Consider the following 288,358-nt stretch of genomic DNA (forward strand, 5'->3'; position numbering starts at 1 on the left):
ACTGGCTTTTATAATCACCTGATCAGTCCCAGCTAGGAGGTAGCTGACTAGTCACAGGTCAGGCTGGGCCTTGCTCTTCCTTAAAATGCCAGACACCTTCCAAAGTGGGTCATAAGTATTTCAGAAGGTACACAAAGGCAAAGGCCCAAATCCACAAAGAGACTTAGGCACCATTACAATCCACAAAACACCCACTCAACTGCTGCCTGACCTTGTAGGCACCTAAACTCACTCAGCACCTAAATTCACACTGTAAAAGTTCCTTAGGACACCTACATTTCTGCCTCTAGGCCTGAGTAGTACTGCCTCCCTCTAAGCATCCAGAGGTCTATCTCCTGCCTAGCCTGCTGCCTTTTGTGGATCCTATTGTTAGGCACCTATCTTTCCCAATGCATCATAGGACTGGACAACACTATGAGTTTATGTCAAATTTAGCTGCGTTAAATCGAATTAACCCTGCACTCGTCCACACAACGAAGCCATTTACTTTGACATAAAGGGCTCTTAAAATTGATTTCTGTACTCCACCCCAACGAGGGGATTAGCACAGAAACTGATATCACTGGTTAGAATTAGGGTTAGTGTGGACGCAATTCGACAGTATTGGTCTCCGGGAGCTATCCCACAGTGCACCATTGTGACAGCTCTGGACAGCACTCTCAACTCAGATGCACTGGCCAGGTGTACAGGAAAAGCCTCATGAACTTTTGAATCTCATTTCCTGTTTGGCCAGTCAAGTTCATCAGCACAGATAACAATGCAGTCCGAGAACTGAAAAAGAGCTCCAGCATGGACTGTACGGGAGGTACTAGATCTGATCACTGTATGGGGAGAGGATTCCGTGCTATCAGAACTACGTTCCAAAAGACAAAATGCAGAACATTTGAAAAAATCTCCAATGGCATGATGGAGAGAGGCCACAACAGGGACTCAATACAGTGCCGCATGAAAGTTAAGGAGCTCAGACAAGCATACCAGAAAACCAAAGAACCAAACGGACGCTCCGGGGCAGAGCCGCAGACATGCCGCTTCTATGCTGAGTTGCATGCAATTCTAGATGGGGGCCGCCACCACTACCCCACCCCGACTGTGAATTCCAAGGCGGGGGTACTCTCAGCCATGCCTGAGGATTTTGTGGACGGGGAAGATGAGGAGGAGGATGACAACCTTGAGGAGCATACACAGCACACCGTTCTCCCCAACAGCCAAGATATTTTTCTCACCCTGACTGAAATACCCTTCCAACCCTCCCAAGGCAGTATCCCGGACCATGAAGCTGTAGGAAGGACCTCTGGTGAGTGTACCTTTGTATATATATAATACATAGTTTAAAAGCAAGCAGTTTTTAATGATTAATTTGCCCTGAGGACTTGTGATGCATTCCCGGTCAGTACAGCTACTGGAAAAGTCTGTTATCGTGTCTGGGGATGGAGCGGAAATCCTCCAGGGACATCTCCAGGAAGCTCTCCTGCAGGTACTCTAAAAGCCTTTGCAGAAGGTTTCTGTGGAGAACCAGCCCACAGTGGGGGAGGGGTAAAGCGATCATCCCAGAGAATTGGCTGGGGGCAGGGGTGGGTTACTTTGGTTTCTGCTGCTGCACGTTAACACAAAAAATGCAGCACTCAATGGGCTTTGCTTGTTTGTATGGGAAAGGAGGGGGCTGCTTTTATGAAGCTTGCAGAAGCCGAAATCCTATGGCTTACCATGGCTGCTCGCAAGCTGAATTCTGTTGCCCAGCCCTGGTTCTGTGATCTCTAATACCGAAGCCACAAGCACTCAATATAAAAGATGCAAAATGCGACCTTGTACCGAAATCACATGTGCTATGTAATGTGAATAATATTGTTCACCATGAAAGAGTATACCCACTGTTCTGTAAAATGCATCTTTTAAAATACTTCTCTCCCTTTTTTCCGTCCCGCAGCTGCCAAATTTTCAAACCTCCCTCCTGCGTCCCGAAGGCTATCTCAGATAAGGAAGCAAAAAAAACGCACGTGCGATGAAACGTTCTCTGAGATCATGCATCTACCCACAATGAAAGAGCTCATCTGAATGAGTGGAAGGACACAGTATCACAGTACAGGAAAGCGGCCAATGAACGTGGGGACAGGAGTGACTATAGAGATGAGAGGTGGCGGCAGGAAGATCAGAGGAGGCAGGATGCAATGCTGGGGCTACTGCGGGATCAAACAGACAAGCTCCAGTGTCTGGAGGAGCTTCAGGAACGGCAGCAGAATTACAGAGTACTGCTGCAATCCCTGTTTAACCGCCCTCCCCAAGTTCCATAGCCTCCTCACCCAGACGCCCAAGAACGCGGGGTAGGAGGGGACAGCCAAAGCAACAGAAGGCTGGCATTCAAGTTTTGAAGTGGCCTTTTCCTTCCCTCCTCTTCTCCCACACCCCACCTGGGCTACCTTGTCAGTTATCTCCCTATTTTTATAATCAATTAATAAAGAATACATGGTTTTTAAATGATAGTGACTTTATTTCCTTTGAAAGCAAGCTGTGATCGAAGGGGGGAGGGTGGGTGGCTTACAGGGAATGAGTCAACCAAGGGGGCAGTTTTTCATCAGGGAGAAACAAACAGAACTGTCACACAGTAGCCTGGCCAGTCATGAAACTGGTTTTCAAAGCTTCTCTGATGTGCAGCACTTCCTGGTGTGCTCTTCTAATTGCCCTGGTGTCTGGCTGCATGTAATCAGTGGCCAGGTGATTTGCCTCAACCTCCCACCCCGCCATAAACGTCTCACCCTTAGTCTCACAGAGATTGTGGAGCACACAGCAAGCATCAATAACAATAGGAATATTGGTTTGGCTGAGGTCTGAGCGAGTCAGTAAAGTGCACCAGCGACCCTTTAAACGTTCAAATGCACATTCTAGCACCATTCTGCACTTGCTCAGTCTATAGTTGAACAGCTCCTGACTACTGTCCAGGCTGCCTGTGTACGACTTCATGAGCCATGGCATCAAGGGGTAGGCTGGATCACCCAGGATAACTACTACAGGCATTTCAACATCCCCAACTGTTATTTTCTGGTCTGGGAAGTAAATCCCTTGCTGCAGCCATTTAAACAGAGTAGTGTTCCTGAAGACATGAGCATCATGAACCCTTCCCGGCCATTCCACGTTGATGTTGGTGAAACGTCCCTTGTGATCCACCAGTGCTTACAACACCATTGAAAAGTACCCCTTGCAGTTTATGTACTGGCTGCTCTGGTGGTCCGGTGCCAAGATAGGGATATGGGTTCTATCTATCACTCCACTACAGCTAGGAATCCCATTGCAGAAAAGCCATGCTCTATAGCCAGCACATTTCCTAGAGTCACCACATTTGGTAGCAGCAGCTCAGCGATTGCTTTGGCTACTTGCATCACAGCAGACCCCACAGTAGATTTGCCCACTCTAAATTGATTCCCGACTGACCAGTAGCTGTCTGGCGTTGCAAGCTTCCAGAGGGCTATCACCACTCGCTTCTCAACTGTGAGGGCTGCTTTCATCTTGGTATTCTGTAGCTTCAAGGCAGGGGAAAGCAAGTCACAAAGTTCCATGAAAGTGCCCTTATGCATGCAAAAGTTTCACAGCCACTGGGAATCGTCCCACACCTGCAACACTATGCGGTCCCACCAGTCTGTGCTTGTTTCCTGGGCCCAGAATTGGAGTTCCATAGCATGAACCTGCCTCATTAACACCATGATCTCTAAAGTGCCGAGGCCCGCGGTTTGAGAGAATTTTTTGTCCATGGTCTTATCACTCTCATCACTGCACTGCCATCGCCTCCTCCTCGCCTGGTTTTTCAGGTCCTGGTTCTGCACAAACTGCACAATAATGCGCGAGGTGTTTACAATGTTCATGACTGCTGCGTTGAGATGAGCGGGCTCCTTGCTTGCTATGGTATGGCGTCTGCACTGAAAAAAGGTGCAAAATGATTGTCTGCCATTGCTCTGGGGAGGGGCAACTGATGACATGGCTTACAGGGAATTAAAATCAACAAAGGGGCTGGCTTTGCATCAAGGAGAAACACAAACAACTGTCACACAGAATAGCACCCTCAAGGATCGAACTCAAAACCCTGGGTTTAGCAGGCCGTTGATTTCACGGAGGGAGAGGGGAGCAAATGAATACAAAACAGATCTGGTCTATTTCTTGTTTTGATCTACTCCATCTATCTTTTACATCTTAGGCTAGCAGCAGATGGTGCAGCACGACTGCTAGCAATCGTCATCTCCTGGGTGCTCGGCAGAAGATGGGAATGACCTGGCTAACTCACTCCCATGTCTGCCTAGGCGCTCCTGACTGAGCTCACTGAGGTAGGCTGAAAGAGCACCCAGGAGTACGATGACTATGGCTACCAATCGTAATGCACCATCTGCTGCTAAAAGGCAATGAGCTGCTGCTGTGTAGCAATGCAGTCCCATGTCTGCCAGCACCCAGGAGACATATGGTGACTGTCAGCATCCAATTCCCCTAAGCTTAATTACCAGCTTAGATCCTGTAGTGCTGCCACCAATCAGGACTTAGAGTAGAATGCCTGATAAACTCTGGTCTCCTCCAAAACCTTCCCTGGGGACCCCCAAGACCCAAATTCCTTGAGTCTCACAACAAAGGGGAATAAACCATTTCCCTTCCCCCTCCTTCCTCCCTCCCAGCTCTTTCCTGCCCTGGGTACACCAGGAGATCACCGTGATTCAAACTCCTTGAATCACCACACAGAGAGGAATGTTACCTTCGCCCCCAGTCCTCTTTCCCTTCACCCAGAGGCAATACAGATTCAAACTCCGTGAATCTAAAACAAAGAGGAAATTTACCTTTCCCTTCTCCCCACCAATTCCCTGGGGAGTACAGACTCAGTTCCCTTGAGCCTCAACAAGGGGAAAAATCAGACAGGTCTTAAAAGCAAAACTTTTAATAAAAGAAAAAAGAATAAAGAAAATCACTGTAAATTCAAGATGGAATATTACAGGGTCTGTCAGCTTCTAGAAACTGGAGAAAAAGCCTCCTCCAGCAGAAATACAATTTAAAATACTTCCAGCCAAATACACATTTGCAAATAAAGAAAAACAAATAAAAAGACTATACCGCCTTTCTAACTTTGTATTTACAAAATTGGAATAGAAGATTAGAGAGCCTGTAGGTACGAGTGGTCACTCTCAGAGCCCAGAGAGAACAAAGCAAAACCCAAAAAACACAAACAAAGGCTTCCCTCCACAGAGATTTGAAAGTATCTTGTCTCCTGATTGGTTGCCTGGTCAGGTGTTTGGTTCCCTGTTTGTTAACCCTTTACAGGTAAAAGCGACATTAACCCTTAACTACCTGTTTATAACAAGGTCGATGCTAGTCTCAGCACTATGGATACCCACCGCCGAATTAATGTGCTTAGTGTGGATGCAAGCACTCAACTTTATACAATATGTTGCCAAAAATCTAATTCTGTAAAATCGGAGTAATTTTGTAGTGTAGATATACCCGTAGAGAGAAGCTAGGTGCCTAACTCAGTCTTTTTGGATCCTACTGTTGTTCCAGTGATTTTCCAGGCACCTAAGCCCCTTTGTGGATTCAGGCCCAAGAGTATTTCTTGGAGACAACTTTCAAATATGGGCCAAGTGGCAGCCCTACAAGAATACAGCAAAGTAAGAGGATCTGCTGGCTCCTTCTCCAGTTGTTATAAGAGCTCTTCAGGATTGGGTTAGGTTCTTTTCTGTAATATATTAGCAAGAAAATTATAAAGTGTTAAAGGTGGAGAAGAGAAATGGAAGTGGATTCAGATATCAGAGGCAGACTGGTCTAGAAAGGGAAACACAAGAAGAAGGCTGCAGGCCCAAAAGCTTATCCATGTTTAAAATGCTACAGCAGCACAGCCCACATGCAAATAATGAAAAACAAAGGGCAATTGGGTTAAGAATAATGGCTAAATGCTAGTGAGTTACATGACCTTGCAAGGGCTCAGAGTTCAAAGCCTGGGCTCAGTTAGCTTTGTTCGAGTGTGCAGCCTTGTAAAGGAAATTTAAGTGTGGGTGACTTGTGCTGCTGCAGGGATAGGTTAGGGTCTTTTGGGGTCTAAATTATCTTCAGTAGTGTGACAAATAGGGCAATTTCCTGCAATATGCTTGGGAGATCTTACTGAATTACATTTAAGTATCCTTGAGGTCCATAATATTAAATTAAAGGTTTATGTATTATTGTTAGTAGAAAGCATCCACCTTTAGAAAAACTGTTTTTTCAGTGGGAGAGGGGGACTGTATCTTGGAAACACTTTTGTCAAATGGCCCCAAAAATGGATCACTAACCACACACTGTTCCCTCATGAGGCACACTTTGAGTCTGAGACAGATAGGATATCACTCTGGGGGAGGAAAAGGCTGTTTTACTGGGCAAACATCCAGGCAAGAGCCTGACCATAGGGCTCACAGTCCTCCCATTTATTGAGGCTATTTTGATACCTCCCTCAGCCTTATGGAACAAGAATTTAGGAAATTTGAGAGGGCCTGGAGGGAAGGTGGGGTCCCCAGGTGGATGAAGCTCAGGAGAGGGCCACAGTTGGTCCAGAGAGTCTCAGTGTCCCAGGCAACATAGGTGAAAAGAACATTAATGATATTGCTAAACAGTTTACATGCCCAAATGTGGGTTTTCCTACTGAAACTGTGTGAGCAGAGGAAACAAGCCCAGGGAGTACTTGACAAGCAGGCAGGACTAGTAGCAGAGAGGGAGACAAGACTCTTAGTTATGGCTAAAATGAAGGGGCAAATTGACATGTTTAGAAAGGAATGCAGCCTTCTTCATGAGGAAGTCTGTGTTCATGCCCAAGAAACCCAATGCTTAAGGATATAGCTCCAGCACCTACTTAGACAGATGATAATAAGTTGCTCCAGTCACAGGAAGAGATTACACTTGAGCAAGGTGCCAAATGCCAACTAGGAGGGACCAGCTGTCGTGGTGGCCAATACTCGGATAGGGAGCGCTGGCACTAGAAGAGAAGCAATGCCCAGAAACGTGAGCAGCTCAATTTGAGGAAGACCAAAACAATACCACAGCAGGAAACAACAGGTTTGCCAGAGCAGATACAGACCTGAGGCCCAAGTTACAGATGATAGAAAGCACAATGATGTCTGAGTACAGATCTACCCTAACGACCTGGGAAGTGAGGGTCACACAACTTGAACATCAGTGGGACCTGGAGTCCAAGAAACAACAGGCTGAAGGCCACCAGGCAACAGAGATGGAGAAGGAACTGTTCTGAGAATTGGGCCTACAAATTTATCCTAATTGTGAGCTCACCTGTGAAAAGTGAGTGAATGTTTATGAAGTCTCACAATAGCCTGTAACAAATGTTAATGGAAAAAGTTGCCAGAGGGAGATGGAAAAACTGAATTAGTCCAAACAAAAAGGCCTACTGATATAACTCAAGAACTGTGTTAAGATCTTGCCTTGTAAATAAGAAAAGTGGGGGACCAGAACTCAATGAAATCAATGTGTCTGATATTAGCCCTAATTGGTGGACAAAATAATGAAGGAGAGGACTATTCCATTCATCACTCCCTTTTGGTGTCTTCAAAAAGAGAGATTCTGGATGAAAACATTGGCTACCGGAGCGAGCCTTCACCAACATGGTTGCCACCACCATAGTTCTCTGACCTTGAGCCTTTGTCATCTTGATCCTGAGAGATGTTATGACCAGACTGGGCCTGAGAGAAGGACCCATCACCATGACATCCCCATCTCTTCCAGCTCTGGACACCACCTGAGACATGAGACTTTGTCATCCCATTCCCCCTACCCTTCCCATGTGTCCTTTTTTCTTTCCTACTTTCTCTTTTCTTATCTCTCCTTTTTCCTTCTGTCTAACAAAATTCTGGCTTCGCCAGCTAAGACTATATTTTGCAACACTGCTGTAAGCCTGTGACCAAAAAGGCAGCTAAAAGCAATGCCCTAAACAGCCCAGTGCTGGTACGTTTGACAAGACTCGGAGTGGCTAATCAGATCGTGAGCTGTGCCTGTGTTTCTCAGGGAGTGGTTGCAAGTGAGCATCAATACCAGAGCCAGAAGCTGCATTTTCTGTTTTTGTTTTTCTCTCGCCCCTTTTGTGTATGTTTGTTTTGTTTTGCCTTCTAGGAAACAGGACTGGACTTTAATAACAATAGCAACAACAAAAGTTCCAGCCCATTTCAAATAATTTCTTCTCCCCAAAAGTGCAGTTATTACCATCTTTGATATCATCCAAGAGACTGACAGACAAAGTGAGTTTTCCTTCTAAAGGAACCTTAAGGGAAATGGAACAAGGAATATTGTTCAAATGAAAGCCATATGAAATACTTTACATTTCAAATGCTTTAACTGTTTCATCTTTTTAAAAACATTTTTAATGGTGTGTTTGCCATGGTACTAAACAGGCTGTGGTCTCTTTATACTGAATCCTGAACCTTGTTTAAAGCTATTTAATGTGGGACGATTTTGGGGTCATGTTAACACCTTTAACTCTTTGGGCCCTTTATTCTATCTTAATTAATACAATACCACCAGTCAACAGAACAAGTTCCAGGAGCTGAAATAGAAAGAACCTGAACAAGCCCTTCAACTCCTGACAGAGGCATTTTGGAAAGGGCAGTCAGACATGATTAATGTGGTTAATGGAACCAGCTGAGACAGGAGTTGTAAGACACTATGGATGGACAGTGTGTGTACTGAAGCAGAACTCAGCACCCTGCTGAAGGATTTGAAGTGGCAGCTGCACCTGTAGCAGAAATGAGCAGCCAAGCCCCAGGAGCAACGATGGGAGAACCTGGCCAACAGCAAGTCCTAGAGGCCAGTCCCAGCAGCTGCTATCAGAAGTGCAGATAAAATGGGAGATGGAGAAATAGAAGGGGCTGCTAAAGGAGCTATAACAGAAGCTTGGTCTACACTACAGAGTTAGGTCAACATAAGGCAGCTTACATCAACCTAATTTTGTCAGTGTCTACACTACAATGCTGCTTCCACCAAAGTAAGTGGCCTTCAGTGTCTGTGTAGACCCTGCATTACTAACATCGGCTGTTGGCTGTCAGCCCCGAATGGGGATGACAGCTGGAGACCTAGCCCCTCTCCTACCCCCCAACCCCTGCCCCACTGCTGACAGCAGGAGCTGTCAGTGCCAGGAAGGGGGATCTGACAGCTGAGTCTACCACCCAACTGACAGCTGTGGGAAGGGGCAGCTGTGAGCGCCATGCCTGCAGCTACAGACAGAGAAGGAAGCTGTCAAGGCTGATTCCCCACTCTGGCACATTGAGTGCAGAAGGTGGGGGCTGGCAAGGATTGTAAAAATTAATACTGGCCACTCCAGGCTTATATTAAACTCTCAAGGTTACAGCTTTTCTCTGACCTTGAATGGGTAGATGCTGCTACCACCCAAGTGCAAAAACCCCTTTTAGAACCCAGGAAGGCACACTTGGGAATTCCCTCAAGCCCTTTCACCACCCCTCCAGGGAAAAGCTGAGAAAGCAAACAAAGGAAATCAGCTGTTGCCACCAGCTAATTAAACAACATGAACAAACCTTTTAGGGACACAAAAATCCAATCCTGTTCTTAAAATAAAAGGGTAAATTTTTTCTTAAAACAAAAAGAAATAAAATATATCTGGAATTTAGGCTTTTTGCTAGGTTTTTAAAAAAACATTTACAGGGATTAAACTAGCTAGCTTCTTGAGTCCAGTTTAAGGGTTACAAGCAAAACAAAGCACCTGAGGTTAGCACAGAGGAGTCTACAAACCATAAAGAAATAAAAGAGTTAAACCTAATCACATCTTCCTAGATATTTCCTGATCTACTTACATATCTGCGGTTTTAAATGAGTAGTTTCTAGGTATGATCTGATGATTTCCATACCTGGCCCAAAGCTTTTTACAGCATAGTTCCAGCCCTGTCTCTGGTCTGTCCCCTCTTTCTGGAGAACCACAACAGACAGACAAAGGGGAGGTTTTTCCCAATTTTAAAAAGTTCTAACCTCCCATTGGAGCCTTTGCTTAGGTGCCCACCCCCTTCCTTTTCCTATGGACTTTTTAACCCTTTACAACGAAAGCAAGTAGAGAACAGCTACTAACAGGGATTTTATAGCTAACTGCCTGGCTGAGTGTCCATAAAAGGGAGCTGCCCCTCCTCCCCTTCATCTATCACAGAAGCTCTTTACAATGACAGCAGGACTGGAATCAAGGCAATTCAGCAGAGAAAGGACAAGGTGCTGAAATCTCTGCTGCTCTGCAACCAGAAACTGCAACAAGATCTACAGGCTGCTATGCAGAGTTACTCAGGGCCGTGGAACCAGCTGCAGAGCCAGCAGAAAGAATGCAGCATAGCTCTGCAAGCCCTCCAGGACCAGATCCAGATATCAAAGATCTAGGAGCTGGATCTGCTAAGGGACCAGAACACAGTGCTCAGCCTTGAGCAGTAGCAGCAGAGTAAGAAGGAGACAATCGTGCGGCAACAGGATAATCTCAATGTCCAACTGCAGGAATTCTTCTGAGCCAACAGCCACTTCTTGGAGCAAATAAAGCAAAAGAACTAAAAATGATGGTCAAGGAGAGGGCAGAGCTGCATGAAGAGAGCGCAAACATGGATGCTGAGATGGAAAAGTTAGTAACTGTTTACCAAGGGTCTCACATCCCCACGTGGTACTGGGGCAATGTCCTAGAACATGGTCCCAGAAGCATCCTGGAAGATATTGCCAGGAGACCGTTTCACCGCCCAGTGAAGGAGCTAGTACTGATGGCCATACAGAGGCTGTGGCATATGTAGATGCTGCTGGATGGCGGTAGTCTCTAGAGCTACAGAACAAACCCAATCCCTAAGGGAGTGGAGAGAGTTAGAAAATAAGGTTGCTGTGGCCTACAAGTGCAAGGCAGAAACTGTGGCATAACTCAATGCACCACAGCCGGGGTTGGCAACCTTTCAGAAGTGGTGTGCTAAGTCTTCATTTATTCACTGTAACTTAAGGTTTTGTGTGCCAGTAATACATTTTACATTTACAGGGGCCAGTGGATGGAACCTCAGACCAGCAGCGGGCTGAGTGGGGCCTGCAGCCTGGGGTTCTGTCCACCAGCCCCTGCTACCCGGGGTCCCCACCACCGGTCCTGCTCAGCCTGCTGCTGGCCTGGGGTTCCATCCATCCAGGCCAGCAGCGGGCTGAATAGGGCCGGCGGCCAGGACCCCAGCTGGCAGATGGAACCCCAGGCCGGCAGCAGAGTGCCACTGAAAATCAACTCACATGCTGCCTTCGGCATGTGTGCTATAGGTTGCCGACCTCTGCACTATAGGAACCTGGAAAGCAGTATCCTTGCAGGAACTAGAGGAAATATGCTCCTTAATTAGGATCCTGGCTCAAGCCATAAAATGAGTCAGCCCAGCTGAGGATAAAGGAGAAAACAAGGAACAACAGAACTTACTGTCAGGGGTGGCTCTAGACATTTCGCTGCCCCAAGCATGGTGTCATGCTGCGGGGGGCGCTCTGCCGCTCACTGGTCCTGCAGCTCCGGTGGACCTCCCGCAGACGTGCCTGTGGAGGGTCCGCTGGTCCCGCGGCTTCGGTGCAGCCCTCCTGGTGACCGGCAGAGAGCCCCCCGAGGCATGCCGACCGGCAGAGCCTCCGCTGCTGCATGCCATCCCAAGCACGCGCTTGGTGTGCTGGAGCCTAGAGCTGCCCCTGCTTACTGTTACAAAAGGATCTGAGTGAGCTCTGTGAGACAACCCTTGGGCGGTGCCCTGTTAGGAAGACCCAGACTAAGAAAACTGAACTACTGTAAGGGGAGAAAGCAACCCTCAAGTGTGGAATGAGCTCAGAATGTCAGGCACAAGACAGCCACGAAGAGGCAGTACTTCAAACCCCTCAAAGGGAAAGCTGCATTGTAGTCTACCATGCATGGGTACTCTGTGTGGCAGAAATTGTTTCATTTGTAGGGGAGCTCTTGAGATGGGTGGGATGGGGAGTCATCTCTGATACTTAAAAAATGTATAAACTGAAAATGTAATGGTGAAAACACAGCTCTAGTTTTTGGAACAGAAGGTGCATGAAATGTGGTATTAAACCAGTTTAAGGCCAGAAGGCCCTGCTTACTTTTGACTCCTAATGATGTTATTGAAAAGACAAAGTTGTTGTTCTTTGTATTGCAAAGCACACATTTGTGTTTCTCTCTGTGTATTTATGAATCTGCAACCTCTGCGTTGGGATAATTAATGCTACATCCATGTATATTACTAAACAGTTGTAACCAGATGCCTCTAGGCTGGAAAGACTTTTAAAACCCTCTAATTTCTTATCAAAGATCATTACTAAAGTATTTAACAATTAAAAAGTCAAGCAGCCGGATGGCTGCCAATCCCTCAGATGACTAATTAATCTGCACTAATCAATAGGGGGTCTCTATGCTAATGTCGTTTTAACCTTGGCGATCTTCCTTTTTGCGAACATCAAACGATAAAGAACACACGCCTACCGCCCACCCAACCAAATCTCACCAATAGAGCAAAAAACAAAAGCAGCAGCGGCAGCCAAAAAAAAAAAAAAAGGGCCAAATTAAAAACAGATTACACAGATGCGATTAAAGAAACGGTGGCGCCTTTACTGAACGGTATTAGTCTCGTTAATGCCGCGGCTGCTGCCTGCTTAAGCGCTGCCACAGGAGCCCGAAGCTGTTTGTGTGAATCAAAGTCGATGCACTTCGTGCTCCTCCCCAGCCCCGGTCCGTGCGTGTGTGTATGACTCTCACGCACGCGCCCCGCCCGTCTCCCCGCCAGCTCCGCCCACTCCCCCCGCCCACGCGCTGATTGGCCCGGCGGCGCCGCTCCCCCTGGCTCTGGCAGGCGGAGTCCGGCGCTGCCTGGCAGTTGTTCGCAGGCACAGGAAGGCGGCGCGTGCACGAGGGGCCGCGGCGCTCTATCGCCAGTGGGATCTGGGGCCGGCGGTAGCGGCAGCAGCATCATGGGCAGCAGCTGACAGGCAGCAGCGCCGCGCAGCCCGCCCCGGGGAGAGCGGAGCGGAAAAGTTCCTGCCGCCGCTGCTGCCGAGGGGGAACTTTGCACGGGGGCGCCCGGCGCGGGGCGCTGAGCCATGCCCGCCGTGAGCCTGTTGCCGCTGTTCGGCAGCCCCGCGGGGCCCGGCGCGCTGGGCGGCCCGCTGGGCAGCGGCCCGGGCGGCGGCAGGAAGGCGTCGGGCCCCAGCGCGTTCCGGCTGACGGAGAAGTTCGTGCTGCTGCTGGTGTTCAGCGCCTTCATCACCCTCTGCTTCGGGGCCATCTTCTTCCTGCCCGACTCGTCCAAGCTGCTCAGCGGCGTCTTCTTCCACTCCTCCGCCGCCCTGCAGCAGCCGCCGCCCGGAGGGGAGCAGCGCGCCCCGCAGCCCGGAGCCGGCCCCGCCGCCGGGAGCAGTGGCAGCGCCGGGGAGGCGGCCGCGGCCGCGGAGAACTTGGCCAAGATCCGCGAGGACCACGAGCGGGCTCTGCGCGAGGCCAAGGAGACGCTGCAGAAGCTGCCCGAGGAGATCCGCCGGGACATCCGGCAGGACAAGGAGAAACTTCTCCAGGACAGGCGCGGCAGGAAGGAGGCGGGGGCCGCCGGGCTCCCCAGCCTGCTCTTTCGCAAGCCCGTCGGGGCCGTGGGGCGGGAGCCGGCCGACCCTAATGTCCAGCAGAAACGGGCCAAGATTAAAGAGGTGAGTGTCCCCGGCGGTGGAGGGGGGTGTGTATCCGCGATCGCCGGGCGTTCCCGGCTCCCCGGGCTGCCTCTCGGCTCATTCGCTATTTCCTTGTTTACCCCGCTTGTTGCCCCTCGGCAGCGCCTTGTCACTGGCAAGCATTTTTTTGCAACTTGCTGAAATGAGCTGAGGGTTATGCTGGCTCTTGCTGAAAGCCAGGAACTGGCTGATCGGCCTCCTCAGGGAGGCACGGTAGTGCCTGGGATCTGTTGGTGTTTAACTGGTTTTGTGCAAGGTTTACACCGGTGTAGTTCAAAATGCAGCGTGGCCTCCCATGTGTCAGCGAACGCATGCACACGGGGGGGGGAGACGACACCCCCTCGCAAAAAAACCTACCGAGACTAGAAGCTCTTCACGACTCTCTTCCTGCCAAACACTCCTCTCCCCTGGGGAAGCCCGGGGCGCGTGAACTCCGAGCTGTGAAGTGCAGTGTTCAAACTTTGAAGCGCAGAGAGCCGTACGGTGGGAGGGTGGAGTGGCAGAAGGCTGCTGTGGCGTTTCGGAGCCGCATCTGTGAAAGCATCGGCGCTACTCAGTGCTGTGCTAGGAGATATAAGCGTATACTCGTAACTCAGTACAGGTGCTACTTTGCATCTCAGAGCAACTGCCTTTGTATCCCGTTTATGAGTGTACGGTCATGAGCAAGTGTAGACTTCTGAGCAAAACTTTGGGAAAGAATGAAACCCAGCATTTATTCTGTGTTCAGCAGCAAGTCTTTAACTGACTTGGTTTAACAATAAGTTTCCCATACAGTGTGAAAACCTCATTATGACGATCATTGATCTAGTCCTTTGGGTACATTGGCAATTCCTTATTGTGCAGGTAGATCGTTGTGTCAGTTTCTCCTCTCTGTGGAAGTCCACTTGATTTCTTTTCTGGTTAATTTTCTGTCTCTGTGCAGATACCTTCTCCTGCCCCTTGATCTTTTTCTTACCCTCATCCCTTATTCTTTTTGCCTCCATACTTAAGGAAGCTATTCAGCTGTGGCTTTCTACCTTGTGTGATGTTAGATATAAGCAGCTTTCAGCCTGCTGCCTCAAACTAACTCTAAGCATATTTTGTCAGTTTTTACTTCCTGGTTTTCAGATATTATTAACCTTCTCTGTGCTGGTCCTGCTCTTACTACTGTATACTTTGCTAAAGCATACATGTCTTGACTTAAGAGATAGGAACTCGAATGAACCATATTTACTGATCATAGCAAGACATGGCTGTAAATAGCATGTAGAGAAAATTGTTTGTCAGGCAGAGGGGAGATATGAATTAGGCTCTGCCTGCTGCCTTCATTGGACCCACAGGGCACTGTAATGCACCCAGTTCTCTTTCACTTGCTATTTCTGCTTTACTTCTCATGAACATAGATGATAGACTTGTTTACTTCTCTCACTGCACTGGTATTGGGGGAGGGTGTGTCCCATATTAATTCCTGCATCAAATGTAAAAGACCTGTGTTAGTGTTGGGAGATGGAATAGAAGACTGAATTCCTCTACCTCTTCTGCTGCATTTCACATACGTTGCAATACTTTGATTTTCAAATTTGTGTGTTGGAACCTTAACAAAACTGTATTAATGTGAAGTTCTAATCTACAGAGTTAGAAAAAGCTGTTGTTTTATAGCATGTAATAGTGAATTGTATGACCAATAATATACATTTTGCAAACTCCTTAAAAATTTTTATTTACTCAGACTAATGTGATTGTTCAGAAAGCTTTAAAAGCTTGAACACCTCAGACTAAACCTCTTTATAGGGGAACTCCTCCCTCTTCCCCTGGAGGAAAGGAGAAAAGTGGGAAGCGAAAGTTTTTCTTGATGGAGTAATAAGAAAAATTTAATTTTTCACTGAAACAAATTATTCTGGGACATTCCAAACAAAATGAAAAATATTCACCCTTATAAATGTTGCTCTTTTTGACCAGCTCCAGTTCAACGGTGATGTTGATTCAGATATGGGTCAGTATGGCTGCACAAGACACACAATTTGTTTTCAGTTTACACTTTTAAAAACCTACAAAATTACACACAAAATGACATTAAAATTGCAGAAGCAAGCACTTTTGAAAGTTACGAACTGCAGAATAAAGGTTACCCTTGCAACCTTAATCTGTGCCGCCAATGTACATTTCCATTATGATGATCTTTAATTTTGAGATCCCATAATATTTGTTTCTCAGCTTCATTCAGTGCATAGAATGGACAGTGCTCACTGAATGAATGGCAAGAGCTATCCTGTATTCTTCTTCTCTTCGTTCAGTGTATGCTCCCATACTTAATTTACTGCACACCATAGAAACCCTGCTCTTAGTACAGTATTAATTTACTCATGGGCATTTTTATGTGATGTTCATGATAGCATCTGAGGGCTTCACAAATTGTCAGTTTATTTTCCCAGCACCCTAGTGAGGTGATCTTGTTTCTGTTTCACTGGTAGAGAACTGAGTTGTAGATTAAGGCCAAATCTTCAAGTATCCACTAATTTTGGGTGCCAGATATGAGATGCCTGGAACATGATATTTTTTCAGAGTACTCAGCATTATATGGCACTTCATATATTCAAAGCACAGCTCCCATTGACTTCTGAGCGCTCACAACTGCAGCTGTACTCCTGCAGCTCAGAACCCAGTTATCTCAAATTGGGCACCTGGAAAATTGGGAACAGAGAGTGCCCACCTGAGACTGAACTATTAAAAAGAAAGGGGAGAGAACCCCATAGTTGTCCATCGCTTGGGGGATTCAAGGAGCTGGAACTTTTGAAATCACCGAATGTTGGATCTTTTAGCCAATGGTGCTGAAGTCTTTGGGAACAGATTAGGTGAGAAACTTGCTTAGAAAAAGATGGGTAATTTTTTTTTTTTGTCTTGGAACTGTGTTTTTGCTTTTGTTGGCTTGTATAAGCAATTAAAATAAAAAGGTTACACCTCTGCCCCGATATAACGCTGCCCTCAGGAGCCAAAAAAATCTTACCACGTTATAGGTGAAACAACGTTATATTGAACTTGCTTTGATCCACCAGAGCATGCAGCCCCACTGCCTGAGCACTGCTTTACCATGTTATATCAGAATTTGTGTTATATCGGGTCACGTTATATCGGGGTAGAGGTGTACTTGGTATCACATCATCCTATGCCATTTTGTTTAATAAACTTGCTTTAGTGTAAAAAAAAAAAAAATCAGTGCTGTGATGCAAATAAGAGTGTTCACCCCAATTCAAGTAATTAGCAGCAGTTACTGTCTCTTTAATGGAGCAGCAAACTTGTGTGCGTGTTCCAGGAGAACACTGGATGCTGCAGTGAGAACTCGGGTAACTTGGGGTTCACTTCTTGTAACTTGCCAGGCAAGATTAGGACTGGCATGGTCCTAAAGTGTTAGCTGGCAAAATAAACAAGCTGGTGTGTCAGGGAGTTGTCACACAGCTAGTAATAGCAAAACTCTCCCCGAGGCGGTGACACAATAAGTTCTGGGAACCTCAGCAGGTGGTTATATTGGCAGCTGGTTTCGGGGAAATTCAGGAATAGGAGGAGGGGTGTGTATGTGTCACTTTGCAAAAAGTACCTAAGCAGTAGAAGGGAGCATGTGATGAACATGCTTGTAAGGCTGGCTTTGGTGGCGGGGCTGTGGGCTACTGTACATAGCATTTAATTCACTTAGGGTACGTCTACAGTATGAAATTAATTCCAACTTATTTTATTCGAATTTTCTGAAGCGATTTTATACATTTGGTGTTGTGTATCCCCACTAAAGCGTGTGAATTCAGTGGAGTGCATCCACAGTACCAAATCTAGCATCGAATGTCGGAGCGGTGCACTGTGGTAGCTATCCTACAGTTCCTGCAGTCCTTTCTGCCCGTTGGAATTGTGGAATAAGCTCCTAGTGCATGATGGGGCAAAAACATTCCTGCAGCTGTGTGCCATCACTGACTCCTCCCTCGGTGAAAGCTATGGCAGATGCCATACTACCAGCAGACAGTACAGCGCGGTGCACCGCCTGTCTCCTGGTACTATGAATCCATCTCGCATGTCCTCTTGTCTTGCTATCGACTCTTGCATGTAACCATTTCCCATGCTTTTTCGGCTACCATTAACAGAGCTGCACAGCTTCCGCTGCTTTTTCCATGTTGTCTGTCCTGGGCTCCCATGGAAGCTACAGAAGGCAACAATTGCCTGCTGTTTTTCGGCAATTGTGAACAGAGCCACACAGCTTCCACTGCAAACTCTGCTTTCCTGCTCTTGCAGCTCTAACGAGCTTCCCAACTTGGTGACAGCTGCAGGAGACAGCCATTTACTGCCTTTTATCGGCCACCTTGGACCAAACAGCTCGTTTCACACCTTTTTTCCAGGGTTACCTGTGCAGGTGCCATAGCACAGAAAGCATGGAGCCTGGTCAGATCTCCGGTGCAGTTTTGACCATTGTAAATACCTCATGCAGCATCCAGCACTATGTGCAGTGCCTGCAAAACTGGGGGAGGAAGCGATGACAATGCAATTACTATACTGTTGACATGGACACAGACATTCCTAGGCCTGGTCCACACTACAGCATTAAATCGATTTAAACAGCGTTAAATCGATTTAACGCTGTACCCGTCCACACTACAAGGCACTTGAAATCGATTTTAAGGGCCCTTAAAATCGATTTCTGTACTCCTCCCCAACGAGAGGAGTAACCCTAAAATCGATAGGGTGGGCTTTCTGAGATGATTACTGTATCGATTTAGGGTTAGTGTGGACGGAAATCAGTTATTGCTCTCATTCTTTTAATGAGCTACCCAGAGTGCACCGCTCCGGAAATCGATGGTAGTCTAGGACCATGGACGCACACCACCGAATTAAAGTGCCCTAGTGTGGACGCGTAAAATCGATTTTATAAAAAACCAGTTTTATAAAACTGGTTTTAATTTCGATTTTATGCTGTAGTGTAGAGGTGGCCCTAGAAGCACAGCATGTGGCGATTGGGAGATCATGGTGGTATTGGGCCTGGTTCATGCCGTGGAACACCGATTCTGGGCCTGGGAAACAAGCACAGACTAGTGGGACCACATAGTGTTGCAGGTCTGGGATGATTCCCAGTGGCTGAGAAACTTTTGTATGCATAGGGCCACTTCCATGGAACTTTAATGACTTGCCGTCCCCTGCTCTGAAGCTCAAAAACACCAAAGTGAGCAGCTCTCACAGTTGAGAAGTGAGCCATAGCACTGTGAAGTCATGCGTTGCAAGCCAGCTATCACCCATGTCAGTTGGGAATCAGTTTGGAGTGGGCAAATGTACTGTGGGGGCTGCAGTGTTGCAAGTAACCAACACAATCGTTGTCCAGCTGCTATCAAGGGTAGTGACTCTGGGAAACGTGCAGACCATTGTTGATGGCTTTAATGCACTGGGGTTCCCTAACTGCAGCGGGTGATAGACGGAACGCATATCCCTATCTTGGCCCTGGCACACCGAGGCGGCCAGTACATAAACTGCAAGGGGTACTTTTCCATGGTGCTGCAAGCACTGGTGGACCACAAGGGACGTTTCACCGACATCAACGTGGGATGGCTGAGGAAGGTGCATGACGCTCGCATCTTCAGGAACTGTGGTCTGTTTGAACAGCTGCAGGAAGGGACTTACTTCCCAGACCAGAAAATTACTGTTAGGCATTTCAGCATCCCCATAGTTCTCCTCAGGGACCCAGCCTACCCATTAATGCCATGACTTATGAAGCCGTACACAAGCACCCTGGACAGTAATAATTAGAAATTAAGCTATAGGCTGAGCAAGTGCAGAATGGTGGTAGCATGTGCTTCTGTATGTCTGAAAGCACGCTGGCACAGTTTACTGACTGGGTTAGATTTCAGCACAACCAATATTCCAATTGTAATTGCTGCTTGTTGTGTGCTCCACAATCTCTGTAGAGTAAGGGGGAAATGTTTATGGTGAGGTGAGAGGTTGAGGCAACTCGTCTGGCAGACAATTTCACACAGCCAGACAACAGGGCGATTCGAAGAGCACAGCAGGGTGCGCTGCGCATCAGAGAAGCTTTGAAAGCCAGTTTCATGACTGGCCAGGGTACGGTGTGACAGTTGTTTCTCTTGAAGTTACCCGCCCCCATATACATGAAAGGAAATAAAGTCAAAATTGTTTAAAAACTGTTCTTTATTATTTGTTGCACAACACATTGAGAGAAATCAGAAGGCAGACTGGGGACAGGGGTTGGGGGGGAGAGTTGGGTTAGAGTGGTGGAGGAGGAGGGAAGGAAAATTCAAGAAACCAAATCAAAAGTTCGTATATGCCAGCTTTCTGCTGCTTGGGTGATCCTCTGGGGTTGAGTGTGTGGGTCCCTGTAGCCTCCCCCCTCATGTGAGGAGGCTATGGAACTTGGGGAGGAGAGAGGGCGGTTATACAAGGGCTCCAGCGGCAGTCTGTGGTCTTGCTGCCTTTCCCGCATTAGATCCACCATACAGCGGAGCTTGTCAGTTTGCTCCCCCATGAGCTTGACCATAGCGTCCTGCCTACTCTAATTGCGCCCATCCCGCCTCTGTTCGTGTTCCTGTAATGTTTTATGGGACTCAGCAATTGTTCACCTCCGCACATTCAGCTGGATCCTATCAGTGCGGGAGGACTGCTTGAGCTCCGCGAGCATGTCTTTCTGAGTTTGTTTTTTCCACCTTCTAATCTGGACCAGCCTCTGGGGCAGAGTAGATAAGGGCCATGTTGAAACATTTGCACCTACAAGAAGAGAAAAAGGAAAGATTTCAGAGAACAAAGGTGACACTTTGGTGTGAGTAAGCCATCACACATAGCTGGGCAACAGAATTCAGCTTGCAGGCAGCCTAGGGGCACGTGGGATTCTGCTTCTTCATTCATTTCAATGTTTTCAAACTGCTGGCCCCCCTTTCCCATAGCAAGCAATGCCTGGTGGGTTTGCCATAAAAGAGGGCCTGTGGGCTTTCTGGGATGATCACTTCACACAACACCTTCCCCCCACCCACCCACTGCATGGCTCTGATGAGGCTCTGAGTGGGGATGAGCCCTTTAAACTATATGCAAACAGCCCAGCGTGGCCGGGTTTCCTCCCCGGCCCTTCACCACGTGGCTCTGATCAGGCTCTCACCAGAAGTACCTTTTCCAGGGTCATGGTCTGGGAGCCTGCATTGGGAGTTGGGGGAGGCTACTGGCTCCAGCGTTAAGCATAGTTCCTTGCGGGGGGGGAAATGGATTCCCCGCTTTCCAGCTGTGCACTATCCTCCTCCTTCGTCCTCGATGACTCTTCCTTCTCCATGCAACTTCCTCCTTGCAAGTGTGTACGGACAGTGGTGGGGTAGTGGTGGCGTCACCCCCCCATAATTGCATGGCGCTCACAGTAGAAGCAGAATGTATGAGGCTGTGACCCAGAGCGCCCGTTTGCCTCCCTGGCTTTTTGGTATTCTTGCCTGAGCTCCTTGATTTTTGCACGACACTGCTCTGTGTCCCTGGAATAGCCTCTTTCCATCATGGCCCTGGAGACTTTAGCGTACGTCTATGCATTCTTTTTATTGGAACGTATTTCTGCCATAACAGACTTGTCTCCCCAACGTGCAATGAGATCCAGTACCTCCCGTTCGGAGCATGTTGGAGCTCGTCTGCGAATCTGGGACTGTGAGATCTCTTGTGATAGTGGACTCTGCATGGTCGCCTGTGCCGATGGTGACCAAACAGGAAAGAAATTGAAAAGTTCCTGGGGCATTTCCTGCCCACCTGGCTAGTGCATCGGAGTTGAGTGTTGTCCAGAGCAGTCAGAAGGGAGCATTCTGGGATAGCTCTTGGAGGCCAAAAACATTGATTTGCGTCCACAATACCTGTTAACCCGGGATTATGAGAATCGATTTAAAGAGCCCTTTAAATTGAAAAAGCTGGTTTGGTCCTGTGGATGGAATCTTTTTTTTTTCCGATTTAACTCAGCTAATTCCGAAATAACAGGCTAGTGTAGACCAGGCCTTAGAATTGCAAGGCAGGCAATGACACAACTATACTGGTATGGGTTGAATCCACAAGTGTCGCAGCAGATTTCCTAAATTCTGAGGCCAGAAGGGACAACTGTGTTATCATCTAGTCTGACCTCCTGTAGAACACAGGCCATAGAACTTGCGCAAAATAATTCCTATAGCATATCTTTTAGAAAAAACATTCAATCTTGATTTAAAAATTCAGTGATGGACAATATATACAATCATTGGTAAATTGTTCCAGTGGTTAATTACTCACAGTTAAAAATGCATGCTTTGTTTCTAGTCTTAATTTGCCTAGGCTCAACTTTGAACATTGGATCGTGTTAGACCTTTCTCTGGTAGATTGAAAAGCCCATCAAATAATTAATAATGGACTCCTCAGTCTAGCAGATAAAGGTATTTAAATATTTGTTCCCCATGTAGATACTTAGACTGTAATTAAGTCACCCCTTAACCTTCTGTTTGTTAAGCTAAATAAATTGAGCTCCTTGAGTCTCAGGGTGACATTCAGCTGCCCAAGCTAGTAGACCATGCTTGCTTTTCCTGCAGTGCTCTGCCTCCTTCACTGCCCACATCTGTTTCTACCACCAATTAAGCAAATTTCCTACAGAGAGCAGCCTTATTCACTGATCAACCCTGACTCATTCCCTAAACATGCATTATGTGCATTAAATGAGACAGGGTGTGTGGGGGTGGGGGTATGATGCATGATCATATGTTTAAAGACTATTGTAATGCATATGCACAAGGGGCCTAACATAAGTTTGCACAGTATTTATGAACCTAAGTGTCAAAGATCAGTGACAAGATGGGTGAGGGGAAATATCTTCTATTGGACCAACTTCTGTTGGTGAGAGAGACCGCTTTTGAACTGACATAGAACTGTTCTTCCAGATTGGGAAATGTACTTGGAGTGTGACAGCTAAATAGGAGGTGGAACAGATTGTTTAGCATAAGTAGTCCACCTTGAATAGTCCCTTTAAATGTGTTAAGTGTAATAGTGAAGCCTGTTTATTTTGAAACTCCGCTCTGAAGTGAGAAAAATTGAGACCTGAATTGCGCCATTGCTTTATTAGGGTGGAGTTCCATTCAGATGTGCAAATCCTCTTGGAAGGTCGTGTTTTACTTTCAGTGGCAGATGTGAGATGCTGCATTCCTAAGTATTATCCCCGAACTCCTCTTCAGAGGAGGAAGGAAAGGTTGAAGACACCACCAGTTACTGAAGCCTTTATGCTCTCCAAGCCTGAGGGAGTGAAGAAAGGGCTGCTGTTTGTAAGACAATGAAATGGCTTTGTCTACCAAACTTCTTCACTGCAAATAAAAGTAACACTATACTTCTTCGAAGACCACAACTTCCTTGGAATCTTCAAATTGGTAAGCCCATGTGGATATAAACCATGGATAGGCAACCTATGGCACACATGCCGAAGGCGGCATGTGAGCTGATTTTCAGTGGCACTTGCACTGCCTGGGTCCTGGCCACTGGTCCGGGGTGCTCTGCATTTTAATTTAATTTTAAATGAAGCTTCTTAAACATTTTAAAAACTTTATTTAAACTATTGTTTTATGTACAGTAGTTATATATTATAGACTTACAGAAAGAGACCTTCTAAAAAGGTATTTCTGGCACGTTAAAATGTATTACTGGCACCCAATACCTTAAATTAGAGTGAATAAATGAAGACTCGGCACACCCAGGGCTGGCGCTACCATTTAGGCGACCTAGGCAATGGCCTAGGGCGCCAGAATTTTTGTGGGGTGCTATTTAGCCGGGGGGGCGGCACGTGGGTCCGGTGGACATACTGCAGTCATTTCAGCAGCAGGTCCGCTGTTCTAAAGGCTCCGGTGCGCTGTTCTAAAGGCTCCGGCGGACCTACTGCAGTCATACCTGCGGCAGGTCCACCGGAGCCTTTAGACCAGCAGACCGCCCGCCGGCATCACTGCGGCAGCTCCACCGGAGCGTTTCCAGCAGCGGACCATCTGCTGGCATGACTGCGGTAGGTCCACCAGGGCTGCGGGGGGTGGCGAAATGGCCATCCACCTAGGGCGTCAGAAACCCTGGCGCCGCTTCTGGGCACACCACTTCTGAAAGGTTGCCGACCCCTGATATAAACTGTTTAAACTGATGGCTTGTTGTTCTCCTTCTGTCTCTAGTAAGGTCATGAGAATGTTACTTAACAGTCTTTTTAAAAATTATTTCACATTAACAGATATGCAGACTAATCTGAGTGTATGTCTTCACTAGCAGGGTTAAAGCGCTGCTGTGGCAGCACTTTAATGTGGCTGTGTAGTCATGGCACCAGTGCTGAGAGAGAGCTCTACCAGTGCTGTTTATTTAAAAAAAAAAAAAAAAAAACAACCCACCCTCATGAGGGGAGTAGCTACCAGTGCTGGGTGCGCTGTCTGCACTGCCACTTTAGAGCGCTGAAACTTGCAGCGCTTGGGAGGGGGATGGTGGTTTGTTTGTTTTTTTTAAACACCCCTGAGTGAGAAATTGCAGTGCTGTAAAGAGGCTGTATAGACTAGGCCTGAAACAACTTGTTTTCTCTTGGCCTTGCACATTGAAGGTGATGTAACTCCACAGTGCAGGGATCATATCTGTATTTTGTCTTGTGCAACACCAAGCAAGTTGATAACTTACTAGTAAGTATATAATTAATTTTGATACTGAACCACATGTAATCTATTCTCCCTCCTGCTTACATTGTAAATATAAGGGTTACTGTAGGTATAAGGATTTCTTCTAATCTGTGTCACAAACCTGTCTATCCCCCTACCTTGCATTTCTAGCACTTGCTACTTTTCTGTTCATACAGTGGTGGTGCGTTGGTGAAACTTCTTCTTTGAGCCTTCTGTGTACATGTGACTGTCCATCTGTACAGTTGGTTGATGTGGTGGGTTTTTGTTTCAATCACAAAAGCATGGTCTATGCCTTAAAGAGCTTACATTTTAAAAATATAAGACCAAGGGAAGAGAATGGGAATGGACATGCAGTGAAGTAGTCAGATGGTGATTATTGGTCGTATGCCGCTGATAAAATTTTTTAAAAAATATATAGAATCTGGTAGTACTTCACAACCTTATAATAATCCAGATTCTTGTTCATGTCATCCAGTTGCTCACAAGTCACAGTGGAAGTGAGTCCATATTGACTATTTTTTTTTTTTTGGTGGCCGAGGAGGAGGTTTGCACCCCCTCCCACATTCTACCTGAACTACACTTTAAATTTTCCCTTCTGCTATTTGTATCTTACGTTTTATACTGCCATGGTAGATCAGTATAAATGTTGTTTATTTTTAGGATACAGGTATATGAAAGGCACAATCTAAATTTTTTTCCATTTTTCCAAATGTCTCCCATCCAGCTACAACTCTTGATTTGTGAAACTTAACTAATCTCTTTCTGTCAGCTCATTCCTGGGATAAGGGTGATTTTTTTTACCTGTTTTAGTATTAACCACATCCAAACCTGCTTAGTTTTGAAAACTGAACATGAGATTATTAAGACTGGAAAAGACAGAGATTTGAAGCATCCACCTATTAACTCTTGAATTGTAATGTAACGTCTGAAAAACCTGCTTAGTCAATTGTAACATTCAACTTTTTTCTGTATCCATATTTTTCAAACATGTCACACTTGTTTATTGACGATTAGGTGCAATACTAGCTTGACCGCCCAAATAATTGGCTCTTCAGAGTTATGGGAGAGCAAAAAGGTCTGAACACTTTACAAACCTCCCCTACCCCCCCAAAAAAAATTGCCACAAAGATGCCTCATCTGAATTTCTTAAGCTTACCACCACCACCGACTTCTTGATTAAAGAAGATTAAACATAAATTTGAACTAGAGAGGGTGAGGTTTGTGTTTTGATTGCTGGTATTCTTGCTTTTTGTTTTGGTGAAAATCATGTAAGGTTTAGAGTGGAATGTTTTCTGCGTTTTGGCTAAGATTATGAACTCATAATGGTAACTTCATGTTTTAAGGTTCACTTAGCCTGTGGCATCCATGCAGCATGAGGGAATGGAGTAAATCATAGTGTTAGAGTGCTGCTGCGGTAGGCAATAACTCAGTCCTGTGTGCACACTGAATGCAGAATAGCAGAACTTTAAGATTGATAAGTTTACTTTGAAATCCACTACTTACCAGATCTATTTGCAGCTTATGTGAGAAACTGACAGGGAGGGCTTGAGTGGATGCCAGATGTGAATGAAGGCAATTGTATCTGCTGTGAAAAGCTGATCGCTGCTAGTCAGAATTTGACACAGCATTTGTTATGCAATGTAGTTAACTTCATTAGAAGCACTTGTACTGTGTGGATGACACTTTTTTTTAAAAAGCCTTGGGGGAAAAAACTGCCATGAAGTTTGGTGTACTCTGTTCTTGGTAAGATTGGGATGTAGGTTCTCATCCTCCTTCCCCCCCCCCCCCCCCCCCGTGAAGAAAAGCTGTAATATAGCAAAAGGCCCACAATTTTTATTTTAAGTATATACAAATATACCTTAGCATATAGCGCTTACCCAACCATTAAAATATAAAATTAGAGGTCTATCTGAAGTCCTTGGTTTGCTCATCTTAGGCTGCAAACTAAAAGCAGTTCCTGAATTTGGCTTTTATTATGGCATACACTACACTGTGGAGTAGCTAACTGTATATTGTAATATGCTACCTCTTTATTTGTCGATAAATTGTAGTATGAGATAGGGTGACACTAATTTTAAGAGAATTCACTTAAGCTAATTATCTAAAGATTCCTATTGCCTTATTGCACAAGAAGTAACAGCACAGTAATGCCATAACGTGCCTTGGGGAAATTGGCGGCTGCTTTAGTAATGTTTACTCTTCTTACTTGCTTATTCTGGGGTTGTAAGTTTGAGGAGAGGAATTTCATAGCTAGGCTGGGAAATGGAAGAACATGGGAGAAGTACCAGTTCAACATGTTGGATCCTTCCTTTTATTAAATTGCATGTGGGGGGAGGCCAGGAAGGAGGGGAAGGGGGTGATCTTTAAAGAAAATGTGTGTATTTCAAGGCAGTGTATTTGTAATCTTGTCTTTTTTCCTTCTGATATACTTACTTCAGCTTTGCAAAGATGTTATGAAACTTGTCAGGTCAGGCATTAAATGGGAATTTACTGAAATAGCTTAATTGAAACAGCTTCTGGAATACTTGTTGCTATTTTAATAAAATATTTGGCAACTTTTTCTCAAAGTACTCTATGAAGGGGAAGTACTCCAATGGGGAAACTGAATTCAGGTGGCTCACTGGAGGTCACGCAGTGGATCAGTGGTAGAGAGTTGCACTCATTTACCTGACTACCAGTCTTCGTGCTTTGTGCTCTAAATTATGCCCTGTTGTGCTGTCACTAAACAATAAGAGTAAGATACTATAACTGTTATCGGGCTGAGTAGCTCCTCAGGGAAGTAGTCTCACTAAGGCCAGTGTAGGTTAAGCTTTTGGAATCTGGCCCCAACATAAGTTAGTTATTGGCAGTAGTTATAGTGATGGGTGTCCACTGCAAAGATGAGCAATTCTGAACCCTGGTCTGCAATAACAGGGTTAGGTCAAATTTAGCTGTGTTAGGTTGATTTTATAATTAATGCGTCTACACGAGCAACCTGTTCCATTGACCTAAAGGACTCTTAAAATCGACTTCTGTATTTCACGCTGAGGGGATTAGTGCTAAAATTGACCTTACTGGGTCAAGTTTGGGGTAGTGCGGATGCAAATCTACATTATTGGCCTCCAGGAGCTATCCCAGAGTGCTCCATCCAACGTGACCGCTCTGGACAGCACTTTCAACTCCAGTGCACTAGCCAGGTACACAGGAAAAGCCCCAGGAACTTTTGAATTTCATTTTCTGTTTGGTCCGCATGATGAGCTCAGCAGCACAGGTGACCATGCAGTCCCCCCCAGAATCGCAAACGAGCTACAGCACGGAGCGAATGGGAGAGACTGGATCTAATCCCTGTATAGGGAGAAGAATCTGTGCAGGCAGAACTCTGATCAAAAAGAAGAAATGCTAATATATATGCCAAAATCACACATGGTATGATGGACAGAGGCTACAACAGGGACATGCAGCAGTGCCACACGAAAGTCAAGGAGCCCAGGCAAGCCTACCAAAAGGCAAAGGAGGCAAATGGTCGCTCTGTGATCAGCTGCATGGCATTCTAGGGGGGGACCCTACCACTCTCCGTGGACACATGCAAGGGGGGAGTCTCATGCAACATGGAGGAGGATTTTGTGGATGAGGAATAAGAGGAGGAGAATGAGCAGTAGGCAAGCAGTGAATCCATTCTCTCTGGCATCCAGGACCTTTAATGCACACAGCAAGCAGTAATAACAATGGGACTATTTGTTGCGCTGAGGTCTAACCTCATCTGCAAACAGTGCCAGCAAGCTTTTAAATGTCCAAAGGCACATTCTACCACCATTCTGCACTTGCTCAGCCTATAGTTGAACTGCTCCTTACTACTGTCCAGGCTGCCTGTGTATGGCTTCATGAGCCATGGGAGCAAGGGGTAGGCTGGGTCTCCAAGGAAAACTATTGGCATTTCAACATCCCCCAACAGTAATTTTCTGGTCTGGGAGGTAAGTCCCTTCTTGCAGCTGCTCAAACAGCCCAGAGTTCCTAAATACGCAACTGTCATGCACCTTTCCCGGCCATCCCACATGGATGTCGGTGAAACATCCCTTGTGATCCACCAGTGCTTGCAGCACCATTGAGAAGTACCCCTTGCAGTTTATGTACTGGTTGGCAAGGTGGTCCAGTGCCAAGATATTGATAAGTGTTCTGTCTATCGCCTCACCACAGTTAGGGAGTCCCACTGCAGCAAAGCCATCCACTGTGACCCACGCATTTCCCAGAGTCACTACCCTTGATAGCCGAACGTCAGTGATTGCATTGGTACTTGAATCACAGCAGTCCCCACAGTAGATTTGCGCCCTCCAATTTGATACCCGACTCACTGGTAGCATTCAGGCATTGCAAGCTTCCATAGAGCTATCGCCACTCACTTCTTAATTGCCAGGGCAGCTCTCATCTTGGTATTCCTGCACTTCAGGGTGGAGGAAAGCAACTCTGAGTTCCAGGAAAGTGGCCGTATGCATGCGATAGTTTTTCAGCTACTGGGAATCATCCGATACCCATAACACTACGTGGTCCCACCAATCTGTGCTTGTTTGCTAGGCCCAGAATCGGTGTTTTACTTTATCAACCAGCCTCACTGCCGCCATGATGTCCCAGTCAGGGCCAGCGCTTCCACTAGGCAGTCACCTAGGGCAGCAGGATTTGAGGGGGTGGCATTTTGCTGCCCTCGGCAGAAATTTGGCCGTGGGGGGTCCTTCCGCTCTGGTTCTTCAGCAGAAATTTGGCGGTGGGTCCGTCGCTTGCTCTGGGACCCACCGCTGAAGTGCTCCGAAGACATGGAGCAGAAGGACCCCCGCCACCGAATGCTCAGAAGAGGAGCGCTGCCACCTAGGGTGGCAAAAACCTTGGCGCCGCTCCTGGTCCCAGTTGCCACATCTCATGCTTTCAGGAATGTCTGTGTCCATGTCTTCCTCACAATCATCCTTGTGCTGCCATTTCTTAGCCGGGTTCTGCACATACTGCAGGATAATGCGCGAGGTGTTTAAAATGCTCGCAACAGCAGCAGTGAGCTGAGTGGGCCCCATGCTTCCCGTGCTATGGTAATGCAGGAAAAAAGGCACAAAATGATTGCAGTTGCTTTCACAGAGGGAGGGACTGATGACATGTACCCAAAACACCTGCAACAATGTGTTGGCCCCCTCAGACATTGGGAGCTTAACTCAGAATTCCAGTGTGCAGTGGAGACTGCAGGAACTGTGGGATAGCTTCCCACAGTGCACTGCTCCGTGAGTCGATACTAGCCATGGTAGTGAGGATGCACTCACCAACTTAATGCACTTAGTGGGGACATACACAATCAACTGTATAAAATGGATTTATAAAAATAAACTTCTATAAAATCAACCTAATTTCGTAGTGTGGAGATGCCCTGAAACTTGCTCTTAAAATATGTGCTAGCCAATAGGTCCAAATAGTGAAATTATCCTTTAACTGTTTAACTGTAGCTATTTATCTTAAAGTAGAGTACTGGGGAGGATGGTAGGATGCTCTACCTTTTTTTTCCCAACATTTTTTTTTCTCCCATCACCTCATCTCTTCAGTTTGAGTTCTGCTGTAACCAAGACCCACTTCCATTGATCTCATTAGTTTGTACAGGAAATCGATATATTTGGCCTTAGCAAATGTATTGCATTTTTATTAGCTGGTGGTGAGGAAGATTTGGGTATTGCTCATTCTGATGCTTTTAATTTTTAAAGCCTTTGCCAACATATTAACAGCAGGTTATGTCATCCAGTTAGTCTCTTACTTATTAGAGTTAAGCACACATAGCACTTGAGAGAATGCTTCTCGTGTTCCTAAATTTGCATCCCTAAATTATTTAAGAAATGCAGCAAGTGAATTAAGTCTGCTTAAAAATTTCTTAAATCTCTCAACATAGGACTCTAATAAGAAATAGCACAAGAGTCAAAAGACAGGAAAGATGATAAAATGTTGAAGGGCCAAAAAGATATGTTGTACAAAGGGTGAGATAATGATCTAGAACATCCTTTAACCATTAAAAAAAGATGTATTTGCTTTTCAAAACTTCCTTCAGAAGAATAAACTGTTTTCCTCTGGAAGTGGATGAAAAAGTTACAATTAGGAAAGAACATGTTTCTATGTAGTTCTCAGTCACATGGGCATATCTGTCTTCTGTCTGATTTTCTTTTTACCTTCCTTTCCACTTTAATGTTGTCAACAGATACAAGTTATTGTGTCTGCAGTAAAAACAATGTCTTGTACTCATTATCCTTTTCTTTCACTCTTTTCTTGTTTTACCTGGTTGATACGTGTCTACGTCCAGGGATGCCTTTACTGTTCAGCAATATGGAACTTGTCTCTATCAAACCTCTGTAGTTTGGTTTCAGCGTTGTTTAAAATGTAGCAGAAGAGGTCGTGCATTAGACGAATATAACTTGTTTCTTGAATTAATGGCTAGCAGCACTGAATTGTTCTCTTCAAAGAAAAAATAGTTCAGTAATTGTAGGTTTTTTACACGCTTAGCAGACTACATAATACAAATGACCCCTATGCCTTTAAATTCCTTCCTGTTTGTCTTTCTTTCAAAGAAATATGAAACAGCCTGTGTGAAAGGATGCCTAAAGGGTTACTTTGGTTTTGTTTTTTGTTTAGATGGTGGGGGAGGACTGGACAGAGGAGAATATTGCTTTGGAAAATTGCACTGGTTAAGTAGTTAGTATTTCTATAATTGACTAAAATGCGCACACATGCAGGTCCATTCTTCCTAGCTCACTGTTTTCTGTTACTGCTTTTGAGTACTAGCATCAGTAATTGTGCCGACTGGTTCCCTAAAACACAGTTTTGCCAGTACTGCTGGAAACCTGCTGCTTGTTACCATGGTAGTAGTTCTCCACCCATCTGTGATTCTGAGAATTGCAGTCCAAATTTTGTGTTGGACCTAGGTAATCATTTTAAAATACTTAAACCAAAATTAAAGGAGTGGAAGTAAGTGTAAATAATGTACAGTAATTTTGAGCCCCTGTAACAGAAACCTTAACTGCTGTTCAGACACTACTGGAGATGTACCTCTGTACTGGAATATAATACTTCTTTTCTGTATTGAATTGTTTCTCTTGACAAGCTCATCAAAATCGTGGATAGCTGAACACAAATTGCGTACCAACTAATATTTGCATAACTAGCCATGACACTGGCAGACCAGCTGCTCCTCACGCCAAGGAGTCTGGGACTCACTGAACACTGGCAAATGCATAGCTGGAAACCAGTCTGGCTCTCCTGTGTTAATATTGTTAAAATAGCTATTAGAGTTGTAAAAATGTTTAGTCTTTAGACTTTGATATGTGCAGCATCCTGCAAGCATTTCTTCATCTATCTTAGGATATGTCTTCACTACCAACATTAAAGTGCTGCTGCAGCAGTACTTTAACGTGGCTGTGTAGTTGTGGCAGCAGCGCTGGGAGAGCTCTTTTCCACTCCCGTGAGGGGAGTAGCTACCAGTGCTGTCTATACTGCCACTTTACAGGATTGAAACTTGCATTGCTCAGGAGGGTGTTTTTTCACACCCCTGAGCGTGAAACTTTCAGCACTGTAAAGCGGCAGTGTAGCTAAGGCCTTACTTCATTACATGAGATACGGATATGATAACATGTAAGTTCTGTAACTAAAAATGTTAGCTACGACTGTAAACCCCCACAATAAAGAGATAAGCATTATCAAGTGTGAAATACTAGTAAACCCTAAAAGAAGGCAAACCTTTGTGGAACACCAGTGGACAAAAGACTTTACTGATTGCGTCCCCCCCACGCCCATGAAGGAGGCTATGTAGACAAGTCCTTGTCCCATCACAGTTTAAATGCTGGGGGAAGGGAATAAAAATCCCTATTAAGGAGAAATTATCACTATGCTGCCTGGAATTTGGAGAGGGCAATATTTCTAAGCGTAAGCATACTTAGCTTGGATTAGCCCTAAAGGACATAGAGCTTGCACATCACAGAAGCTTCTGTTACTTTTTGAAACCTAAGACAGTGACTCACTTGTGTGTTTTCCTCCTTTTAACCCTGGAATAAAGAAGTAGTTATTTACTAGTTAATAAATCTGTAGTTTATTACAACTTTGGCTTAAAGCATTTTTTTTTCTGCAATAGCTGAGTATGTTAACAGGACATATCCAAATCTGTGATTGTACCATACCCCACCCCATTACCCTTTCTGTTTCCCAAGCAGTTGTTTCGTTTTTAATAAATGCATTTTCTTTCTAATAAATGGATTTTTTTGCTTTGAAAACATTCTTTATTATTGCATAAAGTAAAAGATATCTTAGCCCAGAAAAGCAACAGGCACTGCGTAGCGCAAACAGATTCCTGCTAACATTGGAACCACTGCACTTCACTCCCATGCAGGGCACCAGACATTACTGGTGGCTTTCAGCCTCAAATTGCTCCCTCAAGGGATCCCTAATCCTTGCAGCTCCGTGCTGGGCCCTTTAATAGCCCTGCTCTCAGCGTCCAGGTGTTTAACTCAGACATGGAACTCAGAGGTTCATCTTTCACTCTTCCCTTCACAAATGTTATGGAGGGTACAGCACACGAATATAACCGCGGGGAAGCTGTTAGAATTCAGGTCCCCTGCCCATTCAGGTTCTTCAATAATTATTGGAGCAACAAAATTAGGTACTATAGTGAAGAGTTAATCCTACCATCCATTCTTGAGGATGTTGAATTCATTCCTTTAATTAAAAAAAAAAAAGCTGATACAAATAATATGATCTCAATTTTGAATAGCAATGGCAGATTCTAAATTCATTAGATGGCTCTTCGGACAATCCCAGGGCACTGAGAAGGAAAACAAAGCAAATCTGCACTGCAACTTGATGAGTCTATAGATATTGCTGGATTAGGAGAAACTATGCTTTGGTTTTGTTCTTTAAATGTTTAAGTTAATTATGTAGATAAGCTTCCACACCACTAAATTTATTTTAAGAAGAAATATTCAGCAGGAGTAGTAACACTGCATCTACATGGGTGGTTCTATAGTTGGACAAACAGTTTTTGCTTAACTTAAAACAAAAACTTGTGAACGTGGTCTGTCTTGATGCATACATGCAATGTTCCTTTTATCACTTCACCTACTTTAGTTTTTCATTTTACCATAAATTAGACTATTGTCTTATCCAGGCAGAACTTGCTTGTTCCCTCTGAAGTACCTAGCATAAGAGTCTGAAATAAAGGGAATGATAATGGAGTGAAACTTACTTCAAAGAATCAGCTATTTGTTTGTCTCTCCAGTAAACACATGGAAATGCTGACTGAATCTGTTTACCAATTTCTGTACGAAAATATTTAATTTGCAAACTGTGTATCACTTCTGGCTATAAGTATTAAACAAGTATCTGGACAAAAGCTATGAGGCGTAAAAAGTAGCAACTCTTCAAGGATCTGCATGACTTCTTGGAACTCCTTTTCCTTGTAGTGGCTGTGAATAAAAACAAAACATAAATCACTTACAACTGGATGATTTGATAGTATGTTTTGCAAGTATGAAATTAAGAATATAGAAATTGACATACTATAATGTTAAAGTTCATATATATACATAAATAGATAAACATTTTGAATTGGTTTCATTGAAGTGCATTTGGAATAACAGTTTTAATTTTTTGCTCTTCATATGTTTATAAATTTCTTCAATCAAAATAAAATGAACAAAGACTTGTTGTAAAGAGGACAGTGATCAGTTCTCCCTATCCACTGAAGATAGCACAAGTAGTAATCCAACAGCAAAGGTGATTTAGGTTAGATATTAGGAAAAGCTTTCTAACTATAAGGGTAACTGAGCTCTGGAATAGGCTTCCAATGGATGTTGTGGAATCCCCATCTTTGGATGTTTTAAGAACACCTGTCAGGGATGGTCTAGGTTTATCTCAGCACAGGGGCTGAACCTGGAGACTTTGAGGTCCTTTCCAGCCCTACATTTCTATGATTGAGCGACATACTGTCGTTATATATTATACCTCAAATACAAAATCTCTCTACCTGCAAATACTGTTTAATTCAACATCAGGCTGCAGGCTTTGAATATACTTAATTGTGATCTTTTACAATTATTTTCTGCCTTTTCTGACTGAGATTTGCTATACTTTACCAGTATTTCAGATACTAAATTTAGTAATAGCTTCTGGTTACATCAGATACAGAAAAAATATAAATGTAGACCTCACACTGTAGAGTTGACTTTGCATTTGATCTGTCACTATTCTGCAGATCTTTAAGGATTTCTAAAAGTAAGACTGTCCTCTGGTGTGGTGGTGGTTTTTTTGCTTTTGCTTTTTATGTTAAGTTCTGAAACTTTTAAAAATCCCAACTTGTCTTGTCTTAGAAATATTAAATCCAGTTTGGTCTTCTCTATTCTTGCTTCTGGAAGACTCTCTTAGCAGTGGGGTGTGTGTGTGTTTTATGATTGCCATCTTTTTAATGTTGAAACTTTAACAAAAAACAAAAGCTTCACTTAATCAAAATGCTAGTCCACTAAACATATCAAACACATGAAAAAGAAAATAGGTTGACAAGGAATCTCTTCTGTTACCAAGCATTCATTCCCTTGGCTCATGTCACTTTACTGATTCTTCAGTCATAGTAGATGGAACCTGAATTCCTAATTAAAAAACAAGCAGGAAGGGAAATAAAAACTTTGTAGGCCTTCTTTAAATATCATAAAGAAGCAGAAAAAGCACACAAATAAAATTTTCCTGTCTAGGCCACTCTAAAACATACTTCAAATGCACAGGGTCTGTTAGTGCTGAATAAAAGTTAATACAAGCACTTCCTCTTTGCGTCTGGGTAAGTTTATTGTAAAGTGTAATACTGCTTGAGTTTATAGATCTGGCCTTGCTACAAAACAAATTAAAGTAATCATGAGGGGTCTTGAGCTTTCTAAATTCTTTCCAGGCACACAGTCAGTTGTAACTACTCAACCCCTTCTACAGTGTAGCATTGCTAACTTGTCTTGCGCTAATGTATTGCATTGGTTTCTTGTGTTCCTTACTCCTATTGAATCCCTTAATATAACAAATGGATTCCTTTGTTTGGTTGTCTCAAGAGTTCTCATCTTCCTAAAAATGACTATAATCCTACACCTATACAAAGTTGTTAAAAGCATCCAGGTTGGCTGTATTTGAAGACTAATTTACCCCTTACTGTTAGCTTTCCTAGTGTTCAACTCACTGGTTTAAATTATATACAATCTAAGTAGCCTTATAGATGATTACAGTAGTAACACAGATTGTACCCAAAAGCTTGCTTTCTTCCATTGCAAGGGTTTTGGCACACATTTTTTCTACTGTCTTAGAACTTACCCCTAACGTAGAAGAGTCAGTAGTGAAATGCTGAAAATATGGATGCCAAAGGTGGTGGAGAAAAAATAAAAAATGAACTGTCTGTACAAGATTTACCTGAGCAAATATACTTCCCCACATGAAAATAAAACCTCTGTCCCCAAAACTAATCTTGGCGATTCACCCTAAAATCTAAGCAACGTTGCTCTATCACATAAGGGTGGAAATGAATTCTTCCTGTGAAGGACATTTTTTGCTACCATTCTCCTCCTCCTTCTACCCCTGCAAAAAGAGATCTGTGAGCATAAGCATCTTCATCCTTCATGGAAGGGTTTGTGAAAAGAAGAGGCTTTCTGGTAGTCATGCCCCAAGCCATTTAAGACTGAATGGATCAAAATCAGTTGGATCCCAGTGCAGACTATGGAGCACTTACGTAATGTTTTTTCTGCTTGAAGCATTGTTCATGCAGCAAGCACTTGTTTCTCTAGTTCACTGCGGAACTTGGGTAGATGCCAAGTTACTTCCTAGCTTAAATGGTAACTTATGTTTGCTATGTGCTGAGAAGTAGGTTAAAGATCTTTCTCTCCCAAGAAAACTTAGTGTGTGGTTAATGGATCAGCAACAGAACTTTTGAGCAAGGAGTTAGCCCACTGTTTTTTAGTATCAACAAGGCCATGGCAGGTAGTGCTCCTGCAATGAATTTAGAGTGGTATCCTGAAAGTTTCTTGTTGTAAAATCTCACTTTTAAAATTTGTTAACTAGATGAGCACCAACAGTATTTTTAAATAGCCATATCTACACGTAACAAATGAAATAAAGATGACTCCAGAAAGGCTGCCATTTTTTCAGAAAATAGATATCAAGTAAAGAGAACTCTCTTGTTAAAATTGGTTAGAAAACCACTAGACTACAAACATTAATTTTAAGTGAGTTTTCAGAGTATCTTTTCAGATAATGGTAGTGTTAGTTGAGTTTCTCTATTTTGTTGACAGCATTGAGAAATTTCAGATCAAGCTGGACTTTGATGTTTTTGATCCCCTTTCACCTTCCTCTGTTTTTTTTCAAGGCATCCTTCATTTAGACTCAGACCCCTTTCCTTCCAGACTTAGTACTGCACTTGATTCTAGTAGTGGAGATCTACTCTGGTTATTACCTCTTAGAAATAAGTGTACACATTAACACTTATCCATTACTAACTTTCAGAGTCCAGTTTTCTAACTCAGGTTTCAGTGTAGGCTTTTCTTCCTGTAAATGATTCTTCCTGTCGGTTAGCTGATAACTGGCAGTTGCTACAGAGTAGCCATAGAGATGGTCAGAGACATAGTAGCTTTAAGCTGTTACATTAAATCAAATGAAAATATATCTCTTACTGACCTGAAGACCATTTATTTTCACAACATTTCTGATGATGGTATTCCCCATCTTATGAGTAAGGGTAGCCTCTGTTTGCCAGAAGTTGGGAATAGGTAACGGGATGGATCACTTGATGATTACCTGTTGTGTTCATTCTCTCAGGGGCACCTGGCATTGGCCACTGTCAGACAGGATACTGGGCTAGCTGGACCTTTGGTCTGACCTAGGATGGCTGTTCTTATGTAGGGAGCTGAAGTACAGAGATTTTTAGGTCAAAAGTCTCCACTGATTTTGGGTGCCCAACTTGAGATGCCTAAACCTGATTCCCACCCCCACCCCAAAATACCTAGCATTCTGTAGCACTTCATATGTTAAAAGCACACTCTGACTTCAGTTACAGCTGTGAGTACTTAGCACTCCTGCAGATCAGACGCAAGGCCTCAAGTCAGACTCCCAGAAAATGAGGAACATGGTTAGAGACCACTTGGGGAAAAACTGGGTTTAAGGAACTTGCCTAGCATTACATACAAACTCTGTGGCTAGCGCAGGGATAGACTCCAGTTCTCCAGGGCATTCAACTGCCTTAACCATGAGACTATCCTTTTTCTTCCTGCTGTCTCCTGCCTCACTCAGTACATGCCATCCAAGTTCCACAACATATCGGGCAAAGGATCTGTACTACAGAATCCTGAGTCATCCCCAAAGCAGGTCCATCTTGTACACTTAATGAAACCGTTGTCCTGTGGAAAAAGTAGTATGTGATCACATAATTGAAAGCTGTCTTATAATGTATACATGGTGTGGGGGGGGTGAATTGAGGTTGTGTGGGCAACTTCAATTCTGGCATTTGCTAATTTTGGAGTGTTTGACTTGGCAACCTTAATGTTTTTTATGTACAGTAACTCCTCACTTAAAGTCTTCTCGGTTAACGTTTTGTTACGTTGCTGATCAATTAAGGAACATGCTTGTTTAAAGTTGTGTAATGCTCCCTTCTAATGTCGTTTGGCAGCCACGTGCTTTGTCTACTGCTTGCAGGAAGAGCAGCCCCTTGCACTTAGCTAGTGGGGGCCTGGAACCAGCTCCAGCTTGGATAACTCCCCCTATCAGCTCACTGCTCCCCTAAGTTCCCTGTGCACAGGGCTGGCTTTAGCAAGTGCAGGGCCTGATTCATACTCATCCGGCGGCGCTCCAGGTCTTTGGCACTTCAGCAGTGGGTTGAAGGGCCCACTGCCAAAATGCCGCTGAAGACCCAGAGCGCCACCAGGTAAGTAAAGATTAAAAAGGCGCCGGCGTGGGGCCTGATTCCAGGGAATTGGGCAAATTGGCCTACAGCCGGCCCTGCCTGTGCAGCAGCTGCCTGCAGTTCAGCTGCATTTCCCCTTGTCACCCCACCCCAACACACACACACACACACACTGCCATGTGCTGCTCCCACCCTCTGCCTTGGAGCTGCTCCCTGAGACTCCTGCTTGCTATGCTGGGGGGAGAGGGAAGAAAGAGGGGGGCTAATGTCAGGTTTTCCCCCTCCCTCCTGCTCCTGCACCCTGCTTACCCTATCTTCCATAGGGAGGGAGCAGCTGTGGTCTCAGTAAGTTGATCTAATTAACAGGGCAATGTACTTAAGGAAAATGTGCATATCTCCCTCCATTCCTGCTGCCTTGCAGAGTGAGAGAGTTAACCCTTGAGGGCTCAGGCAGTTGCTAGTTCATCATTTAGCAGTAAGGGAAATATCCCACCCTCTGACTCCTCCACCTCAACCAAGCTTCACAATTGTTTAAGAGTGTGTGTGTGTGTGTGTGTGTGTGTGTGTGTCTTTTTTTTGTCTGGTGAAAAACATTTCCCTGGAACTTAATCCCTTCATTTACATTAATTCTTATGCGGAAAGTGGATTTGCTTAACATCATTTTGCTTAAAGTTACATTTTTCAGGAACATAAGTACAATGTTAAGTGAGGAGTTACTGTATATAATTTCTTAAGTCTTTTTTTTTTTAAAAAAAAAAAGTAATCATGTGCCATCATATGGACACCTAAATGGGTCATCACTACATAGACCTCTGCCATTTATTGGGTTACTGATAGTTGTATCCAGTTTTATTCTCTGTGGCCCTTCACTAGAAGGGAATGGAATACTTTGCAAGTGAATTTCGCGGTGGTTGCTGACTGCAGAGGAATAGTAAGACTCAGTGATCTAGGGCCCAGACTCTTCTACCTATTCGGACCACTTTCACGTGGCGGTCCCAGTCCCATTCTCATCATTTAGTTAGGCCCAGTCTCCGTTCTTCAGATTTCCCAGTAAATCCTAATCTCACCTCTCTCGACTCCTAGTTCCAGTCACCTCTCTAGCTCCTCATCTGATCTCTCTGCATGTGCCCCTCATTCTCTTGCAAAGGATTCCAAAGAGATATAAGGGAGAGTGGCCCCAACCACTCTTCAGTTCCTTTAATGGAAAGGTACAGTGAACTTGGTTTGCATGCAGTTTTCTTGACGTTTCCCTTGTGGAGTTTTTTGTTTTTTTTTTTCTCCCTTCTTTAAGGGACTAAATTTTGTTTTTTTAGTTCTTCTTTAGAAGAACAGAGAAATGGTACCTGGTGGTCATGGATAACATCTGGACCTATGTGAAGCAGGAGGTTTGTCTCATCCACCCCTGTTGACAGGGAAGGCTCCTCAAGTCCAATCAACTGTCAAGTAATATATAAGTGTAGCATAGGCTATGGAGATCTGGTCATGGAAGTAGTGTTGTGGCCTGTTTAAGTGGTATCCAGTCCTCAATCTTATCCAAATCACCCAATGCCAAATCCCCTGGCATGGTAGATATCCCTGCATCCATCCAAGTCAGTAGTTCAGTGCCTATAATCCATAGACCCTAGTGAACTATTTGAAGAAGTGGTTCCATGCCCATTACACGCAGCACTTATGTTCCCACAACCATCAGAGTCTGGTGCCATGATTTTGGCACTGTTGGCCTGTATACTACTTGATGAAGTCGTTCAGTGCATGTTTAAGTTGCGTTCAGTCCCTGGATCTGTCTGTATTGACAGTCTTGTGCTGAGGGTCTCTCACAATTGACTCCAAGCCATTTGCTTGAGGCATATCTGTTCCAGTTCAATCAGCACTAAGGCTGACCGTGATTGATGTGATTCTGTACCCAATTCGAATGGCAATAGGGTCTTAAGAGCTGTCTGAGTCAACATATGTTTGGTGGCTAAAATCCATCACCGTTAATTTTGGTAAACCACTTGTCAGAGTAGTTTGGTCATGAATATCAGCAGTATGCACTTTTGTCCTGGTCAACGAAGTCCAGTGCTGGCAGTATCTCTGAAGTGTCACTTAATCAAATGATATACTGTACATCAGTGTTACTAGAATTATCTTGTTTGTCATGGACAGCTGAGTCCAGTTCCAAAGGTCCAGCACTTTTGATTGTTCTGGTATTAGCTCAGCTGGGGGATTAAGTCCTGACTAGGACTCTTCTTTTATTACCCAGGAGAACAGTCTTATTTGCCAGTTTTTCCTCCTCCTCAAAAAAGATGCAGTGTCATTGGCAGACTTACTTTTTTTGGTCTGGAACTGTCAGTTTTCCTATGCTTTTTCCCTATGATTCCCTTAGTTCAGCAGGTCAGCTGTCTGCAGGTCAGTTGAGATGGAACCAAGATGTCAGTAGACCTAACTGGGTCTTAGTAGTTGGGTCTTCAGCATCCTGAAATCTGATGTTGTCCAAATAATTTGGAAAGTTATGCTTTAATTTTCAGGTTCGGATGAGAGTATCCATCTGAGTCTGAACCTTCTTAGGTTGACAAACAGACTTCTGGACTGCTGACTTCCTTGATGAGCATTTTCTTTAGTCTAATGGATCGTATTGAAAAGCAAAAGTTTTTGACTAAACAATTCTTGCTTTTAATGTTGCAGTATTGAACACTTTGAATCCTAATATCTGTCAGGTTGACTGGATGTGATTTCAGAGCTCAGAGTAACCATCCTCATTTACTATGCCAAACACATCCTTTCTTTACGGAAGGGTTATTCATTATTACTTCCAACTCACGTAGGAAGTTTTGTTTTCCTGGCTATGCCAAAGGAATCTGTATGAGTACCATAAGATGCATGTATTCATTTAGCGATCCTGGGAGTATTCCTTCTGGTTCAGGAGTCTGATACAGAATTCCAGTGCCAAAGGGGAAGAAGAGTCAAAATGCTTGAGACCTCTGGTCTGTTATTCGTCAGTATTATCCGTACCGTACACCTGGGAAGAGGACATTGCTCAGTTACTGGTACAGAACTGATGAGATATGGGGGCCCAATGTCCATTTGTCTAAATCCAGGAGCCACATGGGAAATGTCAGTGTCTTCATCCCCATCTTAAGTCGAGTTTCCATCTCATTCAGGCCGCTAATCTGAGTGTGCATCCAAGTCTCTTGTCAACACTTGTTATGATTCACCAGGTGTTCATTCATCTAGATATTTCAAAAGGTATGTATTTAAAGCATCAGTTGCAGACCTCCTGTCTTTCATGTAACAGGTTTTCAAATTCTTTGAAACTCTGTATGACTTGGAAACAAAAATTTGTCCCTTATTGAAGTCTGCTCTGGGAGAACCAAATATTTTTGACTTGTCATCCAGAGTGGATGCTCATTTTGGTAACTTTTGAGGTTCTGTTCACCTAGACCGCCTCAGCACATATTCTTAGGGAGTTATACCTACTTGCTAATATCCTGCAAGTGGGCAGATGTGTGGAGGCCACTTCCAGAGTATCTTTCTCTGTCCCTCGGCATAGTCATGCTCCCTGCCCACCTTCTTTACTTACCCAGTCTCAGATAAAGAATTCTGAAATCAGGGAAGAAACGGAAGGGTGGTGGGGCCATTCCTCTTTTCATACATCAATCTTCTAGATGCCTCCACAGTGGGGAGGGTGAGTGGCTCCAGTGGGCACTGTGTTCTCTAAATTCCATAGCTCAACACCAGAGGCAAAGCATTCCAAAACTTAATGAACAGTAAGTATCCACTCTGTCTTATTGTGGCAATAAAACTGCAGATGAACTGATTCAGTTGAATGTGCGTGCCTTAAATATTGAGTTTTAAAGCAGGAAGACGTTGGGGGGGGGAGGAGTGTTTTTGGTTAAAGAAATTATATTCTCTGTCTGTTAAATCAGGTTTAGTAGGAGCTTCCACTTGCGGTGCTAGCAGTGATACTTAATGGAACTTGTATATGGTACTTCTGTACCTCAGATCTCTTATGTAATAGAGCTAGCTGTTACATTGAGACTTGCTGAACAAGAAAATCATGGATGTGATCAGTATTTGAAGATGAACTTTTTGCTGTGTATTGAGTATGGTTTTCAGTTGCTTACCAACTTTATGGGTTCTTAAATCTACCTCTTATATACGTTGTACTTTCTTTCTAGTCTTAGGGTGGCATTTGCATGTTGCTCAGAGTAGAAAGAGTAGGTGTAAAAGGCTTCTAATATGACTGTGTAAAGTCAGGCCCATAATCCATATTTCGGCAAAATATGTGTAAAAAAGCACCTCTGAAAAATCAAGCCATTTTTCTAGTAATACAGATTTAAGTGTTTAACTTTACTCACCTATATTGGGAAAATTTTCTTGGCTCTTCATATAGTAGACCGGCTAATAGCAAGCTTTTATGTAGTTTGCAGAAACCTACTTTTGTTCAGAATAATTCAAAGCCTTAAGATCATGTTAATAAAAATCATTTTTAACATAGTTTTTGGAGGGCAGTCAGTAAAAATTCAGACATTTATTACTGGTATAGTCTCTTCCCCTGCTAGTGTTTAAATTAGACAGAACTATTGTGAATTAATGAAACTGTAATACTGATAGCACCAAGAAGTTTAAAAAGAGAGCTGTTACTGGGGTATAAAAATGCATAAATGAAATATCAAGCTATTTTTGTCTGGCTTAAAATATCTCTTGTAATCTTGATAGCCACAAACTGGTGTTTTTGGCTGTGGTTACAGAAAATGATTTTCTGTACTCAACCATTTTCCTGTTTAAAAAGAGACAACCAAGTGACCCTAATTGAGGAACCTAAATTTTCCCCATGAAGCTTATTTTAATTGAATTGGTTTCTGGAACTGTAGCTGAGGCTAAGTGGGCTGTTACAAATGGACTAGATACCTTTTGTGTTTATAGTAAGAGCAGAAAATATATTGAATTGGATTCTTTCCTTTCCTTGACAGTTTTTTTTCCAAATAGTGATGGTGGTAAAAACTTTTCCGACCTCTACTGAATCACAGCAGTGTGCATGCATCAGCAGATTTTTAAAAAAAAAAAACCTCCCATTTTTTTTTGGTTTTCACTTTTTGAATGAAAGATGCATAAGGATATATTTATCTGAAACAATTATCATTTAATGATATTGTGGGAGAGAGAGAAGGGAAATACAAGTGTTACATACTTCGATTTCTTTCTGCTCTAAGATTTGTCTTCTAACTCTGTGCACTGTGGATGGTAGGTTGCTAGGCCATGCCACTTATCTGTTAAGAAATAAGTTTTTTGCCTCTTCAGACCAATTCTTGTACAGACTTCTCCATTTAATAAAACTCTACTTAAATATCTCATTGCTCTTAATTTTAAACATATTCAAGGAGGGGGAGGCATAGCTCAGTGGTTTGAGCATTGGCCTGCTAAACCCAGGGTTGTGAGTTGAATCCTTGAGGGGGCCATTTGGGGATTGGTCCTGCTTTGAGCAGGGGGTTGGACTAGATGACCTCCTGAGGTCTCTTCCAACCCTAATAATCTATGATTCATTATCTATTTAGAGTAGTGGTGGGCAAACTTTTTGGCCTGAGGGCCACATCTGGGGAGAGAAATTGTATGGCAGGCCATGAATGCTCACAAAATTGGGGTTGGGGTGCGGGGGGGGGGGGTGAGGGCTCTGGTTGGTGGTGCGGGCTCCGAGGTGGGGCCAGAAATGAATTCAGGGTGTGAGCGGGACCTCTGGGCTGGGGTCGGGGAGGGGAGTGAGGGCTGGGGGTGCTGGCTCTGGGGTGGGGCTGGGTATGAGGAGTTTGGGGTATAGGAGGGTGCTCTGGGCTGGGACTGAGGGGTTCGGAGGGCAGGAGGGAGATCAGGTCTGGGGCAGGGGGTTGTGGTGCGGAGAGAGGCTCAGGAGTGTAGGCTCTGGGCAGTGCTTACTCAGATGGCTCCCGGAAGTAACAGCACGTCCCTTTGATGGCTCCTATCAGAGGCGCGGCCAGGCGCATCTGCACATTGCGCTGTCTGCAGGCACCACACCTGCAGCTCCCAGTGAAGCACTGGAATGGGGGCCATTGGCGTGCATAGAAGCTGGACCGGGGCAATGCCGCTGCTTCCGGGAGCCACGTGGAGTGACCCCCAACCTTGCTCCCCAGCTGGAGGGGGGGAGGTGTGCCATGAAGCTGCTTCTTGAGCTGTGTGGAGCGTCCCCCGACCCTGCTCCCCAGTGGGAGCTTGAGGGCCAACTTAAAAGGGCTGGTGGGTTGTTTGCCCACCCCTGAATTAGAGTGTTCAGTTCAGCTACTGAGGGATAAATTAAAATACCTCAGCCTTACAGCACAGGACTCCAGATTGCTGAGTATGAACTTATAATGGCCAACACAACCCCTTTTGGCCTATGTGGCTGTTAAAAGTTCTGCCAGTAGTCCCTGTGCTAACCAGACACGAGGTCTTGCATAGGAGGAATGATGAGGCTTTTTTTCTCTGCTCAAGAATAAAACAGGCAGGCTGACTTATTTTATATTCCATTGTGCAAAGTGAAGCCAGGTCCTTCCTAGGTATCATGGAAAAATCTAAAGTTGTCACTGGGTTTGAGGGGTGGGGGTAGTATGCTGAGGAAATTCCTTGCCTGTATATCCTGTAATCTTGTATTGATATGGGGAATACGCCTTCAGCTTTTGCTGGGGGAGCAAACAGACCACATTAAACTTCCCCAAGATGATGTGGTTACTCCAGGAAAGGCCATTTGAAGCATAAATATTATTTATTTGATGGTGTTAAGGGGTAGTAGTAGTACGTACAGCAGAAGAAGTCCTATCAAATGATTCTGTCTACCTGTGTTTAACTTCCCACTCAGTCTCTTTTTCAGAGAGAGACTGTAGAATCTGACTGTGTCCCATTTGGCTGTTTTTACGTAAGTATGGGCAGTGAGGAAGAGGATTAAGGATTTTTTTGTTTGTTTGTGTTTTTACCCAATTATCTTGCTTAGGACAAGGACTGCCCATTTGTTATGTTTGTACAGAACCTAACACAAAAGGTCCCTGCTTTTGGCCCCTAGAAATTGTCACACACTAAGAATAATACTGGGTGGAAGAGCAACACAGAATCATTTCTGCCCTTTCAGGCAATATTAGACGTCCCTGCTGCTTTGCATAATGCTATAGCATGCAAAGGTCAGCATGACACTAGCAAAGTTGCAGGCACTGCACAATAGTATTGAAAATACAAGTGAAGCATGAAAGTTTGGGGGCATTTGCCAGAGATCCTACTTACTGAATCTTTGCCATATATATGGCAGTACTTTGATTAGGAACATAGGAAGTGCAATGCCGAATCAGATCAATGATGGCTATTTTATCTATACAAAATATGTTACGTATTTGCTTTGATAAACTTCGCTTCAGTTGTATCTTGTGGCAATGATTACATATGTTTTGTGTTCTGTTTTCTTAAAAAAAAAAAAAACCCTCCTCTTCATCAGTTTTTTAAATTTGGCATTTAGTTTAATTAACTAAATAGTAGCTCATGATTATATCATTTACTTTGTAAATCTCTTATGTCCTCCTCTTGCTGCCTCTTTAAACTAAATAGTGTCAGTCTTTTCAGTCTGTCCTCATAAGAAATCTTTCCATGCTTCTATGGCCTCTAAGTCTTTATCCCTTCTATTTCTGCTGTATAATTTTGTGAGAGAGAGTATTCACCACTATTCAGGTATCTTAAATGGTTACATAACCATTACATTGGTTATATAAACTAGATCGATGGCATATCAGTCCTAGAAATCTGAACACTTCGTTTGTTTTGGCTGACAAAAAACATTGAACAGAGTCTTACGTTGAGCTGCCCACATTAAGTCCAGACTTTTCCCTGAAATTTTTGTAGTTAATGTAGCTGGTCTCTCTCACACTAAATTCTAAAATTATTCCTTTCAAAATGCACCATCATGCATTTGTCAGCCATGAAGTTAATCTGCTGTCATGCTGCCTAATTATGCTGCTTTGCTCTTTAAAGTTCCTCAGCCTTTCTCTAATTTTGACTAATTTAGTCTATAAACCAATTCTTAAATCTTATATTGAAAATATGAATTAATATAACTGGAAAAGTAGTGTTGTCTTTGTACTAGGTTTTGTCTCCCAAGTCCAGTACTGAGATTGGTATTATGCATTGTAAAGACTCCATACTGTGGAATCGTGGATTCATTGAAGTATCTAATAAAGTATCCAGTGACTCATGAAACAAAACCATTTAATCTGTAAATTTTAAAGAGGGAAAATACCAGGACTTAAGAAATATATGCAAGGGCTTGTTGCAGAGTGTCATGGTATATTTCCCCAGTCTGACCTTAGAGTCCAAAAATGGGGTACCAGCATGAATTCCTCTAAGCTTAATTACCAGCTTAGATCTTGTAGCTCTGCCACCAACCAGGAATTCCAGTGCCTGGTACACTCTAGTCCCCTCAAAACCTTACCTGGGGACCCCCCAGACCCTCTGGATCTTAACACAAGGGTAGTAAACCCTTTCCCTCACAGTTGCCTCTCCCAGGCTTCCCCTCCCTGGGTTACCCTGGAAGATTACTGTGATTCAAACTCCTTGAATCACAACAAAGAGAAATCGGGTTTGTTTCCACCCCCCCTTCTCTCTCCTTCTCAGGCTTTCCCTCCCTGGGCTATCCTGGAGAGAGAGAGACAGACTCAAGCTCCGTGAATCTAAAACAAAGGGATTCCACCCTTCTCCCCTCCCTTCTCCTTCCCTGTTAAGTACAGACTCAATTCCCTTGAGCCTCAACAAGGGGAAAAAATCAAACAGGTCTTAAAAAGCAAAACTTTTAATAAAAAGAAAGAAAAAAGTAAAAGTTGTCTCTGTAATTTAGATGGTAAAAGTTACAGGATCTTTCAGCTTATAGACACTAGAAAGAAGCCTCCCCCCAGCAAAATACAATTTAAAATTCTTCCAGCAAACTACACATTTGCAAATACAGAAAACAATCAAAAGACTATAACCGCCTTTCCTACTTAATACTCACTATTCTGAATATATGAGAGACTGTAGCAGGGACATTGGCAAGAAACCTGGTTGCACGTCTAGTCCCTTCCAGGACCCAGAGAACAAAGCAAAACCCAAAAAACACAAACAAAGGCTTCCCTCCACCGAGATTTGAAAGTATCTTGTTTCCTGATTGGTCCTCTGGTCAGGTGTGTTTGGTTCCGTTTGTTAACCCTTTACAGGTAAAAGACATTAACCCTTAACTATCTGTTTATGACACAGAGATGTCCTTAATCAACAGAGTATCCCCCACAGGTTTTTGTAACGAAAACTTCATCACAAAACTGCTGTCACACTTAACTTTGGTGGAATGAAGGAAATGGTTGCAACTAATGACACAAGTGTCTCATATATGCCTTTCTTTGCAAATAAGGTAACTTAATTGGAATATTCATGTAATTTCTAAAACTAGTTCAATATTGTGTTAAATCTATAACAATGGATACCCTAATTATGCAAATCTCCTTTTATAAGGAAATATGGCATGAAACTTTAGGAATAATAACAATAATGTTCTAGAGCTGTGAGCTCTGGGCACTATTGACCATGGAAGACCAAAATACTCAGGAGAATGACAGGTTACACTTAAGTTTTCACGTGTGTGCGTGCACATGTGCTTGTGAGTGTCTAATATATATGTATGGTTTCGAATGATAGGTGACAGTTTGAAAACACCCTCACTGCTTCCAGGTTTCCATGATCTTACAAGCAGCTTTCAGTGAAAGTACAAAAGATTAAAGAAAATAGTGCTTTAGCAACTTTGAAACTCTAGTTGCAAAACCTACGCACGTGTAGAGGATAATAGCCCAATGTGAAAAAGAAAACTAACTTGTGAAAATCTTGCATGTTTTCTTTTTTGTGCTTTGTTAGAGGTGTTTTAAAGGCTGTAGAAGGAAATAACTTTTAAATAACTTTTTCTCTAAGGTCATTACAATAATGGTCAGGATCAGTTTGGACCGTAGTCAGAGGTGAAAGTAAGCCTGTACGGGTCGGTATGGAGGACCGGTAAGAAAAGATGCAGTAGCTACCGGCAAGAAAATGGAGCACACTCTCCCTCTCTGACTCTGCCTCCTGGCTCCAGCAAAATTGAGGGTCCAGGAGCCCAGCACCATGAATGTTCGGGGCCGGGTCTCCCCCCTGGCCCCACCTACTGGCCCCCTGCACCTCCCCTGAGTATGCCCCAGCCCCTCTTTGCTGCCCCCACTCTCTCCCTGTCCCCTGCAGTTCCATGCTGCCTGCCTACATTAACTGCCACCACAGGATCCTAGTGCCCCCCCACCCCCACTACTGCCAGGGTACTCTGCCTTTCCTCCTTGGAACCTTTCATTTTCCAGTAGGACTCTCCACCAGTACACCACCCCACTGCCCGCAGTCACTGCTCTTGCCCCATGCTGGGCAAGGGGCAGCCCCAGTGAGGGGCAGCAGCGGGGCGGAAGCACGCGTGATGGCATCCCCCCCCCACACACACCTGGCATGGCACCCACCACAGGGGAGGCGAGGGGGATTCCTGGACCTGAGAGGGGCCCTAGGAGCACGTGCACTGACAGTGGGGGGGGGGGTGAGTGTGCTGCCGGGGGGGAAAGGGGTCCCTACCCCAGAGCTCGCTGCTGTCAGCAGGGAGAGGGCTGTGGGGAGTCCTTCACTCTGGCTCCAGTCCCAGGGCAGCCTGCCTGCACCCCAAACTCATCCCCAGCCAGAGCCCTCTTCCCCCCGCACTCCAACCCTCTGTCCTAGCTCTGAGCCTCTCCAACATCCCAAACCGCTCATCTCCAGCCCCAGCCAGAGCCCTCCTCCCCCTGCACCCTAATCCTCTGCCTCAGCTCTGAGTCCCCTCCCAAACCCCTCATCCCCAGCCACATCCCAAATCCACCCCCAGCCTTACCCCACAGCCCTCACCCCTGGTCCCCCTCCCTCCACACCACCTCTTAACTCCAAACTCCCTCCCAGAACCTGTACCCCTGCCTCCACACTCTCTCCCATCCCCGAACTCCCTCCCAGAGCCTGCACCCTGCACCCGTCCTGCACCCCAGTCCCCTGCCTAGCCCAGGGCCTGCATCCCAGACAACCTCCCCCATCCAAACTCCCTCCCAGAGTCTTGGGCAGGTGGGGGTGGAGTTTGGGGGGGCAGAGTTTGGCCAGGGGCAGGTTCTGTGCACCACCGAAATTTCTACAAACCTGCCAGCAAGAACTGGTGCGCTATACCGAGATGGACCAGCTTCCTGAGGCACCAATTTAAAGGGCTGGAGCCCAGGGTCCTTTAAATTGCTGCCAGAGCCCCGCTGCCAGAGCCATGAGGTAGCGGCTGTGGGGCTCAGGTGGCGATTTAAAGGGCCCAGGGTTCCTGCCACCGTTGTTGCCCCGAGCCCTTTAAATCGCCGCTGGAGCCCCACTGCCGCTACCCCAGGGCTCTGAGGACAATTTAAAGGGCCCAGGCCCTTCAAATAGTCCCGGAAGCCTGGCACAGCGGCGGCAGGGCTCTGGTGGCTATTGAAAGGGTTCGGGGCTCCCACTGCCTCTACCACCCTGGGCCCTTTAAATAGCCACTGGAGCCCTGCCACCGCTACCCCAGGGCTCCAGCAGCAGGGGTCCGGAGACTATTTAAAGGGCCCTGCAGGGTAGTGGCAGCAGGACCCTCTGGCCCTGCTGCTGGAGCCCTGGGGCTCTGTCGGCAATTTAAAGGGCCCGGGGCTCTGCTGCAGTAGCAGCAGCTAGAGCCCCGGGCCCTTTAAATCACCCCTTTTAAATTGCCCCTGAACTCCAGGGCTCCCAGCCACCTTTGCAGCTGGGAGCTCAGGGGGTGATTTTAAAGGGCTTGGAGCTCCCAGCTGCTGCTACTACAGCCATAGTCCCCGGCCCTTTAAAGCCTGATTTAAACGGCCTGGGGACTTAAAGGCTCCACCTCTTCTGGTGGAGGACACCCCCCTCATCTGGATTCCAGAGTACTGGCAAGTCCTTAAGTTACTTTCAGCCCTGACTGTAGCTCATGCAGGTAGTTACCCTATCTGCATCCATAACAATGGGTGGATAACTACAAAGACTTCTCTGATAAAAGTGAATCCATACTGCATTTTCTAAATAAAGGTATGAATGTCTTACTGGAGCAGAGATAGACCTCATTGGTTTGGCATAAAATCAAAGCAGAGGGAAAGGAGGGCGAAAGGATACCAGTGAAGAGCTGCTGATCTCTTAGAAGTAGATCTACAGTGCTCTGTGTACCTAAAGGGGATTTTGTGATGTAAAAAGTTATTGACAGATTTCCCCAAACTGGCAGAGAACCATAAAATATTTTCGAGCTGAATTTTCAGTTTTCTTAAAATGCATATTTGCAACTGATACTGTTTGGGAACAGGAATCTGAGTTGCTGCACTGTTAATATTCTGTTTGGAAAGATTTATGCATGAATATGTGACCCTTGCTGAATCCTGTGGTGGAAAGCTGACATTATCTGCTTCGTCCCAAGTATTGTGATTAGGTGGGATTAACCTCTAATGTAACGGGTATTTTTCAACAGTCTGGAAAGAGTCCAACTCTGTTACTCCAATTTCATGCAGTTAGACTAGAGATTGTTTTCTGGCCACAGTGATAACATTACAGACTTATTTGTTGCATGGATCAACTGCCATACATAGATTAAATTTATGTAAACAGTTTCAACAGAAGCAGGCTCTCCTTTTAAATTCCGAAAGGGCAATTTTACCCAAGTATTTATCGTGAACCTGGTCTTGAAGGCCCTTTGCTTCTCCTGACTTGACATCAGTATTTAACCAGACTGAACGAATTGTTTTGATTATTTCATTTGGCTAGGGGCTGAAAAGAGAAGAAAATCAATTAAGATGAGAATTAGTGGTCCAGAACTTCATATGGTCAGTCTCCTGACCCAGTATCAAGACTTCTGATAGGGCAAGTGTTACTTTACATTTCCAACATTTTGGAAAACATTGGCTACTCAGTTTCAAGGGTAACATTGATTCTGATGCTTCATAACTTGAGTGCTTGACCTTTCAAACTTAATACTTGCTCAACATAACTTTTTGTGTGTAATATATTTTCTAAATGTCACACTGCTCGGTCTTCTATAACTATGCAACAATTATACTATATGCTAGCACCCATAGTTAGTTGCAATGGGGAAAAGTAAATTTAGTTTCCTGTGTCAAGTCAAATCTTAATGCTGCAGTAATGTAACCTGCTATTCATTACTATAGATTACTCAGGAAAATAATTTTAAAATAAAATGGGTGGAAATAGAACTAGAAATAAAATTAATAAAACTATTTGAGATAGAACATAAGATGTGCCCTGTTTTCTTCTTTGTTCTTTTCCTTCTGGCTATAGCCATACACTTTTTTGACCAATTCAGTACTCATCGCTGTAAGAACACCACCAAATTTGTTGTAACTGAACAATAGTAACTGGAATAATCCAAAACTAGTGTTTTGACAGTGGATCTGTCCTCTAAGCAAACGATGGTTTGAGACAAAGGAGTAAAATCTTTTCAACCTAACTAGCTAAGTAGCTCAGGGAATAATGTTTGGTGTCTAGATAAGTGGTGGTAGCATTAGAGACACATACAGAACTTTATACTCTCTAGTGAGGCTCACAATGACAGATTTTGAAGTCATTGCTTCTTTATAATTTTGGAGGCTCATTTACTACAGTGATAATTTGAGAGAGAGAATCCTTCTGCTCTAAAACCTTAAATGTTTATTTTTATAGAAACTGATTATGCTTCAGTAGTAGAGGTGAAGTACTGATTTTTTGATATTCATCTCTTCTAAGCCTTTCATCATACAGCACATGAAGACCTTACCTCTTTGACTTACTGAGCCACAAGAGAATTAGAGTTTGTATTTGAGGTTCTGACAGTAAGGGTATACCTACGCTACCCACCGGATCGGCAGGCAGCGATCAATTCAGCGGGGATCGATTTTATCTAGTCTAGATGCGATAAATCGACTCCCGAGTGCTCTCCTGTACCCAGTGACGCGAGAGATGCAGGCAGAGTTCATGTGGGAGTGGCAGGAGTCGACTCACCGCGGTGAAGACGCCATGGTAAGTCGATCTAACTACGCTGACTTCAGTCTAGACCAGGGCTAATTCTCAAAGTATGCTTTCACTAGGTGGCTGAACATTTCTTGGGGGTGCCAAAGGCATGCATCAACTCCAGTGAGTGAGTGGGCATAAGTCTCTGCCCAAAGATGATGATTATGTGTTTTTCTGTACCCATTACTATTTGCTCTTATTTGTGTTTAGTTGATGATGGGTTTTGTTCCCACACCTGTGTATCATATGATAAACAGTACCAGTTTTAGTTGCAGAGACCTTACTTTCTCCTCCCGTTCCTTCTAACTGAGCAGCAGTGATTTGCAGGCAGCTAAGTTGTTAAGTTTTTATACTTGCTTAAAAAAAACAATGGGAGCAATAGACTCACTTCGAGCTCATACTAAAAAGGATGAACTTTAAAACAGTCCTACTAAGCAGTCCTTCTGTCTTTGAAATACTGTTGAGTCACTGCAACTGGGCTAAAGGGAAATGCAGCATTTCTCTCTGAAATTCAGCCATTTGCGAAGTGCTGCAAGATGAATTTCCAAGGAAACTACCATATCCTTCCTGAGTTCAGCCACTAACAGTTACTTTATTTTTTCCCTTAAAAAGGAGCCAGTTTACTTGTTCAAATGAAAGTAAAAGTTCAGATTTCCCTAGCTGCCTGTAAAGGTTTAGTTATCAGGTTTAGGGAGAGTAGCCTCAAGAATCTTCAGTGGATAGAGATCAGCAGCAGAGGAAGAGGGATAATGCTTATTGTAATGCTGTCCCTAATGACTCTTCATCTTATTTGGAAAAGTAATTTACACTTAAGGGAATGTGATGTGTATAATCACTTGTCAAAATAGGTTTCCAATTTTATCATGATGCCTCTTCATTGACACGTGAAGAGCTGATCTCAATTCAGTTTTTAGTTGACAACTGTGGTGGTGGTCGTGTTTGACACCTTGTGCTGTTGTTGATGATCAAGTACAGATCTGACACAGAAGACCCTCATCCTTAGATGTGGACCTCCCAGGCTATGAGGACAGAAGATTTGTGGTGAAGTTTTCACTTGACCTCTCAGAACAAAGCATATTTTGGGATAAATAGGATTTCAGTATCCAGGTAGTTCATCCACTTTTCACAAGCAATTGAATCCACTAAAAAGAGAAAATGTAAAGAATTGTAATAGTGGTGAACATACTTCTTGATCAGTGCACTGCCATTGGCCTTCTGCCTCAATTGAGGGATGCACTAGTGATCCAGGAATGTACAGCCTTCTGTGACTTCAGAAAGCAACTGAGGCCTTGGCTACACTACAGAGTTGCAGCGCTGGTGAGGGGGTTACAGCGCTGCAACTTAGGATGTGTACACACTTGCACAGCACGGCCAGCGCTGCAACTCCCTGGTTGCAGCGCTGGCTGTACACCCGGTCAAGCCTCGGGTGTAGAGGATCCAGCGCTGGTGATCCAGCGCTGGTCAGCAAGTGTAGACACCCACCAGCGTTTTTATTGACCTCCGTGGCATAAGCAGGTATCCCAGCATACCTTAGAAGCCTCTCTGGTAATCATGCAAACTCCTCTGCCCTGGGCTCACCTGACCCCTCCTTTAAATGCCCCGGGAATTTTAAAAATCTCCTTCCTGTTTGCTCAGCCAGGTGTGGAGTGCAATTAATCAGTCAATCACTCAGCGACCATGCCTCCACGCACCAAACGAGCCCCAGCCTGGACCAATGCAGAGCTGCAGGACCTCATAAGTGTTTGGGGAGAGGAGGCTGTGCAAGCACAGCTGCTCTCCAGAAGGAGAAATTATGATACCTATGGGCAGATATCGCAGTCCTTGATGAGAAGGGGCCATGAACGGGACATGTTGCAGTGCAGGGTCAAAATTAAAGAGCTGAGGAGTGCTTACTGCAAAGCTTGTGAGGGAAATCGCCGCTCAGGAGCTGCCCCCACGACCTGCTGTTTTTCCAAGGAGCTGGATGCCATACTTGGGTGTGACCCCACTGCCAATCCTAGGAGCACAATGGAGAGTTCAGAGCAGGGAGAAGTGGGGGAGGTTGTAGAGGACGGCAACAGTGAGGCTACTGGCGTGGAGGGAGACACCCCGGAGTCCCAGTACACATGCAGCCAGGAGCTCTTCTCAAGCCAGGAGGAGGCTAGCCAGTCGCAGCAGCAGGAAGTTGATGGTGAGGAAGACACTGAGGATCGTGCTCGGGGTAAGTAGATTTTTTATGTTTTGGGAGAGGAGGGTTTTGATTATGGCTGCCTGCATGCATGCCTAAATGTGGAATAGCCCATTGATTTGCTCTGTCACGTCTCTGTAATCTGCCTCGGTAATCTCTTGAAAAGTTGCAGCAAGAGCGTTTGCAATTTGCTTTCTCAAATTGATCGGGAGAGCCACCGTGGTCCCTGTCCCGGTCAGGCTAACTCGTCCGATCCACTGTGCAGCGAGGGGTGGGGGGACCGTGGCTGCACACAGGCAAGCTGCATAGGGACCAGGGCAGTATCCACATTCCTGTAGAAGATCCTCCCTCTCTTCCCAGGTGACACGCAGCAGTGATATGTCTGGCAATAGGAAACCCTGTTGAGAATTTAGGAATACTTGAGTGCAGGGCACCAGTTTCGCGTTTCCCCAGCCCATGGCGCTCTGTTGTTAACCCCCCCCTCCCAGCACGTAGGCATCCACGCGGTGTGCTCCGGTGTTATGCACCCCCCTCCAAGCAGGCATCCAGCACCGCGGTGGGCTCCGGTGTTCCCCACCCCCCCCTCCAAGCACGTAGGCATCCACGCGGTGTGCTCCGGTGTTATGCACCCCCCTCCAAGCAGGCATCGAGCACCGCAGTGCACTCCGGTGTTCACCGCCCTCCCTCCCAGCACGTATCCAGCACCGCGGTGCGCTCCGGTGTTATGCACCCCCCTCCAAGCAGGCATGCAGCACTGCGGTGCTTCTCCCCCTCCCCCCCACCAGCAGGACGGCGTGAACGTGGACCAAAGCCCAACCCCCCCTCCCAGCAGCTCATCACCTTCCTGTTCACTATTGTCCCTTCTTCAGGACACCAGTTACCTCCTGTACCCATTGCAGATAAACCCCAGTGACCCACTGGTCAATTCCCACTCCCAAGGGGAAATCGGGGGAAAACCACTCACCCCATTGCTCGCCATGACTTATCTTCCCTGCCCTCTGTGTTATGTGAGGTATGTGAGAAGGATGCTACCAAAAGTCTAACAAGTCCTTCACTGTGTGATAATAAACAATGTAGCCTCTGGGCATTACATGGTTCTGTCTCTCTTTTTTTCTAGTGACCTTGACTACTGCAGCCAGATCACCGGCCTCACGTAGGTTGCAGAACTTGAGACGGAATCCCAGAAAATCAAAAGAGGAATTGGTCAAATCTGTTATGAGCCACTACAACAGAGGAAGTAGGAAGACACAGGAATGGAGAGAGTAAATGTATGAATGGAGACAGAGTGTACATGAATGGAGGCAAACAGAAAGCAGGAGAAAGGAATTGTCTGCCAAAAAAACCACAAAGCAGATAAGCCTCCTGGCTCGCCAAACTGAGTCTTTCGAGTCTCTCGTAGCCATGCAGACAAATATGTACCGTTGTCACCCACAGCCCTCCCAAAGCCCTCTTCCTTGTTCCCCAGTATTTCCACAAAACAACTTTCTCCAGCAGCCAGTTCCTTATTATCCCCAGCTGCCCCCAACACCTGTACGATCACCTACCAGCCCTGATAACTATAATTCTTATCCTGTTCACTCCACCCCCATTATCCTGCAGCATAGTAATCCTGAAGTGCAGCAGATATTGAATAGTGATCAAAATAGGACATATTCAAACCTGTGAATGTACAGTCCACCACCCCGACCCCCTTGCCTTTTATGTACTGTATGTTGAATAAAGGATTTTTTTTCTTTTTCACTATGTTATATTATTGCTGGAAGTGGTAAATATTGTACACCAAGGTAAAGCAAAGCACGTCAAATGCATCAAACATTACTGTTGGCTCTCAGCATCAAATTGCTCCCTTAAAGCATCCCTAATCCTTGAAGCCCTTTCCTGGGCCTCCCTATTAGCCCTGCTCTCTGGCTGAGCAAACTCATCCTCTAGGCGTCGAACCTCGGAGGTCCATTCCTCACTGAATCTTTCACCCTTCCCTTCACAAATATTATGGAGGGTACAGCACGCGGATATAACAGCGGTGATGCTGCTTTCCCCCAAATCTAGCTTCTCATAAAGACACCTCCAGCGGGCTTTCAAACAGCCAAAAGCACACTCCACAGTCATTCTGCACCAGCTGAGCCTGTAGTTGAACCGGTCCTTGCTCCTGTCAAGCTTCCCTATATATGGTTTCATGAGCCAGGGCATTAAGGGGTAAGCGGGGTCTCCAAGGATCACAGTGGGCATTTCGACGTCCCCTACTGTGATCTTGCGGTCTGGGAAAAAAGTCCCGGCCCTCAGCCTCCTGAACAGGGCACTGTTCCGAAAGATGCGTGCATCGTGCACCTTTCCAGGCCATCCTGAGTAAATGTCAGTGAAACGCCCACGGTGATCCACAAGCGCTTGCAGAACCACGGAGAAATACCCCTTGCAATTAACGTACTCTGATGCCAGGTGGGGTGGTGACAGAATAGGAATATGCGTCCCATCTATTGCCCCTCCAAAGTTAGGGAGACCCATTTCTGCAAAGCCATCCACAATGTCCTGCACGTTCCCAAGAGTCATAGTTCTTCTTAGCAGGGTGCGATTAATGGCTGTGCAAACTTGCATCAGCACCATTCCAACGGTAGACTTTCCCACTCCAAACTGGTTCACCACCGATCTGAAGCAGTCTGGAGTTGCCAGCTTCCAGATTGCAATAGCCACCCGCTTCTCCACTGGCAGGGCAGCTCTCAAACTCGTGTCCCTGCGCCGCAGGGTAGGGGTGAGCTCAGCACACAGTCCCATGAAAGTGGCTTTTCTCATCCGAAAGTTCTGCAGCCACTGCTCGTCATCCCAGGATTGCAGGACGATGTGATCCCACCACTGAGTGCTGGTTTCCCGAGCCCAAACGCGCCGTTCCACGGAGCTGAGCACGTCTGTTACTGCCACAAGCAACTGAGTGTCTTGAGCGTCAGGCGTTTCAATATCATCGTCTGACTCCTCACTGTCACTGTCACTCTCACTTTGCAGCTGAAGGAATAGCTCCACTGCCATGCGTGATGTGCTGGCAACATTCATCAGTAAGGTCGTCAGCAGCTCAGGCTCCATTTATAACAAAAATCACAGAAAAAGCGCTGTAGAATCACAATGCCGCCAAACTGCTCGGAATGTGTAGCAAAGCACCACGAGGCGTTGGAACAGGAAGCGGAAAGACACTCACACTTCCTTCCCCTTCCCACAAGCCACAGCGCCAAAATGGGACGAGGTGCTCTGTGGGATGGCTGCCCACAATGCACCACTCCCAACAGCGCTGCAAGTGCTGTAAATGTGGCCACACAGCAGCGCTGGTTGCTGTAAGTGTGGCCACTCTGCAGCGCTGGCCCTATACAGCTGTACTAACACAGCTGTAACTACCAGCGCTGCAGAACTGTAAGTGTAGACATGGCCTGAGTGTTTAGAGAACTTTGAGGGAAATAACTGGTGGGTTGTGACCCTTGTTTAAATCTGAAAATTGTTATTAAAGCCTTTTCCTGGTGCATATCTTTCTGTGTTTGCAGAGTAAATGAGCCTGTTTTATACTTTCAGAAAATAAATGAACTAGATCAAGATGCTAAAATAAAGATATAAAGTTATAACTACTATTTAGGGACACCCTTCTGAAGTTTCTACATAGATTATATACCCTTCCATTACTAGACAGACAATTCTGAATCTGAAATGGATTTATCTGGAAAAATACTGAAGACTTGTGAAAGCAATAATGCAGTGCGGGTTTTTTTTGTGTTTTTTGTTTTAAAACATGTCAAATATCATTTGTGTGTTATTTCCTATCAGGACTCAAAAGCATCACTTCTGAATTTAAATATGTAAGTAATTGTATTCTTTCAGTGCATTTTCATTGAATCATAGAAATGTAGTGCTGGAATGGACCTCAGTCATCAAGTCCAGCCCACTGCATGGAGGCAGGACCAAGTAAACTAGACCAGCAGCTCTCAATCTTTCAAGTCTACTGTACCCCTTTCAGGAGTCTGATTTGTGTACCCCAAGTTTCACCTCATTTGAAAGCTACTTGCTTACAAAATCAGACACAAAAATCCAAAAGTGTCACAGCATACTATTACTGAAAAATTGCTTGCTTTGTCATTTTTATCATATAATTATAAAATAAATCAGTTGGAATATAAATATTATACTTGCATTTCAGTGTATGGTGTATATAGTAGTAGTATATAGAGCGGTATAAACAAGTCATTGCATGAAATTGTAGTTGTACTGACTTTGCTAGTGCTTTTTATATAGTCTATTGTAAAACTAGGGAAATATCTAGATGAATTGATGTACCCCCTGGAACACCTCTGTGTAACCCCAAGGGTACCTTACCCCTGGTTGAGAACCACTATCATTGAGAGATGTTCATCCAACCTGTTCTTAAAAACCTCCAATGAAGGGGATTCCACAGCTTCGTTAGAAACCTTTTCCAGTGGTTTACTATCCAGAGTTAGAAAGTTTTTCCTAATATCTAAACTAAATCTCCTTTGCTGCAGAGTGAACCCATTGCTCCTTATCCTACCTTCAGTGAACAATTGATTACTATCCTCTTAACAGTCTTCAAATATGTTAAAGGATGTTGTAATCAGGTCCCCATTTAGCCTTATTTTCTTTAGACTAAACATGCCAGTTTTTAATCTTTCCTCATACGTCAAGTTTTCTAAATCACTTTGTAGCTCTGCTCTGGACTTTCTCCAAGTTCTCCATCTTTCCTAAAGTATGGAGCCCAGAATTGTACACAGACACCAACTGAGGCCTCACCACTGCGTAGTAAAAAGGGACAGTTACTTCCCATGTCTTACATATAAACCCCCTGTTAATAGTCCCCAGAACATTAGCCTCTTTTGCAACTGAAAAATGGTATATTTTGCTTGGTAGTGTTCTAGTCAAATTATTTGTATTGAGTTTGGGGCATTTTAGCACTAACTTATTAGGAATAGGACTCTGTGTTGTTAGGCACTTTACAAATACATGGGAAAGTACACTCCTTCTCCCAAATAACTTGCAATCTAATTTGAAACAAGACTCCTCAAATGCCTGTGAAGAACAATAGGAAAGGGAGAAAGGTGACACACTCATACTTATATCAGAGCTACCATAAGCTAGCTATGTGTACAGCTTGATGGTTCAAAGTTAATGGAAACTGTAACAGTACGTATGTGGTCCCGAATGAATCTTTTGAGTGAAGGGGAGAATAATGTATCTGGTGCTGAGTAGAATTTTTACAATTACTCTTTTCTGGCTGTGTCAGTAAAGTTGTGAATAAAATGAAAAGGACTATAGAAAATGATGCTAATTCTCTGTTTGGTATCTGAGTAACATACCAGTTATTTTTGTACAGTCTCTAGTGAAATGCAGCTATTTTTGTATGCTTGAATGTAGATATTGTATTTTTCATTCTTCCCTTGTCATTCAGGTTTAATGTCCAATCTGAGTTCTTGCCCTCTAAACTTTCGTCTTCAGCTATGTTTGTCTTCAGTTCAAATATTTCCTTCCTTTTTACATCAACAGTCTAATAATGTTTTAGACTCACTTTCAGTGACTTGTTTGAGAAAGGAAAGTTGTAGAATGCCCTAAGGACACCATCTGTATTTAACTGTTACTCCTGAGATGTTTTTTACCTTCTGCTCATAGGGGTTAAAATATTTGAAAGCCAGTGTGATGGGCATCTCAAATTTCTCAGAAGGAAAATCTGCAGGGAGAAAAAGGGAACATGCAACTTCTCTTCTCTTCAGTACTGGGAATATGGAGCTGGTTCCTCTGCTCTTATTTTGATGCTTTTCCATTCTCCCACCCACCTCTTTAGCCCTTCCTAAAAGTAAGGAAGAAAAGGGAGCTAGATCAAAGTGGATAGGTGAAGAATGAGGCAAGAGCTTTAACCTCGGGATATTTTGTTTTAATCCAGATCTTGTCAACAGTCACAAAGTTATAAGATGAATTCTTGGTGGACCATTTGGGACAAGTTTTGTCTCTGCTTTTAAATAAGGCAGTAACCTAACTCAAATGGTTCAGTTGGTAACAGCTGTTTATATTGCGTACAGGTGTGGTCTCCTCATCTCAAATAAGATATACTGGTATTAGAAAAGGTTCTGAAAAGGGTGATTAAAATTATTAGGGGTTTGGAACAGGTCCAGTATGAGGAGAGATTAAAGAGTCTAGGACTTTTCAGCTTGGAAAAGAGGAGACTAAGGGAGGGCTATGATAGAGGTATGTAAAATCATGAGTGGTGTGGAGAAAGTGAACAAGGAAAAGTTATTTACTTGTTCCCATAATATAAGAACTAGGGGCACCAAGTGAAATTTAATGGGCAGCAGGTTTAAAACAAATAAAAGGAAGTTCTTCTTCACACAGCACACAGTCAACTTGTGGAATTCCTTGCCTGAGGAGGTTGTGAAGGCTAGGACTATAACAGGGTTTAAAAGAGAACTAGAGAAATTCATGGAGGTTAACTCCATTAATGGCTATTAAACAGGATGGGTAAGGAATGGTATTCCTAGCCTCTGTTTGTCAGAGAGCGGAGATGGATGGGAGAGAGATCATTTGATCATGACCTGTTAGGTTCATTCCCTCTGGGGCATCTGGCATTGGCCACTGTTGGCAGACAGGATACTGGGCTCGATGGACCTTTGGTCTGACCCAGTATGGCCGTTGTTATGAAATACTTATCTGAAAATTGGGGAATATTGAACCTGGTATGAGACTGCTCAGCTAAACACTGAATGATATACTGCAATGGCATCTCTGTATTGCCTTTTCTATCACTATTAAAAATGAGAATTAGAGGCAAAGAAAGCTTGATGGTAATCAAAATTACTTAAGATGTCTTACCATTCCAGCTAAGGCAAATATTTTCAGGACAAGTGAACAATTTTCAAACTCCTACAAGTTACATGAGAATATCACAATTTATTTCCATTCTTTTAATGTTTTGGTTGTTTAAACAGTTAAATTTTATGCATATTCTATTAATGTACATTTTATACCTGTTTACCTTATGGATACAAATAACCACGGGCAAGATTTTCTGATGTGGCCTTTTTGAACTGTCCTATTGGTATAATTTGGTCCTAAAACCTAGCTAATTCAGCCTAGAGATTATCACCCAAGTGCAAAGTATAGAGCTGATGGAAGGGTTCACATGCTGTTCCCTTTTCCTCCTTCTTGTTTAGCAGAAAGAACGATGGGCCCTGAAAAAAGGATCATGATTAGGATACTTGTGCACTATGCTTCTGGCCACTGCCACACAAGTTACAGCAGCCCTTAGGCTGCTCTAACTGGATACAAAGACACTGACCCTGTGCTGAGGAGCATTTGTGTCAGGAGTGTTAAGGTGAACTTTAAGCCACCTTTTTATCACCATCCCCTCCCAGCTTGCAACTTGTGGTCTGTTACCTTCAGTGATAGCTAAGGATCTGGCCGCATAACTCTGACTCAAGGTAACAGGGAAATTTTTGGTGGTGGTGTTTGATCAGGATATTAGAAGCGAGCATTCAAGACTCACTTCCTCTAAAATGTACTGTTAGTGTATATTACATATCAAAACTCTATTCAGGCATTAAACCTGAATGACTTGATATACCTACAATAATTCTTAGATTAATTAACTGAGTTTTATCATTATGTAGATGGGTCAGAGGAAAGGTTGTTCTTTTGTTTCTGAATTTATAAAGTTCTCTTCATTTTTAAGTGTATGTATGAAATGTCAAGCAATAGAATACACTTAGTCATTCTCTTAATTACTCGTTACCATTCTCTTTAGATACTTTTTAATTAAATGTCAGGTTATAGAATTAAGAGTTGGCTATTTTCTTTAGAACAAAGCAACATAGGTTTTTAAAAAAAAACTACAACAAAACACTCGCACATGCTTCTCCTCTAACACGAGTCACAGTACTTAATGCAGTACTGGAAGGCCCTCTTACTAGGGTGATGAGGGAGGTCTAAGAATCTATACAGAATAGAACCTTATCAGTAATTTACAGCTCCTATTAAGAAATACTACTTAGCATTTCTATCATGCCTTCCATTTTAGGATTTTAAAGTGCTTTACTTTAATAAATTAATCCTCACAACAGCCGTTAATTTTTTCCTTTGTTGTACTTATTTCATTTTAATGTCTAGAATTCATTGTTGATTTTTATGTAGGCTACAGACTGATCATACGAATGACTTAAAATAAGCTGGTCACTTCTCTTTCATACATAGCATTAAATCCAGTACCTAGTTATATATTTCACAATATTATGTGTTATATGAATGATTGCTAAAGATGTTCCTGGAAACCAGTGTGGCTAGCTTGTCTAGGCACTTTATGGGATTCTCAAGGTTTTAAGTAGTTCTAAAATCTTTTCCAGCACTGTTCAGGTACCTTGTGCTGTGAGTAAAATTTTCTAAACTGCCTAGAAGCCCAAGTCTTACTGAAAGGCAATTGGACATTGTCATTTAAATCACTTAAGCACTTCTTCTGGAAAATATTACCTTATCCCTCATATGAAATCTTGAATGAAAACTATTCCCTTAAATGTATTTTTTAAAAAGTCTTTGGTTTATTTCACTAGAATTCTGTGCAAGAGGGTACTTAGTGGAACACTAACATGAACGTACTTCAGGACATGTTTGACGACATCCTACTGATTTAGAAACATGGACATTTTTTCTGAGTATTATGCAAACAAGCCAGTGTGTACATACTTTTAACTCAGTATGATGCCATTATGAAATTAGGCTATTAACACCGGGAATCTATTCAGCTCACAATTTGCAACGATCACCACACTGCCAGATCAGAGCTTCTGTATATTAAGATCCTTGGTGACAAGGGATATGTTTGTATCTATGACAAAGTACTGTTTTTACCAATGGTAACTCTGACAAGGTGTTGCATCTTATGTCTGTATATATAAACTTGAACTCCTTTGAAACTGAAATATATGGACTGGAATTAAATGAAAATGGAGAGACTCTCTTTAAGGTGTTAAAGCATTATCCTATTAATGTATACCATGTGGGGCTCAAACAACGTTCTGTTGATTATCAGTGTTAATTTTTAAACTTAAAATTAAAATGTGGGAGTATTCTATCCAAATATATACTTTATTTTAATTAACTGATACTTTGAATCTTATGTATAAATAATTTCTATTAACCGTGTATTTTGTTAGTTTTGTCATCTTGACTGGATATCTTGACATAAACTTCGCATTTTTATTGAAGGCACTGTTTGTAATTTAAGAAACAATGAAACAGCTACATTTGCTTGCAAGTGGTTTATAACAGTCCAAAATGGTTTTAAAAAGACTAATCTCCTTCCTTAATTGCTATAATGTTTCCATAGATACTCGTACTACTTGTGGATAGGGTTCTGTATCTGTCACGAAGGTCATGGAAATCGCAGATTACCGGATTCTGCAGCGGCCAGTATGGTTGACCCCAGGGCCACCCAAGCAGCTGGCCCAGGGGCCAGCTGCAGCCAGCCACACGGGTCACTGCTGGAGCCGCCCTGGCTGCTGATTGGGGGGCCTTGGGAAGCTGGTCCTGTGGCCACCTGAGCAGCAGCCAGTGTGGCTGGCCCCTGGGACTGCCCAAGCAGTGGTCTCGGGCAGTGGGAGCAATGCCAGGGTTGCAACCCCGGGGACGAGCAATGCCGGGGATGCAACCTCGGGGGCGGTCGGAGCAGCGGCTGCTCAGTGGCCCCAGGCAGCTGGAGCCATTAGCCCCGGCTCCCCCTAGACTACCCAGCTAAGGTTTAGTGAGGGATGTTTATTGTACAAATGATGGAGAAGTCATGGGGCTGTGAATTTTTGTTTATTGCCTGTGACCTGTCCATGACTTTGTTAAAAATACCTATGACTAAATCGCAGCCTTACTCATGGATTTTAGCTAACTGCTGTGGTAGTAACTGCAATAGCACGTTTTACTTTGTATCCAACAGGGGAGGGAATGATTAGGTTTTCTTGTTAATTTTGCTGAGATTAGATTAATGTGAATCAGTGAAAGATTTAGTTTGTGCCGTCTTCTAAACGTTGAGATAAAGCATAATTTTTAAAGTGAGTAGAACAGATTTGGATTATGCAGTTTACAAGTTTTTTAGTATAAATATAATGTCCAGTATAGGATTATCTATAATAGCAATATTTGGAAAAGAGGATTAGAATAAGAATTGCCGATGCTTGAGTGGTGGGGAATATGGGCTAGTCTACACTGGCAATGCTAAAGCACTGCCGCAGTAGTGCTTTAACGTGGCTTGTGTGGTTGCGGGAGAGCACTGGGCGAGAGCTCTGGTATGCTGGGTGAGAGGACTGGTGCACTGTTTACATTGGTGCTTTACAGCACTGAAACTTGCTGTGCTCGGGCGGGGGTGTTTTTTCATCCCCCTGAGGGAGAAGGTTGCAGCACTGTAAGTTACCAGTGTAGACAAGTCCTATTAGTCATGTTAAACTCTTTCTAATGCTGTCTCCATACCAGTTTGACCCATATATGGAATTGGTTAAGGATGAGTTCTCCCTTTCCTATATTCTTGTAACAGAGTCTGGGTTGATCTGATAGGTAGAATTGAAAGCTCTATTTCCCTTTTTTTAAGTCTACATTAGATAAAAATGCATATTGCCTTTGAATACTGTAGGAAGTGAGACAGTGATAAGTATGGATCCAATTTTGGGTAAAACAGTTACAAATTCAGGTGGTTTTAAGCTTCTTCAGAGGCCAGCTAGGGAAGATACTTAGATCTCCTGTGTAAAACTTTGGGTGGAGGTTCAAAACACTGCTGCTTTGAGTTGATATTGATAACAGCACAAAGTCTATTCATTTTGAGAAATCACAATGTAATTGACTCTCTAATGGTTAAGGTTCGGCACCCTGATTTAAACCAGCCTATGTGATTTCTAGCAATCTGGATTGTGATCTTTCTTGAACTGTGGACAATGATGTTGATTGGAGATGGTTCAGAGAAGAGCCATAGAAATGATTAAAGGATTGGAAAGAATCCCTTACGATGAGAGAGTCAGGAAGCTCGATCTATTTATCCGATCAAAGAGAAGGTTAAGGGGTGGCTTCATCACAGCCCAGAAGTACTTACACAGTGAACAGAAATTTGATAACAGTGCTCTTCAGTCTAGCAGACAAATATATAATAAGACACAATAGCTAAAAGTTGAAGCTAGACAAATCTAGATTAGGAATTAGCGAATAAGGTGCACATTTTAAGTGCTGGTAATTAACCATTGGACAGCTTCCTAAGGTTATGGTGGATTGTCCATCATTGGAAACTTTTTTCAATCAAGATTGAATGCTTTTCTAAAAGGCATGCTGTAGTTCAAAAAGGAATAAATTACGGAAGCCCTATGGCCTGTTATGCAGGGTCAGACTAGATGATCACAGTGGTCTCTTCTGGCCTTATAATGAATGAATTATGGTAATTAAGAACTGCTAATTGGAAGCGGGGGATGGAGAGCATATTGCAAATGAAATATTGAAGATTGTTACAGAGGATTGTTCAGCCAGAAGATGTTTGGTAAAATTCCAGTCTTAATGTGTCAGAACCAGAAACCTTGCCGAATCCAAAGCTTTGTATGTGACTATTATCTGCTAAGGTGGTCAGACGTAAGGTAGCTTTTTTTTGTTTAATGCATGTTGGAAGTAGAGCTACTACTTTATAACACTAATGCAGTGATACTCAGACCTCAGTGGTTCAGGAGCCAAATTAGCTCAAATCAGCATTTCCCAAAGGAGCCACGATAGTGTGAATTCATTGTTTAATTTACTAGAGTACCACATATGAATATTTAAACAGTATGACAGGAAATATTTAGGTGTGTGTTCATGTATATGTATTCACAGCAGAATGAGCAAGTATTTTTATCAACTACAATTAGTTAATATAGTAAACACTTTCTGATTGATTTATAACTTAGGTTAATAATTAAATCATTGTTTTAATATCATGTACTGCAAAGAGCCACAGGAGACAGATTAAAGAGCAACTTGTGGCTCATAAGCCTCAGTCCGAGTATCACTGATATTAATTGAATATTAGTGGAAATTGGTACCACAATGATTTGAGGGAAAAACAAGTGCGCAAGGATTTTAAATTATTAAACTCCAACAAACAAGACTTCCTGGCTAATCAAAAAAATACAAATTTGAGGCTGATTTTTGTCTGTCCAGCATGTAGTGCTAACTAAAATGAGTCTATTAATCTACCGTGTTTTCTCTCTTCTTCTCTATACAACAAAAACAATATTAAGAAATCACAGAGGACACAGTTGTTTACTAAATGCACATACACTATGCAGTTAGAAGTTGCATATTTTACCTGGGTCTCCTCGAGGCTTCTGAAACCTAGAACACAGTAAAGAGCACCAGAGGGCTAACAAACTATTTAAAGGGATGATAGTTTGCATTAAAAAAATCTTGTATTAAGCGCTAAAAGTAGAAGTGTGTCTATAGAAAACAAATTGGTAATAAACTTGACTAAAAGTTTAATAGTCATAGCTAGCTGACAATAAGCAAAACTAATTGAAATTTTAAACTGATACGGAAAAACATAGGAAAAAATATCCTGGAAGTTTGGCATCTATAAGAAGATAATGAGCAAGCTTGGCTGTTAGTGGTTTTGAACCCCTATCCATTTGTTCTGTTACTTACTATAGGAGAGGCTTGTAGTGACCTTATATTTAAGTTGCCTAACACTGTCCATTATAAAGGATTTCTGCAACCTTTCTTTGAGAATCTCTCACCTCCCTTACTTGCTGCAGGCCTTTGATATTCAGCACAGTTAATGACCATGAGGCTACAGAAGTGACTTTTCTTGTTCTGTGAAATTCCATTCAGATTTTGGTGAGGTATAGTACCTTTAAAAATGGCTATTTCCTTTCTTTTGCTTGCCTTTTTTAGGAAATGGCAGCATGGATTCATGCAGAGGCCAGGGTTACATGTGTGGGAGCACTACCACCACCTGCTGCCTGAACACTAGGGAGCTAGGTGAAGCTGATGGAGGGAGGGTAGGGTGACCCGATGTCCCGATTTTATAGGGATAGTCCCAATTTTTGTGTCTTTTTCTTAGATAGGCTCCTATTACCTCCTACCCTCTGTCCCGATTTTTCACATTTGCTGTCTGGTCACCCTAAGGGAGGAGGAGGAGATACAAGCTGGGGCCCCCTCTCAACCACCCCCTGGACCCAGCATATGGTGCTGGCAACCAATCCTCCATCTCTGGGGACACCACCATGTAAGCAGGAGCTCCTCCAGCTCCTAGGTCAGTTGCAGGATGAAGAGAGCCAGCCTGTGCTGGGCCTGCCCCCCCGACCCAGCACTCCTTACACTTTGAGCATATCGCTAGACCTGTAGCTCTAGTAACAGTCTCTGCTGTAATACTGCAGGTTCAAGGTTCAAACCTTATTGATTCACAAGGGGTTGAGTAGGGTGCTAGTTGCACATACTCAACTTGATTTTGCTTTGAGTTTTTTAAAATCAAACAAATCCACAAAATCAGGAAATCTCATACACAATCTGTTAAAAGAATGCCAAGGTTTCAAAGCCAAACACTCAAAACTTAGGAAGTGGTACATTTATGGTGGCCTATGCAATCTTAATTTGACCCCCATATATTGATAGTTATTTATTACATAATGACTCATTTTCTTTAGGAGATTCCTACATGTTTATTCACTTCACAGGATAGGTACACAAGGGGGCAGAATTAAAATTGCTCAACAAGTACCAGATTTATGGTTGCCCAACTCTCAAGTGTTTGACTTTGCAACCTGTAAGTTATATTTAAAATAGTTTTTAGTATAATTATAACTATTCAGAACTTTGCTGTAATGGTACAATACTACTTTTTCAGTTTCTTAACTTTTTTTTGTTCCGTCTCCATAAAGATAATCTGTTATTTCTGTTATCTGAGAGATATCAGCATGGCTATGTAAAGCGGCAAATGTGAGTTGTCTTTGTAGGAGATTCCAGCTTGGCTTTTCTCTCCTTGCAGAATTCTAGGTGCCCGGAAATTGATGATTTTGTATAAAAAGGGATTATTATAAAACTAGTAATCCAGTTACACCTCTCTAGCCAGAATGCTGAAAATATTACACCTCTACCTCAGTATAACGTGACCGATATAACACGAATTATGTTTTCTTGTTAAATCAACATCATAATCCTGCTTTCATTTCCCTCCAGATGATGAAACATTCCTGGGATAATTATAAGCGTTATGCTTGGGGATTAAATGAACTGAAACCCATATCTAAACAAGGACATTCAAGCAACTTATTTGGTGAGTAGTTTTTGCTTTTTTACTTAGTGACATGAATGTTAGGACAGTAAATCAGTTGAAGAGATTACAGTGGTGACACACATGCTCTTCCCAGCTGTTGATACTGACACTTGTTGCATAGCATGTTGTGTATAGAAGTTAACAGACTAAGGTGACGGCTTGCATTGCCTTGTCACAAGTTACATCATCTTGCTCCTCTAAATGAAGTTAATGAAGCATTTCGGTGCTATACCATATGTGGATAATTACACTGTATTACACTACTCAGATCCATATCACTTTGTCACTACGCGCAGTAAAAACATGAAATAAAAATTAAATGCTATACCAGAGAAATAACTACTGCTACATATTCCATGTGGGTGCAAAAGTGGATCTTTCACAAGTATCTTCTGGCAAGGAGTTAGTGACCTGTTAATTGACTTGAAATGGAGAAAATCTCTAACTGGTTTTCTCTTTTGTGAGATGACCTATAGTTGTACCCATAAATGGGTATGCCCATGCTACCCGCCAGATCAGTGGGTAGCGATTGCTCTAACAGGGATTGATTTAACGTGTCTCATCTAGATACGATAAATCGATCCCCGAATGCGCTCCTGTCGACTCCAGAACTCCACCAGGGTGAGAGGCAGAAGCAGAGTCGACAGGGGAGCCATGGCCATTGATTCCGCACAGTGAGGACAGGAGGTAAGTCAAACTAAGATACGTCGACTTCAGCTACTCTATTCTTGTAGCTGAAGTCAACGTATCTTACATCGACCTCCCCACCCTAGTGTAGACCAGGCCAGTGTTGCAAGAGATATAGCTATAAATTAGTGTTAGACATTTCTTCAGCCCGAAATTAGCTTGAAAAATTTACAAATGTACTGAAAGAAGAATGTGCATTTTAGGTAATGCATTTTAGAAATATCTTCTTTAAATTTAGAAATGGTGCAGAACTGAATAGAAGAGCATCAGCTAAGGGAGAAGTTGAGTAGAGAACACTGCTTCCTTATGCACAGATTAGTGTTGGCTTAAACCTCGTAGAACGGGGGGAAAAAACCCTGAAAATTTCTTATTAGAATATAGAAACTATTGTCAGTCTTCATTATTCTGGAAATAATAAAAGTGAACTAATTTCCTTGATACCCACAAGATAGTGCATAGCTTTGATTTATTAGAAAGATACAAAAATGTGTAAAACTATATAAATTTTAAAATAGGGTGTTTATATCTTGCTTGAAATGGGAGAAGAGATGAAAAATTTTATTATCTTTGGATGACACTCCTAAAACAGCCTAAGTGCAGCATTTAGCAAATCCTCAAGAATTAAGTATTCTAGTGCAGCATTTCCAGAAGTTTGAGTTTTACCCCTTCAGGATTCAAAGGTTGTGAGTGTATGTGTGTGGAAATGGGGGTGAGAACATAAGAATGGTCATAATGGGTCAGACGAATGGTCCAGCTAGCGCAGTGCCATTTTTCTCACAGTGGCCAATGCTTCAGAGGGATTGAACAGAACAGGGCAATTGTGTGATCCATCTCCTGGTGTCCAGTCCCAGCATCTGGCAGTCAGAGGCTTAAGGACACCCAGAGCATGGGGTTGCATGTCTGATGATCTTGGCAAATAGCCATTGATAAGTTCACGGAGGAGAACTCTATCTAATTCAAGATGTGAGTGTGCCATCAATTTATATATAGTGGCATTATCTTTTCTCTCTTATTATCTGTCCCTTTTTTAATGGCTCCTAATGTTCTGTTAGCTTTTTTGACTGCCGCTGCACATTTGAGGAGCTGTTTTCAGAGAACTGTCCACAATGACTCCAAGATCTTTCTTGAGTGGGAACAGCTAATTTAGACCCCATCATATTGTGGGTATTGTTGGGATTATGTTTTCCAATGTGCATTACTTTGTATTTATCAGCACTGAATTTCATCTGCCATTTTGTTGTCCATTCGCCCACTGTTGTGAGAACTCTTTGCAACTCTTCATAGCTTGCTTTGGACGTAACTATAATGAGTAGTTCTGTGTCATCTGCAAATTTTGCCACCTCACTATTTATCCCTTTTCCCAGATCCATTTATGAATATGTTGAATAGCACAGGTCCGAGTACAGACTCCTAGGAACACCACTATTTACATCTCTCTCCCTTCTGAAAACAGACCATTTATTCCTACCCTTTTTCCTGTCTTTTAACCAATTACTGATCCATGACGGGATCTTCCTTCTTATCTCATGACTGATTATTTTGCTTAAGAGTCTTTGGTGAAGGACCTTATACTTGGACTTGCAGAAAAATCTTTGACACTACATGTGCTGGATCACCTTTATCCATGTTTGTTTTGACCCTCTCAAAGAATTCTATAGATTGGTGAGGCATGATTTCCCTTCACAAAAGTCGTGTTGACTCTTCCCCAACAAATAATAATAATCTATTTATCTGATAAAGCTACAGTAAAGAAGAGAATTAACCAACTTGCCTGAAAGTTAAGCTTACGGACCTGTAATTGCCAGATGACCTCTGGAGCCTTTTTAAAAAATTGATGTCACATAATGTATCTTCCTGTTATCTGGTACAGAGGCTGACTTAAGTGCTGTACCACAGCTAGTAGTTCTGCAGTTGCATACTTAGGTTCCTTCAGAACTCTTGCATGAATACCATTTGGTCCTGGTGACTTATTACTTTTCAGGTTATCAATTTGTTCCAAAACCCTCCTCTACTGATGCCTTAATCTGGGACAGTTCCTCAGATTTGTCAGCTAAAAAGAATGACTCAGGTGTGGGAATCGCCCTCCCATCCTCCTGTAGTGAAGGCTTCATTTAGCTTCTCTGCAAAGACCTTGTCTTTCTAGAGGGCTCCTTTGGCACCTCAATCATCCAGTGGCCTCACTGCTTCTGATGTACTTGAAGTATTTTTTGCTGTTTAGTTTTTGTCTTTCGCTAGTTGCTCTTCAAATCTTTATTAGCCTTTCTAATTATACTTGACTTTCCAGAGTTTATGCTGATTTCTATTTTCTTCAGTAGGATTTGACTTCCAATATTATGTCTTTTTGTCTCTAACTTCCTCTTTTTACTTTTTTAGCCATTGCATTTTTTGGTCCTTCTACTGTGTTGTTTAATTTGGGGTATACACGTAATTTGAGCCTCTATTATGATGGTTTTTTTTAAAGTTTCCATGCAGTTTGGAGGCATTTCACTCTTGTGACTTCCTTTTGAAGTTCTGTTTTTAACTAGTGTCCTCATTTTTGTGTATCCCCCCCTTTATGACGTTAAAGGCTACTGTGGGAGCTGCTTTGGTATATTCCCCCCTGCAAGGATGTTAAATTTAATTACATTATTGTCGTTATTACTGAGTGGTTTAGCTGTAGTCACCTCTTGTATACCACTTAGGACTAAATAAAAAAAATGCCTCTCTCCTTGTGAGTTCCAGGACTAGCTGCTCCAAGAAGCAGTCATTAATAGTGTCTAGAAATCTTGTTTGTGCATCCCATCCTGAGCTGATATGTACCTAGTCAATATGGGGACAGTTAGAACCCCTCATTATTATTGAGCTTTTTCTATTTTTATTGCTTCTCATCTACTTGAGCATTTCATAACTACTATCATCATCCTAGTCAGGTGGTTTGTTCTATATTCCTGTTATACTCAAGCCTGGAATTTCTGTCCCTGGAGATGTCATGGTGCAGTTGGATTCAGTTAAGATTTTTACTACATTTTACTCTGTATGTATGTTTTCATTTATAGTGCCTCTCCCCCACCAGAATGACCTATTCTGTCATTCCTATATATTTTGTCCCATTATCATCATACCATCACGTTTCTGTGATGCCTATTATATCAGTATCCTTGTTTAATACCAGGCACTCAAGTTCACTCATCTTAGTACTTAGACTTCTAGCATTTGTATATAAGCAGTTGTAATTTTTTTTAATATATAGTGGTCTGCCTTCATGTGAAGTAATTGAATGGGACTCCTTTTTCATTTAACTGTTTCTATTCAGCTTCTACCTGCACTTTAACAGTTGCTATCCTCTCCTTTTTAATAGGATGTAGAGAATCCCCATTAAAAGATCCCCTGAAGGATGTCTCTGTCCCAAACAGTGCGCTCCTCTGCACTTGACTTCCCCCTCCTCCCCCACTTAGTTTTAAAAAAAAACTCTTTACAACCTTTTTGGTGTTACAAGTCAGCTATCTGGTTCTGTTTTGGTTTAGGTGGAGCCTCTCCTTCTTGTATAGGTTCCTCCTTTCCCAAAAGGTTCCTCAGTTCCTAATGATCCTCGAGACTTCCTCACTATATCGTTGTTTCATCTGCATGTTGAGATCCTGCAGTTCTATCTGTCTAATTAGACACATACATGGAACCGGAAGCATTTCAGACAATGCTACCGTGGAGGTCCTAGGCTTTAATCTCTTACCTAGCAACCTGAATTTGGACTCCATGTCTTTAGAGATCAGCAACCTTTCCTTTGCATCGGCAGACAATTTACCTCCATGAGGTTCTCCAGGTGATTACAAACACAGTTTGTTATATTTCCTATGATCCCCCATTACTATTACCTATCCTCCTAATAACTGGGGTCTCCTCAGTATGAGAGGATATTATGATATCCTCTGGAAGAGGAGGGTCTTAACTATGGGATCATTTCCTTCCACTTCACTTCGATGTTCTCCAATTAGACTTTCTTCCTCCTCACCAGCACAGAGGCTGTCAGAGTAGGGGTTGGACTCCTTTACTGTGTCCCAGAAAGTCTTGTCTATCTACCTGTCTTCCTTAGCTCCTCCAGTTCAGCCACTCTGGCCTCAAGAGCTCCTACCTGGTCTTTGAGGGCCATCTGCTGCTTGCAACAAATGCGCACACATGCCACTTGCTGACATGTCTAAGTGAAAAGAGAAATTTTAAAATATCCAAGCGTCAGCAGTTCAGCAGTATCTGAGGATATGTCTTCATTGCAGTCAGCCCAGATTCTTACTTTGTTTTTAACTCAACCCCATCCACATACAAAAACCTCTATCTGGGTTTGGAGGTGCTTTAAGTCTATACTGGAATCCACCCACTTTCCACAGAGGACACAGACAAAAATTGCTCAAGTGCTGATAGTCTTCCATTGCTATTCTGAAAAAACAGACCGATTCTTCCGCAATTGACAATACTAACAGTGGAAGAATCCTAGTGTCTCAGCACAAAGAACCAGGGGATATGCCCCCAGAGACACACATATAGGTAAATAAAGAACCAGTGAGGACATAGTAACATAGGTATGACTTAGCTATGGGGATGCTCACGCCCCATTTAGACTGACCAGGGTGCTCACAGCTGGGAACTGATCACGTAGGTTAACTCTGCTGTGAAGGCACATACTGAGTTTGCAGGGAGCCAGGAACAATTGCTAAGGTATGAACTCACTTATTCAGTGGGTGCTAATTCCGAGGTCAGTAATTTAAACATCAAAAGTTAACTATTTCACTGTTTATCGAAGCATGGAAGAAAAGAGGAAGTATTATCAAGACTATTATTTTTTGGATAGGTCTCTAGAAATGCACGAGGTTTTCAGAGGGGCATGATTTGTTCCCTTTTTCTGAAGGGAGGTCCTCAGCTTTCAAAAGTGTGGGAAACAAAAGTGTCTACATTTATGAGAACAGTGGACTCCATGCATTTGAAGAAGTGGGTTTTTTACCCACGAAAGCTTATGCCCAAATAAATGTTAGCCTTTAAGGTGCCACTGGACTCCTTGTTTTTGTGGCTACAGAGAGTAACATGGCTACTCTTCTGATAAGTTTAACTACAACAAGAAAATTGAGTGTTCTCAATTGCTGTTTGAAAGGTTTAATATTTGTTTTGACTAAAATAGTTTAGCAAAATGGTTTAAAACATTACTTGGATCTAATTATAAATCCCTGTTTTTCTGATGTACCATAAAACAGAAGTGAAATTTCACCTTCACTAATTGATTCAGGATGGATCACTTTTCAGTAAATAAATTCTGATAAGGGTCTATAATGCAATTTACTTACTGTTGTCATTTTGCATCCAGTATAAGTTGTTCCAGTGCTCAGACAGTATAAATTGTCATCTGAAAACCAGAGACCAATACTTTAATAAGAAATAGTCATAAAATCATAAGAACAAGATATCTAAGTAGGGGTTGTAATCCTTCATGACATTAGATAGACATGCAAGAAAACTGCTAAAGATGTACTGTACTTTGAAATATTTCTTAGCCTGAGCATTAGCAAAGGTCATGCTAGACATTCTTCACTATGGAACAAGTGAGCTGTTATACTTAACCTTTACTTTTGTGTGTCAAGGAAGAATAACAGCTATATTGTTGCTGAAGTTTGACAGTGATGGACAGATCACTTTGCTAATTATGCTTGTGGATGTTATAGTGCAAGATTTAGATTTGAGTAGCTGGTGCAAACTACTTGTGAGATTAATAAGCAAGAAAAAAAATTGAACATATCCCACTTAAAATGGCCACCAGAAAAATTAAAGCTCTGGAGACAAAATCCATGTGAAATGTAGTCGGTGTAGCCTGTGATAAAGACTGAGGATAAGAATGATAAAGGATAAAGAATGATAAAGATTAGAAAATGAGCCTGGTACCAAGAATGGCACATGGGGCTCTAACACTGGGGAAAATTTCAGAGACCTATAAAAGCACTGAAAAAATCATGGAGCAGATAACATGTTACCACATTCGTCATGTGGTCCCATCTCTAGGCCATCTACTTGGTATTGGTCTCGTTCATCAAGAAAACAAATCAGCATGAGCCTATGAAGTCACTTGGTAGAAGGAAGTGTTAGAAGATCCTCTGAAAATAGCTACTATTGAAATGAGCTGCGGATATCTACTTTGTTTTTAAAATACTTTAGGTATGGTTGGGGAAGAAAAAAAAGTTACCAAATGATGCCTCTCTTCAAGCTGCATATAAGATTTTGGCTTTATGTATTGTAAACTGGCTGCTAATTTCATATACTGTGTAATGCATAACTCAAGACTTTAACATTATAAAAAAGTATGGTCTCTAGCTGAAATCAGAACTTTAGGCTCAGACACGAGTCTTTAATTCTGCTTTGTGAAAGTGTCCTAAATCAGCGTGTTGGTGAAAATTAGTTGGGAGTAGTAAACTGTCTCTTGACTGTGGAAAGCTTTGGGAGTTCTTAACATCCCCCCCCCCACCAAAAACAAGCAAGTATATTTGCTTGATGTGGACATCCCATCCCTCTAGTGCTGACTTGATGCTGCAATTCAGTTCTAAGTTGGGAGTGCTGAGGTGTACTAAAGAGTGTGTGTGTGTGTGTGGGGGGGGGGGGGTGTAAAACTAGCCATAACTTTTGTGAGGCTGTTGTTTTATCAAAAAAAAAATTCTTTCAATCTGGAAACTTTTTTGGAAAGCTTTAGGATTCTGAAAGTTTCTAATATTTCAGCAAAACCAGAAATATCAGGGTTTCCCCCACTTTTACCACTAAATGCACTAGTATGAATTATGTGCAGGGCATTTTTGTTTCATTTTTGAGACTGGGGTTTTTTTCTTGCTGTTTGGACTGCTCAAAATCTCCAGCTTTTGAAAAAATTAGTAGTTTAAAAAACACAAAAGAAAATTGAAAGTGCAGAAAAGAACCTATGAATATCACTTATTTTATTGCATTCAGTGGGAAAAATGGTGGTAGGGCAAAACAAAAACAATTTTGACATCTCTGGGTTTAAAAAAAAAAACCCTGAGGTTTTGGTTTTAGAATGAAGATTTTAAATCATTTTCTATACCCAGTTTTGGTATGGAGTAGTGACACTGTCACCTTGTAGGGTAGGACTGCTATTTAGCATGATTTCAAACATACACGTTTTTCCATTTCTGTCTTAATTCCCTGCTTGGCCTAATAAACTTCTTATCTCATGTAGCAGTCAGTTACTGCAGGAAATGAACCAGTCATGCTGGAAACCAGTTCTTCACTAATTAAAGCAATATGCCGTAGTATGTAGCTTCCTCAAAGTGCATTAGCTTGACCCATTTGAAATGGGGATTAACTGACATTATGTAGAGAGTGTCAAATATGAAGTGAGAGCCCATGGAAAGTCAGAACTGAAAATCTTAGCTTTATGAATAGTAGGGAGAAATTAAATGGTCTTTGGCATTATAGAAAGAAATCTGTAAGTTCTGCCCTTCTTTCTCCTCCAGACAATTTCCCTTTCCCTCAACCGCTTTCCCTGAAACTATACTGAATGTGCTCATTAGCATGTGTATGTGCAGTAAAAGGAGTAGTGATATATAGATAGATAGATAACCAATATGCATGTAACTTCCTAGTATCTCAGTAGGCCATTACTGGAAAGCATGTTTTAAAATTAACACAGTTTTCAGACTTCGTAGGTTTGCCAACCCTCCAAGGTTATCCTAGAGTCTCCAGGAATTAAAAATTAATGTTTAATTAAAGACTATGTCATGTGATGAAACCTCCAGGAATACGTCCAACCAAAATTGGCAACCCTAGCTCTAGGTGATCTGTTAGCCATGCAGTCTGGTTTTAAGTTTGTAGGGATCATCATTTCAGAATATTTTCTGATGAGGTTTTACTGCAGGACAGAATTATATCTTTGCAGCTTTTGCACATGGAAGGCAGTATGGTCTAGTGAATGTGGCATTGGACTGGGAATCAGACCTGGGTTCTATTCGTGGATGTCACTGACCTGCTCTGTGTGACTTACGAAAGTTACTTTATTCCTCTGTGCCTTTGTTTCCCTTTCCACTCTGTCTTTTATAGACTATAGGTTCTTTGGCGCAGGGAGGTCGCTCAGTATGTGTTTGTACAGTGCAAAGCACAGTGGAGCCCCAATATGGCACTACTGTAATACAGATAATTAACAGTGCTTGTCCATGGCAACATGCAAGTTCTTTCCATGGCTACTGCTTGACTGTGTGGAAGGCACTGACTCCACATAGGAGCAGTGTAACACTACAGTTTTCTGCTTCTGAGTGTGGGAGAGACAAAAGTTAGAACTTCTAGGGCTTGTCTAAACAAGAGAATTTACTGCTAGAGGTGCTGGTATAACTCCTTTAGTTTTCCTTTTATGCCTTCTCACCTTGCTCCTCAAGAGGATTGTGCCTTAGCTGCTATTGCAGTGTGTTTAATACTATTAATGTGCAAATACAATATCTAGTTCTGTAACTGTCAGTCAGTCTCCATAAAACCCTTATGAGATATTGCAATGAGTTCCCAAAGCCAATTGAATACTGGGTTTGAGGATGGGAGTGTTGGGGGGTGGGCGGGATGAGGAAGACTCATTAGTTTTTACCCCCATCTTTCATACAAAAATAAAAAACACAGCCACAGTTTTCAAGTAAATTTAATTAAACACAGTTTGGGAGGTGGGAGTGTTAGTGAGTGGGAAGGGGAAGGAAAAGAGGTGACACAATTGTAGTGGTGGTAAACATGCGTTCACTTTTAAGGTAACTGATTTGGAAGGAGGAGACCGCTAGACTTAACTCCTGCAGTGTTGGACACTCAAATGCACCTGTACTTTATTGATTCTGATCTTTATATTCATTGTCACTGCTAAATTTACTGACTAAAAGTTTACTTCTCTTGGCACTACAGAGCCACTTCAGCTATGGGAAAACCTAAAAATTAAGTTCCAATCGTAAGCTCTTAATGCTGATTCACGAACCAGAAAGAATCCTGGTTGACTTTCACATTTGGGGGTTGAACATACAAAGAGGGCAGCTAGATGAGGGAGAAAACTCTAGTTATTAGTAAACTAAGCAGATTTGACCTGGGAGCTGTCATAAACAGATAGCTAAGGGTTAATGTCTCTTTCACCTGAAGCACCTGACCAGAGGACCAATCAGGAAACCGGATTTTTTCAACTTTGGGTGGAGGGAATTTTGTGTCTGAGGTCTTTGTTTTCTGTCTGCCTGCTTTCTCTGAGCTTTGGAGAAGTAGTTTCTGCTTTCTAATCTTCTGTTTCTAAGTGTAAGGACAAAGAGATCAGATAGTAAGTTATATGGTTTCTTTTCTTTGGTATTTGCATGAATATAAGTGCTGGAGTGCTTTGATTTGTATTCTTTTTGAATAAGGCTGTTTATTCATATTTCTTTTAAGCAATTAACCCTGTATTTTGTCACCTTAATACAGAGAGACCATTTGTATGTATTTTTCTTTCTTTTTTATATAAAGCTTTCTTTTAAGACCTGTTGGAGTTTTTCTTTACTTCAGGGAAATTGAGTCTGTACTCACCAGGGAATTGGTGGGAGGAAGAAATCAGGGGGAGACCTGTGTGTGTTGGATTTGCTAGCCTGATTTTGCATTCCCTCTGGGTGAAGAGGAAAGTGCTTTTGTTTCCAGGACTGGGAACGGAGAGGGGGAGTCACTCTGTTTGGATTCACAGAGCTTGTGTCTGTGTATCTCTCCAGGAGCACCTGGAGGGGGGAAGGGAAAAAGGATTATTTCCCTTTGTTGTGAGACTCAAGGGATTTGGGTCTTGGGGTCCCCAGGGAAGGTTTTTCAGGGGGACCAGAGTGCCCCAAAACACTCTAATTTTTTGGGTGGTGGCAGCAAGTACCAGGTCCAAGCTGGTAACTAAGCTTGGAGGTTTTCATGCTAACCCCCATATTTTGGACGCTAAGGTCCAAATCTGGGACTAAAGGTATGATAGGAGCCCACTGTGAAAATGCTAGAATTCTGTATAAAGAACTATATCTGTGGACTCATAACAGGAGTCTTGTTAATTGTAATTGAAGAGGAGAAGTTAGTGTCTGCCCACCCTACCCCAACCTTCCCAAGGCAGAGGGAGCTAAACATGCAAGGATAAAAATCATAGGAGCAACCAGTCAAAGAAAAGCGCTTTAGTCTGAGATTATTTAAGTTAACAATAAAGCATAACCCCTGGAAGGTGTAAGTTTTTGTTTGTTTGATTTTAGTTGCTTTGTTGGATTGCATTCAATATATGTGTACTGTATTTGTATTGGGGTGGGATATCCGTTTGCTTACATTGCTTTATTAAATAATCCCCATTTTAAGGGACATCCCCAAAGATATTAAGTAGAATTCTGCTCCACTTTGTTATATGATCACATTTATTAAGCTACTGGTTTTTTGTTGGTCTGTTAATTGGTCTCTAAATCTTATGCTCTTAAATGCCATGGGTAACATTTTCAGAAGTCTGCCTAGTCACCAAAGTCCTTGTCTGCTCTTTATGCAACATTAAGAATATGAGGAAACCTGCATAGGCACAGTTGAGTTCCCCTTAACCATATAAAACAACTATATACAAGCATTTATCTGGGATAAATAAATACACTGCTGCTAATAGAATTTAGATGGCTTCTTCAAGAGAAGAGGAACCCCAAACTAGAGGTATACTACCCAATTCCTATACACCACAGTCCACCCAAAAAGTCAGTTAGGAAAACTCACTGGATTGAAAGTGTTCTGTTCATTTTCTGCTATTGCCAATTGACTGGATTAAAATCTAATCTAAAGTGTTGAAAACTGAAACACTCCAGCACTGTAGGGGATTAGCCAGATTTTAACTAGGGCTTTGCAAACTTTGGCTTTGGTGCATTTTTAATAGTTAATCACTCTCTTGACAACTTTAATTGCTAACAATATATTGAAGTACCATCAAGGAAAAAAACTTGTAATGAATTTTAAATCTAGGAAGCCAGCTTCTTAAAATCTGAGAAAACCTTTACCTCAGCACTTTAATGACATTTCTGTATACCTACAGCTATTAACTTTGAGTCACACATTTGTATGTTTCTACATATAGTGTGGATAACATAATTCAGTGTGTTCTTGGTAGTACTGTATGTATACTTAGAAAACTTGCCGGTGATTCCTGTTAGTAGACGTTTTAATATGTTATCAATGTGAGGTTGCTTCCTGTCTGTTAGCCAAGGATAACTTCTTATGATACATAATCAGGTTTGTATTTTTTTCTTGTACTGAAGAAAAGTTGTACCAGCTGTTGCTGTCTAGGTGAAATGAGAAACTGAGGCAGCCATGTTTGAGCTGGCCAGGATACAAATGCAGAAAACAGAATAGTAGCCTGCCTGAGTACAGCGTTTCATAAAATGTACACTTGTGATTAGTAAATTATTACAGTGTGTTCTGTGCCCTGGCTTAGCCTCTTCCACTTCTGTATAAACAGTAACTGAGAAAATAGCAAAACATTAGTTGCTTCATTCTGGTTATGGAAGTAATGTAAAATAGAGTCTAAAATATTAGACATATTTCCTTAGTGCATCTCAAACAAATACTATTAAAGACTTTATCACAGAAATACAAAGTATTAAGTAACCATTATGGCCGTCAAGCAATAAAAAAAAAATAATTGCCTAATAGAATACCATTTATTTGAATATTTTTTGATGTTTTCTACACTTTCAAATATACTGACTTCAGTTACAACATAGAATACAAAGTGTACAGTGCTCATTTTATATTTTTCATTTAATAAATTTCAGTTGGTATTCTGTTTAACAGTGTGATTAAAACTGATTAATCATGATTATTTTTTTAATTGCAATTTTTTAAGTTAAGTGCGTGAGTTAATTGTGATTGATCGTCAGCCCTAGTAACTATAAAAACTACCTTTTCCTTAGGACAAGAAATGACAATTGCACTGCTTTTAGGAAGGCCATTTGTTAGTGGAGTATGCCAAATTTCCTACAATTTAAAACATCTCCTTTTTAGCTCTGAAACCCCATGCCAAAAGTCAAGATTTCTTGATGCAACACATCCCGTATTCTTTTGTGGACACAAAGGATTACAAGGTTGGGGCCTAGTTTTGGATGCTGGATTGGGTAGTGGATGTATCAAGATGGGATGCAAGGCATTGTGGGCGATATTACGTTGGGAAGCGTTGATGGTCCTCTCCTTGCTCCTCCTCCAGTTTGTTTTGCATGCTGTGAGCTCAAGGCAGCTGATTTCCTTCCATTCCAGCTAAGTACATCGCTGGTAGAGGAGGAAGAGAAATGCTGCAGAGAAAAGAAAAAAGGGATCTTTACTGAACTTTCTCTTCATTGTAGTGCCTAAGGGATTTTTTTGAAACTCTGTTTTTCAGCCTGTGATAAGGAGCCAGCAGACCCACATGTGTGACCTGCTGTGAGTCTTGCACCACAAGCTGATAAATACTGCTGTCTACTTCCCCATTTTTTTAGACTGTTGTCTTAGATAGCTTTGGTAACTGGGAAGTTGTTTTGTCGCAGTAAACTTATTTTTTCATTCAGCTTGTTAATTTTATCTGACATTATTAGTTATTGGATTTAATGTTCTTTTTGGCAACTTGATGGCTGTCTTCTATATCAATTTTTCAGTCAATAACATCCATTAACAACTCTCTTCTTCTCTAGGCCAGTGAGGACAACCTTTTGGTGTCTTTTTCACAAATCATCTCTTCTTGCATTCATAACTGTGTGGACTACATTGCATTGGAAAACATATGGTTCATTGATTTTTGGTCTTTCATTCACAATTTTATAACTTCTCAATGTCCACTCTATCAGTTTTTAAATGGAAAAGTAGTAATAGAAAAGTATTTATGGTGTTATTCCTCCACCCACCCACTTGGCAGCTGGCAACAAGATCATTTGATCAAGTCACATTGTCAGACCAGTTTGACAGCAGCAGCTGCACACTATAGCGGCCCAAATCCCTTAATTCTTTGTCAGCTTCTTTTTTCCCCCAATTTTCCTTTTTTTATCCACCTTATGAATTCTTTCCAGTTTCCACTTTGTAGTATTTATTTCCCAGGCAAAGGCTGTCCCACCCCAATCAAGTCACATACAGTACGTTGGTTATCATTTAAAAATCAACAGATCATAGACTTAGAGTATAAGATCAGAAGAGACTATAGGTAATCTAATCTGATCTCCTCTATATCACAGTCCATTACATTTCACTTCACCCAGTTACCCTTGTGTTTAAGCTACCAACTTGTTTGACTAAATCATAACTTGTGTTTGGCTAAAATATCTCTTCCAAAATTCTCTACATCAAGGCATGGAGACTCCACCGTTGCCATTGGTAGTTTGTTCTAATGGTAAATCACTCTGTTAAAAATGTGTGCCCAATTTCCCATTTGACTTGTCTGGCTTCAGCTTCCAGTCTGTGATGCTTGTTATGCCTTTCTCTGCTACACTCAAGGGCCCTTTAGTAACTGGTATTTTCTCCCAGTGAAGGTACTTACACAATATAATCAAAGTCACCTCTCAACCTTTCTTGACAAGTTAAACAGGCACTGTAAGGCATTTTTTCCAACCCTTGAATAATTTTATAACTCTTTTCTGCACATTCTCCAGTTTTTTCAATACCCTTTTAAAACTATATGTAGTATTTCATTGTCGATCACACCAATGCCATACACAGAGGTAAAATCACCTTGCTACTTCCTCTGTTTAGCTGTCCAAGGTTACATTAGGCCATTTTGCCATAGTATCGCACTGGAAACTCATGTGGAGTTGCTTGTCCACCATGACCCCATAATCCTTTTCAGAGTCACTGCTTTCCAATATACATTTTCTCACGGTGTAGGTATGACCTCCATTCCCTGTTCCTAGAGATCCGACCTTGCATTTGGTGGTATTAAAAGCCATATTATTTAAATTGGGGACAGCTTACCATGTGATCTCGGTTGCTCTGATTGACTGCTCTGTCTCCGGCAGAATGATAAATGATACAGTCTTTGTCATCCACAAATTTTATCAGGCAGTTTATTTATTTTCAGATCACTGATGAAAATGTTGAATAGTGTTGATCCCTTTGGAACCTACTAGAAACACCTCCTTTCAATGACTATTCTCTTTTTAAGATCTGTTAGCTAGTCAAATCTTAATTCCTTTAATATGTGCTCTATTGACCATCACCTTTACTTTTGTTCCTACCCTAAGTAAGACAAACCACATGCATTTTTTTATTTAAAATATGTAACTAAAATAGAACATCAGTTGGTATTTGCCTTTTTGTGTGTGTAGTGTTTTTTATTACTGTATTTTTTTAATTACACTTAACTCCTTGATTATTCTCTGATACTACTACCTACTCAGTAAACTTGTACATTTGAGAGTATTCCTGCCATTATGAACAAAATTAACTTTGTCACTGTCAAACTTCAAGGATTTGAACCCTCAAATTTGGCTCCGAACTGTAATACTAACCTCTAAGTGTATAATCCCTTTTCAAGTAATTATCCTCCAATTTGATCAGCGTTCTTTCTGTGCCATCCCCAAAACAGTGAAGAATCTAGAATACGCCCCTATTCAGTTTCATTGACATTATTTGCAACTCAACACTGAACCATCACTATATTTTTATAGTGCTTTCTAAGTCGAACATCTTTTTTGTATGAAAAGTCTTGTGAAACATTTTTAAATAGTTTACTTAAATTTGAGAGAGATGCATGTTGGATTTCCTCTATTCCCCACATTTGTTGCCTTACTGAAAAAAGAGCGTAGCATGATAGTGTTATGTTGAAATGATGATAATTAGCAATCTTACTTTGCTTTTGAGCATCAAAAGCATCTGCTTTATTCTAATAAAGGCATTGAAATTAAACCCATTGGCTTATAATTCCTTGGGACTTTGCGATTTAACGTTGGTTTAATTACAGAGTTACATGTGGTCTACATATGCAACTTTTCAAAAAGGTTATGTGTGTGTTTATAGGCTTGAGTAATTTAGCTAACAACGTAGTATTAAGTGATTTGTTTCTTACTTTGCCATTTCATTTCTAGAAAGTTCCTGTTTCTTTCCTGATATGTTTGGTAGGTTTGAATGGTTACAGTTGTGTTTTTTTCGTGGTGCAATTGTATGGTTTATGTAGCTTTCTTGTAATTTTGAGTTCCCATAAATAGTACTTGTGAGTTAACTCAGTATTTCCAATGCTATGTGTTCAAAATTCATGAGTCAGGCCTCAAAACTATGAAACTAAAAAAAATACATGTTAAGTTCTTTGTATTGGCCTTACGGTTTCATATCTGTGCAGGCATTGGGGTGTTCACGTTTTCAAGCTGTTGTTGATGAAACTTGAGGGCTTAATTTGGCTATTTTTTTAAGAGGGAGAGACTTTCATGTGATCACTGGATTCCAGTTGCTGGAGCCTTGAGAATAACACCCAATATTATGAGACTCTCAATAAAACGGTGAGAGTTGGCAACTCTCCCTACTTTCTTCCTTGGTTAAGAATTTTTGGCCCAATTTTCTTGCTCAGTACTGTAGAGGTACCAATCATGGCTCCATATTTAGGGCTGAGTTGAAGGTTTTTATGTTTTATATTTATAAAATATTCTACATTACCCTCTGTAGCTGCTTTTTTGGAGATCTCCGCTTTCAACCTTTTGTGTATTAAGAAGAAATCAGTATTTTTCTAATCTAATTTAAAAAAGTATTTTAATATGTCTAAAATCTGAATGACTTCAGTTCCCATGCTACAGAATATGGGCAGTACGTTGTTCAAAATGTAGGGGAGCACTCAGAAAAAGCAGACTTCAATTTTTTTATCACCACAGCCAGCTTGTCATATAAATACAGGGGAGTCTGTCTGAGAGTCTCTCCATATTGTTCACTCAAGCTGATAGTGAACCTCTCAGCTCAGGTGACACTTGTGCTAGCGGGGCTTGAGCTAGCACGCTAAAATAGCAGTGTGGGTGGTGAGGTACCCGCAGAGATTTTGGGCTAGCCACCCCTTGGGTCATAGGTCTATCTACCGAGGCTGGGAGGCTCACTGCCAGCTGCTGTTTAGATGTACCTAGGAAGACCACATCCTTACTACAACTGCTCACATCAGATAGCAAAACTGTTTTTCTACTCCTCACAGGAAACAGCTGCAGCCATGAATGACTCCAAACCTCGTTCCTCAACAGGGCAGACGCATCTTTTCTCTTGCTCAAAGCTGGGGATGGGTTAGGTGACACACCCTGGAATGCGGTGCTTAACTCTTTAGAGCAGTGGTTTTCAACCTGTGGACCCGGGGGAGGGGGGTGGTCCCTCAGACTAAAATTTCCAAAGGGGTCTGCACCTCCATTCAAAACATGTTTAGGGGGCCACAAATGCAAAAAAAGTTGAAAACCACCACTTTAAAAACATTAGCTGTATTACAAGAGGATTAACAGAGGGAGAGGTGATGCAATGCAAGCAGAGGAAAAGTCCTTCGAAATGCACAGAAGGAAATCAAGATGCAAACTCTTTTTTCCCTGTAAGTGGAGCTGAACTACTACAGAATTCACTGTAAGCAGGTTTCACAGTACTTGGTTATTAAATGTCTTTAGAACCATAACATATGATGTATCCGCTTATCTATGTTTCCTAGTAGAGTTCCTGAGCATGCCCCTTGCTTTCTTGTATGATTTTGTTGACTTAGATCATAGTGTATCATTCCTGAACTGCTGTCCTGCAGCTACCACTAGTGTACAATGTCTTGCGTTTTGTATCATACTTTACATTGTAAGGACATTTGTTGGATTTAGATAAGCACAAGTTACTTTATTAAGTTAAAGGGACACTGTCAGCTTGAATTGATGATGAGACAGGGGCTCCATGCAGGGGTTGTGGGAAGAGGAGACGCCCTTCTGGTTTCAAACCTCAGAAACAGCAGCAGTTCTGCTGTACTGTTACTGGTAAACATCCTCTTGCAGGCCCTAGGGCTGAGTGGACATGAGCTCTGAGTGGAGGTCTAAGGTGAAGTTATGCTAGTGCCTGACATGGAGTGGGAATTGGCAGTATTATAGCTATGCTGATCTTAGGATATTATACAGCTGTGGGTGAAGTAATATCTTTTCTTGATACAACTTCTGTTGGTAAAAGACCATTCTTTTTTAGGGAATGGTAAAGTGTCATAGATGATAAGTTAACATATGTTGCAAGAGACCATTCAGGGTGAAGTGGAGTAGATTAGCAGCTGGCAATCAACATCACAGTACAAGTGGGTAAATACACAGTTCTGAGAAATGCACAAAGATAGTTAATGAAGTTAAATTTTTTTCCTATAACCAGTTACAGTAACGTAAGGTGTCACAAGTAAGTAGTAATAGAAGAATTAGTGTGTTCTTCAAACAGTGCTCTTAAAAAAAAAAAAATTGTCAGCTCTGTCATTTCTGTACAAGGAGTCAAATTGCTTATCTGTTTCATGAATAAGCAAGAGACCTGAAGCTCTAATTTCTAAAACAGGAAACCAAAACTGCATTTAGTACTGCAGTTCAACACAGAAATAGTGTTGCTTTATAGTCTTTAGTACAAATCCACACTGCTGATTTATTTATATGGTGGTAAATATTTCAAAAACAGTATGCCAGTGTTAAAGTTACACTGGCAACTAAATAACTACATTTTTAGAAATATGTATCTGTTGTTGACTCAGCAAGATGAATTCACAAGCAAACTAGTGTTCTCAAATGTTAGCCAATACATCTAGGTGCTTCTGTATAGAACACACAATTAGATCACATATGTAAATGAAAATAAATCTAAAATATAAATATTAAACTACTGAGTAAATGTGGCTTAAAATAAGTGTGATTATTATCGACTAAAATTCTTTTTTGCTAAGAAGCAGCATCTAAACAGTTTGAGACTAAAATAACATTTTGAGATGTTATCAGTGGAAGTTGAGACTAGAATGCTGCTTTTATTATTACTGCTATTATCTGTATTACTGTAAGACCTAAGATCCCCAATCGTGGACCAATACCTCATTGCGAAAGGCACTGTACAAAACAGAACAAAAAGATAGTCGTTACTTTACTAAGTTAAAGGGACACTGTCTGCTTGAATTTATGAGAAAGGGGTATTGTGCATTATAGAGCTGCTTCCTCAGTCTGTTAACTTTTTTTACATCCTTTGCTAACAGTGTCTTCCCTTGGAAATGCTTGTTGTTCTGTTTTTGCTCTTAGTTTTCCAGTAAGCATTTTAATAGTTTCCAGTACTGTTTCTCAGGATTTTAAGCCCTCTTCTGTTCTACAAGTACTTTGTTCACTGAGTCTTTCTGATTTGATTTGGTGTGGTGTGTATTACCCTTCTCGTGAATTCCTCTCATCTTGGCTCTATCTATAATTTTTAATGACGGTAATCATGTAAAACACAGTATTCTAAAAGCAGAAGTTCCATAACAGCAGTAATAAATTGCAGCAAGCACTGAACTGCATGCATGTGTGGCAAGCCTGCTGTGATAGCAGAACTGACCTTGTTTCTTGCTTCGTGAGTGTTTGGGCTCCTGCCAAACTTCTTGCCCATCATAAGATCTTGTGGAGGAGTAAGATTTACGAACACACACTCGGGAGCCAACAGTTGGATCAGTTATACTACAAGTCTTAATTTGTTTAATATTCAAATTTTAAAAGGGATTTTTATTCTTAGCTTAGGTTTTCTATTGATCCAAGTTTTTATATAGTGCTCAATCAACATATCAGTTCCTCCATAGAGTATCTGAGCAGTTGTCCCCATGCCCTTGTGAACAGACACTAAGCATATGTGTTTTGCAGGTGAATGTGTGGGCTGGCGAGCCTGACACAAGCTGTGCCATTGTGGTGTCCTCAGTGTGTTGGCTATGGCTGTGATGGAATTTATTCAGACTGTACACTCCATTTGGAGGAAGCTTGAGACAACCTAAAGCCAATAGCAAGTATCTCTGGTGGCTACCTGCCCCTGCCTCACCAGCCCCGCACTAGTGTGATTGGTTCATGAATCTTCAGGGAAAAGTCAGTATAAGATTTTAAACACTGGTGATGTATTTTGTTTTGCGACAAAACAGGATAGATACTTTTTTAAATGGAAAGTTGTAATAAACTGATTTCTTTAAATCCCCAAAATCAAGAAGGAGAGTTGCAGTCTTCGAGTCACCAGCGCTAGTTCTAGAAATAGCATCTAATACCTCTTTTGGTTTTGAATTGGAAGATAAACTGGTTGACATGCACACTTAATTGAAGACAAAGATGGAAAAAAACTGTCTGTATCCATTTGTCTCTGGCATTACACTTTGATTGTAAGCTCTGTGTGGTGGAGACTGTATTTTTGTTCTGTTGTACAGTGCCTAGCACAGTGAGGCCTCGTCCATGAGTAGGGCTCCTCAGAACAGTAATACAAATAATAGTAGGTGCGGTCACTTGAGGTCCAGGCAGGGCCAAGTGGAATATAAACAAAATTCACTTAAAAAAAGGATGTTCTTTTGATTGCAGTACGTGATTAGAAGACGAGTTCAAGGGTCTATTCCTTGTTTTGTCAAGCAGTCCTGTGTGACCCTAGACAATGAGAACAGTATTTTCTAACTCTTGATCTTCTCAAACTTAGTAAATCATCAGTAGTGTTTTAAGATCCTCAGTGTCTGTTTAGTATTATGTACTGAGTGTGCAAGACACAGACTGACTGAATGACAACCCAAAAAAAGACTCTGAAATTAATCTTCAAAACTATGACATTCACTGGTATTACAGTGGTGGTAGATCTTATGTACTTTTGTCGGTCTTATACGTGGAAAAATATTGTTAAAGCTTGTTACTACTTGAAAGGACACTATCAATTAAATTTTAGTGTGTACAATACAAGTAGGCTGGGCAGAATGTGATTTAAAAAAAATTTCAATGGACGATGTGTTTAAGCATTTTTTTTTTAGTTTTTGTCAAATTCAAAACTTCACGGTTGTGGGAAATTATGGGGCAGGAGGTGAGACAACTAAATGAAATTAGACACAGATTCAAAAAGTTAATTTTATAACCATTAAAACAAAAAATTGTCAACATCGCATTTAAAAATATACAAAGTAAATATCCTTAAATCAAACTAAGCTCTCAAGCAGCATTTTTCTTATTTTGCCAATCTGTAAATTTCTGCAACCCAAAGAAATGTTTTTCATCAGCTTCTGTGTTTGTAGTGAAATACATTTGCTGACATGACATTTACGGATGGAAATCTAATCCTTCCCAGCCGAAGTATAAAACACACTTCCTCCCCTCGCCACAATCCAGTAGAAAAGTCAATGAAACATAAACATTCCCCTACAGTATTTGAAACAAAAACTTTAGTGTTTTGCTCAGGCATGAGAATCAAAATGAACTGACTAGAAACTACTTTTTTACTTGTTTGTATGTTAATTTATTTTTAACCAGATTTATTTGAAGAAATAGTGTGTATAATTATATTTCCATGTGTTTTCAGGTAACATTCAAGGAGCAACAATAGTAGATGCCTTGGATACATTGTATATCATGGAAATGAAAGATGAATTCAAGGAAGCCAAGGAATGGGTAGAAAAGAACTTAGATTTCAATGTGGTAAGTATTGAGGGTTATTTTTATTTTATTAATTGCTAGTACATAGTGATGATCTGAGAACAGACCCTGTTGTGCTAGGCACAGTACAAACAGACTAATAAATAATCCCTGCCCCATAAAGCATATAATATAAATAGGCAAGGTGACATAGGAGACAAAGATGTAACCCAGGGATAGGCAACCTATGGCATGGGTGCCAAAGGCAGCACGCAAACTGGTTTTCGGTGGCAATCACACTGCCCAGTTCCTGGCCACCGGTCCCAGGGGCTCTGCATTTTAATTTAATTTTAAATGAAGCATCTTAAACATTTTAAAAGCCTTATTTACTTTACATACAACAATAGTTAATTATATATTATAGACTTATAGAAAGAGACCTTCTAAAAATGTTTAAATGTATTACTGGCTTGTGAAACCTTAAATTAGAGTGAATAAATGGAGATTCGGCACACCACTTCTGAAAGGTTGCTGACCCCTGGTGTAACCTATAGTCACAATGAATGGAATTATCACAAATGGCATGTTAGTGACACAATTTTGGGAGGTGGGGTATTTTTTGAGAGGACATGTGTTAGGAGGGGACTATCTAAGTGGAAGGGAAAGGGACACTGGCCTGTCACTGCTTCTGTGAAGTCAGCTTCTCTTCCTGAACTAATATACTGGTCAAAGCTACTTCATAGATGTGAAAAAATCAAGTACATTCAAAAAGCGCATTTTAGTTGACTGACAATACAGTTTTAGGCCAAAATGGTACCCAAAGTTGACTCCTAAATCGAAATAATCTAACTTTTTTTTTTTTTTTTTCCAAAAGGACTGAATGCTTGAAGTTCACAGTACAGTTAGTAGGAGTTGCTACTGGGAACCTTTGGCAATCATAGAATATCAGGGTTGGAAGGGACCTCAGGAGGCCATCTAGTCCAACCTCCTGCTCAAAGCAGGACCAATTCCCAACTAAATCATCCCAGCCAGGGCTTTGTCAAGCCTGACCTTAAAAACCTGTAAGGAAGGAGATTCTACCACCTCCCTAGGTAATCCATTCCAATGCTTCACCACGCTCCAGTGCAAGTTTTTCCCAATATCCAACCTAAACCTCCACCACTGCAACTTGAAACCATTACTCCCTTGTTCTGTCATCTGGTACCACTGAGAACAGTCTAGATCCATCCTCTTTGGAACCCCCTTTCAGGTAATTGAAAGCAGCTATCAAAATCCCCCCTCATTATTCTCTTCTGCAGACTAAACAATCCCAGTTCCCTCAGCCTCTCCTCATATGTCATGTGTTCCAGCCCCCTAACCAGTTTTGTTGCCTTCCATTGGACTCTTTCCATTTTTTCCACATCCTGCTTGTAGTATGGCGCCCAAAACTGGACAGAGTACTCCAGATGAGGCCTCACCAATGTTGAATGGAGGGGAATGATCACATCCCTCAATCTGCTGGCAGTGCCCCTACTTATACAGCCCAAAATGCCGTTGGCCTTCTTGGCAACAAGGGCACACGGTTGACTCATATCCAGCTTCTCGTCCACTGTAACCTCTAGGCCCTTTTCTGCAGAAATGCTGCCTAGCCTTTCGGTCCCTAGTCTGTATCAGTGCATGGGATTCTTCGGTCCTAAGTGCAGGACTATGCACTTGTCCTTGTTGAACCTCATTAGATTTCTTTTCGCTCAATGCTCTAATTTGTCTAGGTCCCTCTGTATCCTATCCCTACCCTTCAGTGTATCTACCACTCCTCCCAGTTTAGTGTCATCTGCAAACATGCTGAGAGTGCAATTCGTGCCATCCTTCCAATCATTAATGAAGATATTGAACAAAACTGGCCCCAGGATCAACCCTTGCAGCACTCCACTTGATACTGGCTGCCAACTAGATATGGAGCCATTGATCACTACCCGTTGAACCTGATGATCTAGCCAGCTTTCTATTCACCTTATAGTCTATTCATCCAGCCCATACTTCTTTAACTTGCCAGCAAGACTACTGTGGGAGCCCGTATCAAAAGCTGTACTAAAGTCAAGGAATAACACATCCACTGCTTTCCCCTCAATCCACAGATCCAGTTGTCTCCTCATAAAAGGCAATTAGGTTAGTCAGGTATGATTTGCCCTTGGTGAATCCACTATCTCACTATAACTTGTGTGTCAACTTTAGAAATTTAAAAACTTTAGTCTGTTTCTGTACGGGATGCAAGATGATGATCTACAAATAATTATAGGGAAAGGTATTAACTTTAATATACACTGCAACTGTCAGTGTAGTTATGCACTTTTATGCGTACTGATAAGACAACTGAAGTGGAGAATCCCATGACATGAAACTGAACAAGCTTGGGTTTAAGGGCTTATCTTGATAGAAATGGCACAGACTAGTTGTTGCAAACTAGCTTGCTGTATGGACACTACTCCACTTCTTGGAATTCTGTTCTTCTTCTAAATCACAAGAAGGCACTCTTAGTGCACGTTCTATGAAAGTAGGCACCCATAGCATGAACCATTCTTCACCAGTAGGTTTTTTAGAGCTGTGGAGTTAAATGTGAGTTAGTGGCGTTAGAAAACTAAATTTGAATAAACATACTAGAATAACACTAACTTTAATTTATTTAGGTTAGCTCCAAATACCACTAACGGCTCAGCACTTACAGTGAGTGAAAAACAGAACAGGCTCCATTCTTTCACATGTCTGTATATCTCTGCTGAAATGTTTTATCATATTATCGTGCCATAGTTAACATTTTATTGCCTTTTCTTCCTTAACTTTTTGTTTGTATATTAAATTTCTGTGACATTTTTAATAACTGTCTTTTTACCCATGCAAAATATTTATTTTTTTATTATAAGTGCAGTGGTACAGCTACAAAATTAATCTGACAGTTTCAGTTAGTTGCTGCAGAGAAAGAAGATTAATCAGGTAGCTATTTAAAAAAGTATACTTGAAGTCTTCATTTGAAGTCCTGGACTAACATTCTACAAATTTAGTTTTAGAAGTCTGCCATTTCACTTTCCACAGCTATCAATTTTGTTTTCTTTACATACATAACCTGGTAAACAAGGGTAAGATGAAGAAACATATAGCACTTAAAAATGGCTTTGAGGCAAAACTCTTAATCTCTCTTTGTCTAGGTATCTATATGGCCGCCATCATCAGAGTATGGCAACATCGTTTAGCTAAATTAAACGATGCTTTCTATAAGCTTGTACAACTAAGGATGTTCATCTGTTTTATTTGGCTAGTTTTAGGTTGTTGTTTTTCACTGGATAGTCTTACTGTTACCAAATTTATTAACGCAGCCACTTTGAGCTTTGCAAATGTGTGTGAGGAACTGTATGAAATTATTGTTTGATTAGTGGAGCTGAGACTGTAAAACCAAATAAGGGTATTTGTCAAATATAGTTTGTTTTTATTGCTCAGAATACACTCTCAAGCTTCTGAGAAGGCCAGCTGTTGAATTCTCTACCAATTTGGCTCCGAGGGTGAATACTGACTTTCTTGGTATACTCAATGATTTGAATTCTGTCTATAGTTATGGCATTTCCCATTAGTCTTTTTTAGCTAGACCATCTTCTAGTTTTCCCAGTAATATAGCAATCTTCAGTAAAATTACTTCCTTTAAAAACAGGGCTGCTTTTGTTCTGAGATAATTCATTAAATGGAGAATGGCATCTATGCTGAAGTTTAGTTAAAACTAGCAGATGAAAATATCTTGTTAATATTAGATTTTGTTTAGTAGTTTTGCCAAAATAGGCTCAAGTTGGTGTACTTTAAATGTCTCACTTAAAATTGGTTTTCTTTTGTTTGGTTTTGAAGATGAATAGAAATAAAGTATTTTGAAAGGTCAGGGGAGATCCTAAGATACATTTTTCATGGGGTGTAATAAATTGTTCTCCCATCAAAGTCTATTGGAAGGAAAACAAGCATGAAAATAAAATATTATGAATGGAATGGAAGTTCTGAATGTGCGCATTGGGGATTGAACGGTTATGAGTAAAAAGGGATGTTATACTGACTTCTTATTAGTTGTATAATATCTAGTTTGTCAGTTATGCCACAAGTGTGTAATATTTTTGATTGGTAATATAGCAAACACTGTAATTTAATTTTAGTAGTTGAAGTATGAACAGGGTTTTATTTACATAATTATTGGTATTTGGTTTAAAATGCGCCAAGCTATTGAAAAATTGTAAGCAACAGTCTGTCACCATCAGTGTTATTTTTATAGCAGCCTTAGCCATGTACGGCATTTTTAGTGAGTGAACTGGATTAAAGACACAAACTTTTTGCCCTAGTTTTTCTAACGAGGGGGCTTTTCCCTGGTAAATCCTTCCCTACTTCCTGAGATCTGTCATGAGCGATTACTCATTCTGACCGAAGAAGGGTGGACAAGGCTCAGCTCTCCTCAGTCATCCCAAAGGGCTATTAAGGGAAACAGTATTGTATGGTTTCCCTCAGAGGGCCTGAACATGTTGTCACTGCAGTTATTGGTTCCTACCAATCTGGTACAGGGTTAATCACAGGCTGTCTTCCACAAAAACACTAATGACTAGTCTTTCTTAGAGTGCTTGTTCATGTCCATTCCAATCAAGTGTGTGCGTGTGCATGGCAGCCAGAAGATTTTTCCCCTAGCATCATCCATCGGGTCAGCCTGGGCACCCTTTGGAGTTGCACACCTTGTGTTTAAAGTGCCTCGGGGAGCGTCACCAGAAGGAGTGGTGCCAGATCTGTCATGAGTTTCACCTTAGGACTTTGAAAGACAAAGACTCACATCTTAAAGTCCTCCTTATGGAGGCTGCGCTCCAGCCCCAGTCAGACCCCAGATCGGAAGCACTTCAGGCCACAAACCCCTCCGTGGTTCTACCAACCCAGAACCGCGGACGATTCCTGGAGGAGGAACAGGAGTGGCAGGAAAAGACAGCACCTGTCCTCAGGCCAGGGCTCTGACCAATCCAAGTCATCTTCAGGCCAGAAACAGGCACACGAGGATGGCGCACCACTTCATTTGCTGGATCCAACCTATCTTTCTTTCTTGTCCTGACTGTCCCCTTTCTACCTTGTGTGGGCTCAAATAACATCGAACCGATGGATGCTCCGCACAGTAGAAAGGGGATACTTTCTCCAATTCTTGGCCCTCCTACCCTTCCACCCTCCTTCCCCATCTGTCTTCAGGGACCCTTCTCCTGAGAAACTCCTCATAGAGGAAGTGCACTTGCTCCTATAGCTGGGAGCAGTGGAAGTGGTTCCTCGGGAGCCGAAGGGCAAAGGCTTCTATTCCTGATATTTCCTAATACTGAAAGCCAAAGGTGAGCTCAGGCCTATCTTAGACCTGTGAGAGCTCAACAGATTTATAAAGAAGTTCCTCATGGTCTCTTTGTCCTCCATTGTCCCTTCCCTGGATCCAGGGGACTGGTATGCTGCCCTCAACTTGAAGGATGCATGCTTTCATATAGCAGTCACACCAGCCCACAGAAGGTACCTCAAGTTTGTGGTGAGCAACAACAGCTCCTCGAGTATTTACCAAGTGTATAGTGGTCGTGGCCACGTTCCTACACAGGCATCAGGTACAAGTCAACTTCATAAGAACGAAGTTCAGTGAACCAGGCCTTCTCCTGAATGTGGGGAAATCTACGTTGTCCCCGGTTCAGTGGATAGAATTTATAGGGATGGTACTGGACTCGACACAGGCCAGGGCATACCTCCTGGAAGCAAGGTTCCAGGCCTGGGTGATCTCATTTGAAGTCTTAGGCAGTTCCCCACCACCACAGCAAGGAATTGCCTGAAACTCCTGGGACACATGGCTACTTGCACCTATGTGGTGCAACACGCCAGGCTCAGATTCCAGCTGCTCTAATTGTGGTTAGCCTCAGTGAATCGGCCGGGTTGAGGAAGAGTCATTAGAGCTCCTTTTCTCCCTGGGGACATCACAGCCAGAACTACTACTACTCTCCTTTCACCTCTGGTTTATAGTCTCAGAAGCCTCTAGTGACCTAGCCTTGAGCTGCATGTTGGCTGCCACTGATCTAAATAGATGACAAGCAAATGAAGGATGGACAAGCCAATCTAATAGCCTAATTCTGGCAATTAATTTGGCAATTGATCTTTGATTATCAGCAGGTAAGTATGCCCAGTGGTCTGTGATGGGATGTTAGATGGGGTGGGATCTGAGTTACTACAGAAAATTCTTTCCTGGGTGCTGGCTGGTGAGTCTTGGCCACGTGTTCAGGGTTTAACTGATCGCCATATTTGGGGTTGGGAAGGAATTTTCTTCAAGGGCAGATTGGCAGAGGCCCTGTAGGTTTTTCATCTTCCTCTGCAGCGTGGGGCACGGGTCACTTGCTGGAGGATTCTCTGCACCTTGAGGTCTTTAAACCACGATTTGAGGACTTCAATAATTCAGACATAGGTTAGGCGTTTGTTACAGGAGTGAGTGGGTGAGATTCTGTGGACTGCATTGTGCAGGAGGTCAGACTAGATGATCATGATGGCCCCTTCTGACCTTTAAAGTCTATGAGTCTAATCAAACAAAACCTTGGTGGTGGTAAAAATGCCTTCTAGGTCTATGTATTGTTTTAATTACTTCTTGAAAGAAATATTTCCTCCCAGTCATTCTTTAATGAAGACCATCAATATCAGAAAAGACAGTGGGAGCCACGGGGACTAGGTCAGCAAAGAAGCTGCAGCATGTTGCATGGAAGAGGTGCAGAGAGAGGAGGTGACAAAGAGGGGGAAGTAGGCATGTTGCTTTGGCAGACCAAAGTTAGGAAGCAGGTTGTGCAGATATTTGAAGGAAAGGCCAAAGGATTCAAAGACGATGCAAGGTTAACATGTAAAGAGAAAATGCTATATTCTACAATTGAGACTCATACTTTCTTGCCTAAGATATATCTGCTCGCCTTAACAGCCCACGGGGTTAGCTCCCTTCCAAAACAGCAGGAATACATCCATGTTACTCTGTTGGTGTAAAACTCAATCATTGTAGAAATACATGAGAATTAGTACTGTACTTCTTAAATCTCTGCTACACAATTCACTCTACAGTGATTGTCTTCAGATCTGCTCCTTATGTTGGTATTAGATCAGCAGTTCTCAAAGTATGGATCGGGATGCCAGGGCTGGTTTAGACTTACTTCAGCCCTAGGAGGTGGAGCCCAGCTTACAGGCTTCCTACCTGGGTCTGAAGCCCTTAGGCTTTGGCTCTGGCTCCCTCACCTGGGGCAGTGGGGCTTAGACATCAGTCTCCCTTTCTGGGGGTCATGTAATAATTTTTGTTGTCAGAAGGGGGTCGCAATGTATCCCTATACTAGAGGGATCTGATCCGTAAATTCAGGTTGCCTAACACTTTCCATTGTAAAGAATTCTTGCAACCTTTTTTTCTGAGAACTCTTGCTTCTGTATGCAACAAACCTTTGTCATTTGTCAGAGGACGAATGCTTTTGGTCTGGGCTGGCCTTGACTTGCCCACCACTGACTCCCCCAGCACCTGGACCCAGTCGTCCTTCCTCCTCTATGGGATGACAGCCTATAACTGTTTTCAGGTAATGAACTGTCTGCTGTGGGGCTGAAGCTTCAGGGATTCTATCAGGTCCTTTAAGCTGTAAAATCAATTGCTCAGAAGCTAGGAAACGCCTGTGCAATCGTAAACCTGTTGTTCTGTCCCTTCTGTGTATTCATTATGATACAGTCTTCAATTACATGATCACATACATTTTCTGAGAGGACTCAGCCTCATTTAGTTCAAAGGGTACATACACAAGGGAGCAGAACTAAAATCACACTGACAGCTGTAAATATTGCATTTCTTTTTTGCTTTTCTGACAGGTTAATGGTTAACACTGAATAAAGATTGACCGATTGTGGAGCTCACTGATAAAATAATCCCACTTGATGTTTATGCTAGATTGGATGGCTCCCTTTTTATAAAGAGTTTGTGCTTTCACTCTTCTGCATGGTTTTTATTGTAGTTGAAAAAGACCTTTACTGAAATTGTACTTAACTTTAAAATGTATTCATCGTACTCACATAAAATACTGAAGATATTTCATTTTATTTTTTGAATAAGAGAATACAGTAAAATTGCTTTTGTTAGGATTTTGCTGTAAAGGTTCCTCATTCAAAATATCTTTCTTTTACCTTGCTGCAGATATTTTTGCCTGATACTATATTTTTCAACATGGTATCTTTTTTTTGTCCTTCTGGTCAGACAGATTGTGAGATAAGTAGAAGTCTTCACCATGTGCTCTTGCTTATTTTGCTTTCATATCCCCTTTACTTTGCACAGTTGGCTGCACTACAAAATATCTGGCAACAGCAGTGCAATATGTAATGATAGTAATAGACTAGCATGTAAAGACCCTAAAAGCTTGTAGGTTTTGTTTATGCTAAAGTTAACAGAAGCTTGCACTTCACAATCAAATGTGAGAGGTTTCTATCAGCCAGTGTTCCATTTCACTCTTCTGTGGCTTGTCTCAAATAGTACATAGCACTTTCTTCAGATCACGATCATTATTGCAGTGTGAACTTGCCAGGGACCTGCCATATGCCTTCCTGTAGCAGAGCAAATGGATTGTAAGCAGCTAGTGTAACAGTGTCTTCAGAAATATACCTTTTTGTATCCGCTCCTTATGCTCAGTTGTAGCTGAGAAGAAGTTTTTGGAGGTTTTGTTTTTAATTGTATGAGTGTTTGTGAGGTCTGTGTACTTTTCTTTAATTAAAGAGATGTAAGGGAACAGAACAATTTACTTCTATCACATGTGCTTCTTGTTTGTTTCAGCTAGCTTTGAACAATGAAAACAGGCTTATCAGTGCTGCAGACTATATATTTAATAAACAGATGTGATGTCTTCCTTAGTCTGTATACAGTTCCTAGAGTATTTGCTGCTGCTTGGCAAAGCACTGAACAGGGCCAGAGTGAGATAAGACAAGTCTTTCCAGTGTGTCTAGTGCATTAAAATAGACTTTCCAGTAGACAAGTTCAGCAAACCAGAGTATGAGTACTTTTATTGAAGTTTTTGTTTAGAATGAAATCTTTTAAATGAGCTTTACCTTTAGCCAGTCAATGAGGCACTGCTGGTACATTCTGCATTAGGCGGCTGAGGATAATGAAAAGAATGGTATGACAAAATGAAGTTGGGAGAAATACGTATTCATATGTGCCGATGAGGATAACTTAGCCTCTGCTCTACATAGTTTTACAAAGGGAACATCAAGAATCAGTTTCTCCTGAACTTAAATGAGATTTTTTTTTTCCTAAGGGAAAAAAATGAGCAAAAATCCAGTTAATTCTCCTCAGGGGTTCTAATAAGATAATATAATACATTAAACAACTTTTCAGACACACCCTTTTGAGTGATCAGTTGGAGATATAAAAGAAGGAAGACCAAGGGCACATGATCTGAGGACCAAAAATAAGAGCCATCCTCTTGGTGTTTGCAAAAATGAAGAGGGGAGGGGTCAACCCTAACCAAAAAGGCCTTTTCAGTTGAAGCAGGTTACTGTCACAGGACCCACCACCACAACCAGATCGCACCACCAGTCCCCCATCATCGGACGGACCGACACGGCCCCAAAAGACGCCAGGCCGATCCCTGCCACCAGAAGGTCACGTGCTCCCACAGATACCCACCAGATGACAACTGCGCACGAAAGACCAGGCGCCACCTCCACACCTACCAACCCGAACCAAGTCCCACCAGCAACCAACAACGGTGCTAACCCACCGGTGACTCTGCCTCAGGAACCAACTGAAAGGCCCCCTGAGCTGCAAGTGAGGCAACCCGTCGATCACACAGCAAACCCACTGCCCACACCGGTCAAAGAACTCGAGCAACAGCGACCGAAAGATAGGCCAGCCACACCTTGGCAGGCCGCCTGGATCGAGGAGCTCCAAGCGGCAGCTTCCTTCAAGGACTTTGACTCGCTCCTTGACAGGCTCACCCACGAGCTATCTGAAGAGGCTGCTTCAAAGAGGGCAGCAAACCAAGAGACCACCCGGCCTGCCTTCAGACAGCCCATCCCGAACCAGGCCACCACTTCCAGAGGAGCTAGAAGAAGGAACACCAACCGTCGTTACGACCCGGCAGCAGCCTCCAAGATCCAGAAGCTATACAGAATGAACCGCCTCAAGGCTGTAAGAGAGGTCCTCGATGGCCCCCCGTCTTACTGCATGATCCCGCCCGAGCACCTCTACAGCTACTACCTTGGAGTGTTAGGTAGCAAACCCAGAAACAACGCGCAGCGCCCGGAGTGCCTCCGCCCCCTGCCCCACATCACCAATACAGGCAACCTAGAGGCCGACTTCACGCCCAAAGAGGTGACGGCCAGGCTATCCAGAGCAAAGAACACCGCGCCCGGAAAGGATGGCATCCCCTACAGCCTGCTCAGGAAGCGAGACCCTGGCTGCCTCGTGCTCACTGGCATCTTTAACCTGTGCCGGCACTTTGGCAGGTCTCCCACCTCCTGGAAGAAGGCTATGACTGTCCTGATTCACAAAAAGGGCGAACGAGACGACCCCAGCAACTGGAGACCCATCTCCCTCTGTTCCACGATGTACAAACTGTACGCCAGCTGCCTGGCAGCCAGGATCACGGAGTGGGCAACGGCCGGGGGAGCCATCAGCCCAGCCCAGAAGGGCTTCATGCCGTCGGAGGGGTGCTACGAGCACAACTTCCTGCTCCAGACCATTCTCCAGATGACCAAGAGGGCACGGAAGCAGTGCGCGATAGCGTGGCTCGACCTATCCAACGCCTTCGGGTCCATCCCCCACCACCACATCCTCAGCACGCTACGGGAGTTCGGGATGCCGGAGACCTTTCTACGCCTGATCCGGGAACTCTACGAGGACTGCAGCACCACCATCCGTTCGGTAGAAGGAGAAACCGCCGAGATCCCGATCCACAGCGGCGTGAAACAGGGCTGCCACCTCAGCCCGATCATCTCCAACCTGGCCATGGAGCCTCTCCTGCGGGCGATCTCAGACCGCGCTGACGGCTTCGACCTGCATGGCGAAAGGGTGAGCATCTTGGCCTATGCGGATGACCTGGTCCTGATCGCAGACGACCCCGAGAGGCTCCAGAACATGCTCAATACCATTGGGAGAGCCGCTGACTGGACAGATCTCCGCTTTAACGCCAAGAAGTGCGCATCCCTCCACGTCGACGGGAGCAAGAGAGACTCGGTGCAGACGACGGAGTTCCAGATCCAGGGCGAGTCTGTCGTTCCCCTGGCAGAAGGGCAGGCGTACCAACACCTCGGCACGCCGACTGGTGTCCGTGTCCGGCAGACCCCTGAGGACACCATCCGGGAGATCCTACAGGACGCTGCCAAGATCGACGCATCCCTGCTGGCACCGTGGCAGAAGATCAACGCCCTCAACACTTTCCTGATCCCCCGCATAGCCTTTGTCCTGAGAGGTTCCGCCGTGGCAAAGGTGCCCCTCAACCGGGCAGACAACACCATCCGGCAGCTGGTTAAGCAGTGGCTGTCCCTGCCCCAGAGAGCCAGCAATGAGCTCATATACATTGCCCACAGGCACGGTGGTGCCAACGTCCCCCGCATGGGTGACCTCTGCGACATTGCGGTCGTCACGCACGCCTTCCGCCTCCTGACGTGCCCGGACGCCACGGTAAAGAATGTCGCAGCGGCCGCCCTACGCACCGTCATCGAGAAGTGAATTGGCAGGTCTCCGTCCGGCCCGGATGTAGCCACTTTCCTGAGCAGCTCCCTGGATGGCGAATTTGCGCGGGATGGGGGCGACATCGCCTCGCTGTGGTCCCGCGCCCGAAACGCCACGCGCCGGCTGGGAAAACGACTGGGCTGCCGCTGGGTATGGAGCGAGGAACGGCAGGAGCTGGGAGTCCTGGTGCCGCGGATCGAGACGGAGGGCAACACTATCGTCAGCCCCAGAGCCAGGGGAGTGCTGGAGAAATCACTGAAGGCCGCTGTCCACGCGCTTTATGTAGACACCCTGAGGAAAAAACCCGACCAGGGCAAGGCCTTTGAGGTGACCAGCAAGTGAGACTCCAGCAATCACTTCCTCCCTGCGGGCAGCTTCACCCGTTTCGCCGACTGGCGGTTCATACACCGCGCCCGCCTGAACTGTGTCCCGCTCAACGGAGCCGTCCACCATGGGAACCAAGACAAGCGCTGCAGGAAGTGCGGATACGCCCTGGAGACCTTGCCCCACGTCCTGTGCAGCTGCAAACCCCACACCAGAGCCTGGCAGCTGCGCCACAACGCTGTCCAGGACCGGCTGGTGAAGGTCATTGCCCCACACCTGGGTGATATTGCAGTCAACCGCACCATCCCCGACACCGACAGCCTGCTGCGCCCGGACATCGTCGTCACGGACGAGGAACGGAAAAAGATCATCCTCGTCGACGTGACGATCCCGTTTGAGAACAGGACCCCGGCCCTCCGCGAAGCCCAAGCCCGCAAACTTGAAAAATATGCCCCCTTGGCTGACATCCTGCGGGCAAAGGGCTACGAGGTTTACACCGATGCCCTGATCGTCGGGGCACTGGGTGCCTGGGACCCCTGTAATGAACGAGTACTTAGGGCCTGTGGGGTGGGCCGTCGCTATGCACGGCTCATGAGACGTTTGATGGTCTCGGACACTATCCGGTGGTCTAGGGACATTTACACAGAGCACATCACCGGCCACCGCCAATACCAAGAGTGATCCGGCGTGGCTCTGTGCACCCACGGGGGGGAGGAGGCCTATAAACCCCCCCTACTGAACCATATCCCCTAAGCCCTAAAGCCACTGAACTAGATTCCACCATGTGAGGGTCATCCTGTCCCCATTACCCAGCCCACTTACTTATACCCATGACTGCCTATAACCCACTGTATGAGCGATGTACCCTCACTGCTTCCCTACTGCTTCCTGATACCACCCACCATACACCCCGCATTGGGGGACCTTACAGACTGTATATGTTATGTGCTAACCAATTCCCAAATACCAGCATCCCCCTATACTCTGTATGTTGCCCCCAATGACCAACAACTGACGCTTTGAACTCTTTGTATCATCTTTATTTAAATATTCTCTAATAAACTTTTATGTCCTAGAATTCTTTGGTCCCGTTTACAAGTTTCTTTCATAATATGCATCTCAATTTTCAACTGGTCCGATAGAAGAAATAGCTTTGCCTCTTGCCTTATATGCATCCTTCGAACAAATTATAAATGAGTAGTAGGATAAACATAATTGAAGGAAAATAAATGGGTAGGACTTTACATCTTAAATATTGCAATACAATAAATCTAATTTTACCCTGATTCCTAAGGCTGACATATCAGTAGCCTGCTGCTTATATAATGTCTTCTTTCCTTAGAGGGAGAGTTAGAGTTTGAGGCTTCCTTCAGGTGAAGATATAAAGCTGCTGCTTCTGCTTTACAAATTTTTATATCATCCACATACTTTGCCAAGGTGAAACTATCTTGGCATAATGATCTTAAGGATAACTATCTTACTAAAGATGCTGCTCTTAAAGCTACACTCCATGAAATGTCTGGTTCCTTCATTTCTTTCATATGCTTCGGTGAATTTGAATCAAGAATTCAGTAAGAGTTGAGATTTCAAACAAAGCTGCAAAGAGAGGTATGTGGATGCAGTTTTGTAAATCTGATAACTTTCAAGCAATTGTTAGTTTCAAAAAATGAACTGGAGGATCACCATTTGGGCAAACATTCACAATGGTGGTGGAATCACCTGAAGGTGGTTTGATGGTAAAATCATTTATCTCAATTTTGTGATAAAGGAAGATATTGAACAAAACTGGACCCAAAACTGATCCGTGCAGAATTACACATGATATGCCCTTCCAGCTTGAGTGTGAACCACTGATAAGTATTCTCTGGTAATGATTTTCCAACCAGTCACTTTCTAGTAACTCCATCTAGGTTGTATTTCCCTGGTTTGTTTGAGACGGTGTTGCAAGACAATATCAAAAGCTTTACATCTACCGCTTCCCCACTATCCACAAGGCTTGTTATCCTGTCAAAGAAAGCTGTTTGGTTGATTTAACATCATTTGTTCTTGACTGGTCTCTAATTCCCCAGGTTGTCCTTATTTCCCTTTATAGAATGGCACTATATTTGTCATTTTCCAGTCCTCTTGAATCTCACGCGTCTTGCATGATTTTTCAAAGGTAATAGCTAATGGCTCAGATATATCCTGTGTCTGCTTCATGGATACTCTAGGATGGATTTTATCAGGCCCTGGTGACTTGAAGGCATCCTAACTTGTCTAAGTAACTTCTAGCTTTTTCTTCCCTTGTTTTACCCTCTGATCCTACTTCATTTTCAGTGGCATTGACTGTTAGATGTCCAATTGCTACTATTTGGTGAAAACTGAAACAAAAAAGACATTTAGCACTTCCGCCATTTCACATTTTCTGTTACTGCTTTTTCTTCCCTGATTGAGTAATGGGTCTACCCTGTCCTTGGTCATCGTCTTGTTTCTGATGTATTTCTAGAATGTTTTTCTTGTTACCCTTTGTCTCTAACTAGTTTAAACTCATTTTGTGCCTTAGCCTTTCTAATTTTGTCCTTACATACCTGTTGTTTATATTCATCCTTTGTAATCCTCTTGGTGTTTTGACCTAGTTTCCACTTTTTTGTAGGATTCTTTTGCATTTCAGATCATTGAAGATCTCCTGGGTAAGCCAGGCTGGTCTTTTGCCATACATCCTGCCTTTCCTGTGCAGTGACGTAGTTTGCTCTTGTACCCTTAATAATGTCTCTTTGAAAAACTGCCAATTCTCTTGAACCTTTTTCCCTTAGACTTGCTTTCCATGGGCTCTCACCAAGCAACTCCCCTGAGTTTGCTAAAGTCTGCCGCCTTGAAATCCATTATCTTTGTTGTGCTGTTTGCCCTCCTGCCATTCCTTAGAATCAAGAACTCTACCATTTCCACTCAAGCTGCCTTCCACTTTGAGATTCTCGACCAGTTTGTCAAAATGAAATCTAGAACAGTCTCTCCCCTAGTAACTTTCTCTACTTCCTGAAATAAAAAAATATTGTCTCTAATACATTCCAAGAACTCGTTGGATAATCTGTGTCCTGCTGTGCTACGTTCCCAACAGATGTTTGGGTAATTGAAGTCCCCCATCACAAGTAAGTCCTGTGCTTTGAATGATATATATATATATTTTTTTAAGTCTCATCCACCTCTTCTTCCTGGTTTGGTGGTGTGAAGTAGACCCCCTACTGTGACATCACCCCTTTTTTAAACCCCTTTTATCCTTACTCAGAGACTTTCAACAGGTCTGTCTCCTATTTCCTTCTCAACCTCAGTCCAAGTGTATAGATTCTTGATATATAAGGCAACACCACCTCCCTTTTTTCCTTTTCCTTTTTTCTATATCAGTATTCCAGTCATGTGTACTGTCCCACCCAAGTAACTTGCAATCAGGCATTAACCTCCAGAATGTGTCTCTCTCTACCTGGGTCCCTACGCTTGACCGGAAGGATTGAAGAGAAAACTACTTGCACCCCCAGCTCCTTCACCATTACTCCCAGAGCCCTGTAGTCTCTTCTGAGCTGCTCCGAGTCATACCTCACAGTATCGTTAGTATTCGCATGGAAGAGTAGCATGATGTAGCAGTAAGAGGACTGGATGATCCTTGACAATTCCTGTGTAATACTTTGGATATTGGCTCCTGGCAGGCAGCACACCTCCCGGGAGGAGAGAGTGCTTATGAGTAACAGTCTCAAACCAATTTTGAAGATAGAAATAGTGTCCAGACTTCTGTTTTGTGGTTCTCTTAAAGACTACTGGAGTAGTCCTCTAGCAGGCCTCTGTTGGGTTTGTGGGAGCGGTGAGACGTTGCAAATGTAGCTGATGTACCAAGTTGTGTGTCAGAATATTTTTCAGTATTGGCAACAAACTTCTTGAAGACACTTGATGACCAGGCAAGCAGCTGAATGATTGGCAGACAGATGGGATGGGCTTAAACAGCAGGCTGCAATTTTATTAATTATACTTCAGGGAGGGCTGCTACACTTCCTGACCTCTGCTCGCTGATACCAGGCATTAATTGGTTCCTATGTGGGATACATGGCTGTGATCAGAAAACAAACAGTTATTCTGGATAGACAAGGGAGGGTCTACCCACTGACTAAACTCTGTTTTGAAATATTTCTGCCCTCCTCCCACAACTTCCCCATGTAAGGTGTGGGGTGGAGTGACAGAGGCCACAAGGTTGGATGGGGCAGGATCTCGGGTCTGAGATTTCAGGTTCCACCTTCCACCCCACTGAGCATGAAGTCCACCTGCGCAATCCTGGGTCTCATTTAACTCTGAGAGATGGCCCTTTCAGACTTTACCCTCACTAGCCATGGGGAACACCAGTGATTAGTATGAACTCATCTCACACTCACTAAGCCCTGGTACCCATCTTCTCGCTGACGCAATGCCTCGTCAAAGGGCCAAACGTCTGCCATAGCCTATGACAGATGTACTCTGTCATCTCTAAGAAGCTCAGGACCGTTGTTATGGATATCCCCGCATTATCACTGCCCTCCCTCTGAGCTCCCAAAATAATCCTGGCTACCTCATGGCTCACTTTTTTTAGTGCTTGCCCCCATGTAGATTTACTCAATGCTTCCCTCGTTAAACTCATCTTCTGAACATCTGACCAAACCAAGGGCGTGTGAAGTCATGACTGCATAATCCACTCTACATCTCTATATGTCCTAATTCTTAAACATAAGAATGGGCAAAGGGAAGGATACTGGAAAAAGTAATCTCTTATATCCAGAAGATTGGCAGGACTTTAGGCTGACTTTGGCTTTTCTTTCACATAACATTATAATTTTGGAACAACCTCCCAAATAACCTCTTAAACCTATTTTATACTATGAAGCATTCCATCTTTTATGCTCATATGTCATTGATTAGAGCTAGTCAGCGCTAGAGTTGTACAACGTCTTTAAAGTGAGGAAGAAAAACTAGCAGTATTACGCTTAAAATCATTTGTTTCCCTTTTCTGCGTGCTGACATTTGGTATTAATGGAGTTTAACACCCACAAAGTAAGGTGAAGGATGGTGAATTTAAGATATTTCTTCTGCTGGAATTGAAATTGTGAATACATTATATATAGCATTCATTAGCATACCATTGTGTCCTTATGAAACTAAGATTTCATATATAAAACTGAGGTTCAAGCTTTAACTGCATGTATTTATATCCCTAGAATGCAGAAATTTCAGTTTTTGAAGTGAACATCCGTTTTGTTGGTGGACTGCTTTCAGCATATTACCTTTCTGGAGAAGAGGTAAGATTATCTATCTGCATTGTCAATCTAAACTTCCAGTCATCCAGGTGATTAGAATTGGATAATGTATTTTCTCTCCATTCTCAGTGTTGAATTTAAATGTCTGTTTTGTTTGTTGCCATGGTTTTTGAAAATGCTGACTGGGTCCAATCGGAAAGTCAGCCTGTTGAAGATTTATGCTCCTCATCACTCCCAAGGTTGTTTTGTATAAATCTAATGAATGGAAAAAATATCTCAATTGTTAAACTGTGATAAATGTATATGACAGGTGTTACATTCAAGTACAGAGTAGTGAAGTTTGCTGATGCTGCTGAAGGTGGGTTTGGATGACATGCTTCTCACAGGCCAGTTTGGAATGCGTTGTCATCCACTAGCACAATTTACAATTCTGACAGGACTAATTATTCATCCAAGTGTTAGCAAAACTGCAGTTGGAAGATATGATTGGAGAAACTATTGATGCGATTGGAGGGGGAGCAGAGTGAATAACTTGCATACAGATGCCAAAGGAGACCCCTAAAAATACCACTGCTCAGAGGTCTTAGGTGAGTTGGTATGAAATTTGGGAGAGTAGGCTCCCTGTGGTATTCTGGCCAGCTGCAGGAAAAGAATGAAGATGATCGTTGAGTAGTTTTTAACTTTTTGTCCTGATCCTCAGTTGTATCAATCTCAGTGGTGTCGATCTTTACTCGTTTCTGATAGCTAGTCTGGAGGCCTCAGGGACCACAAAGGCAGTAGCCCTCCTAGCAGTAGTTTCCAGTGAAAAGCATGCTGGCAACTATTGCTGAAGCCTTGATAGCTGCTTGACTTCTTGACTTCCTTGGCAATGTTATGGTGCCTGTTTTTCTTGAGCAAACGCAAGCAAGCACTCCTCATGATGCTCTTCGCAGTGGCAATTGCACAGAAGGCGTTGGGTTTATAGTTAAAATTCAAAAGGTTCCAGTTCAAACTCCCATTCAAGTTCTCTGAAGCAGTTTATACTCTCGCATAGATACGTTGTTCCAAAATCAACGTTATTATTGATAGAAAATCCCAGAGGCTGGAACTAAACACCTTTTTGTCTTTAGTAAATGTATGTTTTAACTGAGATGTTTCATCTGACACTCGAAGGAAATCAGCCATCATTCTACAATAACGTACTGACCCAGAAATAAGTGTATCTAGAGTAATTTTAGAAACAAAAATATTGTTTTTTTTCTGATTAAATAGTTATAGTTTCTTCCACCAAAGCTGCTGCTCACAAACTCTAGTGAGCTTTTCTCAATATAACCTATTGTTAACATTTAATTAAGCAATAGTAACAGATGTGGAGAGCATTTCTTGGCAGTTAATGACCAGCTAGAGGAGTTAAGGGCTCTGAACTCAACTGGTCATTAACTGCCAAGAAATATTTGACCTGTCAGTTATTAGGTCTATTCTAAACCATCAACATATAAACATATACAGAGAAAATAAATGATATTGTACAATTGTGCATAAACACACACTGCTGATCATGGATACAGTATTCTGTTCTAGTACTTACATTCCTCTAGAAATTACTTACCAGTATACTAACCGGTATTATTTTTGTCAGACAATTCTGGATTGACAAGTGTGAGATTATGAATTCTCTAAACAGTTGTCTAGTTTAAAGAAAACAGTTTCTGTTGGCACACTCCAAAGAAAAACTTCTGGCTTATTTTCCATTCTCATTTAGAAGTATTTTGATTTTGCATTAATAGATAATTTTCTACTTCAAATTCAGCTACTTGAGTTCTCTGAACTACTTTCTAGAATTATGTCCTGCGGTAGCTGCATATGTCTAAAATGTAGACTGGAAAGAGCTTACGTTAGTTCATCTGAAAGTCTCTGAGATGTTGGTCCTTTTTTCCTGTATTAGAAATGAACATTTTTGGACTTCATGGTCTCATTCTGGTTGATTTTCTGAAATGAATATATGGCTGTCCCTGTAGCTGTCAGGTAGCTACTTTTTGGGTCCCATGCTGTGACTGCTTGGGTTCTTGATCATAATTTATACATGGCCACTGTTGAAGCTTAAGTCTGTATTTGAAACACCTTTTTAAATCAAACATTTGAAAGTGTAGGAATTTTTTCCCTCTTGACAAAAAATGCCTAAAACTAATAAAAAAAAAAAATGGTTTTGGTGGTAATTCTCTTGCCCAGTTAGGAGGACTTTTTTTTCCCAGCAGCAGATAAGTTGGTTAATTAAGCAACTGGCAAACAATTTATGATGTTTCAATACAGACACTCCTCACTCTTTCTCGAGGCTAAGTATTAGAACTTATTTTAAAGTACAGTGGTCATTTACCTGTCTTGTTACAAGATATAACTTGTGAACTTCTTTAAAGATATGTTTGTTTTTTAGAACACACTTAAATTTATTTTCTTTAAAATATATGCCCCATGATTGTTTTTTGTGGCTTTAGTTATACATAGTTTACATATACACTCCTAAATTGCTCTACCAGTGTCATCAGACCAAATTTGTAACAACCCTGATATTTAAGTTAGACTTAAACCCTCCTCTCCTTTTATCAAACTAGTAGTTGTAGTAATGGTTTAAGTTGAGTATCTTAACATATTTCTGGTAGGCCTCTTTAAAAAGACACATTTCAGAAACAGTGAACTACAAATTATGTAGTTTTCTAATGAAGGTAAACTCTCTGGAAATGATTTAAAAAGCTGGACATGACAAAGCTTTAATATATTATAATATGACATGTTCTGTCTAAAAAGATTTTGGGGAAATAGTTTTTACGTTTAAATGATAAATTTATGGTAATTGATTACTTGGGAAGGAAAATTTTAACCATATCCTTCACTGAATATTTCTGTATTGTGTTTTTAATATCTTCAGCCACAGTTCAGAATAATCTGTGTAATACCTCTATGACCCTTACTCATATGAGTAAACCTTCGTAAGTCATCAGAATAGCTTGTGTGAGTAAAGTTTGGAAGATCAGATCCTTGGCTTTTCCTAGTCATAATCAGATTGCGTATGAGAAATGTAACGTTGATGGGGGTTTTTTCAGTACTGTAATTAAAGGCAGCTTTTGTTATGAAAAAATGTTACATAATAAAGTTATAATAGCTTTGGAATTAAATGTCGATGGTTAATCTAAAATTGCAACATATTGCATGTCCCGTAATTATTTGTAAATTTAAGTTTAATCATAAATAACAAGCAATATTGTAACACATTGAGTAGATTCTAGAACATCTTGCTTGCACTAAAATTCATTCAAATAAAATCACTAATGTAGCTCATTTTTAAAATGTGATAGACATTGAGTAGTTTGGTTGTCTGATAGCCAAGTCTTTGCGTGGCATATTTGACACATCTTGTTGCTGTAATTACATAAAAACCCACTGAACAAAAAAATTTGTTACTGGATTTAATCAGGCTACCATGAATGATATACAAGTATTAAAACAATTAGATTTGAAGCCAAGAGTTAAGTTTGTATGTGGATTTAAATGTTAGTCTTAAAATAGAGAGAACACACAAGAAATGTCAGACATGACTAAGACGAGCTAAACTTTTCATCAGTGTTAAGAGAACTTCAAGTATTTATTGACAACATAATCTGAAAAGAAGTCTTAGGTTTTAAGCTCTTTTCTTTTGTTATGTGTCTGGATTACTACAAAATATTATGTATGTAACTGAAAACTGTTTCCTTGCTATTTATCTATCAGATTTGCTATGGATTAATGGAGTTCATTTATGAGGGAGGAATTAGAGATAAAGTTGACTTGGAGATGGGAGAGAGGAATCATCATTTGTTTGGAAGTAATAAAAATCTTTGGGAGTTTTGTTTTGCTTTCTTTGAGGGTGACACTAATACTGATTTTTCCTCTTTAGTTTGACCACTCTTACAGTTCATATACAGTTAGACAATAGATGTATTATTTTATCTTCAGTTCTGCTTATGGCGTGGTCAGTATAGCTTATAATAGTGGGCCAAGTTTCGTGCTAATTTTTGCTTAATTGCTAAAGGAATTAAAATGACTAAGTCTGTTAACAGTATGACTGACTATGATTCCAGTTCTTGACTACCACTATGCTCTCTTCATTATTGTCCTGGAAGGACAGCTAGTGAGGAGGGATGGTGTCAGCTGCCATGTGATGACCACCATATGCTGCACCCATAAGAGGTTTTGTTGAAGGGGAAGCTCCCTGAGCATGCCTCAACATAGGTTTTCCCTGTCCCCACTCTCTATTTTCTGCTGGTGGGAACACAACAAACTCCTGTCTAGTCTTATGAACAAAATTAGTTTTTAACAACCTTTTGGAGTCAAGCTCTTGATCTGCTAACAGTAACCAGCAACTGAGTGGCTAAATGGAATCCCCACAAGAGCTGTTCTGCTGCTGCTCTGCAGCACTGCAATCCAGGCAAACCTGGAAGAACTGTGGTGCTATTGTCAATAAACATGATAGCTTCCCTCTCAAGCTCTTATCATTGATAACTATACATGGATATTAGAAAAATGAGAGCTGTCCAGAAGGGACAGGCAGTTCTTTGAATTACTCTTTGATTTTATCATTGGCTGCTGCTTGTTAGTGATGTTGAATTTTCTTCTAGTATGGGCACTCTTTTCCTATCCCCCCACACCTGACAGGACAATAACCAGACACCTCTTGTTAGATGGGTGGGGGGCGGGAGGTGTTCATAGATGGTCACACACAGTATAGAGCATTTGGACCTCCCAGGTAATCAGCAGAAACACACATCCTCTGGAATTCAGAGCCATCTGGGAAGCATGCAGTGCATTCATACCATTAATCCAGTCTCAGCACATTCTCATAATGTCAGACAACATGACAACTGATCTGCTTAAACAGGAAGTAGCGAGATCCATTCTACTGTGCATATAAGTGGACATTTTATAGAATTAGTATATCAAGAACCACAATACCCTGTCTGCAGCGTACCTTACAGGAACCCAGAATTCACTGGTGGACAGCTTCAGCAGGCACTTTAGCTCCCACTCGCAGATGGTGGCATACAGCTAAGTGGTGAACAGCTTCTTCACTCAGTGGGGAATCCTATCCCGCCTCCCAGACAAATAGGAAATGTAGCGCGTACTGTTGCATAGACTTAAAAGCCAGAAGGGACCACCTGATCATCTAGTCTGGCCTCCTGTATATCACAGGTCACCAATAGCACCCAACATCCACACATTAAACAACTGACATTAGACCTAAGTATTACAGCCCACAGAAGACTAGACTATTACATGCCAGAGGCAGAAAATAGAAAGGACCAAGGTGCACCAATGCCCAACACCCTTCCAATGCCAGGGAAATGATTAAGTGAGAGACACCTGGATAATCCTGGCAAGTGATCTGCACCCATGCTCCAGGAGAGCTCAGGGCTAGGTCTCCAGAGGCAATGATCTCCTACTCCCTTGGATAGATGTTCTGAACCATGTGTTTCCTCCTATCTTGCTGCTTCCTCAAGTAATGTGGAAGATTTGACAGGACAGAGCTGACTTGTCGTCCTGCCCAAATGGCCTAGACAGTTCGAGTTCCAAGGTCTTCTGCATGTGTCAGCCCAGATCTCTTGACTCAATAGAACGGTAGGGTCGGACATCCCAATCCAGAAGATCTTTGCCTCACCTTGTTATTTGGATGGGCATTGGATCTAGAACATTCCTGTTCTGCAACTCTGCAAGCCATTCTTACTAATAGCAGAAAGGAGCTCACCAGAAAATGTTACCTCTCAGTGCCCAACACCATCATATTTCCCCCGAGACAACAGATATTCCTTGACATACTGGGTTCCTGCCTTACTCTCAAGATGACAGTTCTTTCCCTTAGCTCGGTACAGGTTCACCTGGCAGCAATCGACATATCTCCCTCCATTGCATAGCTACCCTGTAATTACTCACCCACTCACCTCCAGATTCTCAGATGGCTTAAGTAGAACTTTCCCACTGGTAATAAAACTGACCCTTCAATGGAACCTTAATTAACTCTTTCAACACCTGTCAAGACATCTTTCAACCCTGTTAGCCTTCATAGACAAGCAAAGCACTTACTTTCCTCATTGCCTAGGCCAGACAGATAGATAAACTGGGGGCCCCAATGGCAGGCCCTCCATATGCAATATTTACCCTTACAGTAGTTTTGGAATTTCCCATAAACCCCCAAACTATCAGCTCCCTTGTATTCTTCCCAAAGCCCCAGGCCTCCAGTGAAGAGAACTTTATTCCTTCAACTTGAGATGAGTTTTCGATTGTTACCTACAGAGAACAAAACAGGTCAGAAAGTCACTTGGGTTGTTTGTTGCCTTAGCGGAAAAAGCTTGTGAACTAGTTATTTCCTCCCAGAGAGTCTTCCAGTTGGATTTCTGGCTGTATTCTACTTTATCAGCTTGTACATCTTCCTCCCCCACACAGGATCCGGGTTCACTCTATAGGAGCACAAGCAGCCTCAGTAGCATCACTTCAAGAGGGTACATTTGCTTGTTATTTGCAAGGCAGTAACATGGAGTTCCATTCACACATTCACAAGATGCCACACCTTGGTCCAAGCCTCCTCTACTGATGCATTCTTTGGGACAATGGCTCTACAAGTAGCTCGGCCATGTTGCCCCCTCTTCACCAAGTAGTGCTTATCACTCACACACAGTGGGATACACATAGGGACCAGCACTCGAAGAAGAAAGGGAAGTTGCTTGCCCTTCTTAATTGGAGTTTGAGATGTGTACAGAGAATATAATTTTGTGAATAATGTTGAAATTTTGGAAATGGGTTTCATTCCAAAAGGAAGTGAAAACTGAAAATTAGAAATTCTTCATGAAAGAAAAAAAATCACTTTGGGTTAATTAAATGTTTTTTTTGTTTTGATTTTGATTATATTTTAGAACTTTATTTAAAATTTAAAATGAAAAGTTTCAAAATGGAAAATCAGAATGCGTTTTGCTCTGAAAATGTCTACAGGACATGTAAACATAGTTGACACTGTTTGGCTTTTTGTTTTGTTTTTCTTCTCTCTAACACTAAGTTCCAGTAAAGTCAACCTGATTTCGTGAAGTGTTTTGGCTCTGCATATTCTGGCAGACTATAACTAAGTTGAAATTTCTCTGACTACCCGTGTTTGGCATTCACATAGCTATAAGTTAACATCCCAGGAAAATGATTGTGGACAGTTTTATATTTTAGCGCTATTGTCTGTCAGCAAAATTAACCAAGTACAAAGGTTTATTTTGTCCAGTGCTGCTAAACCCCAATTATCTGAAATTCAGATGATCAAAAATATTAAAATAGACAAAATTCTGCTTTTAAAGGAATGTCTCCTGAACCATTCAGACAATCAGAATGTAAATGTAGTGATGTTAGTCACAAAATATACTACTTGTGTATGAAATGTAGATATGAGATGAAAGAACTCATCACTTAAATGCAAATCTGTTATTCTTATTGTAAAGTGTTCCACCGTTCAATAAATTATTGCTAATTATACAACTTCATTTTAGTTGTATTCGTTTAATTATATATTGAATATTTAATTTGTTCAGTACTATAAATAGCTAAAATATGAGCAATCTACAGAAAACAAATAGAAACAAGAAGACATGCTATCCTGTTGTGTGCATATATTATAAAATAAAAGCAATAGTATTCTAGTGTTTGCTCTTTGATGACTTAAAGAACAAGAGTAGTCTCTTACTTGAAAAAGGGGACTAGAAGTGTTCCTCTGACTATGGCAAGCTTTCCAGAGAACAGCTCAGCTGTGAAGGATGTTGCTCTTTTGTTTCCTCCACTCGCAAGCAAACTGAGGGGTATACCTATTTGAAGAGGGTAGTATAAGGTAATTCTCAGGATAGGTTTGATGACAGGAAGGAATAAGAAAAAATATGTAACATTCTAGACATACTTACATTATTTGAAAATATAAGAAAAAAATCTAGTCCCTTTTCCCTATAAAAAGAACATGAGAACTCTTCCTAGTCAAGAGTAAAGCAAAACCAGGCTTTTTCCCGAGACTCTAAATAGTCTCCTGTCAGTTTCCTTTATAGCCAGTAACAAATTCCTCAAATCATCCTACAAGATCGAAGATGCTTCCTAAATATATTCAGTAGTCAATGTCATGTGCTAAGATTCTTCTGTTCTATCAGACTTTATTTCAAGGTTCCTTTTGACACACATTAATTCAGCTCATCACAATGATGATCAGTTTTAGCCAGAACCCTCATTGTCTACCTCTTCCTTGTTGCATGGATTGGGAAAACTGTTACATTCAAGTTCCAATATATGGGGAGGGGAGAGAAGGGGGTAGAGAGGGCAACTGCTTAAGTCTATAAACCACATTTTGCTGACTGCGATTGATGCCACTTGTTTTGTCTAAGCAACACTAAAAATGTGAGTGCAAAATCAGTATTACGGTTAAAACATTGAGCTGGAGATTTTGCTTCTAAACCTAAGGTTTACCCTTAATTTTCCCTTCAAGGACCCAAATTATGAGGGTAACAGCTACCATTTAAAGAAACATAATGAGTAAGCATTTGCTGTTCCTGACAATCATAAGGATAAACTGCAGTCTGCCAAGCCCAAGTATTTTTCAAAAGCTATCCTGTCAGTTTTCACTGTAAATTCGAGAGCTAAAATTATCCTATGATTAGGTTCAGTGCTTTAGTTGACAATGTTCTCCAGAGTCGCTGCCCTCTAAGATCACTACTTTAACAGGTTAGTTCTAGGTCATAGAGCTAAAGGAAAACTTGGAGCTACAAGAATGTAAATCCTGTTTGGCAACTGCCTGGAGCAGAGTTTCTGGTCTGTCTCAAGCCTGAATACATATCCCTTCAGTATTTTTCTTTAACAGGCTGTCTGTTTTTTTCTCTCCTGGGGTGGGACAGACTGAGATTAATTGAAATGTTGCAACCAATTTAAATCAGTAGGGATACTTCAATAAATCAGTTAAGGTAATGTGCAGTAGTAAGTGAAACTTAACCACCTTACATTTACACTGTCACCATTTACCCCACTCTTGAATGTGCACTGCTCTAAATTTTGAGTTCTATACTCATATGGGTGCACTTGATGATCTTGAAGCTGGTGACAGTCCTCCGTTGGTCCAGTAAAACAGCCCAGCCAGCAACAAGGAGCAGAGCAATTCTAATTTGAGATCATTCCAAGCTACACACCTCCTCTGAAGACAAGAGTTGTTTAAAGGAAGGATCAGTATTGCTGGATTCTGGTTAGAGGATAAGATCACTTGGTCTCTTATCAGACTCAAGCAACCCCTTAGTCTTTTCACTGTCCCCCTTCCCTTGCAAGCACTTTCCCAAACAATAAATGTGGTGGTTACTCGCGGTGCCTTCACCGCAAGCCCACCTCAGTTTTCGGCACAGCAACAGTCTCTTCCCAGGTTCCAGTAAAGCCCAGCAATAGCCGCCATGACTCCCTGCATGGTCAAAACCCCAGCAGGCTCTCGCAAGCAGCTTCTGGACCTCCCCACAAGAGCTCTCCCTCCAACCCCTGTAAGTAGATGTATGTCTCTCTTGCCCAAGGCATCATTGGATTTGTAGTCTCCAAGGCTGGACTGCAGCGCTCATGTTCTTTTCAGTTGGAATGCTCTAAGTTCAGAGGCCCATCTTGTAACTATAATTAGTAACTATAGAAGAGGCTACTTTTGGGGTGAGGAAGGAATTTTCCTTCATGTCACTAGAAGGGTCCTTAAGGCTATTTCACCTTCCCAGCATGTGGTACAGGTCATTCGCAAGGGTAATGAAGGTATATTTCACTTAATTGAGCAGGGGCCTTGGGCATTGGTGAACCTGACTCTGTTATGTTGTTTGCCTGTGGCACCTAGTAGGGGCTGTAACACTTAATTGAGCTTGGTGTAGGGATGGCTAGGTGGTGTCTAGTGGCCTGGCATATACAGGCCCTAGTTTTCCCACCCATGTATTAGGCTGTCAGCTGCATTTGCAAGCTAAGGAAAGGGTAGGAATAAACAATCCATTTTCAGAATGGAGAAAGGTGTATAGTGGTATCCCCTAGGGGCCTGTAGTGGGACCAGTCCTATTTAACATTCATAAATGATCTGGAAAAAGGGTTAAAGAGTAAGGTGGCAAAATTTGGAGGCAATACAAAATTACTCAAGATAGTTAAATCCAAAGCAGGCTGCGAAGAGTTGCAAAGGGATCTCACAAAACTAGGTGACTGGACAACAAAATGGCAGATGAATTACAATGTTGATAAACGCAAAGTAATATACATTGGAAAACATAATCCCAGTTATACATTCAAAATGATGGTATCTAAATTAGCTGTTACCACCCAAGAAAGAGATCTTAGAGTTATTGTGGCTAATTCTCTGAAAACATCCACTCAGTGTGCAGTGGCAGTCAAAAAAAAAGCTAACAGCATGTTAGGAACCATTATTAGGAAAGGAATAAATAAGACAGAAAATATCATAATGCCCTTATATGAATCTGTGGTATTCCCATCTTGAATGCAGCATGGAGATCTGGTCACCCCATCAAAAAATACATATTGGAATTGGGAAAAGTGCAGAGATTAGGGGTATGGAACTGCTTCTGTATGAGGAGAGATTAAAAAGACTGGGACTTTTCAGCTTGGGAAAGGAGTGACTGTGATAGAGATCTATAAAATCATGAATGGTGTGGAGGAAGTGAATAAGGAAATGTTTTTTACTCCTTTACATAATGCAAGAACTAGGGGTCACTGCATGAAATTAATAGACAGCAGGTTTAAAACAAACAAAATAAAGTATTTATTCACACAATGCACAGTCAGCCTATGGAACTCTCTTTCCAGGGGATGTTGTGAAGGCCTAAACTATAGCAGGATTCAAAAAAGAACTAGTTCCTGGAGGATAGGTCCGTCACTGGCGCAGCACCATGCTTCCTAGTGTCTGTTTGTCAGAAGTTGGGAGTAGAGAACAGGGGTGGATCACTTGATGATTGCCCGTTCCATTCATTTCTCTGAAACACCTGGCATTGCCATGGTCAGAAGACAGGATCCTGGGCTAGATGAACTATTGGTCTGACCCAAAATGGCTATTCTTATGTGCTTAAAGCAGCAGTATTCAAGGTTTTTCAGAAGACCATGGTTCAGTTTTGTTAGTAGTCTCTTTAGGATTGTTTCCTCCCTTGAGAGACCAGTTGTCTAAATTTTGCAGGTAGGGCTAGGTATTTTTGTAAATTAATGAATCCTGGATATCATAATAATCTAATGGGGTATATTCTCTAGTTCAAGGCTCTGCCGAACCCAAGATCCTTTCCCTCTTACTAACATACAAAACCAATATGAAACTCAAATGTTCTCACTCATATTAGCTGCTTTTAGGGCAGTGGTCCCCAAACTGGGGTGCACCCCACAGAGGGAGGGCATGGAGGAACATTCAGGGAGGTGCTGGAGGGCCCAGGCCAGTCCTCCTGGGGGGCGGAGGAGTGACACCCAGCCTGGCACTGCCGCCAGCTCTGCAGCAGCCCCGCCCCAGCTGTAGCTGTGCTCCTGGCCGAAGCTGACCCCCTGGCCTTGACTCGCAGCCACGGCTCCACTCCCAACCCTGGCCACGGCTCAGGTACCGGCCCCAGCCCCGTCACAGCGCCCGGCTGCTGTCCCGCTCCTGTCCGCAGCTCCTGACCACAGTTCCCAGAGGGAAGGGGGAGTGTGGACAGGTTCTATTATGGGTAACGGGGGGGGGGGAGGAATGATAGAAAAAGTTTGGGGATCACTGTTCTAGGGTGACTCCCTCAAGGTTACTCAGCCTATATCCCACATCTTCTCTTTCCAGAGAGTTGCTCCCATTTCCCTTTATATCCAAGTGCAGAAACCAGTTACCTGCCTCAAGAGCTGGCTCTAGGTTTTTTGCTGCTGCAAGCATGTGTTCACTAATTTTCCCAAAGCCTGAGAACATAGTATGGTAGTCTGATACCTCCTTGCTCATAACAACATTTTAAAAAGACCATAACCATGAAGTTGGAAGCAACTCACTCATGTCGAAAGATATTAAAATGAAGAGTTAAAACAAATTGATGCCAAAATGCACATTGACTTGACTTTATGGTTTTGTCGTCAGAAATGATGGAACGCTTGACCAATAACTTTGGTATTAGAATTAGCTACTTGTAACTAATTTTCATGCCAGCACATTCAGAATAAACATTTTTCTCCAAGAGATGAACAAGGGGAAAATTTAATGAAGTTCGGCTATGATTGTCCACTTAAACAGAGTAATTTAAATGATGGGTTAAAATATTAGTGCTGTGGCTTGATCTTGAAAATACAGTGTATGAATGAAGGTTTAGTGTTACAGAATATACTTCTACTAGTACAGTACAGTATTACAGAAGAATTGTATGAAATGCTAGCTAAACCTAGTGCCTTAATTGTCCCCTTGCTTTTGCCTGAATGGTAGCATATCTCTTTAAAATTCTCTGCTTCCATCTCCTTTAGTTCTGACAAGACATATTGCAGTATAAAAGTGTACGTAAGGTTCAAGTCATAATGCAGAACCGTTTTTTTGACATTGCTACCATTGTTTAACACAGAGAATAAACAGTTTTTAATGTGCTCTTGCTGTAATTTGTAGAGTGATTTCTCCTGTTTCAGCTAATCAAAAAGGAGGTAGTAGGTGGTATGTGTGTGCCTGTAGTGGTGAAGATTTCAAGACAAAGGGTTGGAAGTAACTGGAGCAGCTGGAGGAAGCGAAGAGATTGCTTTGAATGGGGAAGGGAAGTGAGAGAGGTAACTCATAGTATCTGTACATGCTAATACTTTGGCTCTTCATAGACACCTCCAGTTATGGTTTCTGGTCCTCCAAACATGAGGATCATTCAGAAATAGTATAATGCTCATTTTTCAGCTGCAGAAGCAATAGAATGTTATGGTTTTATTAACAGAAATAAATTATAGGTTTCAACTGCTGAGTGGGTATGTTTTTAACATAATTAGAGAATTTGGAGCACACTTAAGAATTGCTCATAAATTTACCGCGTTGGCAACACTGCACTTTAATCAATACATTCATTTCAGACTCTAAGTAAAAATTTGGGTGGCAATTACCTATTTACCTTTTTTATTCTATTCCCTTAACTTGTTATTGGGCAAGTCCTAAAACTATTGCTCACATGTGATATCCTTACACTAACAAAAAGAAATAATGAATTTCCCTCATGGTTTAGAAACTTGATCTCTTGTTGCTCTCAGTTAGATCACTTAGTCCCCCTTCCTTATTGCTTTCTGTTTATTTTATACACAAACTGCAGAAGACTTCACAATCCCTGTATTAAATTTAATAAAGGGTACAGGCACTTAGCATTAGTCAGACTTGTTTTGACAAAGCCAATAAGCATGATGTCTTAGATGTCAGGTTTTACCAGTCAAATGGACTCTAGCCAGTGATAGCCAACCTCTTTGAAAGAATTCTCAGTAGTAATTAAGAACCCAGACATTCAGGAGAGAGTAACCATCCTTCTTCATTGAGTGATTGCTCCCATGTATTCCACAGTAGGCATGCATGCTCGCCATGTGCAGCAGTGCTGGAAGTTTTTCCCTTAGCAGTACCCGTATTGCGGGAGCACCGCTGCAACCCCCTAGAGTGACGCCTCTATATCACGCTGTAAGGGGAGCTGTGCAATCTCCCTCCATCCCCCTCATCCTTCTTGCTGCCAGTGAAGGTAGTTGGAACTTTGTGCTCCAGCTCTGCTGCAGTCTTTCTACTCAGCCTTAGTGGTACCATTCTTGGAATTGTTACTTCAGTTGTTAGAGCGGGCTCGGGGCATGCCCCAGGCTTCAAGTCATGTGACTCCTGTTGCCGTTCTATGCCTAAGAGTGATCCGCACACTGAGTGTGTCTGCTGCTTGGGTGAGCCTCACATCAGCGAACGTTGTAAGATCTGCAGGTCATTCAAGCTGCAGACCAAGAAGGAGAGAGACATTAGACTCCGTGCTCTTCTCATGGAATTGGCGTTGGCCCCAACTCAGGCACGCCAGGCAGACTTGGCACCCGCTGCCACATCGTCGGTGCGTAGCGAGGCCCCTTCTACCAGCTGGCACTGCTCCCCCTCCAAGAAACCTTGCAGTGGCGCTAAGACAAGGAAAGAGGGGAGGCTGGTCCCACGTCGGGCAGCCCATGGTCCCCCCCCGATCTCAAGGCCTCCGACTTGTGTTGAGCAGAGCAGCCCAGCACCATCCGCCCGCACATCTCCACCAGTACAGATGCCGTCGACACCGGAGGCAATGCAGGCTGCGAAAGACATTGAGTCTGCTGGTTCCAGGCTTGCAGATGGTGACGGCTCCCCGTTCTTGGGGCAAGCCCCCATTGGGTACCCATCAGACCTCTCCTGCAGGTCACTGTTCCTGCTCCAAGGGCCGCTCCCAGCACTGTTCAGTGCACAGCAACCAATCATCCGGCAGCTCGCACCGCCCTCGATGCCGACCGGGCCATCCTGGTCACCACCCGCATGGGAGTCTCAGGGACCCTCTGCCTGCCTGCCAGCAAGTGCAGGCATTGAGAGAGGCACCAGGAACATTTCCTTTCGCGATACGACTATCGCAGCCATTCTCGACAGCCGTCATTGTTCTCCTTCCAGTTCCCACTCAACTGGACGTCGCGCTTGGGATTCCCCTCACAATGACTTGGCACTGGGGCATCGGAGCTCCCGCCACCATCATGGGTACCAAAGTAGCACTTTGGGCAGGTACCGGTCTTCAGCGTCGAGGTCCAGGTCCCAAGGGAGGTGACATCACAGGCACCGTCACTCATACCATTCCCGTGGGACCGTGCACTCAACAGTGACCTCGGCACCCAGCTGCCCATCCCCGGCACGTGCAGCCCAGCCAAGGCAACTGCCACCACCAGGCCTTCAACTGGGTCAGTGACAAGGGGCCCCGTGGCAGGAACAGTGGTGCCAGTGGGCACCATGACCGATGACCGCCCAGGCGGGTGCCCACTCTGTCAGCAGAGTGTTTTAGGCCCTATCAGCCTCTTCCGCCCTTCTAAGAGACAGTTCGGCTGGCCATGAGTCAGTGGACCCGCTCCTGGACTTTGATCTGGGTCTCAATCTGCCGGTACTGGCCGAGGCCCATGGCTCTGTGCCAGCTCTTTCCCCGGCACCAGACAACACCATAACGGCGCCCCCGCTATCAATCCCTCAGGAGGACTTTAAGGCACACCAAGACCTGCTGAAGTGAGTGGCATCCATCCTCCAGCTGCAGGCCGAGGAAATGGAGGGCCCTTCCAATTCCCTGTTTAATGTGTTGTCCCCCTCAGCACCAGACCGCATGGCTCTACCCCTGCACCAGGGTGTAGCCAACATTTCCCACACCCTGTGGCAAAATCCCACCTTCTTAGTCCCAGTCTCCAAGAAGGCTGAAAGGAAGTACTTTGTGCCAGCCAAGGACCATAAGTACCTCTCTTCCCACCTGGCACCTAACTCACTTGTGGTAGAGTTGGTAAACCACAGAGAGCGAAAAGGCCAGCCCGCACCTACTCCCAAAAATAAGAATGCCAGACGACTGGACTCCTTTGGTAGAAAAATGTATTCCTCAGCAAGTTTCCAACTTAGGCCTTGCTGAGCAGATATAATTTCAACTTGTGGGAGTCTCTGGCTAAGTTTGAGCCTCTCCTCCCAGACTGGGACAGGAAGGACTGTAAGGCCTTGGTGGAAGAGGGAGCAGCAGCGAAAGCGGCCCTGCAAGCGATGTTGGACGCAGCCGACACTGCGGCACACTTGATGGCTTCAGCGATTTTCATGCGCAGGGTGTCGTGGCTCCTCCTGTCTGGACTGTCGACGGAGGCCCAATCCTTTATGCAAGTCCTCCCATTTGATGGGAAGGTGCTCTTCGTGGCCCAGAGAGTTTTCAGGCTGCATGGGATGAAGGATTCTCTTACCACCCTGCAGACCTTGGGGCTCTATGTCCCTCCAGCTAAGGACAAGGCCAAACTACAACCGTCGGCTCAACCTTAGAGGAGCAGATATGAGCCCCCGTATAAGAGACTGAGAGACCAAAAATGCCAGTCTCAGCGACAGTCCCACTCCACCCCACAGCCTGTGCTCTCTAAGGGCAAGAGGCAAGGAAAGAGGCGGTTTTGACTATTTGCAGGGGGGCTCCAAGCCAGTATCCAGGGAGACCACCCTATTAAGAAAGTTTTGTGTTCTGCAACTGTTTGTCTGCCTTCTACATGGCGTGGTCTCGTATAACATCGGACCAGTGGGTCCTCAGCACCATTTCCAAGGGCTACATGTTGCAGTTCACTTCACCCGCTCCAAACCACCCGCCTTCCCTGGGGGACCTGGAGCATGCCCATCTCCTAGGGCAAGAGGTGGACTGTTTACTGCACCTGGGAGCGGTGGAAAGTGTACCAGTAGAATTCCAGGGCAAAGGGTTCTACTCCTGGTACTTCCTGATCTCGAAGGCCAAAGGGAGCCTCAGGCCCATCCTGGACCTCCGGGGACTAAACAGTTTCCTGGCCCGCTCCAAGTTCTGCATGGTGTCCCTGGTCTCTCTTATCCCCTCCATGGACCCGGGGAACTGGTATGCGTCCCTGGACCTCCAGGACGCGTACTTCCACATCCATATTTTTGAGGGGCACAGGCGCTTCCTCTGCTTCCTAGTGGGGCTGGATCACTGCCAGTTTGCGGTCCTTCCGTTTGTCCTATCCACGGCAACCAGGGTTTACATGAAGTGTATGGCTGTGGTAGCGGCCTACCTCAGGCAGGAGGGGATGCAGATCTTCCCATACCTGGACGATTGGCTTCTCAAGGACGACTCTCAGTCCGAGGTAAAGACCCACGTGGAGCTGCTCCTCTCGACATGCACCGGTCTCAGCCTAGTAGTGAATGAGACCAAATCAACCTTAGTTCCAGTTCAGTGCATAGAGTTCATTAGAGCACTGCTGAACTCTTTGAGAGCCACAGTCTCTCCCCCCCTAGACAGGTTTGAGGCCCTGAGAGATCTCATCGCCTTGTGTCACAGCCTTCCCGGTGACAACGGTGAGAGTGTGCCTTCAAATTCTGGGCTACATGGTGGCAAGTACGTATGTGGTCCGCCATGCCAGACTCCGAATGAGGCCCCTCCAACTCTGGCTAGCCTCCCAATTCTCTCAGGCCCAGGATGGGCTGGACAAAGTTCCCATGGTTTCGTCCCCGATACTGGTTTCCCTTCAATGGTGGTCTTGCCCGAGCAATATGCTGCAAGGGGTTCCCTTTCGGGATGCCAGCCCGTCTGTAGACCTGGTGACCAACTCGTTGGACCTGGGTTGGGGAGCCCACATAGGAAACATACAAACCCAAGGCACATGGTTGATCCCGGACTTGTCTCTTCACATAAATGTCAAAGAGCTCTGGGTGGTACGGTTGGCGTGCGTGGCCTTTCACATGCACTTTTGCGTCAGGCTGGTCTGAGTCCTCACGGACAACAGAGCTGCCATGTACTACATCAACCGGCAAGGTGGGACTCGCTCTCTAGCCCTCTGCTGGGAAGCCCTGAGCCTATGGGAGTTCTGTATAGCCCATGATATCTCCCTGAAGGCCGCACACCCCCAGGGCATCTGCAGTACGCAAGCAGATCGCCTCAGCAGGGTCTTATCTTCTCAGTACAAGTGGTCGCTTCACTCAAAGGTCGCTCACCAGTTCTTCTGAGAGTGGGGAGTTCCCCAGGTCAACCTCTTTGCAACCTGCCAGAACTGGTGTTGCCTCCAGTTCTGCTCCAGGGGAGGTATGAGAAGGGGCATGATCTCCGATGCGTTCCTCCTGTGGTGGTCAGGCCGGCTCCTTTATGCTTTCCAACCATTCCCCCTCATCGACAAAGATCTGCAAAAGGTTAAAGCAGAAAAGGTGAGAGTCATCCTCATAGATCCTGCGTGGATCTCCCAAGGCTAGTACAGGACCCTCCTTTGCCTCTTGGTGGCTCCGCTGAGGATGCTGCCGCTTCACCCAGACCTCCTCTCCCAGAATGGGGACTGCCTCCTCCATCCCAGTCTAGCCACGCTCCACCTGACAGCGTGGTTGCTCTGTGGCTAGACGAGGAGGAGGAGGGCAAGTGTTCGGAGCAGGTAAGGCAGGTCCTCCTGGAAAGCAGAAAGCCGCCCATACACCATACTTACATAGTGAAGTGGTCCAGGTTCTCCAAGAGAGTGAGGGAGCAGGGAGGCTCCCTCTCTCCTCCGCAGCTCTTCAGCTTATCCTGGACTACCTCCTGTCTCTTAGGACCCAAGGATTGGCACCCGCCTCAGTCAGGGTACACTTGTCGGCCATATGGGCCTTCCACCCTCCAGTGCAAGGGCACTTGGTCTTCTCCCAGTTTATGACCTCCCACTTCCTGAAGGGCCTTGACCGCTTGTTCCCATACGCTAGACCCCTTTGCCACAATGGGACCTGAACCTGGTTTTTTCACGACTCACGGGTCCTCCCTCTGAACACCTGGCCATGTGTTCCTGGTTTTACCTCTCATGGAAGGTGGCCTTCCTTGTAGCAATCTTGTCTACCCGCCGTGTCTCGGAACTCAGGGCCTTGACCTCGGGAACCTCCATATATGGTCTTCCACAGGGATAAGGTCCAGCTTCGCTCACAACTAGCGTTCCTCCCGAAGGTGGTCTCTACCTTCCGTATGGACCAGAGCATCTTTCTCCCCGTGCTCTGTCCTAAGCCCCATTCCTCCAACGAGGAACGCCGCCTCCACACACTCGATGTTTGTAGAGCGGACCAAACCATACCGGAAATCCTCGCAGCTTTTTGTTGCCTCAGGTTGCCCCCTCAAGCGCTCAGCTATCTCCACCCAGCATCTTTCCTGCTGGATTACCTTGTGTATACGCACCTGCTATGACCTGGCAGGGGTTCCCCCACCACCAAGTGTTAGGGTACACTCAACAAGGGCTCAGTCCTCATCAGCTGCCTTCGTGGCCCATGTCCCTATTCAAGAAATTTATAGAACGGCCACTTGGGCTTCAGTTCACATGTTCGACGCCGGGTTTGGCAGGGCAGTACTCCATCCTGGTCTATCGCGAACTCCTACCCACCTACAACAGGGATAGCTTGGAATCACCTACTGTGGAATACACATGAACAATCACTTGAAGAAGGACAGTTACCTGTTCCATAACTGGCATTCTTCGAGATATGTTGCTCAGATGTATTCTGTATCCCACCCTCCTTCCCCTCTGTCAGAGTTGTCCGTTAAGGAACCGAGGTTGGGGGGAGTGTGCAGCTCCTCTTATAGCGCAATATAGAGGCACCATTCTAGGGGTCGCAGCAGCACTCTCCCAGAATGGGTACTGCTAAGGGAAAAACTTACGGCACCAGTGTACATGCACGCACATCTACTGTGGAATACACCTGAGCAACACATCTTGAAGAACGCCAGTTACGGAACAGGTAACTGTCGTTTTCCTACCATGCAAGAGAAAACATATGGTCATTTTGTGCCTCATAATAGATGTCATATGAAGGTGATGGCCAGAGTTTTCTAAGATGTGCTGAATATACTAAACTTTAAAAAGTTGCTGTCACCTGAAAATTGACTCTATCTAAAAATGTCATCATGGGGTTCCATGTATGCCTCTGTCATTTCTGTATCCGATTACAAAGAGATTTTTTTCCTAACTGCCAGTCCTGCCATCTCTGGTTTCACTTCTTCTCACATATACAATAAAGGATTTAAAGGCTGAATGTAGCTGTTAGTAACACCTGTCTGGCCATTGCTTTTAATGGAGTGCCTGGACATCACTGGAATTCACTAAACATTTTTGCTGAGCAGAAGAAAAGTATAAAAACTTACTGTCACTTGCCTAAGCAGCTATGACTTGAAGATACAGCACAGGTCTGTTAGCAAGAAATTGCCAATGTTTACATAGGGTATGCCTACACTAGCTGCCAGATCGATAGTGATCGATCTATCGCGTCTAGCGTAGATGCAACAAAATAGATCCCCGATCACTCTGCCATCAACTCTGGAATTCCACTGCATGACGGGGGAGTGGCAGCAGTCAACTCGCCGCCGTCCTCATGGCCAGGTAAATCGACCTAAGATATGCCGACTTCAGCTGTACTATTCGTGTAGCTGAAGTTGTGTATCTTAGGTCGACTTCCTGGCCTGTTGTAGACTTAGCCATAGTCACTGATCAGATTAGAACCACCCTTGAAACTGAATCAACAGATACATGGTGCATGAAGTCACAATCCTGAGTTCTGAATCTGTCTCAATTTCTACTGTTGTATACAAAGAACAGGGCACTTGCGAGTAAGCTTTAGCCTCTATATCTCATTAAAATGTTCAATCCTTGCACTATTATGAGGAACACAATGTAAATAAATAGTTGTGAAATCTGCTGTAATTTTTTACCCCAAAACATAATAATTGTATAGCTCCATTATTGGGTCTGATCTCTGTAAATGTAAATAAAAAATGTGCCATATTCAGTGGAACAGTTATGGAGGAAAACATCTAGAAACTGCTTCAATCGTCGGTTCTTCTTTCAAACTAAATGGGAGATATGTGGCATCTCTCGAGTGGTGGAGGGAGGAAGGGGGAAATAATGGGGGATCTCTTTATTAAAATGGCTACCTGTCAGTGATAGACGCTGAACAAGTTTAGTATAATTACAGTTGTCCTATATTATCCTCTTCTGATAAGTCATCTTACTAATATATGATGTTTCTAGTATGGGAGCTCACAGCAAGAGCTGGTAATTCCAAATCCAATTTCAACTTTAGCCTTTAAACGTGAAATATACAATGTAACCTTAGAATTACAAACACCTCGGGAATGGAGATTGTTCATAAATCTGAACAAAATGTTAAGGTTATTCTTTCAAGCATTTACAACTGAACACTGACTTAATAGAGCTTGGAAACTTTATTATGGAAAAGAAAAATGCTGCTTTTAACCATCTTAATTTAAACGAAACAAGCACAGAAACAGTTTCCTTACCTTGTAAAATCTTTTTTTAAATTTTCCCTTTATTTTTTTAGTAGTTTACTTCTAACACAGGACTGTACTGTACAGTATTTTCTTTTTTTGGTCTCTGGTGCCTGATGGCATGTAGACTCTCTGGTCTTTGTAACTGTGAGGTTCTATTGTATTTAAATAGTACATATTCAATTTCTGCCACTTCATGTTTAAACAGAAAAGGAAACAATTACTCTTTTTAAAGGAGTACTGTATTTTTTCTTGATGCATAAACAAATCCCACTACTGTTCAGTGGAATTATACATGTGCATCAAGGGGGGAAATAGTATGCAGCTATCACAGTGATAGTGCTGTATAAGAACTTGAACAGAATAGATCTTGTGCATAAATGATAGTAAAGTAAGCTTTAAATGTTGACTTTTCTTGAAGGAAATATTGAACTAGTGTGTTTTAGACTTCTGAGTGTAGTGCAGACTTGATGAAACACCCATGCACACATGATACCTCACCTTACTGGCAGACAAACTGAGGAAATTTGTTGTCCCGCAGAAACCACCACATTTGAGCTGCCATCTTGCCTTTTTTCTTGTGTCCGACTACTACTGTTTACAAAAGTTTAATGCACCCGGTCACAACTTCTAAAAACAAAAGCACAGTTTCTATAGGGGTTGTTGGGCTCATTCCTCTCATGGAGGAAATCAAGGGCACCAGTCAGATGGAGTGTATGCATCGGACTTCAGATCCAATATTTCTACACTACATGAAACCTGCAAGTCTCTATTTACCTCAAACCCTTGTGATGCAACAGTAATGAGCTCCTCTGATCAGTTGTGTTACAAGTTTCCTCCACTTTTTAAATTTAAAGGCAAAGAATTGTTTCAAGTCACTCGTGAAAAATGTTTTGTTTAGAAATATATAGATTATACCCTGGGAAGTGTGACTTTGCAACAGAATAAAAACAGTATTTGCTATTATATGGATGGTCACCTTCATAATATGAAGGAATTCCTCAGCTCTTTGTATCCCAGAGCCAGTCTCCAACTACCTGGTTTCTGTTCCTGTTCCATCAAAAGGGGAGTGTCTCAGTTTACTACTGCTTACTCCTAGTAGTTAACACTGCACTGTGACCGTTGAGGAGCTCATTAAATCATTGTTCTGACATACCAATAAGAAATTCGAGTAATTGATACCAAAATGAATAAAATTAACTGGAAGTATAAATCAACTAATAGGAGTACTGAGTAAAATACTATGCCTATTTCTGTTGTTTTACTACAAAATTTAATACGAATAAGGACTTTTAGGAAGCATTTGTTTCCCACTCGCAAATAGAATAAGCTTACAAATGTCCTGTGATGCTGAACCTGAAATTTAACAACCCATCTCCTCATTTGCTGTTGACATTAAAGACAGCCACTGCCTGCACAAATTGCGTGCCATCAGCGCTTACTTTCAGTCTTTATGTGCCTACCATAGTGATTTAGGAGCTTATTCTATTGTTTAATCATGGCTCAAAGTCACTTAATGGCATTAGAATTAAAAGATATAGCCAGATTTAAGAGGCCAGGAATGAACCTTCTGTGAGTGCTTTATGCTGCTTAGAGAATGTAATTATTGATTCACAACATAGCTCCTATTGGGTGCCTCCCTCCTTTCACACAAACTGCGAATCAGTTCTTAATAGTCAGCTCTCTGAAAAGATAATTTTATATGCAAAGCGCTACCCCTTTTTTGGATGTGGTGGCTCACAGCATCTAAAATGAAGTTTCTCAGTTTGCTTTTGTAGCACTAGGGTTTGGTACACTAGGCTAAAGGAACAGAAAATTAGGAAGCAGATGCTTGTGGCTTAACAGAGGAACTGGGCTTAAAGATACTCATTACTGGTGGATATGGAGCAATTTTACTGGGACAGCTGTTTCCTTAATCAGGAAAATCTCAGACCTCTAAGATGACATCCAGATGTATACTGTCTGTCTTCGTAGTGTGATATAGTATGTCTCCATGTTATATATTGTATTCTTTACTTAAATGCATACATGTTTGTATGTATTACCACGTAAAGGATGTTGTTAAAACCATGGAGTGTTAAGTTTCTTTCTTCCTTAGCCCTGGAGGAAACAGAACCATGAAATATATTGCATTTATGTTGCACTTGTGGCCTCCTGAGCTACTGTTTATCCCAGAAGAGATTAGTGGACAAGTAACATTCCATTTCTATGTGCAGCATTCCAACAGCAATTAATTTAAAAAAAAATCTGTCATAGATTGTGAATTCTGTGGAGTATAGACCTGTGGCATATGTCTGTACAGTGCTTAACACAGTGTGGAGCAGGATCCTAACTGAGGGCTTTGGGCACTACCACAGTACAAATGATAAATGTGATATCAGGTTACTTTCACCACGCACATAGGTCATGTGAAAGCAGGGATTTGACATTTACACTGGTCTGAGATCTAGGATCAGTATACAGTTGTGGACACCTGACAGTTTTAACGTCTGATATCTTGCCATCTTGGGCTTCCAGCCTTTACAACGATATAAAACATTCTATGTCTGTTCCTACATTATAAGAATGGTACCTCAAAACTCTGTCACTGATATGTTGAGACTGAGATGCTATTTAAAAAAAAAACTGGGCATGTGTAGTGCTAAGAAGACTATAGGGGGACCTCATAATAGTCTTCAAATGTGTTAATGGCTTTTATAAAGAGGGACGGTGACCAAGAGTTCTCTGTTTCCGCTGAAGGTGGAACAAGAAGTAATCTACAGCAAGGGAGATTTAGGTTAGATACTAGGAAAAATGTATAGATTTAAGGATTAGTTAAGTAATGGAATAGGTCACCAAGGGAATAGGTCACCAAGGGAGGTTGTGGAATTGCCGTTTTAGGACGTTTTTAAGAACAGGTTAGAGAAACACCTGTCATAGAAACACCTGTCATAGATGGTCTAGGTATATATGGTCCTGCCTCAGTGAAGGGGGATGTACTGAGTGACATCTCAAATCCTTTTCAGCCTTCTGATTCTGTGACTTCTGGATTGTTAGTCGTTCATTAATTGCTGTATAGCTTTTTCAAACACCACTCATATCTGAAAATTAAATACCTCAAGCTGAGAAATTTATCCATTTGTATGTTCCTCTAACTTCATTTTCAACTGTATCAGTAAACATAAACCTTAAAGAAATTACTGACACCAGTTATAAATATCGGCCACGTTAGCAATTACTGCCCTTTGCCTCCAGATTAAGGGCCCTTCCTCAAAACTGTTAGATTGTTTTTGCAATTTATGGCTACATAAGCACTTCCTGAATGTACAGAAGATTAACCAAAAGACACAGCTTAATATAATTGAAACAAAACCCTCTGTCTTGTGGTTTATTTTATGTATTTATTTTTGATTTGAGCCTAAAGTTGAGCAGTCACCTGCCTCATTGCCAGTTTCAAGCATAACTCTGAATTCAAAATATTATACAGCAGTTTCTCGTCCATCTCTGTTTAGTTCTGTCTTCAAGTTGTTTAGTGTTTTGTGCTGGGCATTACTGGCCTCCATCAAAGATTTCAGAACACAGTAGAGCTACACTTTAGTTCCCCAGTTACAATGTTTAAAAATTGTTATACATGTTAGATACTGCTAGGATTAGCAAGTATGATTGATTAATTTTTCAGTGTTTGTTGCTATGTATATTTGGATTAAGCATAGAAAGCTCTCACTAAGCCAATTATTTCAGTCTGATTAAGCTCTCCAAAGCCTTTTCTGACTGGGTAACTTCATGGCACTATGTGACTCTTTTTTGGTACGATGATCATTAGAACAATAGCAAAGTAATTGCCTTTTCCTGTGGTTCATGGTACCAGAAAATAGCCAAAGCTAATCTATTGATAATGGTGTCAGCATTTTGGTTGTTACATTAGGTAACACTTTATTTCTAAATAGAATACACTTTCAGAACAATTTTATTAGTCTTAGTCAATGAGTAGCGTGATACCAACAGCAATTTGTCTTAAGGTTTAACTGTTTTGTAAAATTATGGGTACATTCCATGCTCTGACTCTCAAAATAACATCATTCTAAAAATACAGAATAGTATGTACCACATTATGTATTTATATATGTTAAGAAATACTCCAGTATCATATTTAGGGATTTGACAATTTATGAATAAGCAGATAAGATAAGAATTTAGCCACAATGTGTTAAGCTAAGCAGAAGATTTAAAATAACGATAACAAAGGTAACAGTAACTAACTAAACAACTAAGAACATCAAAGACCTTCAGCACTGACTGATATCTAAATTCTGGGAGTGCAGTATAACAGAATTTTTAGGGCATGGATACCAACGGAGTCTGTATGTGGAAATGTTTTGTAGACTACTACACATATTTGACTGAGTCAGATTTCCAGTATAGATATAAGATGCACAACATACTGTTACTGGCACATTTATTTATTCACTTTTGGATTTTTCATGACAAAAATTTCCTAGATTCTATAGGAATACTGTTACTTGCATCTGTTTAATGTGTTTCTTTACACTGAATAAAATTAGACCAAGGCTGTTTCAAAAGTTGGAGCCTAAAGTTAAGCTCCTGAAGTGCTACACACGCTAACTCCTGTTTTCTGAAAATCTTGTCCAGAATATTTAATTTTTGATAAGGATATTGTGCGTTTCATGTACTTTCATATAAAAATATTCAATAAACATAAAGGGGCTTCCATTATAGGATCTGTATCTCCCCATTTTGCTTTACTACCACAGTGTATACACTTTCACATCTCACTTGCTTTTTTTGTGATGGTGAAGGGAATTAAATCTTCAGCAATGTGCTAATATACTGAGTTTGATATATACTACACATTTAGAATTCTGTGTTTTTTCTCTGTATGTGTTTGTTTCCATTTCAGTGACCTACAGAGAAGCAGTTCAGAGTCTTACGGATTTTTTTTCATGTGTTGCCATGTTTATGGTGATTACCTTATAATCACTTAACAAGTTATTCAAATGTTAAACTTTAACTTCCAGTTTCATCATTCTGCAAAGAATTCTTTCAGGGGTGTAGGTTTTTTATTTTATTTTTTTTATTCAATCATATACCACAATGCATAAATTAGAGCTTGGAGCTGAAGGATAAGATAAAATTACCGCATCATTTCTGGTGAAGGTTAATGTCTTTTGATGGAGTTACAGAATGCCCTTTGATTTACAATAATTCGCCATGCTTGGCTGTGTATTATAGTTAGAATTTGTAGGAGGCACTTATTCCTCCTTAGTGTTCTGTTGTCCCTTTTTCCTGATCACTTCATTAGCAATAGTTATTAGGCTAATTTGACTTTCATAGATATTTGTCATTCCAGGTAGAGGGGATCATTTTTCTTTGAGAGTGAATATGAATGCTGGTTTCATTCAGAAGAAATAACCTATTCTTGGATTGTTCATTCCCAGAAAATAGCTTTGCCCACAATCCTGCAATTAGATCCAGGTGTATAGACCTTTGTGCCCATGTGGATGTTAATGAGGTTCCACGGCGTATAAGGGCCTGCCATCATAGACATGATTGCAGGACTGGAGCTTCTGTTTGCTAGTTTGAACTATTCAGTTCTGAATATTTGATCTACTATCTTGGAAATGAGGCTTTTATTTAAATTCACAATGATCAATTCAGTAAAAGAAAAAAGTTTCATGCGAGTACACTCACCACTTCTGCATCCCACATAATCAGGGCCAGCTCTGGCTTTTTTGCCGCCTCACGCAAAAAACCAAACAAATAAAAACTGCAGGGGCCGGAGCAGCAGCGCGCGCGCGCACACACACACACACACACACACACACACACACACACACACACACACACACACACACACCCCACCTGCGGGGCGGCCGGAGCGGAAAAGCGTGTGCGCACGCACACAAAAAACACCTGCAGGGCGGCCAGAGCACCAAAGCGCGTGCATACACACACAAAACTCTTGCAGGGCTGCCAGAGTGGCAAAGCAGGAAGAAGGGGAAAAAAACCTCTGGGGCGGCTGGAGCGGCAAAGCAGGAGAAGGCAAAACAAACCCTGCAGGGTGGCCGGAGCAGCAAAGCAAAGCAAAAAAAACAAAAAACCTGCAGGGCAGCCAGAGCCAGGGTGCAGGGGGACTCCCTGTGCTGCAGACGTGCAACGTAGTGTGTGCCCAGTCTGGGTGGGCAAGGGGGGACGGAGCGGGAGGGAGAGAGAGAAGGGGGATGGCCAGGGCTTCAGCGAAGTGCTCACCATGCGGCCCCTCCTGCCGCACTGCCTGCCGGGAGGGCTCTGCACTGCTCTGGTCGGCCAGGAGGGAAGGACGTGGGCTGCCCTGCTGAATTTGCTGCAGGGCGCCCCCCTCCTCTGCGCCGCCACCCCCTAGAGGGCAGCTGGAGCGGCAAACCAAAAAGAAAAAGGGGGAAAAAAAGGATGGCCGGAATGCTGCCCCTTGGAATCTGACACCCCAAGCTCGAACTTGCTTAGCTGGTACTTGGAGCCGGCCCTGCACATAATAGCATGGTGAGTGGGTGTAATCGCTCTAAGTAGACTTTTAAAAAACTAATTTATTTAAAGTCTCCACCCATACAGTCCCAAGTTGGTGTCCAAGTTCACTAGAGCACATAACTTAAGTTCTTTGCGGAACAGGGTTGGCTTTCTGAGTTTGGGGGAGGTCAAAAAGGTGCTTCACACAATTTGAGAGATGAATGAACAAATTATAAAAGCGATTATTGTAGGAAGGTTGCTGATGAAAATACAGTGTATGTAGATGTGGTTATTTTCCTTATCTTTTACAGGTAATGGTTCTAACCATGGTTAATACTGTAAAAGACCCAGAATTAAAATTGAGGACTTTGGATGACTTATTAGTAATAGGGACCACAATACACATAGGCATTGTGTTATACCAAGGCAGGTCTATGTACCTTATAGACAAAGTATTTTATTTTGCAAAATTATTAATCTAGCCTCTTTCATGAAGAATAAATTTACTTAAATATTTTTATAGAGGCAGAATAAGTTAATAATTTTAATGTGTTCACTGAATGAATGAAATGACAGATCAAGTTTGGTGTCTGTTGACTATGAATGGAGTAGACATGTTTAAAATATTTTGAGAGAATATAGAGCAAAGTTTAGTAAACATTGGCTAAAATATATATTGGCATGTGGATATGTCTTTAAAAATGAAAGTTTCAACTTCTTAATTTTCCTCAACTTATAAAAGGCAAGTACCCTATGAGTTCTTTTGCATAGCATTTATTTCTTGCACACTGTTAGAAAATTTATGGTCTGCAAAAGAAAAAATGTTCTGAGATAGATTGAGCTAACTAATTGCAGCTAAGATCAGTTTTTCTTGTTAGTGCTGCTGAACTGTATTAAAGGTATCAGTGAAATGAATAAAAAATGGCTTTAGCTATTAGCTTTTTGTCTATTCAAGGATGGTGATTTTTTGCTGGATCACGTTCCAATTCGATATGTTCAGCCATTCACACAGCATTATTGTATGCTTGAAATCACAATTGCCAGTACTGTTTTACTCATTAGATAGTTACCGGGCAGTCAGTAGTATAGTCATGTTAAATTATAGTCGTAGATAAAATTAAGGAATGTCTATAGTTCCTTTATTCTAGTTCAAATTTTGAATTTTGGAAAGAAGTAAAATTATTAACATCTATTGAGTAATTTTTTTTAAATCTTTGTTGCAAGTGAAAAGAGTAGATTTTTATGCTCAAGACTTGTTCTAGAATGTTAGTTCAATTTAAAAATTACTCTGGTCCTATTTTCCTAATGGCTTTTCCTTTTCAATTCCTGTACTTTTAGCTACTAATTTTGAAAAGGGTGTTCCAGTTAACTTCCTAACATCAATATACTTAATTTTTCTGATGTTTTAAAGCTGATGTAATATTTGTTCAGCGCATTACAGTTCGTATGAATAACTTATGGCTTTCCTTGCTTATCTAAAAGTGGAAAAATATTTCTTTAATGCTTAATATTAGAACCATTAGTTTTGGCTAACCAATCCTTGTGTCTCCCTGAAACAGACATAGCAAGTTTCAAGGAAATTGAGATATGTCAACAAATAAATATAACAAGATTGAATAATGGAAGTTTTATTACTGAAAGTTGTGAATAATTTGAAGTTCAGTATTGCAGCATTAAAACCTTGATGTTAAATTAGATAAATGAATATTTTTTTGTCCAGAAGCAGTTACTCTAATATCTCTTGCTGAGCCTGTGTATAGGCTGCTTAAAATGATTAATACAGCCGATAATGTACCACAATTATGAAATCATGGTCATGGCCTTGTATCCCGTATTATAGTTAAATGTATGTATGCTTTTCTTTATAAAAAGCAACTCTGACTGTCCCAGGGCACATGTCTTAAAAATAATATCCATGAAACATTGACAACCATCAACCTTGACTCTTGTTCCACAAAATAAAATACGTATTGCCACAGTGTCTCATTCAGGTAGAACCCCAAGAAAAGATATGATCTCATACTATGTCCCAAAGGTTATCAGAGTTGACCTCTGTTGCATCAGTGGGCAATTCCAGCATGAGTGAAGTCCAACATGATATACTATACCGCCAGTCCCTGGGTGTTTTAAATATAGAGATTGGTAGCATGAGCTGTCCAGTTGACCTCCACTGTCATGATGTCATACTTGAAAAAGAGCTGGTCTCTCGAGTAGCTAGGGCAACAAACAAAATTGGTGTTTATAAATCAATCTAAATTTGAATTGCAAACAGAAAGAAATGGAAAGCCATGCAGTCTTCATAGACTTATTTTAACATGCTCCCAATAGCTAATGCCTCCAAGCAGGGAGACAGTTGAATTCTACATTAGCTGTGGTTTCAAAGTATCCTCTACATCAGAGATGGGAAAACTACGGCCCATAAGCCACATCCGGCCTGTGGGACCCTCCTGCCTGGCCCCTGAGCTCCTGGCCTGGGTGGCTAGCCCCCGACCCTCCCATGCTATTCCTCCTCCCCCGCAGCACTGCTGGTACAGTGCCCTGGGCGGTGGGGCTGTGAGCTCTTGCCAGGCTCTTGCCAGAGTTGCAGCCTGTCCCGGTGCTCTGTAGCGTGGCTGTAGCGCCACCAGCCACAGGTGCTCCAGGCAGTGCGGTAAGAGGGCAGGGAGAAGTGGGGGTTGGATAGAGGGCAGGGGAGTTTGGGGTGGTGGTCAGGGGATGGGGGTATGGATAGGGGTTGGGGTGGACAGAGGGCAGGGGAACGAGGGTTGAATGGGGGCAAAGGTCCTGGGGGGGGCAGTCAAGAAGGAGGTGGGGTTGGATGGGGCAGTGGGGGGCAGTCAGGAGCAGGGGTTCCAGGGGCAGTAAGGGAAAAGGGGTGGTTGGATGGGGCAGGGGGCGGGGGGGGCAGTCAGGAATGGATGGGATGGCAGGGGGCAGTCAGGGGACAGAGAGGGGTGGATAGGGTAGGGGTCCTGGGGAGGGTGGGGGGCATCAGGGAACGAGAAGCAGGGGGGGCTGGATAGGGGACCCTCCATACAGTTTCGGAAACCCAGTGTGGCCCTCAGGCCAAAAAGTTTGCCCACCCCTACTCTACATTAACCCCATGCATACTGTAAAGCAGTCTGAAGGACACAGCCATATTTTGTGGCAAAATCCATCTCATAATGAAAATATAATAGACTACTTTGAATATGCGTTTTTCTTCCTTCTTAGAAAATTGAGCCTAGAATACCGATTTAAATTGTGATATATATCAAACTGAGAATTGATGCTTAAAAACATGTATTGTCAATATATTCATGAGAAAAACTAAGGTGAAGAAGGAGGCACTGTTGGAGAGAAAATCAGCAATGGTGACTTTGATATTTTAATGCAGCTGGGATAATTCTTTTTTGTATGTCATACAAAACCCCCATGTGATTCAGAGCAGATAATAGCACTTGAACATCCAAGTATTGTAATTGCTGTCCATAAATAGGTTTCTGTATTAAATTGGAACAGGTTTCCTGTATTAGAAAAAACTCTTCTTGAAGAGATCAGGTAGGGCTCAAAGAAAGCCTTCCAACAGTTAGCTCAGTCCAGCCTCAGCTGACTATTGGCAGTTGGTGAGAGCAGAACCCATATTTGCAGTATTGTTATAACTAGATACTTTTTCTCTAAAGCATAAAAAGTTCTGTTGTGTTTCCTGCTGATAGTTAGACATATTGAGGTACTTCTAAATCTTATAGATAGAATGCCAAGTGTAACTTTTCCTTTGATACTAAAGTATTGTATCTTCCTTTTTCTTCAACATCTCTGCACAAACCCCAGGGTGCTATACTATGTAGTCTTAAGGGATGCTTTGTAAAACACTGCCAATAGTAATATCAACAACAAGATTGATTTCCTAGTACTTAGTACATTTTTTATACTATGTAGTAATATGCATGATTTTTATTTTTCAGATATTTCGAAAGAAAGCAGTGGAACTTGGAGAAAAGTTGCTCCCAGCGTTTAACACTCCCACTGGAATACCTTGGGCATTACTTAATATTAAGAGGTAAAAATAACTATTTTTTTGTGAATTTAGCACACATGAGAAGGGCTGCATTCAGTTGAACTAAAACTGAAGTCCTGTCTTTATCCACAGAACAGATATAAGCACAGGCAGCAGCATATACTTCCTCAGGTCTGAGCAGTGTACCTCAGACTTTGTTCTGAAGAGATCACCTCTGAGCAACAAGGATAATTCAGTCATGTCCATTCAGTCCTTAAACTGTCAGTGGAGACTGTTAACAAACATGCCAATTGAGAGGGAATTTGTGTTCACTCTGAACTTGGGTGATACCAACTCATTACACAGGGATCAGTGAACAGCCACCAGATGGTACAGAACTTGTTCACATTTTAATATTCTAGAAAATTTTAGTCTTCCTACATGCTCAAGGGGGAAAAATTCCTATAAGATCTTACATTTTGCAGTTCTGAACTTAAATAAATTTAAAATAAAAAGTTAGAGAACATGTGAATTCGTAAGTGTGTTTCCCACTTTCTTTTTCTCACTTACTGTGCTGCTAGTCAGCTGTCCTGTGCATGAGTGTAATAGAAATGCCCCACTTACCAAAATAGATGTGTGATGCTGAAATAAAATAGAGATTTTCCCCATTTTAGCTAGTTTTGGAAAGCCTTTTGGGGGAAACATATTCTCTTCTGTATTTTTTTTATACCATGCTAATCTCAATAGTAACAGCACTTTTGGGAGTATATTAAGAGATGTGAGTAACATCCATCACTGGTTCATTCTCTTTTCTCTTCCTCTCCCCAGGGAAAAAATGTTTTTATGCAATGCAGTGTTTTGGTTTACTAAGGTTTTGTTTCAGGTTTTTTTTAATATACACATTGTGTGTGTTGAAGGCAGGTTGAAGGAAATATGCCTTGCACTTGGGGCAGAAGGTGGTGAAGGAAGTAAGTTTATGATGGTTCTTAGTTTCTTTGGGAGAAAGACTGGTCCCCAAGAAAGCTCTGTGTCCTGCACAGATGAGCTTCATCTTTATTGTAGAAAGTTCTGTTTTATCTGAGGGTGGAGTTGTCAGCCACGGTTCTCATCCCAGAGAATGATGATCATTAGATACTCTGAGGCAGGCCATCAACTGCCCTCAAGACCTTGAACTTGACTGTCTGCTGTATGAGAATCCAGCATAGAGAGTAGAGGATGGGTTTGATTTGCTCATGGTAGCCAGTGTTGCTGAGGAAGCATGCTGCAGTGTTATGAATTAGTTGGAGTTTTGAAGGGATGATGGCTTCAATCTATGGTACCACAGGAGCTCTGAGGGAGCACAATACTGAGATTCTGGTACGGTCTTGGGCAGTGAAATCAGACTCTGATTTCAGGGCCAGGGCATCAAGGATGTAGTAGATTCAGCACTAAGTGGTTTGGTGCCTCCTCCTCCCCCAAAATTAGACCTATTCTGAATGCTTTAGGAACTGAACTCTTTTGCTGGCCAAACAGAAAAATCAATTGATTTCCCAGCTCTAGCGTCAGTATAAGCTTTGTCCTTTGCCCGCCTTGCTTCAGGGAAGCCAGTGTTTATAACATTTGAAAGGGAGATTGTGTATGGGACTGACACTTGTGGGCAGGAGACAAACTGTGACATGCAGAAAAGTAGTTTGGATTGCATTTGTCATGTTGGGCCAGTCAAGGGTAAAGCTATATCCCTGGGGACAAGTTCCTATACAATACTTTTCTGTTCTGGATGGAAATTGTCTCCAATGTTTGAGCGGAGTTGGATATTTTTGTCCCTATTATTCCCATTAAGACAATGTTACCACTCTTCCATAAACATCCTGGTATTATTTTCACTTGTCAGAAGTAAAGGGCATGAGGCTTTCGGTTGTTCCATAAAATATCTGGTATCCACTGGCCTGGAGAAAGGGAGTTCAGAGATTACTTAAGAACCTACTTGTTAGTAGGTAACATTACTGATAATCCACTGAGTTGTTCCTTTTTAGAATAACATTTATGTTTAACATCCTGACTAGCTCCTCACCATTTGTAAAGTGTATTTATTACATGATAACATAACATTTTAAAACACTGGAAAGAAAATAGTAAACGTAAAAGCATATGGTAAAAGTTAAAGCCGGTTTAAATAAAAGTATCGTTTGTGTAGTTAGAACAGGGTTGGCAGTATTTGTTAGACACTCTCCCACAAAACACACACACACTCCACACTGTTAGCAAGTGTTGGTCCTGTGATGGAATATTATGTAGGTTCCACCAACTCATTACCCAACAGAGATACAAGGGAGCTGTCTGTGAAGGAGCTGTCTGTACAAGGGAGCTGTCTGTAAGGAAAGGATATAGGAGATGGAGTGAACAGTCCTGAGATGGGAACCATAAGAGCAGTTAAGACTAGGAAGAAAATTTGAGCTGAATGTGGTACAGTATTACTTTGTGTTAATAAAAGCAAACGCCAGGAAAGGGCAAGTTTGCACATTACATAGGCTCCTGACTATGTTTGAGTGCAGACTGAGAATAACATCTGGTCACGCTAGATTCAGTTATATCTTATTTTTATGTTTTAACATCTGTTACAAGTTAAAAGTGGAATTGAGCTGAACTCTCAATTCTCTGTTCCACAAAGTGAGAAAAAAAATGGTTGACTGAATGGTTGAAATATCTATGAACAAACGAGATACAGTAGTTACTAGAAAAGGTTCAGAAAAGGGCAACTAAAATGATTAGGGGTTTGGAGAGGGTCCCATATGAGGAAAGATTAAAGAGGCTAGGACTCTTCAGCTTGGAAAAGAGGAGACTAAGGGGGGATATGATAGAGGTCTATAAAATCATGAGTGATGTGGAGAAAGTGGATAAGGAAAAGTTATTTAATTATTCCCATAATACGAGAACTAGGGGTCACCAAATGAAATTAATAGGCAGTAGGTTTAAAACAAATAAAAGGAAGTTCTTCTTCATGCAGCACACAGTCAACTTGTGGAACTCCTTACCTGAGGAGGTTGTGAAGGCTAGGACTATAACAGCATTTAAAAGAGAACTGGATAAATTCATGGTGGTTAAGTCCATAAATGGCTATTAGCCCGGATGGGTAAGGAATGGTGTCCCTAGCCTCTGTTTGTCAGATGATGGAGATGGATGGCAGGAGAGAGATCACTAGATCATTGCCTGTTAGGTTCACTCCCTTTGGGGCACCTGGCATTGGCCACTGTCGGCAGACAGATACTAGGCTAGATGGACCTTTGGTCTGACCCGGTATGGCTGTTCTCATGTTCTTATTTAAATCATATAATTTTGGGACTGGATGGGACCTTGAGAGGTCATCTAGTCCATCCCCACCTGCACTGAGATAAGACCAAGTGTACCTGGACCTTCCCTGACAAGTGTTTGTCTAAATCAGGGGTTGGAATAGGGGCAGAGTTGGGGCGGGGACTTTGGGGAAGGGGTTGGAATGGTGGCGGGGAAGGGGTGGGGCCTCATGAACTAGACAAGCAGTCTGAGGTATGAAGTTCAGCATGTATGATTCTTTGCTGTCTGTAGTTGGGAAGAATGTTTGTTAAAAGTGGCAGTGTATTTTGTATGAATAGTTACTTTAAAAAGTTCCTGCCATTACAGCTACGTTGATAGACTGTATGGTTCATCACCAGTGTTATTGACCACATAAGGAATAATTACAGGTGTTTATATTTTATTAAAACCCCTCTTTGCATTACAGTTTTTAAAAAGTTAATACATTGACTTTTAATAGCATACTCTATTACTCTTCATTTTTTTCATTTTTGACTGTACTTTTGTATTGGTGTATGAAAAGGTTTCAGTGATGCGGCCCTTGGGCCAATGTACTAGTCCTCATGTGGCCCTGGTGGTGGTTTGAGTTTGAGATCCCTGGTCCAAATTATTCTTGAAAACCTCCAATCACAGGGATTCCACAGCCTCCCTTGGTAACCTATTCCAATGCTTAGTTATCCTTATAGCTAGAACATTTTTCCTAATGTCTAATCTAAACCTCCCTTGCTGCAGAATAAGCCATTTAATGTTTGTCCTGCCTTCAGTAGACCTGGAAATCAACTGACCCACTGTCCTCTTCAAATACGTTAAGGGCTGTTATTTAAAGGCTGTTATCAGGTCTCTCCCTCAGTCTTCTTTTCTCAAGACTAAACATGCCTAGTTTTTTGGATGAGGAAGAAAGTGCCCTTAACAAAACAACATTTATGCTGTTTGAGCATTGTGAATATCTTTATATCAATAAGTAATGTCTTTATAGCAGGCTAGTTTTTGATTTTCATTAATTACCATAGACTGTACAGCAGTGGTCCCCAACCTTTTTCGTTTGACGAGTGCCAGATGACGAGCCACAGAGGATCTGCTGAAATGCCGCCGACAAGCGGCAACGTCAATAGGAGTCGCCACCGAAATGCTGCCAACAAGCAGCGTCATCCAGAGGCGTTGCCACCGAAATGCCGCCAGCGGCGATGCCTCTGGATGACGCTGCTTGTCGGTGGTATTTTGGCAGATGCTTGTCCTCTGGCCAGTACACAGGTACACTTAGATGCCCTGGCGGGCTCCATGGCACCTGCGGGCACTGCGTTGGCAACCCCTGCTTTACAGAATGGCCGTCTGAGTTAGGCTTGGGGTCTGTCCAATCCTTGAAGCAGCCCAGAATTAAGAGGGCACAAAGATGGTGCCCTCAAGCCAATTTAGCTAATAGGCCTGTGGGAAATTCTGTGCAGTGCTTCCTTCTAAGGGCATGTACTGTATAAATTATCTCTTCAGTCTTGAAAAAAGAAAACAAGGAAAAAACTTGTCCTAACATACTATAATATATACTTTTTGGATCACGGTAATGACAGACCACATATCTTAAAATGATGCAGAAAAAGTAAGATTCTGTGACACTGCACCCCATATTCTTCATAAGGATATTATTATGATGTGATTATAACATAGTTATGATGTATTGTATGCAAGATAAGTCATGTGAGATATCATTGGAAAGGTTATGATTTTCTGAATATGATTATCCTATTTGTATGCATGTATCAATTTTGTATCTGAAGTTATGAATATTGACTATGTTTCTGTATTTCAAATGTAGTTACACTTGGGGAATGCCCACTAGACAAGATGTTTACATTCTAGATAGTGGGTGGGGAAGAGCCATTAGAAAGAACAATAGGCCTTAGGAGAAGCTTATCTCGCACCTGGGGAGCCTTCCTGTGAACACTCCGGCAGCCCGTGAGTGATGGCTGCTATGACTCTATAAGGACACGTGATGAGATGATATGTCTCTAGACTCCATCTGGGGCTGTCAGTAATTTTCCACAGACCAGTCTGAGAACTAAGCTTTGAAACAAAAGGTTTCTGCTTTATGTAACAGCTATATAAGGCAGGGAGTGACATCATGGTGTTCTTCAATCCCCACACAAGTGATTCCTGGAAACACCTGAGGAAAAAAACTGAACTGGGGGAAGTGCTGGACCCAGGCTAAAGGGATTTTTAGCCTGTGAATGGAACACCTGGGGATTCCAAGCTGTAAGCATGTGCAGTTTGCCTCTTAAGAATTGCAGCCTGCTTGTATCATCTCTTAGGGTGAGACACTGCTATTCATATCCAATCTATTTAGTATATTAAGTAGGGCCGTTGATTTAATTGCAGTTAACTCATGTGCTTAACTCAAAAAAATTAATTGTGATAAATCATAATTTTAATCACACTGTTAAAAAATAGAATACCAGCTGTGAAAAAAACTAAACTATTTATTAAATTTTCATTTTCAAATATATTTATTCCAGAATACAAAGTGTATAGTATTTACTTTATATTATTTTTATTACAAATAATTGCACTGTAAAAATGATAAATAAAAGAAATAGTATTTTTCAGTTCACCTCATATGAGTACTGTAGTGCAATCTCTTTATTGTGAAAACGCAATTTACAAATGTAGATTTTGTTTGTTTTTTGTTTTTTGTTTTTTTTGGTGTTACATAACTGCACTCAAAAATAAAACAATGTAAAACTGTAGAGCCTACAAGTCCATGGTGGAATGATGGTTAAAGCATGAAGGAACATATGAATCTTTAGGGCATCTGGCATGTAAATATCTTGTAATGCTGACCAGAACAGTGCCATGCAAATGCCTGTTCTCGCTTTCAGATGACATTGTAAACAAGAAGTGGGCAGCATTATCGCCTGCAAATGTAAACAAACTTGTTTGAGTGATTGTCTGAACAGGAAATAGGACTGAGTGGATTTGTAGGCTCTAAAAGTTTACATTGTTTTATTTTTGAATGCAGTTTTATTTTTTGTACATAATTCTACATTTGTAAGTTGCACTTTCACGATAAAGAGATTGCACTACAGTCCTTGTATTAAGTGAATTGAAAAATATTTTTATTTTTACAATACAAATATTTATAATAAAAAATAAATCTAAAGTGAGCACTGTACACTTTGTATTCTGTGTTGTATTTGAAATCAATATATTTGAAAATGTGGAAAACATCCAAAAATATTTATATCAATAGTATTCTATTATTGTTTAACAGCGTGATTAATTACGATTAATTGCGATTAATTTTTTTAATCTCTTGATAGCCCCAATATCAAGTTTAGTTTGCTTTTTTTGTTTATTTGCTATCACTTATAACCACTTAAAATCTATCTTACATAGTTAATAAATTTATTTTTGCTTTATCTAAACCAGTGTTTCTCAAACTGGGGTCGCCGCTTGTATAGGGAAAGCCTCTGGTGGGCCAAGCCGGTTTGTCTACTTGCCCCATTTGCAGGTCCGGCCGATCATGGCTCCCACTGGCCGCGGTTCACTGCTCCAGGCCAATGGGAGCTGCTGGAAGCAGTGTGGGCTGAGGGGCTTACTGGTCGCCGCTTCCAGCAGCTCCCATTGGCCTGCAGCGGCAAACCGCGGCCAGTGGGAGCCACGATCAGCTGGCCCTGTGGACGAGGCAGGTAAACAAACCGGCCTGGCCCACCAGGGTGTTCCCTACACAAGTGGCAACCCCAGTTTGAGAAACACTGATCTAAACCAGCGTGCGGGAATCCTAATTCAGGGACAAAAGACATATTCCTCTCCACATTGAGGGAGGGAGCAAATTTTATGAGCTTACGCTGTACTGTTCCCTGGACAGCGCAACACAGCATAATTTTGGGTTTATACTCGAGAGAGGGGAATATCTGAGGAGCTAGTAGTTGCCTTGGCTGTAGCCTTCCCATGCAAAGGCTGGTCAGAGAGTTTGCATGTAACTGCAGCTGGGGTGTGTCCCTGCCTGTATGCATACTGGTGAAAGTGCAGGCTGGAGAGGGCTTTGCATCTTGTCACAGCAGTACAGTGTAAGAGGCCATCCAGGCTGGTGTGTAGCGGGGGGTCTCAGTGATACCCCAGTTCCAGGTGGTACCCCAGGGGAACCTGTCACAGATTCATCTAAGGAGATCTCATACTTTGCTTACTTCCTAATCTTAATCTTCTACAAAAGAGGTGTCAATTCTATATAATTTTGGAGGTCAAGAAATCCCTGCTTTGGTCATGGTCATAAATCAGTACTTGTGCTTATTAAATTATCTTTAGTAGGAAATGTAACTGATGAATGGAAACCCAAAGTTTGAAATTCTGTTCTTAAAACAAATTATCTTGAGTAAAGTTTTCAACTGTGCTGAAATCCCAGTTTTTAGAAGAGTTCAAATCCCTTTTGGGAAAAAAAAAAGGAACTTAAGTGTTTTGGAAATTACCCGGTACTTTTTGTCTTTCTCCGCTGTCATTTTGCTTACTTGAAGGAAGGTGTAGATTTTAGTATTTAAAATAACGGTTCCCTTTGAGTTTCTGGACTTTATTCAAAACTTCTTTAAACATTTTGTTCATCTTAAAGAAACAATAATCATCATACAACGGACCCTCGCTAGAACGCGCGTCTATATAGTGCGAATACGCTTATAGCATGGAACCGCGCATGGATCCCAAATTTAATTACCTTCACTGGAATCCATGGTAACGCAGTCCCTGCTATAACATGGGACCGTGCATGGATCCAAAACCCTGTGTTCTAGCAAGGGTCCAGTGTGTATTTAAGAGCCTGTGCCTAATAAGAGTATTTAAAGAAAACTTAATGGGAATGAGAACATGAATGTATGAAAGAGGATCAAAACAAGTGAGAGAAGTCAATAAGTCAGAAACCTTATCTGTTGACTTAATTCCACTTATCAAGAATACATAAAACATGAATATTGCAGAGTCTGAATTGTGTTAACTACTAGAGAAACTTTGGAAGAAAAACTGGTAGCTACAGATTTAAAAGCAAATTATTTTTTCAGTTGATTGTACAGAATTTCTAACTGTACATACTAACATAGCTGTTCATGTAGGGGATTGTAATGAGAGCATCAGCCTCATATTTTCTGCCCCAGTTGTCACTGCTGACCATACAGAAGTTACACCTGTGTATGGCATCTTTCCTTTTATCTTATTGTCTAATTTTATAGGTTATGCATAGTTGTAAAGGAGAAAAATGAGATTCCTAAAAAAACAAAAAAGCTAGTTCTTTTGCTTGCTTGCTTGAATTTTAGAGCAAATGTCTCATTTAAAAGCAATAGCAACACTGTAAAAAAAACAAAAACAAAAAAACAACAAAAAAAAAGCTTAGGGTTTACGGTATAACGCTGGGAGCCCTGAAAGTCCAACTGTGATAGAAAGACAGGGGAGGTGGATTACCAGTGCTGATGGGAGAAACACTCCCATCGGCGTAGGTAGTATCTATGCACTGCAGCAGTGCACAGTATCTATGCACTTAGCGTTGGAGACCCTGCAAGGCCAGCAGACAGTAGTCTATATTATCTTTGTCTCAGCAAAGGATATCTCTATCAGTGATTAATTTGCATTTCAAGCATTGTTTAATCAACAGATTGATTTAATCAACTAATTTATGTATTAGACACAAGCCCTTCAGCCTGTATTTAATTTCTAGCTTTTAAAAGAAGCGTTATTTACTAACTACAGTATTCTGATTATGTCACTGGGGTGTAAACACTGTTGTTAGTTGTTTTAGACAACACAGTTCTCCTTATGGCAATTGTAGAAGGCTTTGCTTTCATTGAAATGGAGAGCTACTTGTGTGTGTTACATACTTAGTGTATTTCTTCAATAGTAAAAATCAGATGAGAAGTACTAAAAGTAAAATGAAGAGTTTTCTGCTGCTTTAAGTTGGTGTGTGTATTCTTTCAATGGGAATCCATAAAATAAAAGCAGTGCATACAAACTAAATTAAACTTCCATGATTGATTTACCTATCAATTGCTTCAGTTTCTTTTGATGTCCTAATTCTAATAGTTGTCCAATAATCTAGAGTTTCATAATAGACAAGATTGAAGTGTCTAACGTAAAACAAAACAAAACTGAAAATACTTTTTTGGGGCGAGGGAAAGAGAGGAGAGGACACCTGGCTTTTGTGCATCATAAAGAAGGCAAAAGGGCACAAGCGCAACTCCCCCCCATTCAAGTATCAGAAAGGGGCAGAGTCAATGTAAAATCACACTTACGTTGCATTTTTTTTTACCTTTGTCACAAATAACATCTGGAATTGTTCTAATTGAAAGACTAGAGGAAAACGTTTTATCAGTTTACTTTGTGCATTTGACTTTATATATGCAGCGTACTTTCCATTATCTGAATAGTATGGGGGACACAGTTTTTATTCGGATAATCAGGAGTTCAGATAATTGAGAGGGCAGGAGCCCTCTGCAGCTCCACTGTTATGGCCCCGCTTGCTCACTCCTGTGTTGGCAGGAAGCAGGAGCCGTTCAGCAGCAGGATGACCTCCCTTGCAGCTGGGGGTCTTTGTTCTATTATCCAAATCAACTGAGGGACAAGGATGGGGTACAAAGAATGTGGAGATTTGTATAATAGGCTTTGAAAAATCCAGAGTATACTGGATTCGGTTTCACTGTTTTGCCTATCTAATGAGTCAGTAGCCCCTAGGGGAAAAATTTTAAGACATAAAAAATGATTCTTAAGCCACAAAAATTGACAAAGTGATTCGGGTACAGTATCTGAAATTACTTTAAGCTTGCTTTTAAATGGACCAGATTTCAAACTGCTGGAGTAACTTTTAACAAATGATGGCTATGCTTTTATTGAGAGAAGGGGCAATACTCCAAAATACCATTAAACTCCAAAACCTTATTAACACTCCAAAATATCATTAAAAACAAGTAATTGTAAACTGTTTTTCATAATTCACTGGTAAAATGGATTCTATCAGGACCTTCAGAGGCAGAAAATTCTGCATATTTGTTGTTCCCTGAAGAAACGAGACCTTCCATATTGACCTTTTTCTTAATTTTTTTTGTTCTCCTCTTGATACATAAATCATTACCTATGTGTATATAATCGCCCTGAATTACTTACATAAGAGAATCCCTCCGTAGCCTTTCTCCAAACAGTGTAGTGTCCCTAGGTTTTTATAGCTGAAACCTTCCATATATTTGGTTAATTTAGTAGCTCTGTTCTGGAATTTCTGTATGGGGATAGTAATAATGTGCCCCAGGTGCATACAAGTAATATATAAACATGTCTGAATTTTAACCTTTTTGACGGTCACTGGGGATCCTGTTCAGGGCTGTCCTTAGGATTTTATGGGGCCCTACACAGTATTATTAAACTGGTGCCCCTATGCCCGACAGCATCCTGGGCTCGTAGCCCAGGGGTGAGGAGGGACGAGGCAGCAAAGATACTGAGACGTCCAGCCTGCCTCACAGCAGTGGAGAGTCACAGTTCCCCACAGAGACCCCCATAGCCTCTCCATTGCAGAATGCGCGGCACCGGCACATTCAGCTCTGTGAATATGGCCCCTGCCTAAGGAGACTGCAGTGCATGCTGGCTGTGCAGGAGCCAAACCACACTTAACTGCTGTCATGGACAGTGGGTGAAGCTGCCGCTTGGAGAGACTAGCTCCCCAGCCCACCTCTTCTGCCTGTGGCCCCGCCCATACTCCACCCCAGCTCTGCCTCAGCCCCCGCCTCACTCCACCCAGGCCCCGCCCTTTCCCCCACTGTCTCCCTCCTCTCTTCCCTCTCCCACCCTGCTCACCTCCTTCCAGCCAAATCCCTGAACCCAAATAAAGCAAATGACATTTGAAAAAACATTCTTCTGCAATTTCTTTCTAAAGAAAATGGAGCATGTTTTCCACTGCGTGCCAGATGGTGAAGTCTGGACATGCAGGAGGTACCTAATTAAAAGCACTAAATTTGGGAATAAAAAATGTCAGTTACAGGTCTTCTTTATATTCCTTGAAGTTTGTCAGAGATTTATTTGCAGAAACTTTGTAGTAAGGGTGAGTCAGCTATCCTGCTGAATATAAAATTAAATATTATGGACTACATGATGCAGCTCTTCTCTGTTTTGCATTTTCTTAATCAGTATTTCTAAGCTGATTTTATATTTTAAGTGTACTCTTATGCCTTCATAAAGTAACCATACCAGATTACTACATATTTAACTCACTGGAACAAAGACATTATTTTAAATTAATCAGTCACAGAAATGTAGTGTGTTCATAACAATGTTCATTGCTTTTAGAAAAAGGGAACACTAATTTACTTTGTGTGATCTCCATAACAATAGACATGTTTATGAAATTTCACCAACTTTAAAAAATGTTTCCAAAGATTTTAGCATAACGAAGGATTTTATATCTTATTAAGGTACTGATTTCGCTGGAGGGTTCTCTTAAAAATAGTTAATCAAATAGTCAGAAGTAAAGAGAGGGAAACTCGTTTGTCCAGCTATCTGGAAGGAAAGTGGTGCTGTCCCTTTAAGGGCTCTCTTCAACGGTGGGGTAAAAGGAGAAAGGGATGGACAGAAAGACTCTGGAAGCAAGTTTTTTGTACTGTAGTTATTAAAATTAAAATGTGTATTTTAGATACGGGTGGTCTTTTGAAGGATTTATTTAAAAAACGATATGTCTGAAGATCCAAGCATTTCAGGCTAAAGATGAATACTCAGATTGAGTATCTAAAAATCTATGCAAGGATTTTTTTAGAGATGTGATTTTATAATCTTCACCAACACACTAGTTTAAAATTTGCTTTAAAAATATTTCATTAAAGTCCTGTAGACTAACATGTTCTGAGTAAATATTACAATAATGCACAACTGCTTTTGTCAATAAATTCAGAAACTGACAGTATATAGTTGGGGGTTGGCAAATGCCTGTTAAATGGCTTCGTTACCACTTGAATGGCTCTTTAACAGTTTCAATGTTATGCTAGTATATCTGGCAGGTGGAAGGCTTTTTCACTTTTAAGTTACTAAATCCCCTCCAGAGGAAGACTCACCAGGCTGCAGCAGCCAGCTGTGGTGGGAGCTTGCAGGAAGGGTCAGAAAAGGGATAACAAGAGCTGGGTGGGTGGCTGCTAAGACCCAGGGCTGCCCCAAATTTTTGGGTGCCCTAAGGATGCCTAAGGATGGCCACGATCCTATTGCCATTCTTTTCTGAAATAAGAATGCATAGAACCTCAGAGTTCAGACATCTCGGTTGTCCATAATTCTGAAATGTTCATAACTCTGAACAAAATGCGATTAGGAAGTCGGCAAACCTAACTGGGGTGCCACCAGAGGAATGAAGAACTGGTTTCCTCAGGCTACCAGTGTCAACGAGGAATCCATTAGTGCTCTTTGATCTAATAAGACTCCAAGATTGATAACCACAGAGAAGAAAAGGAGGTAGCAGTTGTAACCTCAAGTTGCTTTCCTCTACACACTAGATTTGAGTTAAAACAAATAGCTTTCAAGCTGGATGCTAAGTGAGATAAACACTAGGAAAGCGAGATCAGAGCCAGGGTTTAAGAAAAAATATACTTGACTACCATTAGCATTCTGATGGTATTATTGACCCAGAACATCTCTGTTCACCCAGCAGCTGCACATACATATTAAGCGTAGGGATGTAACCCTAAGGCCTCCCCACATGCACAAGAGAGCCTTCAGGAAGGATGAGTAGTTGCCCATTATAACTGACTACTGAACTCAGAAGGAAACAAATGGAGAATACTGTAAATTTATCTCCATCCATGCCATGTCACAGATCTTTTCTTGATACCTCTTTTTTATGGCCCTTTAAGTATAACTTTTATTTCTTTCTACCTCCACCACCTTTTTTGTTTTCAGTTTATATAAGTATATTTATTTTCTGGTACCGTACTTTAAATCTAGCTAGCAGGATAGATACTTGCAATGTTGTTTGCTGTCTTGAAATTTGTGATAAATCTGCTGAGGATGCTATAAACAGATCAAGCATTCTTGTGTAGCATTTTGTTGTTTAGTCCTTTTGGAATGCCCTCAGAACAATTTTTACAAGTTGTTTTCCCTAAATAACAGTTCTGCTTTTTATAGATTATTTTCCCCTAGCAATCAAAGAATCCCATCATCATATTAAGATAATTGAAACCAAGCAGTTCTCAAACATCAAAATCCATAATTTCTTTAGCCTCTGTGATGATGAGGTTTAATGATGTTTCCCTCGTTGTTAAGATCCTTCTCAGTAATTCAGCAAAGACCCTGCTTTTAGGATTATTGGTTTGTTCCTGCTTCCATTTGATTCTTGAATTGTTGTTTTGTGCATCTCCCAGTGTTTGTATCCATTGTTTGTTTTTGATTGTAAACTCCTCAGGTCAACCATGTCTTCTATAGCACGTTCTTCTAATTTTATAGAAATGTAGGGCTGGGAAGAATATAAACATGTCATCTAGTCCTGCCCCTTGCACTGAGGCAGGACCAAGTATACCTTGGCCGTCCCTGAGAAGTGTTTGTCTAATCTATTCCTAAAAACCTCTAATTAAGGGTATTCTACAACCTCCATTGATAACTTCATAGCATGAGGAAGATTTTTGTAATATCTAGAGTAGGCAGAATTCAAATTTTATGTTTGTAATTATGACTGTTCATTTTTAAGGTTTTTAAATGTTCACAGTTAGTGGGGAAATTATGAGGTGGATGAGAGAATTATGTAATGGGAGTAGATGTTGCAATTCAGAAAGCTTTATAAACATTAAAATAAATAGTCAACATCACATCAAAATATACAACGTAAATATCCTTAAATCAAACTCTAACAGTGCTCAATTAGCGTTCTGCTTACTTTGCCTAGGTCTACATATCTATTATCACTGAAAATATGTTTTCATTGGTGTGTGTGTATGGGTGGTGAAATCAACATTTACTGATAAAAATCTAATACTTCCAAGCCTATCTAAGTGCACTGAGAACTTTATCAGCTAATAGTTGTTGAATCTCCAACTTTTGTTAGTTGTTGAATTTCCCATAATTTCTCAGGCTATCAGAGAATATGTTAAGAGTTCTAATTTAATCGCTTTCCTTGTCCATCAGATGTCACTTCCCTAGAAACTGTGATGTCACATACCTACTAGTTCTCCAGTTATCCATGCTCTTCCAGGAGAAAAGGAGTAGACAAATGAATTTCTACTGTATAAACAAGCAGAAACAAGGTCCTTTTCTTGCATCTCTAAATAAACAAAAGGCAGAGACTAATTTTGGTTTTTTTTTCAGGTCATGTGTAAGCCTCATTCTGCTTGTTTCTCTCCACTCACATGCACTATGTTCCCCTATAAAAGCCTTCTTTTGATATTAGTACAGACACACAAGAAGAGGCTGTGCTGCTGAAACATTGTACCAATTCACTTGAAAATATTTGTAAATGAAAATGTCCAAAGCACTCTTGAAATTCCCATTAGTCTAAATCTTTTAAAAAGCAATTTCCTACCCTTATCACTTCAATTCAGTTGTTACTGTAAATTTCACAGTTCATGCTCTATGATGGTCAGACAGGTATTGAATAATTTTAATAGTTTCTAACTATACCAAAAAAATCACCACAGGAAGGAATACTTTCTTTAATTATGATTAAATATTCCTAGCAGTGAACTTGAATCATTCAACAAATTCCATTTAAAAAGGATGCTCAAAATACAGTATAGTTGAAATAGGGGTTGAAATACTCTATATGGTTCTCTGGAGTATTCCACCCATAAAAATCCCTTACTGTAAAGTTGACTCTAGCTTTTCTCCCAACTACATTAAATCCAATTATAATTTATTTGCCTTTGTCATAAACAGATAGTTAAGGGATAATGCCTCTTTTACCTGTAAAGAGTTAAGAAGTTCACCTAACCTAGCTGACACCTGACCAGAGGAACCAATGGGGGAACAAGATGTTTCAAAAGGAAGGAGGGAAGTTTTCCTTTGTTGAGAGTTTTCAGTTTTAGCTGGAGTGAAAAAGATCAAGGAACCAGCCTCTTATCAGAGTAGTAAGTTTTAGAAAGGAATAAATAGGTTTATGTTTATTTTCTTTGTAACTTGTCTTGGTACCATTAGGGAATTATCAAAATTGGGTATTTGAGTATTTTTTTGTGTAACTAAATTTGTGCCCAAGGAACATCCTCTGTGTTTTGAATCTGTTGTCTGTGAGAGTAGCTGGTATGCTAATCTCTCCCGGAGGGTTTTCTTTTACCTTTCTTTTCTTTAATTAAAAGCCTTTTTCTTAATACCTGATTGATTTTTCCTTGTTTTTTAGATCGAAGGGGGTTGGATCTGGATCCACCAGGAGTTGGTGGGAGAAAGGAGGGGGGATGGTTAATTTCTCCTTGTTTTAAGATCCAAGGGGTTTGGATCTGTGTTCACCAGGGAATTGGTGAAGTCCCTCCAGACTACCCAGGGAAAAAAGTAGTGCTTGGGGGTGGTGGCAGTGATACCAGATCTAAGCTTGTAATTAAGCTTAGAAGTGTCCATGCAGGTGCCCACATCAGTACCCTAAAGTTCAGAGTGGGAAGGAACCTTGACACCCTTATAATAACACCTTCTTACAATAATTAAAAAAATAGCTCCCAGAGAAGGTGCTGTGCAGAAAGATCTTTGCAGAGTGTCATATAACTACAGCACTTCTGCTCTGCAGCATGGGTTAACAATGATTGATTGCAATCTGTTTTTAACAACTGGAAGAAGAAATATGGCATAGCAGTATTAAGAAATTAATTGTAATTTTCTAATCTGGAAATTGAAGTGCAGCTGGGCATCAGTACAGTTACTGCAATTTTGTGATTTATCAGTCAGGACAAATTATCTTCATCTGTTTTAAGGCAGAGGTTTTGTTTTATCTTTATTCAATTTCGCAACTGCACCAGTTTCAGGAAAGCTTTATATGTATAAATGCTAGAGATGCCCATTCATTTTGAAAATGTCAATTGAAGCTCAGCAGCATTAATTAAAGCTTTCTTCCTTTTTTCCTCTCTGTCAATGTCTCACTGTAGTTTTTATAGAACATTTGTATAAAACAGTGATTACTGGTAATTGACCTGCATACGTTGAATAATTTTAAAATGTTACTGAGAGTTTAATGTTCCTTGTAAATTGAGAGGCTTCCAATTAAATAAAGTTCTTAAGATAATCACTTTCAAAATTAATCAAGTAATATAAGGATGTTACTAAAGCTCTTATTGACTTAATTGTGACAAATTAATAAATGCAACCAATGCAATTACTGTAATGGTTTTATCAACTTGCATTTTTCATAATTTATCCATAAATCTGTTTTTCTGCAACACAAGGAGAAAATAAAAATTACTTAAGTGTATTAGATTTGGATTGATGCAAATTAGTCTCTGAATACTGTCTGCCATATCTTTAAAATAAATCTGTGTTGAAGTGAACTATTATTAAAAAGGCATTGCTTTATTTACACAAAAAAATCAAACCAGGCCCATTAAGGAGTGAGAGATAATAATCAATCCAGTTTGATCTGTTAAACTCATTTCCTAATCAAGGTTAGCATAGAAACCCTGCTATATTTATAGCTTAATAGAATCAACTGTGTGAAGTTGGTTCTATTTGAAATAACCCCAAATCTTCAAAAGCCTTAAGTTAATTACTCAGTCACACAGAGCTTCCCACAAATGCTTAAAGGATTGGTGGCTATGAGGTAACTGTGCCTCAAAGAACTGCAGATGATGACCAGAAAACAATTAAAATACAAAAAAAAAAATCTAAGTTTTTAAATATATGCAAACACTCAATAAAGGCAAAATACTACCATCCTAAGGTGGTTATCAAAAATTCCAGATGAAGAGACTGGGCATAACTCAGACTGGCCTTATACAGATGCATCAAGAAACCTCTCGGGTGGTTTGCCATGAGCAGAAACTGGATCTTTGAAGCATTTAAAAAAAATATATCCTGAAAAAATGGAAAAGCAAATTCTAATTAAAACACATTTTAGATCAGCTTGACTTTTGAGTTTGTTGAGAATCAAAGTGATGTTTCTCTTGTATTGATTATTTATTAGAATTCTATTATGTTTGTTTAAAAAACAAAAAACAGACCCTAATGAACAGTTCTAAACTGGTCCATCAAGGCTGTATAGGCCACTCTCACAGATGCAATATATGCTACTACCAGAATCTGACCAGAGATCTTTGAGGCAGGGGACCATCTTCTTGTTCCGTGTATAGCACCTTGCACAAAGGCATCTTGGTCCAGTACTAGGGCTCCGAAGCACTACGGAGGTACAAATAAATAATATCAAATTTAGGTCTTTAAACCAAAATGAAAACATTATTCCCTGGGTAAAAATAACATGTCTGTTTTAAGAGGAAGTTCTTGAAGCATTACTCAATTTACTTCAGAATTTCACAGGGAACAGAATTTTTTTTCCCCTAATGGAAGAAATAGTAGGAGAGGGCCAGGTAGAGTGACCAGATGTCTGGATTTTATAGGGACAATCCCCATTTTTGGGTCTTTTTCTTACATAGACTCCTATTACCCCCCCACCCCCTGTCTCGATTTTTCACACTTGCTGTCTGGTCATCCTAGGGCCAGGGCTTATTGTTTTGACTTCATATATGGCTCCCTGAGGCATTAAAAGACAGTGATATATGTAAACATGAATACAGAGCGATTTGGGTTTATATGAATATTTCTGTGAACACACAATCTTAGTGCTCCTCTGTGGTGTTTACATGTGCTTGTAATTATTAGAACTGGGAGCTCTGGCTGTTAGGAGTCTGAAAAGACAAAAAGGAGGTGGGAGGAGTGGAGGAGACGGAGTGACAGTTACAGAGTGTGCTGCAGCAGCTTGGTAAAGGGGTTTCCACTGTAAAAATAAAGTCCCATTGAAGCTTGTTAGTACCTTGCCTACTTGATACAACATTCTTGTAGTTAGCACTTCACAGCCAACTTGTGGTTGTATACACCTGTAGCAGGGTGCTGGTGCAAAGGCACTGAATTAGACCCTGCCCAGCCAGCCCCAATCAGGGGAAATAGATTAGGGCTGGGGAGAAGTCTGGTGCCTGGTCTTTAGAACTGGCTGCACCTGCGGGCCTGAGGGTTCAAGGGCTATAAAGGCTGGCTGGCAGCCAGAAGAAGGGGAATGGCCAGGGGAAGGTCAGTCTCCAGGCTGAGGGCAGACTCTGTGTGGAAGAGGAGATTGTAAGGCCTGCAAGCTCTGTATATAGTATATCACTGGTGGTGGGAGAACCTGGTGTAAATAAAGCCATGGGTGCTGAAGAACTAGAAGCCTCTCTGAGCTTTATTGGGGCAGCCAGTGGGTCCCAGGAAAAGGGGCGGGCAGAGAACCTGTCACAACACCATATATGGTTGCCTTGCATTTTCATTGAAGGTTCTCTAGTAAATTAGTTGATATTCTGTATCATTTAATTTCCTATGTCAGGCTTATTTATGTTTAGAACTGATCAAATAGTTCATTGAAGAAAATGTAGTACCTGAGTAACTTCTTTCATGAACATTTATCCTAATAAACCATTGCTTCCACACATTTTGGTTCAAAAGCAAATGAAAGTAGTATAAACACTGCTGAAGTGAAATACAGCTGAGAATTTGCAACGAGGTCCTAGAGAACTTGTTCAAATTCTTTCTTTTCTGTGGCATATAAATTGTGTTATTCTGCTGAAGCTTCTACCACAAAGGTACCATAATGTACCTTTCAGCTCTTAGATCAGCAGTATTTACTTGGGATACTTTCATGTACTACACGATCTTATAAAAAGATGATTGTCACTGAATATACATTACCAAACCAGGGCTGATTCATATTGTACAATGTATTGTCTGAAGTGATATCCTAGGCTGTAATTCAATCAAAGCTCTGCTAACGCATTATATTGATGCACCGCTCAAGTGGATCATGCAAAACAGCAAATTCCTCAAAAGCAAATTCAACCATCTTTTCATCTCAGGACCATTAGTAGTTTTGTAGAACACTTTCTAACAAAATTAAGTATAGCTTAAAGATTTGAAATCTTTGGGGGTTTTTTTAGAACTTCACCTGAGTTACCATATATACTTGTTCATAAGCCAAATATTTTTGGTAAAAAAGTGATGCATCAGAGAGCAGGAGTCAGCTTATAAATGGGTCTACACCAAAATTTGATGATTTTAAACTCTGTGGAATCATTGACTATCTAATACATTGTCATTTGGTTTATCTGGAGCATCTGCAGGCATGGAGCCCCTCAGGTCTCTGTGGCGTGCCAGTTCCCGCAGCTCCCATTGGCTGGGAACAGCAAACCACGGCCACTGGGAGCTAAGGGGCCTGTGAATGCTCCAAGTAAACAAAACATCCAGGCCCACTAAAGGCTTACCCTAGCGGGCCAGGAGCCAACGTTTGCCAACCCCTGAAATATAGGGTCGGCTTATGAAATGGTCGTATAGTTTTTATTATTTTTACCTAACCATCTTGAGGGATCGTCTTATAAACGAACGGGCCAATGAACATGTATATATGGTATGTAGTTTTACCTAGTCTTGTTTTATTTTCCTGATAATTTAAAAAAAACTTTTTAATTTATCCCCATATTTTGGCATATCATTGGGTTTCAGTTGTGATAATGCTGGCATAACATTGAGGATTCTTTATAAGCGAGAGAAATTTACAATTAGATCTAGGAAGTCTCATGTTGGAGAGGAATCAGGGTTGCCAGAGAATCTGCATCTAATCAAACAGTTCAAGATTAATTCTCTGAGTCACCATCTCAGTGATCTATTGCAGAACATCCTATGTGCAGGGATCACCCCAGTCTGTGTTGCATGTTCACTTGAAGGCAAGACCTGGAGACATTTGCACCCCTCCCCCCAATTATCTCCAAGGAATCCTAATCTATTTACAGGCCAAAATATATACAGTACGTACAGTCTTCACCCTATATATAAATAACTGACACAGTCGTCAATTTTTTAATTTTTTAACTCTTAAAATCTGAGATTTTCCAAGGGTCTACCTAGCCCTCAGACTCCTGGAAGGTTTTTTGTGTTTTAACTAGTAACATGCTGGGGCTCCACAATACCCACTCCCCTTCTGTAATAAGGGGACCCTAGAACTGACCCTGCTTGAAGGTTGAGGTTATGTGAGAAAATTTCAAATGGACATGCCCCTTACCGCATCAGGTTGGCTGCATCAAGAGCAGGAGCCCCACCAGCCTCCATACTTCTGTGCATCTTCCCAAAACCATCAAATCTCTTAAGAGTGAGGCATAAACCTCCAGGGGACTCTTCAGATTGGTTATCCAGGTGAATTGATCCAGATGGGGAATGTGGGCGCTAAATGGCCCCGGCAAGTCTGGGTTTTCCGCACTATTCATCAATAGGCTATGTGATTTGTTACTGGTCACAGCCGGAATTGTATGTCACGATTGTACGTTATGATGATTTTTTCTCAAGGATATCATTTGAAAGTATAGCATGGAGCAGGAAGTCATGGTGTCTCTCATTGGCTAGTACTGAAATCTGTGTCCCCAGGGGTCCTCATTCTTTCTCCTACTCTGTGCTCCTCTTTGGGGAAGGAGGGGGAGAATAGTGTTTTCATGTCAGTGTTTCTAAATTATCTTACTATCCCAAAAGTTTGTTCATCTAGTAATAAATGATACACCCTCAGCAAGGCAAACTAATAGAATTCCAGTAGCAGCTGTGATCGAGGCACTAATATCACTCAGCATCTGGGACACCGGGGGAAGGACAAAATGAAACTGCACAACCATAGGGCAGTTTAAAAGCTATTAAAAAGAGAATGGAGACATGCTTAGAATGACAGATATTGGCAGGTAAGCCATCCAAACAGTTTTGTTTGTTCTAGAAATTTTTCTTCATGGATTGTAACTTTTTAACCTAAATGTAATTTTTATTTAGAAAGTTAACTGCTTCTTACAGAGATATCAGTAGAAGCAAATAATCCCTCAGCAAATGAAACAAAAGAGTTTCTCACTGACATCTGTGAAACATTATTGCTGTGCTTCTCCACAGTGGCTTATAATGGAATAAATGGGGGAAGTATTCATTATAATTGGATTTTAATAGGTATATGTAATATCTTACAAAGCTGTTAGTGTTGATATTTGCCTTTCAGTGGTTTCTACAAGCTATAGGGAAGAGGGTATTTTTATTATTAGTCTGTCAAAGGCTAATAATAAAAATAATTGGAGATATACCAATCTCCTAGAACTGGAAGGGACCTTGAAAGGTCATCGAGTCCAGCCCCCTACCTTCACTAGTAGGAACAAGTACTGATTTTTGCCCCAGATCCCTAGGTGGCCCCCTGAAGGATTGAACTCACAATCCTGGGTTTAGCAGGCTAATGCTCAAACCACTGAGCTATCCCTCCTTGATATAGATAACTTTTAGTTGAGTACATAGTCCTGTTATGTTTGTCTACAGTAAATACCCCCAGTAAAATGCATTAAAAGGGTCCCAAGGCAGACTTTCTGCTCAACCTCTCTGGATGTCCATTTCCATCTTTTCATACTCTGTAGGGTATGCAACACATTGGAGCGCACACAGCACACAAAATACATCCCCTTAAAGAACACATGTAATTTGATTTGAATTTTTGATAATTTTTCAAATGAATGCAAATATTAGAATGTGCAGTCAGTGAACAATGCAACACATTTTGGTGTTCAGCAGCTACAGTACCTAAACTGTACTTACGGTACTTATTCCACAGTATCATTTTGTAAATAAGTTTAATTATGTAGATTCATAGTTTAAACTGCACCTTTTAAAATGTCACTAGTGGACATCTCTCTGAGGCTTTGAAACTGTCTTTTCAGTGCTGAGCATCTTATGATAAAGCTTGACTGACAGCCAAGGTTTTAATCAAAGTGGTAAATGCTCCCTGACTTGCTTCTGATTGAGACAAAACTCTGGGACTATGATTATTTTCTGTCTAGATAATAAAGTGTAAATAGTTCTGCGCGTAACAAACTTGTTCACTAGGATAATGTATCAAAGAGAGGTTCTCAGTAGTCCCACTTTTAAAAGTGATTGGCAAAGGATCTTTAAAAATCAGGTTGTTCATTTTTTCTTCCTTATGATGGATAAAGAAATCCTAAAAGTATTTTGACAGCCTTTTAACAAAACCTTAAAGTTGAGGAATGTCAGGTTAGTTGTTCTCTGATTTTGCTGAATGACTTCTGGGATGTCTCAGGGATGGTCATTCTGAACCTCCAACAGCTAAACTGAATATACTGAGAAGTTAAATCTAACACAGGCTTATTTTAGCCAAAACATTAGTTTTTAATGTTAACAAAGACTTTATATAGACACACTAAAAATTCCTTCTTTCAGTTGCTCAATTTTTATTTTTGTGGCTTTTGTGACGATGTCATTTTGTCTTTCTCCAGTCAAGTCTTCCTAGTTAGCCCCTGGATTTTTAATGTGAACAACATACAGAAGTTCTATATTTTGGAGATGGGGGAAGGGGTAAAGTTGCAACATTTTAGCCTTTTATACATCATAAAGAATAGAAAAAGTATACAAGCCCATATTTTTAACTCCACTGTTCATCTTCAAATAGGTAAGTATAGTTACAGTATTTATTAAATGTCACAAGGCCAAAAATGCAGCAGAAGAATCATGAAATAAAAATGGAATATACAAAAAAAAGGGAGGAGGGTTGAGGAATGGAGTATTAAAATATTATAGATGTCTTCATTCTATTGGAAAGTTTTGTCGAAGAGGAAGCTAGATTTAGTATAGTTTATGAACACCTGTTAAAAATCTTGGCTGATTTTTTATGGAACCACTTGCTGCTTTGTTCCTGAGTTACACATTGTCAAGGTCTCTGATTCTCTCTCACCTCCTTCAACCTTTGGAGGACTGAAATGTGATCGGTGTTTCTGCCTAGCCATCTGTTTCATTTTAAATACCTTATGGGGGAATTCTGCGCCAAAAAAATTAACAATTCTGCACACAATATTTTACAATTCTGCAAAATTCTGCATATTTTATTCATCAAAATAACACAATACAATCACACCAGTTACAATTATTTTGGTAATTTATTTCAAAATACCTGTTAAGTATGTCCTGAACAACACAGACAATGCAAAAGATTCAGGAAATATTTTTTGTCATATAGATTCCTTACTAGGCACATAAATACTGAACTCTGAGTAATTAATTTAAACTACAATACTGAAGCATATTTCCCAACCCCCACAGAAGCAGTGCAAAGGCTTGGGGGAGTTGGGGTAACGGAGGAGCTGAGGGAAAGGGAGGGAACCTGGAGGCTCTTGCGTGTAGGTGGGAGAAATATAGAACAGATTTGGGCAGGGGCAGGGAGGGATTGTTAGGGAGCCTCCCCCATGCAGACCCTGGCTGAACCCCTAGCCTCTCCCATTCAGTCAGGCACATCTTCCAGCAACCCCATGTGTCCTTGCACCCCCTCCGTCCCCACATGTCGCTCCACCCCCATTTAGATAACCATTCCCCCATCCCCATGTGTGTCTCCACGTCACTCAGCCATCCCCATGGGTCCCTGCACCCTCTCCATCCTGTCCCCACGTGTGTCTATACCCCCACTCAGTCACTCCCCTGGCCCAATGTGGCCCTGTGTCCCCTTCAGCCACCCTCCTTCCCCCATGTGGCCCTGCACCCCCTCAGCCAGCCCGATCCCCATCCCCATATGCCTCTGTGCCCACATTCAGCCACCCCTCTTCCCCAATATGTCCCTGCACCCCTCCCCCTGTCCCCATGTGGCCCAGCACCCGAACTCCTATTTAGCTCCTTCCCCTGTCTGTCCTTCCCCAGTAGCCCTTAGGACCCCCAGTCTGTGACCCATACACACACACGCAGCCCCATGCTGTCTGTTCCCCCCCGGCACCATCCCCTGTTTCCTGACCTGGACCCAGAGGCAAGGTGCTGTCAGGCAGGCAACCTCTTCCCTTCCCTATCAGCAGCTGGGGCTACTCCCACCCAGGAGTAGCTGCGCTGTTCTAGCACCACAGTGGCCCCTGGTGGGCAAAAGTCAGAACTGCAACAACTTTTCAGCAGAAAATATTTTCTGCAGACAAAAAAATTATGCCCAGCACATTAATTATGTGTGCACGCAGTGGCGTAGAATTCTCCCAGAAGTAACCTTAGCACATCTACAATTCTATGGGAGAACCGAACAGTTCAGACCATGTGCTGTTGAGATGCTTTTTTAACATAATCCCATCAAGTAAGTAGATTCTTCCCTACTGAGAATTTGTAATCACTCTCCCGATTCTCTCTGTTCCAGCTTTCTGGGATACTTCATAAGAAATTTCAGCCCTGGATAATTCAAGAAGTTTACAAACCATGATGTCCCTAAATGTCTTATGAGTCACAAAGTGCTTTTCTCCTGTGATCCTTTTCAGCATTGAGGGTGGCATGTAGTATACATGTAGCTACACCCCTTAGTGAAAAGCACACTGTATCTACATTGTGATCTGTAGCTACAAGTGGCAGTGAAAGGCTCTGGCCATGGTGAAACAGCAGGAAAAAAGCCAGCAAACATCCCCTCTCTCTCTGCCAGAGCCTTTCCCTTCTAGAGTCTCTTCTGCTGGTAGAGAAGGACTCCAGCAGTGGAGAGGCAGTGAGACATTGCATTGATAAAACTGGCAGATGTACATATGTTGAGTTTGTACCAGCCATAATTTCTATTTTGACCTATAAAATGTGCTGATCCCATGCACTAGATGTACAAAACTATATGGCTCAAGCATTTGGTACAGGAATTTTGGAGCCTTTCACTAGTCTTAAATAACTAATTTATTTAATAGTTGTTTAATGGCTTATGTGAAATGAGTTGGTGTTCAAGCTAGTTCCCCAAAGAGTGCTGGTCACACTGCTGAAACAGCTGTCACAATTGGCATTTGTATTCAGAGTGTCAGGATAAACTCATGAAGATTGAACTACCTTTCAACCCTGTAGGTTGTCCTTCCAGTTATGGTTAAAGCAGCACGACAAGTTGGTTGAGACAACTGCTTCTGCTCATATTGCACCCTGTGTTACAGTTGGGGAAACTGAGACAGAAAGGTTGTGAAGCTACATTTATAAAATTTGTAGCTTGGAAGTTGAAAGTATTGTATAGTTAGTTTGGGAGCAAATTAAAATATTTTTTCACCCAACTCTCCTGAGATAGATGGGAAAAAAACTTATTTATAAAGTATTTTAAAAGTTATATCACTGATTATATCAGTAATAGTAAAAGCAAATATGTAAGAAAACACCAGCTACTTTTATTGATGAAGTAGTCATCATTTAATATATTCCAAAACTTATGGTATTGTTGATTAGAGAGAGTGTGCTGACATGTCCTCAACATGGAAAATGTACTTATTGAATCTGCTTGGATTCAAAGAAGATAGTTTCCCTGGGGATTTGATTGGTCAGTTGCTCTAAATTGTCCTACTTTTATGCTAACTCTGTTTTACCTTTAATATGTATAATTCTCATTGTGCCATATGATTAAAATCACTTTACTTTTAATAAGAGAATTACTCTATAACTAGATGACAGCTGATTTAATGGTTTATTTTAGAGTTCTCAATTAAATGCCTTAAACTGAAGTGATAAAAATATTAGTGCATGTAACAAGGATTATTTGTTTGTGTTAATGTTAAAGGGTTATTCTACAACGTATGATTTAAGTATACTCATATTTTCTACCGTGCTGTGGGGATATAGCGCTTTCAACCTTTTTCAGCTCTCCAGAATTATCTGTTACTTAATTTGAAAGGGAGGAAAAATTCTACTCAGGCTATGATGTTATTCTAAAGATTATTGCAAAAAGATTGCTGAACAAAATTAATGTTAATGTAGCTAACTTAATTAACAGTAATAACTGATTAACTGCAAAACAATCATTTTTAACTACCCACACAACAGTAGGTATTTTATGACATAGTATGCTTGTTATTTTTTTAAAAAAAATAAAAAATAAAATAAGTCTTTAGACCAGAGGTCAGCAACCTTTGAGAAGTGGTGTGCCGAGTCTTCATTTATACACTCTGATTTAAGGTTTCATGTGTCAGTAATACATTTTAACATTTTTAGGTCTCTTTCTATAAGTCTGTAATATATAACTAAGCTAGTGTTGTATGTAAAGTAAATAAGGTTTTTTAAAATGTTTAAGAAGCTTCATTTAAAAATTAAATTAAAATGCAGAGCCCCTCCGGACCGGTGGCCAGGACCCGGGCATTGTGAGTGCCACTGAAAATAAGCTTGTGTGCCGCCTTTGGCACACGTGCCATAGGTTGTCTACCTCTGCTTTAAACTAACCTAATCTTAAAGAGATACTCAGAAAGTTTTAGAGAAACTTTTGAGTTACACTGAAATCAGATGGAGAATGTACTGGATTATAATTTTTATCACAACAGGTAGAAACCAATGAGTCATGATATTCTGCACCCTTACTAGTTAAGACAATTAGTATATAACACTATAGTTAATTCCTTTTTAAATACCTGTAGGCCAGCTGTAAGGTGGCTACCCATTGTGTGAAAATATTGGTTGCCTGAAGTAATCATAAATAGTTGAAAGGAAAAGATACAGGGTCACTAGAATGTAATTAACTGGTAGATAATAAAGTCTCACACCTGAGGAAGACCGCATTATCTTTATAAGGTCAACGTAGCAATGCCTGAATGTGTAAAACTTGAGGAAAACCAGGCACGTGCAATACGATATTCACAAATGCACCAACTTTTCAATCAGTCCCCTAGACAACAATAAAGAAATATTCCTATTTAATTTCTGGTGAGGTGTAATTACACTAGTGCTGATTAATCAAACTGATCATAGTACAGGCATTCTGTTTGATTTCTCTTTATCTCCATGGTTGAAGGCATGGTAGGTTCATTTATCAACTTGTAGTCCACTGAAATTGCATAACTCCCCACTATAAATCAACTTCTGTTGGATCATACCATACTATATCAGGAGGCATAAGTGGAACACTAAAATAAAAAAATCATAAATAACATGGATCTCTTCCAGCATACATAACACAGGTATCTTCCAGCAGACCAAAAGTGTTTCACTTAGTATAATGTATCTTGTGAAAAGCAAAATAGCTGTTTATCAGTAAATTGACTGGATCCTCCTGGATGATGATATACTATTAAAAATATGTGATGGAAAAAGAGAGCCTGTAAAAAGCATGTAAATATGTATTTTTTACAGGATTTTGACTTTCATCTTGATTATGAAATAGTCATGGTCAGTGAAGGATAAAATTGTGAATGTATAAATATACCCTGTGATGGGAGAGGAACCGAAACACTTAGTTTTTACTGAATATTATGGATTCCCATAAAGAAGGCTCTCATTTCTCAAACCCAAACAGCTTTAATGCAAGATATTTATACAGTGACCATTATGTTGTAGTCAGCCTACCCAATTCTGCAATGTAAGACTTTGCAATGCCAAGTTCCTATTTTTTTATTTGTAATTAACTAGAAATATACTCTGATTTTTAGCACTGTATTGCCCCAGTGCAGTGAAGCAAAGTACTTAAGCCCATGCTTAAGTGCTCTGCTTAATCAGGGGCTTGACCCCCTTTTGGTTTTCACCTTTTCCACCACATCGGTTCAGGCTTTTTGCCTCTCCTAAAGGCTCTGCATAACTCTGTCTCTGCCTACTTATCCAGGTTAGTCTGAAAAATATGACACCCTTAATACCTTTTTTGTCCACACTTGATACCCACACTTGCTCCACACTTGATACCCTGTTTGTCCTCTTCTCTGCAGCCATTTGTACACCTTTCTTCATACACTTGGAACTTGCTCAGGGAAGGCATTCTGTGTTATCTGTGTCCTTTGTTACAATGTTCCATGCTAACTAAAGGAACTTCTAGTGCCTGATCCTTCTCCATTGAAGCCAAAGTGACCTTCACCATTGACTTTGATGAGATCATGGCTATGATGAGAGTTACTGATAAAAACAAGAATTATTTGATCCAAGAACAAATATATTTATAAGAGAAAAGTAAGGATTGGGGGTGGGAGAAGAAAGGAAGATTGGGGCAGGCTGGGAGAAAAGATTTCATACTTTTCTAAGGACACTTGGCTTCTCCCCTTTTGGAGGAAGTGGTACTGTACTGCTGTACTCCTGCTTTGTTTTCTTTGTCACTATATTTGAATATATCTGTAAGGATATGTTGAAACTTCTGAAAAATAAAATTAAAAAAACATTTGGCATTTATGTCTGTAAAATTACAAGTCTGAAAAAGACAACTTGAATTTTTATCTAGAAAAACAGAATTCCACTAAATACTCTTTCCTGGGTCACGGAATACCTGAAAGTAGAGATCAGAAAGGCAGCCACCCACTGCCAACATGGGGTCCATGTGTGTTATGCATGTTTAAAAAAAAAATATATATATATATATATATACACACACACACACATATTTATAAACGTGTTTGCATAATTAAAATGAACAGGGCAAGGCATTTATAAATTAATGTCATAATTCATGTCACAGTTGCAATCTTATGACAAGTTAACCCACTATCTGAAACAAGTGTTGATACTATTGCTGTGTTCAAAAGAAATAAATGGGTTGTCTGTCTAAATGACCATGATGCACAAATCTTGATATGATTGGTTGATGCACTGTGTTAAAATAAATTTTCAACACTTTGTATCTGTCATTTATTTTAACAATGAGTCTATTAGTTAGAATAATTTAATTTCCAGAACAAAAATTTAATCATTCCACATGCAATACTAAGAAAAATAAATGTGAATTGTAGTTGAATCATTGTAAGGCATTAATTATTTGTAACTTCAAGATGTGTCAATTTAATGTATTTTGGTGTACTTAAAATATATTGTTAGGACTTGGACAAGAGGCTCACGAAAGAGGTTAAAGCAAGTTCAGTAAAATGAAGGATAGAATCCATATTTAAAATGGCCAGATGAAGAAAAAATAATAAACATGGTTTAGGTAATATAAAAGTAATTATCTAAACTCAGCTGTTAAATCTTAATTTTATAAGATTATGATATAGTGCTTTATAAAACCTTATGAAATTATTTGTATAACCTGATAAGTGATGGTAGTCTCCCAGTTGTCAGTGTATGCTATCCAATGCTTTGAAGCTTCAAGCCTTTGTAAACGGACAGTTTTCCCTTGATCTGAAAATTCTCCACTAAATTGGAAGGGCTGGAATACTTTGACCTTATCCTGCCTTGAAAATTGATGGTGGCCTTTCTTTCAGAAAATGATTGCTTGCTGCTTCTAAAAGAGAAGCTGACATTTTCACAACATTTTTAATATTATTACTCAGGCATGGTTACTAATCTGAAATAGAAGAAACCATTGTTCCAGAATCTGAAGCAGGGAGGCCCATCTTAACTATCTTTCTATTAACTTTTTCAAAGCAACCTGAGAGGAGTCAGTGAAAAGTTGGCAGTGGAGGGAAATGTCTAGTACTTCTGTAGTGGATTGAGGGAGAAGAGTTGAAGAAGATGCTCTTTTTTAGTCTTCAAAGTAGCCACTAGTCCAGTCCACAGTCCTCTTTACAGCATTGTTGATTTCAAGAAATGCATGCTGCTGGCAAAAACAAAGCACATATGAATGCCTCATAGATACCTGTAGCTTTTATTTATAACAAATTAACCACTGAGTAAAACAGTCTTTCTGTGGGACTCTATAGTTTATTGTTTAGTATTTGAACTGTAGTAGTGCCTAAAACCCCAGATCAGGAATGGAGTGTCATTGTCATAGGTCCTACATTAATACATGCCTGCAGTGTAATTGAAGTGAAGGCACAACAAGCAAATGGTAACAAAGGGGTGCAAGGGGTGGGAGGTGAAGATAAATGAAATAGCATGTATTTACATAGGGTTACCAGAGGCAGTTTTCTATCAGTAGTCCTCTAGTTAATTGATAAAATGTGTTCAGCTGCAGAATTAGTACAGAATGTTTTCTTTCCCTTGTAAATCACTTATTCATTCCTGAACAGACTTTCTAGAAGGCAAGTAAAGCACTTCGAAAATTTTTCTGTGTAATCCTTTTCTGATAGTAGTACCATATCCTCTTGAAAGGAGTGTGGGTTAGATTGCTTGCTTCTGGATGAAGAGCAGTTTGCAAAAAGATACTGCCAGAGCGAATATGCTGCTTGTCAATATACAGCTGAGTGAATAACAGGCTTTTTATGGTGGAAGCGGAGGAAAGACCCCCTTTCTCCTTTACCTGCTGGGATTGCTGAAATGTGGTGATGTGATTAGTGTCCTTTTATTTCCCCCTACAGAGAGAAAACCCATAGTAGTCAAGTAAGAACATATTAGTGGCACCCAACCTGGTTATTCATGTATTATGAGATCTTGGGCACAGTGTGGTGTTTTTCAAGGTCTAATCGTGATATTCAAAGATGTGTTTTAGACTAGGATAAATGGATTTAATTTACTCTAAGTACTATAGGATGCGTATTTTATATATAAGCATTCTTTACATAGTTCCTTTCAAAACTCTGTTATTTTTTTTGTCAGGTATATCCAATTCAGAGAGTGTTTTCATTGGTTTCAGAGAATTCTTTTTATATTTATACTGATTCTACTCATCATCCCAAATTATGCAGGTTGTTGCAGTAGTGAATTTTGCTCTAATAGCTTTCTCTTTTACATATTCTAATTTATTATTATATGGATGGCAGACCTGTAGAATCCTGTTAATTATTTTTGATTTGCTGTTCACTTTTCTTTAGGGGACTCTGTTAAGAGTAGTTCCCACTAGTATGCATTATTTCTATTCCTGCTCGATGTATTCTATTCCCTATAGCCCTTGGAAATTGATTAATTAAACCCTTAGTGCATAAAGTAACAGGAACATGAATTGTTTAGCTTATTCATTAGTGTATTTCAGGAAACATAGTTAAGACCTGTGGTGAAATTGATTAATCTTTATTCAAAATAATTGTGTTGATGAATACAAGTTAGAGGAATTTTTCTATTGTAACATTGAAAAATTGCTTTTAAAACCTTAGCTTTTCTAATAGCAACGTTTAAATTGTTTGTGTACTACTCCACTACCCTGTGTGTCTGTCTTTTTGTCTGTCTCTCTCACGCACGCACAGACACAGGCTTGCGTCTAAATTTACTGCTTAGTTGAGTACCTTACGCTTCCTGATCTGTTAGCCCTCCATCTTCCGGGCACTACTAATGTCATCATATTAGCATAAGACAGGCAACCAGATGAAAGGAGTATAAACCAGTGCCCATTTGAGTGCAAATAGATGCACTACATTTGAACAATGAGGGAAGACTTGAAAGGATTAACATGGAATATCAAGATAAACAGAATAGAGACAGTTATACCTATACCTAACCAAGAGTGCATATTGGCTACTTTGACTAGTAACCTCACAATTAACCAACATGAATAGGTGCAGTATTTACAAGCCCACGTGTTCAAAAGTCACAGATCAAAACCCCAGAATCCTAAATTGCACAGCTCCAGGAGCAGCCCAACAACCATATTGTGGCTCACTCATAATATGGTCAATTGTTCACCCTTGCTCTGGGGGAAGTAATCCATGCCAGCCCTCTGCTTGTACATTACAGAGGTAGAGACAAGGCCATGTTGACATGCAGAGGGAGGAAAGTGGTGACCCTTCTAGAGGCTGCTCTCCCTCACTCCGCAGTGCCACCTATGATATGGGTAGCCTGCACAATGAGGTAAGGGAAGGCATTATGTTGCCTTGCTCCCCTACACAGCCGTGTAAGAAAAGAGGCTCCCTCACCCCATGTATGTATATATTAGATTTTATGTATAGGTAAGCCAAGGTACTCAAAAGTAAATATCATTTTGAGTGTCCAATTTGAGACACTTCAAAGGAACCTAATTTTCAGAGCGTGCTCTGCACTTCTTGAAAACCATGTGCGTTTTTTAAGTGTCTAAAGTTGGGTACCCAAAATTACAAGAGGCTTTTGAAAACCCTGGCTAGGGCACCTATAAAACCCTCTTGAGCAGTGGTTCTCAAACTTTTGTACCGGTGACCCCTTTCACACAGCAAGCCTCTGAGTGCGACCCCCTTTATATATTAAAAACACTTGAAAATGTATTTAACACCATTATAAATGCAGGAGGCAAAGCGAGGTTCGAGAAGGCGACTGACAGCTCGCGATCCCCCCCATGTAATAACCTCATGACCCCGACCCCAAGTTTGAGACTCCCTGCTCTTAGGGATCAAATGCCTACCATTCTTGCCTGTATCATAACTCCCCATGTTGGATTATAGTACTGTGGTTTGTTTCTGGTGATAAAAGTTGGTCAGTTTTTCATTAAGTATTAAAGCAGTAAAATGTAAGCTCAGTTCAGGGAAAATGGAGGATTATTCTTAAGAAAGCATTTCTGAGGTGGTACTCTATAATATGGTATAAAATATCTGATATTTGAAGAGGACAAACCTTCTACAGCCATCTCGTTGATTGGCTGTCAAGAGTCACATGACCTACAGAAGCACTGTGCTCAACTGGAGAGCACAATTGGGACAAATTTCTTCATTGGTAGCTCAGTTTTATGTGAGTATCTTTGTTGCTGAATGTTTAGAACATATTCTTTGTTTACTATTGATTCCTTTCATGTATTTAGTAAAAATGTTGAAAGCAATTATGTTTTATTTATCATATTGACTGACTTTATGCTGTCTGGTTATGTGGCAAGTGTGACTTTTAAAATATTTTACTTAATATGAAAGGTAGACATAGAACATATAAATAAAAACCTGTATTGGTACTGACCTTTTTTCACTGCTGCTAAGGAGGCTTCATTTAATAAAATACTGTTCTGAAAAAGTAGTTGTGTCAGATGAGAACTAAACCTTAGAAGTTTTACACTGTATGAATACTGTTTATTAGAACTGCCATGACTGGCCATTATGAACTGGCTCACAAAGGTATCACTTATGGAAACTAGAGATGCCCGTCTGGGTGTAACAATCAATTTAACCTAAATGGAATGTACTCATGGAGAGTTTTTTTTCTTTGGGTAGAGGCATAAGGGAAGATAACTAATAAAATTGACATGTATGTCATCTGTGATAATGTATCATGTTAACTTTTGAAACTTATGCAGAGCATTATAATGAGCAATGTGCTGTACCATCTGCCTAGCTGTAACTGGTTAGTCTCATAAGATGCATAGATTAAAAAATATATGTTGTAGCACTATGTGGGCACTTACCACAGTGGGGTCCTAGTCCATACCTCTGATTCCTAGGCACTACAGTCATACAAATAAATAATAATATTTATAATGTGTTTGCAAGTGACCTTTCCAAAACAGAACCATTTTAAGTAAACGTAAAGTCTTAGATTTTAAAAACCTGTCTAATGATTTTTAGAAAGAGTAGGAGAAAAATGTATCTCTACTGGATGTCTCTCTACACATCCCCATAGTTCAGACTATAGGGGATGTGAATTGTGTGTGGATGGTGTAGACACAAACCAAAGAACACTTAGTTTGCTTAAACGTGGTCCTCTTTAAACAGCACTAAATTAATGTGGAGTAAGTACGTTATAGATAACGTCTGCAGCATCCAAACAGGGGAGTTACAGCACAGTACACTAGTGCTCCCTACAATTAACATCCTGTAGTCTGAACTGTGAGGCCATGTGGACAAGCCCTTAATTTCAGATCATTTGTTTTGAGACCAATTTTACAGAGCAGCAGATCAGATCATATCAACTATCATTCCATTTAATCTGAGCAGTTTGTTTAAATGGAATTTAAAAAAATAGGCTGAGTTTGAACCACAAAATATAGCTGATCAGAAATTTTTTTCCCATCCCACAAGAATTTTTGAGATTTTGAACAATTATCCCATCCTGAACTGAGACAAAAAGTGAAAATCCTGAAGATTTTCCTTGAAATAAATCTTGAAAATAAAAAAAATCATATTTGATTGAAATTTTCAACTTATTTTTATTATGAAGTAACTTAAATTTTTAAGTGAAAGGATTTTTTGAACAAAATAAAACTTTTCATTTAGAAAATATTGAAAAGAGACATTTCAACAATTTCAAAACTTTTTTTAATTGTTTTTGAAACTTTTATCAAAAGCAACCCTTTCTTACAACATTTTTGGTTGCAACAAATTGGCATTTTTCATTGTTTTGTTGAAAAATTAACAGCCCTTTCTTCCGCAAATGACTGATCCATAGCTAATCATACATAATCAACTGCTTTTGACTTGTCAAATAATTCTGCAACATGTGGATTTTGCCAGTAGTTGGAGCAGAGAGGTTTCTCTAGGATGCTCAATTATTTTTAATTAGAGCTTCGTGAAATTTCTGTAATGGAAACGCAATATCATACAAATCACTTATGACTAGTGCTATGACTTTGTCACGGAAGTCATGGAATCTGTGACTTCCAGAGACCTCCATGACTTGAGCCCCATTCTTGGGAGCTGTAGGGTCCCCACCACCCTGGGAGCTGACCGTGGCCACTGGGAGCTCCCGAGAGTACAGAGCGGCGTGGCCAGCAGGGGTGCCCAAGAGCTCCAAGCCAGAGCCACCCCTGCAGGTGATGGGGGTGCCCTGAGCTTGGAGACACTGGTGGTGTGGAGACCCTGCAGCTCCGAGCCAGGCATCTCTGGGTGGTGTGGGAAGCCTGCAGCTCTCCATTTTGTCAGGCATATTTTAAGTAAAAGTCATGGATAGCTCACGGTCTTTCATGAATTTTTCTTTACTGCTCCTGCAAACATCGGATGCCTCAGCCGGGGCTCCCTTCCTTTAAGCCCTCACAGAAGACCTGTTAGAGAGATCTGATTTCTTTTCTGGGTGGTAGGGACCAGATGCCCTGAAATCCCTCACTCTCCCTATGCCAGATCTTTTAGTGGAAGTACAGCTAGCTCCCATACTATCTCTTCAGAAAGTGGCCACATGCACTGATCCCTATGCCTGTGATGTATTCTGGGATGCATCTTTTTTCCCCTAGATGAAGTAAGGATAGATTGCAGTAGGACCAGTGTTGTACTGCCCACTCCCCTGAATATCCTGATGGGATGGAGAGAATATGCCTGGTTTGTTGGCCCCATGAAGGTGACGTAGCAGGGGACAAGGTCAACTATCTGCAGCAGAGTGCTGTACAGATGCCAGCTGGCCAGTTTGCTGAAAGTACTGAAGCTTGTTTGAATTTAGGGTGCACCACCTGCCAATGCAAACCTGCCATTTTGTCCCATGACATCTGTGAAAGCCAAAACCAGCAGGTTTCAGATAATACTGTTTTTAATTACTTTGCATGGTTGCAAAAAATCTCTGCTTATTTGAAGAGACTTTTCTGATCAAATGTCTGAAAAGACATGATAAGTGTACATTCAGTAGCTGTAGTTCCCTCCTCTCATGAAGACAACAATACAACTCCCTCAGGATCTTTAGAAGAAAAAATGCAATCTGAACCCTGGAAGTTTGATATTTACTTTTAATGGAGTAGAAGTAGAGAACGCCTGTGCCCTGTTATTGTCACCTTGGACAAGGAGAATCTGTCACCCACTTTAAAACCTGTAATACTCCAGCCAGTACTAAAGAAACCTTCACACGTGCTAGAAACCTTGCAAATTAAGCTGATTGGAAATTTTCTGATGGAAAGTTTTTTGTTTTTTTTTGGTCAGAAATGTCTTTGTCACAGTTGAAATCTGCGATGGGACCGTGACCATTTGCTGAAACTTCCAATAGAAGTCTGCCTGGTTTCCTGTCACCACCTTTGCCTGACTCCTCAGCAGCTTCCCTGAATAGCTGCCACAGTGCAGGGACTGCCAAGGCTTCAGGCTCCTAGGAGGCTGTGGGTCATATTTTGTTTTAGAAACACTAAAAGGTTCCCTCTGCAGGAATAGTTCAGTGTTAACTAAACAAAATGTTGCAGAATTTCACTTCCATGAAAAAAAATTGAGATTTTGACTTTGTCCCAATTTGAGACAATTTTTTTTTCTCCCCAGAAAAAAAGCTCAATTTTTTTTGTGGAAGTGGAATTCAGTTTACCAGTGAGCACCACTTGCAAAATAGAGTCCCATGTATAAACTCCCCTGTGTAAACCAATCGAGAAGATAGAAAAAAAAAAATCTCCAGTGCCTCCTGTCCACTGTCAGTCAAGCTTCAGGTCAGAGCATAGTAAAGAGGCAGCATTTATGTCTTTGGGTATGTCTCTACTGCAGTTATACTCACAGCTGGACAATGCCAGCTGACTTTGGCTCATGGGGCTCAGGCTAAGGGGCTGTTTAATTGCAGCATGGACTGCAGTGTGGGCTTGGACTGCAGCCTGGGCTCTAGGACCTTGCAAGGTGGGAGGGTCCCATTGCTCAGGCTCCAGTCTGTAAAGATTAAATTTTATTTGATGAAGTGTCATTAGCTCTTAATTTAATTTTGAAAACATTAATCATGATTAAAGAGTGCCCTGAAAGATAATGGATAGCTATCATACCTGTAGCTAAGATCTACATTATCAGGTAGGATTTATGTTCTAAAGTCTTATGAAAACTTTTATTGAGACTTTATAAATATAATATTCAATACTTCAATTACAGTAGAACCCAGAGTACCCAATCAGAATCAGGGTCCATTGTGCTAAGCATTGTGCACAAACACATGAATCCCCAAAGAGCTTATAATTTAACGTTAGGAATGCATAGTAATCATATAAACATACATACAGATCAGTCTTTAAGTGAGCCATCAATGGTCATTTAATAAAGGTGGAGCGGAATTGTACTTAAACATTTAAGGTGACTATGGGGTAGTCTCATAAAACAGAAGGTGGCCTACTAAGGGTGTTACTTGTACAAGTTTTGTTGTGTTACCAATTAAAAGCTTTGAAGTTAATTCTTTTCTGGTAGCTACAGTGTATCTAATATATCGTATATTTTATTAGCACTTCTTTATAGATGCTAATGACCTTTTCTGCCTTTTCCCCCCTTTAGTGGGATTGGTCGAAACTGGCCCTGGGCTTCTGGAGGAAGCAGTATTCTGGCAGAATTTGGAACTCTGCATTTGGAGTTCATACATCTGAGCCATTTGTCTGGAAACCCAGTGTTTGCTGAAAAGGTTAGATTCTTTGGTAAAACTTTTATATTAAAAAATGAAAAAATGGAATTTCTGTCATTTTAAGTGTGTCTTAGTAAGCGGGTGAATAGTTTCTGTGGGAATCCATATTAATGAACACAAAGCGCATGGCTGAATTGACATTCATTTTGTCATGTATATAAAAATTATAAAAGCACTTATTAGCCACATAATATCTGGAAGTTTGGTTAAGTGGTAAATTCATGTAGATTAGGCATTTGGAACACAGAACCTATTTTAGTTGATGTAACTTGCTTGGTTAAGGTGAAAACCACAAATAAATTTTATGGTCAGATAATATATTGTAAAAAGAACAAGGAGTACTTATGGCACCTTAGAGACTAACAAATTTATTTGGGCATAAGCTTTTGTGGGCTAAAACCCACTTCATCAAATGCATGCATTGAAAAACACAGAAGGAAGATATATATACACAGAGAACATGAAAAAATAGATGTTGCCATGCCAACTTTAACGAGACTAATCAATTAAGGTGGGCTATTATCAGCAGGAGAAAAAAACTTTTGTAGTGATAATCATGATGGCCCATTCCAAGCAGTTTACAAGAAGGTGTGAGTAACAGTAAGGGGGAAATTAGCATAGGGAAATAGTTTTTACTTTGTGTAATGATCCATCCACTCCCAGTCTTCATTCAAGCCTAATTGAATGGTGTCCAGTTTGCAAAGTGACCAGGGAGGTTGAAGTGTTCTCTGACTGGTTTTTGAAGGGCAATCCTTCACTCTCACAGATCTTGGGAGGCAGGTCTGTCCTCGCTTACAGACAGACCCCCAACCTGAAGCAAGTACTCACCAGCAACCATACACCACACAACGAAAGCACTAACCCAGGAACCTATCATTGCAACAAAGCCCATGGCCTACTCTATCTATATATCTATTCAAGGAACACCATCATAGCACCTAATCACATCAGCCACACAATCAGAGGCTCGTTCACCTGCATATCTTCTAATGTGATATATGCCATCATGTGCCAGCAATGACCCTCTGCCATGTACATTGACCAAACTGGACAGTCTCTACGCAAAAGAATAAATGGACACAAATCAGCCATCAAGAATTAAACATTCAAAAACCAGTCGGAGAACACTTCAGCCTCCCTGATAACTCAGTTACAGACCTAAAAGTCACAATTCTCTAACCAAAAAACTTCAAAAACAGACTCCATTGAGAAACTGCAGAATTGGAATTAATTTTTTTTTATGATATACTGTGTTCATGCAGAAGTACAAGGACTGTGACCTAGCAATCACTTTGATGCATTTTTTTAAAAATACAGGGTGTCACTACTATAAGTAAGGGATTTGGGAGTCTTTTCCATTTCATGTCTGTCCTTATAGAGGGTTCATAACTTTTTGAGGAAAGTACTCTTTTTATGTGACATTTCTCATATTTGTTTACAGCCCAAAGGTGCATTTTTTCCAAGTTTGGTAAAATTCTATGTGGCCATTTTTGAGTTTTTTGAGCTTTAAAAAAATAACATTTTCACTACTTCAGAAATTGTTGTGGCTAGCCCTGCATTCACATTTAGATAACTGCAACTGGATTATTTTAAAAACTTCAAATGTGGCTTGATGATTTTTTACATATTTGAAGAAACAGCACATACAAATAATTGTTTAGGCATCCTAAAATAGACTGCGGTGCATGCACAGTATGTTTTTTCTATTAAGTTTTTAACATATTGCACCAAAGTACAGTATTTCATTTCCTGGAGTACAGATTTACATTGAATCAATGCAGATGTGTTTATTGGAATAGATACATATTTGAATAAATGTACTACAGCAATTTTAATATCCCCACGTGTATGGAATATAAAAATGTTCCCAGTGAATTTGTTCCTTTAATCACAAGCATAAATACATTTTAATATGAAAAATGTATATTATTCTTTCGAAATATATAATGTGCCTATCAAAAGACCTCTATGCATATGTGCAACTGAAAAAATCAAATCTGATATCAAGTAAGAAACTCCACAGAAAAACCAGAGTTTATCTATTCAACATCTCCCTTAATGGCCTTGTTAAAGAGATCTGCAGCATGCTCTGAAGGTCAATAGATTTGGTTCTGTTGGACTAAAGAGGGAGATGAAATGGTGGATATGCATCTTATACAGGTAGATTTATTAAATATGTATTCAAAGATTTTTTTTTTATTTTTGAAACAATTACTAAATACAAAAAACGGCGTGCAAAGGAGTTAAAATTAAATTACTGGTTCCTAGGCAACTATAATTCAGCTACATTTAATATATATACCACGTGCATTTATATAAAATATTACTATGTACAAGAGAGTAGAATTATAGATGTTGTAATCATATGTTTTTATTTCCTGCCTTTTGTATAATTTAGATCTCAACAAGAATATTGCATTAATGTAGTCTACATACTTTTACTTTTGTTTATTAATTAGAAATATGTCAGACATGTATACAACAATATACATATTTTAAAATGACTTTTCTCTGTTAAATTATGACCTCTTAATAAGAAATTCCAAGAGAAGCTGTAAACTTTGTTTAGCTCCAAAAGCAGTGGTCAAACCTTTTAATTGAGTATTAAGTACACCAAGCTTCATGGATTGGCTGAACAATGTATTGTTACCATTATGTACAGTGCAATTTTAAACCTCACACAATTATTGTAACCTATGAAATGCATATGCAAAACAAGATTGATTAAGGACAGAATTTGTTTTAAATAAATCTGATTTTCAAAGGTTTTTTTCCCCCGACTCTCAAGAATTGACAGTAAGATAACATTTTATTTTTTAAACTAGTATTAAGAACACAATAAAATCTAATGAAAGTGCACAAGGTGATAATCTTGGCAAAGAAGCCAAAGATTTAAATAACCTTTAAATGGAACTACATTCTGTCTCATAGAGGTAGGAACTCCAAATCAGACCTGGGGACATCTTGACAATGTTTTAGGGAGAAGCTTCCAGTGCTCCTGCCTTGCTCTTTCTGTTCTGTGGCTAAATCATGATCTTCCTTCCTCAGTGCAGTTAATCTGGTGTCTTTCATTAAAACTCCATCAAAATACTACATGTGCTCTATCTACAATGAGTCATGCCTGAGGGGCACTCAGACGTCAGCTAATGCAGAATATAGCTGCTGTCTTGTGGTCCTGCAGTGAGCTCAGTATCAGTGGAGTCCTGAGCCACTGCACTGTGAAGCCCACTCTAGGACAGAGACGTTATTCAGCAAAACAGTCCATTATTTCAGTGCTCTCTATACTGTTCAAACTTGAAGTTAATTCCTAGCTACAATCTAAATTACTGGTTTAAACATGTAAAGCTCTTTATGATTCGGGTGACTGAGAAACTGCCTTTCTTCCTGTCATGCCACAATGGTTGAGTTTAGCTGGAGTGCCCAAATGCCAAAGATTTGAACATCTGAGGAGCTGGGTGGGAAAAGATCCTCAGTAGAAGGCACTCAGTTCTGTAACTCATTTCCACCATTTTGTCTCCTCCTTTAGTTGAACAGACCCAAATCTGTTGACCTTCAGGAGCATACTGCAGGTCTCTTTACCTTGACCTTTTCTGAGGGAGAAATTGAATGGGGCATCTCTCTTTTTTTCTGTGGAGCGTTTTAGTTGATGACACTAGATTAGATTTATGTTTATTTTAAAAAGAAATCGTTTATGCCTATGCATAGAGGTCTTTTGATAGGGACATTATATATGTTGAAAGAATAAATATTGTTTTAATTAAAAATGTATTTATGCATGTTGATAAAGGATGCACTGATGCTACTTGTATTTAATGGGAATATAAGACTGGATCAAGTGCTCTTTGTTTGGTTTTCTTTGTAACAGGTAATGAACATTCGTAAAGTTCTGAACCGGCTTGATAAACCAGAAGGTCTTTACCCTAATTACCTGAATCCCAGTAGTGGTCAATGGGGTCAACGTAAGTACGGCAGTTCTTTGGAACTGTCAGTTAACTATTTTACTTACCATCTCTCGGAGGAAAAAAACTCTTGCTTCTTTCACTCTTACCAAATGACAAACCTGAGTTTCACTTGGGTTACTTATTTTTCTACCCACTTCATATATGTTAATGTATATTTCTCTGACCTCTAGCATATTTGTTAGTAGAAAGCTTTTGAATGAGTCTAAGTGTGTGGTTGAAAAATGTCTTTTTTCATTGAAAAATTTAAGCTCTGTTAAGGCTGCTGTTTAAAGAAATGCTATCAGCTTGTCTTGGATCAAAATTCTATGTTGGTATTGGTTTAGTTTTGGTGAAGTTAATGAAACTGTGCCAGTTTATATTAGCTGAGGATTTGCCTCTATATTTCTTCTGTGAGTGCTTCCCTGTGTCCATTACACTGTAGGCGTATGTGTCTCGTGCATTGGTTCCAGAGAGTCTTCCCTAGTGGTATCTATAGGGGCCGCCCTGCCCAGACCCCAGCTCTGAATGGAGGGCATAGAGGAAGGAGCCACCCCACCTCTTCTTGAGTTTTTCTTACCTTCTGTAATCAGTAGTAGGAGCATTCTATGTTCATGGCCTCGCTCCTTGAGAACAAACTTGTGAGTACTTTAACTAACTTTTGCCTATTGCTACTGTGTTTCATCCATTGGACATTATTTTTCTTTCAGTATTTTCCTTTATATTTAAAATTATTCCCTATTAGTTCATTTTCTGAATTGGGCAGATCTCCAGGTCTTGCCTAGTACTGGGGAGCCTATGCCAACGTCGCCAGGTTTCAAGCCTTGCTCTGGTTGTCAAAAGCAGATTCCTATCAGTGACCCTCATTTCACACTGTCTTAAGTGCTTGAATAGGGGCCACATAAGAGACAGATGCTCGATATGCCAGGGCTTAAAGAACAGAATGAAAAAGCCGAGGGAAGAGCAGCTTTGATGTATTCTTACAGAGGCTGCTCTTAGATCAGTGTCTGAACCCTCTTGGTTGTCAAAAGGAAGCTCAACAATTACTCCTTCTTGGAGCGCTCTCCCAGCTTTACCAGCAGATACAAGCCACAAGAGATTCCCATCACTGGGACTGTATTCTTTAAAGTCTACACAGCAACTAGACACCCATGGCTGGCTGGTGCCAGCTGGTTCAGGCTCACAGGGCTTGGGCTATGGGGCTGTTTCATTACTGTGTAGACTTCCAGGCTTGGACTGGAGCACAGGATGTAGGACCCTGCTCAGGATCAGCCCGAGCCCGGAAGTCTACACAGTAATAAAACAGCCCCACAGCCCAAACCTCACAAGCCTGAGTTGGCTGGCACAGGCCAGCCACATATGTCTAGTTGAAGTGTAGACATACCCCTAACACATTCAGAAGCATATGAAATCATAAGTATCACGTTCTTTGAAGCCCAGGGCCAGGGACTGCTCTGCAGAAGGTCATGCTGGGACTGATGGTAGAGTGTGCCCTTTGGCTTGCCGCTCCCCTGTACTGGCTCACACTGATTCCCATAGACCTTTGCCATTTACACCAGTATACTGCCAGGGACCACTGAGATAGGCGACTACTTCAGCTACAACATCAGATCGGTCATCATTGATCATAGCTGGAGAACTACCTATATTGCCCTACAGGCCTATATAGCAACAAGAGACCTACTATGCTGGTCAACACCAGCATTGCCATTGATTCAGGGTGAAGACTCTATTCCAGCACCCTTGCAGGTTCCACAGTCATAAGCTCTAGTGCAGTCTGCTGTGGGCCCATCAACCTTAAGCCCTGTACTGGATTCATCAGCCTCTTCTATGTCCATCTCTAGACCTCTGGTACTGCTCCATCTTGTCACACAGTAGCCAGAAGTGGGAAGCCTTTCGTTCTTCCCCTTCTACTGTGTTCCTGGCAAGATTCATAGATTCCAAGGCCAGAAGGAACTACTGTGATCATATAGCCTGACTTCCCATATTAACACACGTTATAGTACTTGCCAACATAATTCCTAGAGAATATTGTTTATAAAAACATTTTAAACATCAATTTAAAAACTAGTCTACTGAGATCCTGAAACTGGTACCCAGACCCTTCAAGTCCCTTCATTTGTCTAAAGAACAGGAGTACTTGTGGCACCTTAGAGACTAACAAATCTATTTGAGCATAAGCTTTCTTGGGCTACAGCCTACTTCTTTGGATGCATGGAATGGAACATATATTGAGGGGAGATATATACACATACAGAGAGCATGAAAAGGTGGAAGTTGTCTTCATTTGTCTAGATACACTCCCTCCCCTCCCCTCCCCGCTCCCTGAGTCCACTTGGCTACGGGAACTCTGGTATTCTAGCTGCACCCTTCAGAGGCAGTATGGAAGTAAAGCAAGCATTTGTGGGACGTTTCCCTATTGACTTCTTCAGAGTAGCAACATGGTCTTCCATCAACACGTTTACTAGACAATATGCACTTATTGCTTGCATCAAGAAAAGAAACAAGCATGGGAAAAATTATTCTACAATTCCTCTTATGATGAGACTTCAAGGCCCATCATGTTTGATAACAGCTTGGGAGTCACCTAAAGCGTAAAAGACATATACGAGTACTCGAAGAAGAAATAATGGTTATTCGCCATCTTGTAACTGTTGTTTTTCGAGATGTGTTGCATATGTCTGCTATATGCCAACCATCTTTCTCAACACATCAGAGTCTACCATTGGCATGCCAGTCCAAAGGAACTAGAGGAGGGGTGGGGTGGCTCCATTCAGAGCACAAGGAGCCAGAGCATTAGCAGGGCTGCCCCCATGGGTATTGCTAAGAAGAATTCCCCAGCACTGGTGGTGCATGAAATCTACAGAGACCTACAGTTTAATGGGCATATGCAACACATCTCAAAGAACAACAGTTATGAGAAGGTGGATAACATTTTTCTACAGCTGAGTGTTTATTCTGCTGACGTTAAATGATGCTGGCAGATAATTAAGGAAGTAAGCTAAACAGAATTATATTGCCTTCAATTCCATTGGAAACATCATCTAACAACTAACAATTAGTGGGGAATGAATATGTAGAACAGGAATCGGCATGGCTTGTTGAACTAGAAAGTGTTACTGGAATCCCTTTTTTTTTATATTGTTACATTATTACAGAGTTGTGGTTTGGGGGTTTTTACATGAAGGGACATTGGTTTGCTTTTACTGTGGAAATCCCATCATCGAAATTCTTCTGAACAGTTGATTCAGTGCACCCAATGAAAAGAAACAAAATAGAAATTATTAAAATATTTGGGCCAACATGCACAGAGGTACTTAGGTACCTATCTCGTGCCCAAGCCCCAGATGGATCCTCAAGCCAGCTGAATATAGGCATTCCCTGGCCTGCCTCAGCTGTTGGACCTGATCTGGTAGGCATGCTCTGAGCACAGCTATTGGATTGAGGCCCATTCAAAATCCAGCAGAATGAGGAAGAGGTAGTGGTGCCACCCTTATAATTTTTAGCCCATTAGATAGAGCACTCACCGAGAATGTGGGCCAGAGAGAGAGGGAGAGACTGAGAATGACTATGGCCACGTCCAGACTAGGAATTAAAATCGATTTTAGATACGCAACTTCAGCTACGAGAATAACGTAGCTGAAGTCGAATTTCTAAAATCGAGGTACTCACCAGTCTGGACGGGGCGGCATCGATGTCCGCGGCTCTCCGCGTCGATTCCGGAACTCCGTTCGGATTGATGGAGTTCCGGAATCGATGTAAGCGCGCTCGGGGATCGATACACCGCGTCCAGACTAGACGCGATATATCGATCCCCGAGCAATCGATTTTAACCCGCCGATGCCGCGGGTTAGTCTGGACGAGGGCTCAATATCCTGGTGGTTAGAGACTCACCTGGAGGTGGGAGACCCAGGGTCCAGTCCCTCTGCTCCAATGAATCTTTAATTATTTATCTAAAGTGTAACAGCTTCCATTGGCTAGATTACGCAGCTACCCACCTAGCATGCTGGCTTATGTAGATCCCATTTTTAAGTGCCTATCTCTCTTCATTCATCACATATCAGACAGCTCCGTTAATTTCAGAGCTTGCCAAGCATGCAGTCAGTTTAACAAGACACAATGGGAGGGGACATAAGGAATCCTCACTGTTCCGTTTGCAGCCTGGGTATATTGGAGAGTTGTCCCCAAAGGCAAAGGAAGTGACTGTTTTATTGAATAATGGAATCCCAAGATTTGAGGACCTAAATGGTACTCTTAGATCTGTTTTTAATTAAAAAAAAAAAAGCCCTAAATGTAGGAATTTTAATAAATTTCCAGTCAATTGTTATGCCAGTTTGTAAATTCATAAGAGTTCTTGAAAGTCTCTTTACCACCAGGCTTTAGCCTGAACAAACTCAGTTTATAACATTCCTCTGACTCCATTTTGTACTTCTTTTTATCAACAGTGTTATAAAGCAGTAGTTTTCAACCTTTGGTCCACAGACTATTTCTAAGTTTTTCAAAGGAGTCCACATATCCACTTGAACATTTTTAGGGGTCCACAAATGAAAAAAGTTAGAAAAGCACTGTTTTAAAAGCACTGTTATAAACCATAGGCACAGGTAACAACAACCTTTTGTAATTTCATACCCATGTTGATTTAGCAAGGCTTTTTAAATCTTAGAGAGAGACACACACGTGCATGCAAAAAAATGCATACATCTATATATCTCTATGTATGTTTTAAGATAGTGGGCACTATTGGATAGGAAGGCCTTCTCCATGCCTGTGACCCTGTGCTTAGGCAATTATAGTTGCCTACTCCTCTGCTTGTCCCCTTTATCGGCCACAAAAACTCTATTTTATTAAGATATGTCAGCTAGCAACTGCCCTGAATAGATCTTCAAACACAATTGCCGTTGGCTAAAACAATAATAATATTTACTGCCATAGGTACCGAAAGAGAGGTCATGAAATGAATGAGAAATATGACTAAGCTAAAACCTCACTAGTCTGGCAATAAACTTACCTAATATTGCAGTGCCTCACATGGTAGGAAAGCCCTTACTCTCACCCAGTTTAAAAGCTGCCACTATGTCTCTCTGATTTGTCCTATTTTAAAAGTGAATCAAATTCTAATTCTGATATTTAGGCTTTTGACCTTTCTTATGTTTATATAATAGTGCCTCAAAAACTTCCCTTTTGTATCAAATCGAATCCCTGGTACATGTCCGGGAGTTTGTAATTTATAAAGCCATCTTCCTTTACCAACGACATGTAATTTGTATATGGAAATTAGCTTCTTTTCCATACAAACCACGAACACAAGTGTTGATGCAGGTCGATCCATGGCATGTTGAAAAAGCAACAAATAAAATAAAGTCTACATTTGTTTCCTCTGTTCCAATTCAATTTCTTTTTGTTTGCAAGCATGGGTTTTTCACAGTGGAAGACAACAAGGACTTAAGTCATAAAAAGATGTTTTATTTGAGATTATTTTTCAGTGCCTATTGATTACAACAAAAAACTAATTGCCACAACATAGAAGTATTCAGCATCAGCCAGGGAAGAATACAACAGCTTCTGAATGTTAGCATTTCAGTGCTGTAACTCTGAAGGACGTTGTTGGTTCACTGCCATTGTTCTTGTAAATTCATTTAGTCCTTGTTATTTTGACAGTAACCTTACAGTGCTTTGCTGCAGCATGCACCAATTGGATTTGTCTCCTGCAATAATGTATATAATAATAAGACTTATTATTGATGAGATTATGCTTGTGCTATTTAGTTTGCAAATGTCAGGGGTTTCTATGGTAATTTTATTTAGGAAACTGTAAAGGTCATTTAAATGCTGCTGTTCAGTGATCAGCCCTCCATTATAGGAAAACTGCTCTAGGTTTTTTTAAAGAAGCCTTTTTTCCTTTTGGATCATGAATGATAATTACATGGTATATACTCTGCAAAATTTGAAAGATCTAATTTTTTTAAAAAGCTCTTCATAATTCTAATAATTCATCATTCAAAACTCTGCATAATCAAAACTTTATTCATGTGAAAAGCCCCATTTCCTTCAAAAGGACTAACTCATGTAAGTAAAGTTAGTCACATAACAAAATCCTCAAATCCTAAATATTGGCTTTTGAACACCCATAGTATTTGCATTATCAAGGCATTTTCTGCAGTAGGTCTGGGGAATACAAAGGAACATTGCAGGTGCTGAGGTAACGTTAAGAGAGAGAGAGAGAGAGAGTATATGTGTGTGTGTGCCTCAGTCCCCAAATCTGTGAAAATATATCATATATATATATATATATATATATATATATATATATATATATATATATATATATATATATATATATATATATATATATATATATATATATATATATATAGGATAAAGTTGGCACATTTTTAAGGGCTACCACAAGAATGTTTGACATAGTTTTTAGAAATGCCTGAAGTTCAAAGTTATAAATTTTTTTTAAATACCTAATTTTTTAAACACTACAGGGGCAATCTTCAAACATGCTGAATTGACTTAGCAGCAGAAATCCTATTGAAAATCAGTGGGGCCTGTGCTCCTAACTCACTTAGATGCTTGTAAAAATTTCAGTTTAGAATAATTAACTGTTAATCCCAGCAGAATACAGAATGCATTTGTGACATTGGGAGTGGGTTTTTTACCAACTTTTCTGTTTTTTAAAAAAGTTACAATATATTATAGTTGCACATCTTTTGTCTATCTTAGATTATAAGCAGTTAGTGCAGAGACGTAGACGTTTTTCATTGCTGTCAAGTACCATGAACTCCAATGACACCATGTAAATAATAATGCTGCCTCCTCCCACCTTGTTATAGGTCATCATACAAGCAGAAAAACTAACCATTTATTATAAAAATATTTTCTGCTTTAAAATAAGTATTTTTCTGAGGTTTATTACATGATTGTTATGGGGAGGTATACTGAAATTTGTTAATCTATCACAGTTTCAAACTGTAATTGTGTTTCAGTGCTCAAATTCAAGGTGGAATTGCTGAATCCTCTTTCTCCCTTTTCAGATCACGTCTCTGTTGGAGGACTTGGAGATAGCTTTTATGAGTATTTGCTCAAGGCATGGTTGATGTCAGACAAGACAGATGAAGAAGGCAAGAAAATGTATTATGATGCTGTTCAGGTAAATGAGATATTTAAATCTTTCTTGCCATAATAATCTAATCTATAATGTTCCTAAAGAAACAGGCTCTGGGGAGAATGTTGGATTTATGCCTTTGCTACCACAGTGAATAAGTTTTTTTAAAAGTAGTTGTTTTTTAAGACTTTATCAGATATAAATCTTAGAACAATGCAGAAGGTGTGTAGGAATCTAAAACTGAACTGAAATTATTTCAATTCAGGTTATAAAAACAGTATCTAATACTTAAACATGTATAAAATGTGCATTAGTGTGTAATTTTTTAAAGAAAGCTTTATCTACAAGCAGTGCCAACTAGGATTCCAATTTTCCTCACAATAACATAAATTAGATGCTTTTCTGTCCCTTTTCTTATGTTCATGATATAGGAAATTCCTCTACTATGTGTTTAATTCCCAAAACATATTACTTAAACAGCTAGAGTATTTTGAATGTGGGCATAATAGTGTATATAGTCTATAATCAGTCTGTGCATAATTATCGGTGAAATTACAGTACTGCATTAGTGTTGCATAAGCACATTAGTTACATCATATATTCATTTTTCAGTTTTTGTGAAGTGACAAACTGCTTGAATTGAACTGTGATTGAAAAAAGTTTTTCCAAAAATAAAAACTGCATAGTCACCCCCAAATGCAGAATACATTGCATTGATACAAAAGATTGATGGGGAAGAATACATTCTGGCCACCAATGAAAGGTCCAGAGGCTGCTCACCTCCTGATGAAAACAGGAGAGCAAGCTGCCTTTATTAAGGCCACAGGTTCAGATCCTTGTAGTCTTTCGGTAGGCTTCCTTTTGCCTATTTCACCTCAATTTTTTCTGAACTGAGCATGAGTCAACTGTTTTTCATCTAGGTGTATTTTTGCCACAGATAATGTAACAAAGACGAGTCAACATGATCTGTGCTAGATGGTAGGCAGAGCTATTTGTTAGCATAGTAATGATCCTGTAACTTACAGCATCCTTCAGTCTACCCATGCCTTACATAAGTGCTGAACAAAGCTTGTCTACACAGGAAAGTGTGACCAGTTATACCAATTTAATTATACCAGTTTGGTTAAACTGATGTAGTTATGTAAGTGTAACCCCCCTGTGTGGTCACACTTGTTGTAGTACAAAAGTAGCTTTATTTGGTTTAGTTTAATCCGGTTCCCAAGTGACATAAGCTACACTGAAAAAAATGCCTTCTTACTCCAGAGTAAGGGTGGGCTGATGGGTTGAAACAGTGTGTGTTATAGTAGTATAACTATGTTGGTTTAAATTCACACCTTAACTTTTACTAGTTTTTGGAATTATCATCATTAATATAGAATACTACCATGACACCTGATTTAACCATAAATTCCTTTATTAAATCTAAAGGTCACATGGCATTTCTACAATTGCTCTAAGCATGTCTTAAAAGCTTAAATAATAAGCATTTTACTGTGTCCAAACAGTAACAAAATATTTATACGCGTTTAATTAAAATACTTACAAAAGGGCTGATCCAGGGTGCTTAGACTCATATTGGTCATCTTCAACTTGGTCAGGCAGGTATTAACAATGAGCCCTGTATGAGTTTGCTTTTTATACCCTATAATAAACAAGTGATGTCATAGCTAATTATTAGTCCTGAGTGAAGTCCTTTATTATAATACATTAAATTAACACATATAGCCAATTATTTACTGCGCCTGATACCCAGTTAACCATGTCTTATTTCAGTTACTTCAGACCAAATCGTAAATAAGAAAACACTACAAGTTTAACACAACTCTTCTTTCTCATAATTTCATTCTTTGTGGTCATATGATTTGGACCCATTCCTCATGCTATTATCACAACCCAGTTGAAAACCATAGTTCACCCATCTCTAAGGTAGGCCTGCATTCCAACACTGGTGTAACTTTCCTGTGTATACAAGCCCGAAGAGAGGGACAAGACTGAACTGTGCACACCTCTGCACGTGAGAACTCTGAACAAAGAGGAGATGATGCCCATCGTGACCCCTTGGGATGTGTTCAAGGGAAAAAAGCTAATCTAGCTCTTCCTTGCTAGACATTTAAGTCGGCAAGCAGCACCTCATGATCAAGAGCTGTCGTTAAATCTAACATTAGCATGGCTGTTTGACCTCTCAGTCTATTATTAATATGCTTATTATCATGTTTATATCTAAGGTATATTTTAGGCATAAATAGCTCTTTGATTGTCATTCAGCATTATCAGCCAGCAGAATTAGAGACCCAGTGGTAGCTGGCAAGGTTATTAGTATCCAGTGATCATGACACATGTGATAGACTTCTACATGTTATAACGTTACTGGTAGAATGACATCCTTATGTGTGGTGGTGTTATGCTTTTGTAAGTACTGACCCCTTTTTCTTTCCACTGACCTACACTAAAAGCATTATGAATCTACTTCATATACGGTGGGATTAATTTTTCCCAATGCTTTCAGTGTATGTGAAACTAACCCAAAGCAGTCACAGGGACCTGTGTAATTATCCACTATATTCCCATCTGCCAGGGCTACTCATCCCCATCGAAAAAGCAATAGTGCTGGTGCAAGATTTAATGCCTAATTTGTTATTTTATACTGCCCAGTAACTAAAAAGGTAGATGTCTATAACATGGTGGGATTTAGTTTTATGTGGAAAATTCATTAATTTGGAGTTTGTTTAGAAAAAAGTATTTTGCTGAAATCTTATTTTTCTTCTATCCAAGCTTATTTCTTCAAAAATGTGATGATGTCCTTGCAGATTGTTTTCTTATGGCCATCATGAAAAGCAATAACTATATTGAAAATCTATATTTTTAAACTGAGCTGCTTCTGGTCGTCATTATTAAAATATAATTTTTGTGTTTGACCTTGTTTAAAATTTAGTTGGTTTCTGATGGGCAAAAAAGAATAGAGGTATCCTCATTTCAATTACTAGAGCATAATTTTATAAAGTATTAATAAAGCAATCTTTAGAGAGATGCCTAAAACTGGAATTTATGTGTATGAGATAATGAATAAATAACCAAATGTAGCCCTGTTTTCCCCCATTAAAAGGAAGCATTATACTTTAAGTAATCCCCATGTTTCAGGTGATTGTGGAGATAAGAAGACTAAATTTTAAAGAGCTAATAGTTCATTGATAACAATGCCCAAGAATAAAGAATCCACAAAATATTTTTTTACTTGTCATATTTAACTATTCATGAGCTAAAATATCAAGCTACACACACATGCAATACAATAACTAGTGTGTTATTTTAGGATTGCTGCAGTTGCTTTCTAGGGGACCATCAAGTAGTTCAGTCAGAATATTGGTCCTAGCATCATTTATTACATAGGAAAAAAAAAACAGAAAGAATCTTCCATTCTGGGGTCTCTGCAACATGGAGAACTTGGAGTCTGCCAGAACTGTACAGAGCTACTGGAAGCTATGGCTGCCCAAACCAATCATCTTCCTTTAGGACAAAATTAATTCCATCACCCCATTTAGGGCCTGGAAAATGAGGCTGAGAAGGTGGCAGAGTACCTCCCTGACTGTGCAGGATGGAACATGTAATCCCCTAGCTGATGGCCAAGCAACCTGGGGAGTCTACCTTAAAGGAGCTGCAGCAAAAGAGACCTCCTGACAAACAGTTCTAAAACAGCTCTTGATTGGAAGTGGAGACAGTCAGGCCAAAGAACACTGTCAGTGGGGCACAGAAGGACAACCATCCCTTCCTACTGCTTACCTTAAAAGTGGTAAGACATTCATTTTTGATTGTTTACAAAATAGAAGGATCCTATTCCAGTAGCCTTCTTTCTCTGCATGGTCGTAGCACAGAGGGTATTACAGCACTACTGCTGGGTAGCCTATGTAGTTCCAACATATATAGAGAGAAATCATGGGAAAATCCTACAAAGTCTTTGGATAACGATCATCACAGAGCAGGGTGAAGACCCATCACACCCCTTGCATCCTGGCCTAAACATCATTTGGGAGTCTGAGTCCAGAAACGTGCCAGAATTTGCCTTGTATTACATCTTGATAAAGCCCACTTTGCATTGAATTAACATGACAAAATTTGTCTCCATATAAAAAAAGATAAACAGACCTGTACAGCATCACGATATGTCCAGTCCTAGCATAAGCCTGAGTGACCCAACCGACTGGTTAATGAATGCAGACCCATAGTAGGTAGTGCGTGGAACTTTCACAGACAGTCAGGGAGTAGTGCCGGAAACATTGATGAGTGACTGTGAGCAACCACACACACATACCTTTAATTAATATACTACATTTGACCAGCTTTGATGTTTAAAAGTCTATCACAGGAATATTCTGCATGTAGCGAAATACAGTACAGTTATATTGTGCAGAAATACAAGATTCATTATGTTAACTAGACTTGAGTCTCCATCTAACAGGATTAATTCTTCCCTTAGATTACATCAGAAATACTTCCACAATAGGCAGAGGGGACCCTGTCTGTATAAGTGCTTATAGAAGATTTTGTGACTAAAGGGTGCTGCATGCAACCAGATTTTTTTTTATCATTAATCATTTATTCACAGTTATGTCATCTCTTGTGCTTTCAGCACTATAAAGTACTTAATAAGATTGTCATTTTCCTGGATTGTGAATTTGAATAGTCACCGAAACACTCATTATCTCTAAAATACCAGAGAGGTTTTAGCCATAGGTTCAAAGGGGACATTTGTTCCAGCAAGCTATAGAGTTGTAACCGACAACTTGTATGTACAATTTGAGGATATTGACAAAATACTGAGAAAATTCAATAAGCAAAATCTCTTGGAAATTGTTCCTGAAACTTGTTTGTGGGGGGGGGGGAAGGTCCCCAATGTATGTTGTTTATAGAACATAAATTTATGATGACTAGTTGAGGTCATTACTACAAGAATCTTGAGGACAAGCAGTTGTCTACAAACAAAATTGCTCTGCAAGTTGGGCTAGAACTATATTATTGAGAGTGTTGCCAACTCTGACAATATTTGGTTGTTTACTTTAAACCCCAGCTACCAAAGACAAGCAATTAGGTGAGTATGTCAGCTTAATTTAGAAGAACAAGGTATGTTTCTTGTCTTCATGGTTGTGGAAGTGCAACTCAGGTGCACCCAAAAATTTCACAAAACCAGAAGGCAAATATTGATGAATACCATTTTTTAATTAAATGATTTTTAAGCCAAGCTCATGATTTTCACTGTCTGGCTTGTGATTTTTGAATGTTTGAGGGTGGCACTACTGCAATCTGGAAAGGTTTCCCTCTTCTCCTCTATCCAAGCCACACATATTCTGTACACAGGGGTTAAATCCTGAGTTAAGTGATTCAAACTGATTTAGGCAAGTTAGTGTTGGAATTAGAATAGGACTTTCTCATATTCCCCTAGGATTTAAGATGCCTTAAGTGTTGCAGTATATTCTGATTATACAGATTCTTATGCTGACAATCAACCAACTGCCTTTTATGCTTCATAACTTTGAAAAAATGGGGAGATGCCAAAGTAAAATGTTAAACATCTGTGACAAGACATATTATAGTAGAGAGACAGTTGAAATCTGTAGAAATTTTAGTAAATAAAATACACATTAGTTTTTACTAAGCTATCCAGTGTCATTTCTTCTGTTTGTCTAGCTGCATTTGTGTAGAACCTCTCTAGTCACAATGTAAGGTGTAATGATAACTCACCCTTCCAGTGATGGGTTCATTATTTTCCCCCAACTGAAAGTTATTCCTTTCTGATTTTCCTTCTACCAGGATAATAGAGGGTTGCAGGGACATCTTGTGTCGAGGACAAAGCAGTTAATATACCATAGATCAGTCAGCAGCAGGTGATAATGCACCAGATAGAGGCAACTAATTCTCTCCCAAAGATTAATTGAGCAAAAGGTTATCTGTATCAATGTACGTTTATTGTGAAATAGCTCTTTATAAAATACATAGTATAACTTTACTCTCTGAAGATTATGTTTGTCCTTTCATTCCACTAATAATTTTATCCAGGGTGCTAATAAACTTACCTGATGGAAGTTCTCTGGTGGGCAGCTACAAGGGCTGTACTGGAGAATATAGGTGAATTTATTTATTTATATAGGTGAATAAAATGTCATTTTTCCCAAGCAAGCATAAAAGGCTTCTGCACATATCACTTTGTTCATTATCTATTATGATTATGCATTATCTTTTAGAGGCTTGTGAGCACTTCTGTTATAAATGCCTATATAACGGCTATAAAAATTCGCATTTCACATCAAACTAAAGTTTGTCATATGGTGCATGGTATAGGTCCAGAAGCAGCAAGTGCCAACCCTTTTCAGGAAGTATTGTGGTATATATTTGCTATAAAAAAAAAAATCCTAATGTCTCAGGTTTGTTATGTGCATAGATTTCAATGAAAGTTGGTAGATGATTAGTCTAGGATCTGATGTAATTACTTTTTGTTAATCAAATATTTAACTTTCTACTTGAGTTCAGAAAACTGGAACTTTTATGCCATGGTTGGCATAGACAGTTGTTCTTACCATATGGAGCTGCCAGTTGCATCTCCATAGGTAAGGATGAGTTGAGTTTTGCATGTAAAGTAGGAATTAAACTGCTCTGCTAGGTAAGAAGAATACAACATATCCTTCCCAAAATTACAGCACTCATGCAGAAAACATTTTCTTGAGAATTCCCAAGTGAATACATTAGTTTGTGTTAATATTAATGTTTAAATTGGTCCTTTAAGAAGCTTAGTACCCTTCTTGACATCTTTCCTCTCCCTCCCCGAAAAATTACCTTACTAATGCATATTCTTCAAGTTTTCCATAGAGCTAACTCATTGAAATCTTGTATGTAGACTACATTTTAATCACTTTTTTAGTGTTAAAGGTCACTTTTTGCCATTATTGTTTACAACTAAACTTCATTCTTCAGTAAGATTGGCACAGTAAATATATTCTCTATCAGAAAAACAATTAAAGAATTGCCTTCTTTCAAAATGGTTGCCATCTCCTATTATTGGCAATGGAATAGATGCCACAGGCTGCTCTTAGCAGACATGGTCATCGTCGCCCTTCGTGTCTCCCAGCTGTTCCTCCTCTCTGCATCCTGACAGCATGGAGACATTCTCTGAGGAAAGGAACGCTTCACTTCCATCAGGAACAAAAGGAGGCAATGGCATAGTTTTTGACCTCAGTCCTATTGAGACCATTACGAAATGGTGGCCATTTTTAAAAAGGACAGTTTATTCTAAGATTCTGAAGGAGATCTTATTCGTCAGTTTATGCTGACAGATATACTTTCATTTATGAAGAAATATGAAAAAATTACTATTAGGGCTGTCAAGTGATTAAAAGATTAATCATGCAATTTAAAAAATTAATCTCAATTAATCGTGCTGTTAAATAATAGAATACCATTTATTTAAATATTTTGAATGTTTTCTACATTTTCAAATATACTGATTTCAGTTACAACACAGAATACAAAGTGTACAGTGCTCACTTTATATGTTTTTTATTACAAATATTTTCACTGTAAAAAACAAAAGAAATAGTATTTTTCAATTCTTCTCATACAAGTACTGTAATGCAATCTCTTTATCATGAAAGTTGAACTTAGAAATGTAAAATTATGTACAAAAAATAACTGCATTCAAAAACAAAACAATGTAAAACCTTAGAGCTGACTAGTCCACTCAGTCCTATTTCTTGTTCAGCCAATCGCTAAGACAAACAAGTTTGTTTACGTTTGCAGGAGATAATGCTGCCCACTTCTTGTTTACAATGTCACCTGAAAGTGAGAATGAGTGTTCACATGGGCACTGTTGTAGCCGGCCTCGCAAGATATTTATGTGCCAGATACGCTAAAGATTCATATGTCCTTTCATGCCTCAACCACCATTCTAGAGGACATCTCCTTGCTGATTATGAGCTCTGCTCGATAACTATCCAAAGCAATGCAGCACAACACATGTTTATTTTCATAGAATCATAGAATATCAGGGTTGGAAGGGAACTCAGGAGGTCATCTAGTCCAACCCCCTGCTCAAAGTAGGACTAATTCCCAACTAAATCATCCCAGCCAGGGCTTTGTCAAGCCTGACCTTAAAAATCTCTAAGGAAGGACATTCCACCACCTTCCTAGGTAACCCATTCCAATGCTTCACCACCCTCCTAGTGAAAAAGTTTTTTCCTAATATCCAACGTAAACGTCCCCTATTGCAACTTGAGACCATTACTCCTTGTTCTGTCAATCTGAGTCAGATGCCACCAGTAGAAGGTTGATTTTCTTTTTTGGTGGTTCGGGTTCTGTAGTTTCCACATCGGAGTGTTGCTCTTTTAAGACTTCTGGAAGTATGTTCCACACCTCATCCCTCTCAAATTTTAGAAGGCACTTCAGATTCTTAAACTTTGGGTTTAGTATTGTAGCTATCTTTAGAAATTTTACATTGGTACCTTCTTTGCATTTTGTCAAATCTGCAGTGAAACTGTTCTTAAAATGAACAACATGTGCTGTGTCATAAGAACATAAGGACAGCCATACCGGGTCAGACCAAAGGCCCGTTTAGCCCAGTATCCTGTCTTCCAACAGTGGTCAATGCCAGGTGCCCCAAAGGGAATGAACAGAACAGGTAATCATCAAGTGATCCATTCCCTGTCGCCTGTTCTCAGCTTCTGGCAAAGAGAAGCTAGGGACACCATCCCTGTTCATCCTGGCTAATAGCCATTGGTGGACCTGTCCTCCATGAACTTATCCAGTTCTTTTTTGAACCCTGTTATAGTTTTGGTCTTCACAGCATCCTCTGGCAAAGAGTTCCACAGTTTGACTGTGCGTTGTGGGAAAAATGCTTCCTTTTGTTTGTTTTAAACCTGCTACCTGTTAATTTCATTTGGTGACCCCTAGTTCTTGTGTTATGAGAACACTTACTTATTTACTTTCTCCACAGCAGTCTTGATTTTATAGATCTCTATCATATCCCCCCCTTAGTCATCTCTTTTCCAGGCTGAGAAGTCCCAGTTTTATTAATCTCTCCTCATGTAGCAGCCATTCCATACCCCTAATAATTTTTGTTGCACTTTTCTGAACCTTTTCCAATTCCAGAAACATCTTTTTTGAGATGGGGCGACCACATCTACACACAGTATTCAAAATGTGGGCATACCATGGATTTATTTAGAGGCAATATGATATTTTCTGTCTTCTTATCTATCCCATGATGATTCCAAACATTCTGTTTCCTTTTTTGACTGCTGCTGCACATTGAGTGGATGTTTTCAGAGAACTATCCACAATGATTCCAAGATCTCTTTCTTGAATGATAACAGCCAATTTAGACCCCATCATCTAAGACTGCTATAACATGAAATAAATGGCAGAATGTGGGTAAAACAGAGAAGGAGACCTAAAATACTCCCTTAAGGATTTCAGTCACAAATTATTTAACACATTATTTTTTTAATGAGTATCATCAATATGGAAGCATGTCTCTGGAACAGTGGCCAAAGCATGAAGGGGCATACGAATGTTTAGCATATCTGTCATGTAAAACCTTGCAATGCTGGCTACAAAAGTGCTATGTGAACACCTGTTCTCACTTTCAGGTGACACTGAAAATAAGAAGCAGGCAGCATTATCTCCTGTAAATGTAAACTTGTTTGTCTTTGCGATGGGCTGAACAAGAAGTAGAATTAAATGGACTTGAAGTCTATAAAGTTTTACATTGTTTTGTTTTTGAGTACAGTTATGTAACAAAAAAAAATCTGCATTTGTAACTTGCACTTTCACGCTTAAGAGATTGCACTACAGTACTACTAGTATGAGATGAATTGAAAAATACTATTTCTTTTTTGTCATTTTTGTAGTGCAAATATTTGTAATCAAAAGTAATATATAGTGAGCACTGTACACTTTGTATTTTGTGTTGTAATTGAAATCAATATATTTGAAAATGTAGAAAACATCCAAAAATATTTAATACATTTCAATTGGTATTCTATTTTTTAACAGTGCGATTAAAACTGCGATGAATCACAATTAATTTTTTAACCACATGAATTAAATACGATTAATCGACAGTCCTGCTATTAGTCTATTTCTTTTCAAAAACTATTGCACCACATCAACTCAATGAAGACAATTTTATGATGTACAAAAAAATTATTTTTTTTACTAACAGTCCTGTTCCTTTACCACATAGATGAGCATGTTTTTATACATCTTGAATACTGCATACAGATGTGATCTCCTCATCTCAAAAAAGATATACTGGCACTAGAAGACGTTCAGAAAAGGGCAACTAAAATGATTAGAGGGTTTGGAACTGGTCCCATATGAGGAGAGATTAAAGAGGCTAGGACTTTTCAGCTTGGAAAAGAGGAGACTAAGTGGGGATATGATAGAGGTAAATAAAATCATGAGTGGTGTGGAGAAAGTGAATAAGGAAAAATTATATACTTGTTTGCTTAATTTAAGAACTAGGGGCCACCAAATGAAATTAATGGGCAACAGGTTTAAAACAAATAAAAGGAAGTTCTTCTTCACACAGCACACACAGTCAACCTGTGGAACTCCTTGCCTGAGGAGGCTGTGAAGGCTAGGACTTTAAAAGGCTAGGGTTTAAAAGAGAACTAGATAAATTCATGGAGGTTAAGTCCATGAATGGCTATTAGCCAGGATGGGTAAGGAATGGTGTTCCTAGCCTGTTTGTCAGAGGGTGGAGATAGATGGCAGGAGAGAGATCACTTGATCATTACCTGTTAGGTTCACTCCCTCTGAGCAGGTACAGCTCCAGGTTTTTTGCTGCCCCAAGCAACGAAAGAAAAACACAAAGCAATCATGATTGGCATCAGCTCCACCGCACCGCATTCTTCTTCAGTGGCAATTTGGTGGCTGGTCCTTCACTCCAAGAGGGACCCGCCGCCAAAGAGCCCGACGTGCCATCCCTTCCCCTTGACTGCCCCAAGCACCTGCTTGCAGAGCTGGTGCCTGGAGCCAGCCCTGCTTCTGAGGCACCTGGCATTGGCCACTGTTGGTAGACAGGATACTGGGCTGGATGGACCTTTGGTCTGACCCAGTATGTGCGTTCTTATGTAGAGAAAATTTCACTAGGTAGAATGAAATGATACATTTATCTCATAGTGAAATGTGAAACCACCGGATTCACAAGTGAGGAAACCTCATTGGAATTATTCCCAGATCAAATCTTAGCTGAAATGGAGTTAAAGTTAAAATAAATGTAATGTATGTTTTAAAAAAATTATATATTATATAAAAAGGAAAATATACTGGCCATAAGTAGACAATTTTGAATTTCATACCGTTCTGAACTCTTCGTCTATGAAGATTCCCTTTACCACTATCCCACTCCAATACCCCTTTCTAATACATATTAGAGATTTGATTTCCCTGCCAGAACTTTTCATACCACAAATTGTGAAACACTAATTTATATGGGATTGGTACTGCAACATACCACTAAAATTCAGAGACTACAAGAGCTCATATTTTAACACTTGCCTGTATCAGGAATTATTCCTGATTAACTCCATGTGTGGACACTCTTATTCCAAAATAAGGCTGACTTTTTCCAATTTAACTTAATCCATTTGTGCCTGAAGAAGAACATTGACACATGGATTTAATCGTTCAGAGCAACCAGCTGGCATTGTTAGGGAAAGAGTAGAGAACAGTAGGAAAGAGTACAGATCAGGTGGGCAGTGATTGGAGGTGGGGACCAATTTACTGGGCTTTTGTGCAAGATGTGTTTGTATTTCAAATTTACATTTTTTAATAGAAACTACCTCACAGCCTTAACTAGAGTCACTAGAGGCCAGCTTCAAATCCCATGGAAATCTGTGTCTTTCCATTGACTCCACTTTGGATCAGTCCTTTAAGTGGCTCCATGGTGATCGGTGGCTTTATCATGCATAGGAATTAAAACAATCTTTGCTATGTATAATAGTTTGATTTATAAATTGATTTATTTTTAATGTACCCAATCTAGTTGCTGGATAATTTATTGTAGAATTACCGTTACCAGAATAGTGATTTTTTTTTTTAAAGGCTGCTACTCTGAGACAGGTTTGCCCTTTCAGTTTACAAAACATTTTAGTTTGAGGTTGTTTGGTCCTAAATTATTGACAGTTTAATATTAGAATTTACTAATATTCTGAAAACAGTTATCCACACAGCTATTGGCTATCTTAAACAATAGCACATTTTATTATAACACACAAATCATTTTATTGCATAGTAGTTGAAAGTGTCTGGAAATTCCTCTGTGCGTTTATTTTAACTTTCAGTACATTTCACACAATTATGTGTAATATATTTCACTGGAAGCTTCTTTGAGTCCCAACTTCATAGTTATATAATTATAAATGAAAATATTTTAAACTCTATTGGAATAACCAGTGAAAACAAGCTCTAAACAACATTCTTTAAAAAAAATTATCCAGCTACTCCAAATGAAAGAAGTTTCCCCACCTGACAGAAAAGCAATTTTCCACTGCATTTGGAATGCAATTCTCATGTTAGTGACTCAATCTCTGTAATGTTTATAATCCTGTTGCCAGCCATATTGGAAGGGGAGCAGAATCCATGCTCCAGCCTCTATTCCAAATAGGCTAAGGAGGAGAGAGAACCCAGGAGGGAGAATTTAGGATGATGGAAGAAGAAAAACAACACTGAAGGTTCAAGGAGGGAAAAGTGAGGGAAAATAAAAACAAGAGGATAAATCGGGGGAAAAACAGGGGTCCATGAGACACACTCATGCGCTCTCTCAATCCCACATGACATTTTCATAAGCAAACTAGGGAAATATGGTTTGGATGAAATTAATATAAGATGGATGCATAAGTGATTGAAAATACAAAAAGTCGTTATCTGTCAACTGGGAGAAAGTATCTAGTGGCGTCTCACAGGGGCCTGTTTGGGGTCTGGTGCAATTCAGTATTTTCATTAATGGCAGATAATGGAGTGGAGAGTATTCTTATATAAATTGCAGATGACACCAAGCTTGGAGTGGTTGCTAGCACTTCGGAGAACAGGATTAAAATTCAACAAGATGGAATTCAGTAAAGACAAGTGCAGTGTACTACATTAAGGAAGTAAAAATCAAAAGCACAATTACAAAATGGGAAATAACTGGCTAGGCAGTAGTACTGCTGAAAAGGATCTGGGGGTTATAATGTAACACAAATTGAATACAAGTCAACAGTGTGATGCAGTTAGTATCATTCTGTGGTGTATTAACAGGAGTGTTGTATGTAAGACAAGGGAGGTAATTGTTCTGCTCTACTCAGCACTGGTGAGGCCTCAGCTGAAATAGTGTGTCCAGCTCTGGGGACCACACTTCAAGACAGATGTGAACAAATTGGAGGGAGACCAGAGGAGAGCAACGAAACAAGAGGTTTAGAAAGCAAGACCTATTAAGAAAGATATAAGAATTGGGCAGGCTTAGTCAAATGTGTAAGAGGTTGTTATAAAGAGAACAGTCATCAATTGTTCTCTGTGACCACTGAGGATAGGACAAGAAGTAATCAGCTTAATTTACAGCATGGGAGATTTAGGTTAGATTTGAGGAAAAGTAAGGATAGTTAAGCTCCAGAGCAGGTTACCCCGTGATGTTGTGGAATCCTTGTCATTGGTGGTTTTGAAGAACAGTCTTTTAAATCGCCAGAGATGATTTAAGTATATATAATTTTTCCTCAGTATTGGGTAGGAGGTGAACCTTGAGGATCCCTTTCAACCCTACATTAGAATAAGATCCACATTAGGAAAGCGTGAGAACCCCCCTGACTTGTATCTTTATCCTCAAAAATGGAAGGAAGTCTTCGGGTATGTCTGCACTACGGGATTATTCTGATTTTACATAAACCGGTTTTGTAAAACAGATTGTATAAAGTCGAGTGCACGCAGCCACACTAAGCACATTAATTCAGTGGTGTGCGTCCATGTACCGAGGCTAGTGTCGATTTCCAGAGCGTTGCACTGTAGGTAGCTATCCCATAGTTCCCGCAGTCTTCCCCGCCCATTGGAATTCTGGGTTGAGATCCCAATGCAAAAACAGTGTTGCGGGTGATTCTGGGTAAATGTCGTCACTCAATCCTTCCTCCGTGAAAGGAACAGCAGACAATCATTTCGCGCCCTTTTTCCCTGGATTGTCCTGGCAGACGCCATAGCATGGCAACCATGGAGCCCGTTTTGCCTTTTGTCACTGTCACTGTATGTGTACTGGATACTGCTGACAGATGCGGTACTGCAGTGCTACACAGCAGCATCCATTTGCCTTTGTAAGGTAGCAGAGACAGTTACCATCCCTATTGCACCATCTGCCATGCCATTGTAAATTGATGATGAGATGACAGTTATCGGTCGTTCTGTACCGTCTGCTGCTGTCATGGGTGCTCCTGGCTGGCCTCGCATGGACAAAAATGGGAATGACTCCCCAGGTCATTCCCTTCTTTATATTTTGTCTAAAAATAGAGTCAGTCCTGCCTAGAATATGGGGCAAGTGTACTAGAGAACCAGAGAGCACAGCCGCTCCGTGTCAGAGCCCCAGAGAGCCCACAGAAATGATGAGCTGCATGCCATTCTAGGGGGTGCCCCAGCAACAACCCCACCTGTTGCTTCCCTCCTCCCCCAACCCTTCTGGACTACCGTGGCAGTGTCCCCCATTTGTGTGATGAAGTAATAAAAAATGCAGAAATAAGTAACACTGACTTTTTAGTGAGATAAAATGAGGGGGAGGAAGCCTCCAGCTGCTATGATAGTCCAAGCAGGACATTAAAGGGTGCAGGGGGGAGAGGAGCCCAGCCTCTCGCTGCTACGATAGTCCAGGCAGTACAGAATCTTTTCTTTAGACATGAAAGGGGGGGCGCTGATGGAGCTCAGCCTCCAGTTGCTATGATGAGGACGGTTACCATCTGTTCTGTACCATCTGCCGGGAATGACTGGAAGTCATTCCCATTTTTACCCAGGTGCCCGCGGCCAACCTCACCGAGGCCAGCCAGGAGCACTCATGGGCTGATGACAATGATGGATAGCAGTCATATTGTACCATCTGCCACCTGGAAGGGGTTGCTGGTGTTCAGCGCTGCAGCACCCTGTCTACCAGCAGCATGCAGTAGACATAGGATGACATTGAAAAAAAGGCGAGAAACTTTTTTTTTTCCCTTTTCTTTCGGGGGAAAGGGTGTAAATTGATGACATATACCCTGAAACACCCGGGAAAATGTTTTTGACCCTTCAGGCATTGGGAGCTAAGCCAAGAATGCAAATACTTTTCGGAGACTGCGGGGACTGTGGGATAGCTGGAGTCCTCAGTACCCCCTCCCTCCCTCCATGAGCATCCATTTGATTCTTTGGCTTTCCGTTACGCTTGTCACACCGCACTGTGCTATGGCCTCTGTCTATCCTAGCCTGGAGATTTTTTCAAATGCTTTGTCATTTCGTCTTCTGTAACGGAGCTCTGATAGAACAGTTTTGTCTCCCCATACAGCGATCAGATCCAGTATCTCCCATACGGTCCGTGCTGGAGCTCTTTTTGGATTTGCTACTGCATCACCACCCCTGCTGATCAGAGCTCCATGCTGGGCAAACAGGAAATGCAATTCAAAAGTTCGCGGGGCTTTTCCTGTCTACCTAGCCAGTGCATCTGAGTTCAGATTGCTTTCCAGAGCAGTCACAATGGTGCACTGTGGGATACCGCCCGGAGGCCAATACCATCGATTTGCGGCCACACTAACCCTAATCCGACATGGCAATAATGATTTCAGCGCTACTCCTCTCGTTGGGGAGGAGTACAGAAATCATTTTAAAGAGTCCTTTATATCGATATAAAGGGCCTCGTTGTGTGGACGGGTGCAGGGTTAAATCGGTTTAACGCTGCTAAATTCTGTTTAAACGCGTAGTGTAGACCAGACCTATATCTGCCAAAACCCAGCACATTTTTAGTTCCCAAACCACAATTTTCATAAATGTGTGAGGATTTTTTTTCAAACAGTTGTAATTTTTTAGCGAAGTTCTGTATCATGTGAGGGAAACTGAATTGCCTGAAAGGGGTAGCTGGGGGGATTCAAAGGAATCCAAAAGAGAGAGAGGAATAGATTGAGGAACTTCCTAAGTCAATAAGTGATTGCCAGAAAAAAGACAAACAGTGTCACGGTAAAATCTTGGGCATAAGAGAGAGAAGGTAAAGTTAGTAGTTTTCAGGATTTGTTGGCTTTATTTTTGTAAGGTGCTCAGATAGCACAACATAAGTGCCTAGATGGATAGATGCAGTAAAAGTTAATAAAAAATTTTCTGCTGATGCTACAGACCTTTATTGCTTCTAAAAATAACATTTATAGGCATTTAAAAGGGAACCAATAACTATGATCAATACTTCCCATGCGTGGCTCAGTTTGTTGTTTTTATCTTTGTCTTTAATGGTTCCCTGTACCGTTGGGTTTTTTTCTTGGGGGGGAAGGGGGTGATTTAGTGTGGACTATCAAATTTATCTTCTCTTTAATTTATCTTCCAGCCATCCTTTTGGGTTTTATTATTATAATGGAATAAGCTAAGCATTTGGTGGATGACTGAATAAACAGTAGCTTGGTTCATCTTTAGTCACTTTCAAGAGCACATGGGTCACATTCCCTGTGACTGTCATCTTATGTTTTCAGATTTTTCTTTATGCCTCCCATTTAATCTCATGATACATACACCTCTACCCCGATATAATGGCCGTGATTTAAAGAGTCGGTGCTCCAGCCGCTGCAAGGAGACCTGGGTCCTTTAAATCACCGCCAGAGCTCTGGCAGCAGGGCTCGGGCAGTGATTTAAAGGGCCTGGGGCTCCACACGAATTCGAATATAACAGGTAAAGCAGCAGGGCACGGGTGGCACTTTAAAGAGCCATGGGCTCCCCGCTGCTTTTCCATGTTATATCCGAATTTGTGTTCTATCGGGTCGCGTTCTATTGGGGTAGAGGTGTAATGTATCTTCTGGTACGTCCATAGTGTGTTCAGATTTCCCTAAATCTTGTAATGACTGACTTCACCTACTTCTAATTCTTTCTCACTAGTATATTTCACCATTTTTATTGCTGGGTTTTTCAAAGGTCTCCAAAACATCCTTATCATTCATTGAGAACTGCTTTGGCAGAACCCTAAGTCCATGTGGAGCTCGGCTGGCTTCAGCCGCATGCCAGGGTTTCATGTGGGTAGGCTCCTGCAACTACATGTTTCTCAGTACATGTCAGAACTGTAGTTTGTTCATTTTTGGAATATGTAAAGTACATCAATTTGAATAACACTTTTTTGTAAAGGAACCAGTCAGTGCACAAGAATTACTCATTACTTATAGCACTGCAAGCTGGGAACATGCTGCTTTATTCAATTATGTAACAGACAGAGCAGGGAGGAAAAGACACGCTAGCTAAACAGGAAGTAAGGGAGGGCTGCATCATAACTGCAGCTTATAATGTTCTAAATAGTCCTTGATGATCACTAGACTACGTCCTTCCTGTCTTAATTTACAGCCCAGATATAATATTTTAAATAACCAGGGGCTGTTCTTTCTCTCTCATGGAGTAATGCATCTCCGTGACAGCTGGGGCCCCCTACAGAGTCGTGGCATGAACCTGATCCTGACATCTTGTGATTCCACCTCTACTTAAATAGACTTTAAAGACAAGAGTCCAGTTTGCTCTGAGATAGTACCCAGAATCCATGTGGGCTGGCGAGTATTGAAACAGTTTAGTTTTAGGTCTTGCAACCAGTCTCAGCCTCCCAGGTTTTGCCTTTGTCCCTTGACCACCAGGACTGGTAAATTTTTCTTTTGGCTTTTATATTTTACAGGAGTAGGCACAGCATCTACCTCCTTGATGAGTTCTCTGCTGTAGGCACTCAAGGTCATTCTTGCATTCACTGTCAGGCTCAGTTCTGCTTTGCATTGCTGATATGTTTGTAGATTCATTGATCGCAGTAGCTGAAACCCCTGTATTTAACTGTGTTACTTTGTAAGGTCCCATGTTTTCCCTTTTAGACAATACATAGTGTGTACCTCCTTTGTGTCCTCCTTCACAAGGTAACAAACTTTCTGCTTTCTTCCGTTTGCTCTGTTTTTTTAGTCTACCCCTTCTGGGGTTGAGATGCTGTTTGCTTTGCATCATCTGGCTGAGTTTCCAACCTTGAGGCACTTAGGGCATTGGGCTGTTTTAAATTTACAAACAGATTCAAAATTAGCTCCTTTGCAGAAGAACCCCCCCCTCAGGAGTCCCTTGCAGCTGGCTTTGCATTTTGCTCAATGAATCAGCTTGATTATCCCTGCATTCTAAGTACAAATCTCGTAAGCTTTTCACTGCTTCCATTGCTGTTGCTAATTCTGCTGCTTTGGACCAGGTTACATTCCCCTCTGACAGCAGTTGTCTTTGTTAATTCAAAGACAATTATTATTATCGATACCACAAACAACTCTGTTTCACAGCATGTCCTCTAGGATGCTTCCAAATTAGCAGTATTCCATTAGTCTTTTTAGCTGTGACACATACACAGGTACACTTTCACCTTGCCACCTCATTCTAGTATGAAACTTGAAACATTCTGTAATAATGGTTGGCTTTGGTGTGTAGTACTCTGCTCAAATCTTTTGATGGTCATGCAGACTCTTGTCTCCTGGTTTCTGAGGTTGTAACAAACTCCTTGAGAGAGAGTGGGCTTTACTGTCAAACACGGGAAAATTGCTTTCTGTTTTGTCCGTATCAGTAATCTCATTTGCAAGAACATAGTGGCCCAGTCTTCCAGTGTATTGCTGCCAATCTTCATTTTCTGAATTAAACTCCTTAGTATTCCCATGAATTACCATTTTTATGTTCTTCCTCGTCGCCAGTTTTGTGAAGAGACCCACTCAGCGCATAACAGACACACTTTAGTTGCAGTGCTGCAGTCTGGGAACCTGCTGCTGTATTCAGCTATGTAACAAACAGTGGGAGAAAACATACTCTAACAAAACAAAGTAAGGGAGGAGGTGGAGCATGGCTTCAACCTCTAGTATTTTGAGTATCCTAATTAACCCTTTGATAACCACATTACTACACAATTATATCTGATACAATAACTATATCCTTTGAGTACAATAGCATTTTAAGATGGAAAATTTTGCAAGCTGAATCACTGAAGCCATTAAAAAAATATCCTAGACATATAAAATATGCTTGTCATAAAACTATGGGGAAAATCAGAAAATGGTATTTTCTTATATTTTTAATTATTTCAACTTTTTTAGAAAATTTACCAGGTAATATACAGACATTCTCAGCAAATTATCATATTGTTATTGTATACCAACCTGCGCTGGTAAAGAACAGTTGCATTTTCTTTGGGCTTGAGGTTAATTAGCATTATTAGTGTCAAATAAATTCAAAGCAAAAACTATACTGAAGATAAATCTGAAAACAAAAAAAGCTGGATAGGTATAAATTTATTACTTTTCTATTTTGTGCAATTTTGCCTCTGTTTTTCACACATAATACTTTACCAAATAATAAATTTGGTCTGAAAATGTATATTTTTGCAGTCCATTGAAACCCATCTGATCCGGAAATCTAGTGGAGGTCTGACCTACATTGCTGAGTGGAAGGGTGGCCTGCTCGAACATAAAATGGGACATCTGACCTGTTTTGCTGGAGGCATGTTTGCACTGGGTGCAGATGGGGCACCTAATGATAAAACTGGGCATCATATTGAACTTGGTGCTGAAATTGCTCGCACGTGTCATGAATCTTATGATCGTACAAGTAAGTACTGTATTATGAATTTTGAGAGATTAGCTGTGCTTTAATCTTTATCTATAATTCTGTCCTGGTTAAAACAGGTGCAGAAGATATTGTATGGTGCTCTGTTAAATTAATGTAGAGTCCTTTTTGTTCCCTCATTGAAACTGTTGTTTTGCTCTGAATAGTGACTCTAAAAATGGTTCCTCTTTGTCAACAGATATGCTATCTCTGTCTGTTGCATCATATCGGCTTTCATTTGTGACAAAAATATTTTTGCTCCCTCCAGCTCTGTTGAGCCACCATAAATGAAATGGATTCTATTCATTTGTGCATATATAGAACTATTAATAATGTTCTAAATACAAGGACAAATTCTGCTCCGAGTTCTTCTTGTGTCACATTTAGACAATAGGATTACACAAAGATGACTGAATGCAGAATTTGTCCTTCCAGATCATTCTTAAAGTTGCTGAAGCAGGAAGATGAAAGAACCCAGCCACGGTGAATTTGCCAGAGCAAACTGGAAAAAAATCAGTCACAATACACATGAAATATCCCACAATGAAAGTTTTACGGTTATTCTTTGGAGTAAAACTGCAATTTAAAGCATTGATACAGCATATCCTTTTTGCACCAGCTATTGGGATTTCCCAGCTATGACAATTATAAGAACGAGTTTGGACACCCATAGCTAAAGTGTAGACTACATGTGTAATATCATTAACTTCATATGAAAGTATGATTAATGTTTAGTAATCTACATAAATTATCATGGTTTGTGCCTGAAAAGGAACATTTGTAGGTTTTAATACTATAGTTACTATGAACAAATACTCAAACAATTGGAAAATGTACAGTTAAAATTCTGCATACAGAATCACCGCAAACATTGTTACACATTTTATTTTTATTATCTAGGTATGAAACTGGGACCAGAAGCTTTCAGATTCGATGGAGGTGTAGAGGCCATTGCTACAAGGCAAAATGAGAAATATTACATCTTGCGACCTGAAGTTATAGAGACCTACATGTATATGTGGAGGTTCACTCACGATCCAAAATACAGGCAGTGGGGATGGGAAGCAGTAGAGGTAACACATTTTGTGGGATTGTCTGGTGGGTTTTTGGTTTGTTTGGTTGAGCGAGAGTTTTCCTATTACAATTTACTATCTTGATAAATGATTTACTTTTGCTACTATTCAATAACCGTAGATGTGTTCATTTTGTGATTTGTCTGTCTAAAATTACAGATGATGCAGTAAAATACTCTCTGGAGATTAAGATTAAATCAGATAATTTTGGCTTTGGCTAAATCTAGTCTTCCCAATGATCTACATCAGTAAAACACCTCACAGTTTTTCATTAGTTACCTCTTAGTCCAGAAATTCTGCAGGTCTGTACCAGGTGCATAGTCAGGGCTTATTGGGGAAATCTGAGCAGTGTCAGCTGAATGACCGCTAATATGCACTAAAATTGATTTGTAGGGGAAAATTTACATTATTCAATTTTTAGCAAAGATGTTGTGTCAGGGATATTTAATTATTGCATTTTGATGACACGATGAATACGTTTCTTAAAGTAAATTTCAACCAAGATTTCAAGTGACCAGAGATTTTTGATAGACAATTTTAGAGGTCTCAAAACTAAGTCACTTTTGAAAATCTTGACCTTAATTCATATTGTTTAAGGCCACAAGTAACCATTAGATCGTCTAGTCTTACTTCCTGCGTATTACAGGCCACTATGTTTCATAGTTACCCCTGTAGTGAGTCAAATAACTTTTGACTAAACCATAATTTGAGTTGAGTTTAAGCATCTCTTCCAGAAAGGCATCAGTCTTGATATGAAGACATCAAGAGATAGAGAATCCACCCCTTCCCTTGTTAATTTGTTCCAAAAACCAGTACTCACCCTCATGTCTGTCATTGTAATGCATCTTCTCCAGTTCTCAAATTGTTTTTGTGGCTCTGTTCTACTGTCTCTCCTGTTTTTCAACATCCTTTCTAAAATGTGGACTTCAGAATTGTATTCAGTATTCCAGTATCAATCTCACCATTGCCATATACAGACATAAAATCTATTCTCAACTCCTACTCTTTATTAACCTGTTTATACATCCAAGGATCACATTAGCCCCTGGTAGACACAGCATCTCACTGGGAGTGCTTATTGCGTTGTTTTCCACTATGACCCCTAGATACTTTTCAGAGTCTCTGCTTTCCAGGATATAGTCCTTGTTCCTGGATTATTAATTTTGTATCTGGCTGTATTAAAGCACGTTTTTTTGAATGGGCCCATTTTACCAAGCAATCCAGATCGCTGAGTGTTAACTGAATTGTTGTGCTGTTAATGCAGATGTTTCCATAAATAACAGCCTTACCTCTCACAATTCAGGTTCTCCTTCTGCCAAGTCTTGTAAATCATAATCTTTTGTTTAACATTAAAAATTCAACATTATAAATTCGGGTGAACACAGATTCAGCATTTTGAATTCAAAACAGGTTAAAGTAGATTGAAAAAATGCGTAAGACAGAACACATAGCTTGTTTAAACTTAAATATATTTCCCAATTTAAAAAACTGGACAGAAAAATTATAGTACATGAAAATATATATATAAATAGGTCTATTTTGAAGGTCGGCTAACTTAATAGGTCTATTTTGAAGTGTTACGCTATAACATTTTCCCCCTGGATATCAGTTCCTTTTAAAAACACTTTTGCATTTCCAAACACAACAAATAATCCTGCACTGCAGTAGGGACTGGGGTGAGCATCACTTGCAAGCTAAAAAGTGCAGATAGCTTGCTTGGATTTATAACAAAAATAATGAATTATGAGATACACATATGTAGCAAGACGCAGATTAATCTTGAACAACCTCTAAAGTAGGTAGAGGTGATAGATATTGCAGTAATAGTTAGTGACTGATTTTTACTCCCATATCTTTTTTGGGAATGCTCCTTCTGTCAGATTGCTAGTTTTAGACACGGCATCTACATTTCCTCTGTTTTTCTGAGTATGTGATTTGAAATATAACAGCTTTCTCTACATAAACATATATTTACTTTAGACAGTTCAGTGGAATTTGTGAGACTAGTGTGAAAAACATGGGGGACTACTGCCTCAAGAAATTGAGAATGGGATATATTGTCATTCACATCCAGGTTATGACGTTGGATCCAACCTATGTTTGTTAGTGACTGAAAAATGTTACTCTGATGATCCATATCCAAACATCCAGCCATACAATATAATTTACAGTATTATATTCCTGGATTATTAAAATGTAATATAAATTCTCAGTGCCATAAAACTCTGACCCTTATTTTAAGTGTATTTAAATTCTCTAGGACTAACATCTCCCTGGATTTTGCTTCAAATGAATAATCTGTTCTGAAGACAGTTATGTTAGACTCTGTCCCCTCTGTTAGTATATTATGGTACTTTAGGTATTTAAAATAAAGCACGTAATAGAGGAAAATAGATAAAAAGATAAATTATGTTTAGTCTTACTATTACTGACCTATCTGCAAGGTTACAAATACAGGAAAAGGCAAATTGAAATATATTTGAAACAAAGGCAATAATAAAAAAAAAAAAGGACTAACACAAAAACATTTATTTCAAGCAGAGTTGCTCCATACGCACAACATAACTGACACAAACCCAGAAAAGCAAGAAAATAAGAAGTTAGGTCACCTTACTGCCCAGACTCGGTACTCCTCTGCCCATAAGAGCACACCTTACTATAATTACTACTCCTAGACTCACATGCCATGACTTTAACTGTCTCTATTGGACACAGTAACCCTTTACTAAATTACTAAATTATTTTTCATCAACACTAATAGTTGTGGATGTGTGAGCTAAGTTTGGTTATGTTGGGAGAAGGGTAGTTCGGTAAGTGGACATGGGTGGAAAGGGAGTTAAAAGGCATGTTGGCCCCACAGAGATAACAAAATTAGGTTGTGATGAATGGTCTGTTTTGGTAATAAGCGTGTGAGTAGATGGTATGGACAGTTAAATAAGTGAATTTTTGATTTTCTTTTCTGGATTTGTTTCAGATATGGTTGCGGAGGGGGCAACCCTTACTTCTTCACAGGGAAGTTTTTTGGGTATTAATTTCCTAGTTTTTGAAATTATTAATTGGAGGCTGGAGTTTGGCAGCGAAGAGGTGAGGCGGAGATGGGAGGTCAGATGTGGTGGGTGCTAATGCAGGGGCTGACAGAATTTTTATCTGTCAGTAATTGCACATAAGCTTTTGTGTGTCAGCGAATGAATACAGATCCTTCTTTGTTGTAGGATAAAAATCTTTTATTCACACCTGGCTTCCATCAGTCACTCAGGCTTGAGTGCCCGGAGCCCCGATCAATCAATCCGTTTGTGTGGGCAGCACAAACTTTCGGTAATGGTTAAAATAACCCTCAATCCAACATCTACCTCTTGCACCAAATCTAATCAGAGATTATCAAATTATGGGTACATGGAAAATATTTTAAGAGATATCTGTCAACAATGAAAAGTAGGACTACTACCAAGGAAAATTTCAGCCAGATCCCAACTTCAATGACTACCCTTTAAAAATTTATGAAAAAGAAACCAAATAAAAACTATATAGAAAATTCAAAGGATATAAAAACTAATCCTGTGTGAAATTTCATACTGATTAACCACCTACTTTTAAATAAAAGAAGAAATCTATGCCTCATTTTAAAGCTCATTTTAGAAAACAATCCTAACTATGGAGTCACTACCAGATGCCGTAGTACAGAAATAACAAATTAATACAGGTTTATCTAACAACCCAGTCCTGGAGTTTCTTGTAAAATTCAGTGTTAACAATGTTGACTGTTCAGCTGGATAGTAAAATGCTTTTCACACAAATCCAAACTACTTCCCATACCTTTCCTGGTGCCAACTATCCCTTACACAATTGCAAAAAACTCTGCCTTCTGTAATGCTTATACTTGCTAATACAAAATTATTTGCATTTATCAACATTAAATTTCATCTGCCATTTTGTTTCCCAGTCACCCAGTTTTATAAGATCCTTTTGTAGCTCTTCGCAGTCTGCCTCGGACTGAACTATCTTGAGTAGTTTTATGTCATCTGCAAATTTTGCCACTTCACTGTTTACCCCTTTTTCCAGATCATTTATGAATATGTTAAATAGGACTGGGCCTAGTACAGACCCCTGGGGGGACACCACTATTTACCTCTCTCCATTCTGAAAACTGACCATTTATTCCTGCTCTTTGTTTCCTATCTTTTAACCAGTTACCAATCCATGAGAGAACCTTCTGTGTTATCCCATGACTATTTATTTTGTTTAAGAGCCTTTGGTGAGGGATCTTGCAAAGGCTTTCAGAAAATCTAAATACACTACATGCACTGGATCTCCTTTGTCCGCATCCTTGTTGACCCCCTCAAAGAATTCTAGTAGATTGGTGAGGCATGATTTCCCTTTACAAAAACCATGTTGACTATTTCCCAACAAATTATGTTCATCTACGTCTGACAATTTTGTTCTTTACGATAGTTTCAACCAATGGCCTTATCGTCTTTGAGCGCTCCTTTGGCATCTTCATCGTTCAGTCGCCCTACTGCTCGTTTAGCAGGTTTCCTGTTTCTGATGTATTTTTTTAAAAAATTTTCTATTACTTTTGGAGTCTTTGGCTAGCTGTTCTTCACATTATTTTTGGTCTTTCTAATTATATTTTTACAATTCATTTGCCAGAGTTTATGCTCTTTTCTATTTTCCTCATTAGGATTTATCTTCCACTTTTTAAAGGATGCCTTTTTGTCTCTCACTGCTTCTTTTACTTTGTTGTTTAACCACGGTGGCTCTTTTTTGGTTCTCTTACTATGTTCTTTAAATCGGGGTATACATTTAAGTTGAGCCTCTATGATGTCTTCAGAAAGTTTCCATGCAGCTTGCAGGAATTTTACTTTTGGTACTGTACCTTTTAATTTCTGTTTCACTAACCTCCTCATTTTTGTGTAGTTCCCCTTTCTGAAATTAAATGCTACAGTGTTGGGCCGCTGTGGAGTTTTCCCTGCCACAGGGCTGTTAAATTTGATTATATTATGGTCACTATGACCAAGCGGTCTAGCTATATTCACCTCTTGGACCAGATCTTGTGCTCCACTTAGTACTAAATCAAAAATTGCCTCTCCTCTTGTGGGTTCCAGGACTAGCTGCTCCAAGAACCTGTCATTTATGGTGTCAAACTTTCTCAGCATCCCTTCCTGAGCGGTGTATGTACCCAGTCAATATGGGGATAGTTGAAATCCCCCAATATTATTGAGTTTTTTATTTTAATAACCTCTCTCATCTCCTTGAGCATTTCAGAGTTACTAACACCGTTTTGGTCAGGAGGTCTGTAATATAGCGCTACTGCTAGATTCTTATTTTTCAAGCATGGAATTACAATCCATAGAGATTGTATAGTACAATTTTGTTCATTTAAGATTTTTACTTCATTTTATTCTATGCTTTCTTTCACATATAGTGCCACTCCCTTTACCAGCATGACCTGTTCTGCCCTTCCAATATATTTTGTACCCTGGTATTACTGTGTCCCATTGATTATCCTCATTCCACCAGGTTTCTGTGATGCCTATTATATCAATATCCTTATTTAATACTAGGCACTCTACTTCACCCATCTTATTATTTAGACTTCTAGCATTGATATATAAGCATTTTAAAAAATTGTCACTTTTTGGCTGTCTCCTATTGCGTGACTTACTAAAGTCAAGATATATCACATCATCTGCTTCCCGCATCCAGAAGTCCTGTTACTCTGTCAAAGGAGGATTTTAGGTTGGTTTGATGTGGGTTTCTTGACAAATCCATGTTGTCTGTTAGTTATCATCTTCTTATCATCTTCTAGGTGCTTACAAACTGATTATTTACTCCACTATCTTTCCGGGTACCGAAGTTAAGTGTCTGGTCTATAATTCCTTATTCCTCTTTTCATACCTTTGCCCTTTTCCAGCCCAGGATCTCTCCTGTCCTCCATGAATTCTCAAAGATAATTGCTAATGATTGAGAGATTTCTTCAGACAGTTCCTTAAGTATTCCATAATGTGTTTGCCTCCTTGAAGACATTTAACTTGTCTAAGTGATTCTTTCCCTATTTCAGCCTCAAGTCCTTTCATTTACACTGTTCACTTTCTTAGTTGTCCAATCACTGCTAACTTTTTTGGTGAAAACCGAAACAAAAACAGGCATTTAAAACTTCGACCACTGCTGCGTTTTCTGTTATTGTCTTGCCCTTCACATAAAGTAAATGGGCCTGTCCTTATCTTCCTCTCTATTCTAATGTATTTGTAAAATGTTTTGTTACACTTTTATGTTCATAGTTAGTTTAATCTCATTTTGTGCCTTGGCCTTTCTGATTTTGGTCTTTTTTATATTTATCCTTAATAATTTGACCTCGTTTTCACTTTTATATGACTCTTTTTTTGAGTTTCAGGTTGTTGTAGATCTCCTGATTAAATCAGGAGTTTAATGATGATTGAGTCTAATATGATGGAATCTAGTAGACTGTGCTAGAGATCTTTCTTTTAATACCTGTAGGGATTACAGGGACTATCCTGTGATAGAGGGAGCCCTACTAATGAAAGGAAAATTAGAGCTGTCTGTCACTTAACCATGAGAGTAATTAACCATTACGACAACTTACGGAGAGTTGTGGTGGATTCTCCATCATCACTGAACACCTTAAATCAAGAGTGGATGTTTTTCTAAAAGATGCACTCTAGGAATTATTTTGAGAAAGTTCTTTGGGCCTTAATGATATACAAGAGGTCATACTAGATGATCACAGTGGTCTGTTCTGGCCACTGAATCTGTGATTCCACGGAGAACATCTGAGAGCGTGATCAAATCTTGTTTCCTCTCTCTGAAAATTTAGTTTTGTAAACAAAGTTAATTTCTTCTATAAACTTATTTGGAGGGGGGGGGGTTCATGTGCTAGTCCCTATGTCTATTCAATATATGGGTATGCAAGTGCATCATACACCTCAAACTGGCAAATCTTGCAAGTAATATCTCTTGGTCTGTGCCCGCATCATGGATTGTCTCATGCTAAGTACCCACACTATAACTCTGCTTTTGAGTCCAGTCCTTCTGAGGGACGTTTTCAGCCCAGAAGAGAATACGATCTCAAGGAGGAATTAAATCCCTTTTCTGACTGCACGCCGAAGCTTCCTTCCACTGGCACTGACAGTACCTCCAATGGAGACTGACCCAGCCTTCTTATCAGCTGAATCTGATGTCCTGGACGAACCACCACCTCCCAGAGAGATTAGCTCAGATGGGACTTCAGTATTTTTGCTGGACCCCATCCTCTGCCCAAGCAGGATTATCCTCCAAGGGATCACTGATATCCTGCTTTGGGGGGCCCTGCCCCTTCCCCCCAAACCAGCTTTTGTGACCCTTCTTGCTGGCCCTTTTGGGGTCCATGGGATCTTTATGCACAACACCCAGGACCTGTGCACTCTACCAGAGAATCATTTTCCTTCTAGGCAACAACAATTGTCTTTGCAGGAGTATGTGGAAGAGGAAGACGACAAGCTGGATTTGCCAGTACTGGACATACCAACAGGAGTATCTTTCTCACCAATGAGGCAATTACTCCATCTTCACCATCCTCACCTGATGACCATAAACAATATCAATAATTGTTGCGGAGGATGGTGGCAATACTTCAGATCCCATTAGAAATTAAGGATATATAACACAAGCACTTGGATACCCTGCAGCCTATAGGACCCAGTCAAGTAGCTCTCCCAGTGAATGAAACCATTATAGAACCAGCTAGAGTATATGGCCTACACAAGCAATGTGTACCCTATTCCCCTAAAAGGGCTGAGAAACATTATTTTGTGTTAGCAAAAGGGACAGAAATCTTGTTCACCCACCCTGCCCCAAAGTCCCAGGTAGTGCAAGCAGCAAAGGAAAGATCCAGGCAGCAACACACTAAAACAGTTCCTGTGCACAACAGGGTGAAACAGCTGGACCTTCCCATGTCCACAGGGTTTGGTTTTGGATGTTGCTGCCTGGGTCTTTCCATGGCTGCTTGTACTACTAGGGACTTTAGGGCAGGGTGGGACATCCTAGAGTTCAGAATCTCTAACTACGAAGCCCTGTTAGCGGCATATGACTTTATGAACTACTCATAGTTCCTGGAATTCAAAGACAAATTCCACCAGGAGGAAAGGGCCTAATTCCAAACCCTTGTTAAGGAAGGTAGAATCGTGGCTAAAACCTCATTGCAAACTGCAGTTGGCGCGGCTGGTATCCCGTCAAGACGTACAGTGACCACAATAGTAATGTGGCGAGAGTTGTGGCTTTATCTTTAGGGTTCTCCAGACAGATTCAGAACTCCACTGAGGATTTGCCTTTTGATTAAACCAGTATCTTTACGGAGAAAACAGATGAGTTTTGCACTCATGTAAAAGACTCCTGGACAACTCTCCGCTCCCTGGGCATTTATATCCCAGCCACAGAAAGGAGGTGTCATTAACAGGTGTATGAGCCAAGTCCCTTCTGCAGTCTTTCTACCACAGAAGACCATAAAAATCACCACACAAGCATTGGAGCATGCAGAGCCGAAGATATGCAGTCCCACCCAGCAGCGGATTAGGGTTTTTGAGGCCTTAGACTAAAGCAAGTGGGAGTCCCTCCCCACCCCTTCTGCCTGAAGTGTCCCCATTCCCCCAGCGCTCCTGCCAGGAAACTGGGGTCGGGGCACGGGGGCTTCTCTCTCTCTCTCTCTCTCTCTCTCTCTCTCACACACACACTCTCACACACACACACACACACACACACACACACACACAGTCCGCCCGGCGTTTGTGCCAAGGAGCAGGAGAAGACCCAGCATCTTGACCATGCTCCCTGGCAGGAGCACCAAGCAGTCAGGGCGCAGGGGCATCCCTTTTGGCCGGGGCCCTTGGGTATAGGCCCCATTGGCCCAGTGGCTAATCTGCCACTGCCATCCACCTTGACAACAGCCATCCAACCTCATCCACCAGCTAAAGGTTACTTTTGATAGGATGCTCAAGAGTTGCAGCCTTCAACAATGATGCCATCTCCACCTGTTTCTAGAGTGTGCTTTGGTGGTCACCTTGCATATTCTGCACACAACTAGAGGGCTATAATAATGGACAAGTGGATACGAGACATCATCCACTTCGGCTACACCATCAAGTTTCTTTCCCCAAAACTCCCTTCCAGCCCTTCTTCAAGGACCACTCTTACAAGGAGCAACTCCAACAGAAGGTGGACTCTCTCCTGGTTCAGGGAGATATAGAGTAAGTGCCACCTCATGATCAAGAGAGAGGATTTACTCAACTATTTTGTAGATCCTAAGAAAAAGGGAGAATGGAATCCCATTTTTAACCTATGTCAGCTTATTTATTTATTTTTGCAAATTAAAATTCTGCATGGTTATGCTGGCATCAATAATTCCCTCCTTTGAGAAAGGCACATGGTTTGCAGTCCTTGATGTGAAAGGTATTTTCACCCATCCCACAGAAGTTTCCTCAGTTTTCTGGTAGGACAGGAACACTACCAGTTCAGAGTACTCCCGTTTGTGCTGGCAGCAGTACCCAAGAACTTTGAGAAGGTCTTTTCTGTGGTCGCAGCACAGATGAGATAAAATCACTACACTATCTTCCTGTACATGGACAACTGGTTTTTAACAGGCAGATCGTATCTGGAAGCTGTCGACAATCTTGTCCTTGCTCCATTTCCTGGCATACTTGGGAACGTGCCTAAACATGGAGAAGTCTACTCTGACTCCCAAGCATCTCATAAACTTTATAGGGACACTCCTGGACACGACCACAGTAAGGGCCTACTTCCCAGCAGACAGATTCCATACCAGGAGCAGTCTGATAAAAACAAGTCAATCACAAACCCCGAACAACAGTCCAGGTCCATCTTTTTTTGCTAAGCCACATGGCCTCCTGTACTTACATAATTTTGTTCATCAGGCTACATCTCCGTTGTCTGCAAGCCTGGCTCAGGGCAAGATATACATCAGATAGACATAGCACAAATACCGTAGTGACAATCTCCATCAGTGTCAGTGCTTCACTTACCTTTTGGACAAATCTGAAACACATGTATTGGAGTCCCCTTTCTGCCTCCCACACCCAATGTGACAATAATCAGGATGCATCCCTCATAGGCTGGGAAGCCCACATGAGCAGTCACAAGATATGTGGACACCTCAGAAGACAGAAAGCATATCAATCTCTTGGAACTAATGGCAGTCAGACAGGCCTGCAATGCATACGATCCCAGTGTGCCTAGATAATGTCAGACAACATGATGACCCTCTTCTATATAAACAAACAAGGTGGGGCAAGATCCATTGGCCTCAGGTACCTGGTGCACATGCATACCCACATGTGGAACACAGATAGGGACCATCCATCTCAAAGAACCTCCTTTTTATAGGTAAGTCACCTCCATTTTTGCTTTTTTCCTCCCCAACTATATAATTATGCCAATATATGCACCGTGTCAAAAGTAAAAGTACAAGAATTCTAAATATATTTATCTAGTTCTGCAATTTCAAATCTTTCCCAAGGACACTATGACAAAAGGGTTCTCATTTAGCTGCAGAGTAATTGGATTTGGCAGACTAATAGTAAAATTGACAGAAGATTAATTTTCTTTTACTTAATGTTTTTCTCTCATGAATTCAGGCACTGGAACAACATTGCAGAGTAGATGGTGGCTATTCTGGAATTAGAGATGTTTATAGCAACCATCAAAGCCATGATGATGTGCAGCAGAGTTTCTTCCTTTCAGAGACCCTCAAGTAAGTTAGCAAGGAGACTTAATTTATATTAATGAATCTCTACAGATCTTCTTTACAGATGAGTACTTACCATTAGTAGTCTTGACATTCAGGTAATGTAAAATCTGACTGGAACAGTATGCAGCTTTTGTTACGTGGCAGGAAGACAGATTGTATTTTTATTAATAAACTGAATTCTGTGACTTTTGAAAATATCTTTACCTCAGTTAAAGACATTTGATACTTACTGTTAAGAAATTACATCTCGCAATTTTGATAGGTTCTAGTTATACATGCCAATACCAACATCGCTGTTTTACCAGACAAGATGGTGAGATTGTCCTCTTGTACTGAATACTTTTTATGTCAGGTATGGAGCAGGAAAAAAGCAACTAACTTTTATGGTAAATTCATACAGCCTTGATAAGAGAACAAAGAAGGGGCCCTCCTTCTTTCCTCAGCTTTTAATGAAATAAAGGAAATCTTGCATCAATCTTTTCCCCCCATTTCTTTCTATTCTTTGCAACCCAGCCTTGTATAATAACGATGTAATCATGCAGTTTCTACTGAAAGTATATTTCCCTAGTGGGTTTTTAATTTTGTGTCCATATATGTGGGATTTTTTAAGAGCATAGTGTACAAACTAGTATTCTGCCTCCATAATACAGTCGTTTAAGTCATCCATGTGAGGATTTTGACCAAACAAAATTGTTATGGCTTCTTGGAGATTTTGCTGTCAACTATCATTGACCCAACAGGGTTTCTGATTATATTAGTTGTAATAGCTCAATCTGAAACCATGCTCCAAAACACACTTTTTTGTGAAAGAATAAAAAAAAACAAAAACCACTTAACAGTCATACACCTTTTTTGACAGTTTTATGCATAGGGAGGACTGAAGAGAGAAGCTTTTTCTGAAGCCTAGCATCTCCCACAGTTTTCCTTCATATGGGCTATTCCCTTCCTGTCTGCTGTTTCTGGAGGCAGTTCAAAGCTGTAGGACAGCCTGTGCTAGCCACGCCCCTTTCTCCAGCCCGCTGTCAGATCATCTGCCTCCATAACAGAAGTCAGTGGAGGTTCCCTTTGCTTCCAAACTTTCCTTTGCCGCCTTATTTTTGCTTTGTTTTGTTTTCAGGCTATACCGAGCACCCTTCTTTGTTCAATCCTCCTCTTAAACCAGGTATTTAGCGGCACATGGCTGGAGCCACTTGGAGACCTCTCTTTCAGGGATGGTACAGCACCCACTTGAGCACTGGACTAAGCCTAAAAGGTGCCCCATCTGTGAGGCAGCTTTAACAAGCTTTACAGAGGGCAAGTTATGCCTTGCCTGTTCTCAGCCAGCCAGCCCTAGCACTGCTAGGATACAGAGCTTTGAGTCAGACAACTATGCTGGTACCTCATCTCTTCAAGAAACACAGAAAAGCCTGATCAGGGGAGACAGAGAAGAATAGGCAGAGGTTGTAAGGATGAGGGAGGACTTTATTTAGATGTCCAAGAGGGTAAGTCCTGGGACAACTCAGGACCATAAGGATAAGACACTAGTAGGGCTCCCAGTCCTACCCCAAATCCTGAAATGGGTCCTAAGTGCTCTTGGGATGGAAGCAGGGTTCACGATCAGCCCCACCTTCCTCTCAGCTTGATTCAGAAAACTAGCAGTGAATTCCCATCCCCCAACCTAGGGTAGTGGGAGTCTACACAGGAGGACTCCCAAGAGAGAAATTTCTAGAGGACTCATGACCCTGCGCAAGGCTAGGCACAAAAGACCCCATTCAGGGCACAGCCCGCTGACCGTGCTTGCAAAGCATGTAAATATATATATAAGGTATTCATTCTCTGACCCAGACACGACTTCCTCTGCTGAGGAAGGAGAGCTATTATCAGACTGATTATAAGCAGGACACAGACAAACTGCACCCAAGTTTTCTCCCCCCCACACACACCCTCCTTTGAGAAGGTTGAAGCCGTGTGCAAAAAGATTTTATCCATGATTCAGTTTGTCTAAGCATGCCCTCAAGCCTTAAGAGCAAATACCTCCCTTCCAAATCTTGTCCTTAGGCAGCAATTCCCCTGCATGCATCCTTTGAGGAGGTAATCTGGGGGAGAGGGAATCTCCTGAAAGGAGTAAATATGTTAACAGCCATGTTCTCAACTTCTACAAGCTTCAAGAGCCGAAGAATGCTCTCACAAATGTACCTAAGGTTGATGCTGCCATAGGTTCTTTAGCAAAGGATATGGTTATTCCATCCAAAGGGGACTTATTCCCCAAGGATCCAACAAATAGGAAGGTGGAAGCTAACCTGAGAGCAGTGTCATGGCTGAAGGACCTTAAAGCCCGTACAGGCAGAGATCAACCCAACTTTACATCTATGCAACATCAGTCATGGCAGATACGTTAGTGGATGCTATGAGGTTCTCTGCCAGGGCTATGGCATCCAGCTCAGTACCCAAGAGATATATATGACTTCCTACCTTCCTCACTCCAGAAAAGTCCTGTGCTCATCTAAATTCACAGGATTTTTCCTCTTAGGAGAAAAATTGGACAAAATAGTGGCTGGAAATGCTGCCAAACTTACAGTACCTTCCCCTCTTCAATTAGTGCTCTAAGAGGGGACTACAAACCCACTGGGTCAACATTTTATTTGAATAGTTACAGTATAAGCAAGGACTCGCTGCACCTAGTTACTTTGTTGGCATTGGAATGACCTTTATTAATTAATTTTTTACAAGTTTTTACACAGCTTTGGAATGAATCCTTTGGCAGCAGACTGGAGAAAGGGGCATGGCTAGCACAGGCTGTGCTACAGCTTTGAATTGCCTCCAGAAACTGCAGACAGGAAGGGAAGAAATTTTCCATTTTATTAGAAGGCAATTGAAATCAGAATGTTCCAAAGCTGTTCTAATATGTTTTATAACATATTTTTAATCTTTTTGTTTACTTTTAAACAGTGGCACTGGTTCATTTAACCAGGTACTTTAAAATGAGAAACATACCTGATGGCTTACAAATATTCTGATTTCCGTTGCCTTCTAAAGGGAAAGCTGATCCTTTTGGTCCTTTATAGCCTTGGGAGCCTTGCATACACTGTTCCTGTCACCAGGGAAGTTCCACCTGTTTTATCAACATTGGGAAACCTTTTCAGACAAACCGTAGTGTAGACACAGCCATTGTGGCAGCCTCAGCTGAAAGTGGCAACTGCACTGTGCACTGAATGACAAAGGTGAAGAAAGATACAGGGATTTCTAAAAACTATTTTGATTATATTTTGCTATACAACTTTGTAATTTGAAAAATGTAAAGTACATTAAGAGGTTAAGTATAGAGGTAATAGTGAAAAAGTCAGCATTTGTCAACAGTTCTCATGCGATGGAACTTGAGTGCACAATTTATATCTGTACTACAGTATCTCCAAGAACTTGGTATGTAACAGTGAGTAAATGTTGTTGTTTTTAATGGTGATTATTATATTACTGTTAATATCTTCCTATTAGTAAACATTTACCCATGGTATTGTTCCGATCACTGTTTTTTATTTAAATATCATGCCTTGAACCAAATTGTGCTCTTCTGAGTAAGGCAAACAGGATTTGACGTGCAGTAAATTCACTCAGTTTTCTTTTTATGCATGTGGTCATTTATAAAAGCTTGTCATGACTGTATATTGCTGGAATAATATGTAACAGAAAAGGAAGTGCTGTTTAACTTTAAGAACCTAGACTTTATATCTTTATTTATCAAAACAGGAATTTTTACATCACCACCTGCTACTGTCAAGCCTTGAAGCCAATTTTAATTACGTAGTCCCAATGCTTGGTGCCAAAACATTAGTAAATGTCACTGGTTGATAATGTTTTACATTAGATCTGCTACCTAATATTTCCATCTATAGAAGTGGGGCATTAATATTTATCTGTGAAAATGAGTTAGTTCCATCTTTCTCTTCTTTAAACTTGAGATTATTTCATGGTGCTGTCATGTTACCTGTTTTCTCTTGCCAGGTATTTATACTTACTGTTTTCTGAAGATGATCTTCTTCCATTTGAACATTGGATCTTCAACACTGAGGCTCACCCTCTACCAGTTCTTCACAGAGATGATGGAAAGAAGGAAGAAAAACACAAATAAAACAATGTTAAGTTAATTTTTGTTTCATTCCTTAGAAGTTTCTTTCCAGTTTTGGGCACACAATACAGTTTTACTTAAATTCCTGAGATATTTTGAGTTTTAAACCAATTGTTTTGCAGTCTGTTATATTTGCCAGTAAATATTTATGAATGGACCTAAATTCATTCCAGCAAAACTTTTAATCTTATTTTTCCAGCTGAACCACCTTTTTTTTTTTTTTTTTTTTAAGAAATCTAACGTCTCTAGATTTCATTAAGCTGCAGTGTCATCTTTGCCAAATAGAATAGAGGGGTCTGCATGTTACTTGTTTCCTATTATACTTTTGATTTGACTGCAAAATTCTTTCCTCCTCTGTGAGGAGATGTCTGCTTTAAGCTGTAATATTTTGCCATGTTGCAAAAAGCCATAAAGAATTAAGTGTAAAGAGCTTTTTTTCGTTCTATGTTAATTTTTTTTTGTCTGTCATCTGAGACGAATCTTGTAACTGTGACAGCCTCTTCTTATGCGGGTCTATCGATTGGTAAAATATCTTCTGAAATTTTTAATTATCAATGACGTCTACATAGGAATAGTTTCATCTCATGCGGACACAATTCTGTTTAAAACTGCAGTGTACTTTGAATTGAACCTAAACATTTTTACAAATCCATTACAGTACTTGGACAGATCCTAAGTTTTATTAAAACTCACCTTTTTGTTTTGTTTAGAATATCACTGCAAACTGAATTGTTTCTTCCATTTTCTAACTAGAGTTACTATCGCTTCTATAATCAGTTTGGTGTGAGCAAAATAAACAATTTGAAAAACTGGCATTATTGAATTATTAAAAAGGGAATTGTATCTTATTTATAGCTGTTTACGTAATCTGTTAGCTTTTTCATTTGACCGGATATGTGAGATAAATGAGATGTTATGAAATTCTTTCTAAAGTTAGGCTGCGAATTATGCCAATCAGAGAATGAGAGATGATTTTTTTAATCTGCTGTGGTCTTACTTTTCAACAATTCCATTTGATTTACATTGTGAACTAAGACAGTCAGCTGGAACAAAGTAGTTTAATATAGATTATCAGAACAGGAGTTCTGAAGAGCTCAAAGGAAACTTAGCTTCTTTTAAAAAAAAAAAAAAAAAGTATTGTTTGCGTTGGAAGATGGAAATTGACCGGCATACGATTAGTACATTTTGGAAGCCCAGAACAAGAATGACCAAAGTTATAGAAATTAAACATGTTTAAAAATATTCTTCAGACATAAGGCCTAGATTATCAAGAAAAGTTACTTTTAATGGAATCACCAAAGGGAGAAATCAGGCACAATTCCTTTTCTATTGAGATGTATTTTGGAATAGTTTACATGAGTAATTCATATGGATATTAGGAACTTAACTTTTGATATGCAGACAGGATGATGTTGTTCAGAGTGGGGTGTGACCACTGGCTTCCCAGCACGAAAAAGTACATTATTAGGTGGTGTGACTGCAAAGAAACCAACATGGTTCAGAACAGTAATTCTCAATTTTCTTTTAAATAAGTGCATGTGATGACTCAAATATCCTGCTTAGTCATTTAGGCACTATGGTTCCACAGCCGTAATTAGGTATAGATCTTCTTTAACAAAAGAACAAGACCTCCTCCCCACCCCTTAGTGCTGGAAGTGCTGCAATATAGGTTTTTCAGGTAAAAATTAGGGACAAAGGAAACTTATTACCATTATGTCCTGCATTTTGGAGCAAAGCCAAATAACTTCCTCTGCAGATGCAGAGGGCCCTTTGCAGCCACACATGTTGTTCAACTGGATACAGAAATGGGTGTGTATCCCACGCAATCTGCCTGGGTGAAGGCAAGGCTGAAGGATCCACTGCTATGCTGCTATCCTCCCCCTTTGGGGTTTGGTGAGAACATAAAGCCTTTGTGAGGCTATGCATCATTGGGCTGAGTCTGCAGAGAGGACCTGCTGGGGGTCACATAACTTAAGTGTGGAGGGTCCTGTGCGCCACACACATCTGCCTAGTGCCCTGCCTGGCTGCTCTTAATCAATGCTGAGCTCAGGATTTGAGCCTTTGTTATCCATATGTCTTTGTTCATTTAACAATTATCAGTGACAAGGTAGTCACATTTTTAGGTATCTTGTATTTGATAATCCTGGCTCCATTAAAATGCATGGTAAATCTCCCATTGACTTCAGGGGCCAGGATTTGTATCTCTTGAGGATAATATTAACTGTGTCATCCTTTTCATTATGAAATTCTCCAATATAATACAAAATGTTTTTAAAAGGAATCTAATTTTGGAGTAAAAACTAATTTTTTCACTCCTTTCCACTCGAAAATAAAATGGCAATATTGAATTTTTATCCAATTACTTTTAGTCCGTAAACATTTTATGCTGCATGCTGTGTAATTTTTGTGCGCACGCTTCTGTGGGGCCTCATTTCTTTTAGTCAGATAATAAAACCAATAAAATCAGAAAAACAGTTTTTGGAGACATATGTTTTGTTAACCTGGTTTTTACATTTTCCTGATCAGAGTCTCAAGATCACACTCTTAGGGGGGAAATTTATTGTACATACAAATTTCCCTTACTCCCAGCAAATAAAGGTAAAGAATGCAAAATGGTGATATAAATTGGGGTTTAAGTATTTAGATGTAAATTACATGTTGATTTCCCTGGAATACAGAAATTTTGAAGAGTATAATTTTTCTGGTTTGGGAGTTATCATTTGAAAGAGCACAAAGTTGATACGTGATTCTGTTACTAACAATGTATTTGGTATTCAGGTGTACAAACTGCACTGTACTGTATCTTTTGTAAACTATGTAAGTAGACAAAAAGATTGTACAACATGTAGAATCTGCCAGCTGTAAGAATACCCTATTTTGTAAGTTCAGGAATATTGCTTTTTTTAAAAAGAACCCCAAAACTCCAAAGCGTGAAATGTTCTAGTGATCACCATTTAATCAGTCAGCTTTTACCAACTGTTAGCACACAGCTAATATGGTATTTTCCTAGTACTTACAATATGAAATTAACTGTGTGGAAACTGCTGATTTGAAGACCTCTGTATATGTAATTGATACTTCATATGGAAGAGAAACTGCTGAATTTGAAAAAATGTAAACAGTGTATTAAATACCTTTGTGAAGACATTGCCTAAACTCTCATTCCTTTTCAGCATATAACAGTTCAGTTAAGTTTGCATGTTAAATTCTAAATGGTGAATAATTTAAATGGCACTTAAATTAAGTTGCAGAAACAACAATTGTTTTGATTGTTTGTGTAATTAATATTGCATTTGTTTGTTGTCTGACAGTTCTACAATACCCAATGACTCACTATTTCTATGGTGACTTCATCATATGTATTATCCATTTCTATCCATTAAATTGTTTTTGATTTGTACATATTCCATTTAGTCTTTTCCACCTTTATATAAATCTCTGATGTAATGAGACACATAACAGATCAAGAAGCTTAATTTTTAAGAACTATATTTGTAAAAATTTCTCTATTGTGAATAAAATCTTTTAATATATCTGTTCATTTTGTTAGTTTATTCTTTGTTATACTAAATGGTTGAAGGCACTTTATATTACAAGAATTACAGTATTTCAAAGGCTTGTAAATAAGTGCAGAAGTAAGTGCAATAATCTGCTTGATAGCCCTGATTGGGACACTGTTCTGCTGAATTCTAACAAGTAGCGCTGATAAATGCAGAATACTGCTAATCACTTGTTAAGGTATTGTAATTAATCAAAAAGTACCAATTAATGTCTGTGAAATAGGGTATAGAATTGTTGCTATAACAAATCTGTGGACATTACATCAGTCCTATTGAAGAAATATCTATTAGTAACAAAAAATAAAAAAGCAACAATATGGTAACCAACAGAAAACAAAATAAAAAAAGACAGGAAATTGGGAGGACAGAGATGACAGGGTAGTCGGGAATGATCTAAAAGGTCAGTTCTGAGAATGATCAAAAGCGGACTTCAGCCAGCTCCCATTTAGGAATACAGTAAACACTGCTTTTTAAATGACAAGGCTGTCAGATTGCCCAGTGTTACGTGATCATGTAATGAAAGGTTATCATTAGTATATGTACTAAAGGATAAAGGGACAGTTGTCATGGGAACTGTAACTGCATTTTGCGTCTTTTGAGTGAGAGTGATTAAGATCTCAACCTTAATGTTGAATTAACAGAGTGTTTGTTTAATATATATTAGCTTATTCTTATTTTTTTTAAGGGAGAGCACCACATTCAACTCTGATAAGCTAAATAATTCAGATTTTTCCTAAATACAAATATCACTTTAAGACTAAAGGCTTCTTAATTTAGACACACTAGTCAATTTTTAAAAAAAAGTTGTTAAGATAATGCACCTGTCTCAAAATCCACTTGCCAATAAATTGTTTTACATCCACATCTTTCTGTTTTTTAAAACGCATTTTAAAAACTGCTGCTGTTGGACAGTACCACACACATAGGAGAAGGAGGAGACTATGTACAAAGTGCTATTAAATGAAAAATGTAACCTTTTATCTAGTGGAAAGTTTAACCAAATGATTAAATACACTATTTGGAAAACATTTATTTTACAAATATGGATTAAGCCGTGTGCCAAGTTGCATTAGAGGAGCAACAGAGCGTCCTGTGGCACCTTATAGACTAACAGACGTATTGGAGCATGAGCTTTTGTGGGTGAATACCCACTTCGTGAGACGCATGACGGAGGAGCAGTGTCTGGTGCTGGGTTTTGGAGGTGTTAAATGACATTGAATAGATCTTCAAGTCAGGACTGCAAATAGGCAAGATTCATAGCTCCTTCCACTGTCTCCATCTAACTGTCTCTCCTATTCTTCCCACTCTACTGCATCCGCCAGCTCTTCCTTCTCCCCCTCCTTCTCTGCCTGACCTAGCACGGAGATGTGTCTACGGAAAGGAGACTGGCCAAAGTGTGGCTGGGCTCAGGTGATCCCTAGCTAGGTGAATAAACTTTTGGCTACTTAGTCTCAAACTTAAGATAGAACTAGCCCTGTCCAACCCTAGATTGAAGGGAGTAGGCCCTGATCAAAGAGCAGCTTTCAAATCCAAGGGTTGGGCCCTTGGGCGTCAGAGTTTTATATCTGAATGGTTAGAAAGTGTCTAAGGGAATGTCTGCACTTCAATTAAATACCCGTGGCTGCCCCAAGTCAGCTGGCTGTGGCTTGATGGGCTCAGGCTAAGGGCTTGTTTGTGGTATAGATGTTCAGCTTCGGGCTGGAGCCCAGGAGCTGGGACCCTCCCACCTTGTGAGGTCCCACATTCTGGGCTCCAGTCCAAGCCCTAACATCTACACAATTAAACAGCCCCTTAGCCTGAGCCCCACCAGCCCGAGTGAGCTGACACAGGTCAACCACAGGTTTTTAATTGGAATGTAGAAATGCCCTAAAATTCAATTACTATTAACTTCTGATTTGAGTTTTCAGTAATAAATTGTGAAATTGTTGAAAGTCCTGCCACTGTTTTACATAACTGCCAAACAATTCCAGTTAAACTGTAAATGGATGTTGATGCATAATCTCTTGATCCACTTTCAGCCCAATACTCCCTTCTCTCCCTGCTTTCACTGAAATGCAGCCTCATCTGTGAACCAATATACATAGTGAACAGACTTCCCTTCCACACCATATTATTCCATTCTAAAGCCTCATGATTAGCCCTTATATCTCTCTGCCATCATCAGCTACTCCATCTTCACGGTCTGTCTCCTGGTATTCAAAACCGCTGTTATCACTCTTCTTTCTGAAAAATTCTTTTAACTTCCATCCACTCTCCACCTTTTGGCTGATTTCAGTCAGGCATTTAACCTTTCACAGTACAGATATTGACCTTCGACAGGTGGTTAACGAGCTACATCTCACTATTGATCCCTTTCTCTTCTCATCTTACTTGAGCACTGTGCTACTTTCACGCTATTGATCAGAGTAGCACTAAGCTGCTTCTATCTTGAGTACCTCTGGCATGGAGCCAAAACGCAAAATTCTTTGCAGGTGCCACCTTTTATTGTATTGTCAGTGGATCCTGGCCATAAAACCAGTTTAATCACCTCCGCAGTAATATTACCCAGTGCAAAAAAAGGATTCTCTAGTACCACAAAGATTCCTCAGCTGCCATTTCTTGCTTTTGACAGGAGTCATGCCCAGGATGTCCTTAGAGTGTTCTGCTCTCCAGCTGCTAGTTCAGCCAATTGGGGCTGTTAGAGTGTCATGCACCTGCTAATGGAATTTCAGGGAATCAGCCTGGGGCCCCAAGAATGGGAGTGCTCAAGTGACTCTTCTTTGAACAGCCCTCTGAATTCCATTGCATGCTTCATGAATATCTGGTCCAGTATCTTCAGTGTTCTCTCCTGACTTGGTCTGATGTCAAAACACATGGTGGAAGCTTTTTCTTCTTGACTCCTCTGCTATAAGATGCCTCGAAGCTTTGCCTTTCTTCTGCAGCTGGACATCTACTCAAGTGGATAAAATATTAGTACTTTAAATGTATAATGGGGAACGTTGTTCAGGGAGGTGATCTAGATTCTATAATCAGTCTTTTCCATCTCTGCATTTTGAAAGTCCTAATTATAAGAGAACTATTTTTGAACAGCACACTTGATATATAAAAAGAACAGGAGTACTTGTGGCACCTTAGAGACTAACAAATTTATCTGAGCATAAGCTTTCATGGGCTGTAGCCCACTTCATCGGATGCATGTAGTGGAAAATACAATAGGAAGATATATATACACTCAGAGAACATGAAACAATGGGTGTTACCATACACGCTATAAGGAGAGTGATCAGTTAAGGTGAGCTATTATCAGCAGGAGAGAAAAAGACCTATTTGTAGTGGTAATGAAAATGGCCCATTTCCAGCAATTGACAAGGAGATGTAAGGAACTGGGGGGCGGGGGGAATAAACATAGGGAAATAGTTTTACTTTGTGTAATGGCCCATCCACTCCCAGTTTTTATTCAAGCCTAATTTGATGGTGTCCAATTTGCAAATTAATTCCAATTCAGTAGTCTCTCATTGGAGTATGTTTTTGAAGTTTTTTTGTTGTAATATTGTGACTTTTAGGTCTGTAATTTGAGTGACCAGGGAGATTGAAGTGTTCTCCAATTGGTTCTTGAATGTTATAATTCTTAATGTCTGATTTTGTGTCCATTTATTCTTTTACATAGAGACTGTCCAGTTTGGCCAATGTACGTGGCAGAGGGGCATTGCTGGCACATGATGGCATATATCACATTGGTAGATGTGCAGGTGAATGAGCCCCTGATGGCGTGGCTGATGTGATTAGGTCCTATGATAGTATCCCCTGAATAGATATATGGACAGAGCTGGCAACGGGCTTTGTTGCAAAGATAGGTTCCTGGGTTAGTGTTTTTGTTGTGTGGTGTGTGGTTGTTGGTGAGTATTTGCTTTAGGTTGTGGGGGCTATCTGTAAGCAAGGACTAACCTCTCTCCCAAGATCTGTGACAGATAACCCCCAAACCTGAAGCAAATACTCACCAGCAACCACACACCACACAACAAAAACACTAACCCAGGAACCTACCCTTGCAACAAAGCCCGTTGCCTGCTCTGTCCACATATCTAGTAGATATCACAGATTCCGTGACTTCCTGCAACCTCTGTGACTTCTGCAGTGGCCAGTGTGGCTGACCCCAGGGCCACCTGAGAAGCTATTCCTGGGGCCAGATGCTTGGGTGGCCCTGGGATCAGCCGCACTGGCCGCTACAGAAGTCACAGAGGTTGCAGGAAGTCACGGAATCTGTGACTTCTGCAACCTCCGTTATAGACACAGAGTCCTAATTATGTGATACTATATATCAAGCGTGCTGTTCAAAAATAGTTATTGTATTGCTCTAAAGCAGAAGCTGATGGATGAATTAAAAAGTACAAGAATTTTTGCCATGAAGTCTTGGTTATGGTTTGGGTTTTTTGTGGCCACATAACTTTTCTAATTTCCTGAAATTCAGAAGTACACTTTGTTCTTTTAGTCTGCCGCTACTTGCTTATCTTGTACTGATATGGGTACGTGCCCTTGTGAATTTTAACTTGTTTAGGAGTTCAGTAATTTTATTGATAAGACATCAGATAACCAGGTTCAATCAGTTTATTAATCAGAGATAGATCAGAACAATATAGAAAGGCAAATGCATACCAATCAGAACAGACTTGCAGATTACATCCTCACTCTGTTCCAAAAGTATGAGCTCAGTTTGGCTCATATGTACCCCCTTGTTTATAACATAGAAAATTCTACTTTATTAGTACCGACCTTACCTCTTCTTATCTAGCAGAAAGACATCAGTACCAATACCCTAACATTTATGCTAACACACCTAGCAACACTGTTCATATTTGGCAAGCATATTTCAGAACATACATTGTGTTTCTGACAGTCCCTACATGTACAAGGAACAGGGGTTACACTCAGTTTACCTACAGTAAATTTGCACTCTAAAGCTTAGAATGTGTACAAGGCATTCTGGGAATATAGCTGATAGTTATACAAAGCCTTTTGGAAATACGATATTAGCTAACAAACGTTTATAATTTTTTTCTTGGTATAATTTGTCACTGTTGGTAAGTTAAATGCAACATACAGCCATGCTGGCATTGTGTTTTCCCCCAAAATAAAACAATATGTAAACTTTTGTGAACTTACGTAAATTTAGTATTGAAACAGATGACTGTATTAAGAAGTTTCTCTTAGAATTTAAGCAAAAGTAACTGAAGGCCTTTTAGCTACTATTCACTTCTTAAAAAATAACTTTTTTTCTGGTGTAATCCTAATTGGTACATTTCATATAGCACCTTTTAAGCCAAAGGTATGCAAAGGGGATACTAACTATATAGGATTCACCTCTAATGAAATGCAGCCAAAATGGGCATGGGATGCAGCAACTAGTTGTTGTTCAAGGCAGGAATTGAAGAATACCAGATACCTAGAGAAACTTTAAGAAAGCAGAAAGTAACTACCCAAAATAGCATAAAAGTCTAACCTCTGAGAAAAGTTTAAATGTTAAACAGCTTTGTTAGGGAAACAGGGACAAGTGAGTGTCAGGTGCATAGAGCATTCAATAAGTTACTCATGTAGAACATTGCTTAATGGTTTCTTCTTTGTACTTTGACAAGCAGAAATAATTAACCCCTGTAGTCTTTCGTGTGTGTGAGAGCGAGAGAGAGAGATGGCCCCACCTAGAATCTGGGATCCCTTCACTACCAGAACCACTGGACCATCAACATACATCTGAGAACAAACAGGACTTGTATCATGAATGGAGGTTAACATATTTGGCCTTTTTTGTGAACTGGCTTATGTAAATAATAGCCCCTCAATGAAAATGTTCTGCTTCCAGACCCCTCCTCTGTAAATCAGGGGAATGCTAACGCAAGTGCCTTACATCTCAGTTACTACAGTATCTCATGACAAGATGAGTGGCCTTTAAAACAATCAGAATTCAACTCATTTAATGGTTTAAGAACAAAACCTTAAATTGTACGCAAAAATTATCTGGGAGCCATTGAAGCCTACAGAACACAACTGTCCTATCTTTTTAATAAAGTAATATAACACCTAACTTTTATTTCACACCTTTTTCACCAGTAGATCTCAAAGTACTTGACAGTCTTCGATAGATTTACCCTCACGGCACCGCTTTGAGTGAGGGAAGTATTCCTATCCCCATTTTTGCAGATGAAGAACAGACAGACGCTAAGTGACTTGCCGCAGGTCACACGGGAAGTCGGTGGCAATGTAGGGCTGCTGTAATTTGAAGAACTGGTAACACCTCAAGATGGTTAACCACATCTAGGACTTCCTCTCTGGACCACAACAGCCCTCTGGAATGGATCTTCCCATTGCACAGAATTTGGCACATTTATGGAACAACATTTGAGACATGCTTGGAGGTAACTGCATGACTTGGAGTCACCCTTCATGAGTTGGACCTATTCCTATCATGGTTGATGAGTGATTTCTGGGACCATCAAGCAAGTTCACCATGCCACATTTGAAAAGGAAACCTACCATCCACCATAAAGTATGCCATTTCTCAAGAAACCATCTCAGAACCCAAGAGATCTTGCTTAATGTCAAACCTCCAATTTTTGAGCAAAATAAAATAGCAAAGAAACACCTCCAGACATGCTTGACCCTGCCAATATCCTGCCATCAGGAATCACACAGTGTTACTGAATGGAAATATCATTGGTAGCACTTATGAATGACCTCCAATCTGTACATGAGGCAAAATGAACATACTCATTCTTCTGGCTCTGTCTATGCCATTTTGTACTGTAAGCCATGGCATGCTATCATCCTACATTGACAACATAGCAGCGTGTTGACATGAAAGCTCTGAAATGGCTCCAGTTCAGGTGCTCACAGTGTGTGGTTATGGGCAACTGTTCTTTTATCTCTAGAGCGCTCTCCTGTGGAGTTCCAAAAGGCCCAATCCTCTCCCCTCTATCCTTATTAACATTTGCATCAAATATAAATGGGATGCCATTTACACCAAACTGGGAGTTGCCTGCAGTATAGAGAAAATACCCAACAGTATGGTTCTTTGTTTTTTGTTTTGTTTTTAACTTCTGATGCAAAAATAACACTACCCCTGACTCTTCTGCCTGACAAAGATCAAAAGCAGCTGAGGATGGGGCTGGATGAAAAGCAGCTGAGGCTGAAGCTGAACTCAAAGCTAGGTAGGAGGTGATAGTAGTGGAAAGGGAATCTCACTGAAGACTTAGCCACCACAACCACCACCTTGCTTTCCATCAAAGATCCCTGATTGTTAAATCAGCCTGCAACTATGGAGTCCTCCTAATCTCATTGTTGCTGCTGGACAGATAAAAACAACTGCTGCAAAAAATGGATTATTCCAACTAAGGCTAGCTGGAAAACTGCAAACAATCTTATTGCAGGTGTAGTCTCAGTGATCCATGACTTTGTGACTACCAATACAAACAATTACAACCCATTGCACCTACGTATAAGTGCAGCAACATTAAAAAGGTTCACTTAATCCAGAATGCATTAGTTCTCTTCCTCAGCAACATCAGTCACTCAGAGCTCCTCACACTGGTGCTCCGCTTGTTCTCTGGAGAGCCAGCGTAGTATCTCCAGATATTCAGTTTTAACCATCATGGCTCTCCATCAAAATGGTCTCAGAGTACTGCCCTCTTTGCAGTGGTAATCGCCATTGAAAGCTCCATGTCTCAGGGATGATGAAGCTGTCAACCTCATGGGTGAAACTCATGAAAGCAGGGAACTAGGCTTTTGGCAACAGGAATGAGGCTTGGGAATTCATGAGCTGAGAAGATCAAAATAGGCATGTCAGAGGGCGGTTGGCCCTCAGAAGGGGTCAAGGACCCTCAGCCAACCTCCGACAGGCTCCACAAGGGAGAATAAGGCAACCCAGGGTCATCTAGGAGGCATTTAATTAGACAGAGAAGTACCTGGGTGTGAAAAAAGGCTAAGGACCTCAGTTAGACAAAGACTCCTTAGGAGAAAGGAAGCTTCAGGGGAGAAGAGCTGAACTAGGTAAAAACTCCTCAGGCAGGGAGACCTGGGAAAGTAAACAGAGGAGAGACTTCAGAACTCTTTGGTCTGTGGAAAAACGTGAGGCTTTACAGGAGAAAGAATTGTGCTGGAACCTAGAGACTTGTTTTGGGACATCTAGTTTTATCAGGGTTCTGAGGTAAGAGCCTTTAAACCGTTGTACAAGTGCTCCTTTCAGAAGGTTTTATTGAAGGGAGATATACCACCGTAAAGTAGTGTGTTTCAGTTTCTCTTTCACCGGGCTGTTTATTACCTCACTGAGAGGGGAACCTGAGGCACGCCACAGCAGAGCCACACTAAGCTGCAAGAGGGCTCTCGGGAGGCAATGGTGCCCTTGCTAAAAGCCACAAATACTATTGTCTTGAGTATATATTGTAAAACTCCTTTTGGTGACTTAGCATTCCTGTGCAAGTAACTGCAATTAAAAACAGAAGCCAAGAGAGAGAGAAGAGCAAGCAAAAGGAGGTGTAGAAAGGACAGATGGAGAATGATTAGCAGATGAGCACAGTAGAAGATTTAAAAGGAAAACACTGTAACTGTGAGTGCCACGAGGGAAGTAAAAAGGAAACTTGTATTTTTTTCTATCTCTTGGGAAGCAAACTGTCATGGTAACAAGTGTCATTAGTCAGCCTTCTGTCAATTTGTGGTGTTATAAATGCACCATCTAGGTCCAACAAGATACTGTACAGACATACAGAGATGACTCATCATCACACTGAAGATACTTCAGCTGAAATTGCCTCTATATTTCCTAACCGTCTCACATACACAAACATGGGGTTGGGGGGAATGCGGAGGGAGAGGGGATGAGATAGGACCCTACTGTATATCCATTATGAACAATTATCTACCACTCCCCTCCAAGTCCTCTCAGGACGAAAGGAATGGAGCGCCCTGTGTCCATTGCCACCAGGGCATCACCATCAGTGTAACACTTTGCAGTCACTGCTAACAGAAAATAACAAACCATTGAAACCAGTGCAGTTTCTATTCCATCTGCAGGTCTAAAACCACAATGACCATAATCCAAGAAATCCTAAATATTTCATTGTCAGAGTTTCTTTGCCACCCTCTCTATGTCTCTGAAATTAGCCCAGAGCATGTGTACAAGCGTCCATCTCACACAGACCAAGGAAAGGGCCTGGCACAAAAATCTCCTTTAAAATAAAGATGCAAACTGGGATGTATTTTATTCTCTTTATAGTCTTAAAGCTGCATAAAAACTAAAGCCCGCTATTAAAACACGAAGTCTGAGTAACTGGTTTCTACTTCAGTGCACTCATAGTCCTCGTGCAAATAGAGCAATTCCATTGTCTGCATCTTTCTATTGCTGCCTTGTAAATCACACAAACAGAGGACTGAGCAAAGTATTACTACTTAGCAGGAGCCTTTTGGTTCCTTAATTAGGTACTCATGTTTTTTCATGTCATAAACTGTTCTTCAATAGCATGCAGACCTAATTTGAACTGAAACGAGCTCATCGTAATGCTGACAGCTAATACCTAATGTTAAGTTGTGTCTGGCAAGTGGGACTGTAGAGAAAATCAGTTTTGTAAAAGTTGGTATTCTTTCCCCTTTGCTTACTTGGAGTAAGCTCTGTCGCTAGATAAACTGAATATGCTTTTTTTTGTTTTCAACAGTCCCAAAGTGAGTATATTTGTACAATAATGTGTGTTTGTGCCTTTTGGAATGTCAGGGTAGTTTACTTTTAAAAAAGTTTACTGTCCATGTGCGACAACTTTTCTCCGTAAACTAGAAAAGTTGAAATTAATGTGCGTGCAAGATAGTATAGTAACATTAATAAAGCCAAGGCATTTCTAAATCAAAGTATACTCACAATGATCCGAGAACCCACTGTGAGGTGAAATGTGATATATAGTACCACAGATCTCAGCATATAATTCTTCTGTTCCAATCTGAAAGGTGAGGAAGAGAAAACATGGTATATTCTAAGGCTGTGATCTGTAAAACATTTTCTGACAGACTGTTGAGAGTTGGCTGGTCACATGAAGCTCATCATTGCAATTCTTTTGATATTTTTTGATAGACTGACTTTTCTAACATCACGTAAGTGATATTTTTGAAGTGGGTTATGAAGAGCTCTGTGCAGTTCAAAAATGTGTCTCTTTTACCAACAGAAGTTAGCCCAAAGACACATTTTCCTGTCTGAACTAAAATATACAAAGTGAAATCCTGGCCCCATTGAAGTCAATGGCAAAACTTCCATTGATTTCAATAGGGCCAGGATTTCACCTACAATCAAAGAACAATTTAATGAAATGTTAGTCATATTTGTATTGCTCTGTCCTAAGGAACACTTTATGTAAGCAAAAACTAGCCTTTCTCTGTCCTTTTGATAATCTATATAAAGTGGCTGATTTATGTTTGAAAAAGTTGTGATTTTTAAATATCTTCTATTTTATCTCAGTAATATATGGCTAATTTAATTATCAACTTCCTTATCATCCAGAACTACACTATGTCTAGCTAACACAAATCCATGACTTTAGATTTAACTTGTTTTGCTCCTTCTATGAAGTTTGGTGTGTATTAGAATTTTGAACTTGTAGGACTTAAAATCAAAAAACAAAATTTCCCTTCTACCAATGTTAGAATATTTCCATTTAACTTTTGAGACTTTGCTCTCTCTCCATGAGCATGCTTAGTGTGTTTTTTAAAGAGAGAGAGTATGCCAAGGTATCTTATTCAGCAGAACCTTGCTCATATCCACCTCTTATAATTTGCATAAAAAATCAACAGCCTTTTTCCACTTCTCACCACAGATTCAATAGTCATGAGCTGTAATCAGGTTCTTCATTAGTGGGACTTCATTACTTTTATTAAATATATTACAGAACATTTACTAACATGGTATGAAAGATTATAATTTAAAATAACTATATTTTGTCAGACAAGTGGACAAAGATCACTGTGATGCATTATTAATAACAATCATTTATGCTGTATAACACCATCAGTTTAGATAATTCTACAGACAAGTTCTCTCCCATGAAGACAGATAAGACAAATGGAGGTGAGTCACTGGACAATTTCTAAACAAGGGGGAAAGCATAGGCAGATTATTGGTGAGAAGAACAAGGTAGGGAGTGTCCATGGAAGACATGAGTTTTAAAGGGGGATGTGAAGAAGTAAGAGTACAATTTGTGGACAAGATGTGGAAAGATTTTTCCAAGCTTCAGAGGCACCATGAATGAAATCAAGAAGACCTGAATGAGGGAAAGAGAGGGCATAAAGACCCCTAGTAAAAAGACAATTAGGAGCAGCAGAGAAACAGAGAGGGGAATAGTTTCTTGGGGACAAGTGTGTCTGTACCAAAACTAGTACACTTGCAAGAAGCCTTGAGAAGAGGCCAGGCATTGAATTGGTATAGACACTGAGCTATCCTGTCAGAGATGGTTCCTCTAGTCCAGGGTTGAAGCTCGCTGGAAGATGGAGAAACTTACATTACTGCTGTTTTAAACAAGGGTGTTAATCCGACACTTTTCAGAAGCACTAACTTTAAAAAAAATGTCAGTAATAACTTGAGACAGTAAAAAATGTTTGGGTTTTGCTGCTTTCTTTGCTGCAAGTGACTATGGTGTCCCTAGCCTCTGTTTGTCAGAGGGTGGAGATGAACAGCAGGGGAGAGATCACTTGATCATTACCTGTTAGATTCACTCCCTCTGGGACACCTGGCATTGGCCACTGTTAGTAGACAGGATACTGGGCTGGATAGACCTTTGGTCTGACCCATTATGGCCGTTCTTATGTAGGAGTAAAATTTTCTTTTTGTACCTTTTAGAAGATGTCAGATCCTGGACGGCTTCTGGGAGGCAGAGAAGATGTGCAACAGTTGGGAAGAGGGCACAAGTAGTTCCACATCCTGCACCATGCCTAATCAGACTCCCTGGGGGAATATAGTTTCTGCTGTTGGCTAGCATATGTGTTTTCTTTCTGAATGGATTGGGTTGAAGGTAGAGCCATCACAAGCCAGATGCACAGTCAAGATTATGCTTTATCCTCTGCATGGTTAGCAGAGCTGCTGCTCCAGCACCAGAAGTGCTCAGGAAGAGTTGCAAAACCATTTTTACACAACTCTCCTTCCCTGACTCATTATACCATGTTGCATTTTACATGCACATTTATCTTACAGTGTTTTAAAGAAAAAAATAGTGCATTGATGGGATTGCTTTCCCCACCTTGGGATGCCTGTCAAGGGACTAATTACTCAGGCTTGGTCTACACTACGCGTTTAAACCGATTTTAGCAGCGTTAAACCGATTTAACGCTGTACCCGTCCACACTACGAGGTCCTTTATATCGATATAAAGGGCTCTTTAAATCAGTTTCTGTACTCCTCCCCGACGAGAGAAGTAGCGCTAAAATCAGTATTGCCATATCGGATTAGGGTTAGTGTGGCGGCAAATCGACGGTATTGGCCTCCACGCGGTATCCCACAGTGCACCACTGTGACCGCTCTGGACAGCAATCTCAACTCGGATGCAGTGGCCAGGTAAACAGGAAAAGCCCCGTGAAATTTTGATTTTCATTTCCTGTTTGCCCAGCGTGGAGCTCTGATCAGCACAGGTGGCAATGCAGTCCCAAATCCAAAAAGAGCTCCAGCATGGACCGTACGGGAGATACTGGATCTGATCGCTGTATGGAGAAATAAATCTGTTCTATCAAAGCTCCGTTACAGAAGACGAAATGCCAAAGCGTTTGAAAAAAAAATCTACAGGCTACACAGTGCTGCGTGACAAGCATAACGGGAAGCCAGAGACTCAAATGGACGCTGAGGGAGGGAGGGGGTACTGAGGACTCCAGCTATCCCACAGTCCCCAGCAGTCTCCAAAAAGTATTTGCATTCTTGGCTGAGCTCCCAATGCCTGTAGGGTCAAACACATTGTCCAGCGTGGTTCAGGGAATAGCTCGTCAATTTATTCCCCTGCCCCCATGTGAAAGAAAAGGGAAAGAAATAGTTTCTTGACTTCTTTCAGTGTCACCCTATGTCTACTGAATGCTGCTGGTAGACGCGATGCTGCAGCAGTGAAGAGCAGTATCCGCTCCTCTCCCCTCCCCAGTGGCAGATGGTGCAGTAGGACTGGTAACCATCCTTATCAACCCGTGAGTGCTCCTGGCTGGCTTCAGGTGAGGCTGGCTGGGGGCGCCTGGGTGAAAATAGGAATGATTCTTGGTCATTCCCAGTAGATTGTACAGAACGGCTTGTCACCGTCTTCATCATAGCAACTGGGGGCTGAGCTCCATCAGCTCCCTCCCTTTCCTGTGTAAAGAAAAGATTCTGTCCTGCCTGGACTATCATAGCAGCAGCATGCTGGGATCCTCTCCCCCGCACCGCTTAATGTCCTGCCTGGACTGTCATAGCACCAGGAGGCTGCCTCCCCTCATTTTATCTCACTAACAAGTCACTGTTCCTTATTCCTGCATTATTTATAACTTCATAACACAAATGGGGGGGACACTGCCACGGTAGCCCAGGAAGTTTGGGGGAGGAGGGAAGCAACAGGTGGGGTTGTTGCAGGGGCACCCCCCGTGAATGGCATGTAGCTCATCATTTCTGCGGGATCTGACACGGAGCAGCTGTGCTCTCTGATGCACTGCTTCTCTAATACGCTTGCCCCATATTCTAGGCAGGACTGACTCTATTTTTAGAAACCATAAAGGAGGAATTGACTCGGGGAGTCATTCCCAGTTTTGCCTTTGCGCCCCCGGCCGATCTCAGCCAGGGGCACCCATGATAGCAGCAGACAGTACAGAAGGACAGATAACCGTCATCTCATTGCCAAATTACACTGGCAGCAGATGGTACAGACCGACTGGTAACCGTCTCTGCTATCATGCAAAAGCAAGTGAATGCTGCTGTGTAGCGCTGGAGTATTGCCTCTGTCTGCAGCATCCACTACACATACGGTGACTGTAATAAAAAAAAAAAAAAAAAGGCTGAACGGGCTCCATGGTTGCCGTGTTATGGCGTCTGCCAGGGCAATCCAGGGAAAAAGGGCGCGAAATGATTGTCTGCCGTTGCTTTCCCGGAGGAAGGAATGAGTGACGACATTTACCTAGAACGACCTGCGACAATGATTTTTGCCCCATCAGCCACTGGGCTCTCAACCCAGAATTCCAAGGGGTGGGGGAGACTGCGGGAACTATGGGATAGCTACAGAATAGCTACCCACAGTGCTACACTCTGGAAATCGATGCTAGCCTCGGACCATGGATGCACACCGCCGAATTAATGTGCTTAGTGTGGCTGCATGCACTCGACTTTATACAATCTGTTTTATAAAACCGGTTTATGTAAAATTGGAATAATCCCGTAGTGTAGACGTACCCTAAGCTGCAGAGATACCATTTGGCAGCATCCCCAGGCACTGACAGAGCTGCCTCTGGGACTTGTGGTTAGATGCAGCTTGGCCTTGTGCACTTCAGAGCCTGCTTAAACCCTGTTGTTTTTTCATTTGCACTTTGACGGTTAGAAATTTACATATTTTCTTTAAGCACACAGACCTTTAAAAGGTTATGATAGAAAAGATTTCTCACAAGCCTATATGGATGTTTTCTAGATATTCAAATAGCTGCAGAGATGCTCATAAGCTGCCTAGGGTGCAGTTACACTAGCAACAGTACATGTGTCATGTATGTGATTGTGCCATAACCCCCTGTTGTACACACCTAAACCACCAGAAGCACATGTCTGAAGGTGAGTAGAGGGCAAGTAAGCTAGCATGCCTCAAGAGTCAGGGTAAGAACACGCCTCATTTGTGGCACTACCCCAGACCCATGCCAGCTTTCAGCATGGACAGGGGTTAGGGGCAAGTACCAGGTCTCAAGTTTCAGTAGTCCTCTGCCCTATTCCCACAATTCACTCAAACCTTTATACTTCCAGACCCTTAATTTATAAGAGTTCCTGTCCCCGCATTTTCACTGGTAGTTGCTTGCAGCACTGACCACATCAGACCATCTTTCCACTGCACTCTTTAGAGATCAATACAAGTGACAATGGATCCTGCTCTGAGAGCACCACTTGGCTGATCAGTGAGCTACACAATCGTCTGACTTCTCCTGGAGTGGCAGGTACAGTGTGGCCCAAGAACCCCTCACTGCCAATTAGCAAAAGGTTCGCTGATGTGTAACAGCACCTTCTTATAGGCCTGACAAACTCACAACACCTTGCACACAGCTTTCATGGTATTTGTCAGAAATGATGTAAGGTGAAGTCCCTAGCAAAAGCTTGTTTACTGAACTTTATAATGCTCAGGTTTCTTCCAGATGGAGATGAGGTGTGTATCTCTGTTGAAATGTATATTAAGCATTGTAAGCCAACACAATGGAAGCCCCATTTACATTTGAAGTCAAAAGGGGGATAGGAAGTCAATGGGAGATGAGGCACAAGACACCAGAAAGTGAACCACAGGGGTTGCCCTGTCACTGGGCACAGATAAAACTTTGGGAAATGTAAGGAGAAGGCAAAAAGGCAGCCTGTATCCTGCATCTGAGAAGGTCAATGGATAACGTGTTTACATTAATGAAAATGGAATCCCAACCAGCCTCGGTTGGAAATGCTGCCCAAAGGACATTTGCGGTGAGATAAACTTCCTTAGATAGGCTAGCCTGTTCTGTTCAGTTTAATCTCTAGAAAGCATGTTATGATTTGCTCTGTAACCCTTCCATGTCCATTATCCTTACTCACTAGCTCTTAAATTTTCATCTATTCACTACAGCTATAAATCAGGGATGTGATGTTATCCAAGAAGCTGATCCTGGGTTGAATCATTCAAGCTAGTGGGTATGCTGTTCCTATGGGGACAGCAGAGCTGGTGTTACTGTGAGTGTTCAGTGGATACAGGGCTGAACACTACCGGGGAATGCTTCAAAGAGGCTCGGGGCTGGGTGCTCCTATTGTTGACCTGCAAAGTAAGGGCTGGTGTAGCCCAGAGGAGATTTGTGTGGGTGGCTAACAGACTGGAGGGGTCCAGGAGCTGGGACCCAGTTAAGGGCCAGCAAGTTGATCACTCTCACTGGAGGCAGGGGGTTAGCAAGGTGATGCACAGTTCTGGGCATCCTGAGAAACATGACAAACATACACCTGTATTAGGTGGCTGGAGCAAGTGGGCATTCAGCAGACTCTAGCCTAGTACCAGATATGGATCCAAGCACCTGAGGCTCCTCTACAGGAAGGCTAAAGACTCAGAGTCACTTTGGAAGAGTGTGTCATGCAAGCCCCTTCTACAAGGAACTTGACAAAGTGCGGTGAAGGGCTCCCAATACGGAACCTAATGTGGCTTGTGAACCTCTCCTCAACCCCACCAGCTTCATTGTCCAATGGGATGCTGATGAAGCCAAGGCAAGGATGCATCAGGGACCAGGGAGGAAGCCCAGAAAGACCCTGAGGATGAGGAGTATGCGATTCTACACCTATACTCAAAGAAGCAGGTTGAGGAAGCCCCCTGATGAACCTGCGGGGAGGACCCTGAGCCTCAGCAGGAACAAGAACCTGAGACTGGTAAGTTACAATGGACCCCTAGCCTCCCCACCAATAACTCCTGTTGCTCTGGAACTAAATTCCTGATTATAAAATCCAAGGCATTTGAAGTATTCTGCACTGACTTTTCCTCCCTGGATAGATGATAAGCCATGCATTGCTATGTCTGTGTGTTTGAACTACCATGCTGAAGCCACAGCATTGTCACACCCCTTCCCCTTACCAAATTCTTCCAACTCCTCCCCTCCCCCTCCAGCTCCTGCTCGCTTTCACCCCCAAAATAGTCCCTGAGCAAGATGTAGTTATAAATCAATAATTTTACTGATTTCTGATTAACCACCATTATGCATTTGGCTTCTAAAGCTATTTCTGAAAAACAGATTATTAATGAAAATCATTTTGCCCCTGGGTCTGTGCATTTCTTGGCTGGCAATCAGGCAGGGAGGGTCCTGGTTGGGGATGGGACCATTGTAGAAAACTTACAGTTGGTTGTCTAAAGTTAGTGACAGCTCTTCTGTCCCTTAGAAGATTACAGAATCTGTATTTCTCCCACCCTGTCAATCTTAAATCGCCTTCCAAATGGGAGCCACATGGAATGGAAGGGGAGGTAGAAGGCATTCAGGAAGGGGAAGGAAACTAGAGACAATTAAGGAACGCTTTGGTTGTCTGAAGAAAAGTTACATACAGCAGTCCTTTCTTCCTTGGAAGATAACACAATTTTTACCATTCCTGTCCTTGGTGTCTGGCCTTTACTTACACTGAGGCATATTGCACAAGTTGGGGGATACAGAGGTGGGAGACACATCCGGACTGGCAGCTTGCAAACACAGTATGACGTCCATTTGCAGTGGAGAGGCGATGGGCTTGTGGTGTGAGCTGAAACATCAGGGAACCAAATAAAGTTGTTGTGTCTTTCTTTCCTATTTAATTATCTGTAGGCAGGCACAGAGTTAGGATTTTCTGGTAATGCCGGCCATCCAAGATGAATGGTTCACATCTCACTTTGCACAGAAACTTCAAATGCTAGTTGAGAATATAGTCATTTTCCAGTTGAAAAGCTTCGCAGCCTTGTAAGTGTACTTCAGCAAATTCCTGGTGTAGCAGAAACTCCAGCTGAGTCTTGAAGTGCAAATGACCTTCACGGCTGATCAAGCCCCTCCATTCAGCAATATGTAGAGGGGTGACCATAAGCAGAAACCTTTCTCTGGCATCGATGGCTAGATCTCCTCCACAGGACTGGAAAATCACCTCTCTTTTTCATTCTGGTACCTTGAAAACAACTAGTTCTCCAATTGTTGGCCAATTCTTTTAAAAAAGAAATTGCAAACTGGTAATATAGCCTCTAGAAGGATTGTCTTAATAGTCACTTTCCTGGAATGCTGAAAAGTATCCAAATCATGGCCTTCCACTGCAAAGTTATGTTGTGTGGGGGCATGTCTCAGCTGCTTCCAAAGGAAAAATATATATAATGCCACCCGTCTTTGAACTGGCAGGATCTTAGCTCTTCAGAGGGATCCATTCCATAAGGAGGGCAGGAGAAGCACCTCAAAGACAGCAAAGGATGCTGATGGACCCGCTTATAGGGATAGACAGAGAGAACCAGGAGCAGTTTGGGTTCCTCAGGGCACAAGAGTATCAGGCGCCTCAACAGTAAGAGCCACTGAGGAACCGGTTCATAGCAGGAGACGCACCTTAGGAAATTCCCTAATGGAGAGAGTCATAGACTTGGTGGCCAAACAAGTTTGGAGTCCACCTGCTGCTGGAGCCACCACACCTGTCCATGAACTGCCACCACCATCTCACCTTCTATCTGCTGCTCAGGCTGCTGCTGAGCCAGAGGATCCTGTTTTAAGGGCCGCCCCCCAGCAACTGACTAGGAGGAGCTTGCAAGACTCCTGAGACCTCATCCTGAATGACCAAGAGGGGAATGATGAGCCAGTGGGAGTTCGGGAACCCCACCTAGTGTCCGCTGTCCAAACCCTTAGTCCCCAATTTCCCTGTTATTCCTCCCCCCTCCCTTGTCAGGCGACGCGCAGGAAGACAGGTGCGGAGACATTAACATTTGGGTGGTGTTCCCTATTGGATTCCATTTGTACAGACTTGTTGTTTTTTAAAATATTTCAATTACATGTTCTATCTCGTACGTTCAATAAATGTTACACTTTCCTTAACTTTTGGGTGGACCCTCCTTCCAAAGTATGATGAACTGAAGATGTTTGAAGGTTCGTTATTGCCCCCCCGCCCCCCGATTCACAGCACATTAAATCAAATGTTATATAATCAGCTAGTTCCATGATACTGCAAACACTTTTCTGTCTGTCCTCAGCCCTCCACTTCAGGTTCAGAAAAATTTGAAGTCCCAGGGCTACAAAGGAAGGTTGGGGGCAGTGCAATTAGTGTTGTGCTACTAACTACTAGTTTTCAACACAGAAGAAGTCTAAAAGGGGCAGATGAATGTCTTTATGGCTTAGTTCATATACAGAAAATCAAAACACAATTATAGTAACAATACAGGCAATTGCAGCATGTACCGTTGCCTTATGCGGAAACAGCACTCCTCACACCCCCACCCCACCTTAATCAGTTTCAATTATAATAGGGATTAGTGCTCTATAATGGCCACTGAGTGCAATTAGCACTGCTGACAACAGTCAAAAACCAGACAGGTTGCTATCATTATACGAATGGCATTTGCCACATTGGCATCCAGACGGGTGTGCAGACAGTGCCAACAAGATTAATGCACACTCCATGCAGCTACTGAGATTGTAATTGAATGCCCTTTTTCCAGGCTCATTGATGTCAGGGTACATTTCATGAGCCAAGAGAGGAGGAGGTATGCAAGGGTCCCACAAAATAACAGTCGGCACAGACTCACCGTACAGAACAACCTCATTTCTGGGGAATAAAGTTCCTTCTTCCCCCTTCAAGTATAATCTCCTCAGCACCCTTGTGTCATGAACCTTTCCAGTGTTTCCCATGTTTGTATTCATGGATCTGCCTCTGTGGGCCACTAAGCTTTTGAGAACAAGTGAAGAGTACCCTTTTCAGTTCACATATTCACTTGCCTCTGGTGGTGGGGAAAGTACTGGAATGAGGGTGCCATTGACAGTCCCTGCACAGTTCAAAAGCCCTGTCTTCTGAAATTGTTTCCAGAGGCAACCACCTGGAGATAGATCTGAGTGTTAATTGCCTCACAAACCTGAACAACCAAGACCCCAAGAGTGGACTTTCCAATCCTGGTTTGCAATTGACCTATAGCTCTCTGTTGTAGCCAGCTTCTACAAGGCAATAGCAACTCACTTCTGGATCAGTGTGGCTTCCCCAGATCAAGTGTTCTGGTTCTGAAGGTTTGGCACACACTTCTCCCACAGCTCCATGAAGGTCTGTTTCCTCATTTGGCTGTTCTGAAGCCCTTGCTGGCCATCCCAGGTTTCTAAAATAATGTGATCCCACCCTATCATGTTAGATTTTTTTGCACCAGAAGCACTGTCCACCCACAGACATACTGTGGCAATACTGGCATTCACCATAGAGGCTGAATGACTTGTCACTGATCTTCAAGTTCAGCCATCTTCAACTTATCAGAAAATTCTGCCTGAATTCCATCCGCCAACTGACCAATCACCTACTCCACTGCATAACAATTTGCCCCATACTAAGGAGTGCCAGCCAAACCAGAATCAGCCCATTGCTCCATCTCTTCCACTCATTTTTCCAGGCATAACGGGAATGGTGATGTGATCCGCAACTGTAATCAGCAAATGTGTGAAGACTGGGGACAGTACCAGTGACACACTGCAAAGCAGTTCATAGAGTGATGCACAGAACCATGACTTACTGCTCCTGAGAGGGTAGCATTAATGTTGTGTAACAATGGCAGCAGTCTGGAAGCAGGTATGTGCATGTACCTTGTGTTATACCCATGTCCAGCACACACATATGTGGACACTCAGCATGGGATGGGGAGCATCCCTGAGCATGTACAATTCAGTACTCGGGTATGCACGCAAGCATAGACATAACCTAAATCTAAATATGTTTTGTATGTTGAGGCTGTATATAACAGCCAATGATGTAAAATGATAGATAGATTTAGTACCCTGCCTAGCGTGACCAATGTGCATTTCAGTAAGTCCCATTTTCAAATGGATGTTTACAGAAACATAATAAACTGGTGTTTACAGATGTTACACATGCTCTTCCCTAAATGATGTTACTTAGTGTTTGTAACATGATGAACTGATTAATAATACAAAGGCAGCACGTCACATTAACCTCTTCAGAGTAATGTAGAGGAGTATTTTAAAGAGGCATGAGCACATTCCAGCAGTGATCGGTAAGTAATCCATTAAGGAAAGGCAGCCCGCATAGCAGCAGTACCCACAGAATCAACAATCCCACTAAAGTGAAAAGTGAAACAGGGTGATCATTATACTAATTAGTAATAATAAAAACAATTAAATTTTGCCAGTTTGATGAATGCTGCAGGCTTCAGCAGCACCAGTTTAGACCATAACACCCTGACAGCTCCAAGATGACTGATTGTAAAGACTTTTTATTAACTGAACCACCAATAAACATAAATCAGTCTTGTTTCATGTCCTATTTCTAAGAGCATAAAAATGCTGGAAGCTAACTGATTAGGCAGAAGACGGATGTTTCTGCTATAAAATCTGTTCACATCATTAAATAAATAGTTACTGCACTATGGAAACACAGGATTTTTCTGATAATCCCAAAGAATTATTATGATGCTTCCTCCACAACCTTCCAAAGTGAGGATTACCCATTTATCCTCTTCTAACCCAGCAGTATGCTCCTTTTTCCGAAGTGCAGGGATTTAGCCTCTGATTAAAGAGGTTGACTCGGTTACATATTTTCAAGGAACCACAAGAAATCTTTGCATATTGATTATTTGATCCACTTTATCTTAAGCCCTTCTTTCTCTTTCTCCCCACTGTCCCACCTCAAGAACACACACATACTTTGCAGTTCATTTTACATCTCTCCTTCACACCAGAGAACAAACCACCTGCAAAATAGATTTGCACAAAAGCTTGCAGCTACCTTCTTACATATCCTCCCATTTCCCATACACACCTCAAAACCTCAGGCAAGTCACCCTAGTGACTCAGTCAGTCTCCGCTGTCGCAAGAGAGAGGGAGTTTTTGGACAGAAGCACCATGCCATTTCAGACTATGATTCTGAGATTTGTTCAACTGAGCCAATGGAACAGCCCTGACAGAGCCATTAGCGTAGAGCATTTCAAATGTTCCCACTGACGATGGGGGAAGGCTCAATTTCCTTTTGGGGTATGGCTACACAGCCTGCTTGTTTTGGCAGCATGCAGTGTATGTGCCTACATAGCTCCCCCAGCACAGGTATAAATAGCGGTGCAGCTGGTGAGCACAGCTTGGTCGAGTGGTGTAGCCAGAGTCTTACAGTAGCACACCCACTCCTCCCTCACTATGGAAAACAGTGAGCGTTTGGGACATAGTTCATTTTGTAGCTTTGTGAGTACATCAGTCCAGTTGATCATCCAAAGTGTTACATTATAGGATCCCATCAATACCATTAGCCTTGTAATTCCCCATCATGTAGAACTTGATCTGTATATTAGCTGTATTTTTAAACCCCTGGGATGTTTTGCTGGATTGTATTTGAATTTTTTTTTTTTACTCTGTCTTGGAGCAGAGTTGAAGAATGAAATGTACTCATGGAACAAACACTATGTTGGATGTGGCAGCAGAGCTAACCAGAAGATTCTTATTCATCCATTAAAATAACACTTTATATTCTATGGTGCTTTGCATCTGGAGATCAAAGCAATTTACAAAGGTGGCCAAGTATGAGCCCTGTATTTACAGCTGAGGACACTACAGCAGTGAGGGAAAATGATTTGCCCAAGGTCACACAGCGAGCCAGTGGAATCACTGACACAGAGCCCAGATCACTTGACTCCATCCTGTGCTCTAGTTACTAGACAATGTTGTTTTTTTATTGTAAAAGCTCCAAAGTTTTTAAAGTTCTTTCATAAATGACATGATCCTAAGTGATTTCTATTGATTTCCTGTCACATTAAGTAGGAGATAGTAGACTCACCATTTCTAAACATGCTATTAGTGTAAGGATTTGATATTTATACTTACATTTTATCTATAATGTAAAGAAATATGTATAGCTTACATCAGTGTCCAATGATAATTTCCTTTGTATTTATGCATGTCAGCTATGAAAATACATAAAGCTTGAAGCTGTGACATAAGCTCTCAAGTTCCAGGAAGTGGTGTTGAGGATGGTGCTGTCATTGACTAAGATGGGGGCAAATGATGGAAATGTAGGGACTGGGGCTGATATTTCTTAAATAAATAGAATGTGGGATATTTTCAGTTGTATGGGCGCTTTTCAGGGAACCCGGGTGTAGAGGCAACCCTGGGTACAGGTACTTCTCCCAGCACAGTACATGCAGAACAAGAGTCACACTCTATCTGCCCTCTGTCCCCTTTCTCCTACATTGACAGCAACTTGCTAGGAGACCCAGCACTCTCCTGAGCTGCCAAAACCCACAAGGTTTTTCAGCTACATGGGGCTCTTCTTCAGGCAAGTGCTGGGATGGTTGTCATCAGGGTCTTTTTGATAGTTGTTTTAGGTTTCCTGCATGACCGCTAGGTAGGCTTTCTACTTTTTTTTCTTCCATTTTGTGGGAGCATGTAATGATTTTTTTGTTTGAGATGGTACCTTCTGGAGTATGTAAGGTGCTGGGGATGGTTCTTCAGTTTTTCTGTGGTCTTTCTGCAGAGCTGTTCAGCATATTTAGAGTTGTATGTAGTGGCCAGGGGGCTACAGATAAGTCTTCTGAAGATGTTTTGTTTGTTGCATACATTCAGGAAGTAGATGTCACCATTTAGTCTTGCTTCTTTCTTCAGATTGTAAAGTTTCCATTTTAAATGGCAAAATTCAATATCTTCCGTTGTTGTTTCCAGTGTTGTATTTTTTATTGAACCAACTTCTGTTGGTGGAAGGTACAAGCTTTTGAGCCACACATAGCTCTTCTTCAGATCCTGAAATAGGGCCAATAAACGATATTACCTCACCTACCTTGTCTCTCTCATATCCTGGGACCAACAGGGCTACAGCAACACTGCAAACTGGAAAATATTGAGTCTTTTTAAGTCTAGTTCAATGCTTAAAGATGGATCAGCCAGGAGATGGGGAAGGGATGATTCAGACTGATACTGAGCGAGGTGGTAAACTGAGTTGACAGGGCAGATATATGTTGTTTAAATTGTTTACTATGTTTGTAGAACATACATGCAAATCACACAGCAGTTTGGATAGTGTCTGTCAGGGAAACTAACATCTGGTGGTTTGTACACCAGATCTGGAGATCTGTAACTTGTGGACTCTGCTGATGCTTTCTCTCTTTGATGGCTATGCCTGACCAAAGACCTGTTGGAACTATGGCAATAATGTGACTGACTGTAAACTTGGAGGGAGTCTCTTGAATCTGGGTCCACAAAGCTTTATTATTTATATTGCAATAATGTCCAAGATGTGCTAAATGCATTCCAAACACAAAAGGAAGACACAGGTACTGCCTTGAAGAGCTCACAGTTTAAAAAGACAACAAAAAAACCTGGGAATTTTAAAAATAATCAAATAAAACTTTGATTTATGTTCAGTAGATTGTTTCCCTGGCATATGGCACCCTCCCCAAGTTGAACTCTTTCCTGGTCATTCAGAAACTAAGACCATGTTATCATATATCTCTTGTAATAGCCAAAATAAACAAGCACTGGTTGACGAGTGTATAAAGCAGGTGAATCAGTAATAACTACTTTGCCTGTGCTAGACAGAAACATCAAAGGCTTTATTTTATTTATTTATTTACTAAAGCTCAATGGACTTTGATTCTCCATGTTTATAACCTATCGTGACCTGAAAATAATGATGAAGGACGTTGTCCCTTTCAGCTGCTGATTATAGAAAGCCTGGGTTTAAGAGAGAACCTGCAGCAGCCCAAATGAGGCTGGTAGCTTTTCAAAAGCATATCACTCAGAGATCCCACAGGGAATGAGACCAGTAATGCACAGCCCTGCTCAACCAGCTGGGCCAGGAAGTGGCTTTTATTTCCCAGCGTGAGAGAGCAGCAAAGGCATTGGGAGGACAGATGCTGAAGGAATAGAAGGGACAAAAGGGTGGAGGGAAGGGATTTCATAAAAAATAATTGAATTACTTTTAAATTAAACAAAATAGAAGAACAGATGTGAAGGGAGTTGAAGCTCCTCCTTGGATTGTGTCCCCTAAATTTTCCTGTACTCACATTCAGTTTGAATGTCACCTTACTTATTCATATTATCAAAACCACACCAGCTAAGCAACAAAATACTCCAGGCACTTTATTGCTGGCAATTATTTACATAATGTGTGTATTACTGGGGGGAGTGGGGGAAAGGGAGGAACTTATGACTTCAACAACCAAAGAGGTGACTAAATGCTGAGAAAACAACAGTTTGGATTTCTATAATATCTTGAATAACTGCTGCACTTCTATAGCATTTTTCACTGCAGGATCTCAAAGAACTGCTTCAAACACCAAGAAATGTACCCATATGAGCAAACATCAATATGAAGAGAGGTAAATGTGATCCCCACCTCACAGACAGGGAAACTGAAAAACAGAGAGAGATCAAGTGACTTGCCCATGGTCACACAGCAAGTGGTGTCAGAGCTTGGAAGAGCACTGAGCTCTGCTAACTCCCAGTTCTGTTTCTTAACAAGATAATGATTGTTGCTGTGGAATACAAATGCAAGGCTGGGTCAAGCTCAAAAGGAGGTTGTGCCTGGAGAGGTCATATAGTCAAGTGGCTCAAGCACTAGGCTGGGACTCAGGAGATCTGGGGGCAGATCCTCAGCTGGTATAAATTGTCACAATTCTATTGATTGATATCAGATGAGGATCTGCCTTGGGGTTTTATTCCCTGCTTTGCTACTGACTGGCTGGGCAAGTCACTCCCTGTGCCTCTGTTTGCTCATCTGTGAAATGAGGACCAATTACTATATTTGTCTGTCTTGTCTAATTAGAATGCAAGCTTTTGGGGGCATGAACTCTCTCTGACTCTGGCCTGGTTCACACTAGGAAATTAGATCAGTATAACTATGTCACTCAGAGGTGTGAAAAATCCACAGCCCTGAGTGACTCTATCTAACCCCCCAACGTAGACAGTGCTAAAGCCATGGGAGAATTCTCCTGTCAACCTAGCTACCACCTCTCAGGGAGGTGGAGTACCTACACCAATGGGAGAAGCTCTCCTATTGGCTTTGGTAGTGCTTTAACTGAAGCGCTAGAGCGGCACAGCTGTGACGTTTTAAGTGTAGATGAGCCCTTAGTGTTTGTGCTGCACAGTGCCTGCTACAATGGGCCTCTAATCTTGCCTGAGACATCTAGTGTTACCATAATACCAATTTTCAAAAAGGTTCTGCATTTGGATGCTTATCTGAGTGTTTGGGCTGCACAAGTAGCAAGACAAGTCACTCCCACCTTCCTCACACAATCCCCTTGCCTCCAGGCTGTCCTCAACCCATCTAGGCTGGGGGACAATAGCTGGAAGTTCTGGCAAGGTCTGTTGTGGCCCCTGCTCTCACTTTAGAATTGAATTCAGTGTTGAGGAAGGTCACTTATCACAAGAGAAATGTTTAAAAATTGCTAAGAGGTGTGTTGGTCAGGACATCATCATCCATGTGCATTTACTAATGAGACAGCTCTATTTATGTGCCAAACCTATTTCTTAATCGTTTTCTGCTAACAGGAAAACCCTGCTACTGCTGGAGTTTTGCCTACATGCAGTTGTCAGCCAGACATTTCCTGTCAAGCAGGCGTGACAATGCTGGCCTAACCCCTGCCCCTACAAGAATACACACAGGAATGATGAATTCAGCACAGAGAGGGGAAGTTGGGCTCTTAGTGTAATGCTTTTCATGAGCTGAACTCTCCACTCACTATAAAAATTAACGTGACAGTAAATCAGGATGCACAACCTTTTCCTAAATATTATTTGCTTAACACAGATCAGCCTGCATTTTAATCAGTAGCTCCACAGACAGTTTCTGATTCTACAAGTATTTTAGACAGGGTACTAAAGAGAAAAATTTGTAAACATAAACTCAGTCGCACGTTTTAAATACTCTGCCTCATTTGCAGTATTTATTATTCTAATAAAACTTGCCTTTCTGTTGGGATTGGAGGTTGTGAAATATTTCTATCTTCCACTCCTTGCCTGTCTTATCTATCTATTTAGAGTGTAAGCTCTTTAGGTCAGGGACTGACTTTTATTGTGTGCACGTAGTGTACCTAGCCCCAAACATGGCCAAGGCTTCTAAAAGCTATTGCAATATAATATAAATAACAATTACTCTCTCCATTTTTTCTCTTGTGGAAGAGAACTATTTTATTGGTCTGTCTCAGAGACTAATAGAACCAATAGGGTTTCAGAGAATTGCTAGGAAAAAAATGCTGTTCATCCAACAGACCATTACTGATAATATGGTAGGACATTGCAATTATTTTGTCTTTGACACAATGGCTCCTAAAGGCCTGCTTCCCTGGAGTCATTCTCACAAGTATTCCATTCTTCTTTCTTTTTTAAAATCAATTTTTAATTGAAAACTTGATTTAAAAGCTGCATAAGTATAAACAGAATGGTGCCATACAGACAGCAATGTAATTACAGAGAAAAACTGGTCTTGTGGCTGAGGCGATGGATTGGAACACAGGAAATCTGAATGTAATTGGTTATAAAAGAGCATGATATTCCAGGAATGAAGAACCTCTGTCAAAGCAGTTTTTGCAACAGTTAGAGGGGAATATTAATCTAATTACCTGGAAGGGGTAAATCTGAAATGATATTTTAAGTTGTGTCACTAGACACAATAAGGAATTAGAACAATTCAGCATGTATAACCTAACCTTGTTACAATCTTGATTAGGAAAAAATGATTTGCAGATCTCTTCTCTACCTTTCTGATGATCCTTATATCTGGCTCAGCAGTACTCAGTGCAGATCCCACTTCTGCAATTCCCCTACACTGCTAGATGCTGCTTTGGCCCTTGGAACAAATTAGAGCCACCGTAGGACTGCTTTGACTTCATGAGATGGTAACGGTCCCTAATGGGGAAGTTATGCCTCTTGAGGATTGCCAGAGCACAGCACCAGTCTGACCAAACCCCTGACATTCTTTTATGTCACCTAGTGACCAGGGGCGGCTCTAGCCATTTCGCCGCCCCAAGCACGGCGGCACGCAGCGGGGGGCGTTCTTCCAGTTGCCGGTCCCGCGACTCCGGTGGACCTCCCACAGGCTTGCCTGCGGATGTTCCACTGAAGCTGTGGGACCAGCGGACCCTCCACACTCGTGCCTGCGGGAGGTCCACCGGAGCAGCCTGCTGCATTCCCGGGAACTGGCAGAGCGCCCCCTAAGGCATGCCGCCCCAAGCACGTGCTTGGTTTTCTGGGGCCTGGAGCCTTTTCAGTGTTTTGTATATTCTTAAGATAAACCTTTCCATAGGACTTTTGCCAAAAAACAGTATTTCCAATCTCCTTTGGTGACCTGCAAATTTATTCAGAACTTGATTTATATGTGGCATAATATTTCATCGGCAGATATTGGAAAACTGGACATATTTCTCCTTGACACATCTTGTATACTTTGTGGAGCTCTGAATATGCTGTTAATAAAGAGTTGTGATAAGATAGATGGCCACTGCTATGTACAATTCTGAAAAGGCTGTTAGCACAACTGTTTGAGTTTATAGCATTGCTGTCAGTGGGGATGCACGCAGACTTCTCTAGTGACATTTCAGGATCTTGTCCTTGGTACAGAGTGTAACCCTCCTGAAAAAAGTGTACCTGTAATTTTCATGGGTCAGGTTTTGACTTGTCCATTACATTTTTACAACTAGGAAAAGTTTAAATCCATCTCTTTAAGACTGATCCACTGCCCCTTAAAGGGCTTTTTTACCAGTTTGACAAGGCCCAGAAAGCTGTCAGCCAAAAGTGTTTGAGGTTGGGGAAAGCAAGCTCTTTTCTACTTTTCATGTTCAAGAGGGTGGTACAATTCAAAGAGGGATACCTTTTATGTCAAGGTAATTAATAATGTTTGAAGTTTTTAAAAAAAATAATGAGGTGTGTGGTGAAATTAAAAGCATAGAAATATATAGAATAAATTGGAATGGAGAAATATCTTAATATTTATTCTCTCAGTGCAGCTGATATACAGTTTATCAAGGTCACTTGCTACTTCATTTAACATGGCAATATAATTGTTTTATATATAAATCACATATCGTGGCAGTCAAAAAATTTTCAGATGATCATTTCCTGAAATCAGAAATAGGAACTTACTTTCTGTCCTCTATCACCCTTTTTGACCTAGCAAAATCCATAGACTCATAAACTGTATTTCCAGATGGGACCATCATGATCATCTGTGACCTCTCCTCCACATTGGAGGCCACAGAACCTCACCCACCCACTCCTCCATTAGGCCCATAATCTCTGACTGAGTTACTGAAATTTTCAGATCTTGATTTAAAGACTTCAATTTACAGAGAATCCATCATGGAAGAGTTGGCACTATTAATTCTGTGTTCTGATAGAGCTACTCAAATCTTTTGGGTTTGTCAGAAATAAAATAAACTTATCTGCAATGATATACACACCCTGTGTTATAGTATCTGTTTTGATACCAGAAAGAGTGAAGAGAATCTAGATCAAATAAAATAGTGAACAGAGGATGACAGTCAAACTTGCCTCGTGAATGAAATGAAATGTTCAGGTAGCTTCACTATTAACCAGAAATGATGAGTGGGATGAGGCATACCTAGAGGTGCCCCAGGTTTTAAGGTTTTAAAGTCTTACGTTATAACTGTGCAAGTGGAAAAGAAGGGGTCTTTTGATTCTATACATTTCCAATTAACAGTCACCACTTGGTTGAATATTTCACAGTGTGAGCAATTTTCAGTCTACAACATGGACTATATCACTCAGACCAAATTGTCAGCATTCAAAGAATGAGAACCATGGCGAAAGCTAATTTCTGTCCTGCTTGAGCTTTGTCCAATGTAACTCACTGAGGTTCTGGAAGTGCTCCAGAATCTTTGGATTACCACCAGCAACTTGTACTCGTATTTATTGGCTGATAGTTTTTTGTTAGTGCAGGAATTTGTCAATGCTTCCTTTTTGAGATGCTAAATATCCAGGATCTTTTAAAGAAGCTATTCTTAGGCTCACGCTGAGAAACCCATTTATTGATATTGAGAACTCTGCCAATTATTGTCCTCTCTGGGTTTCCCCCAGACAGCATAAACAGTCCACGTGTGTATCACTCACTGGCATCGACCATGTGCAAGTGTCACTGACTTAAAGCCCATGGTACAGGGCATGCCCTGACTCAGGCGCACTAAACTGAACTAACACTAATCTAAACTACTTTAACTACAGGTACTACTAACTATAAACGAACAAGAATTTAAGAGGAAAGCTGCAGCCAAGCTAGATCAGAGCAGTTCTGATGCACCTTCACTGGCAGCAAGAAGGAATTGAGGGTGGGGAGAGTGCGCAGTGCCCCTTATACTGCGCCATAGAGGTGCCTCTCCAGGGATCAGTAGGGGTTGGGGAACTCCCCTGCGGGTACTGCTAGGGGAAAAACTTCCGGCACCGGTGCACATGGTGTGCACGCACACCTATTGTGGAATGGACATGAGCAACATCTAGAACACCACCGGTCACGGAAAAGGTAACTGTCTTTTCTATGTCTATAACTCATTGGATCTGCACATTACAAAGGGGGGATAAAGAGTATGCCAGTTGTACAGGAAGGGAAAGTGAGGCACAGAAATGCTATTGTCTAGAGGTTCTCATTCTGTGCTTATCAGCATACTATTTGAGTAGCTGCTAGTACATTAAGTATCTGTTACATGTTTGTTTTCTCATCCTTTTCCCAGGGGGAGAAATGCATATGGTGGAATGTTTTATTTTGGAATTTTCAGTAAGGCACTTGGCCAAGGTTCTAGAGTAAGACCTCTGCCACACTTTTTCCCACACAGTGAGACCTGAAATACCAGAGATTTTTTTTCTGTACTTAAAACAGGTGATAGCTTTGGTATCTCATATCACTGTATGGTAGCTACATACATGCTAATCATTCTTAGAAAAGTGTCATAATTACATAAGGTATCATCCTCTCAGATACAATGTTCACCTGTGTATAAGTGGAGTACCTATGCAGCTAATTGGTTAATATGGTTTTGGTGTCACTTAATATGTCACAGAGTAAAGAGATAAAAAGCAATTACACAGGAGGAAATCACCAAAATTAAATCAGGCAAAGGGTAGTTATTTTTCACCTTCTTGTGAAACAGAACCAAAAATATGTACATTTAACTAGAACCAAGTGTGTGTAAAATGTACATCAATACAATGTTACTGAAGTCTGTGGTGTTTGCTAAGCTAGTGAAAAGACTGATGACTCTATACTTCCACCCTCTGGTCATGCGAAGGTCTGCAAAGCCTTAGCAATTAATATTTCTGAAGAGTGACATTTGCCTTTTCCTCTCTCTTGAGCATTTTAGGATTGAAATCTGTGTGATACAAACAACTAATGAGATCTGTGTTTTGATAGTTAATAGCAAGTGGCTTCTTCTCTGCAAGAGTTCACTAACCCTTGCTGAGTCTTCCTGTGTAGAAGTTATTTTGTCACTTAACATGGCTGTTGGGGAAGCTGTTATGTAAGAGGCAACACTCATCTAGGGAACCATGCCCATTGAAATAAGCTTATGTGTAATTCTTGTGCAGAAGTTTGCTGGGCTTTATATGCACCAAGAAAACATCAAGCTGTCTCAACAAAAATATTCTGTTTTTAAATATAACCCTTCTGCCAGGTGGAAGCAGCAGCAACAAGACCAGGCTCAATATCTAGGGGTTCTTCTTAACAATACAAAACTGAACCAGCTCCAGCCCCTACCTGGTAATCTCAAAAAAATTTCCACCAGCCTTGGGTGCCTCTAAGAGGTAATATTTCCCCACTCTCAAGAATTGAGTCTGTATAACAAAAGAGAACTTTTATTAAAAGGGAAAGAGAACCAAGCATTAGCCTGGGAAAACACCACAACTCTATTCATAAGCATGCCATAAACAAACCCAACCCTACGGTGCATTGGGCAATGCCCTTTACCTCAGTTTCCCACCTTCCAGGGGGAAAGTCTAATGAATGAATGAATGTCTCTTTAACACATCACTCCCCTCTCCCTCCACTGCACTCTACTCACTCTTGGCTGTCCTTCATTAGCAAGGACCCAGAGTTCAGATGTCTGTTCACAGGGGCTTGCCCCCACCTCTGAAAGGAAGAGGGGGTGTCAAGCACTGTCTTTGTGGTCCCTGTGCACCTCTGCAACTGCTTGTTTACTGCTGCCTTTGGTGCTTTTCTCTCCTGCCACTGGTCACTTGCTGCAACTGATTTTCTCTGCTGCCACTGGTCTCTGTGCTGCCATTATTGGATGCTCACTGCCGCTTTTGCAGTCCCATGTTCGGAGGTTCCACCACTTAACAGGTCTGTAGTGAGTTCAGCTCTTATGACTTCACTGAGTAGCAAGAAACCTCACTGCCAGTACAATCTGTGCATTGTCTTTCATTCCACCGCTGTCCCTACACCAGGTCTAAGGGATACCTCTAGACCTGCTTATCAGTGACTGAGCTCTAGTAATCACTGAACAGAAACAATGACTCTCACTTGATTCTAAGCAGCTCTGTCTTTAACACTGGAGAGGGGAAGGTTAAATGGTGTCTAGGACTCTTCAGGTAGAGTTCCTACCCCTAAATGGGAACACCTGTCCCCACCTTCCATCTCCACTGGGATTTGGCATCTCTACACCCTGCTTAGCGAGTGAGGTTCAGTTTAGGGTGACACTCTCAATCATGACAGGCTAAGTACAGTTCTGCTCATACAATAGGATAGCATTTCATTACCTCTGTACTTGGTACAGTATCTCCTCATTGAACATCCTCCTGCTTAACATTGTTTCAATGTTATGTCCCTGCTCAATTAGAGAACATGCTCATTTAAAGTTGTGCAATGCTTCCTTATAACATAGTTTGGCTGCCTGCTTGTATGATTCTGTGGAAGAGCAGCAAATTTATAAGGGAGCTTTGCACAAGTTCCACTTCTCCACCTCCTCCCCCTCCCTCCCAGTGCTCCCCCACCACCAAACAGCTGTTTGGCAGTGCTTAGGACTTTCTGGGAAGGAGGAGCAGGGAAGCTCTGTGTCTCTGCTTCCCTCCCAGAAAGCCCTAAACACCACCAAACAGCTGTTTGGTGGCACTTAGGACTTGGGCGGGGTGTGGGGGTGGCATGCTCCAGAGAGGAGGTGGAATGAGGGTGGGAAGAAGTGGGCCTGGAGTGGAGCGGGGATGGGAAGAGGTGGGCCTGGAGCATTCCCAGCAAAGTCCGAGCCTGTTCTTCTCTAGGGAAGCTGCTGCAAAGGTGCTTCCTAGTGTCCTTACCTGCAACAAGCTGTGCCTGTGTGGGGTAAGCCAGGGGCACTTCCCAACCACAATACAGTACAGTATTGTGCAGTATATAATGCTTTTTGTCTGCCCCAAAAAATTTCTTTGGAACCTAACCCCCTGCATTTACACTAAATATTATGGGAAAATTTGATTAGTTTAACATTGTTTCACTTAAAGTTGCATTTTTCAGGAACATAACTACAACGTTAAGTGAGCAGTTACTGTACTAAAGTGATTTATAACCCAACACCAGCCCAAAGTGATCATTTTGGCAAAGCAGCTCCATCAGGCTGTGCACCTAGGCACTGTGGGAGTGTCTCTGCAAACAGTCTGTCCTGAAGTCTTTTCCTCCAGCTCCTCACTAGATATCAGGGGGAGAGCTCATTCAGCCCGTTTACATAAACTAAAGAAACTTACACAGACCGGGACAATTTTAGCATTGACCATTGCTTTGAAATCATAGGTTTTACCTACAGTAGTGTGCACTTCAGCTATAACAATATAGGAAAACAGATGTAAATGCAGTGCATTTACACACACACTTCAGAAAAGACAAAGTTGATTTATTTAGAGGCCAACAGCATTATTCATCTTTCGGTCAATATGAGGCACTTTTGCCCCATGGGCACAGGGCATTTCTGCCAATGCTTTGCAAGGCCTATCAACCTAGGGTGTGCAAGGTTGGAATGATGGCATCCCATATGGCAGTTCAGAGCATCTCCCTTGGGCTGGTCCAGGAAGCTGGGAAGTAGCTTTATTCTATATTATGTCTGGACACTGCAATTTGGGCATGTTTTAAGAATATTTATTCCTTATTTCCACTCTCAACACTGCCATTCCTTTTCAAGTTTTGTTTGTTTGTTTTCACATAGCTTGGGCTCTTTTGCCACCATATGGGACTCAAATGAGCACTTAATCTAGCAGGGGAGCCAAAAAGCTTCAGAGTTTAGGACCATATGCTCCTTGCATCTGAAAAGATAGAAGAAATATCACAGCAATTTAGTGAAAAGTATGTCTTGGGAAAAAGGCAGTTACCTGGTATCTTGAGCCCCTTCACTCACTCTACGTGTGACTCATCCCTTCAGCCAAAGGTCAGGGAGTTGAACAGTCACTTAGTTCAGCATGTTCCCCTCTCAAGAAATCAAACATGAGGACACAATAGGCAGCATAAATTATTACTGCTGCAAGCATGGGAACTTATACGCACCCTGGTTAGGCCATAGAGCGGCAGAGATAACAGCCATGCTGCTGGTGGAATAGGGGACTTGGATGAAGTGCAAACAGCCTGAGTATTTCTCAAGAAATATCCAAGCATTAAAAATATTCCTCTGTAGAGCAGTGAACTTATTTTGAAAGGATTTTATTTACACTGTGGTAGTCAATGTAATTGAGTGTCTTGTTAAACCTAACACCGGGCACATTGGAAATATCTAGATAGAAATCTATAAACTACAAAGAAAAATTAAATTTTCAGAATAAGATAACAATTATAAGGCATTTGGATGCCAGTGGAAGCTAGCCTTCCACCATCTCCCCCTCCCTTTGTGTGCTGCTATTTCTATTCATTTTTAGGTTGGCTCCCACACAACACTTATTTTGCCTTATGATGTTTGTAAGTCTTAAGTGCCCTTTTGCACTCATTAAGCTCTCAGCAGAAAATCACTGTAAGTATAAAATGGGTTAGCATGCCAAAGGGTCTGGCAAGGAAAAAAAGGATAGTGTGAGTGCAAGGAAAACAGGAAGACATGTGTTGGCCTTTTCTTCACAGGGCAGAGGGAGAGTTAATAAATGGGCCAGGGGTCACTACGCAATGCTAATGCAAAATGGCCTTGCCAACTGGTAGGCTTTTGAGGGTGGGGTGTACAGGAGCAGGGAGAAACACTGTTTGTGGGGGGGTGAAATACAGTTGTCTTAATTTATAAGGGTCACTTACGCTGCTGCTTGGGGCTTTATTTTTCACAAGCTAGGACCACAGTGGAGCAGTGGACTGCTACACACACATGCACAAAATGGAGAAAGGGAGTGTAAGCAGGTGCAGACTCACCCGGTGGCACCTCCTGCTGATCATCTCCAGGTATTAGATCTTCAACCCAGGAGCGTCCTCTGTCAGCCAGTGATCAACTACCACTGCTGGCCCCTCTGTCACTCCCAGGAGCACAGTGTCCCTTTAACTGGGTGCTGCCCCCTGATAGTACCCCCACAGTTCTGGGTCTCCCCCTCCCAGGGGAACCACCCCTCACTATTCCCACTTCACCTCAGTCTCGGCTACTGCCCTGTCTCCATCTAACCCCCTGTTCACCAGGGGAGACTGCAGTATAAGCCACTCATCACAAGCAAAGGGGTTTGGACCTGCTGGCTCTGGCTACCCATGGGCTACCCCCTACAACCCAGTACCTAATAGTCCTTACCAGACCTGCAGCCTGGGGTTTTCCTAGGCTGGAGCTCCCTTGGCCTGCTCTATTCCAGATACCTGGTTAACCTCCCTCCAGCCCAGCCCTCTCTGAACACAGAGAGAAACTGTTTGGGCTCCTGGCTCACTGCCTCTTATAGGGGCCAGCTGGGCCTGACTGGGGCATGGCCCCAGCTGAGCCTACCTTCCCTAATCAGCCCAGGCTTCTTGCCACAGCCCTCTCCTGGGCCATTTCAAGCTCTTCAGGGCAGGAGCAAATCACCATCTGGCTACCAGGAGAGCTCCGTGTCCTCGGGCTGCCTTGCTGGCTGGAGTGCTTCCCCTTTCTCTGGCTGCCTTGCTGGCTGGAGCTCCTTCTCCCTTCCTGGACTGCTGCTACTGCCACTGCTGCTGAGCGAGGGGTGGGCAGGCCTGCTGGCCAGCCCCCACTCCCCCACCTCTGGAGGGAGAAGCCAGGACCCCCACCGCCACCACCACCATTGCTACCACCTGTGAGGGGTCCTTCCTGCCTGGCCACCAGGGTTGCTGGAGGAGGAGCTGCTGCTGCTGCTGGAGCTGTGTTTGTCCTGGGTAGGTGCTGGAGCCTGGAGGAGGAAAAGGACTGAGAAGACCACCGGCTGCTGGGGGAGCGCAGGGGACTCTGAAGACCACCGTGGAGGGGGCCATTACGGACTAAGTAACTCTTTAACTGTGCTCTAGTGGTGGGGGTGTAGACTGTGTTTGTGGGGGCACAGGGGGTGTGGCATGGAGCCTGCCCCCTGGTCTGTGCCCCTCCAACCTCCACCACCACCGCTGCCCCCTCCACCAGCCCCACAGACCACTTACCATCTGCCTCAGCTTCCACCTCTGGGACTCAGCTGCTTGCCTGGCCAGCCATGCCGTTTTTCCACCCTTTGGGCCTCCAGCAGCAGCCAGCCAAACCTTTTTGCCCTTGCACAAGTGCTCATGGGTGCACGCCCCCCCCACCTGACTTCTTCCCCTCAGCGACAGGCCCCTTAGCCTTTCCCCTTGTTGTCTGCCCCATTGCCCCTTGTAGCCTTTTGCCCACCCACCCCCCAGCTTTTGTTTGTTTGCCTGCCCTGCCCGTCTCCCTTTGCAACCTTGTTTGTCCTGCCTCAGCCCTGCACCTAGCCCCTTGGTCCCTCTGCCCCACTCCCAGCCTTGTTGTGCCCCTTCCCTACGGCCCCTTCACCTTGATCGGTCCCTCCCCTCGTATGCTCGTGCCCCTTTCGTGCACTTGTGCCCTCCCGTTTGAGTTTCCCCTCTTGCACTGCACCCCCCAATTGCTTTTGTATCCCTCCCCTCCCCTAGTGCAGCTAGAGGAGCTGGCTTTTCCTTCCATGTCGGTGACTGCCCCCCCCAAGTCCTTCATAGTCCCCCTATCTGCCCCCTCCCTTTTTGGCACCCTCCTCCCCTGCCCACAGCCTAGCAGGGGGGAGTCGTTGACTGGCGTCCCCTCCCCTCCCTTTCTCCGGTGTTCCCCCTTCCTCTCTACTCATCATGGCGGGGGACGCAGCGGGTGGGACCCCTGGGACAACCCCTGTCCCCGCTGCTCCGCCTGCTCCCTCGACAACCCCTTAGTCTCCACCGCTACTGTCGCTGCCGGGCAACTTGCCACCGCTATCGCTGAGGCGCCGGCAGCAGCGGGCAACGGGGTGTCCTCTGCTGCCGCCACGTACCTCGCCCCCTCTGCTTCTGGGGGAGCCCCCCCAGCTGGCGGGAAGGGCCAAGGCAAGAAGAAGGGAAAGGGCCCCGCCAGGAAAACTAAGCCCTCCATGGCGGAGCCTGCCACCTCTGCCGCGGCCCCGCCACCGGCCGCGGCGCCCCTCCCCGCTGTTCCCTCCACCAGCTCTGCGGGTGACCCTCCCCCGGCCCCCAGGGCATACGCCCAAGTGGCGGCAGCCCCCCCGCCTGCCGCTACGTCATCTCCCCAGCCCGCCACCTCTGCTACCATCTATAGCGGCCGGGGCCCCTTCCCCACCTTGACCAGGAAGCAAGGCGTCCGTTGCCTCCTGGTGCCTGCCTCGCCCCACGTGGAGACCTACGTGCGGGCATTGGTGAGGGTGGTGGGGCCCACGGCCATCGTGGCGGCCTCCAAAATGTACAGCAAGGTTGTCTTTTTCCTTGCCTCGGATGCCGCCGCCCAGGAGGCGGTGGAGAAGGGCCTGGCAGTGGGGGGCGTGTTCGTCCCCCTGGAGCCGCTGGAGGACTTGGGGGTCCGTGTCGTCCTGACCTCTGTCCCCCCCTTCCTCCCCAACGCCACCCTGTTGCTTGCCCTCTCTACCCTGGGGAAGCCCATTTCTGTCATAAGCCCTCTCCCCTTGGGCTGCAAGGACCCCGCCCTCCGTCACGTCCTCTCGTTCCGCCAGCAGGTGCAGCTTCAACTGCCACCGGCGGCGCGCGACAGGGAGGCGCTCGAGGGGTCCTTCCTGGTCCCCTATCAGGGGCCATTACCGGGTGCACTATTTGATGAGGGTGGCCCAGTGTTACCTCTTCCGGGTGACGGGGGCACCTCAGGAGGGACTGCCCCTTGGCCCGGCTCGGAGGGGCGCCTGGGACCCCTGAGCCCCGGCAGGGTGCCGGCCCCGTCATCGCCGGCGCCCCTGGCTGCCTGGTGCCCAGGGCTGCCCCTCCTCCTCCTCAATCCATCACTGCTCCCGCTCAGGCTGCAGGGGGGTACCTCCCTCGGCATGCCCAGACGAGCGGGAGAGCCCCGCCTCCGCTGCCTGCGCTTTGGCGGGGCCTGTGGAGGAGGGTGCGGCAGGGGTACCGCCGGGCGTGGGAAAGGGCCCTCCCCAGGGGGTATCTTCCCTTCCTCCAGCTGTCCCACCAGTGCCCCTCCATGTCCATGAACCACCATCTCTGCCCTCTGACCCAACCCCTGTCAACGAGCCCACAAGCGACGCCATGGAGGGCTGGACCCAAGTCCAGGGTAGGTGGGGCAAGCGGAAGGCTCGAGCTCCGCTCCAACCATCTGATGCGGGAGCCCCCTGTAAGACCAGAAAGGGGGCCGCAGATGCCGAGCCTTCCGCCGTGCCCTCGGGGTCAGTCCGTCCGCCTGTGCTGGCCAGGGCAGCCGTGGCGGCATCAGAGGGTACCACCATTCCTCTTCTGCAACCCCTTCTTCTAGGAGCCTCGGATGCGGTCCCCCCTGCTCCCTTGCCACCTGTGCCCCCTGCCTCACTTGAGGCGCTCGTTGCCTCGGGTGCTAGTGAGGAGGACCCCGGGGCAGTGGCAGGCGAGCCCCCCTCCATCCTTGAGGAAATCGAGGCCCTGGGTCTGACCCCGGTTACCCAGGGGGAGGATGACCCTCTGCCAGCGGACCTCGACCTAGCCGTCCTCATCCCAGCTCCCTCCTCCTGACTACTGCGTCCGCTCCCGCCTCCGAGGGTCCCCTGGACTCCCTGCCCTGCCTGGCCGTGGATGGGACCCCGCTGATGGCCGCCAAGTCCATTGAGGCGACGGCCGGTGCCTCACGGCTGGGAGACGGGTTCACAAGGGTATCCCTCGCTGGTGCGGGGCACCCAAGTTCCTTCCCGGGCGGGGGCCCCACCGATGGTGTTACATCTCCGGATGCCGTGGCTAGCGCAACTCCCATCGAGCCTGCGCCAGGCATCACTGGGGACCCCCTCCCTGCCCCTCCAACATCCGCGTCTGGCTGTGAGGAGCCGCCTCCTGCTGGTTCAGCTCCTGCGGCCCAGGATCCCGTCTCTGTCCCTATCCCTGACCTCAGCCCCGCCCTTGTCCTTGACCCTGTCCCTGTCCCCTCCACCTCCCATGGCATTATTGCCGCCCCTGGGGCTGTCCCCTTCCCTTTCCCGGAGGGTGACCCCCAGGGGGCGGCCTTTACATTTCACAGTCCCGACTCCCTAGGGGCTGCACTTTTCCCTCCGCCGCCCCCCATCGAGCCAGGGTCTGAGGCGGACCGTGTGGCGCCGGCCCATCGGGTGCCACGTCGGGGGTCCGCCTCCTGCCTTCCCATTTCTGTAGGCCCCGGGGCTGTGCCAGAGGCCCCACCCCCCATGCGCTGTGAGAGGAGCTGCGGGAGTTCTTGGACGATGTCCGGGGCTCCCGCAACAAGATACGGCTTGCTCTCCAGTGATGGGGAGACTTCCACCAAATCCTCCGGGCCACGAGGGCCCTCATGGGGGAGGGCAAAAGGACCGGGAAGCAGGGCGCCGCGTCTTACTACTAGGTCCGCAAATTCCGTGACGCCTTGCTCACCTTTGGGATGGGTCACGGTTTGCTGCTTGTGTCATAAACAGATAGCTAAGGGTTAATGTCTCTTTCACCTGAAGCACCTGACCAGAGGACCAATCAGGAAACCGGATTTTTTCAACTTTGGGTGGAGGGAACTGAGTGTTTTTGTCTTTGTTTTCTGGCTGCCTGCTTGCTCTGAGCTTTGGAGAAGTAGTTCTACTTTCTAGTCTTCTGTTTCTAAGTGTAAGGACAAAGAGATCAGATAGTAAGTTCTATGGTTTCTTTCCTTTGGTATTTGCATGAATATAAGTGCTGGAGTGCTTTGATTTGTATTCTTTTGGAATAAGGCTGTTTATTCAATATTCTTTTAAGAAATTGCCCTGTATTGTGTCATCTTAATACAGAGAGACTATTTGTATTTTTTCTTTCTTTTTTATATAAAGCTTTCTTTTAAGACCTGTTGGAGTTTTTCTTTACTGCAGGGAAATTGAGTCTGTACTCACCAGGGAATTGGTGGGAGGAAGAAATCAGGGGAGATCTGTGTGTGTTGAAGTGGCTAGCCTGATTTTGCATTCCCTCTGGGTGAAGAGGAAAGTACTTTTTGTTTCCAGGATTGGGAACAGAGAGGGAGATTCACTCTGTTTGGATTCACAGAGCTTGTGTCTGTGTATCTCTCCAGGAGCACCTGGAGGGGGGAAGGGAAAAAGGATTATTTCCCTTTGTTGTGAGACTCAAGGGATTTGGGTCTTGGGGTCCCCAGGGAAGGTTTTTCAGGGGGACCAGAGTGCCCCAAAACACTCTAATTTTTTGGGTGGTGGCAGCAGGTACCAGGTCCAAGCTGGTAACTAAGCTTGGAGGTTTTCATGCTAACCCCCATATTTTGGACGCTAAGGTCCAAATCTGGGACTAAGGTTATTACATGAGTAGCAGCGGTGGGAGATAGACAGAATCCAGAAGCCAGTAGAAATATTGTATTTTTCTTTTCTCTGCTAAGGGCTTTTTAGCAGAGAGAAGCAGTTGGTTTTAAAAGGGAACCAGAGAGAAATTTTTTTTTCTGCTCTCTCTGGCAGTTTGTGGCTTGCATGTTAAGCAGAAGTCGTTAAGGACTATTAACAGTCTTTTGTCACACAATAGCACTCCCATTGAGAGTCATACCAGCACTATATGAATGCAAATAAAGTGGTTTTTCAGGTTTACTTGACATTGAAGATTAGCTAGAGAGAGAAAAGGAAAAAAGCACTGTTGCTAGGCAGACTTCAGGAGGCAACAGAGAACCTGCAGTTCAGAAGATAAACACCGGAGGGCACCCCAACACAAGAAAACAGGAATCATGACTTCTAAGGCAAAAATTGCGGCCGAAGAACAAATCAAAGAAGCTGAACACAGGCGACAGATGGAGATGAAAGAAAGAGAAGAACAGATCAAAGAGGCAGCACACAAAAGAAAACTAGAAGAAGAAGAGATGGCCTACCGAAGGAAACAAGCAGAAGATGAGTTGGCCCACAGAAGGAAGCAAGAAGAAGAGGAGGCGGCCCACCGCCGAGACATGGAAAAACACCAAAAAGAAATGGAAAAACAACAAAAAGAAATGGAAAAACAACATGAAGAGAAGGAAAAACAAAGAAAACATGAACTGGAGTTGGCAAAAGCTGGGCTGCATGTGCCAGCCAACCCTAACAACCCGGCGCCCATTATTGCTCCACAGCACAGGAAATTTCCCACCTACAAGGCAGGTGATGACACCGAGGCCTTCTTGGAAAATTTTGAAAGAGCCTGTCTTGGGTACAGCATTCCCGAAGACCAGTACATGGTAGAATTGAGGTCACAGCTCAGTGGACCTTTAGCAGAGGTGGCAGCTGAAATGCCTAAGCACCAAATGAATGACTATAAACTTTTTCTAACCAAGGCCAGATACAGGATGGGGATAACCCCAGATCATGCCCGTCGGCGCTTCAGAACCCAAAAGTGGAAACCAGAGGTGTCATTTCCCAAACACGCCTACTACATTGCAAAAAACTATGAGGCCTGGCTAACAGGAAACAACATTCAAACCTTGGAAGAACTGAACCTCCTCATACAAATGGAGCAGTTCTTGGATGGTGTTCCTGAAGACATCACACGGTACATACAAGATGGAAACCCCAAGAATATCGCTGAGGCGGGGGAGATTGGAGCCAAATGGATGGAAGTGGCAGAAAGCAAGAAAGCTACTGTCAAGGGGAACGATTACCCCAGGGGGCACACAGACCATAAACCCTACAACCGAGGACAGCCAAAGACCCCACATACCACCCAAGTAAAGCCACAGATACCCTACCCTTCAACCTCACCAATCTCCAGTAACTCACCTCGGCCCAGTGATCCATCAGATGGAAGATGCTTTAAGTGTAACGAACTGGGACATATCAAGGCCAAGTGTCCCAAGAACGCCATGCGAGTGCAATTCATTACACCACCATCACACCAAAGATCCCCAGGCCCGGATGCCTCTCAAATACCCTTGGAGCGAAGGGAAAATTTGAGAGTGGGCGGAAAGAAGGTTACTGCGTGGAGAGACACGGGGGCACAAGTGTCAGCTATCCACCAATCCTTCGTTGACCCCAAATTCATCAACCCAAAGGCCAAAGTTACAATTTACCCCTTCATGTCACAAGCTGTAGACTTGCCTACAGCTCAACTGCCTGTCCAGTACAAAGGCTGGTCAGGAATGTGGACTTTTGCAGTCTATGACAATTATCCTATCCCCATGCTACTGGGGGAAGACTTGGCCAACCAGGTGAGGCGGGCCAAGAGAGTGGGAATGGTTACACGTAGCCAAACCAGGCAAGCTTCCAGACCCATTCCTGTTCCTGAACCGTCCACAGAGGCCCCGTCTGTGTTACCAGAGACCCAGACAGAGGTAGTGGACCCGGATTCCATGCCTACCACTGAAACAGCCACAGCATCTCCAGTCCCAGGCCCAGAACTGGAACAGCAACCAGCACCAGCGATTGCAATCCCCTCTTCAAACTCAACGCCAGAGGGCACCAGCGAGCCAGAACTGGCAGAAGCAACAGACAGCCATACCCAAAAGGCTCAGCCAGAGCCTGAAATACCCTCAGGTGCACCAGCGGAGAGCGGTTCACCAGCAACGGAAACAACCCCATCACCTACATCGCTTCCAGAGGGACCAAGCCCAAGTCCACAGTCTGAGGAAGAACTGGTGACCCCAGCCTCAAGGGAACAGTTCCAGACTGAGCAGGAAGCAGATGACAGCCTTCAGAAAGCTTGGGCGGCGGCACGGAGCACCCCACCGCCTCTCAGCTCTTCTAATCGATCCCGGTTTGTTATAGACCAAGGACTTTTATACAAGGAAATTCTTTCTGGTGGACACCGGGAAGAATGGCAGCCGCAAAAAACAGTTGGTGGTTCCAACTAAGTACCGGGAGAAGCTCTTAAGCTTAGCCCATGATCATCCCAGTGGCCATGCTGGGGTGAACAGAACCAAGGACTGGTTGGGGAAGTCCTTCCACTGGGAGGGGATGGGCAAGGACGTTGCCAAGTATGTCCGGTCTTGTGAGGTATGCCAAAGAGTGGGTAAGCCTCAAGACCAGGTCAAGGCCCCTCTCCAGCCACTCCCCATAATTGAGGTCCCATTTCAGCGAGTAGCTGTGGATATTCTGGGCCCTTTCCCAAAAAAGACGCCCAGAGGAAAGCAGTACGTACTGACTTTAGTGGACTTTGCTACCCGATGGCCAGAAGCAGTAGCTCTAGGCAACACCAGGGCTAACACTGTGTGCCTGGCCCTAACAGACATCTTTGCCAGGGTAGGTTGGCCCTGCGACATCCTTACAGATTCAGGGTCTAATTTCCTGGCAGGGACCATGGAAAAACTGTGGGAAACTCATGGGGTGAATCACTTGGTTGCCACCCCATACCACCATCAAACCAATGGCCTGGTGGAAAGGTTCAATGGAACTTTGGGGGCCATAATACGAAAATTCATCAACGAATTCTCCAATAATTGGGACCTAGTGTTGCAGCAGTTGCTGTTTGCCTACAGGGCTGTACCACATCCCAGTTTAGGGTTTTCACCATTTGAACTTGTGTATGGTCACGAGGTTAAGGGGCCATTACAGTTGGTGAAGCAGCAATGGGAGGGGTTTACGCCTTCTCCAGGAACTAACATTCTGGACTTTGTAAGCAACCTACAAAGCACCCTCCGACACTCTTTAGCCCTTGCTAGAGAGAACCTAAAGGATGCTCAAGAAGAGCAAAAGGCCTGGTATGACAGACATGCCAGAGATCGGTCCTTCAAGGTAGGAGACCAGGTTATGGTCTTGAAGGCGCAACAGGCCCATAAGATGGAAGCATCATGGGAAGGGCCCTTCACGGTCCAAGAGCGCCTGGGTGCTGTAAACTACCTCATAGCATTTCCCAATTCCTCACTAAAGCCTAAAGTGTACCATGTTAATTCTCTCAAGCCTTTCTATTCCAGAGATTTACAGGTTTGTCAGTTTACAGTCCAGGGAGATGATGCTGAGTGGCCTGACGGTGTCTACTACGACGGGAATAAAGACGGTGGCGTGGAAGAGGTGAACCTCTCAACCACTCTGGAACGTCTGCAGCGGCAGCAAATCAAGGAGCTGTGCACCAGCTTTGCCCCATTGTTCTCAGCCACCCCAGGACGGACTGAACGGGCATACCACTCCATTGATACAGGTAATGCTCACCCAATCAGAACCCCACCCTACCGAGTGTCTCCTCATGCCCAAGCTGCTATAGAACGGGAGATCCAGAACATGCTACAGATGGGTATAATCCGCTCATCTACCAGTGCATGGGCATCTCCAGTGGTTCTGGTACCCAAACCAGATGGGGAAATACGCTTTTGCATGGACTACCGTAAGCTAAATGCTGTAACTCGTCCGGACAACTATCCAATGCCACATACCGATGAGCTATTGGAAAAGTTGGAACGTGCCCAGTTCATCTCTACAATAGACTTAACCAAGGGGTACTGGCAAGTACCGCTAGATGAACCTGCCAAGGAGAGGTCAGCATTCGTCACCCATGCGGGGGTGTATGAATTCAATGTCCTTCCTTTCGGCCTTCGAAATGCACCCGCCACCTTCCAGAGGCTGGTAGATGGTCTACTAGCTGGACTGGGAGAATTTGCAGTTGCCTACCTCGATGATGTGGCCATTTTTTCGGACTCCTGGCCCGAACACCTACTACACCTGGAAAAGGTCTTTGAGCGCATCAGGCAGGCAGGACTAACTGTTAAGGCCAAAAAGTGTCAAATAGGCCAAAACAGAGTGACTTACCTGGGGCACCAGGTGGGTCGAGGAACCATAAACCCCCTACAGGCCAAGGTGGATGCTATCCAAAAGTGGCCTGTCCCAAGGTCAAAGAAACAGGTCCAATCCTTCTTAGGCTTGGCCGGATACTACAGGCGATTTGTACCACACTACAGCCAAATCGCTGCCCCACTGACCGACCTGACCAAAAAGACCCAGCCAAATGCAGTTAAGTGGACTGATAAGTGTCAAAAGGCCTTTACCCAACTTAAGGCAACGCTCATGTCTGACCCTGTGCTCAGGGCCCCGGACTTTGACAAGCCATTCCTAGTAACCACAGATGCATCTGAGCGTGGTATAGGAGCAGTGCTCATGCAGGAAGCAACAGATCACAACTTCCATCCTGTCGTGTTTCTCAGCAAGAAACTGTCAGAGAGGGAAAGTCACTGGTCAGTCAGTGAAAAGAAATGCTATGCCATTGTGTACGCCCTGGAAAAGCTACGCCCATATGTTTGGGGACGGCGGTTCCAACTACAAACTGACCATGCTGCACTAAAGTGGCTTCATACTGCCAAGGGGAACAACAAGAAACTTCTTCGTTGGAGTTTAGCTCTCCAAGATTTTGATTTTGAAATTCAACACATCACAGGAGCTTCTAACAAAGTAGCTGATGCACTCTCCCGTGAGAGTTTCCCAGAATTCAGTAGTTAAAAAGTTTTCTTAAAATGTAGAAGTCTGTTAGTTATATACTTAGTAGTATATGTAAAGGTGCATGTGTTGTATTAATCTGTTTATTTTCAAGTTCTAGAAGGAAATCGCCGCCAGTGAGCTTCCCCACTGTCTGCAATTTGGGGGGCGTGTCATAAACAGATAGCTAAGGGTTAATGTCTCTTTCACCTGAAGCACCTGACCAGAGGACCAATCAGGAAACCGGATTTTTTCAACTTTGGGTGGAGGGAACTGAGTGTTTTTGTCTTTGTTTTCTGGCTGCCTGCTTGCTCTGAGCTTTGGAGAAGTAGTTCTACTTTCTAGTCTTCTGTTTCTAAGTGTAAGGACAAAGAGATCAGATAGTAAGTTCTATGGTTTCTTTCCTTTGGTATTTGCATGAATATAAGTGCTGGAGTGCTTTGATTTGTATTCTTTTGGAATAAGGCTGTTTATTCAATATTCTTTTAAGAAATTGCCCTGTATTGTGTCATCTTAATACAGAGAGACTATTTGTATTTTTTCTTTCTTTTTTATATAAAGCTTTCTTTTAAGACCTGTTGGAGTTTTTCTTTACTGCAGGGAAATTGAGTCTGTACTCACCAGGGAATTGGTGGGAGGAAGAAATCAGGGGAGATCTGTGTGTGTTGAAGTGGCTAGCCTGATTTTGCATTCCCTCTGGGTGAAGAGGAAAGTACTTTTTGTTTCCAGGATTGGGAACAGAGAGGGAGATTCACTCTGTTTGGATTCACAGAGCTTGTGTCTGTGTATCTCTCCAGGAGCACCTGGAGGGGGGAAGGGAAAAAGGATTATTTCCCTTTGTTGTGAGACTCAAGGGATTTGGGTCTTGGGGTCCCCAGGGAAGGTTTTTCAGGGGGACCAGAGTGCCCCAAAACACTCTAATTTTTTGGGTGGTGGCAGCAGGTACCAGGTCCAAGCAGGTAACTAAGCTTGGAGGTTTTCATGCTAACCCCCATATTTTGGACGCTAAGGTCCAAATCTGGGACTAAGGTTATTACAGCTTGGCCCAACGGGGGCCGTGGGCGTCCCTGCCGGCGAGGATCCCCCCCCCAGCCCTCCTCATGGCATTCGTCACCTTTGCCACGTTGAACACCCGGAGCTGTAGGGTGGGTTTCCGCAGGAGCCAGGTGCTCTCCTTCCTTCGGGGGTGGGGGACCTCTGTGATTTTCCTGCAGGAGACCCACACGGATCCGGCCTCCCAAATCAGCTGGCGGCTGGAGTGGGGGGACGAGGTCTACTTCAACCATCTCATGACCCGTAGTGCTGGAGTGGCTGCCCTGTTCTCCCCTGACCTACGACCGGAGGTGCTGGGGGTCGCCGAGGCTGTACCGGGTCGCCTGCTGCACCTCCGGGTCTGCATGGAGGGGCTCGTGGTCAACCTCATGAACGTCTATGCCCCGACACTGGCCCCGGAGCAGCTGCCGTTCTATCAGCAGGCGTCCACCTTCCTCGGCTCTTTGGATCCTCATGAGTGCCTGGTCCTGGGCGGTGACTTCAACATCATTCTAGAGGAGCGGGACCACTTGGGGACCGAGCAGAGACCAGCCGCCGCGGACGTCCTCCGGGAGATCATCAACCATGACTCCCTCGTGGACGTCTGGCGCGACCACCACCCGGACGATGTCTCCACATTCACCTATGTCCGGGTGAGAGCCCATCGGTCGTGCCACTCCCGGTTGGACTGCATTTACATGTCTCGCTTCCACCTTTCCTGGGCCCAGTCCTCCAGCGTCCGGCCAGCCCCTTTTTCGGATCACCACCTCTTCACCATGACGGCCTCTCTCTGTGCAGAGAGGCCGGGGACGGCCTATTGGCATTTTAACAACAGCTTGCTGGAGGACACAGGCTTCGTGGCATCCTTCCAGGAGTTCTGGCTGGCCTGGCGAGGGCAGCAGCATGCCTTTCCCTCAGCGCAGCGGTGGTGGGATGTGGGGAAGGTGCGCGCCCGGCTCTTCTGCCGTGACTACACCCAGGGCGCCGGCTGACGGAGGGATGCGGCGATAGAGCAGCTGGAACGGGAGGTCTTAGAGTTGGAGAGGCATCTGGCCACCAGCCCCGAGGATCCATCCCTTTGCGGAGCATGCCGGGAGAAACGGGAGGAGCTCCGGGTCCTCGAGGGCCATCGCGCCCGGGGTGCCTTTGTTCGATCCTGCATCAGCCTCCTTCGGGGGATGGATCGCAGCTCCCGCTTCTTCTACGCCCTGGAGAAAAGGAGGAGGGCCAAGAAGCACATCACCTGCCTTCTGGCAGAGGATGGCACCCCCCTCATGGATCCGGCGGAGATGTGCGAGAGGGCCCGGACCTTCTACGCGCACCTTTTCTCCCTGGAGCCAACCGATCCTGCCACTCGTAGAGTGCTTTGGGACGGGCTCCCGACGCTCAGCGCAGGTGACCGGGACCGGCTAGAGCTGCCTCCCTCTCTGGCCGAGTTCTTGGAAGCCCTCTATCGCATGCCAACCAACAAGTCTCCAGGCATGGAGGGGCTGACCGTGGAGTTCTACCGCATGTTCTGGGACGTCCTCGGCCCAGACCTGGCCAGCGTCTGGGCCGAGTCCTCGCAGGGCAGGGTCCTCCCTCTCTCGTGCAGGCGAGCCGTGCTCGCCTTATTGCCGAAGAAGGGGGACTTCCGCGATTTACAGAATTGGCGTTGCGTCTCGCTCCTCAGCACAAACTACAAAATCGTAGCCAAGGCCATCTCGCTGCGGCTGGGGGCCGTGCTGGAGAACATGATCCACCCAGACCAGACCTACACCGTCCCGGGCCGTAGCATCTTTGATAACCTCTATCTGGTCCGGGATCTCTTGGAGCTTGGGTGCAGGGATGGTCTGTCGTTCGCCCTCCTGTCCCTGGATCAGGAGAAGGCGTTTGACAGGGTGGACCACGGGTATCTCCTGGGCACTCTGCAAGCGTTTGGCTTTGGGTCCCAGTTTGTGGGTTTTCTCCAGGTGCTGTACGCTTCCGCAGAGTGTCTGGTCAGGCTCAACTGGACCATGACCGAGCAGGTCAGCTTCAGGCGGGGAGTGCGGCAGGGGTGCCCCTCTCGGGCCAGCTGTACGCTCTGGCCATCGAGCCCTTCCTCTGTCTCCTCCGCCGGAGGTTGACGGGGTTGGTGCTTCAGGAGCTGGAGCTGCGGCTGGTCCTGTCGGCGTATGCTGACGATGTGCTCCTCGTGGTCCAGGACCCGGGCTACTTGGCGTGGGTGGAGGCCTGCCAGGCGGTGTACTTGGCGGCCTCCTCCGCCCGGGTCAACTGGGTCAAGAGCTCTGGCCTGGTGGTTGAGGACAGGTGGCAGGCGAGCTCCCTCCCCCCTACGCTTCAGGCTATCCGGTGGAGTGTGGGTCCGCTGCTCTATCTCGGCGTTTACGTTTCCGCCATGCATCTGTCTCTGCCGGAGAACTGGCAAGGTTTGCAGGCTCCAGAACTGGCAAGGGTGGCAGAGCGGCTTCAGAAATGGACAGGACTCCTCTGGTGCCTTTCCCTTCGAGGCAGGGCACTGGTGCTCAATCAACTGAGCCTGTCCATGCTCTGGTACCGGCTCAACACCCTATTCCCGGCCCCGGGCTTCCTGGCCAACCTCCGGAGGATGGTTCTGGAGTTCTTTTGGCCAGGACTGCACTGGGTGCCTGCAGGGGTCCTCCACCTGCCCCTGGAGGAGGGAGGGCAGGGCCTTAAGTGCCTGCGCACTCAGGTTCACATCTTCTGCCTCCAGGCACTGCAGAGGCTTCTTTATGGTGCAGGTAGTCTGGCGTGGAGAGCACTATCGCACGCCTTCCTGCGCCGCTTCCGTGGGCTCCGATATGACTGGCAGCTCCTTTTATCTTGATCTGAGGGATCTTCCGTGAGACCTCTCTGGGCTGCCAGTCTTCTACCAGGACCTCCTCCGGACCTGGAAGCTGTTCTCCGGGACCAGGTCCATGGTGGCCACCGAGGGGGCAGATAACCTCGCGGAGCCCCTGCTACACAATCCCCAGCTCCGTGTGCAGGTGGCGGAGTCCCCTGCAGTGCGCCAGAGGTTGGTCCTGGGAGAAGCTACCAGGGTCGAAGACCTCCTGGACTACGACCGGGGAGGCTGGCTGGATCCCCTGATGCTCGCTCAATGCATGGGTCTCTCCAGACCTTGTACTCCCCGGCGCGTACGACAGGAAGTGGAGGCCGCTTTGCCACCCGCTGCTCGGGCCTACCCCGACCGGGTCCTATGTGAGGGCACGCCCCACCCACCCACCACCCCGAGCCCTCTGGACCTTTTCATCGGGCCCCTGCCCTGTGGACCCGACCGGCCCCCCCCGCCCCTTCTCCGCAAGCCTGCTGCACAACCTGCAGCCAGTCCATTTCCAAACCGCGCCAAGGAAGCGTCTCTACACGCTCGTGCTCCACACCCTTCACTTCCTCACCCTTGTGTCCCGCCCCAATACAAAGTGGCGGAACCTCCTGCCGCCTCTGGAGGGTGAGCAGCCCCGGTGGGCCAGCCTATACTCTACCCTGGTTCCGAGGCCCGCCGGAAATATTAGTTGGTGGCTCCTTCATGGGGCCGTGAGCACAGGCATGTACTTGGCGCAGTTTACCCCTGTCCCAGACACCTGCCCCTTCTGCAGAGTGAAGGAGACCCTGGCGCACGTTTACTTGGAGTGCGCCAGGTTGCAGCCCCTACACCGGCTCTTCACCAATATCCTCTTACATTTCTGGCTGCACTTTTCCCCTCACCTCCTTCTCTATGCACTCCCTATCCGTGGCCCCACAAAGTCGCGGGACCTCCTGGTCAACCTCCTCCTCGCCCTGGCTAAAATGGACATCTATGCAACCAGGAGAGGAGGTTGGCCGATGGAGACTCCAGTGACTGTGGGGCTTGTTTCCGATCCTTAGTCCGTTCACGTATCCGGGCGGAGTTCCTCTGGGTGGCGTCCACTGGCTCCCTTGACACTTTCGAGGGGCAGTGGGCACTATCCAGGGTTCTCTGCTCGGTTTCCCCATCAGGCTCCCTTCTTTTGACCCTTTGACCGCACTCCTGTCCCTGGTCTTTTGTTGATTGTCCCCCGGAATCAGTGGGGTTTTGAGGTCCTGTAGTTCGTCCCCATAGGCTGGGGGAGTGGGATCTTTTAGCAGTGGGCGGCCCAGTTCCTGGAAACCAATAGGTACAGGGAGGGTCTTCTGCAGAAAGGTGCTGCTGCTATGTAGACATTTTTGAAAGGCAGAGGAAAAACTGCACAGATTATAACAAGGAAAGTGACACCACTTGGAAAACTTGATGCTATGACCCTCCAAGAAGCTTTGCACAGAACACGGGCTCTGCATAAAGTGAGCATTAGAATGGACTCCTATTGGCCTGGAGAATCTCCTGAGGATAAAAATCTTCAGTTTCTTATGCACCAAAGTCAGATTTTTTTTCTCTACCAGCATAACAATCTTTTGCCCTCATGAAAGGCTGGACATGCTGACAGATGGACTGCACGCACTGACCTTCTCTCAATTAGGAAAATTAATGTTGCTTTTCTCCTGCTACTGTAGAATGCAACTGCCCCAGCAGACACATCCAGGCTCCCCTTTGGCCCCCATACTCTCCCCTTTCTTTGTTTTTCTCTTTACAAATGTGTTCATTTTATAAATGAAAATGGAAAAAAGACCTGTAATATTGAATAAATGTTAGTAACGCCTCTCCCTCTGCCTTAACCTCAGTTTCTTCCCTGGTTGCTTTCTCTCACAATACAAGCATATTCTGCTCTCCACTGTCCTCTAAAAGCTCTCCCTGTAGCCCACCCAGGCCTCAATACAAATTCATTTCTCTTATGCCCTTCGCCCCTGAACTCAGTGAATGTGCTGTGTACAATCACTGCCTCAACTTTCTCTTCAGCCCAACATTCAGTCCCCTCCAGTCCAGCTTTCAGCCTCTTCACTTTACTAAAACTCCTCTTGCTAAGCTCTTGAATGGCATCTTCCTGCTCAACTCTGAGACTCTGCTCTAGCCTCATTTTCTTTTATCTTGTGCTTTAGCTTTTGACAGTTATCACATCTTTGTTCTCCAAATCTGGTCCTCCTTTGGCTTTCATGACTCCTATCCTCTTTTAGCCCTTTGACATGTCTGGTACTCCTTCAGTGTATCATTGGTGGGTTCTTTACTCCTCCCATTTTCCTTGGTGTTCCTGCAAGTCTCCATCCTTGACCCCCTTCTTTTTTCTCTCTCGCTATACCCTTTCCTTTGGAGATCTTATCTGCTCACCAAACTCAGCTACCACCTGACTAGTAAATCTGTTTATCCATTCCTGACATGTGGTCATCTATCCAGTCCTACATCGCACACTTCTTCTTGGATGTCCCATACAACAGTTTCAACTCAGCATGGATAAAACTGAGCTCCTGAATTTATCTCCAAAGCCTTCTCCACATCCTCCCTTCTATTTGGCTGTTGACCCCCACCCTTCTCCCTGACGCTTAAGCCCAAATATCATCTCTGACTCCTTCCTCTCCTATACATCTAGACTGTGTTCAAATTCAGTTGTTTCTTCCTCCATAATGCTGCTCATCATTTTTATTCTCCCTACTCCCATCTCTAGCCTCCAAGACATCCACATGCCATCAGCCAATTTCTTTTCATCCATACACAATGCAGTTGTTAAGATCATTTTCCTGGCCTAATATTGAGACCCTGTCTCACCTGTTTGAAGTTCTTCACTGGCTCCTTCTTTTCTATCACATTAAATTCAAGATTTTTTTGCTCAGCCTGAAGACCCATCACTGCTTATCTGCTCTTGTCTCTCATTGCATCATTCCCTCTTTACTCCAGTGACAACCCTGAATGCCCATTTGTCCACTTCTCCTGCCAACTAATGTTGTCTACGTTGCTGAAAGTCACGGATAGCTGATATTCAGTTACAAATTTAAAACCCCCTCACAGTTCAGTATAGTCAAGTTGTACTATTTCTAATCCATTTTACCATTTCTTTTTATTATTGTTAGCCTTGTCCTCCCTCCCCATCTATTTCCTCTTGCAGTCACTTTCTGTGTCTTGTTGAACTTAAATTACATGCGCTTCCAGGCAGGTGTAGTGTCTTTCTTTGTGTTTGTGTAGTGCCTCGCATGACAGGAAGACCAATTAAGACAGACGATCCTTCTGGGTGATTCTATACCAGGGGTTGGCAACCTTTCAGAAGTGGTGTGCCGAGTCTTCATTTATTCACTCTAATGTAAGGTTTCGCATGCCAGTAATACATTTTAACATTTTTAGAAGGTCTCTTTCTATAGGTCTGTAATATATAACTAAACTATTGTTGTATGTAAAGTAAATAAGGTTTTTAAAATGTTTAAGAAGCGTCATTTAAAATTAAATTAAAATGCAGAGCCCCCCGGACCAGTGGCCAGGACCCAGGCAGTGTGAGTGCCACTGAAAATCAGCTCGCGTGCCATCTTCGGCACACATACTGCAGGTTGCCTAGCACTATTCTATACCAAGAAGAATGGAAAGAATGCTTTGCAAGGGATACATGGACACCAGGATGGTTAAAGACTGGATACATTTCTGAAGCTGGCGGATAAGGAGCCACTGGTGATGATGCATATCAGCACTAATGATTCTGCATCATGAGATAGCTCATAGCTAAGGCCCTACGTGAATCACTGGATGACTGGCAAATAACTGTGGCTGAGTTGCAGACAAGACATGGAAAATCATAGAAAAGTAATAATGGGCTTTTATTAATTGTGGTAATTTGGAAAAGTTAGAGAAGATCTATTTGTTTAAGAAAAAGTTGCTGGAACAGTGTAACTCAAGTATTGTGTGATGCTTGCTAATTTTTTTGATAACCAGACATTTTTTGCAACTATATTACAGTCATTAATGCGTGGGGCTGACAGCAGGAGCCCCAGCCACCAGCCTCCGGGAGCTGACAGCAGGAGCCCCAGCTAACAGCCAGGGCTCCTGTGTCAGCTCTGGGCAGATGGTAGCCAGGGTTCCCACTATCAGCCCTGAGTGGCTGACAAAATTGCGGTGGAAGCCTAATATTGCGAGCTCTGCAATTTCCACAATATCACAAATTAAGTAGGGCCTTACTCATAGATTATTAATTACTTCAGGGAATTTGCAAGGGTGCAGAAGGAAAAGAATGTCTAAGTGAGCTTCTCAGAGATCTTTCCTGTCCCACGAGTGAAGGAAGATGGACGATTTTGGAAGTGAACTGCAGGCTAGGTAAGTGATGGTTTTGGTTTTGTGGCACATCGCTCCATCTTCTGTGGGAGAGGTGGCTGTATAGTTTGAATGGCTTCTACCTCATGGGAAGGAAAACTAATCTTTTCAGGGACAGGCAGGCTCGACTACTCATGAGGGTGTTAAACAAATAACATTAAATGTAAAAAAAGAGGGAACAAATGATCACTCATTTAGCACAAAATCATGATGTTGAGAACAAAATTAATCAAGAAACTAAAAGATGTTAAGAGAAGTAATTCATTAATTACCTATACACCAGTGTTAGGAGCCAGAGTAACAAATGAAAGGAAATAGAATTGCTCACTTATGACCATAAATTCAATCTGGTTGGTATTACTGAAACCAGGTGGCATGAATCATCTGACTGGAATGTTAAAATCAATGATTATAACTTATTTAGGAAGGATTGAGCAGGCAAAAGGGGTGGGAGAGTGGTATTTTATGTCAAAAATGACATATCTGTTTCTGACTCACTGACAATTTGGAAGCAAATGATCTTGAATGCTCATGGATCAATGTCTTAATAGAGAAAGCACAAGATGGGATATTATTTGGTGTCTGCTACACACCACCAAATCACGTTAGGGAATAGGATGACTGGCTCCTTAAGCACATATCTATAATGTGTAGGGGAAAAAACAGCATGATCATAGGGCACTTTAGTCTGAGTGACGGATGCTGGCGATCTCATGCTGCCAGTACTAAAACATCCTTGGAATTTCTAACCATAACAGATGAAAATTTCCTAACTCGAAAAGTGGTGCACCCAACATAAGGGGACTCTATATTAGACCACATCTTGACAGAAGAAGAGGAATTGATTACAAAACTAGAAATAAGTGGTACCTTAGGCACAAGTTATGACCCGGTGGGCCTAGGGCAGCCCTCACTGGAAATGCGAAGGTCAGGGCAGGCTGCAAAAAGGAGAGCAGCTACTCCCAGGAGTGATGGGTAACACTGAAGTTAAACTCCCCATTCAGTCACAAACTGTGCTTCTGATCCCCACACTGGTTATCAAAAAGCAAAACCAGAAATCATACAGCCCCCTGTCATAAACAGATAGCTAAGGGTTAATGTCTCTTTCACCTGAAGCACCTGACCAGAGGACCAATCAGAAAACCGGATTTTTTTAACTCTGGGTGGAGGGAAGTTTGTGTCTGAGTCTTTTGTCTGCCTGCCTGCTTTCTCTGAGCTTTGGAGAAGCAGTTTTTACTTTCTAGTCTTCTGTTTCTAAGTGTAAGGACAAAGAGATCAGATAGTAAGTTATATGGTTTCTTTTCTTTGGTATTTGCATGAATATAAGTGCTGGAGTGCTTTGATTTGTATTCTTTTTGAATAAGGCTGTTTATTCAATATTCTTTTAAGCAATTGACCCTGTGTTGTATTATCTTAATACAGAGAGAACATTTGTATGTATTTCTCTTTCTTTTTATATAAAGCTTTCTTTTAAGACCTGTTGAAGTTTTTCTTTACTTCAGGGAAATTGAGTCTGTACTCACCAGGGAATTGGTGGGAGGAAGGAATCGGGGAGATCTGTGTGTTGGATTGCTAGCCTGATTTTGCATTCCCTCTGGGGGAATAGGAAAGTACTTTTTGTTTCCAGGATTGGGAACAGAGAGGGAGATTCACTCTGTTTGGATTCACAGAGCTTGTGTCTGTGTATCTCTCCAGGAGCACCTGGAGGGGGGAAGGGAAAAAGGATTATTTCCCTTTGTTGTGAGACTCAAGGGATTTGGGTCTTGGGGTCCCCAGGGAAGGTTTTTCAGGGGGACCAGAGTGCCCCAAAACACTCTAATTTTTTGGGTGGTGGCAGCAGGTACCAGGTCCAAGCAGGTAACTAAGCTTGGAGGTTTTCATGCTAACCCCCATATTTTGGACGCTAAGGTCCAAATCTGGGACTAAGGTTATGATATGGTGTGCAGTGGTGGGATAGACAGAATCCAGAAGCCAGTGGAAATATTTTATTTTTCTTTTTTCTGCTAGGGGCTTTTTAGCAGAGGGAAACAGTTTGGTTTTAAAAGAGAACCAGAGAGAAATTTTTTTTTCTGCTCTCTCTGGCAGTTTGTGGCTTGCATGTTAAGCAAGAAGCCATTACCAGACTGTTAAGGGTCTTTTGTCATGCAATAGCACTCCCATTGAGAGTCATTACCAGCACTATATACACATGCAAATAAAGTGGTTTTTCAGGTTTACTTAACATTGAAGATTAGCTAAAGGCACTGTTGCTAGGCAGACTTCAGGAGGCAACAGAGAACCTGCAGTTCAGAAGATAAACACCGGAGGGCACCCCAACACAAGAAAACAGGAACCATGACTTCTAAGGCAAAAATTGAGGCCGAAGAACAAATCAAAGAAGCTGAACACAGGCGACAACTGGAAATAAAACAAAAAGAGATGGAGATGAAAGAAAGAGAAGAACAGATCAGAGAGGCAGCCTACCAAAGAGAACAGGCAGCCTACCAAAGAGAACAGGCAGCCCAAGAGGCAGCACACAAAAGAAAACTAGAAGAAGAAGAGGTGGCCTACCGAAGGAAACAAGCAGAAGAAGAGTTGGCCCACCGCCGAGACATGGAAAAGCACCAAAGAGAAATGGAAAAACAACAAAAAGAAATGGAAAAACAACAAAAAGAGAATGAAGAGAAGAAAAAACAGAGAAAACATGAACTGGAGTTGGCAAAAGCTGGGCTGCATGTGCCAGCCAACCCTAACAACCCGGCGCCCATTATTGCTCCACAGCACAGGAAATTTCCCACCTACAAGGCAGGTGATGACACCGAGGCCTTCTAGGAAAATTTTGAAAGAGCCTGTCTTGGGTACAGGTTATAACACCCCCTTATTGCATTCCAGTTCTCTGGCTCCCAATCAGCACCTAAGTCCAGTACAGTAAGAAGTTATTTTAAAACTCTGCTCACGTACACAAAATGTTCTTCTGACCTCAAAAGGTCAGCCATATTACCAGGTCAATATGAGTTTGGCTCTTAACCAAAATACCATGCTGCCAGCCAATCCTTTAGTATCTAAAACTAAAGGTTTATTATAAAGAAAAAAGGAAGAACAAGAGAGTTGTTAAACTGTAAAGCAATCATACACATACAAAGACTTCAAAGTCCATATACCAGGTTCTTAGCAATATTGGTGTTTGCTGGCTTAAAAGTCCCTCTGGAATACATCCACAGTTTGGATAGGTCGTTCAATCCTTTGTTCAGAGCTTCAGTTTGTAGCAAAGTTCCTCCAGAGGTAAGGAGCAGGATTGAAGACAAGATCGAGATGTTGCAGCTGCCCTTTATAGTCCCTTTTGCCATGTGTTTTGGTACTTCCTTTGTTTCAAACATAAACTTCCCTGCACATGACATTGAAAGGCCTTAGAGTTCTCTCCATAGGCATGCTGACTCATAAGGTGTAGTCCTTGGCTCCTTTCAATGGGTTCATCGTATAGCTGATGCCTCTTGATAGACCATCAAGTAGGCCTAGTGCTGATGCCATTCTGTCTGGGGGTGTCACCCAGAAACACAGCACAGGTTTGGAAATACAGATATACCCTACATAGCTATAACTTGTAATACATAAAAACAAGATTATCATACTTTGCAAATCATAACCTTACCTTACATGACACATCTGGTCAGATTCCTTGCAATTTTACAATAATGGTATCAATGATAACATAAAGTGTTCCACATATTCCATACAGCATCACACAAGTGATCATGTTGCTTTGATCACATTTGTTATGGGCACAGAATAAAGTCCAAACCAATAGTGTATTTACTTAGTGTTTTTAAAGGGCCAATTTTATAAAGCTGAAAACAATTATGAGCCAAAACTGTTGGGAGAAAGCAGTTTATCAGAAAAACTTAAATGATGGTTGGAAGTTGCTTAAGCACATCCTATATATGACCAAAAAGCCACAGTCTTGAGAGAAAAGATTGTATCAGCTAAAAAAACAACCTGGCTTAAAGAAGGGTAATCTAATTAATGCCAATCAACATGGATTTATAAAACTGGATCCTGTCAAACTAAGTTGATGTCTTTTTTGGATAAGTTTATACGTTTGATTGATAAAGCTAATAGTGTTGACTTAATATACTTAGACTTCTGTAAAATATTTGACTTGATACTGCATAACATTTTGATTAAAAAAATAGAGTGATACAAAACGAACTTGGCACACATTATATGGATTAAAAACCAGTTACCTGATAGGTCTCAGAATGTAACTGTAAAACCATAATTGAGCAGGTGTGTTTCTAGTGTAGTCCTTGCAGTTCTTGGTCCTAGGCTATTTAACATTTTTATTAATAATCTTGAAAAAACATAAAATTATCATTAATAAAGTTTGCAGATGACATTAAAGTTGGAGGCATGATAAATAATGCAAAGGACAAGACACTGATACAGAGCAACCAGAATTGATTGATAAACTGGGCACAAGCAAACAGTATGTGTTTAAATACCGCCAAAGGTAAAGCCATACATCTAGGAACAAAGGCTGCAGTCCACACTTATAGGATGGAGGACTATCCTGGGAAGAAGTGACACTGAAAAAGACTCAGAGATCATGGTGGATAACAAGCTGCACATGATTCTCAGTGCAAGACTGTGGCCAAAAGGGCTAATCTAATATTTGGATGTATAAAAAGGGGACCCCAAGTATGAGTAGGGAGTTTATTTTATATCTGTATTTGGCTTGGTCCAACCATTATTGGAATCCTGTTGTCTATAATTCAAGAAGGATGTTTGTAAATTGGAGGGGGTTCACAGGAGAGCCACAAGGATAATGAAAGGATTAAAAAAACATGCTCTAAGATCATCTGATGAGAAACACTAGATAAGAGCTAGGGGATATTTGATGGGGTGTCTGCCCAACATGGGCCCATGAAGCGGGACCTCCTGCCACCTCTAGAAGGTGAGGAGCCCTGGTGGGATAGCCTGTACTCCACCCTGGTTCCGAGGTCCGCTGGAAATATCAGTTGGCAGCTCCTTTATGGGGCCATGAGCACAGCCATGTACTTGGCTCAGTTTACCCCTGTCCTGGACACCTGCGGCATGAAGGAGACCATGGCACACGTTTACCTGGAGTGGGCCAGATTGCAGCCCCTATTCTGGCTCCTCACAGATACTTTGTTATGCTTTTGGCTGCACTTTTCCCCTCACCTCCTTATATTTGCACTCCCCATCTGTGGCCTCACAAAGCCCTGGGAACTCCTGGTCAGCCTTCTCTTGGCTCTAGCTAAAATGGCCATCTATAAAAGCAGGGAGAGGAGGTTGGCCGATGAGGTCTCCTGTGACTGTGGGGCCTATTTCTGATCTTCTGTCTGCTCACATATCTGGGTAGAGTTCCTCTGGGTGGGTAGTCTGCTGGCTCCCTTGATGCCTTTGAGGAGAAGTGGGTGCTGTCCAGGGTTCTCTGCTCGGTGTCCCCCTCTGGTTCCCTTTGTCTGACCCTTTGACCACATGCCTGTCCCTGTTTTTTTCATTAGTTGTCCCCCGGAATTACTTGGTTATCCAGGTCCTGTAGATCCTCCTCTTAGGCTAGAGGGAGGTCCTTTAGCAGTGGGCGGGCTTCGCCTGCCCACCTCCTGGATACCAATAGGACCAATACGACTGGCCCATTAGGGGTTAATAGAGCCCTAGGGAGGCTGTACAGGAGGCAGATGATTAGAGAGACGCTGCAAAGAACAGCCAATCGGGGCTGGGCTGGCCCATATAAGAAGGGTTGCAGAGCAGAGCAACTTCAGTCACTCCCTGGAGCTCAAGGAGCGAGGAGGACTAGTTGCCTTGCAGGCTGAAGACAGCAAGTACCCTGGCCAGAGCAGTGCTGCAGGGAGCAACCCAGGGAGCTAAAGGAAGCTCTTGGCAGGCTGCAGGGATCTGCAGGCTAAGGTCCTGAGGCAAAGTCAAAGAGGGTGCTGGGTCTGTGGGGAAGTGGCACAGGGAAATCTACTGAGGAGTTGGAGGGAGTACTGCAAGCAGAGGTCTTCTACAGGATCCTTGGGCTGGGACCCGTCCATTCCCACACACCACTGAGGAAGTGGCTGGACTGAGGGACTGCAATATAGTCCCCTAGAAGAGGGGAGCACAGAGTGTAGCACAGTCAGAGGGCTGTGTCCTGAAGAAGATGCCATGGTCCTTGGAGAGACATGGGTCCTGCAGCAGAAGAGACAGTGGCAAGACATCACCAGAAGTGGGTGCACTGGTGAGCAGAGCTAATCCCCAGGACAGCCAGCAGGAGGTGCCACAGTGGTGAGTCACACCCCGTCACAGGGTATTTATTATTTTTGTTGTTATTACAGTGTTAAAGGAGCTCAGTCTATTTAGCTTAACAAAGAGAAGGTTAAGGAGCAACTCCATCGTAGTCTAAGTATGAACATGGGGATCAAATATTTGATAATAGGCTCTTCTGGCCATCAGAGAAAGGCGTAACTAGATCCAATGGCTGGAAGTTTATGCTAGACAAATTCAGACTGGAAATAATGTGCAAATTTTTAACTGTGAGGGTAATTTGAACAATATCGAAGGTTGATGTATTCTCCATCACTGGTGATTTTAAAATCAAGAATGGATGTTTTTGTAAAAGATATGCTCAGTTCAAATTGGAATTAATTCAGGTAAATCCTATGGCCAGTGTTCTACAGGAGGTCAGACTAGATGATCAGAGTGGTCCCTCCTAGTACAATAATCTATTCATCAAATCTATGAACTGAGCCCCTGATCCTGATTGCAATCCTTTGGTGTTACTGATGAGTGGCACGTATAAGAGGATGGGGAGACTAAGCCCCTCCACCCCTGCCCAAAGGTCATCCAAGCAGAGAGGAAATGATGCAAATGTAGTGTGGATCATCCCTCCAGAGGTGTGCTGGCCTGCCACTGCTGTTGGAGTGCTGGAAGCAAAGCTCCATAGAAGTGAGGAAGACCACTGCACCTGGACTCTGCCCCTTCCACGCTCTGCCATGCCCATGCTCTGCCTCTTCCCTGGAGGCCTTGTCTTCGCTCCCCCTCTTCCCATGAGGCCTCCCCTCACCTGCCTGTGCTCCATCCTGCCCTGCTCAACCTTTTCCCCTGCCATCATTCTGCCTCTTCCCCTGAGGCCCCACCACTTGCCCCGTGGTGGCAACCCCCGTTCCAGGAAGAGGGTGGAGAGGAGCAAGCAGCAGGCCAGGGGGGACCTCAGGGGAGAGGAGAAATGGAGCAAGTGGCGGGGATCCTCAGAAGAAGAGGCATAGAGGAGCATGTGGTGGGAGGGCAGGACCTCAGCAGGGGTTGGAGCGGAGTAGGGGGAGGGACCCTCTGGGAAAGGGGCCCTAGGGGGGAGTGGGTGAAACGGACCCACAGGGGAAGTGGGAGGGGTCAGTGGCCCCCCTCTATGCCACTAGGGAGCTTCCAGCACTCGCATGTGAGCCTCATGGACAATCTATGGCATTACTACAATACTAATAAGAATAATAAAGGATCTCAGATTCATTGCTTAAGTAGCTTATTATAGATTATAAACTTCTCATACATGATATAAATGATTTTTTGCTGTTAAATGAATTTATTTTTCCTACTCAGGTGCATAAACTGCTCTTTCTCATTTCATATGCCAGTGCACAAGTAGTACTGCACTCATTATTCATTGACTCAGGCCCTAGATTCCAATTAGATTAATCTTGTTCTCACTTACGCCACAAACTTCAGTTCTGAATGACTGGAAAGGAGGAAAGTGCCTCTGATTTCCAAAGTTTCTTGTGGGGGATGTTTTTTCCGGAAGGATACAGTAATTGTGAACAATATATACTGGAAGATCTGATGGGCCTAGAATGCAGGCTTTCAGCACTGTGGTAGGTAGCAGCAGCTGTTATTGCCTTCTGTTCCACCACCCACACCCTTATTTAGGCACAGACCATGGGAAGTCCTACCTCAAGGGGTCTGACAGGCAACAGCCTCATGGCTCCTGTTTGGTTCCCCACTCTATATAAAACTAAGGGGCAGGAAGTGTCGAAGCAACAGTGTGGATTTCCTATAGCTGCTATGACCATTCCTGCTCTTGATTTGGATTTTGCCTCCTGGCGTGGAGTCTGAAACCTGGCCTGGAGTCTCTCCCTTGGTGTTAACCTAGCCAGGAACCTAACTATGAGCTCCTCTACTACTCCCAGTCTCAGGTTTGACCCTGCTCTGAC

At 42.3% G+C, this 288,358-nt stretch overlaps 1 protein-coding gene across 1 annotated transcript; it reads left to right on the forward strand.

The window, feature by feature from the left end:
• The first annotated feature begins 12,980 nt into the window (after positions 1-12,980).
• MAN1A1 (mannosidase alpha class 1A member 1) lies at positions 12,981-226,271 on the forward strand. Its single transcript, XM_050949612.1, has 12 exons — positions 12,981-13,665; positions 68,609-68,705; positions 89,826-89,941; positions 107,132-107,212; positions 138,531-138,625; positions 175,831-175,954; positions 179,820-179,913; positions 186,933-187,048; positions 206,590-206,809; positions 207,707-207,879; positions 218,520-218,635; positions 222,611-226,271. The coding sequence occupies exons 1-12, from the start codon at positions 13,066-13,068 to the stop codon at positions 222,735-222,737; spliced, it is 1,959 nt and encodes a 652-aa protein (XP_050805569.1). The 5' UTR covers positions 12,981-13,065; the 3' UTR covers positions 222,738-226,271.
• Positions 226,272-288,358: the final 62,087 nt, after the last annotated feature.

The sequence above is a fragment of the Gopherus flavomarginatus genome, chromosome 4, assembly GCF_025201925.1.
Source record: "Gopherus flavomarginatus isolate rGopFla2 chromosome 4, rGopFla2.mat.asm, whole genome shotgun sequence".
NCBI lineage: Eukaryota > Metazoa > Chordata > Testudines > Testudinidae > Gopherus > Gopherus flavomarginatus.

Coding starts and splice junctions, on each gene's coding strand:
- MAN1A1 (XM_050949612.1), top strand. CDS start 13,066: ATGCCCGCCGTGAGCCTGTTGCCGCTGTTCGGCAGCCCCGCGGGGCCC. Junction 68,706..89,825: donor ACATTCAAGCAACTTATTTG/GTGAGTAGTTTT, acceptor ATGTGTTTTCAG/GTAACATTCAAGGAGCAACA. Junction 107,213..138,530: donor ATTACCTTTCTGGAGAAGAG/GTAAGATTATCT, acceptor TTTATTTTTCAG/ATATTTCGAAAGAAAGCAGT.